The 288,358-nt window shown below is 45.1% G+C and overlaps 4 protein-coding genes across 4 annotated transcripts; 1 reads left to right on the forward strand and 3 right to left on the reverse strand.

Annotated features, from left to right (window-relative positions):
* Window positions 1-18,905: 18,905 nt before the first annotated feature.
* LOC138267215 (cytochrome P450 2J2-like) lies at window positions 18,906-150,054 on the reverse strand. The gene is made up of 13 exons (XM_069216070.1): window positions 150,000-150,054; window positions 149,357-149,423; window positions 147,352-147,384; window positions 146,682-146,700; window positions 116,334-116,402; window positions 115,227-115,389; window positions 67,203-67,355; window positions 65,271-65,431; window positions 64,514-64,687; window positions 23,799-23,940; window positions 23,122-23,309; window positions 22,376-22,517; window positions 18,906-19,114 (listed from the first exon to the last, which is right to left on the reverse strand). Exons 1-13 carry the CDS (start codon window positions 150,052-150,054, stop codon window positions 18,906-18,908), a joined length of 1,575 nt encoding a protein of 524 aa, XP_069072171.1.
* Window positions 150,055-165,850: 15,796 nt separating this feature from the next.
* On the reverse strand, window positions 165,851-191,978 carry LOC138267216 (extracellular calcium-sensing receptor-like). Its single transcript, XM_069216071.1, has 5 exons — window positions 191,650-191,978; window positions 188,313-188,604; window positions 179,900-180,730; window positions 166,855-166,978; window positions 165,851-166,764 (listed from the first exon to the last, which is right to left on the reverse strand). The coding sequence occupies exons 1-5, from the start codon at window positions 191,976-191,978 to the stop codon at window positions 165,851-165,853; spliced, it is 2,490 nt and encodes an 829-aa protein (XP_069072172.1).
* Window positions 191,979-218,845: 26,867 nt separating this feature from the next.
* LOC138267217 (vomeronasal type-2 receptor 1-like) lies at window positions 218,846-241,691 on the forward strand. Its single transcript, XM_069216072.1, has 8 exons — window positions 218,846-219,717; window positions 225,969-226,260; window positions 228,678-229,505; window positions 230,389-230,616; window positions 236,497-236,656; window positions 238,542-238,717; window positions 240,500-240,692; window positions 240,793-241,691. The coding sequence occupies exons 1-8, from the start codon at window positions 218,846-218,848 to the stop codon at window positions 241,689-241,691; spliced, it is 3,648 nt and encodes a 1,215-aa protein (XP_069072173.1).
* Window positions 241,692-269,780: 28,089 nt separating this feature from the next.
* On the reverse strand, window positions 269,781-279,976 carry LOC138267218 (vomeronasal type-2 receptor 26-like). The gene is made up of 3 exons (XM_069216074.1): window positions 279,923-279,976; window positions 279,224-279,347; window positions 269,781-270,685 (listed from the first exon to the last, which is right to left on the reverse strand). The coding sequence occupies exons 1-3, from the start codon at window positions 279,974-279,976 to the stop codon at window positions 269,781-269,783; spliced, it is 1,083 nt and encodes a 360-aa protein (XP_069072175.1).
* Between the last annotated feature and the right edge of the window lie 8,382 nt (window positions 279,977-288,358).

The following is a 288,358-nucleotide window of genomic DNA, read 5'->3' on the forward strand; positions in this document are numbered from 1 at the left end:
TGTGCTGGCAGACACTCTGAGCAGATCGACTTCAACCTGCCATGAATGGGAGTTAGACCAGCAGAACATATTCATCTGATGGGGCATGCCAAAACTAGACCTCTGTGCCACCAGGAACAACAGGAAATGCCAGTACAACACAAGTTGGCATCACCAAAAAGTGTCATTGGAAAATGCATTTTTCGATAAGATGGTCAAAAATATTTGCCTAAGCTTTTCCCCTGATTCCTCTAATCCCACGGATACTTCGCAAAATGAAGACAGAACCATGCAGGATCATCCTCATAGCTCCCAAATGGCCCAGGAAGTTCTGGTACACAGACCTTCTGCTGCTATCGGAAAAGCTGCACGTACAGTTACTGCCCAGTCAGGCAATGCTAACAATGAACAAAGGCCAGATCTTGCATCCCAATCCGAAGCATGGCTCCTGAACACCATGAATTTAAAGACCTAGACATTCCACCTGATTGTACAGAGATTCTAGCCAAGGCTAGAGCAGAGTCCACCAATAAATCATATTAGCTAAAATGGAAACGTTTTTGTATCTGATGCAATCAAAGAAACTTGCACTCATTTTCCCCGAATCCTGAACACATTTTACCATATTGTTTGCAACTAGGAAAATCAGGGCTCACACACTTATCCATAAGAGTTCACTTGGTAGCAATATCTCGATATAGACGAGAGGACAAAACACCCTCCCTATGGTCGTCGAGAGTTATCAAGCAATTTATGAAAGGCCTCTTCAGAGTTTTTCCCCCAGTAACAAAACCACTTCCTACATGGCTTCCTAATATTGTCTTAAGCCAGCTAATGAGGGCCCCATTTGAGCCTATACACAAAGCAGACCTCAAATATCTTACAGGGAAAACTGCCTGTTTGTAGCACTAACATCTGCTAGAAGACTGGGTGAGATACACGCCTTTACCATTAAAGAGCCCTTCATGCAGTTCAAGAAGGACTGTATCCTCCTTAGAACGAACCCTAAGTTCAAACCTAAGATTCCATCGGATTTCCATCTAAAAGAACCCATCATTCTAAAAACATTTTTTCCAAATCCCCAGTCGACTGCTGAACAGACGCTTCACACTTTAGATGTTAGAAGGTGCATTAGATTCTATTTGCATAGAACACAACAGTTTCACACATCAAGTCAGTTATTTGTCTCATATGGAAACTTCAGGAAAGGCTTTCCAGCAACCAAAGCCACAGTGGGAGGATGGATTGCTGAAACCATTCAACTCTGCCATGCAAAGGCAGGGAAACCATTGACTCGTATGGTTAAACGTCACTCTACAAGAGCTATATCTACATCAACAGCTCTATTTGCGGGTGTGTCTATCCAGCAGATCTGCAGAGCACCGACATGGTCTAACAGACACACCTTCATGCAACATTAGTGTTTGGAGGAGGCTGATAAATCGGATGCAGCAGTGGAGCAAGCAGTTTTACGCCATCCATTCCAATAAGGTGAGCCATTATATATTTATCTACCCACCATCCGCTTGCTTTGTATATGCATATGAATTGAAATTATAAACTGCTGATTATTCTGATTCAAGCATGTGAATCTAAGAAAGATTCAAAACTGGAGAAGAAAATGAGTTACTTACTGGTAACTGTAGTTCTCCAGTATTGTAATCTTTCATAGATTCACATGCAACCCCCCCTCCTCCCCATAGAGGCTCATCTTTTATCATCAGGCCTTGAGTACTAACTCACCTTTGCACGTAAAAATCTGAGGAAGTGGAGCCTCTGTGGTGAGGGTTCTAGAGGGTGCTGACGCCTGATTAGTCAATGTATAGCTTTGGTCCTTTTTTACGAAAGGACATAGACAGGCTATTAAATTGAGCTTTGTTTTCCTTTTAAAGCCTATTATTATAATGTACACTACTTATTATGATACTGGGGACTCCCACTTCGACGACGGGGAATGATTCAAGCATGTGAAACTATGAAAGATTACAATACTGGAGAACTACAGTTACAGGCAAGTAACTCATTTTCTTCTATTCCTGTACATGGCTTGCTGTATACAAGGTATTTTCTGTTGCCACACAAACAGCAATTTAATAAATCACATTATGTTCCTGGTTACTCCTAATTCTCTCTTCATTCCTTTAATTAGTAAATATATTTCCATCTGGTTTTTCACCTCCCACTTTTGTTGTCCCTTTAATGCATTGCTCAATTTATTTTGTAGTTTGGTTATAATCATGGCCCAGTGGCGTCTTACTCGTAGCCGATCTTGTATTTTTTCATTACAGTACTGTACAGTTGACCACATGCTCTGTTAACTCTCCAAACTCAAACAATGCAACAAATTCTTTAGGTGCAGGTACAAATTAAGCAATGATCTAGTCTTTGTGGTCTACTGTAGAATTTAAAATTAACACCTTTCTTATTGTGTATTTCTAATCTCTGCATGTCTCATCAAATACATGTTGAGTCTATTACTGATTTCATCTCTTTCCTTCCCTAGAAAATGAAAATACTTTTTTTTCTCTGTGCCTAGTACCCTGATTAACTGGTCTTGTTACATCAAGTATCTAAACCTCTAAATAATTTAAGACTATGGGGGTTATTACAACTTTGGAGGAGGTGTTAATCCATCCCAAAAGTGACGGTAAAGTGACGGATATACCACCAGCCGTATTACGAGTCTATTATATCCTATGGAACTCGTAATACGGCTGGTGGTATATCCGTCACTTTACCGTCACTTTTGGGACGGATTAACACCTCCTCCAAAGTTGTAATAATCCCCTATATTTTTCCTTTGATGTTATCCCATGCCACACTGGACAACTGTTGTCTACATATTTGATTGGAGATATGTTCGGTTTGAAATAAAATATAACTTATTATGAATTTATATTACAATGCCCTATACTTTTGCAGATAGGTATTTTCATTCCCCTTTATCAGGCAATACTCTTTATTATATTGGTACCCCAAGACAGTTAATGGTTTATACCGCCATTTCTCTTAATATGAATGTTACATTCTACTCCCAACACTGCTAATAAAATAATTGTCCTTAATTACCTTCCCTTTTTATTTACCTTTTTAAAGTTTTGTCTATTAAATGGGTTTGTATTAGCCAGCAGGGATATATAAAAAATCGATTACAAATAGCCATTTCTACTTATCTTGATGTAAAACACTGCTTTACCACTGGAATATTGCTAGAGAGGAGAAACTTTACAGCTAAGCAGAGCAAAATCAGTGTGCCTTGTTCAGCCAGGTGTCTGTGGGCACGTAAAATCCTGCTTATTGGTACAGGAATGTCCCCTGAAGATATAAAGTCTTGCCCCTTGCCCTGTGTGCTCGAACTGGATACCTATGATCCTGTTGTTTTGATTTTTGTTCATACCACACACTAATCCTGTGTGTGCACAGACCATGGCCCGGTCACGTTCTGAGCCTAGCCCTCAGTCAAGAGGGCTGCACTGTTAGAAATGGGGTCTCTAGTTAGCAGTCAGTTTGCACCCTGTCCAAGTAGGGACCCTCACTCTAGTCAGGATAAGGGAGATGCCCAGCTCAGATAAACCCTGCTCACCCGCTTGGTAGCTTGGCACGAGCTGTCAGGCGTATCTCAGAAGCAATGTGTAAAGCATTTGCACATAACACACAGTAATACAGTGAAAACACTACAAAAGGACACCACACCAGTTTTAGAAATATAGCCAATATTTATCTGTGTTAAACGAGTCCAAAACAAGAAAAATCCAACATACAGTAATAACGATATGAATTTTGCAAGAATTAACTTAAAAATCCAGTTCCTTGAAGTCGATAGCTCCGTTTGGGGCTCTCACGGCTTCGTGAAGAACAAATCCAAAAGTTCAAGACAGCTGCGGCGTCGAGGGTTAGCTATGGTTTTCGGGAAGACCTGCAAACAATACCTTGGAAATGCAGAGCGGCATGATCATAGAAATGAGGTCTGGACTGTGGCATCACTGGTGTCGCAAGTGTCAGTTCCGAAGGTCGGTGCAGGGGTCATCCGGCCCTTGAAGTCACACGCGTTGCAGATCGAACTCTGGGCTGATGACGAAGTCAGGAGCGATGCGTTGATAGCGTCAGGGCTGCAGTGCAAAGCGGGACTGTGAGGTGTGCGGTGCCCACATGTCATGGTGCAGATAGCGGCTCAGTGACAGCGTCTTGTGGCATCAGTGAGACCAGGACTGCGATGTGAAGCGAGGCAGTGCGACGTGAGGTGTCTTCAGGTCATGGTGCAGGCAGCGATGTGGTCGTTGCTGAAGCGTTGTCGTCAGTAGGTCCAAGTTGGCAGTGTGGGCTCCGTGCGGCACCCATGAGTCACGGTGCACACAGGGACGTCTGTTGACAACACTGGAGTCGCTGGCTTCGGTGGACCGGGGCTGCGGTGCACAACGGGACGGTGCTTCATGTGCCTCAGTGTCAGCATGTAACGGCGGCATCGGGGAGGCCAAGGCTGAGGTGTGAGCAAGGCGATGCGGAGTGCTGGCCCCCAGGTCATGTTGCTAGCAGCAGCTCAGTGACAGCATCAGGTGGTGGCGTCGGGGAGACCGGGGTTGCGGTTCGAGGTGGGGCACAGCTCCGTGTGATGTCATCAGGTCACGGTGCAGTCAGCGGCATTGTTGACCGCGTCATGGTGGTTTTTCTTCTGTTGCAGTACAGAACACACAGTTCCAAGTGCTCTAGGCAGATGAAGGTGAAGTCTTTGATATCCCTGAGACTTCCAACAGGAGGCAAGCTCTACTCCAAGCCTTAGGAGAAACCTCACAAGCAGGATACACAGCAAAGTCCAGTCTTTGCTCGCTTTAAGACAGAAGCAGCAACTGCAGGCCAACCCAGCAAAGCACACAAAGCAAAGAGGCAGTACTGCTCCAAAACGTATGTGTTTTTAAATTGTGAGTTCAGAGACCCCCAAACTCCAAATCTCTATCTGCTCCCAAAGGGAAACTGCACTTAAATATTATTTAAAGGCAGCCCCCATGTTAACCTAAGAGAGAGATAGGCCTTGCAACAGCGATAACCGAATTTGGCAGTATTTCACTGTTACGACATGTAAAAACACATCAGTACATGTCCTACCTTCTAAATACACTGTACCCTGCCCATGGTGCTACTTATGGCCTACCTTATGGGTGCCTTCATGTATTAAAAGGGAAGGTTTGGCCTGGCAAGTGGGTACACTTTCCCGGTCGAATTGGCAGTTTAAAACTGCACACACAGACACTGCAGTGGCAGGTCTGAGACATGTTTACAAGGCTACTCATTTGGGTGGTACAACCAATGCTGTAGGCCCACTAGTAGCATTTGACTTACAGGCCCTGGGCACCTCTGGTGCACATTACTAGGGACTTATCAGTAAATCACATATGCCAATCATGGGTAACCAATCACCAGTACAATTTACATAGGGAGCACTTTCACTTTAGCACTGATCAGCATTGGTAAAGTGCGCAGACAATAAACCAGCCAAAACAGAGTCCAGCATACCAAAAAAAACAGGAGGTCAGAAGGCAAAAAGACAGGGGAAACACGCCAAAAGATGGCAGGTCTAACATGCACCAAGCACACTGTCATATTGACAGCAACTATAGTCCTTGTCGCATTTTTTGCATACCGTATTAAAGAACTATAGTGACAGGCTTTTTTACACAGGAGACATGAATGCGGGCCAACTGGCACATTCATCTAAAACATTTTGCTTCTCATGATGAAACTAGAGCATGGAATGTGACACCCCACGTGCTGTATGTGTGCTAGGGTTAGTAATATGATGTGCCCAAAAGACACAGGCTTGTGTGTTCTATTTTGGAAGCCCACAGCCTGGACCAGAGAACAAGATGGAGCAGAGGAGGCATCTCCTACATGGAAGGGGGAGCACCAGATGCTATGGTAAGGAAAAAGAAGACAGGTTTTCCTTAGTTGTGCCAGGACCCTTCCTACTACATGAAGCTGTTAATGGCTGATTGCAGCTGCGATTAGGTAGACGGCAGGGGGTACAAGCTTAGGCCAGCAGAATCTGTTGTTATGGAAAGGAGACCACTGAAAGGGCACAGATTCTGGTCTATTTTCCTGATCTCTGTACGGAGGCATCACAAAAAGCTGGGTGCAGCCTCCTCTCATCTCTTTGTACTTCTGTAGTGGGCATTCAACCTAGAGACCGTCCAACTGGACAGAACACACTTGCAGACAAGGGAGAGGCCTGGAAGGTGGACTGGTCAAGTCAGATGAAAGGTGAACTGACCCAGACTGGCTCCAAAGAAGCAGTCATGGAATACACATCCACCGTCTGTGAAATTTGTATAAAGATGGTGGCTGGAGACCCATTGTTGTTCATTGCAGTGGTCTATTCCACAGAAGAGGGGGTACTCTGGAAAGTATTCAGGGAATGCTACGCAGCCAAGGGTTTGTGCTTCACTGACAGTCACTGCCCCAAGAAGCGAAGGAACATTACCTGGAGTACAAGCTGAATGAGGAATTACAGGAATGTCCTGGGTGCCAAGATATCCTGCTTTGGAGCAAAGGAAGGAAGTGCCAATGTTGCAGGAGCAGCAGATCATGGGAGAGACTGCTGTAATTGACCTTGGTGTATGGTCTGTCTGACAGAGACTCTATAAGTGCACCAAACGAATCACTGTACTGCCAAGTCATGCATTGTGGCATTCCTGGAAGAGCCCCATTAAAGCTGCTAAGCCCTTGGAGTGGTATGCCCATGCGGTCGATGTAGGAAATTAGCCTCTTTTTAGTACGGTTAACCCCACTTTTTGCCTTTTTGCCAGTGTATTTGACTGTGTTCACTGGGATCCTGCTAACCAGGACCTCATTGGCTATGCTCTCTCCCTTTAAACTTGGTTACTTGAACCACATACACCCCACATTTGGCATATTGGTGCCCCCATATACATCCCTAGTATATGGTACCCAGGGCATTGGGGTACCAGGGGATCCCTATGGGCTGCAGCATGTATTATGTCACCCATGGGGAGCCTGTGCAAAGTGTATCTGCAGGCCTGCCATTGCAGCCTGCGTGGAAGGGTGCATGCACCCTTTTCACTTCAGGTCAATGCACCAGGTTACTGTAAGTCACCCATATGACAGGCCCTCAAGTACCTGTGTGTGAGGGCACCCCTGCACTAGCAGAGGTGCCCCCACGAACTCCAGTTCCATTTTTCTGGACTTTGTGAGTGCGGGACGCCATTTTATGCGTGTACTGGACATAGGTCACTACCTCTGTCCAGCTACATAATGTTAACTCCGTACCTGGGCATGTTTGGTATCAAAGTTGTCTGAATCATACCCCAATACTGTTGCCAGTACTGGAAGTAGATTATGTGCACTCAGGGGGCTCCTTACGGGACTGCCAGCATTGTTCCTACCAGCCTTCTGGGGTTTTCTAGGCAGCCCAAGCTGCTGCCACCCCTCAGACATATTTCTGTCCTCCTGCTGCTTGAACAGCTCAAGCCCAGACAGACAGAATAAATGATTTCCTGTGGGAGAGGGGGGTAACACCCTCTTCCTTTGGAAATAGGTTTTCCATGGCTTGGGAAGGGTAGCCACCCCAAGACAGTGGTATGCTTTGCAGGGCACATTTGGTTCCCTCCGTGCATAAACCAGTCTACATCAGCTCAGGGACCCCACGTCCCTGCTCTGGCGTGAAACTGCACAATGGAAAGAAAGTGATCACTCCCCCGTCCACCACCGCCCCAGGGGTGGTGCCCAGAGCTCCTCCAGAGGTTGCCTGGGACCTTCCATCTTGAATCCAAGGTGGGCAGGGACCTCTGGGAGCATCAGAGTGGCCAGGTCAGGCAGGTGACGTCAGAGCCCCCTCCTGATAGGTGGTCACCTGGCTCGGTGACCTATCCCCCTTTCAGGGTTATTTAGGGTCTCACTCTTGGGTGGGTCCTCAGATTCGGCTAGCAAGATTCCAGCAGGACTCTTCTGCAACCTCTATGTGGACTTCTAGCCACTGGAACCGCGACTGGACCCTCCAGGAACCGACAATCTGCATCCACGACGAAAACTCTGCTTGCAACCTTGTTTCTACAGTTTCTTCCAGCTTCTGCAACTTTTCCCCAGCTGTGCATCCTTTGAGGACCGCAAGTCTTCAGTCTGCACGAGAAGGAAGAAGGAATCTCCCTTGGAGTGAAGGAGTCACTCCCCTGCATCCGCAGGAAACAACTGCAATGACGATGGGCTGCGTGGATCTCTTCTCATCCTGAGCTGTGTGGATCCTGCATCATGGGTGGTGGTCCTGAGTAGTCCTCTTGCTCCTCTCTGCCAGCTGTCCAACTTTGGTTGAGCCCTTGCCTTCCCATGCAGGACAGTACCCCCGTGCACCATGTCTCTTGCAGCTACAAAGGCTTGTTGGCATCTCCCCGAAGGGATCTTCAGGTTCAGTGTAGCCCTAGACCCCAGAACTCTTTCCTGCGACACAAAGCCCTCTGCATGCTTCTCCTGCGGCGTGGGACCCTTCTCCAGTTGTGCTGCGTGGGCTCCTCTGCGACTCCTGGTTCCTCTTCCAGCGGGTCTCTTTCTTTTGGGGGCTGCCTCTTCTTCTGTGGATTCTCTGCCTTGCTGAGGGTCCCTCTAGGACTCCCCCCTTGGGTTGAGTCCTCCTGTACCTTGCTGGTCCCCGGCAGCTCCACTTTTGCTTCATCGCGACTTCTGCCTTTGCCAAGGCTTGTTGGTGGTTTTTGCACGCCACTGACCACCTGCAATCATCCATCTGGCGTGGGACCCCGACTGCATCCTCCAGGAACTCTTCATCTGCTCCAGGGCTCGGTTCTTGACTGTCTTGGTCCTACCGTCGACCAACTCCTGCAACCACAGTTGGGTGGGTAGTGGCTCCTGCCCCCACTGGACTCTTCTGTGACTTCTTGACTTGGTCCCCTTGTTCCACAGGTCGTCCTCTTCAGGAATCCACCGCTGGTTTCTTGCAGTCTTGTCTGGGTGTTGCATTTTCTTTCCTTTTGGGTGGTTTGGGGAAAATCCAGTAACTTACTCCTTTCTTCCTGGTTGCTGGGGGCCACTGTGGTACTTACCTTTGGGTTTCCTAGTTTTCCCCAGCTCCCCTCTACACATTCCACTTACCTAGGTGGGAGTCCTTCATTCGCATTCCATTTTTTTTAGTATATGGTTTGGGCTCCCCCTAGGGTCACTATTGACCATTTGCATTTGCACTGTTTTCTATCACTTTTTATGCCTATTGCTGATTACTAGTGTACATACCTGGTGTATTACTTACCTCCTATTGGAGGGTTGCCTCTCTAGTACTTTTTGGTAATTGTGTCACTAAAATAAAGTAACTTTATTTTTGGAACACTGAGGCCCTCTTTCCGACCCTGGCGGTTTGAAACCGCCAGGGTGGAGGGCAGAGGAAGCACCGCCAACAGGCTGGCGGTGCTTCATGGGCCATTCTGACCGCGGCGGTAAAGCCGCGGTCAGAAAAGGGGAACCGGCGGTTTCCCGCCGGTTTACCCCTGGCCAAGGGAATCCTCTGCTTGCAGCTCCGCCATGGGGATTCCGACCCCCTTCCTGCCAGCCTGAACCAGCCTGGCGGGAACGGGTGTCGTGGGGCCCCTGCACTGCCCATGCCACTGGCATGGGCAGTGCAGGGGCCCCCTAACAGGGCCCCTCAAAGATTTTCAGTGTCTGCTTTGCAGACACTGAAAATCGCGACGGGTGCCACTGCACCCCTGCAAATCGGCCGGCTCCATTCGGAGCCGGCTTCCTCTTTGCAGGGGCTTTCCCGCTGGGCCGGCGGGCGATCTTTTGGAGATCGCCCGCCGGCCCAGTGGGAAAGTTAGAATGACCGCCGCGGTCATTTGACCGCGGTGCGGTCTTTTGGCGGTTTCTGCCCGCCGGGGTCGGAATGACCCCCTGAGTGTTTTCTTTCATGTGCGTTAGTGCTGTGTGACTACAGTGGTATGCATGAGCTTTGCATTTCTCCTAGATAATCCTTGGCTGCTCATCCACAGCTACCTCTAGAGAGCCTGGCTTCTAAACTGCCTACAATACACTAATAGGGGATTCCTGGACCTGCTATAAGGTGTAAGTATCACACACCAGGCCAGCTTCCTACAGTGGACATGACTGAAGCTCGTATAAGCACCTGCTGGTTCCCCATGTGTCCTGTAAGTGCACTTGTGACCGCAGCACTGCCAATTGCGCCATTGTATTGGCACTGTTCAAACACGTTTTTTACCAGGGCTTCACAGAACATCAGAATCATAGCTTCAATGTCCAGAGCTCTTCATTCCCGGGGAAAGGCACGAAGCTCCACGATATATAGAAAAGCTATGATAAATGACAGCATCTGCAAAGGGCTTGAGTAGGACAACCGCATCTTGATAATGAACCCCAAGCATGTGAGAAGGTTTGCAGCCATCTGGCGGTGTTTGATGACTGTCTGGGGCCATCTTGCCTTAACCAGCTAGTCATTGAGGCTGGGAAGACTGGTACCCTTAACCTCCGAAGGTGTGCTGAAACCACAGCCATCACTATAGGGCACTGGTGAGGCCTAAGGGGAACACTGCACACTGAAAATGCTCCTGGCCTACCATGAACTGCAGGTGGTGTTTGTGGGCCCGCAGAACGAGGATGTGAAAATTAAAGTCCTGCAGGTCCAAAAGCCACCATCCAGCCTCCTGGGTATAGGGTAGACAGGACCTGGGCTAGGGTAAGCATCTTGATTTGTTCTTCCACAGGGATGAATTGTGAGGGTGAAGATCTAAAACAGGACAATGGCCTCTGTCTTTCTTTGGCACAATTAATTAGCAAAAGTAACTTTTTACTTCTGAGGCTGGAACCTTCTCTATGGTCACTTTGGCCAAAAGGGCCTGCTTTCCTGTCATAAGATGGACATATATTCCTCAGTCAGCTGCTTTGAAGATGGTAGAAGGCATGGCTGGGAAGAAAATAATAGCACCAACGGACAGTTGGAGGAACCACTTGCCTGCTGTGATGGCCTGCATATCGGGTCCTGCCTCCAACATGGTTGCTTTGTGCTGGCAAGAACATACTAAAGAGGTTTTGGGGTTGGGGCTTCTGGATGCGTGATTAACGCATTGTCCTTGCTGTACCTGTTGTCTTTGAGAGCGTCTTCCGTGGAAGAACTGAAAAGATTGTTGGTCTGGAGAAGGAGTCAAGCGTTAACAGATGAAGAATACTTTACTGTAGCCACGGAATTAACTAATGGGAGAAGAAAGGCCCACACAACTTGCCATGGCTCTACTCTCCATGAAACGCTGCAAGACCAAGTCTGCTCTGTCACCAAAAAGGTTAGCGGCCTCAAAGGGCATACCCATTAGAGTTGCCTGGACGCCCCCGCAGAAGTCCACAGACCTCATTCAGGGATGGTACTGAATGGGCCTCACTGGCACCCATGACACATTACAATCAGTCACATCCACTCCTGAGCATATCACAGATTTTGCCATATCGCGACTGCCTCAATCACATGTGTAAGAGACACCCGAAGATCATATGGAACAGCTGGTAAAACTTGAGCCACTGTATCCCAAAGGGCATCGGCGTAATGGCCAAGGAGACAGTTGCCATTTACAGATCTCAGCACGAATTTCGTGGAGAAAAAAAATTCTCATGTAAATGTCTCTATTCGTTGGTACTAATAATTGGGAGGAGCGGTAGGGAGGGCATTAGTGTTGACCCTGCTGGTGGACGCTTGTATCACTAGACTTTCTGGAGTTGGAGGCCTTCTTAGGAAAGCAGGATCACCAGGTGCAGGGCGATGGCGACATGCATTCTGTTCATTTAACCAGTGGCCCTGAACAGGGCTTAGCATATGGGCCCAAAAGGATGTCAGTAATTGCCTTATTAAATGGTAACAATGGCTCAGTGAGAACCTGCCCAAGTTGAAATACTTCAGTCAATACACTAGTTTTCACTTCCATGGTTGGCAATTGTAGGTCAGCCTGAGAGCTATGTTGGTTGAGGTCATGGCCGATTCATTTCAGCTAGCACAAGAGGGTGTATATCCTCATCCGGTGTCAGTAGTGTTGATGCGAGTAGGACTGGAGCAGCAGATGGCACCTGAGCCAAAGCAGGCACCAGAGCCAGTGCTGATTTGGAAACTGGTCCAAAGGGCACAGATGGCACCGAGGGCAGATCCTCCAATGGAAGTCCGACTGAAGGTCCATGTGGATCCTTGAAACCTGAAGGTATGCCAGAAGGAGCGAATAAAGTCTTGAGAAAACACTGTTTAGCCTCCCTGAAAACTACTTGTTGCGATGTCCCCGACAGACCTAGAAACACATGATGACCATCCTAGGAATCGCTCCAATGTAGATCAGGAGCTAGACCTGGAGGCATAGTGACACCCTTGTACCCTCTCTGGAGTTTGAGAGTGGCAGAAAGAGGCCGATTCTGGGATTATTTTTTTTTACTTACCTGAAGCCTTCGACCGAGACAACAATCTGCCACAGGAATGACTTACGGAGCTAGAATAGGATCTTCCTTTTGAATTCAACAGGGCACTGTGCAGATCCTTATTGTGTTTGACATTATAGAGTTTGGCTGCACATTTTTGTATGGCTTTCTGGTTCATCTGGAAGCATTAGCTATAGACTTTGGAGTCGTGGTCCGACCCCAGACACCACAAACACACACACTTCATGGGGGTCTGCCAGATACATCTGACAGTCTCTGCACGGTTTAAACCCAGTGGTTTTAGGTTGTGACATTTTTCTTGCCCACTGGATGAAATTTCTTTGATTAATCTGTTCAAATACCAGGGAGAAACTCCAGATCAGTGTCTGACCAAGCAGAAAGGCACAGAAAGTAAGGAACCGACATGAGTTTGCATGGGTGGTGCTTATATGCAGCTCAGCTCACTTCTGGAGTGGAATAACATTGGTGTGAAGCCAGACACCTCCGTCTAACGATGTGCAGGGGAACTGCTCTACAAGTTTTAAAATACAGTGTGATGCATGGGGATTATTCACAAGGTGAGAAATCTACGATGAGAAGTATACATCAGAACTGAAGACTTAGGGGGTCATTACGACCCTGGCGGAAGGCGGAGAACCGGCGGTAAGACCGCCAACAGGCTGGCGGTCTTTTTTTCCGTATTATGACCATGGCGGTTACCGCCATGGTCATCCGCCGGTTTTCCGTTTCGCCCACCGGGCTGGAGACCTGGGTCTCCAGCCCTGCGTCCGTCACTATACCGCCGGCGGTATTTGGACCCGGCTTACCACTGCTGTTTTCCAGCGGTCTGAACCGCCATGAAAACCATGGCGGTAAGCACTATCAGTGTCAGGGAATTCCTTCCCTGGCACTGATAGGGTTCTCCCCCACCCCGACTCCCTCCCCTACACCTCCACCACCCCAGCCACCCCCCAAAGGTGGCAGGGCCCCCCTCCCCACCCTGACCCCCAACATCACTGCACCCATACCCACACGACACGCACGCAGGCACCACCTACATACTTACACGCACACACGCCGACATCCACACACACAGTGATACACGCGCACACACACATACATGCATACATCCATACAGACATACCCGCAGGCATACATGCACTCACACACCCCCTCTACATACACAGACGCACACCCCCATGAACCCACACAACACCCCCCACCCCTCTCCCCTCACGGACGATCGTCTTACCTGGTCCGACGATCCTCCGGGTGGGGACAGGAGCCATGGGGGCAGCTCCGCCGACACCACACCGCCAACAGAACACCGCCACGGTGACTCACAGGTCGTGATTCGCTGGGCGGTGTTCTGTTGGCGTGGCGGTGGAGGTGGAGCAACCTCCACTTCCCCACCTCCCGCCAGTATGGCTGTTGGCGGCACTCCGTCAGAACAAGGACGGAGAGCAGCCAACGGTCATAATAAGCCGAGCGGAAGACCGCCACCACTGGCGGTCTTCAGCACGGCGGTACCTCAGCGGTCTTGCAAAAAGACCGCCGAGGTCGTAATGACCCCCTTAGTATTCAGCAAGGTATCCTGAGAGTGCAGCCGCCCAGAAGAGGGCCACCAACAGATGCCTCTGCACCTGCCTCTACCCTCTGTGACCGATGTGCTGAGCTGTAGCTGACACGTACTCCTGGGATGATTGTTGTGTACTGTGTGGAGGCTCCTGCTTGCCTGCTGAAGATCCTGCTGCTGCAGGTGGGCTGAGCTTCGCCCACACTGCTGCTGGACTACCATGTGCTGCTTGAAGTCTCACACCTGCTGCTAGTGAGATTCTGCTGCTGCAGGACACCCGAAAGCAGGTCCACCATGCAACCACGAATTAGTTGAGAAATGAAAGGGGCCTAGACCTGAGGGAATACTACTGGAGTGCTGCTAATAACAAAGAGGGCATGGGCTGTGCCCATATAGCTGACCGTTAGATTCCAAACCTACAACAGGGAGGATCCCAGTGTGAGGGGAGGGTCCCAATAGAGCCAGATAAAGGCCTACTCAGCAGACAGAGAGCACAAAGACTTGTATCTGTGAATCGGGTATTCATGCATGATTAAACGTGTAGAGGAATTCTGTTTTTTTAAATAATAAAGTACTTTCAACAAAGAGAAGCCCTGGGCTGTGCATTGACTTCACTGCGCTGCTGGGTGGGTAATATTGATTTCTGAGTCTGAGTACTCCCACACTAACATCCCTGAGAAGTTTGCGACTGCTCGCCTACGCTACTACAGAGTCAGTTGCTGAAACCGTTGTGCTGTGCCCAGTTTGCAGAGCCACAGTAGGGCTCACCAGAGGACAGCAGTGGTAAGAGGCTTAAACTCCCCTGGCTGTGGCTCAGAAGCCCCTGCTAGCCCTGAAGCCTTCTGAATGGGACCTGACACTGCTTTTAAAGCTTTGGGAGGCAAAATAGGTGGTTGTCCTTCTGACCTTTGAAACAGTATAATCCTTAGTTTGTTACTGTAGAAAACATTTAGTACACACTCAAATAAGGATGAACAATTTATTCCTGGCCAGAATCAAGGCAGATGACTTATGTTGTTTCATTAATTGAGCTATTAGCACTCACTGTAGCGGTTCGTAATATTCACTGAGAAAACGAAACCACTTTAAACTTTCTTGATATGTTGTCAGGGTACAAATGCAAGAGTTGCATAACCCTATGTTCAGTATGCTTGTTTTAATTTTGCTAGAAGCTGTCAATATGAAAGGACTAGTGAGGACACTGCAAACCTTATTTTCAGGCATTTCTTTTTGTTGTCATAAACATAAAATAGGGGGACTGGGAGTAATTAAAGTCCAGCACACACTCTCCAAACATATAATATAAAAAAACAGTGTGCTGTTCCTAAAAATGATTCAGGTTAACACCATTTTCGGAGGAAAAGCCCTCACCCACGCAAAGCGGTGGCATGCTTTATCACTGGGCTAGCTCCCCGCTGGGCCGGCACTGCAATGCCCCGCAGGGCCCTCTACAGGCGCTTTTTGCCTTAAAGCTTTTCTTTCTGTGTGTGCCATCAAGAGTCTGAGGTATCCATCAGAAAGTCAATATTGACTGAATCCATTGATTGGTAAACAAGAGGATAAAATTGCCTGGGGTATCCCTCTGAGGATACTTTACTGGGAGGGTCCCTGTTAAAAATAAAAGACAAAGCGGGAATATGTTGGGAAATATTGTCCCCCTATGTTCACCTAAAAGGTCGACATGTTTCTTGCCTGATTAGCCTTAAAAGATCTATGACAATTCTTCAGGGATAGATCAACCTAATCTACAAGTAGTGGGGTGCTATGCTAAATCCATAAAGTGTCCCCACACAGAGAGCACTCAGTTATAAAATTATACCTCTTACATGTTGTAGGAAGATTTCTCACCCTAGACCCGGCCTAAAATATAAACATTTAGACAAAATGTCTGTAAAAACATCCTTGATACATCTCAAGGTCATAATTCTGTCATTCCAAATAAAGACCCTGATCCAAAGATCAGTGTCAACACCAATGTAAAAACCAGTAAACGGGTAGGACATACACACATAGACAAAACACTTTGGGCCTGATTACAAAGGTTTGCGGTGGTGGTGGGATTGCTGCCAATGCGGCGGTCCACCGCCACATTACGACCACGGCAGTTGCAACACGGTCGGACTGCCAGGATTAGTCATCCCTGCAGTCTGGTGGTCCAAGCAGTCTTAATCTGCCAGGGCAGCGCTGCCCAGGGGATTACGACTTCTTTCTCCACCAGCGATTTCTTGGGGGTAGCACCGCCATGAAAAGGCTGGTGGAGAATGGGTGCAGGGAGCCCCCCTGGCCAGCAACGTCACAGTGTTCACTGTCTGCTTTGCAGACAGTGAACATTGCAAGGATGCTGGTGCACACTGCGCACTGCAGCATTTTTCCAATCTGCTCCATTTCTTTTTGATGGATGGGGAGGTCATGAAGTGGATGTTTATCTCAAAGGATGGATACAATTGTACATAGTTTGTAGATTGATTGGCTCTTTTCTTGTGACCTTTTGAAGTAAGGCTCGCCCTTCTGCTGGTTCGGTTGTATAAGTGTTTAGCCTCTCTACCAGTGAAAAATCCTGTATTCTAGATATTTAAGAAACAAAGGGCCTGATTTAGACATTGGCGGATAAGTTACTCTGTCACAACGGTGACTCATATCCAGTCCACCCAAATCTAAACCCCTTTAAATCCTATGGGATTTAGATTTAGGGCGGATGGGATATCCATCACTGTTGTGATGGAGCAACTCGTCCACCAATATCTCAATAAGACCCAGAGTTTTTCACTTTTCTTTGAGTTGCTCCACCCCACACACTTGTGTTATTTATTACTATTGTGGGTGGAAATGTCCAAGTAAATGGCATAAAGAGGTATAACCTTTAATTAGGAAGTAGCAACCTTGCCTTTAAAGGGAACAGTGACAGAGGGGGGTGTCTGAGTCCTTAGTGTGCTCGTTACCTTAGGCATTGACAAAGGAGACAGATCTATGGTACCGCAACAGAGATAATAATCTCTCTACTGCGGGGTCATTAGTATTTTGCAATACAAAGAGCTTTCTTAGAAGGGTAGCTTACTGCTCCTTTGGGCATGTTTGGTGGGAAGGGTGTAGGATATTGTGTGGACTATAAAAGGAGAGTTTTGGTGTCATGAGTAATGACCTGAGGGATGCTGTTACCTTCATAGATGTAAAGTATGGCTTGAGTGTAGTGTGGTGATCAGGAGAGAGATAGGGCTATCTTCACATAGCATCTTTGCGTGTTGTATGAGAAATGTGAGTTTAAGGTGTTATTTATGTCGATTACGAGCCTGAGACAATGCTGTAGGCCCTTTCCTGCAGACCCAGTTGGAAACTCGTAATGGGCCCGGCGGGAGGCAGCCACAATGGCGGCAACCTCCTGGTCGGGATTTAGGCGGACAGGCTTTTCCGTCTGCCAAAATCGGAATAAGGCCCTGTGTGAGCCAGAACAACTACAGGAACACTCTGTGGATTTTCAAGTGAAAAACAAGTGATTGGATGAGCGCGTCACCGCTGCCTACCCAATCCTTACTGGGATCAGGTCCCTTGGGAATCATGGGATCGTCAGCCATTTGTAGATATTTCTAAATACATGTAGAGTATCTGTGCCATATCCACCATTGCCAGAAGTGGAAATTCACTCACCGTTTCCACTTACATCAACTCTTTGTGGGATTTGCCCAAGATCCACCCCAGTACAATGCAATATGTGATCATTTGTTGATGCCCTGCATCACTAATGCAAAGTAAATTTGACAAATTGCAGGTTTCTGGATGATGAGTTGACACACCTAAAAATGCTTCTGTAGAGCTTGTGGCATTTACACAAAGAATACAACTATCATTGTTCTTTCCAAAAAAGCCATTCTCTGCAGCGCCCAAAATTATTTTTTCTTGGTGTGATCTCCGTCCTTTTAAGTGTTTCTCCCTGCGACACGTATTTGGAATTGTATTTACTAAACTGCATTAGATGGCTCCTGTGTCATCACGCAATGCATTGTAGATCCATCTTCTAGTTCCTCCAATAATTGCCAATACCTAATCATTGCCCAATGAAGTACTTGGTCATATACACAGGTTGGTCTTCAATTTGTGTGCATTTGCCACAGTCTTCTCTGCTGACCCATTTAGAAGTTTTTCCACCATACTTAGAGACACTCTTCACCAAATTGTATGGATGAGGTAAGACAAGGGACACACAGTGATGCTTTAAGAGATAAGAGACGTTGCCCTTCTCTTTATGAGTCAACTGTGGTCACAAACCATTCTGTTACCTGCCTCTGAGTTGGGGTGATAACTGGTTAGCAAAGGGAAAGCCATCCCCTTGGGATCCCTGCACCTCTAGAAACCATGACTAGAAACGCTTGAAATACAGAACTGCTGCTGCTTGCAGACCTTCATTCCAGCATTCACAAGCATTCATCATGTGCCACAAGTGCCTGCTGTCTCCTACTTATTAATTAGGAGGCTTTTCGACCTCTGGGATTCCATATTTTGAGATGATGCTGATCAGGACATGATATGCATTGCAAATGAAGGCCATATTGCAGTTCATTCAGAGCGCAGAAACGCCAACTCTATTGCGCCCTGACCAGTAATGCACAAGTCCCTCAGTTCTGTGTCATTAATGTATTCCTAATATCACATCATATACTTGGTCTTAATGATTTCTAGTTTCTTTTATTGTTACAATTTGAATATTTCTTTCAAGACTTTCAGTCTATTGCCTTTTTTCTATTACATCCAGCTGGGTTATACATTGTGCCTTGCAGATACGGCCTTCTTGGCCTTAGATGTGTCTCAGCTACTGATAGGTCTAGAGTTATGTTGGAAATTATTCCTGCAAAGGACACTTGAGGCAAAGGAGAAGCAATTGGCGCTAGAAATATATTTACAGTTACGTTCTTGTATAACTGGGATGGCCAGATTGAGGTATCACGCTAAGGGATTACTTCTCTGCATTTTGCATAAATGACTGTGGTCGTGTCCGACAGCTCAGCTTGTAGGGATGGGGGGCACACACAAGGCCGCTTGTGTAAGAGAAATCAGGACAGTGCTCTTTGTCATCAAGAAAGATGTCCAGATTCTGGAGTAGGCTGGTGAAGAATATGAAGAGTTCCATCCGGGCGAGCTGCTCCCCTTGGCACACCCGCTGACCTACAACAAGAAACTGGGCTTAAGAAGAATTCCTGATACAAAATCTCATCACACAACAGAACCCAAGAAACAAGGACACCAGGAGCAGGGCATGAGTAGGTAAAACAGAACAAGATGTCTATAAGGAATAACACCGAGCAAAAAGAAACAAGAAATAGCATATTATTTGTTTCTTTGTGTTTCTTTTTACAGAGCTAGGTGGCTGTGGTCTGCACTTGAATGCTAAACACATGCATCACTGACAGAGACAAAATGTTTGAATTTGTGAGGAAGAGAGTAATTGCATAGCAGGCAGCCATGTACTGACGTGTAGACAAATTTGCTGGACCCCTCTCCAGATAGCACAGGTCCCAATGAGCGGTGATGCAGGAACTTGCCAAACATCTCGCAGAAGATTATAGGAGAAGGGGGAAGAAACAGTGCCGAGGGCAAGGACATCTCGGACACTGCAAGCACAGCTTCTTGAGGCATTAATACCAGTGACATACTCAGGTGATACACCTGGTTCCTGAATCTCTGGGTTCAAACCTGAAATCCAGCACCATCTCCTCAACATCTCATATGACAGCGAGCATCCCTTAGGTCCCAACTTTGATGAGAAGCTTGGAAAGATAAATAAGGACAGACACATTTCAAAATCCATGGATGCCCCGAAAAATCCTCAGCTTAAGGGCTCCCTTTGGAAGCAACAGCTCAGGGGCAGAGCTAAATCCACCTCACCTAACAAGCAGTAATCCTACCAAAGACAGCAGCAGGCTTTCTACCTGCAGGCTGCTATGGGCTACACAGGGCTGTCTATAGGATCAACATCAAAGGTGAGGGCAGAGGTGGCTCCAGTAAATATCTTCCACTGCAGTGAGTTGCCTTATTTCATCCTCCTGATCACACATCATGTGTTGGAGGCAGAATAAAAGTTTTCCTCCCAAGTTGGGAGGAGATCAGATCACACAGAGGGTTCCAGCTACAGCCTAGTAGCTGTCACTACCCCTCCCAAAATAATAGCCACACACGTCTTCAGCATGTCCTCCCAGCGCTGCAGAGACCGTGCCCCCACCTATGCTTCCTTATTCCCAAAAAGGAGTGCTCCTTTGGGCTTATTCTAGACCTCAGGCCTCTAAACAAACAAATCCTTTGCCAACACCTGCATATGACAACTCCCTAGGATGTCTCTCCATTGATCCAACTGGATAACTACATGACAGTGCTTGACCACAAAGATGCCTACTTTCACATAGCCATTCACACTCTCATTGGTGATATCTTCACTTTCAGTAAAGTAGACATCATTTTCAATTCAAAGTGCTCCATTTTTGGGTCACTGCAGTGCTATGGGTATTTCAAAGTGCCTGGCAGTGGTGGCTGCACATCTACAAAATGGGGCCACTCACATCCTCCCATATCTAAATGACTGGCTGATCAAGAGCGGCAGCAGGCAGCACTGCCAAGGCTGCCCTCCGGCAGCAAGTTCCCTGCTTGCAGTTTATCATAAATGCCACCAAGTTCCACCTACAACCTCAACAGATTCAACACTTCTAGGGATCTGTTAACCACAGTTACAGGGGAAAGTCCACCCCCAAATAACAAAGATGCTTGGCATTTCAGAAGCTGCTGACTCTTCTGCAGCTCAGTCATCAATGCGCAGTCTGAACTTTGATGTACCTCCTAGGGATGATGGCCTTATGTATCGGTATTGTACCCCATATTCAAGGCTCTCTCGGAGCCTCCTACAAGACTGCTTTGCGGCTCAGTGGTCACAAGCAGAGGGTCACTGGGGATATCTGGTGCTAATAAAGGCCAACACTCACAATGTGCTGCAATGGGGAACAATAACAAATTGTTGCTGGGCAGACCTTGGCTCATACATCATTTCACATGTGACCACAACCACAGACACATCTCTCAAAACCTTGGGAACACATCTTGACGACATGACTACAGGGAATGTGGCTTCCTCAACAATACAGATACCACATCAATTAGCTATAAGTGCTAACCATACAAATAGCCCTCAATGACTTCTTCTATGTCATTAGATGGAAGGTAGTCCTCATCAAGACGGACAACATGACAGACATGTTCTACCAACAGAAGAAGGGTGGCACACACCCTTCCCCGTTCTCATCACTAGCACAGAGGATGTGGCTTTGTGTGATCTGCCAAGACATATTCCTAGAAGAGGACAACAACTTTTGCAGAATCGCTCAGCAGGATGTATCAACGTGTCCACTAGAGAGAACTCTGCCCTCAAGTTCTGCAAAGGTATACTTCCAGTGGTGGGGAAATCCGTAAACAGACACCCCCAAAAACACAAAATGATCAAACTTTGCCTCTGGGTGCTCACACCCAGAGTCCATGTGCAATGTACTATGAATAAATTGGTCAGAGATCTTTACCTGCAGTTATCAGCCTCTCCCACTCCTCTCACATGTGGTCAAACAATGCTACAAACATCTCTGATACTCATCCTAGTGGCCTCAGGAGGGCCTGACAATCCTGGTACTCCATGTTTCTGGAGATGTTCATCATCCCCCACAAGCACATTTATTCTCAGAACGGATCTTCTCACACAGATTCAAGGCCACACGAGATACCCAGACCCAAGGCAGTTCAACCTATCACTCTGGCACACAATGTCTTAGAATATGGCTATATGTGGACTTCAAAACCTTGTTCAGTTGTGAAGCAAAGGTGGCATCTTTCATCTGCCTGGGTGCCTAAATCAGGCAATATTTTGTGGAGCAAAATGTACTATATTCTTTGTCACTGAAGATATTTCTGAGATCTTAAAAACCTTACAGACAAATGTGGGCAGCAGGCTACAGGATGCAGATCCCCAGAGAAAGAGATGCAGACAGGTAAAAATAATTCAGAATTTCAGACATTACACAAGGGAAAGCAAATACAGAGGCAGTGGATGAGCATAACAATAAATTCAGTCACAGAAATAAAAAGGGCACAGGTGAAACGTAGAAAATCTCAGATGCTTTAAAAAAGAGAAACGCCAAAAATCCTAAAATGATCTGCTGCAAGTGTGTAGCACTTGAAGCAGGTAAAGTTATCAATGTGGACATATGAGGATCTTGCTACCTCGTAAGGCACCTCTAAATTTGTACAGAATGCCCCACATCTTATAGGTAGACTGTCCATGCTCCCATTCAACATCAACCAGTTAGGTTCCCTAGTCACCTAAAGCACATAATGTCTGAGGCTGGAAGCCTACAAAATAAAATTCCCACCCAAAAACTTCCAGAGTTGACTCACCTGCAGAAAAAGGGATCATAGATTCTGGCTTCTCAAATTGTCTTTGCTCGTTTAGGAAGTTCTGGGGGTTGAAGTGATTGGGGTCTTTCCACACCAAAGGGTCGAAGAAAAGGGAGGTCATGTTAGAGATCACAGAGGTGCCCTGAACGAAGATGAAATGAAAGGCATTAAACAAAATCTCAGGTGTAGAGGATGCAACCTTAAGAAAACTGTGGAACTAACCTGGGATGACATACAAAAAGAACCAGGGGATTGGAGAGAATCAGCATGCACACTGGTGGGATTAAATCATTACCTGTGGAGCATTATGTGAAATACCTCATCTTACAGCATCACCCAGTTTTTTATTTTACATTATGACTCTAGTGACAATGTCAGTTTCAACCTATTACACTTTCTCTATCACTTTGAATCAGATGATAAAACAACTGCAAGGAAGCATTGTAGGCCTAAGCTATAACTAATGTGCCAATACTCACTTCATAGTTTTAAGGCACGTCTACAGGTATGTTTACAGAGCACAAGTGGGAAAACAGGTGTTGTTGATTTGGTTACAATGGCATGCAGGGACCCAGAGGTTTGCTTAAATGTAATGATCTAGCTTATAAATCTTCATGTAGTGGCACGTATTTGGGAATTCTGTGTATCTTTCTTAGGGTACCAAATCTAATTCACTTCGCTTTTAGCTTTACCTACTTAGTTCTCTTGAACTGGAGATTGGCTTCAGTCATTTTCTGGGTACTCACTTTGGTCAGGTGGTACCCTCGGAGAGTGGTGTCCTTGGTGGCTTCTCTGAAAACACCAGCAGGGATGATGTTCCCAAAGCGCAGAATTTCATTGATAGTAGCCTCCACGTAGGGCATCTGGAGCCGATCATCCCAGGCAGGCAGGCGGTCCCAGCCCACCACTTGCTCAATCTCCTGCTGGCACCGGACTAGCATCAGAGATGTGAGGTAGAGATGAGAAGGCAAGCTCAGTGATAGTGGTGTTATCATCAACACCCCTTGATTGCCTCCCACGTCTGTGAATATGGTGGCATACGGTGAGGAGTCCTACGACCAAACAAACTGAGACATGCTACCAATATTCCAAACTGTAACTTCGGCACTGCATTGCTAATTCAGAATAAACACAGCTCTGCCAATGAATCAGACTCCTCCCACGCAAATCACCTGCCTTTCCAAAACAATGGGACAACAAAGATCCTCCAATGTGTATCTCAACCTCATGCCTCTGTTAAGCTTCTTCTAAATTCTCTGCTGCTATTCACTGTAGAAGTCAGATCATCATCAGAAGGCAGTCACCCTTAACGTTGCATAAAAGATATTGTGCCAACTTCACACACAGACTGTTATTGTGTATCTAGTACTTTAGGTATCAATTTGTATATATTAGCCTTAGGTCATCATTTTGCATATCTTACCTTGGATGTCTGGGTAGGTGAGCATGTACAGAAACCCCCATCTAAGAGTGGTGGAAGTTGTGTCTGTCCCAGCTACAAAGAGGTCAGCAATGCAAGCTTGTAGATTTTCAGACGAGAATGTGGAGTCTGGATTTGAGTTTTGCTACAATCAAACATACCGGAAAAGGGAAGTACAAACAAATATGTTCATATGTGACACCGACTCTAGACAGCATTTTCTATAATTTGTACACAGGGCCACGTAACTTTCAAACACCAGTGATGTATATAGGAATGTACAATTTTTAAAACTTTTTAAATATACTTACATTAGGGTGGGGGAAACGCTGCCTGGGGGAGCGATATTTTTATTTCTTTTTAACTGGGGCTTTTTTTTTTACCTTTCTTTGTCGTCTCTTCAGCCAGGCATCATTCTAGAGCCTGCACCGGAAGTGAGGGTCAGTTAGAGCCCTCCTTCCAGCCATCAGAGACTCTGTACCGCAAGTTAGTGGTCCAGCTGTCAGGCTCTTTGCCCGGCACCATAAATGAATCCAGCTGAGCGGCCGCGCATTGAAGGAGAGCGCGTCACTCGGCAGCTTTGCGCGGCATGAGGGAAGTTTATTTTCAACTTTTTAAATATACTTACATTAGGGTGGGGGAAACACTGCCTGGGGGAGCGCTGTTTTTATTTCTTTTTAACTGGGGCTTTTTTACCTTTCTTTGTCGTCTCTTCAGCCAGGCATCATTCTAGAGCCTGCACCGGAAGTGAGGGTCAGTTAGAGCCCTCCTTCCAGCCATCAGAGACTCTGTACTGCGAGTTAGCAGTCCAGCTGACGTCGGGCTCTTGGCCCGGCGCTATAAATGAATCCAGCTGAGCGGCCGCGCAGCCCGTCTGTGCCCGAACGGGCCCAGGGGCCAGAGATTCTGCCCATTTTTTAAAATGTGCGGCCCCTCAGGGGTATAGCAGCAAAATCAAGATTAAGAATATGCCCTGTAAGCAGAAGGCGCCATCCGATTACGGGGCGCTTGGACCTGTGAGGAATGTAATTGGACCGTACAAGCTCCATTAACCTTGAAGGAGGCCAGAGCTCAGCATAGTAAGCCTCTGATGTCTGGAATGGCAGCTCAGGAAAATACGGTAGCTCACGGTCAGCCGTTCCAGTACGCCTTGTTAAATTTCTGCTCACTCCCCAAGCACAAACTGGAAATCTGCGAAATGATTGATACTTGGCATATTGATTGTTTTTAACAGAAACCTGGGGCAAAACAGAATCAGACCCGGATTTTGTTGCAGCATCTCCCCCAGGGTATACCTACTACAGTTTATATAGACCCCACAATCGGGGTGGGGGCTTGGCTATTATCTGCAGGGCTACTCTTGTGTGCGCTTGGTCTGGCCCCGCCGCTGAAACATGCGAGACAATGGCTTTTAAGATCTCTCAGAACAGTGGAGTACTGTAGGAGGGCCTATTGATTTATCGACCGCCGGTCCCTCCTACAAACTTTATCCAATCTTGGGTTAAGCTGATAGAACCTATGGTTTTGTCCCCAAAGGCAATTATAATAGGCGATTTTAATATTCATTTTGACGAGATCTGCACTCCAGTGGTTAGGGAGTTCTTAGATCTTATGGAGGCCTTGGATTGGTCCCTCAGAGTCTCGGCAGCTACCCATAGTGCAGGACATATACAGTATTAGATGGGGTCTTTGTTCGTACTTCTCTACAGCTGGTGTTAACCAGTACCCAGTTAAGTTGGACGGATCATCATCTGCTAAACTTTTAATTTGACATAACGCACTTTCCTGCTCTGTATGAGGTGAAGAGAAAAGTATTTAGGCCATGGAAGCAGATTAAAGTGGAAGAGTTAGTTCCCGGCCTTAAAAGAGGCCTGGGACAGAGCCAAGAAGCTAGCTCGGCCCCTGCTTGACAGTTTTCAGCAAGGGGTTGAAATGGCCATGACTCAACTGGCTCCCCTAAAGATCCGGGGGCCTTGCAGCCGGAAGAAGCTTGGTCAACCTTGGTTTATGAGCGAACTTAAATCCTTCCAGAGAAAGTACCGACAACAGGAGCACCAGTGGAAATTAAAACCAGTCCCAGAGGAAAGAGCTGCATTAAAGTCCACCCTCAAGGCTTACAAAGCGGCGCGTTTTAAGGCCAAATCTAAACTCTATATTGCCAAAGTGAAGGAGGCATTAAATGCCCCTAGAGAACTATTTAAGGAGATAAAGGCATTATCCACTCCCCTTAGGCCTTTCGATATGGAACATTCTCAGGAGTTCTGTGATAAGGTTGCTAGGCACTTTGAGAACAAAATTCTCCAAATACACGCAAATTTTGCTCCTCATGAGATCTCTACGGAACTCCCCTCTAGGGTATCTACCGACTCCAAAGCTAGCTGTAAAGTTCTATCTGATTTCCATATCCTATCTCATGAATGTATTAGAAAAAGGATCATAGAAATTAAGTCTGGTTCCCCTTTGGATCCGTGCCCCCATTCTATTTTTCAACTGGCCCCGACCTGATGGCTCGGGCGTTAGCTTCTATCTTTCAAGAGATTCTGATATCTGGGGTGTATCCCTCCCTATGGAAAGAAACCATAGTGGTTCCCCTTAAGAAGAAGCCAGATGGCGACAGCCAGGACCTAAACAATTTATGGCCAATAGCACTTCTTCCCTATCTGGCAAAGATTTTAGAGAAAATCTTGAATTTGGAACTGGCTGAATTCTTAGTGGAAGTGGGAGCCCTTGATGCCTCAACATGGTTTCAGAAAGGCGCATAGTACGGAGACGGCCTTGATTTCAAGGAGGTCAAGGGGTCATCCTAGTCCTATTAGATTTATCGTCGGCGTTTGATACCATCTCCCCCCACCTATTGACGTCCCGCCTTTGTCAAGTAGGGATTAGAGAGCGAGCCCTTAAGCTTCTGGAATCTTTTCTTACTAACAGATGGACCACTGCAACTTGTGGCGACTTTAGATCCACGCCTTATCTATTACCCTGCGGGATTCCACCGGGATCTTCTCTGAGTCCCACTCTGTTTAATGTGTATGTTGCCCCGCTGGCTAGTCTGATTCACTCCTTTGGCTTCATCCCGTCCTCTTATGCAGACGATACTCAGCTTATCATCCCATTCAAAAAGCCTTGGGAGGAGGTTGCGGACTGGTTCAACAACTGTATGCAAGCAGTTAGCAATTGGATGAAGACTAACTGGCTTAAAATGAATGCCACCAAAACCAAAATTCTCTGTTTCGGACCAGGAAAATAGTTATGGAGCTCACGCTGGTGGCCTTCAGAATGTGGCGCGCTTCCTGTCCCCATCACTGTCAGTAGGAATTTGGGCATTCTTTTTAATGATCGCTTATCCTTTAAAAATCAGGTAAACCACACCTTAAAGACATGCCTCTGGTTCATTAAAATGCTAAGGAAATCTTTTCCTTATCTCCAGCATGAATGGACTCTCTGCCATTTTAGCATTGGTGATGTTTAAAGTAGATTATTTTAATGCCTTCTTCCTTAATCTGGACAAGGCCGTGATCAACAAATTGCAATTGGTCCAGAACGCAGCCGCTAGAGCGGTTCTCAACCTCTCACGGCAGGTATCAGTCAGAGAGAGCCTCAAACAATTACACTGGCTTCCGGTGGCTCAGCGCATCATCTTTAAATCGCTCTGTCTAACGTATAAAGCTACTCACGGGATCGGTCCTCGCTACCTCACCGCCAGGCTCTGTTGGCATGCTCTTAAGAGAAACCGGAGGTCCTCCAAAGCCTATCAAATTCAGGTTCCCCGTACTTATAAAGCTAAATGGGGGGATAAAGCTTTCACTGTGGCTGCTGCCAAAGGTTGGAACTCGCTTCCCTTGAATATCAGGCAAGAACCCTCTTACCTAAGGTTCAGGAAACTAGGCAAAACTTGGCTCTTCCCCCGATAGCATCCATTTCGTACCCCGGTTTGTACTTTTAAGTAATTTTTTCTCTTACTGTTATCTGTTTTTTTGGGTGGGTTCCTTAGATTCTTGCTATCTCCCTCTTTTCTCTCCGTCTACATTAGCGCTTCGATGCTCTTTGTGAGTCGGAATGCGCTTTACAAATATGACATACATACATACTATTTACCTGCATCCATTTATTCACATTCTTAAAAAACACATCCAAACCGATTACCATCCTAAACAACTCTACCCCATAACACCTTCACCATCACAACACACATGAAGAGTGGGTCAAAGTCACTGAAAGGCATTCTACTACCAGACTTTCCCTATTTGCAAAGTACTAACACCAGAATACCCCAGTGCATCTGAGTTTTGAACTTTGTTAGCTCACACCGCCCCAACTTGCAAGTCCCCCAACCACTGACCAGAATATGAGCTGAGAGACAGTTAGCACCCTTCTCCACATCCCCACCCAGTAAACCCACATACTTGGAGCCTTCAGCTGGAACCCCTTCAAGGTCTAAGCAACAATAACTCAGTTTCATCCTCACCAATTTTCTCCCCTGGATCAGCAACTATTAAACCTTCAGAATTTTGGCATGCGGCCTGGAACTGCATCTCATCCTAAAGACTAACAGCATCCAATGACCATCACTGGTTTCACAAAAAATAATGAAAACCAAGACAAAAACAATCCTCACAAGAATCAGAAGCATCATGAACACTATATTGCTGAGACTAACACACACCCACATAAATTGGTGAAGAACACAAAATGTCTAGGTCTTTCACAGCAACCATTCAAAACTCATTATAGAAAATTGCTGGCATGGTGAAGGGCCACAATAACCATGTTCACCCTCCACCTTAGAAAACACCTGGTACAGCTAACTCATGTCCACTTAACGCTTTCAAAGATTACACTGATAAACGCAAGATTTCCATTCCTCTATTTTAAGAGGTCCAGTCCATAGGCACAGTGAATGGATGCTTAATAGGACTAAAGCTAATCTTCAACTCTGGGAAAGCACATGCATTTAGAGCTTGAATCCACTGTCTTATTGCTTTCCACAATACATATATTGGCACATACAGAGATGTATGATAGGGCTGCACCCCGTCACATTTCTTGGTTTATATCTATGTAGCACATCTGGGAGATTCTTTGGTGATTCTTGATCCTTCATGTCGGACAGAAACAAGTGTTGTCACTGCCATTCATAGCAAGCAATATACTACTAGGGACGTACCAACCCGTAGATGCTGTTAGATTATTCATCAAAACCAAGGTGATGAATAACAATACTTCAAAGTAATAGTAATAACTTTTAGCTTAAAGGAGAACCATGTCTGGTCCATTGTTAAATGGTGCATAAGGACATCAGTCCAGCACAAACTCATTAGAGTTTATCTTAAAATCATTCTGCTGGGACGAGGGGGCTTTAAACAGAATAACTGGAAGCTCAATGCCAACTACTGGAGAAAGAACCAGGTGAGGAAGTATGTTTAGCTAAATAATGATGGGGAAATGGATGAGCTCATGTAAGATATGGTGAAATCTGCTGTCTAGAGAAGTGCATTTCTCTGGTAGCTGACATAAGAATTAAGCAGAATATACAACATGACTTTGAAAAGACTTGAAAATTCTAAAAGGTAAACACAAAAAACTGGTTCTATACAGAATCAGAAAAAGTAGCAGCAATTACGTTCAGGGGCAGTTAAATATTCACATTCACAATGCTATGGCTCACACACTCCTAAAATGCAAACTGTCTTTTTTTTTTTTAACAAAATGACTAGTCAAGTACATTGGTACCATATAGGCTTTCAGCAAATGGAGTCCAAACTGCAATCAATTAGCACAATTAAAGGTAGGGGTCAACTGGATACTCCCACTTCACACATTACACCAACTGCTATGACCGTTTGTTCACTGTGTATTTGAGAAAATGCACAAATAAAAGTATTAAAAAAATTAGACAATTCATAAAAAGGAATGAAGTATAATTTAGTACTGAAAAACGGAGACTGGGACAGTTTAGGAGATTCCACCACCAGCTTTATATATCTGCTCACTCTGTTGGAGTGAAACAATTGGGTTTCCTTGACAGGTTCAGCTTGCCAAGTACTTTTGAGATAGTTGGTGAGGTGAAAAGTTTGAGACCCTTGAAAATCAGAATGCAGTGTGGAAGGTGATTAAAACTCTGGATATGAAATGTGTGGGGGCAGTGATTACTGCAAAGATCAGTTCTAAGGTACAGTGGAATCAAAGTAATGAAAACTTTTTGCCAATCTCTGTCATATAACAACATGCATAGTTTGTCTCACAATAGGAGCGGTAATGGTTACTATGTTCCAAAAACCAGAAAAAGGACCCTGTGTTATGTTTGTTGTATTGGCTTATAGCTTTCTCCAGTATTGGATCTTTCATAGATTCATATGCTTGAATCTTCCTCGTCATCGAAGTGGGAGTCCCACTGTATCACTAGAACAGCAGTGCAATATACACTAATATAGTACACTGTAATGGATAGCCACTGCAATAGCCTATGCATATCCTTTTGTAAAAAATAACTTAACCTAGGTCACAACCAATCAGACGACAGCACCCTGTAGAACCTTTGCAAGAGAGACTGAGTTGCTCACATTTTCTACTGCACGTCATGTGAAAGGGAGTCTCCCTGAGCTCTGCACAGTATTTCTTCACATTTCTGAAATCTTCATCCATTTCTCACCATATCAACTTGTCTAAGAAAGGACTCTTCTCGTCATGTGGATCTTGTGGTGAGAAGAGACTTCACCAGGAGGATCCCTAGAAGGATTTTATATATAGCGTCTACCCGCAGCATAAGGTCAAAGACTGCAAAATTTGTAGGACCTTTTCAACCAAAACCCTAAAAGACAGAGCGTAGGTTGTTGATTTGGTTACAGAGACTCAAAACTAAATCTGATGTCATCTCTGAAGATGAAGACACTGCTAGCTCTGAACACCTCTTCTGAAAAGCACAAAAAGAGGGAGAGATCACAAGAGGCTCATGAGGGAGAGATCACAAGAGTCTCAAGAGGGTCATAAAAAGGCTGCTAAGAAAACGCAGCAGGACCCTCCTAAATCTCCTCACAAAAAGAGAAACCTTCATCTAGTTCTTCGTCTGTTATCAAAATCTCCATCAAAGAAGAAACTTGCACTATCGACATTAGCAAAAACCTCCACTCCCTAGATGGAGATTCCTCAGACACCAGTGAAAGCCTCCTTGGCGAAGCCTTCATTGGCGAAATATCCACCGTTGGTGACGCCTCCACTGTCGACGACACGTCCACAACAACGACACCTCCACCGTCGACGGCATCTCCACCGTCGACAGCACCTCCACCGTCGACAGCACCTCCACCATCGAAGACTACATCGTCGACATTCACTACATCGACGACGACAAAACCATCAGCGATGACAACACAGACAACCACATCATATCATATAATTCCATTGTCAACAGCATGCTTCTTGTCGACGCCTCCATCATTTAGAATGAAATGACTCTCAAGCTTGCAAGTTATCCCTCTTTTGCAGGCACCATCGTACAGAAATTTTTACCAAGATCTTTTGCAGGTGTCACCATTACCGCCTGACAATTTTCTGGAAGAATCTGATGATGGTTTATTTGGCCCAGCACACAGTCCATCACAGCTGAATTACAAATATCAAGAGGATGATGATGACGAATATGACCAATATTACATCCAGGAATTCTGCCCACAATGTGTGGCTGACAAGACCCAGCAATATATAGAACCCATTCAGGTATCCATGGTTCAGCTTCCTGTGGCATAAGTAGAAGACTTGCACGCCATGTTAATAGAGTACTGTACACGTTTTCCAACACCTGTGGGATCACAACCACCTCCTCCTCAAAGAACGCCATCGCCTATACCTGCTTCAACACCAAGGGTTGTTCCACCCTCACACATTGCCGTTCCTTCAATGCAAGATCTGCCTTCAATTGATGATGATGCGGAGCAGGGTGAAATTCAAGACACCAGACCTTCTAGCAATGAATGGGATGAGTCACACACCTTCTCCTCCACCTGCCCAACCAGCAGACTCACTACCAGAGGACATGGGTGGTTTTCACGCCCTGATGGAAAGGGACGCAACTAGGTTTCACCTTCCTATAACGGTCAAGCAGTCTGACTGTTTTCTTTACCATTTTAAGGGCCAGTCAAGAAGAACTGTGAGAGGGATTCCAATAATCTACTATGTATGGGAAGAAGGCGCAAAGGTCATGAAGGCACCAGTACTGCACCCCTCCCCAAAATAGATACAAAATTCAAGGCCATAAACAATGCACCTGCATGTTTGGTGGGAGATACAAAGTCAGACTCAGTGATCACGCAGGCTGCACAGAAGAGATCAAAGAATCCTTCTGCGCCTATCACTCCCACTCCTGACAAGGAGCGTAGAAGACTCAATAACATAGGCAAGAGATTCATGACCATCTCCGGAACTACAGTGCGGGCAGCCAATGCCTTAGCAATACTGGGGAGGTATGATCGGCAGATGTAGTAAGATATCACACCATATCTAGACTTTCTGCCAGATGATAAAAAACAGGAGGCATGCAAAATCTTACTAGAAGGAGAAATAGCAGCTTCCGAAATAACTGATTAATCAATGAAATTACTTCACTTGCCGTTTGTTAGCTGGCTGGTGCAGCCGTCCTTAGATGCCAAGTTGGCTTAAGGCGACCACGTTCCGGCCAAAGGTACAAAGTAAGATTCTGAACATGCATTTCGACGGCGATATGCTTTTTGGCAAGCATATAGATGACTCCTTACAGGCCATTGAGGCGGATACCGATACGGCTAGGTCCTTGGTAACACTTCAGTACAGGAAAACACCTTTTCATCGAGAAGTAGAACAAGAAACCTACGCCTTCTGTGGGAGCTATCAATAGTACCAACCACAAAACTATCAATCATTTTGTTCCACCTACCAGCAGCACCGATATCCTGCACCACGGCAAGCTGCATTTTCCAGACAGCAGCCCACACGTAAGCATCCAGCACAATCTAGAGACACATCAAGGAATAAGTGACAGTTCAGTGGAGCCCCCTACAGTATCTCCTATCCTGCCACCCAAGGAAGCACACACATCTTGTTACTACAACCAATGGAAACAAATTACCACAGACAAGTGGGTTCTAGATATAATAAGATATGGCCATACTTTGGAGTTTGTCCAACTTCCACCTCCTCATCTGCCATAAACATCACATCACCTATACCCTAAATCCACTTACTCAAAAAGGAAGCAGCCATCATGCTACAAAAGGGTGCATTAGATAACGTTCCTCGTTCTCAGAGAGGGAAGGAGTTTTATTCTTGTTTCTTTCTAATAAAGAAATGTCAGGAGAATGGCACTGCATTCTACAACTCAGGAAGCTGAACAAAAATCTACAGAAAAAGGCCTCCCGTATGGTAACTCTCCAAGAGAAATTGCAACTTCTCGACCATGCAGATGTTATGGCCACTCGATTTGCAAGAAGCCTACTTTCACCTCACTATCCACCCAAAGGATTGAAAATATCTCTGTTTTACTGTGGCAGGAGCTCGCTTTCAATTCAAAGTCCTACCCTTTGGTCTCCGTTTACCTTCCCAAGTGTTTACCAAATGTCTTGCCACGGTAGCAGCACATCTGTGGCTCAAAGGACTACAACCTTTTCAGTATCTTGAGGATTGGCTTGTAAAATCGCTGTCTCTTCAGAAGATGTCAGAAGCCACGTCAATGTGCCTCCAACTGTTTTCTCTAGTACTTACAGTCAGTTTCCAAAAATCAGTATTCTCACCCTCTCACAGGATAACTTTTCTCAGGGCAACTCTGGACACCATACAAAACAAGGCATTCTTGTCCGCAGAGAGACAAAGAAGCATAATATCCCAGGCTCACGATCCATCCAGAAAAGAGTTCATTTCTGTGTATATCCTCAAGTCATTTCTCTGCATGATGTCCTCAGCCATCCTCATGCTGCGTCATGCACGTCTCAGAATGAGATCCTTCCAAGAACAGTTGGACAAGAGGTGGCTCCAAGTAACTGGATCATTCAACGCTCTAATTCGAACTACTCAGACTATGAAAAAGGCACTTCTATGGTGGCAATCCGCCAGCAACATTTCAGCACGGCTAACATTTCTCTCTCCACTTCCAGATTTCATTGTTATAGGAAAGTCACTCTTTTTGGCATGGTTTTTGCCTGTTTTGAGTGTGCTTAGACTGTTTTTACTGAGATCCATCTAACCAGGACCCCAGTGATTGTGCTCTCTCCTCTAAACGTGGTTGCTTTGGTACCCTTTATAACCCACAGTTGGCATACTGGTGCACCCCTGTAGGTGTCTAGAATATGGTGCCTAGGTACCCAGGGCATTCGTACACTAGGGGTCCCTCATGACTTGCAGCATGCATTATGGCACCCATGGGAGCCCATTCAAACTGTGTCTGCAGGCCTCCCATTTGCAGCCTGCGTAAAAAGATGCATGCACCCTTTCACTAAAGTTCACTACACCAGGTCACTGTAGGTCACCCCTGTGGTTGGCCTTTCAGCCCAAAGGGCAGGGTGCAGGTTCTTGAGTGTGAGGGCACCCCGCATAAGCAGAGGAGCCCCTTTGGGCTCCAGTTCCAATGCACTGGACTTCGTAAGGGCGGGGAGGCCATTTTACCGGTGTACTGGCCACAGGTCACACTACCTGTGGTCCAGCTACATAATGGTAACTCCAAACCTAGGCATGTTTGGAATCAAACATGTTGGAATCATATCCCAATACTAGTGCCAGAGAACCCCCCCCAGTATTGCTCCTACCAGTCTTCCAGGGTTTTGCGAGCATCCCCATAGACATGTTTCTGCCCTCCTGCTGCTTGACCAGCTCAAGCAGGGGAAGAAAGAACAAAGGATTTCCTGCGGGAGAGGGGATGCAACACCCTCTCCCTTGGAAATAAGTGTTACAAGCCGGGGGAGAGGTAGCCTACCCACGCCACCGGCTTGCTTTGAAGGGCACATTTGGTGCTCTCCTTGCATAATCTGGTTTGTATTTGTCCAGCGACCCTTGATCCCTGCTCTGGCACTAAAGCACAGAAAGGAAAGAGGAGTGACCAGTCCCCTGTCCATCACTATCCCAGGGGTGGTGCTCAGAGCTCTCCATGGTGGCCACTTGATTCTGCCATCATCGAAATAAGATGTGCCGAGGCCCCTGAGAGGATCTGGTTGGTCAAGACAGGTAACTGACGTCAGTGACTCCCTCTGATAGGTGGTCAACCTGCAGGGTGACCAAGCCCCATGTTAGGGCTATTTAGGGACTTCCTTGTGGATGGGTCCCCTGATTCCGCATGCAAGACACCACCAGGACTCCTTCTGCTCCCGGCCACAGAAACCTCTGCTGAAGTTCACTGGAACCAAGCAAATCTGCAAATCCCGAGACGACCTCGCCCTGCAACATTGTTTCTCGGCTCCTTCCAGCAATTGCAACATTTCCACGGCCGTGCATACTCTGGGGTCGGCAAGACTTCAGCTACACCAAAGAAGCAAGAAGGAGTCTCCCTTGGAGTGAAGGAATCACCTCCCCTGCATCTGCAAGTACCTAATGCAATGACATCTGGCTGCTGGGATCTGCTCACCACTGGAACTGCATGGATCCCTCAATACAGGTGGTGGTTCTGAGTTGTCCTCTTCGTCCTCTCAGCCCTCTGTCCATCTTGGGAGACGGTGAGCCCTTGCCTTTCCTGGCAGGACAGAATCCCTGTGCACTGCGACTCTTGCAGCAATCAAGGCTTATTGACTCCAGCTATGAGTGATCTTCAGGCTCCAAGGAGCCCCGGTCCCAGCACTGCATCCTTGCAAGGACAGTCTCCCCTCTGCTGCTCCAGCAATGTGGGACTCCTCTCCAGGTGTGCTGACTGGGCCTCAGTGCAACATACTATGCCTGCTGCCAGTAGGTTGCCTGTGGGGGTTATAACTACTTCTGCTGGCTTTCCTGACTGCTGAGGGTCAGCCCGGACTCCCCTCTAAGGGTTGAGTCCCCTGGACTTTACTGGTCCTCTTCAGCTATGCAAATCCTCTTCTGTCCAGATTTCCATTTGCTAAGGTTTGTTGGTTGTCCTCCTGACCATTGACCCGACTGCGACCCGGTGAATGGTGTGGGACAGCTTCTACACGACTTCAGGGACTCTTCTGCAGCTCCTGGACTCTACAGCTGGCCTTCATCTTTTATCATCGATCTGGATCTTCATCCATAGAAGGGTGGGTAATGGGTCCTGCCCCACCTGGACACTCCTGTATGGACTGGACTCTGTCCCCTTCTTTTGCAGTTCCTCTTCTTCCGGAATCCACCATTGGGTTCCATAGACTGGTCCTGTTCTTGCAAAGTTCCTTTTCCGAGTCCCCTTGTTAGTCTATGAGAAGACCAAGTAACTTACCTCTGCTCTCCTGGTCGCAGGGGGGTCATCTAGGTACTCACCTTTGGAGATGAGTTCTGCCAGCTCCCTCCTAACTATACTACATCTTTGGGTGGGGGACCTCACTTCGCATTCCACTATTTTAGTATATGGTTTCCCCCCTGTAGGAAGCTGGCTCTGTATATACTATTTCAAAGTGAGAGATAGTGTGTGCACAGAGTCCAGGGGTTCCCCAAGAGGCTTGACATAGGCAATAATAGATAATACTAATGCTCTATTCGTGTAGTGTGGTTGAGCAGTTATGCTTATCAGAGGGTAGTGTTAAGCATTTGTTGTACCCACACAAGCAATAAGGGAAAACACACACTCAATGACTTAACTCCAGGCCAATAGGTTTTTATTTAGAAAAATATTCTTTTGTTGATTTATTTCTAGAATCACAAGATTCATTTAGCAGGTAAGTACATCAAATGAAAGGTACTTTGCATAGTAATACTTAGGACTTTGATTAGAATCAATATTGTACCCAGTTTTCTTTAAAATGGCAAAAAGCTATTTTAAAAGTGGACACTGCAATTTTCAGTAGTTCCTGGGGGAGGTAAGTAAAGTACAGTTTCTGACGTAAGTACCACACTTACGGGTTCAGTCTCACGGGCATAGGTATCCCGGCAAGGCAACCCCAAACACCCAGCACCAGCAACACAGGGCCGGTCAGGTTCAGAGGTCAAACAGGTACCAAAATAAAGTGGGCACCTATGGAGACGTGGGGTACTCCGGTTCCCGTCTGCTTACAGGTAAGTACCCGTGTTGTTGGAGGGCAGACCAGAGGGGTTTGGAGGGGTACTGGAGGGGCCCCAAGTAGGCACAAAAACAACGCCCTCAGCGGCACAGGGGTGGCCGAGTGCAGTGTGCCAACAGGGTGTCGGGTTCTCAATAGAACTCTATGGAGGGACCCGGGGGTCACTTAGGCGCTGCAGGCAGGGCACAAGGTGGCCTCTCGGGCAAGCCACCAACTGGGCAACGGTGAGGGCCGCCTGCTGGTCATTGCTGCACCGGTGGGTCGGTTTCTCACGGGCTTGGGGGCTGCAGGTGCAGTGCTTCTCCAGGTGTCCGATATCTTCGTCCCGAGCAGTCGCGGTCAGGGGGGTCCTCGGGATTCCCTCTGCAGGTGTCGTCGTGGGGGTGCAGAGAGGTCAGCCCAGGGTGGACAACGTTGTCAGAGGTGCCTCGGGCTCCTCTCTGGATAGTTGGTTTCTCTGGACATGGGCTGGGGGCGTCAGGTGCAGAGTAGTTGAACTCACGCTTCTGGGGTGAGGTGAGAGTCCCTTTAAAGTTGGTTTCTTGGTCTTTTCTTTGGGCAGGTCCGCTGTCTACTGGAGTTTATTGGCCCTTGATGATGCAGGCAGTCCCCTGGATGCTTTCCAGGGGTCGTTGTTCCTGCAGAACGCGTTGCTTTCTTTCTTGCAACATTTTGAGGCAGGAGACGGGTCGGTAGGGCAGGGCCGAGTCAGTGTCTCTTTCTCTTCTCTGCAGGGTTTTCAGCTCAGCAGTCCTCCTTCTTTCTTGAGGTTGTCAGGAAATCTGAAGAGCTGGGTTCAGGGTTGCCCCTAAATACTAAATGTAGAGTGTGTTAGGGTCAGAGGGCAGTAGCCAATGGCTACTGTCCCTGAGGGTGGCCACACCCTCCTTGTGCCCACTACCTCTAGGGAGGGGGGTACATCTCTATCCCTATTGGTCCTAATCCTCCAAAGCAAGATGGAGGATTTCTCAAGGAGGGGGATCACTTCAGTTTCTGATCACCTTAGGGGTGGACCTGGCTGAGGGGGTGACTCCTCCTTGTTTTTCTCATTATCCCTCCAGACATGCCGCCAAAAGTGGGGGCTCGTCCAGGGGGCGGGCATCTCCACTAGCTGGAGTGCCCTTGGGCACTGTAACACCAGGCTTGAGCCTTTGAGGCTCACCGCCAGGTGTTACAGTTCTTGCAGGGGGAGGTGTGAAGCACCTCCACCCAGCACAGGCTTTGTTTCTGACCACAGAGTGCACAAAGGCACTCACCCCATGGGGTCAGAAACTCGTCTGGAAATGGCAGGCTGGCACAGACCGGTCAGCCTTGCACTAGCAGTACATACAGGGTGCATCTCTAAGATGCCCTCTGTGTGCATTTTCAATAAATCCCACACTGTGATCAGTGTGGGTTTATTGTGATGAGAAGTTTAATACCAAACTTCCCAGTATTCAGTGTAGCCATTATGGTGCTGTGGAGTTCGTAATGACAGACTCCCAGACCATATACTCAGTATGGCTCCCTGCACTTACAATGTCTAAGAATTGACTTAGACACTGTAGAGGTGCAGTGCTCATGCAGATATGCCCTCACCTGTGTTATAGTGCACCCTGCCTTAGGGCTGTAAGGCCTGCTAGAGGGGTGACTTATCCATGCCACAGGCAGTGGTTTGTGGGCATGGCACTCTGAGAGGAGTGCCATGTCGACTTTGTCTTTTCTCCCCATTAGCACACACAAGCTGCAAAGCAGTGTGCATGTACTGAATGAGGGATCCCCGAGGGTGGCATAATACATGCTATAGCCCGTAGGGACCTCCCCTGGCCACAGGGCCCTTGGAACCAGGGGTACCTTTTAAAGGGACTTAACTGTGTGCCAGGGCTTTGCCAATTGTGGAAACAAAGGTACAGTTTTAGGGAAAGAACACTGGTGCTAGGACCTGGTTTGCAGGGTCCCGAACACTTCCATCAAAGCTGGCATCAACACTAGGCAAAAAAAGTGGCATTTTTCTACACCACCCTATAAGGCCCTAGCTATTTTCTGCTATTTCTTGCTAATCCTTGTTGTTTTCATATGCTAATTCCTACTACGTGTGTATATAGTGTAGTCTTACCTCCAGTTGAGGGACTGCTTATAAGTAATCTAGTTCAGTGTTACTGTAATAAAGTACCTTTATTTGCGCAACACTGTGTGGTTCCTTTCATGTGAGATAAGTTACTGTGTGACAACTGTGGTATTGCAAGTGCTTTACGCTGCTCACCACAGCTACCACTGGAGAGCCCTGGCTTCCTAGACAATGTCTCACTAACTAATAGGTGTTTGCTGGACCTAGTATAAGGTGCAACACCATAGGTGTCCACCACACACCAGGCCAGCTTCCTACAATTGTCACCACAGATGCCTTCCTGGAAGGTCGGAGAACCCATCTTCAAGATCTCCAAAGAAGGGGCAGATGGAGTGCCTCTCTTTCCAAAATGCACATCAGTTTCCTAGAAATGAGAGCCATTTTTCTGGCACTGTAATCATTCCTTTTGAGGATACAAACATCATCCGTCCTCATTCAAACAGACAACACCACCTGCATGCATTTTCTAAATAAGCAGGGAGATAACAAGGTCTCACATTCTCTCTCTAGAGGCTCAGAGAATTTGGAAATGGGCACTACAACGCTGTATGTCCATGAAGGCGAAGCATCTGCCTGAGAGAAAGAACAATGTAGCAGATATCCTTAGCAGAACCAGTCTAACCTGCCATTATTTGGAACTCCAATCAACCAATTCTCAACTTCATATTCCAGAGATGGGCTACACCAAATTTAGATCTCTTTGCGCCGAAAGACAACCAAAAAAGACGGTTCTTCGCCAGGTGGAAACCACAGAAAGGGTCATGGGGGAATGCATTTTCGATAAAATGGTCAGGGATCTTTGCTTACGCTTTTCCCCCATAACCTCTCATCTCCAGGATTCTAATGAAAATGAAGAGAGAACCGTGCCACCTGATCCTCATTGCTCCATGCAGGCCCTGACAACACTGGTTCATGCAACTTCTTCTGCTCTTGGAAACCAACCCACATCGCCTGCCTGTGGCATCAACTCTATTAACCATGAACAAAGAGCAGATCCTCCGTCCACATCCCACCTCTCTCCAATTGTGTGCATGGCTTCTGAATTCAACGAGTTCAAGCATTTATTATCCAAGGTGAGGGCTGATTCCACCAACAGAGCCTATAGGTTCAAATGGAGACGTGTTTGCTCAGATTCTACCTTACCTACTATCTCTGTCTAAATCAGAACTGGTACATGCGTCATTTAAAGTTCACCTCACTGATATGTGGTGGGTAACTAAGGTACTTAACACCTTATACCAGGTCTCCCTTATTAGTGTAGTGTAGGCAGTGTCTAGAAGCCAGGCACTGTAGAGGTAGCTGTGGATGAGCAGCCAAGGCTTATCTAGGAGACATGCAAAGCTCATGAAATGCCACTGTAGTCACACAACACTTACACACATGAAAGAAAACACTCAGTGTTACAAAAATAAAGGTACTCTATCTGATAGAGACTTCCAGTTTCAGATTCCTTACCTTAGAATTTCCCCTGGTCATCAAAACTGGATCCAGAGAATTTTCTTCGAGCAGTAACCTTGAGTGTCGTTAGGTGGCGTCTGGTGACTCCGTGGGCGTTGTGGTCGCTGTGATGACGTTGGGAGTCGTACATAGACGCTGCCTCTGCATGGTGACGTCAGTTGTTTTCTTTCCACACTATGCACTGATCTGGAGAGAGCTACCCTGGTCAATTTTTGACTGATTTTGACACTTGTTGAGTTTTTGGTGAATGTTTGGTGCGTTGAGGATGTCCCCACAGACCGGTTTCAAACTTTGCTAGGCCTGTCACCGCATGAGGTCGGTGACAGATCCGCACCGGGTCTGTTTGTGGTGCCTGGAGTGCTACCACACACCCGAAGGCCTTGAGGGAGCGTTCCCTCAAGCTTATATCGGCCAAGCGATCAACTCCGCGTCAATCCCGATCTCGCTCGAGAGGAAGGTCTCAAGACCTCTCGCTGAGTCACCACCACTCGTCATCCTCCAAGTCTTCGGGTCACTCAGGTAAGAGGAAAAGAAGTCGAAGAAGGCTAAACAACCTTCGACTTCACCCCATCGCTCAGCTGATGTGACACAGGAGAAGCGTTGATGCTCTAGGCCTCCACCCTGGGAGGCTACTTCTGGGTCCACTCTGTGCCTCCCCGACTTTTTTGGGAGCCAGAGCGACCCCTGCCCCATTGAAAGAATTCTATGAGGCCATGTATCTAATTTTTGTGTAGTCTGACCCCCTCCTCCCCCCCACCCCCTTCGGTGCCTTCGGGCCCTGGGGGTTTGTCTGGGACCCCTTTGGGTTCCGCACCTGCAGCTCTGGCCCCGGCCTCTGAGGTCCCCTCTGGATCCCCTACCGGATCCGTACCGACACAGATCGTAACATCTCGACCTTCTCCACTGCCCTTTCACCATCAACACTCCCGTCGTCAGTTGTGCCCACGATCAGCGTCACCTCCGATTTTAATCCCTGATGACTCTGATTCAGAGCGGCGTCGGCGGACGACGCCCTCTTCTTTGATGGGTTCTATTCACCCCAGGTTGGATTCAGACCCTTTTTCTTATTTCTATGAATACAGAGACGGATTAGAGGGGTCCCTGGACCCTTATGAGTACCAGGACAACCCTAACATGGACTGGGCACAGGAATTGGGTAAGGCCAGTGGTCTGGATACTTCTCCAGACGCTGGCATGCTTTCTCCTCCTACTGTGGCTACGGCAGAGGGAGCCACTTATTCTATGGTTGCAAGTAGGGGGGCTGAGGTCCTTGGCCTTCCACATCTGAGCCTCTCCTTCCTTTGAATGAAGCCCTCATTGATGTCTTACTCAGTACTTGGTCCAGACTCCGCACAGGGGCTCCTGTGAACAGGGCCATCGCTCGCCACAATCGGCCTGCCCTGAACGACCCTAAATTCCTGTCCCAAATTCCATGCTTGAGAGCCTTGTTATCTAGGCATCCTCGTCATCTGGCGCATTCCCTTCCGCACCTTGGGAAGAAGATGTTTTCTTCCTCCAGTCTGGCTTTGCGGTCAGTGAACACCGCATGACTTTTGGGCCATTGTACTCACTCCCTGTGGGATACGATCGCGCACGTCTTGCCACAAATACAGGAGGAGGCCCGGACTATCACTTCCCAAGCAGTTGTTGAAGCGAGAGACACTGCGAAGTTCACTATTCAATGTGTACTGTACACAACTGACTCTTCTGGGTAGATCGGTTGCGTTGACGGCGGCCTTGAGGCGCCACGCCTGGTTGAAGACATCTGGTTTCTCAGGGGATGTCCAATAGAGCCTTATGGACATGCCCTTTGATGGCACCCGTCTTTTTGGCGACAAGGCGGACTCAGCGCTTGAGAGGTTCAAGGACACCAGGGCTACAGCTCGGTCCCTCGTCCATTCGACTGCCCCTCATCCCCAACAGTCCACCTTTCGCCCCTTTTGTGGCCAAAGAAGGGGCTCCCTGTCGCATCCCTTTCCCAGCCACCCTGCCACCCATGCTGTTTAGCCCCTGCATGGCCGGGGATGTAGAATCCCACGGGCTTGTGGGACAGGGAACCAGAGGTCTGCCCAGTCCACCCCCACCCCTGCTGCAGCCTCCAAGCCTTCCTAGTCTGTTCCCCAACCCAGTCCAGTTGCCAGGATTCGCCATCACCTGCCCCACTGGGAATCCATCACCACGGACAGGTGGGTTTTGCAGATTGTCCAAAAGGGCTACTCCCTCCCCTTCGAGACTGCCCCTCTGTCCATATCTCCATCCTATGGCCACTTACCGGAGGATCATCTGGCACTTCTCTACGAGGATTTAGCGTCTCTCTTGGCCCAGGGAGCCATAGAGAGGGTCCCTGTGCCAGAAGTAGGTTGTGGTGGTTATTCCCAATACTTTTTGGTGCCCATAAAGGACAGGGAATTACTTACTATCCTAGACCATCCGGCCCGCAAGCTCTCCCTCAGAAGGAGATGTTCAAAATGCTCATCCTGGCTCAGGTCCTGTCTGACTTGGACACAGGAGACTGGATGGTAGCGTTGGACTTGCAGGACATTTATTTCCATATTCCCGTCTTGCCTGCCCACAGACGTTACCTAGGATTCATGGTAGGTCACAAGTACTTTCAATTTACTGTGCTTCCCTTTGGCCTTACCAGCTCCCCTGGGTGTTCACGAAAGTGATGGCAGTGGTTGCAGCTCACCTGCTCAGGTTGGGGGTTTCAGTCTTTCCCTACCTTAACTGGCTGTTGAGGGCAGACACGCCCCAGAAAGTCATCTCCCACCTTTAGACTACGGCAAACCTCCTGCACACAATGGTGTTCACTATAAACATGCCAAAGTCACACATGACTCCCTCTCAGATGCTCCCTTTCATCGGAGCTGTTCTGGACACAGTGCAGTTTTGGGCTTAACCTCGCGAAAAGCGAGTCCAGGATATTCAGCCGATGATTCTAGTATTTCAGCCTCTTCGGTGAAAATGACTAGGAGGCTGCTGGGTCTCATGGCCTCCTGCATCCTGTTAGTGACACATGCCAGATGGCATATGCAGGCTCTGCAGTAGGACTGGAAGTTCTATTGGGTGCATCATCCGGGGAATCTCTCCGACATGGTCCATATCTCGGAGGGGACTGCAAAAGACCTGCAGTGGTGGCTTTCATATCAGGATTGGGTCAGGGCCAGATCCCTCTCCCTTCCCCAACCAGATCTGACAGTAGTGACAGACACGTCACTCCTGGGCTGGGGCGGCCACAAGGGAGAGGTGGCGATCAGAGGTCTCTGGTCTCCGGCAGAGTTTGGACTCCACATCAGTCATTTGGAGCTCCGGGTGATCGTTCTTGCATTTAAAGCATTCCTTCCCTCTCTCAAAGGGAAAGTGGTGCAGGTCTTGACGCACAACACTACTGCCATGTGGTACTGAAACCTACAGGGCAGAGTGGCATCCAGGACCTTATTTCAGGAGGCTCTGCGCCTCTGGATATGGCTGGCACATCAGAGCATTATCCTGATGGGTCAACATCGTTTTCCAAGGCGCCACTCGCTCAGCAACGCTTTTAGTCTCAAGTGGAACTCCGGCCTCCTTTATGCCTATACCACTTCTGTCCAGAATTCTGAAGATAATCAAGAATGACCGGGCCCAAGTAATCCTGGTAGCTCCAGACTGGGCACGGAGAGTATGGGATCCAGAACTACTGAGTATGGCCACCGATCCTTCAGTCAGACTGCCCCTTCAGGAGGATCTTCTGTCACAGCAGCACCGGATGTATCTCCACCCGAACCTGTCCAATCTTCGTCTTCATGTGTGGAGATTGAGCAGCGACAGTTGACGGCTTTTGACCTTCCAACCGAAGTCTGTGAAGTTAGCTTGGAAGCCAGGAGTCCCTCCACCAAAACGGTATATGCCTGTTGGCATAAATTTGTGGAATGGTGTACCCACAAGTCTGTTGATCCCCTTTCTGCTCCTCTCTCTGAGGTTCTTTTGTTCATTCTTTCTTTAGCCCAGCAGGGCTCTGCTTTGGGCACTCTTGAAGGTTACTTATCAGCTATCTCAGCTTTTCTTAGATTGCCTGATCAACCTTCCCTTTTTAAGTCTCAAGTCAACTTAAGCCTCTCGCCCATTTATTTCTTCCCACTCCATTTATCATAAGCGACCTTTGACCCTGTCACCAGGCAGGTCGCTCCCTCCATCTGCCACGCAGCCCCCTGTGGGTTGAACCTCCGTTGCCGCTTTTGCCGCCTGACTACTCGCTCCCTTTTTTCTGTACCCCTGCGCTTGACTTCTGTGCCACTTCGCTTATTCATTCTGTGCCCCTGTGTTTTGCTTTCTGTACCCCTGTGGCCTGTTGTCCCTCTCCTGCCGTCTTTTTCCGCCGTTTTTCCCCGGGATTTTCCTTGGGTTTTTCCCTCGCCGCTGAGCCCCTGCTGCCCCGCCCCCTTCACTCCCATTGGCCGCCCCGCTCCCACCTCCCAGCTGCTCCTCCCTCCCTCTGCCCTCATATGGAGGCCGCGAAGAGGCCACGCCACTGGCGCGCCTAAGGCAAGCCCGTCTGCGCCTCTCCGCGCCTGGACCGCACTCAGCACCAGAACCCCTGGTACCCGCACCCCCGCAATGCCAGACTGCACTACGACGCAAGCACCCTCCACGCACTCAGCACCAGACGAGACCACCCCTGCTACCGGGCCACTCCAAAACGCACCCAGGGGCCTTCAACCTGCCGGAACTGCAGATTCACCAGCATCCAACCCTCCACATCACCAGCCCGAGAACCCAACCACCTCTGCTGCATCCTCCTCAACACCCGCTCCGCTCGAAAGCACGCCATCGAACTTTGGGACCTCCTAGACTCCACCGCCCCGACGCCGCCTTCCTGACGGAGACCTGGCTGAACGCCACCTCAGCACCAGACATCGCCATAGCCATCCCACAGGGCTACAAGATCTCCTGCAGAGTCCGCACCAAAGGAGTGGGAGGAGGAATCGCCATCATCCACAAAGACTCCATCAAAATCTCAACGAACACCGATGACACCCTCACCACCACCGAGCACATGCACTTCTAGATCCACACCGACCCCAACACAACCCTCAGAGGAACTCTCATCTACAAACCTCCCGGACCCCGCCCACAGTTCATTGACACCATCACCGACCTCATCAGCACCCACGCCCTCGCTTCCACGGACTACATCCTCCTCGGGACCTGAACTTCCACCTCGAGAACAACAACAACGCCAACTCCACCGCCCTGATCGAGAACCTCGCCAACCTCGGACTCAAACAGCTCGTAACAACACCCACTCACGCCGCTGGACATACGCTCGACCCCATCTTCTCCGCAAGCCCCCACGTCTCCTTCAACCACACCACGAACCACACTGGACCGACCACAGATGCGTCCACTTCACCTTCAGAAAACCCACCACACACCACTGCACCCAACAGCTACCACGCCGCTGCTGGGGCAAGGTCACCGAGGACCAACTGACTACCGCCCTCGCCCTGAGACCATCACCGACCCCACCGACCCAGACACCGCCGCGACCAACCTCACACAGTGGATCAACGACTGCGCCAACACCCTCGCCCCTCTCAAGACCTCTACAACCAACCACACCAACAAGAAAGCCGCCTGGTTTACCGAGGAAGTCCGGGTCTCCAAGCACACCTGTCGGAAACTGGAGAAGAAATGGCTCCACGACCGAACACCAGACAACCACACAGCCCTCAAGAGCGCCACCCGCAGACATCACCAACTCATCAGGACCGCCAAGAAGACCGCCTTCAAGGACCGCCTAGACAACAACGCACACAACACCAAAGAGCGCTTCAGCATCGTGAAAGAACTCTCCAACCCCAGCTCCATCACCAACGACATCCCGCCATCTCAAGACCTGTGCGACTCCCTGGCCACCTTCTTCCACCGCAAAATCACCGACATCCATGACAGCTTCAACCCTGACCCCCCCGCACCCACCACCGAGTCCACCACCCCTGCGACTACCACTCGCACCAGTCGCCTGACCGTCTGGTCCAGCGTCAGCGACGAAGACACCATCAAAACCATGAACTCCATCCACTCCGGATCCCCATCGGACCCCTGCCCTCACCACGTCTTCAACAAAGCCAGCGCAGCCATCGCGCCCCACCTCCGGAAAACAATCAACTGTTCATCCGAGACAGCAACCTTCCCAGAAAGCTGGAAGCATGCCGAGATCAACGCCCTTCTGAAGAAGCCCAAGGCGGACCCCAAGGACCTCAAGAACTTCCGGCCCATCTCCCTGCTCCCTTTCCCGGCAAAAGTGACCGAGAAGATTGTCAACAAACAGCTGACCCGCTACCTCGAAGTCAACAACATCCTGGACCCTTCCCAATCCGGTTTTCGCAGTAACCACAGCACCGAGACCGCCCTCATCGCCGCCACTGACAACATCCGGACCCTGATGGACAAAGGAGAAACAGTCGCCCTCATCCTCCTGGACCTATCAGCAGCCTTTGACACGGTCTGCCACCGCACCCAATCAGCACGCCTCCATGATGCCGGTATCCAAGAGAAGGCCCTGGCCTGGACCACATCCTTCATCTCCGGCAGAACCCAGAGCGTCCGCCTTCCACCCTTCCGCTCCAAAACCACCGAGATCATCTTCGGCGTCCAACAGGGATCCTCCCTCAGCCCGACACTATTCAATATCTACATGGCCCCCCTCGCCCACGTCGCACAACAACACAACCTCAACATCATCTCCTACGCCGACGACACCCAGCTGATCATATCCCTCACAGAAGATCCCCACACCGCCAAAGCTAACCTCCACCGAGGAATAAAGGCCGTAGCCGACTGGATGAAGGACAGCAGACTGAAGCTGAACTCAGACAAGACGGGGGTCCTCATTCTCGGATCCACCCCATCAGCCTGGGATGATTCTTGGTGGCCCACGTCACTAGGCACAGCCCCGGAACCCACGTACCACGCACGCAACCTGGGGGTCATCCTTGACTCCACTCTCTCCATGACCAGGCAAGTCAACGCCGTCTCCGGGTCCTGCTTCAACACCCTCCGTATGCTCCGCAGGATCTTCAAATGGATCCCCCTCGACACGTGAAAAACCGTTACCCAGGCCCTCATCACCAACAGACTCGACTACGGGAACGCCCTCTACTCAGGAACTACAAACAAGCTCCTAAGACGACTCCAACGCATCCAGAACGCCTTGGCCCAACTCATCCTAGATGTCCCCCGCCGCAGCCACATCACACTCCACCTGAGAGGCCTGCACTGGCTCCCCGTCAACAAAAGGATCACCTTCAAGCTCCTGATCCATGCACACAAAGCACTGCACAACACCGGACCCACCTACCTCAACAACCGACTCAGCTTCCACACCCCCACCCGAAGCCTCCGCTCAGCCAACCTCGCCCTCGGCCACAGTCCCCCGCATCCGAAAAACCACCGCCGGCGGCAGATCCTTCTCCTACCTCGCCGCCAAGACCTGGAACACTCTCCCCACCATCCTACGACAGACCCAGGACCTGCTGGCCTTCAGAAGACTCCTCAAGACCCGGTTCTTCGACCAGTAGCACCCCCCTCCCCAGCGCCTTGAGACCCTCGCGTGTATGTAGCGCGCTTTCCAAATGCAGTGATTGATTGATTGATCATGCCTCAGTGGGATCTCAATCTTGTCCTTACTTACTTGATGTATGCTGCTTTTGAGCCGTTACACAATTGTCCCTTATGGCTCCTTACTTTCAAAAACTGTTTTTCTTTTTGCGATCACCTGTCCTTGCCGAGTGAGTGAGCTCCCGGCACTTTCTTCAAAGCCCCCCATTTCTGTCTTTGCACCCTGACAAAGTGGTGTTATGCACTAGGGCCTTATTCCTTCTCAAAGTAGTTACACCTTCGAATCTGAGGAGCCACCCAAGTGGGAAACCCTAAATAGTCCTGGAATGGGGATTGGTCACCTAGCCAGGGGATCACCAATCAGGAGGGGGCTCTGACGACATCTGCCTGACCTGGCCACTCACATGCTCCCAGAGGCCTCTGCCCACCTTGGTTTCAAGATGGCAGAATCAAGGGACCCTCTGGAGGAGCCCTCCCTAGCCATGTACAGTACCACCTATTTCCAAAGGGAGACAGTGTTACCCCCCTCTCCCAAAGGAAATCCTTTGTTCTGCCCTCCTGGGCTTGAGCTGATAACACAGGAGGGCAGAAACCTGTCTGAGGGGTGGCAGCAGCTTCGGCTGCCCAGAAATTCCCAGAAAGCTGGTAGGAGCAATGCTGAGTGTTCTCTAAGAAGCCCCCAGAGTGCATGGAATCATACTTCCAAGACTGGCAAAAGTATTGGGGTACGATTCCCACATGTTTGATACCAAACATGCCTAGGTTCGGAGTTACGCTTATGTAGCTAGACATAGGTAGTGACATATGTCCAGTACACACGTAAAATGGTGTCCCCACACTCACGAAGTCCATGAAAATGGAGCTGGAGTTCGTGGGGGTACCTCTGCTCATGCTGGGGTGCCCTCACACACAGGTACCTGCACCCTGCCCTCTGGGCTAGGGGGGCCTACCATAGGGGTGAATTACAGTGACCTGGTGCAGTGACCTGTAGTGAAAAGGGTGCATGCACCCTTTCACGCAGGCTGCAGTGGCAGGGCTCCCCATGGGTGGCATAATACATGCTGAAGCCCATGGGGGACCCTACACCATTCTAGCAAGAAAATGTCTTCAGTAGAGCACAACTATCAGGCCGCAGACTGTCACTATGAGGGTCTTACCTTCCAAGAGCGTGCCACTAGAAAACTGAAGACAGGGAGAAATCCCAATAAAAGTCTACTTCTTGGCTTACTTCTCCTAGCTGACCAGGACAATGCTGGCAGCCAGGAGGAGGAAGAAGTAGAAACTGACCCTCCAGTCCTAGACAGGGTAGACTTAGGCTTCACTGGGGAGGGTCAGAGGGAACCTTGGGAACACCACAGCCCTGGTAGGAGCACTGCAGATAATGAAACAGGGTTCATGTCAGTAGGCCCACCTTCACTCCTAGGGGGTTGATTCAGAGAGTTCTCAGGAGGAGGGATAGATCATCCTCTGTCAACACCCATATCTCCTCAGTATCTGAGGGGACCCACTGCTCCACCTCAGGGGAAGATTTCTTGGACAGGGAGCTTAGGAAACTGAGGTTGGAGGAGGCCAAGCTGAGGCTACAGCAGCAACAGCTGGCCCTAGATAGGGAGGTCTTGGCAGTGGAGATGAAAAGACATGGTCTGGGGTTAGCACCCTATGGTGGCAGCAATTCGAGCTTTAGGGACACCAGAATCAGGGAGGACTCATGATTCTAGGAACCTAAGCAAGATAGTCCCACCTTACACAGTAGGAGATAACATTTACAAATGACTCACTGCTTTGGAGAGGACCTGTAAAGTCCAAAAGGTCCCCCCAAAGGCAGTGGGCAGTACTCTTGTGGCTCCCCTTCTCCGACAAAGGCTGGGACAAATTCCTTACTGTCAAAGATAAAGATGCAGGCAATTATACAGCTCTAAAAAGTGCACTGTTAGATGGTTTTAGTTTGACTACTGAACAATACAGGATCAAGTTCAGGGAAAACAAAAGGAGTCCTCCCAAGATTGGGTAGATTTTGCGGACTGTTCTGTGAAAGCTCTGGAAGGCTGGTTGCATGGGTGCGAAGTAAGTTACTACCTGGGCTTATACAATTTAATTCTGAGAGCACATTTTGAAAAACTGTATATCTGATCACCTGCATCAGTACCTGGTGGGCTCTGATCTGACCCCTCCCACGAGAATTGAGAAAAAAAGCAGACAAGTGGGTCTGCACCAGGGTGAGCAAGAAAACTCACACAGTGGGTGACTACAAGAAGAAGGAAGCAAGTAAGCATCAGGATAAGGGTGGGGACAAAGATAAAACTAAAGTCTTCATCAGGCCCACAAAACTCCTCTGGGTGTGGGAATAAATCCTCTTCCTCAAATTTAAGAAGCCTAGGTGCTACATGTGTAAAAACAAAGGCCTTAGGGCAGGAGAAAGCTCCTCTCCTAAGAAAGTCACCAAGCCCCCCACAACTACTAATACCACGTCTATCTCTAGTGCCCCTAGCAATGGCAGTAGAGGTGGTAATAACACTAGTAGTAATTAGTCCACAAGTGTAGCTGGGCTCACCTTGGGGACTGTAGTGGGATCTAGGCTAGTCTGGGATGCCACAGAGGCTGTGTTGGTCTCTGATGGGGGCACTGACTTTGCCACTCTAGCTGCCTGTCCCCGTAATATGGGTAAGGACAGGTAGCATCCCTTAATCAGTGCTGTTGCGTCCAAGGCCAACAGGGACACAGGTGCCAGTGTCACTATAGTGACTTAAAAACTGGTGTCTCCTGAGCAAAACTTACTTGGTAACACCTACCAAGTGACTGATGCTTATAATAACACTTTGTGCCACCCTATGGCAGTTATTGATTTCATCTGGGGGCGTTACTGGCCCTAAAAAGGTTTTAGTGTCCTCTGATCTACCTGTAGAATGTCTGTTAGGTAATCACTTGGAGACTTCAACCTGGGCTGAAGTGGAATTGAAGGCCCATGCAGCAATGCTGGACATCGCTGGGCACATCTTTGCCCTCACCAGAGCACAGGCTAAGAAAATAAAAACAGGGAACTTTGGAGCCTAGAACAATGGCCCAGGAGGATCCTAAACAGAAGAGCAGAAATGGGAAAAACGTACCCCCTGCTCCAGCCTCCAGTAAGGATTGAACTCCTGAGGGAGGAGAATCTACTCCTTAGGTGGAACCTACAGTAGAGGAGCGCCAAGCTGACACAGCTGAGCTCTCGGGTGCAGGGGGGCCCACCAGGGAGGAACTCTGTATGGAACAGAAAACCTGTCCCACACTGGAGAGCTTAAGGCAGTAAGCTGCAGCACAAGAGGCAGGGGATATCAGTGGCACCCATAAGGTCTACTGGGATAATAGACTCCTATACTCAGAAGCAAGGGACCCTAAATGGGGTGCCACCAGGAGACTGGTTATCCATCTGAAGTTTAGGGAGTTCCTATTATCCTTGGCACGTGATATTCCCCTTGCAGGCCACTTGGGGCAAAGCAAGACTTGGGACACTTTCACTGGCCCTATGTGTCAGAAGACACCAAGGAGTTTTGTCACTCCTGTGTTATTTGTCAAGCCAGTGGCAAGACAGGTGGCACCCCAAAAGCCCCTTTAATTCTACTACCAGTAGTCGGCGTGCCCTTTGAGAGGGCTGGCGTAGATATTGTTGGCCACCTGGACCCTCTAAATGCCTGTGGCAATAAATTCATACTGGTGGTAGCCACCAGCTATCCAGAGGCCATGCCTCTTAGGACCACTACAGCTCATGCAGTGGCCAAAGCCCTCATGGGAGTTCTCTCAAGGGTGATTTTTTCCTAAAGAGGTGGTATCAGATAGGGGTGCAAATGTCATGTCTGCTTACCTTAAAGCCATGTGGAAGGAGTATGGTGTAACTTATAAACTCACCACCCCTTAACATCCACAAACAAATGGACTAGTTGAGAGGTTTAATACAAAAGGCATGATAATGGGACTCTCTGAGAAACTCAGAAGGAGGTGGGATGTCCTCTTACCTTGCCTCCTCTTTCCCTACAAGGAGGATCCTCACAAGGGAGTCGGCTATAGCCCATTTGAAATTCTGTTTGGACACCCTGTTAGGGGTCCCCTTGTTCTTGTAAAAGAAAGCTGGGAGCAACCTCTCAAGCCTCCAAAACAGGACATTGTTGAATATGTACTAGGCCTCAGATCTAGGATGTCCGAGTACTTGAAGAGGGCTTCCAAAAACGTTAGGCCAGCCAGGAGTTGTAAAAACAATGGCATGACCAGAAGGCTGTGCTTACTGTGTATCAGCCAGGACAGAAAGTGTGGGTCCTGGAGCCTATGGCTCCTAGGGCACTCCAAGACACAAGGAGTGGACCACGCACTATTGTGGAGAAAAAGGGTGAGGTCACCTCCTTGGTGGATCTAGGCACTCCTAGAAGCCCCCACAGGGTGCTTCATTTAAACCGCCTGAAACCATACTATGACAGATTTGACATGACCTTGCTCGTGGCAACTGATGAGGGACAGGAAGAAGAGTGACCATCTCCCTGACCTCTTCTCCCACAATACAGTTGGTGACTCAGTAGATGGGGCTGTGCTTGCAGACTGCCTCTCTGAGTCACAAAAAGATGACTGCAGAATCCTCCTGGGACAGTTCTCTGACTGGTCCCCCTGAACCCTGGTTCAACTATATGGTGTGACACACCATTGTCACAGGTGACAGCTTGCCTATTAAAAGTAAAATTTACAGGCAGCCTGATCATGTCAGCGAGTGCATCAAATCTGAGGTGCAAAATATGTTGTACCTGGGAGGCATTGAGTCCTCTAACAACCCCTGAGCTAGTCCTGTAGTTCTTGTCCCAAAACCACACTCCCAAAACGGTAAAAAAAAGAGATGATGCTTTGTGTGGACTACAGGAGTCTCAATACAGTGTCTAAAACAGATGCTCATCCTAGCCCAAGGACAGATGAGCTCATAGATACACACTGGCTTCTACCAAGTAACTGAGCACTTTTGACCAGACTGCTGGCTACTGGCAGATCACGTTTTCAGAAGATGCCAAACCAAAAACTACACTCTCCACTCATAGTGGGCACTATCACTTCACAGTGATGCCCTTTGAACTAAAGATTGCACCTGCCAAATTACAGAGGTTGGTGAACAAAGTTCCCCAAGGCCTGGAAAGCTTCAGTGCAGCTTATCTTGATGATATAATGGTCTTTAGCTCCACCCGGGAGGATCGCTTGGTCCACCTTAGGAATGTGTTGGAGGCTCTGCTGAAAGCAGACCTCAAAGTGCCAAATAGGGCAGGGATAAGTGGTTTATCTGGGCAACCTTGTAGGTGGAGGCCAGATCCAACCACTACAGGCCAGAATCCAGACCATTCTAGATTGGAATGCCCCCACCACACAAACCCAAGTCAGAGCCTTCCATGTCCTGACAGGGTACTACAGGAGGTTTATTAAGAACCATGACTTCATTGTACCCCCCTTAAATGACCTCACCTAAAAAAGATGCCCAAGAAGGTTTTGTGGACAGCTAGCTGCCAAAAAGCTTTTGATGACATTAAACAGGCCATGTGCTCTGCTCCTATATTAAGATGCCCTGACTACTCCAAGCAATTTATTGTGCAGACAGATGCTTCCGGTGTAGCGATAGGGGCAGTACTATCTCAGCTGTATGAAGATTGGCAGGATCAACCTGTTGCCTTCATTAGCAGAAGGTTGACACCCAGGGAAACGTGTTGGTCAGCCATAGAGAGGGTGGCCTTTGCTGTGGTCTGGGCTTTGCGGAAGCTGAGGCCATACTTATTTGGCACTCACTTCCCTGTTCAAACAGACCACAAGCCCTTCCTATGGTTAAAACAGATGAAAGGTGAAAATCCCCCATAGCCCTAGAGGGAATGGACTATATAGTGGAACATAGACTGGGAGTAACCACTCCAATGCAGATGGACTCTCTAGATATTTCCACTTAGACAATGAAGACTCAACTGACCCAGGTTAGTCTTATTGTCCTTCGTTTGAGGTGGGTGGAGGGGTGGGGGGCTATGTAGGGAAGTACCCTCTTTTTGGCATGGTTATTCCCACTTTTTGCCTGCTGTCAACTGCGTTCTGACTGTTCACCGGGATGCTGCTAACCAGGACCTTGGTGACTGTGCTCTCGCCCTCTAAATTTGGTTCATTAGGACTTTGCACAACCTACAGTTGGCATACTGGTGCCCCCATTTAAGTCCCTAGTATATGGTTAGGTATCCAGGGCACTGGGACACCAGGGGTTCCCCGTGGGCTGCAGCATGTTTGAGCCACCCATGGGAGCCCCTGCAAAATGTGTCTGCAGGCCTGCCATTGCAACCTGCGTGAAAAGGTGCATGCATCCTTCACTACAGGTCATTGCACTAGGTCACTGCAAGTCACCCTATGGTAGGCCTTCCCAGCCCAGAGGGCTGGGTGCAGGTACCTGTGTGTGAGGGCACCCCAGCATGAGCAGAGGTGCCCCTACGAACTCCAGCTCCATTTTCATGGACTTCGTAAGCGCGGGGTAGCCATATTAAGCCTCCGAAACTGGACTTGTTTGGTATCAAACATGTCGGAATCATATCCCAATACTGTTGCCAGTATTGGTTGTATAATTCCATGCACTCTGGGTGGCTCCTTAGTGGACCCCCAGCATTGGTCCTACTGGTCTTATGGGGTTTTCCGGGCAGCCCAAGCTGCTGCCAACAGTCAGACAGATTTCGGCCTTCATCCAGCTTGACCAGCTCAAGCAGAGGAAGGCAGAACAAAGGATTTCCTGTGGGAGAGGAAGGTACCATCCTCCCCTTTGGAAATAGCTGTATACTATGGCCTGGGAGGGGTAGCATCCCTAAGCCACTGGTATGCTTTGAAGGGCACATTTGGTGCCCTCCTTGCATAAAGCAGTTTGCAGCAGTCCAGGGAAACTGGACAATGGAAAGGGAAGTGACCACCACTCCCCTGTCAATCACCACCCCAGGGGTGGTGCCCAGAGCTCTCCAGGTGGCCACTTAATTCTGCCATCTTGAATACAGAGGGCCCTGGGAGCATCCGAGGGGGAAGGGCAGGCAGGTGACGTCACATCCCCCTCCTCATAGGTGGTCACCCTGCCAGGTGACCAATCCCCCTTCCTGGGCTATTTAGGGTCTACCTCTCAAGTGGGTCCTCAGATTTGACGTACAAGATTCTAGCAGGACTCCGCTGCATTTTTTACTTCATCTTCTGGCCATTGGGAATGCAACTGGACCCTCAAGGAATCGAAAATCTGCAACTCCAGCGACAACTCCTCTCTGCGACATTGTTTCTCCGGCTCCTTCCAGCAACTGCTAACACTTCCCTGGCTGTGCATCCTCCAAAGCCGACGAGTCATCAGCCTGCACAAGAAGTAAGAAGGAATCTCCCTTGGAGTGAACGAGTCACTCCCCTGTGTCCCCAGGCACCAACTGCAACACCTACCGGCTGCGTGGATCCTCTCTCCTTCGAAATTGTGGGGACCCTGCATCACCGGTGGTGGTCTGGAGTGGTCTACTTGGTCCTCTCTGCCAGCTCTCTAACTTGGGAGACAGTTGGCCCTTGCCTCTCCTTGCAGGACAGAACCCCTGTGCACCACAACCCTTGCAGCTACCAAGGCTTGTTTGTTCCTCCTCCAAAGGATCTTTAGGCTCTGTATAGCGCAGGCCTCCATCAGTCTTACCTGCTGCTCCAGCGTCATGGGACTCTTCTCCAACTGTGCTAAGTGGGCCTCACTGTGACTCCTGTGCCTGCTGCCCATGAGTAGCCTGGGGAGCTGCCTCCTCTTCTTGTGACTCTCCCAGCTGCTGAGGGTCACCTCAGACTCCCCTCCTTGGGTCGAGTCCCCTGGGCCTTGCTGGTCCTCTTCAGCCTTGCAAAACATCCTTCTCTGACTCTAGCATCTGCCAAGGCTTGTTGGTGGTTTTCCAGCACCGACTGACTGCATCACGACCGTCGACATGGGACATCACTTGCATAACTTCTGAACTCCTCTTCTGCTCCTGTGCTGCACTTCTGATTTTCTTCATCCACCGTCGACCTAGTCCTGCATCCACAGAAGGGTGGGTAGTGGCTCCTGCCACAACTGGACACTCCAACTCGAACTGGACTGGGTCCCCTTCTTTTGCACATCCTCTTCTGTCAGGATCCACCTTTGGTTTCTTCCAGTCTTGTCTGGGTCTTGCACAGTCCTTTTCCAAAGTGTTCCTGTGGGTTTGAGGGAAAACCAGGTACTTACCTCTCCTCCCCTAGTTGCCAGGGGGCAACCTGGTACTTACCTTGTGGGGTTCCTAGTTCCTCTAGCTCAACTCTACTGATTCCACTTCCTTGGGTGTGGAACTGCCTTTCACATTCCACTTACTTAGTATATGGTTTGGTTTCCCCCCAGGGCCTTCACTATTTGCTATTGCTTTCTATGCTAATCATTGACATCTAATGTATACATAATAGTGTGTTTACTTACCCCCTATTGGAGTATTGCCTATTCAGTATTTTATTATTTGTGTTACTATACTGAAGTACCTTTATTTTTGTAACACTGTGTGGTTCTTTCATGTGTGTAAGTGTTGTGTGACTGTAGTGGTATTGCATAAACTTTGCATGTCTCCTAGTTAAGTCTTGGCTGCTCATTCACTGCTACCCCTAGAGAGCCTAGCTTCCTAGACACTGTCTACACCTCACTAATAGGGGAATACCTGGACCCGATATAAGGTGATAATACCATGTGTGCTCACCACACACCAGGCCAACTTCCTACACTCACCACCACAAAACAACTGTCCAAGGCAGCTGGACCCCTCAGCACCACTGGCACACATAAATTACCTGGAGATTCAAGCCATAAGACTAGCCCTGAAAATGTTTGTTACACTGCTACAGGGAAAACTGTGCTATTAAAGACAGAGAACATGACAGCCATGTTCTACATTCAGAATCAGGGTTCCCATCCATTCTTCGCTTTCTGCGCAGGTCCCAACAAATTTGGCACAGGGCAGTTTGTTTCAACATTCACCTGTTGGGGGAACATCTCTCGGAAGAGGAGAACATCTATTGTGGGGTCCCCAATATCCAATGAAGCATGAAGCTAAAGCACCCGTGAAAGGAATTCTCACAGTTAGAGTACCAGGGCATAATTGAACCGTGTGTCTCACCAATGAACAATCCATTATTCCCTGTAGCTAAACCTGACCATTCATACACAATAGTCTTAGACTAGAGACATTTAAACAGTCATACACGCACATTTGCTATACAAAATGCACACAGCACTTATGAACAACATAGTGTGCAAAAAATACAACCCTGGATATTTCCAATGTTTTTTTCTGCCAAAATATAGCGCCTGAAAGTAGGGACTTAACAAGTTCCAGCGCTTTAGGCTCTCAGAAAAATGTTTGCAGACTCCCACAAGGGTAAAAGAAAATTCCAGGACTGTTTTCAGCTTGTGTAACATCTATTTTACATAGCATTGACCCTGAGGGGTTGTCCAACGGGATGATATCTACCTTGCAGATGACGACCTCATGCAACACATAATATGGGTAGCCTGCTTTGTTGTGGGATTTGCCAAATTCAGCTAAAATTTCAATTAAAAAAATAAAAAAAAAATGAAAATAGCCTTCTTTAGTGTCTCTTTTTGGGATATGAATTATTAGATGAAGGCAAGAGCCTTGCGCCCCAATTTTTAGAAAATTGCGCACAACTACAACCTCCAAACACCATCAAAAAGACAGTCTTTGTTGGGCTATTAAAATGTTGGAAGAATATACATTCCAGATTATGCACAATGCAGTAAACTTTTATATGACTTGATACGTCCTGACCTTTCCAGCAAATAATGGACAATCAAACACATGCGTTCTCAGGGCATTACAGCAAGACATGCTTGCAACTAAACACCTACACACAAGGGACAACAAAAAACATTTGGTCATCAGAGTAATTGCTGGTGCCATTGGTTTCACCTACGAAACATTCATTGAGGGTGAGACCGTCCCAATTGCACACAAATCACATCTATACTCTACAGCAGAACAATGCTTTGCTTCCACTGAGAAAATTCTCACTGCTGTTCAAATGGCTGTCATTAAAAAGAGACCTCTGGCCCAGGGGAAACATATTATTGTGGTATCCCGGCCCTTGCCGACCAAAGCTAGCGTTCCTAATGCTAAAGCATTACATCCATGTTGGATTAATTGTGCAATGTCTCTGACATCCACTTATGCTGACTATACGTTTGACTCAAAATTACAAACTCAAGAATTTTTGCAATACAAACTTGAATACCCAGTTCCAAACACATTGCCTATTGAACAATATCAAACAATTATGTACACTGATGGTTCAGCCCAACCAGCTACAGGCACAAAACATCAATACTCCGTTGCTTGCGCAGGCGTGAGTGGCTACATGAAGGATGGTGAATTCCATCCACAACACACTTACATGCAGACCTTAGGGGACTGCACTGCACAATTGGCAGAGCTCAAGGCTCTGGTGATGGCACTGGAACACGCGGATCATGAGCAGCTGATGCTGACTGTATGTGATTCATACTATTGGTTCCAGCCCTTCAATGAATATCTGCATTACTGGTGCCAAAATGGGTTCAAAGATTCAAAAGGAAACACCATTAAACACAGACTTTTACGGGGAAAAGTAGTGGATCTGAAGGAAACGCTACCTAGTGTCCATGTTGTACATACATTGGGACCAGCGTGTTGAATACTGTTGACTGAGGAAGCATCCAAATCAGCAGTAGCTACGGCTTCTGTTGCTGCAGTAACTCGTTCAAGAACGAAATTGGATGCTGATGGCTACTGTGAATGCCTCGTCTGACGGCCCGCCCTTGCCAAAGGCATATCCTGTCAAATATTCCTACCACATATCATGCCTCAAAACAGCTCTAGTGGTAATACCACAGGTGGGTAATCATGTGATTCCCAATAAACATCAAAGACCAGAATTGATCAAAGCAGTGCAGGAGGGAATTGCTTCTGCCAATGCTGGCGTGTTGGCTACAATATCATTGTTACAAGCTCTCTACAAACAGACCAAGCAGTATGTCCTTTGTTGTGAGATCTATCAACAAATAAAAGGCTCCACCGTCAAACGCCCACCGCAGACACCCCTTCTAATTTCAATTACTTGGACTGTGGTCTCTTGACACCTGACAGTGCATACATATATATTTTAGTCGCTGTTGACTCATGCTCCAGATATCTATGGGTTTGACCACAATGGTTGGCTCACGCTCGAACTGTTATAAAAAAATTGCAAGTCTTTATCAGTACATATGCTGTTGCGGCTTTCCACTCAGACCAGGGCCCTGCTTTTGCCTTAAGGGCTTTCAGGGACGACATGGCTTCGTTAAAGGTCCAACTGCATTATTTGTCTCCATTTCATCCTGGGGGAAACAGTGTTGTGGAGCGCAGAAACCGGGATTTAAAGCAATCCTTAACAGCCAGCGTATTAGGCACGGGTTGTAGTTGGCTTACACACCTGTATGGAGTCCAGAGAGCACTTATTAATCTTCCCAGAAGGTCCCTGGGGGAAGGGAAAGCGGGGGGGCAACCTCATACGAATGCCTGTTTGGAACACAAATGTATGTTCCAGATCTTGATGGTCTTGGCAGGGAGGTGGCAGATACACCTTTTGACTTAAACGAAGGTGTCACATTCTTGCAGGACTAACAACCGTTCTGTGACGACAACGCATCTCCCAGTGTCGGTAAGGGATGTACCAATAACATCTACCGGCTGGATTCCCAAAGTTGGGGATCTAGTGCTTGAAAACATTGCAGTGAAAAAGGAGTTTGGTCCTTCCTATTGTGTACCAGCTCCACTCCTCGGAATACACAGTACCAGAACAGTCATTATACTACTGCTGCCTGGTTCTAACGAAAATTGCTTTGTCTCTATTGACAATGTCAGGCTACACCATATGGCCGATCCTGCACAGCAGAACTTGGTGAATCCCTCTCACTACAGTCCAGGATGTTCCTCTACAGGTTTTAAAGAGCAACGCTGATACCTCTCCGAGCTTGGGGAGGGTGGAAAATAATCTTTCATTATTCCCAGTAACTTCTTCTGCGACAAGCAACGTCAACAACATTGAGTGATTCTACTCAAATTCTTCAAAAACGGATGGTATAATCTACTATGATCCACTGAGGGAGACTTCTGCTAGCTCTCCTCCTTCAAACATGGTTAATGTTTTTGCACGAACTTCTTTCTGGATATTTTGCCGACATCAATGACACTTTCACTGACTCATCTGCCTCTACTGCAACAGAACTGTCAAGAGCACGTAAGCTGATCATTTGGCTCAAAATGTACTATTGTATTCTTCCCAGGAACTATCTATTGCTTTTTTTTAACCTGTACTTGCCATCCTCCTTTGGATTGGGTTTGTCATTGTTTTCTTTTTACTAATGCATGGTCATAACCTTCCTGAAAGCTCTACAGTTGAACTGGTGGATGAGGTCCTAAAACCACATTTTTCTTCTCACAAGGTCCGCAGAGACTTTTCTCTAGTGAACATTTCCGCTGTACCAATTCCTGATGGGATTGTTTGGGATAAAGTATCATTTGATATATATACAGCCCAATAGAGGTCATTCAAATTCCTTATGTTTTTAAACTTTCCATGAACTATGTCATAACACCCGAGTTGTTTCTGATGATTGGGATGTAAAAAACAGTTGATTCTATGTTGACTGCTCCGCAATATTTAATTGTATTTGAAAGTGAGGATGTGTATTGATCCAAAGAGAATTATGGAGATATGTTCTGTTATCATTATTATGGACATAATTTCATTCACAGAGCAAGTACCCCAAAGACTATTTTTAATTTTACACATTGGGAACTTTGTCTGACTCTGCCGGGGGGAGTTCCAAAACATATACTGAAACGTTTGCCTATTTCTCTGGCCACAATGTTAGAAATGCTGAGTCATATTATTTTAAATTGCCAGTAATGGAAAGTAAACACATTATTGACTGATACAAAATTAATTTATTCAGATTCCTTTGTTTCCCGGTTAGCTATAAAAGGCTATGAATATTGGTTGAAGTCGATTGACTTAAAAAGTGTGTGGGGAACTAAATATTGGCAAATAGGGGGGAAGGAAGCTTTATTTAGAGCATGCTTGATTCCTGTTCAAATGCTATTATATATAGAGTGTATGGAAATTATACCAGCAATGGTTGAAAAGTTCATCACTTGATGCTGTTTAAGAACACCTCAGTCTCCTGTCTAACGAATCTGCAGAATTTCCTCTTAGGCCCCAGAAGACAACACAGAAAGCGGTTCTTATATGCAGTATATAACAAGATTTCGGAACTTTCTCAACAAGAAGCTGCTGCCTGGTTAAGGCAAACAGATCAGGAAAATTTACAGAAAGCATTAGCCATTGTAGATAATGGTATTAACACCTTGTCCGACCGGATATACACATTGTCTCTTCTGCAATAGACACAGTATAGAGCAACATGTCATCTTTACTGAATGGACAGTCAGCTAAGGTCCATTATGCAGTTAGGTTGGACACTACAAACATTGAAAGCAGGTCGCACTCCCTGGCAACACATTAGCGCAAGGGATACATTTTCAACATTTAATTTAACGTGACAACAACAAATAATGGGTAAGAAGAAAGCGACTTATGTCATGCTAAATATCGAGACATTAGAAAAGTTGTCTTTTACTGTGGCTGAAATAACATCTGCTGAGTGGTTGATACATAGGGTTATTAATGTGCCTATTTCAACACTTCAAGTCACATCCTGCTTGAGACACATTCCAATAGGCAGATGTGAAAGGCTGGGAGATATTTACATACATGAGGTGTGGGAGCTTCCCTTTTCATACAAATGTTTCAATGGCATGTAAGAGGACTTTCTTAGCAACAGTAAATGCAAGACTTCTGTGAGCCATTTGATAGTTTGTAAGCAGCTGTCCTTGCACAGGTGTGTAATGCCGCAGCGGCGAACTTGGCTTGCTATCTGAAGGGAGTTCCGGTCCTCTTGGTTAGACCTGCGTTCCAGGTGCTCTCAAACAGTAACTATGTGCTCCTTAACAGTGAGAGTTGTTGTGGAATGCGAGCCAGAATAGCTTGTCTCGTTTTGGTCTCCCAAATTGTCACCTGTTGTGGAAGTGTCCTTTTCCCCTCGTTACAACAAAGGGAAGTAGCAGAGCTTTGGCCTCATATTGCTACTTCAGATGTGAATTTTGACATGTTGAGCGGACTCAAGGCTTTATTGTTTTAAAAACATGTAGTGCTTACATCTGCACGTGAGACCTATGCGCTTCAAGTTTGCAAGGTCATCTGCAGGGATTCAGTCACTTTTAAGAGCAAACTTTCCGAGACACTTTGGTGAACTTGTGGGATGAATATGTAACGCGTCCAGTACTACTGGAATTTCGCATTTCTTAAAGGCTGTTGGTTCTGGTTTTGTTCACACCTTTTCCTCTATATTTGGCTTAATACCTTCAGCCATACACTCAATATTTTTGGATGTTTTAGGGGGATTTCCGATTACTTTGGCTATAAAATGTAGCATTCTGCTGTTGCTATTTTTTCTGTGCAATGCTGTCCCTTCAAAACAAGGAGGACTGAAAACGCTTTCACAGGCACAACTGTGCTGCAAATGTATTATGCAGTATTTCAGAGCACCACTCCTAAAAGAACTGGAGTGCGACTGGTCAGACCGATTTTTGATTGTGTGCAGCCGGTGTTTCGATGCCTTTGGTGCCTTTTCGAATGTGCACTGAAAGTTTGTCTTTCTACACAGCATTTACTTTCATTGGATGCTGATCTGTTGATGTTCTCGTTGAGGGCTCATTACCAGACATGCTCGTCGAGGGTGCGTTTGATCTGGGAAGCTGTCGGGGATAATGGAGCTGTAAACTCACTATTGGGCACACCACAGAATGCTGCTGTTTCAGCTGAAGCTCAGGCTTTGGAACACAAGTGCTCTATGGTTTTCCTTGGCACCGATTTGGATATTTTGTCTACCTGCCGAAATGGAACATTTGCTGGCTTCAATTGTCCCAGATATAATTGGCGATTTTAAAAAGGACATTGAAATTTGAATTCATTTTTTTTTTTTGTCACTACTAATGTTTTCAATTGCCCTTTTTTCCGGTCCAGGGAGGACCTTGCTTGTCAGTTTGGGCTGGACTGTTCCCATGAGGAACAGGGTCAAGACTGATTTGCATATGGCTGGCTCCAAGCTGGATCGGTATGGTGAGCAAAAGAGCGATGGATTATACCCAGATCTGTGACTGGGGGTGAGTGTTTGTATTGTTCAGCACTCCGTCCATCATCCTTTTGTGTTCCCAAATAGGAAGGCCCAAACTTTATATTCTAAGGACAATGGAAATAGAACATGCTCACTTTCATAGACAGCACCAAAATAAAAAATCACTCTTTCAGGAAGAAATTAAAAAAACATTCTCTGAACAGTCCCTTCTCCTGAGGCTTTTCTAAATGTTTAGTTGCATTCTACATGTGCCATCACTAAGCCCCAACCAACACCTAGCCAGTATATCAAACAAGCACTAGCAATGCGAATTACGTCTGGCTTTAAAGGAACGTTGTATGGTAATGTGAAGCACTATAAGTAAATAGCATGGGAAAAGAGATGTATTTGTGTGGATGCAAAGAACTGTAGAATGATATGTGTAGGTTAAATGGTCAGGTGAGAGTTGCAGCGGCAATCCAGACCTAAATATTTATGTCGGTTAAGACTGCCCTCATCCCATTTATGCCTCTGCAAGGTAAAAAAACACATAGATTATTTAGTTATTTAAGCCACTATACTAGCGTTCCAATGGCTTGTGTGTGTCCCTGAAATTTCAGGCTTAGGCAGCTGGATAAATAAACAAAATGATCATGTGTGGAAGGCAAGCTGTCTTTTTTTGGACACACACAACTTCTGCCCGATCAAAACATGTACTCCTGGCTCCCAACGTTTGGGCAGGGCCAAAGGTCCTCTTTGGTAAGGATCACATAATTGTCTGGCAACAGCTACCCTGTAAAGCCAGACCATAGAGACTCCTTAATCAAATGAAAAAGAATTCTTAAACTGCTCACCAAGCGGCTCTGTCAGTTTCTTTGTCTCAGCCAAACAGTCATTGTCAGCAAATGCATTCCCAGAAACAAGAGACATATTACTTATTGAATACTAAATTAAAATGTCCACTTATATCATGATAATTAAATGCACTGTGGATTTCTACTGTTCCATCATGACTAACAATCCTTCTGCACTTTAATCTCATCTGCAGTTTCATCTATGTAAGACCTTAGATTCCGGGTGAAGCCATATGGTGACAAGGTTATAAGTCAGACTCAAAACACAATGGACCAACAACCATGTAGGAAACTCATGGGTCCTGGCCCCTTACCTTGTCCATTTCAAGCAAGTAGGCATCAATGTAGTCCTTTGGGTTCTCAGCATCAAGTGTTTGTCTGTGCTCCTGGATGGTCTTGTCAATGAACTGGAATATTTCACAAGCATTGTCCAATATTTTCTGGTGTGGCCCAGGAAAGGGTCTAAAAAAAGGGCACATATTGACCATCTGAAAGTACACAACAGAATGCTAAAAGAATACAGAGGTTGTCCTAAACTCACAGCTTTCAAAATCCTCATACGTCCTTCTCAATATTTTCTGCCAGTCTGAGGGCTGTTCCAAACACAAGTCACTCTTAGGTGGCCTGTAGTAAACAACCTTTCCTTATGTTAATCTACGCACTTCATTGTTGTACATTTTTTGCCTCTCTATCAAAGTGTCCATTATCAGGTGAAAACCCTTGGTAAAGGGCTGCAAAAGGGTACCTACTGTGCATATCATAGGATAAATTTGAACAGACATATGCCTTCACATCTCTTCAACACTCTGTTACCCACCTTAGACCTACCATTTTATAAAACTGTTGTAATTTGGTGCATTAATGAAATTGGCTGACATAGAACAAAACAAGAATACAACCGGTGAAAGGGTGACAATCTTCTGTCCTAGTAAAATGGTATCAAACGGACACCTTAAGAGAACATGTCTCCTACTGCACATTACAGGAATTGGTTTCTCAAATTGTTATGTTTTTCTTGCAGTGAAAAAAGATACTTTGGTAGAAAGAAAACACTGTGGTTCTTGGCCTTACCTGAGCAGCCAACCCGCCAGCCAGCCGAACGTTGTTGCTAACTAGATGAAGAAGATACTGGAATTTGGCATCGCTGTACTCAAACCGATTTCCAAAGACGAGTGAGCAAATTATGTTGGAGACAGCATTGGTTACTTTGAACTGAGGATCAAATGGCTGACCTGAAGACAAAGTATTGGAAAGGAGTGTTCAACACTGGAAAGTTAGAGTGCCTCTAACCTACATAAAGGATTACTTTGATGTTAACTCATACAGATAGTGCACCATGAAGGTGCACTTCAAGCCAAATAATTGGTGTATATGAGTCTCCAATGCTAGCATAAAGCACCTGACACCAGCAAAGACACTCAAACACATAAGGAGGCCCAAATCATGACAAAGGTACCCTGGGACAAGCAAAGAACCCCAGGAGACAAATAACCCCCACCTCATCAGTTTTCCACAGAAACAGCAAACAACACCACTAGCACCAGCAAATAGAGATTTCAACACCAGCAAAAAGAAACCACCACCATTTAAGAAAGCCCACCACTATCTAAGAGCATCCAGCACCACTATATGACCCGTACAACTACCAACAAAGAGCCCTCAATACCAGCAATTGGTCTTTGTTGCCAGAAATGAACGCCTGTAATCAGTTACATCCACCACTTACTCTACAAGTTAAGAAACTATGGGCCCAATATAGAGTCTGACCCAAACAAAATATCTGCCCCTCAAAAAAAACCTTCAGTAAAGCCTCTTCTGCACCAGAAGAGACTCATACCACATCAGACAAGAGCTACTTTCAACATCAGATGGCCCCATGGTCAGCAGAGAGACCCAGAAACTAGCAATTAAGCTACTCTCCAGCATATGGTGGTCCAGTCACCATTTGAGAGGCCGCAGGGTTACAGCTGCCAACAGAGGGCACCGGCCACCAAAAAAAAGACAAAGTCGCGGAATGTCCAAGGAATGACCATCATATCCTAAGCAGACGAAACCCAGCTCATCCTCTCACTATCAGAATACCCCCTCCAGCACAAGGGCCAACTTCTGCAGGTGTATGACAGACATCGCCGACTGGATGAAAAACAACTGCCTGAAACTCAACACAGACAAAAACGGAAGCGCTGATCTTTGGGAACAACACCTCCCCATGTTAAGATTCTTGGCGGTCTTCCGAACCAGGACCCACTCCGACAGACCACGCATGCAACCTTGGCATTATCCTGGAAAGCAAGCTCACCATGAAAAAGCAGATCAACGCAGTCTCCACCGCCTGCTTCCTCATTCCTTGCATGCTCCGTAAGATTTTCATATGTTTCCTCAACCACATGAGACGAACCGTCACTCAGATTCTAGTCACCAGTCTGGTGGAATGCAGCAACGTACTCTATGTAGGAATCACCATGCACCTCCTAAGGAGACTACAGAATACAGTAGCCAGACTCATCCTCAACCTCCCCTAACGGACCCACAGACCCCGCCACCCATCCTCCCTCCCCCCAACCCTCTGCCCCCCACCCCCTGGCTGCCGATTCCGAAGAGATGCCAATTTAAAATTCTGATTCACTCCTACAAAGCCCTTCACAATCAAGGACCAGCATACATCAACCACTGCTTAAACCCTCCAGACACCTGGGCTCTGCTTCCCTCGTCCTTGCACTCATCCCCTGCATCCACACAAGCAACAGTGGAGGATGCTCCTTCTCCTACCTCACCGTGAAATCCTGGAACAACCCCACCAGCTTTATCTACGGACCTTAAAACTCTCTTGTGGAATTAGGAAAAGGACTAAAGACCTCACTGTTCAACTGAGCCCCCTCAGCAGCACCTAGATACCCTTGTGGGTGATTAGCAGCGCTCTAATAAATCCTGGTTTTGTTTATTTGACAGAGAGCCCTAGTGACCGGTAAAAATGCTACCTAAACAAAGGCAAAGTTGTCCTACCCTTTGTTTCTTGAAAGGCCCGGATCAGGAATGTTGATTCCTCGGATATCCGTGCTTCTAAGCTCTTCTTCCCCAAGCCAAAATTTCGAAGAGTCATCAGAGTAAATCTACGTTGTTGTTTCCAAGAAGGTCCATACGGGGCAGTCAGTATCACTGAAAAAAAATATATATATTGTTTTTGTAGGAAGCTGGCCTGGTGTGTAGTGGGTACCTTGGGAACGTACACCTTATACCAGGTCCAGTTATCCCTTATTAGTGAAATGTAGTGTTCTAGCAGCTTAGGCTGATAGAGGTAGCTATAGCAGAGCAGCATAGGCTGAACTAGGAGACATGCAAAGCTCCTTCAATAGCACTTATAGTTACACAGTACTTATACACAAGTAAAGACAATACTCCGTGTTACCAAAAATAAAGGTATCTTTATATTGGGCGACACAGTACCAAACATATCTTAGAGGCAATACTCCTTCTGGAGGTAAGTATTATACACAATATATACACTAGACACCAAAATAAGGTAAGTAATTAGACATAGAATAGTGCAAACAATAGGAAATGCTGCAGAATCCAATGGGAGAAAATAGGTCTAGGTATAACACAAACCATATACTAAGAAAGTGGAATGTGAATCACAAATTCCTCCCTAGACAAGTGTAGTGTGTGCAGAATCGCTGGGAAAGTAAGAATACAGTAAAGGTAAGTAAATGTCCCCACCCCAGAGCCCCGAAAAGCAGGAGTAAAGTACTGCAAGTTTCCTGAGGACACACTACAAGTAGTGATTAGAGTTATTGCAAGAACCAACCAAGACTGCACTCAACAAATGGTGGATTCCTGGACCTGAAGACCTGCAGAGGAAGGAGACCAAGGGGGTGATTCTAATTCTGGCGGGCGGCAGAGGCTGCCCGCCAGAATTCCGCCCCCATAATACCGCTCCGCGGTCAGAAGACCGCGGAGGGTATTATGAGTTTTTCCCTGGGCTGGCGGGCGGTCTCCAAAAGACCGCCCGCCAGCCCAGGGAAAAACTCCCTTCCCACGAGGATGCCGGCTCGTAATCGAGCCGGCGGAGTGGGAAGGTGCGACGGGTGCAGTAGCACCCGTCGCGTATTATAGTGTCTGCAAGGCAGACACTGAAATACCTTGCGGGGCCCTCTTACGGGGGCCCCTGCCGTGCCCATGCCATTGGCATGGGCACGGCAGGGGCCCCCAGGGGCCCCGCGACCCCCCCTACCGCCATCCTGTTCATGGCGGCTTTCCCGCCATGAACAGGATGGCGGTAGGGGGGGTCAGAATCCCCCATGGCGGCGCAGCAAGCTGCGCCGCCATGGGGGATTCTGAGGGCAGCGGTAAACCGGCGGGAGACCACCGGTTTACCCTTTCTGACCGCGGCCAAAGCGCCGCGGTCAGAATGCCCTGCGGGGCACCGCCGGCCTGTCGGCGGTGCTCCCGCCGACCCTCGCCCCGGCGGTCAAAGACCGCCGGGGTTAGAATCAGCCCCCAAGTCCAGAAGTCAAAAGAAGGCCCAGGAAGGACAGGAGCCCCTGCCAACCCAGAAGAGGGTAGAGTTCCCGGTTGGACGAAGACTGCAGGAATGCCCCCAAGGAAGATGTCAGCGGGTTCCTGCGTGATGCACTGGATGTCCCACGAAGAGAAGTTGGATGCAGGCGAGTTTTGGCGCTGGTTTCCTCCAACAAGCCTTGGTTCTGGCAAAGTCGCGTTTTGAATCAAGTTGCGGCTATCTGGACCCAGGAGGGACCTGGGGGCCTCAACTCTCTGTGAGGAGGAAGAGGGGGCTCTAAGCACTTCAGAGAGCCCTCAGGACATCAGATAGCACCCACTGGAGTCCCAGGACACAGGGACAAAGGAGGTGCAAAATGCGGTTGGTGCAACACTACAAAGGAAGGTCTCACTGTGCCGGATAACAACGCAGCTAGTTGAGCGTCTCAGGATAGAGTGCTGGGGACCTGGGCCAGGCTGTGCACAAAGGAATTTTTAAATAGTACACAGAGGCCTCTGGAGGTGAAGACGCTGCTGTGCACAGGGGTACAGTCATTCTGGGGGAAGCCAAATTGGGACAGCAGGACCTCAGGACAGTCTGTGTTGATGGGGTCCACCCTCTGTGTTCCAAGGAGCACGCCTGTCGCCAGGAGAGGAGTCCAAGAGAACCGGTCATCGACTTCAGAAGATGCCTGCGTGAGCAAGGAAGTGACTGTCACTTCACGGGAGAGTTCTTCGGTCCTTCTGGTGCAGGGTAAAGACAGAGAATCCCCAGAGCGTGCACATCGTTGAAACTGTTGCAGTTGCTGGCTGGAGCTGAAGTTGCAGAGGAAAAAGTAGCCCTTCTGGATACTTTGTTGCAGTTACAGCGGTTCCTGGAGCAGTCTGCAATTGATCCGAGGTCAGAGGATGAAGTAGTAGTTGCAGAGGATTCCTGCTAGAAACTTGCAAGTAGAATCTGAAGAGAACCCACAGGAGAGACCCTAAATAGCCCTGAGAGGGGGATTGGCTACTTTATCAGGTAAGGACCTATCATGAGGGGTCTCTGACGTCACCTGCTGGCACTGGCCACTCAGAGGCCTCCAAAGTGTTCCCACACCCTGCAAAGCAAGATGGCTGAAGTCTGGGACACACTGGAGGAGCTGGGTCGAATGGGTTCACGTCCTGTTGCTGGCAAAGGGATGAAGCAAGCATGCCCCATGGTGATGTATTCTTTTTAATTATTATTTTTGGCTTTGCGTTGTGCATGAATATATAATCACTGTATATGCAGAGATATAATCCACGATTAAAGTAGTGTATTTTTAGGTTTTATGAATATTTTTATTCTACTGCTGTGATTATTTTTGGAGGTGTACTCGTGTTGCTGCATTTGACCTACATTTCTCCTATATGCAAACCCGAACCAGTGCTTTAATAAATGTATTACTCAGACTAAGAGCCCTGTATTGTTGGAATTCCTTTTATTCTTGTTTCCTCTCGGTTCTTGGACTGAGAGGGTTGCATACCAGAAATTCCTTTCAGTATTTGTGTATTTCTTATTAGACTGCAATAGAGCAAAACACATTGGGGTAGTCGGGCAGTGAAAGGGGGAGTTAGAAGTGTACAATTTTAAAGTGAAATATGTTTGGCAAAAAGTCAAAGGCAGCACCGCAAACCATTTCTAAAAATGCATGTGAAATTCTGGGATGGATGACAGAGCCATATAATGTTTTAGTGAACAAGTTCTCTTGTTTATCAGTACTCTTTCAAGTTTAGGACAAACGTTTAGGAGATGCAGACCCACAAAATGTGCTTACATGTTTTAAAAAAAATGTGCCTTCTGAACGGAAAAATAACCTCTCTGTTCTTGGCAGACAGGGTTGGATAATTGTGTCTGCCTACAGGAAAATGCGTGAAAAGTGCAAGCAGTTGGAACAAGAAAAGAAGCAATAAGAAAAAGAACTTGTTGACACAAAAAATACAGTAACTTAGCTGTCTTATCAGAATAAGTTATTACAAGATAAAGCAGACACCTACCAAACCATGGCCGAGAGGGCAGCTGTTAAGGTCGCCCAAAACAAATTCAATAAACGTAGAGGAAAAAATAAATCAGAAAAAAGTTCATTTAGCCCTTGCTAAAGCCGGTTTAGACTGAGACCCAGATTTATGGGGCGTGAACATTTGGGACTCAGAAGAATTCTCCACTTCTAGTGAAGAGGAGATTAAGAAGGAGGGCCAGTGTGAATTGAATACACAGGACAAGAATATGGTTTACGCACAGCCATTACTTACCTGGGTTGTAAGACTGTTTGAAACTGGGGCTTCTGGAGTAATTTTAGATATAGGAGATGCTTGTAAGTTTTGTACTCTCAGTTGTGACACAGTAATACAGGAGCTGTTTTCAAGGGCAACACCAGACTAATTTATTGCAACTACCAGTTGATGGATGTAATCTGAAGTATCCTACAGATTGAGAGTGGCCACCCAATGACAAACCCTGGTATACCTTGCAAGATGAAATGCAGAGAATTAAAGATGAGGCAATGAAACCTGCCATTTTCCTGGGCACTGCACACCAATTCTTAGACTGCTTACCATACCAATAAGAAACAATAATTTGCCTTGCTCAACCTGCCTACAAGCAAGTAATAATGACTTTCTTAATTAATCAGACAGGGTAGGCTTTGAAAGATATGCTAGAGGTGGTCACAGAGTTAGGTGAATTAGGTGTCTGGGAAAAACCCGAGAGATCTTCAAGGTCTGAGGTCGTACTGATAACAGACTATCTAGGAGAGATATGTGCATGGCATTACTGAAGGATGGTGCTCAAAAAGAGCAGATTGATGGGACAGATACTAAGAGCTTGTGGGAGATGTACCGCAAAAGAGGCTTGGATCGTAAGGAAGGTAGCAGAAAGGTAAACAAGCAAGATAATAAACGTGCAACTCAGAATCAGCCACAGGTGCAGGAGGATGGAAAGGAGAGGAAGAAAACTGTCTCTTCACGAGGGAAAGAGGAGGAAGGATTTGACAGCAAGTGGTTAACTTTGGGGAACAGAGACGGAGGAGAGTCTACTCGCAGATATGAAAGCATATATCCAGATCTGACTTGGGAAAAAGTTGACTGGTTTAAATCAGACTAGGAAACTGGCCAAGCTCTGGTACAAAGTTGGGCTCGTGAAGATAACAGACCCCATGTTGATTTAGAAATACACTGGAAACACAGAAATGTGCAAAAAGTTAGAGCATTAGTCGATACTGGAGCGGATGCCTCTTTAATTTATGGAAATCCTAAAAAGTTTTCAGGTCAGCAGTACACCATAACAGGGCTGGGGGGGGGGAGCAGACCCCCACTGTGCAAACTACAGTTCAAATGAAAATAGGAAGAATACCAAAAGAGAATATATTGTTTTAATTGTGCCCCTTTTGGAGTATATACTGGGAATTGACATTTTAAAAGGAATGACTTTGTATTTGGATGATGGTTATCAACAGTTTGGCTCAGAGGTACATTTCAGTGGCAGCTAAGAGAGTGAGTCAGTTGAAGATACCACCAGTGAAGGTGCCCCCAGCAACCAAGGTAATTTGCTTGAAGCAGTGCCGCATTCCAAGAGGGCACGAGGAAATAAGTGAAACCATAAAAGATATGATTAAAGCTGTTATAATAGTTCCAACCACCACTAAATGGAACAATCCTTTATGGCCTGTTCGTAAACCTGATGGGAGCTACAGAATGACCATTGATTAGCCCAAGCTGAACAAACATACACCCCCATTGACAGCTGAGGTGCCAGACACCGTCACTTTGATTGAGAGAATACAGAGACATAAAAGGACCTGGCATGCTACTCTTGATATTGCCAAAGATTTATTTTCTATACCATTGGCCCCTGAGTGCCAAGATTAATTTTCTTTCTCGCACTCTGGCAGACAATTCCAAATGCTAAGGATCCTCCAAGGGTATTTACATAGCCCCACCATCTATCACCGGCTAGGGGCAGAACACCTGGATGAAATATCTATCATTCCAGGCGTGCAGTTGACCCATTACACTGATGATGTGATGATTCAGAAAGTGACACAAGAACAGGTGCAGACTCAGTTGGAGCGGGTTGTGGAACTCTTGCAGAGTAAAGGGTGGATGATTAATCCAGACAAGACACAAGGACCCTCTCAAAATGTGAAGTTTCTAGGGATTCAGTGGAATTAGGGACACAGAGAGATGTTGCCGTAAGCGAAACAAAAGATTCTAGGGTTTACCACTCCACCTACTAAGCAAGAGACACAGCGATTCATTGGATTGTTTGGTTTTTGGATACAACACCTTCCACATTTAAGTCAGATTCTAGCCCCTTTGTACAAAGTGACCAGAAAGAAACATGAGTTTGAATGGGGTGAACAGCAGCAATGAGAGTTTGATTTGGCAAAGGAGGCGATTCAACATGCTTTAGATTTGTGGCCAGTACAGGATGGAGACACCGAGTTGCATGTAACCGTTCAGGGGCAATATGCAAATTGGAGCATGTGGCAAAAGCAGGGAGGAATAAGGGCGCCCCAAGGGTTCTGGTCTAAAAAATTACCTGAAGCTAGGGAGCGATACACTCCCTTTGAGAAACAGCTGCTAGCGTATTATTGGGCTCTAGTGGATATGAGCAAATAACCCCAGGTCATAATGTGATTCTAAGACCTGAGATTCCAATAATGCAGTGGGTGATGAGCTCACCTAAAACACACCGCATAGGACATGCGCAAGAAGCTAGTATCATACATTGGAAATGGTACATTCGAGACAGAGCATGAGCGGGACCAGCAGGCACCACTGTTCTACATGAACAGGTGTCACAAGCCCCAGTGCAGAATGAGGAGTGGGTGCAGGAGGTAACACAGGTAAAAGAGTCATCAGTGAGATGGGGTGAGACATTTAAATCCTTGTCCCCTGAAGAAAGGAAGCATGTATGGTTTACCGATGGTTCAGCCAAATATGTGAGAGCTAAAAGACTTTGGAAAGCAGTGTCATATAATCCAGTCACCAAAAAGTTGTTGTTTACTACCGGAGAAGGGAAAAGTAGCCAATATGCAGAGTCGTACGCTGTGTATCAGGCTCTAAAGCAAGAGCTGCCTGGAACTTGTCTTATTTACACTGATTCTTGGTCCACTGCCAATGGGTTAGCCACCTGGCTTCCCACATGGCACGCACATAACTGGTTCATCCATTCTACGGAAGTGTGGGGCAAAGAGTTGTGGCAAGAAATTTGGGAAATGCTGGAGTAAATTACTGTTACTGTGCATCATGTAGATGCTCACTGTCCCATTGATTCACTAGAACGCTGGTTCAATTCCCTTGCAGACGACAAAGCCAAAATCTCAGAGGCAGAAGGGGCCACACAGGATTCTGACTCAGTGGGGATGGCTAAATGTGCGCACCAAAAATGTGGACACCTGGGAGAAAAAGCCACTTACAGATGCGCAGAGATTAGAGGGATGCACATTCCCCTAGATTTGATAAAAACTGTGATTTTGCAATGTCCTATTTGTCAGCACACACAACAGAGATCTGTCTCGCAAACTGTCAGAGGTCAGTTGGGGAGAGTAAAGTAACCAGGACAGATATGGCAAATTGATTACACTGGGCCTCTACTGATTAGTCATGGGTGTCAATATGCTTGCTCAGCAGTGGACACCTATTTTGGTTACCTGATTGCTGTCCCATGTTACCGTGCTACTCAGTACAATACCATAAAAAACTCTGGATCTGTTAATGTTATATTATGGAGTACCACTCCAGGTCCAGAGTGACAATGGGACACATTTTAAAGGGAAATTGGTACAGGATTACTGTGTACAACACATTATTGAGTGGATTTACCACATACCTTATTATCCAAAAGCCTCGGGACTGATTGAGAGAATGAACGGCTTGCTGAAAGCCCAATTACGAAAATTATCAGACGAAACATTGAAAAACTGGAGAGAGCATTTAAATGAAGCCCTCCAGATTCTGAATAACACCACTAACAAATGCTGAGACTTACCTGATGAGAATGTTAACCCCTGCGTTGCAGATACAGCCCTATGTGGCCACCAACACCATCATGTACTGGGAAATAAACCCCAGAGCCTTAGCCCCTTACAGAGCCACACCTGAACCTGCAGGTCTGGACTTGCATGCTTTAAAAGTGTACACATTCAAACCGAGAGATATGGCACTCTGTGAGACAGGTGTTGGAATACATATTCCCCAGAGTATTTTGGATTGATTGCTCAAAGATATGGGTTGGCACTCAAAGGTATTCAGGTCTTGGGGGGAGTGATTGATGCAGACTACTAAGGAGAAATAAAGACTATATTTTTTAATAGTGGAGATACTGATTTGATAATACACTCTGGAGATAGGATTGCCCAAATGGTGATTATCCCAGTGTATGGAGGAATAGTTAATAAAGGATCTGCCCCAGCCCTTTTTACAGTATGTGGGGAGGGAGGCTTTGATTCAGCTGACAAAAATCCTGATACTAAAGTGTGGGTAGAATCCCGAGCCATCCTCCTGCACCAGCGGAAATCATAGCTAAGAACCCAGATAACGTCCTTCTGATTATGAAACCAGGAAAGGAAAGATGGGAGCACAACCCAGCTGACAAATGTTATTTGCAAGAATTATCATACTTGTTTCTTTTACAGATCATACTACTACTGATTGATCGACCACGTCGAGCAACACCACTGCTACACTTGTCGGAGAATATCTGGACCCACTTAGCACGAGTTGTGCTTAACCAAATAGACTTCTGCATGGGAACTATGCAGAGTACTGTGGATGTTCTATCAACCTGTTTGACTGCAGTACCTACACCTGCAAGTGTCCTGTTGTGTATTTTTTACGCCACCAAACAGGATGGGATTGTTTAAGAACACAATGAAAAAACTAATTTCAGTCCTTAAGAATATTGTAGGGACTGTCAAGAAGCCACCAATGAGAAGTGGGATAATCTCACTCAGATAATTGTATACAATATCACCACAGGTGATGTTTGTTACCAGATGTCGTGCAATCCTCGTAACATTGGAAAATGTGTTCAACTACGTCTAGAAAGCACGACAGGGTCTTCTCAAAAGATCCTGTGCGAACAGCAAACCTTATGTTCATCCTGAACGGACCAACATTGCAAAAACTTAACCAACCACATGGCTTGTCATCACCTGGTGACTGCTGCCAGTCACATCAAACACGTTAAATTACCAGTGGGATGGTTGTTCTTGTGTGGAAACCTTTCTTTCACCTACATTCCTGCTAATATCGCTGGTGGACCGTGTACCTTTACACAGTTAGGACTCATGATGTTTCCATTTAACTCTGTACATATTTGTTATCCTAGGGACGCAGTTCAATTAAGTGAGGACACTGATTCAGACATTCAATTACTATCCAAATCAGAATATCTAAGCTTGAGTCTTTCTATTGTAGGCGTGCCCGGCTTAGCTGTTTATAATACTCAAATGATCAATAAGTTGGCATGCTTAACGGTTAAAAATATTAATCACTCGTCTATTGCCTTATCTGAATTCTTATTAGATATGCGTGGTACTAGAAAGGCTGCATTAGAAATATGGCTGCTATAGATTACTTGTTGTTGAAACATGACCACAGATCTTCTGAATTTGAAGGCATGTGCTGTTTTAACTTGTCCGACCTCTCCAAATGTATCCAGTCCCATAATAGTGCTTTACATGAATTCCTGAAAGGAGTAAAACAAGATGTTGATAAAGGGTGGCGGGATTGGTTATTCCAGTGGTTGCCTGATTTTTGGGCTGTTACGCAATGTCTTGGGTGGGATACTTGTGGTAATTTCTATAGTTATAACATTGTGTTCTTGTGTACAATGCATACCCAATTACTTGCAATGTTTAAACAAAAAAAAAGTTGATTTTAGACCTGTGTGTTATAAGACTTATTGGGCAAAGGGTGGAGTGTAATTACATCTGTATTTAACCACTGCTTCATCTTGTCTACTCAATCCATTTTGTGCTTAGTTTAGCTTCACACACCGTCACATTGGGAGCAAAAGTAAGATAAGGATGTACCAGGAGAATGTTTGTGGTACGGCGAGAAACAGCTTGGTTTTGAGAACGCATCTTGGGAGTGGCCAGTCTCAATGTGTTTTCTCGAAACTGACCTGAGGTAGCCAGCGTTTGAACCACAACTCACAGGATAGGAGGAGGATTTCTAGAATTCTCCTCTTTGGCTTGTTTAAGGTATATAAGAGACGGAAACTAGATGGCTGGGGAAAAAGACTGAATTCGGGCGGGAGAGGACGCTCTGCCTGCCATCACTCCCTTGAGGGTAGATGTCTCTCTTTCTCCACGGTCGACTGGGTTCACAACCTGTTGGTGGCAAAAGGATGAAGCAATCAAGACCCATGGAGATGTATTCTTTTTAATTATTATTTCTGGCTTAGCGTTGTGCATGAATATATAATCACTGTATATGCAGAGATATAATCCATGATTAAAGTAGTGTATTTTTATTGTTTGGTTTTATGAATATTATTATTCTACTGCTGTGATTATTTTTGGAGGTGTACTCGTGTTGCTGCATTTGACTTACATGTCTCCTACATTCAAACCTGAAACAGTGCTTTAATACATTTATTACTCAGACAAAGAGCCCTGTATTGTAGGAATTCCTTTTATTCGTGTTTCCTCTCAGTTTAAAGTAAAGCAGTGCACGTTTATTTCCCCGTGGTGATTTTCTCCACATGTGCACTTGTGTTGCACATCATTGCAACGTGTCTTGAAAAATGTGTTTCTGGACTGAGAGGGTTGCATACCAGAAATTCCTTTCAGTATTTGTGTATTTCTTCTTGAAGAGACCCATATGTGTATTTGAGAAATTAAGGTCCAAATTGACAATTTTATACCCATAACGAACATGGAAGCAATAGTAACTGTAAAGACATAATTACCAAGCACATATACATCTGTGTCTAAGCATTCTAAGGTCTAATAAAACCCATGCGGTGTGGGCAATACCAATAATTCTTTAGACCACATATAACGCTCCTACCTAAACAGGGCCCAGAATCGAGAATACTACATGGCTAGAATAAAGCAATACATCTAGTAATCAACAAAGACAAAGTGCCATCATGTATATTTACCAAGAAATATTCCATATAAATATAAAAGGGTAATATGAAAAAATACAGTCTTGAAATAACAAAATTAGAAAAACATCAAATAAATAAAACGGAGAACGTTATGAATACAACCCTGTGATCACCAGCAATAAAGTACACATTATTCCAAAAAAATGTAGGTCTTTCTCTGTATTTAATCCTTCTATTGCTCTCAACCTAATAATCCATTTACTCTCCAGCTGTCTTAACATCAAACTCTTGTCCCCACCCCTAGGGCAGGTGCCTATAGTGTCTATACCATAAGAGGATATGTCCAGTATCTCTCTCTGTCCATGGGCCAAATGATAGTGTTGTGCAAAGGGGTAATCGGTGTTATTGTGTCTTATGGCCCTAATATGTTCCTGGATCCTCTCTGTAAATGGCCTGATTGTGCTGCCTACATATACACGGTTGCCAACACAAATCAGGCAATATACAATGAATTTGGTATTGCAGTTCATAAATACAAGCGTTCCTTTTACATGTTCATCGGCCATAAAGTAATAATTGTGTGGACTTGAATTTATGCCATGGGGTGCACAAAGGATTATTGTACTTGTTTTCGGTTGGAGTTTATTACAATTTCTTGTTTTGAGGATGACAGCACGATTCTTCATTTTGGTATATAGTGCTGACAGTAGCATTGCTAATGAACGGATGTTAGATCTTGATTTAGTGGTTTGTAGTCTGGAAAATATAGTACAACTCTTTCTTCTCTCTTTCCACTGCAATATTTAGGCATGTCACCTCGTTTAGGGGAGCTTTTTCTTTACTCGTCTGCTCTTTTCTTGGTGTCTTGTGTAAGGCAAATTTAGTCTTTCCTACACTGTGTTGTGTTTTTATATATCATCTTCGTTTTTTCTAGACTTACCAAGTTTGTCTTCTTTCTGCATACTTCATGCTATGCAATTGATATATTTCTGGTGTTAAAATGGTTTCCTGTGTCCTCCAGGTACCTTATAATTATTTTGATAGGGCGCTAATATGGATCATTTTGGTAGGTTAAACATTTACTCGCCTTAGGTTGGATTGCTTCCTTATTTTTTTGGTATACCACAGGCACATCCGGTTCTACGGACATTTTTGTATGTTACGGGCCAGCTTTTCTTTTTGGTTTTGCATGTAACGTGTATGTACCACTTAGAGCTATAGGGTTCTATTATATGCACTGCATGTATCTCGTTTCCCTCACAGGGTTTCTATAATTATATCGTCTTTTTCTCTCTTGTCTCGTTCTCACGAGAGAGACTCCTTTGAGATTTGGCATTCACTTCTTATTTTCATTTTTATATTTTTTATATTTGTATGGTTCTTTAAGAAGTTAGTCCACTTATTCTCATCTTGTACCCCTGCTATATACCAGGGTTGGTACATTGATATATATTTTTATTTATTTGTATTACAGCCTTGAAAAAGTCTTTTTTGACGAAACACGTGTCGGCTGTATTTTCATTTGAAGGAAGCTTTTCACACTTGGAGTACCTGTGGTTTATATCGAGGAAGGAGCCATATTCAAGAGTTCCTCAACGCTCCTCAGATTAATAGCCCAGTTACTCAAATTGAAAAATTGGTTTCAAAGACGCCCCTCATGCTGTCAGTGTTGGCTCTTCAGACGCTATGATAAAGCTTAATTATATCCATTTTGCATTCAGTTTCCATCTTTATTAAAGCAAATTCCAGGCATATCCCTGCGTGCCTAGTGGTTCTAGGAATCCAAAATATATTCTTGTAGGCTTTTGCCTGAAGCTTCTCAGGCAACATAGTAAGCCTACCAGGATATGCAAGATGCCCATAGGATATTGTTGGCAGTAACTTTACCTTAATGGCTCTTCTGATTGCCTCCGCAGTCTGGGATTGAGGCTGATAGTACGTTTGAACAGGGCATAGGTAACTCTCTCCGCTTTTTCTGCCAAAGCTGCTGCTTGATATGAGATTTTCCCCAAGTTTGATATCCAAACTTCATGGTAGTGATACTTTGTTTCCCCCTGTACCTTTAACAGACCAAGGTTCCAATCCATTTGATGTTTTTTGGTTTGGCGGGAAAAGATAAAAACTTTGGTTTTAGCCACATTTGCCCGTAATGCATTTTTTACATTGTAAGAATGCAGTATATCCAAGCCCTTTTCAGCCCTATCCGAGTCTGGGCAAGCAGAACCAAGTCATCTGCATAATGAATTATAGGGAGCAAGTATTGCCCAATTTTGGAGGGAATATCTTTCCTTTAAGCAACTCTGTGCCCAGGTCGGCCTTATAAAGGTTGAAAAGAGTGGGGGCAATGACACAGCCTTGCTTTAAAAACCTCTGTTAGTATAAAGTTTCTTTGTTACATGTGTTTGAGATATCTTGATAAGCACCCATGTGTTGGAGTATAGCACAATTATAGATCCCAGCAACTTTTTTGGTATCCTCCCCCCACGCGGCTAATTTTTTCAGAGAATATGACGCTCAACCCCATCAAAAGCTGCACTATAGTCTATGAAACAAGCGTAGAGTGGATGGGATGGGGACTTCAGTGCCTTTTGACCCAGGTATGAAAGGGGAAAGAACATTGTCTATTGTAGAAGAGCAAGATCTAAACCCAGTCTGGTATATGGGTATAATGTCATTTTCCGTGATCCAGTTTTCAAGGTTTTGTAGGAGCACCTTTGCAAAGGCCTTACCATCCACATCTAATAGTGCTATCAGCCTTTAATTGCCAGGCCAGGTAATATCCCCTTTTTATGCACTGGGAACAAAATTGACCTTTTCCAGGCTTCTGGGAACACAGAAAAATATAGGCAATCATTGAACAGGATAGTCATAGGCTCAACCCAAAAAACATAAGCGGTCATTCTGACCGCCAAATGGCCGCTCCACGGTCAGAAGACCGCGGATGCCATTCTGGCTTTCCCGCTGGGCCGGCGGGCGACCGCCAAAAGGGCGCCCGCCGGCCCAGCGGGAAAGCCCCTGCAACATAGAAGCCGGCTCCGAATGGAGCCGGCGGTGTTGCAGGGGTGCGACGGGTGCAGTAGCGATTTTCACTGTCTGCTAAGACAGTGAAAATCATTGCGGGGCCCTGTTAGGGGGCCCCTGCACTGCCCATGCCAGTGGCATGGGCAGTGCAGGGGCCCCCTAACAGGGTCCCACGACACCCTTTCCTGCCATCCTGTTCCTGGCGGTAAAAACCGCCAGAAACAGGATGGCGGGAAGGGGGTCGGAATCTCCATGGCGGCGCTGCTTGCAGCGCCGCCATGGAGATTCAGCCCAGCAAGGGGAAAACCGGCGGGAAACCGCCGGATCCCCTTTTCTGACCGCTGCTTTACCGCCGCGGTCAGAATGGGCTGGGAAGCACCGCCAGCCTGTTGGCTGTGCTTCCGTGGTCCCCGGCCCTGGCGGTCATGGACCACCAGGGTCGGAATGACCCCCATAGTCATCTCTCAAGATGCCTCCTGGAAGGCCATTTGGATCTGGCGGTCAATCACGCCGAATACTACTAAATATGACTTGCACTGATTTAGTAGTAAAGTTTAACGATCTATTATCAAGACCATATAATATATGTTGTGACCCCATGGTGCCATGAGCATCTACATAATCTGGGCCCACATATAGCTTTCCCGCATAGCTTTCCCATTCACAAGCAGAAATCACACTCTTTGCTGGCAGATGTGTGTAAGAGGGTATTGACATAGCCCCAGAATGCTCTGCTTTTCCTTGGCATCATTGTGTGTATTCGTTTCTAGCATTCCTCTCTATCCTTCATCTTTAATTTCCATATTATTTTCTTGTACTCTTTCCTTGCCAGCCTTCTGAGGGATTCCGTAATGGGAGTTTTATTTTTCCTGTAGCGTGATTCTGCCTCACTGCATGCCTTTTTGCTACGTTGGTACTCCCGGGATGTTGTAAATTTATCCACTTCTCTTCCAGGGGATCCTCATCAATAGTCATAAACATTGAATATTCCCGCCCTTGTGCCGGCATCCCGGAGCATATATAAAAACACACATGTATAAGTATGAAATATATAGGAAAAAAAAAAAATAATTAGTAGATAATTTCCATACCATAATCATGTATACATGTGTATAATAGCAATGCAGACTATGTTGATAAACAGGCTAAGATGCTTTATTTCTATGGAGTTTTTTTTTTTTTTAACACTCTCCCTTATAATTACAAGAAAACTTTCTGAAGCCTAATTGGAGGGCACAGAAAAAATACCAGCAACACATGTGAAAAGAGAAAAAACGACATTGAAAACAACAGAGCATTATTAGCCAATAGGTTGCATGCAAGTTAATACAGCAGAACCACAAAATTTGGCACCGTGCCTTTAAGACCCTGAGCACCTCCAGTATCCCATGATGCCTCAGGGGTGAAGGAGAGGTGACAGTTGGTTCACAGTTAGGTCAGTTCTTTTTTCCGGCTTCTTCTGAGAGGATCCTGGAGCATTGAGCTCTCAGTTTTTCAGAGTTTTTCACAGAAAAATATTCAAAAACCTTGTTTTTTCTACTTTCACTCAACGTTTTTCAACTTTTTCTGAGTGAGGGGATTTTTTCCTGTCTGGAAAAGGCCTTCTCTTTTTGTGAAGTGCCCTTCCTGTGGGAAGAAGAAGGTCCAGTCTGATCCTCACTCTCTCTGCATTGTGTGTTTGCCTCAGAGCCACTGCCCTGACACATGCAGGCACTGTAAAAACATGTCTAAAAGGGCTCTGAAGGACAGAGAGAAAATCAGACTTCATGGGCTTCATGAGAGGCAGAAAACATCATCCTCTTCTCTTCCCAGGCAGTCAACAAGCCATTCTCATGAGCGACAGGCAGATCGATGTCAGCTGGTAAGAAAGTACCTGTTTGTTCCCCGTCTACGTCATCGCTGCCACCGTCGCATCATCGCTTATCGACGGCGACCCGACCGGCGTCGAAGGATACGATGTCGAAAGCTCATCTCCCTTATCGGGGCAGATCTCCGTCGACGGCAACCCACCAATCGACGTCGAGCCAGCACGGCGTGCTCATACGCCATGGAAGGCATTACAGCCCTCGATGGCACAGAAGACGAGGTCGCCGCAGCCTGGAGAGCAGAGACTTCCGTCGTCAGCGGCCCATCACTCGACGGCGAAGCATACGACTTCGAGTCGCACACATGCAAGGGACCACCAGTCGCCGTCGAGACCTGAGCAGCCTACGACACATTCTGGGCCTCCTTCGCCGTCGGTACACCGATCAATGTCGAGACAGCTACTGGCTGTCTCTCAAGGAGAAGAGCGTCAGCAACCCCCGACCGACAAGAATCCCACACCACCAAGTCCAGTTGTCTCCATAAGGAGTGGATCGTCCAGACGGTCAGAGGCCTCATCGCCAGGGCACATCTCGCCCATAAACCTATCGCCTAGGTGGTTGGAGAGCCTTAACAAGGCGCCGGCTTCTCCAGGCTCTCAGTACTCACGCATGTACTCACCATCAGTGTCATTCCGAGGACACCATCGCCAACGGCGCATGCAGAGCGGGCTCGCTCTACGTCTTGCCAATCTACCACTAGGCCTCGACGCACTACCACAAGATCTCGGAGCAGGTCACGCTCCCAGAGGAGGTCTAGGTCAAGGTCACGCCGTCACAGAAGGACCCCTTCTTGGTCCACATCTTCGAGGTCTTCCATAAGAGGTTACTCCACGACTCTGACAGACTCTCCACCAGCTAGAGTTTCCCGGTGGATGATATAACAACTTTCAATGAGGTGCTGCTCAGGGGAGCACAAAAGCTTAAAATTGATGTCCAGGAACCTTCAACTTCCTCATCAGTGATCTTCGAAACCTTGCAGCACAGAACGGTTTCAGGGAAGTTGTTACCACTAGTGCCTGGTCTTCTCCAGCCGACCATGGAGACTTTTTTGACGCCAGCAAACCTCCGTTCAGCTCCTGCTAGGATCTTGAAAAAGAACAAGGCCCCTGATCAGGATCCTTTGTTTCTCAGGGCTGATCCACCACCAGACTCAGTCATATTAGCCACAGTCCGCAAGACGCATTCAGTGGCGTCATCCTCAACGGTTCCGCCAGACAAGGAGAGTAGACATCTGGACTCTCTGGGTAGGAAGATGTGTGGCACGGCGGCGTCGATGATGAAGGCCTCCAGTGCCTCAGCACTCCTAGGCAGATATGATCGATCCCTCTGGGACTCACTGAACAGATTTGCGGAAAAGCTACCTAGGGAGGACAGGCAGGACTTCCAGGAGATCCTTCAGGAGAGAACTCTGGTGGGCAATCAAATCATCAGTGCAGCCGCAGTTGGTTCGGACTTGGCGGCACATGGATACGCGCATGGGGTTTGCGCAAGAAGATCTTCCTGGCTGAGGCTCACAGGGTTAAAGCAGGAGGCGCAACAGCGTATCATGAATCTTCAGTTTAATGGAAACTTGTTATTTGGAGCCCACACGGATGATGAGATGGCACGTATGAAGGCGGAGGTTGACACGATGAGGGCAGTTGGTCTGGAAAGAAGGAAAGACTTCAGAAGGAGGTACAGACCTTACGACAGGTGCCCGTTCCAACAGAGGGTTCAAACCCCTCATTGGTCTCAGAGACCGCAACAGAAGCAAGGGCGTCCTCTCTTCCCTTCTCGCAAGGCCACAAGAGACCGAGGATCAAGCAGACCTCTATAGTCTACCTCCAAAACCCCCACAAAACAATGAGGGTTCACTACCCTTAATACCGTCCACCACTCCGGTTGGGGGAAGTATCACAGAGTTCGCTCACGAGTGGCATGGCATAATAAGAGACAAATGGGTGCTGAACATTGTAGAGAATGGATACTCTCTTCTTTTCCGGCAACCTCCACCTCATTTGCCACCAACCAAGTCGAGGCCTGCTCACATGAACTTACTACACAAAGAGGTTCGCGCCCTGTTGCAGAAAAGAGCGATAGAAAAGGTGCCAGCCGCCCAAAGGGTAAAAGGAGTATACTCCCGATATTTTCTAGTAGCAAAAAAGGGTCGGGAAGGAGTCTTCAGACCTATTGTAGACTTGAGGCTGCTCAACAAATTCATACGGAAACAAAAATTCAGAATGCTGGCTCTTCATCAGATTTTCCCTCAGCTGCATCGAGGAGACTGGATGTGCTCCATAGATCTGCAGGATGCGTATTTTCATATCCTGATTGTACCCAAACATCGAAAATTCCTTCAGTTTGTGATAGCCTCTCAACACTATCAGTTCAAGGTGCTGCCTTTCGGCCTCAAATCTGCCCCTCGCGCATTCTCCAAGTGTGTAGCAACAGTAGCAGCGCATTTAAGGAAGCATAAAATCTTCATTTATCCATACCTAGACGATTGGCTACTAAAAGCCTCCTCTCCGGAACAGGCAAAAAAGCATCTAGGCATTGTTCTCAGTGTTTTCCGCTCTCTAGGTCTGCAAGTCAACTTCCAAAAGTCCACTCTCATCCCAACTCAAACCCTCCACTACCTGGGGGCGATACTGAATACAGAGCTAGAAAAAGTGTATCCTTCGGAGGAACGACTATTATCAATAAGGAGGAAGTGTCACGATCTTCTTGGTTCCCCCGCGCCTACGGCCCGTCAGGTGACATCTCTGTTGGCTCCATGGCCTCTTTCATTTTCATTGTCCCGAACGCCAGATTGCATATGAGACCTCTTCAAGAGGCTCTAGAGGAAAACTGGAATCAACACACAGGCCAATGGGAGGACAGGATGCTTCTTCCTGTAGGAGCGCGGCAATCATTGCAATGGTGGACGCGCAGACATCACCTGCCAGTAGGAGTTCCGTTTCACCAACCAATTCCTTCCGACACTCTGGTAACGGATGCATCGCTAGAGGGCTGGGGAGCTCATCTGGGTTCCCTTCAAGCTCAGGGCTTGTGGTCCAGCAAAGAGAAGACTTACCATATCAACCTGCTGGAGATCAGAGCGGTTCATCTGGCTCTCAAATCATTTGCACCATCGATCCAGGGAAAGTCTCTGCTGGTGCAGACGGACAATACGACAACAATGTATTATCTGAACAAACAAGGGGGTACGAGATCCCGGCCCCTGTCTCTGGAGTCTCAAACCATTTGGCCCTGGCTCATAGCGAGGGGAATGTCTCTTACAGCGATCCACCTCCCAGGGCAGCAGAACGTGGAGGCAGATTTCCTAAGCAGAACCCTCGCAGATGCCCACGACTGGGTTCTTCATGACGAGGTCGTCGCAGACATCTTCGTTCAATGGGTTCAGCCTCAGTTAGATCTGTTTGCAGATGAAGTAAACAAAAAATGCCCAGACTTCGCGTCCAGGTTCTACCGTCCGGGGACTCGAGGGAATGCCCTGTTGATAGACTGGTCAGTTTATCTACGCTTTTCCACCGATTCCCCAGATAGCAGCGGTGATAAACAAACTCTACAGATCCAACACCAGAATGATTCTCATAGCCCCGCAGGGGCCTCAACAGTTCTGGTACACGGATCTTCTAAAGCTGTCAGAACAACCGCACAAGAGGCTGCCATGCAGACCGGATCTCTTTTGCAGGCTGGGAGGCAAGATTCTTCACCCCAACCTTCCCTAACTGAGCTTGACGGCATGGCTCCTGAATTCCTGCAGTATGGGCATCTAGGGCTCTCGCAGGAATGCATGAACATTTTAAAGGAGTCCAGAAGGCCTTCCATGCGGCGCTCTTACGCGTTCAAGTGGAAGAGATTCTACATGTGGTATCGTCAACAGGGTCAGAATCCTATTCTGGCTCAGGAGGAGGTCATATTGTCTTACCTGCTCCATCAGGCGAAATCAGGTCTTCAGTTGTCATCTATTAAGGTACATTTATCTGCCATTAAATCTTATCGTAAGTCACCTTCTCAGAAATCCTTCTTTACCCTGCCAGTAGTCAAGGATTTCTGAGAAGGATTAAAGAAGGTTTTTCCACCCATGCGAAAACCCTCGCCTCCATGGGAGCTGAACATAGTGTTGTCTAAACTCATGGACCCTCCTTTCGAGCCTATTCACAGAGCTTCTTTACAACACCTTACGTGGAAGACAGCTTTTCTCATAGCCATTACTTCGGCTTGGAGGGTCAGTGAGATTCAGGCTTTGTCCTCCAGGGAACCGTATACGGTTTTCCATGAGAATAGAGTTGTTCTAAGAAATCATCCATCATTCTTACCGAAGGTGGTGTAGGATTTTCACAGCAATCAGACTATATCACTCCCAACTTTTTTCCCCAATCCGGATACTCCGACGGAGAAAGCCTTGCACTCCCTGGATCTGAAAATAGTGCTAAACTTTTACCTAGATAAGACCAAATTGATTAGATGATCTCACCGCCTGTTTGTAAATTATGGACATATGAGAACAGGCGATGCAGCCTCAAAACAAACTATTTCTAGATGGATAGTCTCATGTATTGTAACTGCATATCAATTGGCTAACAAACAGTTATTGGCTAGGCCTAAGGCTCATTCGACAAGAGCAGTGGTTCCCAAACATTTTCGACCCACGGCTCCCTTGATCTATTGGCCACTGGCTGCGGCTCCCCATTATGTTACTTTTTGTTGGCGGGTGGGGGATGTAAGCCTGGCCTAGGGAGTACATCCATTTTTCTCCCTGAAAAGAATTGGGATGACGCCAATGAAGGTATTGTAATTCTATATATAACTGTAAAAAATAAAAATGTAACAGTTGTTTAATTACAGCATGCATAGGGTTTTTTAGTAAGGGGAAAATATTGGTTGACGGTAACCCTAGTAAAATGGGCAGGTCTCATTTTTATGTAGTTATAACATAACTGTTTAAATATTGTGAAATGTAGAATCCCTTTAGTTGTGTTTAACCACCAGAGGGCGCTCAAGGACAAAATTAAAAAAGAGCTGCTACAACTGAGTAGTTTTATTTTGTACGAACTGGCCCAAGGGCTATAAATAGCTCAGTGGTTCCCAAACTGTGTGCGGCGCCCCTGGCTAGTTTTGATGGCGCACCAGCGAGCCGCGGCGCACAGATTGGGAACCACTGGACAAGAGGAAAAGCGGCTACTGCTGCCCTCCTTAACAATGTTCCAATCTCGGAGATCTGTAAGGCCGCTACATGGAGATCTGTACATACGTTTACTAGGCATTACTGTTTAAATTCAGATGCCAAAGCAGACGCTCAAGTTGGTCAAGCGTCTCTGAGAAATTTGTTTGCATAGTGTATGTCTTTTTCCTGCACTTCTATTAGACAGTCCGCAGAGATAAGGGATGGGCTTGCTAATCTATTCAATGTTTATGACTATTGATGAGGATCCCCTGGAAGAGAAGGATAAGTTACTTACCTGTAAATCCTAGTTCTCTTCCAGGGGTATCCTCATCAAAGTCATAAACAACCCACCCTCCTCCCCAGACACAAGTCTCCTAGAAGTGCAGTACAGACCATCTATCTAATCTGTTGGATTCCTTATCACCGTAAAAAAGTACTGACCTAATTGTGAACCAACTGTCACCTCTCCTTCACCCCTGAGGCATGGTGGGATACTGGAGGTGCTCAGGGTCTTAAAGGCATGGTGCCAAATTTTGTGGTTCTGCTGTATTAACTTGCATGCAGCCTATTGGCTAATAATGCTCTGTTGTTTTCAATGTAGTTTTTTCTCTTTTCACATGTGTTGCTGGTATTTTTTCTGTGCCCTCCAATTGGGCTTCAGAAAGTTTTCTTGTAGTTATAAGGGAGAGTGTTAAAAAAAAAAAAAAAAACTCCATAGAAATAAAGCATTTTAGCCTGTTTATCAACATAGTCAGCATTGCTATTATACACATGTATACATGATTCTGGTAAGGAAATTATCTACTATTTTTTTTTATTTTTTCATATATAGTTCATACTTATACATGTGTGTTTTTATATATGCTCCGGGATCCCAGCACGATGGCAGGAATATTCAATGTATATGACTTTGATGAGGATACCCCTGGAAGAGAACTAGGATTTACAGGTAAGTAACTTATCCTTCTCTTCTTTTAGAGCAAAGTGGCCTATGCTGTTTAGAGCCATAAAGTGCACAGTGGAGCTTATTCACCATGATTTCCCACTGGTTAGACACTGGACTTGTCCCAGTTTACAACATTAGGGGGCCATTGGCCTGTTTCCACAGTGCATACCTGGTAGAGCAAGCTGTATCCCATTTAATTAGTTTCATCAAATGACACAAATGAGGTAACATTTGCTTCCCCGTAGCTTTGTAGGGCAGATGCCTTGCTGCTCCAAGACCAATTTCTATTGTCACAGAATTATTGTCACTTTCTGTTCTATTAATGACCAGATGGCTTAGGCATCTGGCCCACCGTATCACACACAAATGTAGTCTAATATGGAAATATTTCTGAATGTTGGTAGAGGTGTCACAACAACAGTTTCACAACAATTGGTCGTTCTCATTTCAAAGTCTTTGAAGTTTCTAAAGTCATTCTTGCAGAATCTCCTTGAAGCCCATCCTCCTGACACAAGTTGCGAAGATTAAAGTCTCCTGCTATCACATATCCATGATCCGGGTGCTCATACTAAAATTTGTTCAGCAAAGATAAGATGAATTTAATATTTGCCTGTTTTTTTTGCCCTACTCGGATTTATGTACAAGTTTATAATTGATACCGGCATTTATTTATTGGAGAAGGTCAGGCCGAACATGTTTACCACATGGACATCCCTCCTTGATTTCCCTCAGACCTACGATGCCCTGATCATTCCATGTTTTCAGGCGATCCAAGCATAGATGTTAATGTTTACGGGGAGGAGATCTCCTGATGCAAGATTCAATAGCAATGGTATATTGTGCAGCAAACGCAATATGTTTGATTTATTAAGGATGTCTCAAGGCCTCCGTGATGCATATCGCGGGGTACATTTTAAAGCAGGCTGATCAAAGTTCTTCTGGGACTTTATACTATTCATGATTGATTTCCCATGACACTCCTGCTCATAGTCAGACCCATGAGAAGCAGGGGAGTTCCGAGTACTTATAATGTCAGGCTCGAGGTGATTTAGCCCTGTGCTCCAGGTACACGCCTGATCCCCCGATATTACTTCCCTGGGTGGAATTGTTTCTTGTGGGAGTCCCTGTTCCTGATACTGAAATATTTATTCAGGTTGCACCAATGAAGGGAGCTTTGAAAGAAGCTTCTCCTGTATACATCGAACCTGAACCACCCGTGAGTTGGTATTGCATGTGGCTACTGTCCCGTCCTGTGCCATTTGCCGATTGGGGGAGGCCAGCCTCGTGCACCTTGTTGAGTGAAGAGAGAGTTTGATGTCTTATCCCCACTGTACCTTCTCTGTATGTGTAGCCCTTTCCTATTTATAAGGGTATTATTTTGGGAATCCCCCACTGAGCTACCCACTGGGGGACTCATTGTCTCAATTTATTCTGGCTACGTTATTGAGAAGATCCTGGGCAGTTTTACAGTGACTAATGAGTGCTGTTAGCATATCAGGCAGGGTTGCTAACATCAATTATTTCATCACTAGAGCTTCCCCCCATTGCATTACCTTCATTCCATCTATATCACCAACTATCTACCTTTCCACTTAATAAATCCAGTTTCCGATCCAGCGTAAGAACACTTTGAGCCAATATATGTGTTAGCTCCAACTGAATCTCCAGTTTGTGCGAATGCCAGGTAAGGGCTTTAACAGCAGCTAAGAGGAAGGCATTTATGGTGTTTATAATGCAGTCTTTTCTACCCTCTTCCCCAGACTCCTTATGAGTCAGGTTGGCTGAGCGAACTATACAAGGATAGAAGGCAGATGCACAGCCTATGGATTTTATCTTGGTATGTGTTGGGTTTAACAAAAATGCCATGTCTAGCTGTGTTTAAAGACATTAAGAATTATATAGAATAAAAATATGCTTACAGGAAACATGGCTTTGCAATGATCCTCCTGTATTGGGGGGGGGTTGCAGGTTAGGGTTAAAGAAGTGTCGCATAGGCTCTCATTCTAATGAGACTACTGGATTTTGAGCGTCAGAATCGCCCGTGGTGTGGGAGACTAAGTCTAACCCACTGCGGGTGACACCTGTACATCCAATCCAGATTTTGCTCTGGCTAACTAGCAGTGCCTCATCTCTACCTAAGGATAGGGATGACTGGGCAGCCGAGCGCATGACATCATTGGTTTCTTAGGGAAGCCGTGGTTACTCAGGTCTCATCCGTTTCTCTCAGTTACATTTGGTCTCATATATAAATGACAATCAGAGGCAGTATATGTTTCAATAATGAGTTTAAAAAAACAACTGCATCTTAGATAGCAAAGCGTGAGCTGCAATAACCAGGACGACACAACATGACAGTATTCAAATTGTGACGAGAAGAGTGAAGCATAAAAATAACGCTATTATATTATCACTATCCTCAATAGACTAACTCCTACCTAGGCTATGATAGAGCACAGCATGTTAAGCTCTAATTCTGCCTTTCAGGTTCCCCTGGGAAGACATCATCCCCCATACCTGAGCAAAGGCCTGCAGTCTGCGTTCGCATCTGTAGCAAAGCATTCGGCAATCAGCATACAGTTGTGGTCTTCTGGCTGGAATCTCCCTCTAACGTGTAAGGGACAAGGAAGTGTTTTTATAACAACACAGCTGATGTTCTGGGAAAATGTCCCTACGTAAGGATGTGTGTTTTCTACGAATGTTGGAGACTAAACTTTTACCACGTTCACCAGCAATGTACCGTGCTGTAGCCTTGGAAGAAGCACAGAGTGATTAAGAATGTCTTGTTTGAGAACAGAGTGCTGTCCTAGGCAAAAACAGTTAGATAAACAGAAAATAAAACAAGATCGTAAAAGTGGCTATTGTAACAATAATAATAGGAAGCCGAATAAAATATATCTAGGTTAAGGTGCACAGCAGCTTGGCCTAGTGTGTTAAAATAACATGCATGAGCTATGGTTAAAAGGTCTACAGAACTCCCTTCCCTTGTCGGTTGAAGGTGGTTCAAAGCCTAAGGACAGATTAAATTGCTACTAAAAGCTCAACCTAAGATATATATGTAAAAGCAATGTCAATTATGAAAAGTCAAAGGGACACATGAGCATGTAGAAGGACAATTTAAAACATGAACATGTGGCGTAAAACCAAATTTCAAAAGGCAAAGTTATTTTTGAAAAGTTCCAATCGATTCCGGGACCATGGAGGACAGGAAATCTTCCACTTCGGCCGATGTTAAATTTGGAAAGTCATCGCTCCAGGAAGGGCAACTCATAAGTAGCTTACCATAGCAAACGCAACCTCAACGCGCATGTCTGGTAATGAACCCTCAGCGAGAACATCAACAGATCAGCGCCCAATGAAAGCAAGCGCTGCGAAGAAAGACAGACTTCCAGTGCGTGTTCGAAAGAGCACCAGAGGCACCGAAACACGGGCTGCACGCAATGTAAGACCGGTCTGAATGACAAAGACCAGCCACACTCCAATTGCTCCAGGAGTATTGCTCCAAAATACTGCATCATGCGTTTACGATACAGCTGTGCTGATGGGAGCGCTTTCATTCCTCTTTGTTGCGGCAGGACAGCCATTGCGCATAAAAAATAGCAACCGCATAACGCCAGCTAATAAAGCCAAAGTTATTGGAAATCCCCAAAAAATACTAGAAAAAAATTGAGTGGATGGCTGATGGTATTAAACCAAATATGGAGGAGAAGGTGTGAATGAAACCAGAACCAACAGCTTTAAAGAAATGTGCAATTCCAGTTGTACTGGACGCATTAAATATCTGTCCCACGAGTTCACCAAAGTGTCTCGGAAAGTTTGTATTTAAAAGGGACTGTATTTCTGCTGACGACCTTGCCACCTGAAGTGCGTAGTTCTCGCATGCAGATGTAAGGGCCACATGCTTTTGAAACAATAAAGCCTTGAGTCTGCTCAACTTGTCAAAATTCACATTTGAAGTAGCAATGTGAGACCAAATGTCAGATACTTCTTTTATCTTAGTGGGGGGAAACAGTACGTTCCCGAAGCATGTAACAACCTTAGAGACCGAAACAACAAACTATTCCGGCTCGCATCCCACAACAGTCTTCACCTTTGAGGAGGACATAACTGCCGTTTAAAAGCACCTGGAACGTAGATCTAATCAAGGGGACTGGAACTCCCTTCAGATGATAAGCTAAGTTTGCTGCAGACGTGTTACACGCCCCATGCAAGGACAGCTGTTTACAAACCATTGAATGGCTGACTGAAGTCTCACATTCACGACCGCTAAGAAAGACCTCTTTCATGCCACTGACACATTTGTATGAGAAGGGAAGCTCCCACACCTCATGAATATAACTATCTCCCAGCCTTTCATATCTGTCCACCGGAATGTGTTTTAAACAGGAGGTCAATTGAAGTGTAGAAATAGGCAGATTGATGACCCTGTGTATGAGCCATTCAGCAGATGGTATTTCAGCCACAGTAAAAGGCAACTTTTCTAATTTCTCGATGTTTAGCATGACATAAGTCGCTTCTTTTTTTAGACATTAGTAGTTGTTGTCGCGTTAGATTAAAGGAAGAAAATATTTCCCTTGCGCGACCTGCCTTCAATGTTTGAAGTGTCCAACCCAACTGCATAATGGACCTTAGCTGACTCTGTCCATGTTGTAATGAAGGCATATCTGTTTGTATGATGTCTACAGCAGAAGAGACAATGTTATTTAAGGTGTACATCCGGTCGAACAGCGTATTAATCCCATTATCTACAACAGCCAATGCCTTTTTTTAGATTTTCCTGGTCTATTTGCCTCAACAGGCAGCTGCTTCTTCTTGGGAAAGCTTCCAAATTTCATTATATACTTCATATAAGAAACGCTTTCTGCAGTGTTTTCTGAGGCCTAACAGGAAGTCCTGTAAGTCAGTATTATTAGACAGGAGACTGAGGTGTTCTCTAACCGCATCTAGTGAAGAAGTTCTTAACCATTGCTGGCATAGTTTCCCTACACTATGTGTTGTAACTATACCCGCATGTTCGGATGATATATAGCGAGGGTCCGGCCTATTAGTTCTAAAAACCCCCGAGGAGTTGATAAATCGTTGGTGACACCCGTTGGTATCTATTGGCCACCATAACCACCCGCCAGGAAGTGTCAGTGAAACATTAAGGGACAGATGTAGCAAGATATGCTTTTGCAAATCTGAAATTGCGAGTCGGTGCGACTCGCAATTTCTGAGTCGCAAAAGCATATGCAGAATGGTGTCTCAGACACCTTCTGCGAATCGCTATGGGTCGCAAAGACCCACCTCATTAATATCAATGAGGTGGGTCGCATTTTGCGACCCCATAGCGATTCCCTGCACTCACAAGGATGGTGGCCTGCTGAAGACAGCAGACCTCCATGTCTGTGACTGCTTTTTCAATAAAGCAGTTTTTTTTTTTTTTTCATTATGAAGCCCGTTTTCCTTAAAGGAAAACGAGTTGCAAAATGAAAGAAATTACGAAACCATTTGGTTTCGTTTTTTCAGTGTAGGCAGTGGTCCATTGGACCACTGCCTGCTCTGAAAAAACATTTATGCCCACATTCACAAAGGGGAAGGGGTCCCATGGGGACCCCTTCCCTTTTGCGAATGAGTTACCACCAGTGTGACACTGGTGGTAACTGTGAATTGCTTTGGGACCGCATTCACGGTCACAAAGCAATTCTGCATTGCGATGCGAGTCGCAAATAGGAAGGGAACACCCCTTCCTATTTGCGAGTCGCATTCACAAATTGCGAGTCGGTACCGACTCGCAATTTGTGAATGAGTATCACGTTAGGCTGTTTGCATGGCGCAAACTGCGATTTTCGCAGTTTGCACCATGCAAACGGCTTCCTACATCTGGCCCTAAATGTACCATTCTGGACCCATTCGTCGGACTGATCTTCAGTTGCATTTGTATATTTTTGCCATTTATAAAACTTTGCAGGGGCAGGTATACTTGTTTGTTGTACTGTTTCATTTAAGAATATAATTTGTACTGGTATCAGGCATGCTCTGAATAAAGCTTCCTTTCCCCTAATTTGCCAGTGTCTAGTTCCCCATACAATTTAAGTCAATTGACTTCAGCCAATATTCATGGCCTTCTATAGACAACCGGGAAACAAAGGATTCTGAATATATACATTTCGTATTTGTCAATACTATATTGTATATCTTTAGTAGGTGGCAATTTAAAATAATACGACTCAGCATTTCTTACATTGTGCCCAGAAAAATATGTAAACTTTTCAGAATATGTTTTGGAACTCCCTTGTGGTGGAGTCAGACAATGTTGCCATTGTGTAAGATTAAAAATAGTTTTCGGGCTGCTTGCTCTGTGTATGAAATGATGCCCATAATAATTATAGCAAAACATATCACCATAATTTTCTTTAGATTGATAATCATCTTCGTTTTCAAATACAGTCATCATAGAATCAACTGTTTTCACATCCCAATCATCAGAAACAATGTCTGGTATTATAATATCATTCATTGATAGTTTGAACAAATGTTGGTATTTGAATAACTGTGGGACCGTATATATAAAATACTACTTTATCCCAAACAATCCCATCAGGAATTGGTATTGCAGAAATGTTCACAAAAGATAAGTCTCTTCGGACCTTGTGTGATGAAACATTTGGTTTTAGGACCTCATCCACCAGTTCAAATGTTGATTTTTCAGGAAGAAAATGACATTGTATTAATAAAAAGAAAGTGATAACAAAAACAATCCAAAGTATGAAAGCTAGTACACTCAAGGAGAGCCATAGATAGTTCCATGGAAAAATAAAGTATGTTATTTTAAGCCAGTTCATTAGCTTACGTGTGTTTGACAGTTCAGGTGTCAAAGAGGCGAAGTTGTATCGAATCGATCGATGATTTCTGTATTGTTTGATGTTAGTGCAAGATCATTTTCCACCCCCCCCAAGCTCAAGCTCAAAGAGGTCTCAGTGTTGCTGCTTACAACTTGTAGAGGGACTTCTTGACCAGTAGTGAGAGGGATTTGGGAACTACTGGGTGTGCCTCTTGGTCTGCTGTGCAGGATCGGCCACATGGTGTAGTTTGACATTGTCGATGGAGATAAAACGATTTTCTTTGACACCAGCCAACGGTGGTAGAATTACAGTTCTGGTACCGTGTATCCCCAAGACTGGGACTGGTGCTCGGTAAGAAGGACCAAATTCCGTTTTCACAGCAACCTTTTCATATACTATATCCCGACTATAGGAATCCAGACGGTAGGTGTTACAGGTACATACTTGATTCCTGTGGAGGCAGCACTGATAGAAGAATTATCCTCACGGAACTGTTGCAATTCCTGTAAGACAGTGACATGTTCATTTATGTCAAAAGGTGTTTCTGCTGCCTCCACGCCAGGACCATCAAGATCCGGAACATACATTTGCGTTCTGAACAGGCACTCATATGAAGTATGACCCCCCCAAGGAACTTCTAGGCAGACTAAGTGCTCTCTGAACTCCATACAGGAGATTAAGCCAACTAAAACCCGTACCTAAGACTCTGACTGTTAAGGATTATTTTAAATCACAGTTTAATTGCTCCACAACATTATTTCCCTCAGGATGAAATGGAGACACGTACTGGAGTTGGACCCCCAACGAAGCCATGTCGTCCCTGAATACCCTTGAGGTGAAAGCAGGGCCATGGTCCGAATGGAAAGCCGCAACCGCATATGTACTGATAAAGACTCGCAAATCTGTAATAACAGTCCGAGCGTTGTGGCCAAACCCATAAAAATCTGGAGCAAGAATCAACAGCAACTAATATATACTTGTATGCACTATCCGGTGTTAGGGGACCGCAATGGTCCAAGTACACACATTGTAATGGTTTGTTTGAAATCAAGAGGGGCGTCTGCGGCGGGCGTTTGACATTGGAAACTTTGATTTGTTGGCAGATGTCACAGCAAAGGACATACTGCTTGGTCTCTTTGTAGAGGCCTGGCCACCAATAACTGGCTTGTGAGATTGAAATTGTAGCCTCCACACCAGCATGGGCAGATGCCAACCCCTCATGCGCTGCTTTAATCAATTGTGATCTTATATCTCTATTGGGAATATCTTGTACCCCTACGCCTGGTACCTTAACCTAAGCGTTCAGCATACCTCCCATTCGGTAGGAATATTTGTCAGGAAATCCTTTTGGATAGGGCATACCATCAGCCGTAGCTGTCACGGCAGCCCATATGTCTGAGTCCGGTTTTGAACTCAAGCGAGTTACTGCAGCAGCCACAGCCACTGCTGACTTTGCGGCTTCATCAGCCAATGCATTTCCAGCAACGTGTATTCCAGCGCGCTAGTGTCCAAGTATGTACACAACATGGACATTTGGTAGCGTCTCTTTTAGATCTGATACCTTCCCCCACAGGAGTCTGTGTTTGATGGTGTTACCTTTAGAATCTCTGAACCCATTCTGGCGCCAGTAATCCAGGTATTCACTGAAGGACTGGACACAATAATATGAATCACAAACAATTAGCGTTGGCTGTGCAGGATCCGTATGTTCCAGCACCATCAATAGCGCTTTTAGCTCTGCCAATTGTGCTGTGCAATCACCTAGGGTTTGCTTAAATGTATGTAGGGGACAGAATTTATTGTCCTCCATATACCTGCTTACGACAGCGCAAGAAGCAGAATATTGGTGTTTTGTGCCAATTGCAGGTTGTGCAGAGCCATCAGTGTACATGATTCTATGATATTGTTCATTAGGCAGTGTATTTGGTGGAGCTGGGTATTCTAGTTCATACTGCAAAAATTCTTGAGTTTGTAGTTTTGGGTCAAAAATGTAGTCTACATGAGTGGCTGTCAAAGACGTGGCCCATTGTATCCAGCGAGGATGTAATGCTTTTGCGTTTGGAACGCTGGCTTTTGTAACAGCCTCTAGGGCTGGGATTGGGGAAACAACAATTATGCATTTACCCTGGGCTAGAGGTCTTTCTTTAATGACCGCCATCTGTACACCAGTGAGTATTTTCTCAGTGGGAGCAAAGAGTTGTTCTGCTGCTGAGTACAAGTGTTATTTGTATGCCATCGGGACTGTCTCATCTTCATTAAATGCCACATAGCTGAAACCGATGGCACCAGCGATTACTCTGATGACCAAATGTGTTTTATTGTCCCTTTTGTGTAAATGTTGTGCTGCAAGCCTGTCGGTCTGCAGTTCTCTTAAGAATTTGTGTATGTTCAATTGTCCAAAATTTACTTGAGAAATCAGGACGTATCAAATCATATAAAGGTTTTATGCGTGTAGCATAATCTGGAATGTAAGTTCTGCCAAAATTGAGAAAACCCAATAGAGATTGTAGTTTTTTTATCGCATTTGGTGGTTGTAGTTGTGCGCATTTTTCGAAGAATTGTGGCGCTAGGCTCTTTTCTTCGCTTGACAGCTCATATCCCAGAATCAGGATGCTGAGGTAGTCAATTTTTGTTTTTTTTTAAGTTGAATTCATAGCCAAATTCAGCAAATCTGACAACAATGCGGGCTACTCGTCTTAAACGATGTAGCAATTCATCATCCATCAGATAAATATCATCTACATAGGACAATGCTTCAGGGTCAACCTCGTGCAAAATTGCTGTCACACGAGCTGTGAACAGTCCTGGGCTGTTCTTATACCGCTGAGGTAAACAACAGACTTTTTTCTGGGAGCCTAGTGCACTGAAACTTGTTAAGTCTCTACTCTCAGGCGCAGTATTCTGGCAGAAGAAACCATTGGAAATGTCCAGTGTTGCTTTGTATTTTTTGCACACTATAGTGTTCATTAGTGCTGTGCTATGTGAATTTTGTATAGCATATGTGCGTGTGTGACTGTTTAAGTGTCTGTAGCCTAAGACTATTCTGTATGAATGGTCTGGTTTAGCTACTGGGAATAATGGATTATTCATTGGGGAGGCACAAGGTTCAATTATGTCCTGGTACTCTAATTGTGTGAGTATTTCTCTCACAGGTGCTTTTGCTTCATGTTTTATTAGGTACTGAGGTTGGGGTTGAGGTTCATTTTTAATAGGAATTACATGGTAGGGGGATTCTTTATTCCATCCTACGTGATTGCGGTATAACGCAGGTGCCTGCGCCAAAGCCCAATCACTGGCATAGGATTCAGCGAGTTCCTCTGGAACAACGGGCGAGAAAGAACGTTTAATAACGTCTTCTCCATATGGGCAGGTACGGACAGATTCAGGTGGCCAATCTTGATCGGCCAACAAAACATCATATATGTTTAGTACGCAATCCCAAAAGATTGTGTCTATTATGCGCTTAATATCTCCTTCTAACTGTAGCGTTACTTTATACACCCTATCAGGTGTGGAGACACGCATGTCCACAGTTTCTACTTGTATAAAGTAATCAGTTGCTTTCACCTCCAGATGCTCTAGAAGACTCCGGCAAACTACTGTGACCTCTTCCGCGCTGTCTAGCAGTGCTAGTGCCCACTTCCTGTTCTTCAAGAGGACCCTGTTCCTGAGTGGCATGTCGGGCTGCAACTGCTGCCACTTTTTTCTTTTTGAATTGGGGTTTTTGTTGGGCAGGTTTCTCTTCCTTTTCAACAGAAACCTCAGATGAGCATTGTGATTCCTGTCTCGGTTTCACGTACTCTGATCTCCGCTCTGATCACCCATCTCTCTCATTTTGTTTTTCCAATGAGTCCTGAGAGGAACGAGATTGCCGTGTATCAGTATATTGATATCTATCAGGCGTTTTTATATTATCTCTAATTCTGAGATTATATCAATTCTGTGGGGTCTCCATAAGTGGAGATTCTCCCCTCTCTTTTTTAGGAGTTTGTTGTTTTTTTATCCCAGTGTTTCTTATTACCCTCAGGAGCTTGCTTGGAAAAATCTTTGTTAGATTTGCCCTGAAATTGTGGTTTAGTTGGTCTGGCCCATAAACTATCTCGATCAATGCAAGAATAGGTCTCTGCGATAATCTTAGGCAGCTCGCGTTCCTGATCCTGTTGAGGAACGTCACAGAGCCTCAAGCGCACTGCTAGTGCGACTGCTTCCCCTTTAAGATTACTTAAAATATTGAGGATACTGTGGGAAAATTGCCCATTAGTTGCATCCCCAAGTCCAGGGCTGGGCAGCCCCGTATTCATCTTGAATTTGTTTCAACACTTCCGGCAAATTGGCAAGTGTCGGCGTACCGTGTGCGGTTGTATAAAGCACGGCAAATCCTGTGCCCCAAGTATTACAGTTATCTACTGTAGGGACCATCCCAAATGGCAAGCACATCATTAGAATTCTATGTTTATCCTGAGGTACCATATGTGGAAATCCTGCTTCCAGCGCATTTATTTTTTGTGCTAACCAAAACGGAGATTCCTCTTGTTTGGCAGGTACTTTACCCACAATCGAATGTACAGTCGCAGGGTTTATACCTGCAGTTTCTGCATGTGGTTGCGCTGGTGCAGCACGTGCTGGGTTCGTATTTAATGTTTGCATCACAAACTGTACTAATCGTCTATATGTTGCTGTTGATTCAGTATATAAGTGACGAACCTCAGCTACTGCTAAATTCGCTACTGCAGGATGTGGTGTATACTGTAGGACTATCATTACTTAGAGGACCTAACCTTACTGGTAATATTGTGTGGGGTAGGGCGCCATCAAGCCAGTTATTATGTTCTTGATAAGATAATGGTATTTCAAAATATGCATATGACCTGTATTGTCCAGGTATGTTTGCAAGTGTATATTGATGAAATGTGTTTGTGTTCCCATCAACTGCTGGAAATGTGACCCAAGAATAGAAGAGTTCTGTTCTATAAGCTGGATGGGCATCTACCACAAATGTGACTGGACCTCCCTGGGCCGTTAGGCCATTTGCTAGTAAGTGTGCAGTCCGAGGTTGTCTCATATTAACTGCTATTGCTATCTGCTGTGGATTCGCCATACTAGATAGAAGATATGTTCAGAGAAGGCACACCAAATAGGGTTTTTCCTTTTAAAGTTCAAGCTTGAGCAACCTCCAGCCCCAAGTAGGATAGCCTACGTGGTTGTAGTGGAAATCCTCAATACCACGGACCTCTCCGTATACAGTATTGAGGCATCATTGTATATAATGAGACAGAGATACTCCGGAGGATCCGAAAATTACAGCCTGTCCAAACGTTGGCGGCGCCATGTCGCGTAGGCTCTCATTATTCTAATGAGACTACTGGATTTTGAGTGGCAGAATCGCCCGTGGTGTGGGAGACTAATTCTAACCCACTGCATGCGACACCTGTCGCGCCTATCCGGGTGTTGCTGCAGCTAACTAGCAGTGCCCCATCTCTACCCAAGGATAGGAATGACTGGGCAGCCGAGCGCATGACATAATTGGTTTCTCAGGGCAGCCGTGGTCACTCTGGTCTCATCCGTTTCCCTCCGTTACATTTAGTCTCATATATAAATGACAATCAGAGGCAGTATATGTTTCAATAATGAGTTTAATAAAATGACTGCATCTTAGATAGCAAAGCTTGAGCTGCAATAACCAGGATGACATAACATGACAGTATTAAAATTGTGACGAGAAGAGTGCAGCATAAAAATAACGCTATCATATTGTCACTATCGTCAATAGACTAACTCCTACCAAGGCTATGATAGAGCACAGCATGTTAAGCTCTATTTCTGCCCTTCAGGTTCCCCTGGGAAGACATCATCCCCCATACCTGAGCAAAGGCCTGCGTTCTGCGTTAGCATCTGTAACGAAGCATTCGGCAATCGGCATACCGTTGTGGTCCTCCCTCTAACGTGTAAGGGACAAGGAAGTGTTTTTATAACAACACAGCTGATGTTCTGGGAAAATGTCCCTACGTAAGGATGTGTTTTCTACAAATGTTGGAGACTATACTTCTACCACGTTCACCGGCAATGTACTGTGCTGTAGCCTTGGAAGAAGCACAGAGTGATCAAGAACGTGTTGTTTGAAAACAGAGTGCTGGCCTAGGCAAAAACAGTTAGATAAACAGAAAATAAAACAAGACCTTAAAAGTGGCTATTGTAACAATAATAAAATGAAGCCGAATAAAATATATCTAGGTTAAGGTGCACAGCGGCTTGGCCTAGTGTGTTAAAATAACGTGAATGGAACTATGGCTAAAATGGCTACACAACAGCAGAAAAAGGGGGGGGCTTAGGATGGCCTTTTTGGGGGGGGGGGGGCTGTTAACTTTAATCTCAACAAAGACTACCTAAAAATATTATGACTAAAGGAAAAAAGTAAGTGGTATGTGAGTGGAAGGGCATAATGAGGGAAAAGATTATGATGGCCTGATCACAATTAATGTTTATATTCATGCAGGGAGCTCTGAAGATTTTGGGTGAGAAATAAAAATCTTCAAAGATTATCTTGAATGCATCTGTAGAAATTATTGTGAGGATATGATAATATTGCTAGGAGATTTCAATCATAAATTGGATCCAAGAAATAGCGACTGCTTGATTAAAGATACCATACAAGCATTTAATATTAGCTATGCAAGTTTCACAGCATGTAAAACTACAGTGCACAAGGTTGCACTGGTAAAATACCTGGTTCAAATAGGAATGTTCAGTGTAAATGGCCCCACTAACACAGTCCCGTGAGACAAACCTTTAGAAATGGTAAGTGTTAGAAATTGGGTTTTTGGTTGGCAGTTAGGTTGCCCTCTGTCCAAGCAAGAACCCTCACTCTAGTCAGGGTAGGTCACACACAATCCAAAATCAGCCTGTGCTCACCCTCCGGTAGCTTGGCACGAGCAGTCAGGCTTAACTTAGAAGGCAATGTGTAAAGCATTTGTGCAATAAATCATACAACACCATAGCATAACACCACAAAAATACACCACACAGTATTTAGAAAAATATATAATATTTATCTGGGTATCTTCAGGTCAAAACGATCAAAGTTGCAATATGAATTTGTAAAGATATCACTGAAAAGTGATATAAAGTGTCTTAAGTCTTTAGAAAGTAAACAGAGTCTCTTTCAAACACAAAGTACCTGGTTTCTGGTGGAAAATCTCCTCAGAGGGCCACAAAGGAAGAGGTGCGTGGAAAAAGGGTGTGTGCGTCGATTTCACCCCAGCACACACGGACTTGTGTCGTTATTTTCCACGCGGGGAAGTCGGGCGTCGTTTTCCGGCGCGCGGACAGTCTCTTTCTGTGGGTCGCGGGGATTACCAGATGTCCTGGGTCTGTGCGTGGATTTTCCTGCTTGTTTTCCGGCTGCGCGTCGTTCTGCGGGGCTGCGCGTCGAAGTTTCGATCTCACGGCAGACGTCGCGTCGATTTCTCCTGCGGAGTCGGGCGGCGTTGTCCTTGCGAGGCCGTGCGTCAAAGTTTTGATCTCACGGCAGGCGTCGCGCCGATTTCTCCTGCGGAGTCGGGCGGCGTTGTCCTTGCGAGGCCGTGCGTCAAAGTTTTGATCTCACGGCAGGCGTCCGGTCGATTTCTCCCGGGAAGTCGGGCGGCGTTGTCCTTGCGAGGCCGTGCGTCAAAGTTTCGGTCGTCCCGAAGGCGTCGCGTTGATCAGCGTCGGTGTGCGGCGTTTTTCTTGCCGCGGAACAAGCTGTGCGTCGAAAAGTTCGGCGCACGGAGCGTCCAAGAGGAAGAGTGAAGTCTTTTTGGTCCTGAGACTTCAGGGAACAGGAGGCAAGCTCTATCCAAGCCCTTGGAGAGCACTTTTACAGCCAGGCAAGAGTTCAGCAAGGCAGCAGGCCAACAGCAAGGCAGCAGTCCTTTGTAGAAAAGCAGACAGGTGAGTCCTTTGAGCAGCCAGGCAGTTCTTCTTGGCAGGATGTAGTTTCTGGTTCAGGTTTCTTCTCCAGCAAGTGTCTGATGAGGTAGGGCAGAGGCCCTGTTTTATACTAAGTTGTGCCTTTGAAGTGGGGGTGACTTCAAAGAGTCTCTAAGAAATGCACCAAGTTCCCTTTCAGCTCAATCCTGTCTGACAGAGTCCCAGTAGGGGGTGTGGCAGTCCTTTGTGTGAGGGCAGGCCCTCCACCCTCCCAGCCCAGGAAGACCCATTCAAAATGCAGATGTATGCAAGTGAGGCTGAGTACCCTGTGTTTGGGGTGTGTCTGAGTGAATGCACAAAGAGCTGTCAACTAAACCTAGCCAGACGTGGATTGAAGGGCACAACAAGATTTTAGTGCAAAGAAATGCTCACTTTCTAAAAGTGGCCTTTCTAGAATAGTAATATTAAATCCGACTTCACCAGTCAGCAGGATTTTGTATTACCATTCTGGCCATACTAAATATGACCTTCCTGCTCCTTTCAGATCAGCAGCTGCCACTTCAACAGTGTATGAGGGCAGCCCCAATGTTAGCCTACGAAAGGAGCAGGCCTCACAGTAGTGTAAAAACGAATTTAGGAGTTTCACACTACCAAGACATATAACTACACAGGTACATGTCCTGCCTTTTACCTACACAGCACCCTGCTCTAGGGGTTACCTAGGGCACACATTAGGGATGACTTATATGTAGTAAAAGGGGAGTTCTAGGCTTGGCAAGTACTTTTAAATGCCAAGTCGAAGTGGCAGTGAAACTGCACACACAGGCCTTGCAATGGCAGGCCTGAGACAGGGTTATGGGGCTACTGAGGTGGGTGGCACAACCAGTGCTGCAGGCCCACTAGTAGCATTTAATCTACCTGCCCTAGGCACATGTAGTGCACTCTACCAGGGACTTACAAGTAAATTAAATAGTCAATCATGGATAAACCAATCAGTAGTACAATTTACCCAGAGAGCATATGCACTTTAGCACTGGTTAGCAGTGGTAAAGTGCCCAGAGGTCAAAAGCCAACAACAACAGGTCAGAAAAAATAGGAGGAAGGAGGCAAAAAGTTTGGGGATGTCCCTGTCAAAAAGCCAGGTCCAACATGACCCCCTACCAGCCTAAAGCCAGGGGAGAACAATCACTATCCTGATGTACTTCCCTGTTTGAGGCGACAGAACAAGGACCCAGGCCCACAACAGCAGGGGCATGCTCCAGTTCTTCGCCTTCCTGACTCCAATTGGATCACTCTGTCCATACTCTCAGGGCCCACTAAGCCAACCCATGGGGAACCTTTCTCCTTACCTGCGGATCCCATCTGTGCAGCACCTAACCTTACTTTGCTCACAGATGTATCCCAGGAGCAGGATAGTACCACCATGACCAACACAGTGGTGTTGCCCACTCTACCCCTGGGGTGTGACACTTGTCCCCTCACCAGGGATAACTCTGTCCACCCGGACAGCAAGCCACAGTGATTACTGACAGCTGCCAGGAATGAGAGCCAGGCCCCAGGCCTCTCAAAGCTCTCCAACCACTGTGGCTGTGGAGAGTGGGGGGCGGTAGCCCCAGGTGCTGGGCACCCTTTAACCACTCTCTCTTCCACCAGGTCAGGGATGACAGCCTGAACCTGGTCCTCCCCTCTGGGGCTTTGTACCCTCCCTCCTGGAGCGGTACCCCCAGAGTCCAACATGGTCAGGGTGCTTACAGAAGTCACCCTGTACCATTCCTCCACCAGTGCAGGGCTGTTAACCTGCAACTGGCCCTCCAACCTGGGGCCTGTACCTTCAGGTTGGACTAGGGCCCGGGGTGAGGCTTCCCTCCCCCTGCCCTCCCTTCTGGGGTCCAGCACCCTCCAACTAGGAGTGGCCTCCTCAGAAGACAACATGGTAGGGGCACTGTTATCAGTAGCCCCTCCCTCCAGGTCCGGGGGGACACCCTGAACCTGGTCTTCCAGCCCAGGGTCTGTACCCTCAGACTGGATCACTGCCTGGCAAACCAGGACTTCCTGGGAGGCACACCTACCCCCCACCAGGTCAGAGTTTAACCTCTGCACCTGACCATTCAACTCAGAGTCACCACCCTGAAGTTGAACAATTGCCTGGCACGCCAGGACTTCCTGGAGGGCACACTGACCCTCCACCAGGTCAGAGTTTAACCTCTGCACCTGACCATTCAACTCAGAGTCACCACCCTGAAGTTGAACAATTGCCTGGCACGCCAGGACTTCCTGGAGGGCACAATGACCCTCCACCAGGTCAGAGTTTAACCTCTGAACTGGGCCATTCAACTCAGAGTCACCACCCTGAAGTTGAACAGTTGCCTGGCGCACCAGGACTTTCTGGGAGGCACACCTACCTCCCACCAGGTCAGAGTTTAACCTCTGAGCCTGGTTCCCCAACCCAGGGTCACCACCCTGAGGTTGGGCAATTGCCTGGCACGCCAGGACTTTCTGGTGGGCACACCTACCCCCCACCAGGTCAGAGTTTAACCTCTGAACCTGGTCATCCAACCCAGAGTCAACACCCTGAGGTTGGACAATTGCCTGGCACAGCAGGGCTTCTTGGGAGGCACACCTACCTCCCACCAGGTCAGAGTTCAACCTCTGAACCTGGGTATCCAACCCAGAGTCAGCACTCTGAGGTTGAACAATTGCCTGGCACGCCAGGACTTTCTGGGGGGCACACCTACCCCCCACCAGGTCAGAGTTTAACCTCTGAACCCGGTTATCCAACCCAGAGTCAGCACTCTGAGGTTGGACCACTGCCTGGTAAACCAGGACTTTCTGGGGGGCACGCCTACCCCCCAACAGGTCAGAGCTTATCCCCTGAACCTGGTTAGCCAACCCAGAGTCACCACCCTGAGGTTGAACCATTGCCTGGCAGGCCAGGACTTCCAGGGAGGCACACCTACCTCCCACCAGGTCAGAGTTTAACCTCTGAGCCTGGTTCCCCAACCCAGGGTCACCACCCTGAGGTTGAGCAATTGCCTGGCACGCCAGGACTTTCTGGGGGGCACACCTACCCCCCACCAGGTCAGAGTTTAACCTCTGAACCTGGTCATCCAACCCAGAGTCAACACCCTGAGGTTGGACAATTGCCTGGCACAGCAGGACTTCTTGGGAGGCACATCTACCTCCCACCAGGTCAGAGTTTAACCTCTGAACCTGGGTATCCAACCCAGAGTCACCACCCTGAGGTTGAATCTTTGCCTGGCATGCCAGGACTTCCTGGGGGGCACTCTCACCCCCCACAAGGGACACACCGTCCCCAAGGGCCACACAAGAGTCTGGTTGGCGCAGGTCTCCCGACCTCTGCCCATCCGGCAGAGTCTGGGTTTCCCCCAAACCAGAAACGGTTTCACCTGGGTCATTCCTGGGGGGCTCTGCTCTCAGAGCTGTCCCCTGACTCTCAAGGTCCTCCACTGGGGTCTGCAACCCCCTCTCAACCCTATGTCTGGACTTCTGCACCCCCTCACTAGGAGGGGTACTGCCAGACACCAGAACTGTTGGGATGCTGGCTACAGTCACCCCCCCAAGTTCTTCTGACACTGCGGGGCTTCCCTCAAAAGGTGGCCCTACGGTACAGGCTAGGCTTCCCTCCTGGTGTTCCCTCATGGAACCCTCTAGGACCTGGGACACTACAATCCTTTCCCACCACACTCGGTTGGGAACCACCTAGACCACTCCCTTCAGGAGCACCCCCAAATGCCTCTTCAGACTCTCTGGTACTCACCCAGAAGTCTGCCTCCATTGTAAGTTCCCTGGGGTCAGAGAACTCACACTCCACCTGGTGTTGGCGTAGCTCTGGAAAATAAGGACCAGACATATGCTCTCCAGCAATTACATCACTCTGCCCTTCACATGTATTAACCACAGTACCCTTCACCCAACCACCCAGTAACTCAACCTTGGAAAAGCACTCTACTTCACCCTCCTGAGACTGGTGAGACAGTATCTGTCTGTCCCTGACACTCAACCCAAACTCTTCTGGGATGTCTCTACACTCTATATCCAGGACGTCCATCAGGGGGGAACCCTTTTCTCTGTCACTCTCTGCTAGAGTCAGTAAAGTGTCCCTCCCCCCAGTAGGAATATGACTCCCTGTGCCAGTTCCCCAATCCTTCTCAGGGACCCTGTGCATAACGGGAACTACCTCATACCCTTGAACTGCCTGGGGTGTGTCAACTCCCTTCTTCAAGTTGGGCACCACTTCTCTGGGCTTGTGCCCTTCTTCAGCAGTACTAGATGCAAGATTTTTGCTGCCACCATCTGAACTGGACTCAGCCCTTCCGGCCTCCAGTTTCAGCTCTTTACAGCTCAGCTCTTGAGCTGCAATCTTTTCTTCTTCCAGGGCTAAGAGTCTTTTTGCCTCAACCTCTGCAAGATACTCCTCTAATTGTTGCTCCTGTCGCCTTTGACTTCGGAGCCATTCATCTATTTCTGGGTCACTGTCCAAGTCTGAGTAGTCTTCCTCCTCATGTGCGTAGTCCTCCTCCTCATCTGAGGGGTACTTAGTCATTTGGTTTCTTGCTGCCTCTCTCTCTGCCCATCTTTCTTCCCCCCAGACTATGTAGTGATGGAGCATCTCCGCTTTAGTAGATCTCCTTGCTACAGGAAGGCCCCATTGTCTGCAAAGCTTCCTTAGGTCAGCCTTAGTGAGGTGGTCAGTACGAACAAAGAATGAGTAGGTACACAATCCCATTTTGATAAGATCTTATCAGCAAAAACCAAAATCCAAAGTCCAAAATATCAATAGTATATCCAGGAGGACATCAGAGAACCAAGAGCCAAAAAAGATGAAAAATCAAGTTGACCTTCAACTGTGGGTAGGTAGTGAAATACTTAGCTACTGTATGTCACTGCACAAACACAAGTCCTATCCTCACCGCTGATCACCAATGTTAGAAATTGGGTTTTTGGTTGGCAGTAGATTGCCCTCTGTCCAAGCAAGAACCCTCACTCTAGTCAGGGTAAGTCACACACAATCCAAAATCAGCCTGTGCTCACCCTCCGGTAGCTTGGCACGAGCAGTCAGGCTTAACTTAGAAGGCAATGTGTAAAGCATTTGTGCAATAAATCATACAACACCATAGCATAACACCACAAAAATACACCACACAGTATTTAGAAAAATATATAACATTTATCTGGGTATCTTCAGGTCAAAACGATCAAAGTTGCAATATGAATTTGTAAAGATATCACTGAAAAGTGATATAAAGTGTCTTAAGTCTTTAGAAAGTAAACAGAGTCTCTTTCAAACACAAAGTACCTGGTTTCTGGTGGAAAATCTCCTCAGAGGGCCACAAAGGAAGAGGTGCGTGGAAAAAGGGTGTGTGCGTCGATTTCTCCCCAGCACACACGGACTTGCGTCGTTATTTTCCACGCGGGGAAGTCGGGCGTCGTTTTCCGGCGCGCGGACAGTCTCTTTCTGTGGGTCGCGGGGATTACCAGATGTCCCGGGTCTGTGTGTGGATTTTCCTGCTTGTTTTCCGGCTGCGCGTCGTTCTGCGGGGCTGCGCGTCGAAGTTTCGATCTCACGGCAGGCGTCGCGGCGATTTCTCCTGCGGAGTCGGGCGGCGTTGTCCTTGCGAGGCCGTGCGTCAAAGTTTTGATCTCACGGCAGGCGTCGCGTCGATTTCTCCTGCAGAGTCGGGCGGCGTTGTCCTTGCGAGGCCGTGCGCCAAAGTTTTGATCTCACGGCAGGCGTCGCGTCGATTTCTCCTGCGGAGTCGGGCGGCGTTGTCCTTGCGAGGCCGTGTGTCAAAGTTTTGATCTCACGGCAGGCGTTGCGTCGATTTCTCCCGGGAAGTCGGGCGGCGTTGTCCTTGCGAGGCCGTGCGTCAAAGTTTCGGTCGTCCCGAAGGCGTCGCGTTGATCAGCGTCGGTGTGCGGCGTTTTTCTTGCCGCGGAACAAGCTGTGCGTCGAAAAGTTCGGCGCACGGAGCGTCCAAGAGGAAGAGTGAAGTCTTTTTGGTCCTGAGACTTCAGGGAACAGGAGGCAAGCTCTATCCAAGCCCTTGGAGAGCACTTTTACAGCCAGGCAAGAGTTCAGCAAGGCAGCAGGCCAACAGCAAGGCAGCAGTCCTTTGTAGAAAAGCAGACAGGTGAGTCCTTTGAGCAGCCAGGCAGTTCTTCTTGGCAGGATGTAGTTTCTGGTTCAGGTTTCTTCTCCAGCAAGTGTCTGATGAGGTAGGGCAGAGGCCCTGTTTTATACTAAGTTGTGCCTTTGAAGTGGGGGTGACTTCAAAGAGTCTCTAAGAAATGCACCAAGTTCCCTTTCAGCTCAATCCTGTCTGCCAGAGTCCCAGTAGGGGGTGTGGCAGTCCTTTGTGTGAGGGCAGGCCCTCCACCCTCCCAGCCCAGGAAGACCCATTCAAAATGCAGATGTATGCAAGTGAGGCTGAGTACCCTGTGTTTGGGGTGTGTCTGAGTGAATGCACAAGGAGCTGTCAACTAAACCTAGCCAGACGTGGATTGAAGGGCACAACAAGATTTTAGTGCAAAGAAATGCTCACTTTCTAAAAGTGGCATTTCTAGAATAGTAATATTAAATCCGACTTCACCAGTCAGCAGGATTTTGTATTACCATTCTGGCCATACTAAATATGACCTTCCTGCTCCTTTCAGATCAGCAGCTGCCACTTCAACAGTGTATGAGGGCAGCCCCAATGTTAGCCTACGAAAGGAGCAGGCCTCACAGTAGTGTAAAAACGAATTTAGGAGTTTCACACTACCAGGACATATAACTACACAGGTACATGTCCTGCCTTTTACCTACACAGCACCCTGCTCTGGGGGTTACCTAGGGCACACATTAGGGATGACTTATATGTAGTAAAAGGAGAGTTCTAGGCTTGGCAAGTACTTTTAAATGCCAAGTCGAAGTGGCAGTGAAACTGCACACACAGGCCTTGCAATGGCAGGCCTGAGACAGGGTTAAGGGGCTACTGAGGTGGGTGGCACAACCAGTGCTGCAGGCCCACTAGTAGCATTTAATCTACCTGCCCTAGGCACATGTAGTGCACTCTACCAGGGACTTACAAGTAAATTAAATATTCAATCATGGATAAACCAATCAGTAGTACAATTTACCCAGAGAGCATATGCACTTTAGCACTGGTTAGCAGTGGTAAAGTGCCCAGAGGTCAAAAACCAACAACAACGGGTCAGAAAAAATAGGAGGAAGGAGGCAAAAAGTTTGGGGATGTCCCTGTCAAAAAGCCAGGTCCAACAGTAAGCAATTGTATCAGATTGATTACATCTTTTTACACGTATCGTTTTTCAATAAAATTGTAAGCTTTAAGGTAATGAAACTGGATGGAAGTGACCACTATCTGCTGCATCTGGAAATAATATCAGATGGAACAAACTCTAAGGAAAAGGTAGTCCCCTTACAGGCAGAACACCCAAAACGGTTAACCACCAGGATCTCAGAAGAGCATCTGTAAGGGGCTGGCCAACCTACAACAGAACTCTGAAGCGATGCAGTGGTAGCATATACCTGAAAACTATATGGCATTGTATAGTGACATAATTGCCCAAGCAGTAGATTGTCTAAAGGTGAAAATAGACGCTGTAAGGGACAAGCAAGAAAGGGCCGGTGTAGGTATACGAAAAGGGAACCTATGGGTTGATAAAAGGGAATGTAGAAACCTGTAAACCAGAAAAGGAAATGGGAGAAGAGCTTGAAGACAAAAAGCTGCCAGCTTCTCAGCGCCAAGCAGAGATAAAAAAAAAACTAATAGCCGATAGGAAAAGGGCTTTAAAGGAGAGTTGCTGGGCAAGCATGCAGGAAGCAATTGAAACGAAAAATACGAGAACGTTCTGGCAGATGGTGCAGAAAGGAACAGGAAAGGGATGTGTGCCATTAAGGTGTTTTGTAGAAGCAGCAGCATGGGTAGAGCACCTAAAAGATATGTATGGTGTAGGATGTGAGGAAAAGGCAAGAGATAGGGAAGAATGGTCTACTGTAGCAGGGAAAATTAGGACATATTTCTCCTTCAAGATTATTAAAGACACCATAGGGACATTAGAACTAACCAGATAACCTGCCAGCCTTGATAATTAAAACCAAGATAGATTGGTGGGACAAATCTGTTACTTACTTTTCCAGAAAATATTAGCAACTGGCCAAAATCCAGTCAGCTGGAAGGGTGCTATAATAAGGCTGATATATAAAACAAATAGGATTTTAAGAACCCAAAACATGATAGATTAATTAACTTCCTTGATGTGGGTGTAAAACGGTTTTCAAAAGTGTTCTTGGGGAGGCTCAAGGAATGGGCCAACCAGCCTAATATAGCCCCATTAGAAAAGGGGGGTTCCAGGAGGGCCACTGAACGACAGATCACTGTTTTGACCTATGGGCTCTTGCACTGAAGTTGGTGGAACAAAGGGAATCCCCTTTCTGCTGCTTCGTTGATTTCCGTGCAGCATTTGATTCAGTGGATTGGCACAGCCTATGGGAAACATTAACGAGTCAGGCATCCTTAGGAGCTTGTTGGCAATTTTAAAAGAACATCATTATCAGAACCAGGCTCAGGTAAGAATGGATACCGAAGAAAGCCTGTCCCAGAAAATACAAATCGAAAACAGGCTGCACCAGGGCTGTGTCCTGATTCCTCTGCTTTTCTCCATGTTTATAGCAGATTTTCCATCAGTACTCGCTGCAGCAAGAGGGTTAAGCCCCAAAATGAATAGCACACATTATAATTGCTTATTATATGCTGATAATCTAGTCGTTGTGGATATGACTGAAATAGGCCTACAAAAAAAACTTGATATTTTAATGGAATACTGCAACAAGAAAACACTAGTGGTAAACATAGATATAATGAAAGGGATAGTATTTGGGGAAAAGATTGTCAAATATACATGGCACCTAGGTACTATTAAACCAGAGACAGTAAGCTAAACATAAATACTTAGAAGTATGGTTTGAAAATAAGCTATTGTGGAAAAAGGACATAGAAGCATTAAAAACAAGAGTAATGGGCTCAGTAAGTGGCCTTAAAAAATGTAGCAAAGATTAAATAAATTGGTATGGCTTTAAGACCTATGCGAAATGCATATGCAGCTCTGGTTCACCTGGAACTCCACTACGGGGTTGAATTGCTAAACCCAAGTGGTAAGCAGTATTAGGAGTAAGAAGAGGCTAAATTTGTAAAAAGCCTGTTGTCATTACCCAAGCCTAGACAACAATGATACAGGCTATAAGGATGGAAACAGGATTACCCTCTTGGAGTCGCTTAGCCGGTGAGGTGGTGGCGAGATTCTGGCCTCTCCTAACAACAGGTGATAGGCAAAAGGTAGGGATACAATGTAAAAATGTGATTACACAGTGAACTGAAACACAATCAGTGAACTGAAATGCGCCAAGGGTGTCAGAGAAAAACTGGGGGGCATATTTAGGAGTATAGGGCCGAATATAGATAGACAAGATCTGGTAATCAAGACCACAAAGAGGGAACTTTGCACTTTAGCGGCAAATGTAAACAGAGATCATGGCATGGGGTACCTCAAGGGTAAGTTATCCACCCAATTCTTATATGACTCATGGCAAAATTAAGAATGGTTCCCATTATAGAGGCATTAATAAAACACAATCTTAGATATGAGGTACTAACGCTAAGAACTGGCCTAAATCCCTGCTATCAAAGCAATGAGGTACAAATGGCAATGCTAGATGCACAGGGAACATCCACATGTGGTTTATTAGGTAAATGTTTTTTGGAGTGTGCAAAGCTGTGGTCAATACGAAAAAGGTTTTAAAGCCACTCTTTTTAAACTGCAACATTCGGGATTGCACGCAAGCACCTGCTCTTTTAATAGATATGAGATTCCTGGATGTGATTTGTGCCTTGGGAAGATTTATGGCTGCTGTGAGGGAATTTTTATCCCGGTTTTAGGTTGTTTAATAACTTATCCATGGCTAATACTTTTAGGCATACATTTTGTTTGTGGCACACTCGTATCTACTATTAAATATATTAGTATTTTTGTGATCTGTAATATTGAGTATTTATGGTGCATATGGTAGTTTGTTTAACCACTGTAAAACAAATCACAGTGTATATCATTTTTGCTGTTGTTTAAAGACCAGGGTCTAAATAGAAATCATTTTTGACTGACTGGTGTTAATACTACTCTTTTTTTCTTCAGCACATTTAGCAAATAACTTGGGGGGTCATTCTGACCCCGGCGGGCGGCGGTTGCCGCCCGCCTGGCGGGAACCGCCATTTGGCCGCACCGCGGTCAAAAGACCGCTGGTGCCATTCTGACCTTCCCGCAGGGCCGGCGGGCGCTACCCAAGGTAGCGCCCGCCGGCCCAGCGGGAAGGAGCCCTGCAACACAGAAGCCGGCTCCGAATGGAGCCGGCGGTGTTGCGGGGGTGCGACGGGTGCAGTTGCACCCGTCGTGCTTTTCACTGTCTGCTAAGCTGTCTAAGCAGGCTAAGATGCCCGTGCTGTGAACTGAACAATGCGAACATAGTTCACATGTACGACTGCACACCCCTGCAGTCATACTGGGACAGGGTATTGAGGCACCTAATGCATTGCACAGACAGAAGCATCCCTGGTACGTGGGAGGTATGGATACTAGATCTATACCAGAGGAGCAAGAAACATAAGCCCACTTCTTGATTTATTGATTAGGGGCTCCTGATAGCTAAGCGTCTAATCACACACCAGAAAAAGTCACTAGGTCCACAGCACTTAAGGGCTTGGCTCCACTCATTGATGAACTGGGCACAGGCTGAGAGAGCAGCACTGAGCCATGAAGACGCAATGGGTATATGTAGGCACCCCATGGTCAGTGGGTGGAATGCATTAGTAGCGGGACTAAGTACAGACCTCACAGACACGTAGACAAGCATGGATGATGGTGATTCCAACCCACAGAAGCAAAACGAAAGGAGCAGAGCGGGCACCCTTAGTCGTATACGCAGGGGGCTCACTGGCAGGTATTAGTGACTACAGCAGGTGCCCTGGTCATAGTTGAAATGCACTATTTAGAGGACACCGATCCATCCACAGTGTGCTGTAAGGAATGGTAACATAAAGAAACCAACGTAGACCTGGAGGTTCTTGTTTTACCTTTACATTTTTGCTGTTGGAATGTGTTGCTAGAAATGTTTTGGTTAGATATGAAAATGTATTGTGAATTGTTGCGGATGCTGGAAATCATATAGTTATTCCTATTGTGATGCTAATTGATGAAAAGTAAGATATCTGCGCACCCATTCCGAGGAATTATACAGCAAATTGGCCAGTGTCAACAAGCGGGTATGAAGACTAAGCATGTTATTGGCACTTGACAGGGTTGATGTACAAATGACAATCTATGCCAAACTGACTTTAGTTACTGATGAGTGAGAAATGTATACCCCCGCTCACATTGTCATTGTAAGTACTGACAGGAGAGAATGATGTAATGAGAAATGTTTCCACTGAAAAACAACAATAAACAGATTAAAACAAAAAAATTATAGCGTCTGGTTAATGTAACTGCACAGGGGGAGGCAAGTGTTCCCCAGTATCACACAAGTAGTAATGGATGCAAAACTAGTGACACCGGAGTAAATGGATTTTTAAAATAATTAATACAGAGCTGCGGAGAATCCAGCAGGAAGGTGTTAGTTCATCATTCCTCTTTAATATAGGAGATAATAGAGGTTTAGAACGCACCACGACCATGAAGAAACCACTCCAAGATGGGCATAACTGGTCGGCCTGCAAACTCTACAGCAGATTGCACAAAGGCCTCTTTGACCACCTGGTAACCGTTGAGTATCACAACAGGGGTGCGACCCAAAAAGATGGTACACATGTCACCATATTTTCGATGAATCTGAAAAACACACATAACCCAAATTTAGTTGAGTTGAAAGCATCTCAACAATTTCTACAGAAAGATTTTCTACACACGTCAAGATCCATTTACTAAGTAAACATCTCCCAGAACTCCAGAAATGTCATAGTTCTATTTGCTGCTATATCAGTATGAACCCATATGTTTACAATGGCTGTCAAGTTGTTTCTGTTTACTTATTTCTTCTAAAGTGCACAGTCACAATAGGCATCATTGCACAAAAAAAGGTAAAGACACCCAACCTGTCACCAAGGACCCGACAAGAGCAGCCAATCACAAGCATTTGCAATGCAATAGGTCTTACATTTGCCTGAGTAAATCTATTGGCGTTGTAAATACATAATTGGACTTTTCTTGCCACATACGTTGGTCAACCCTGCCTCATAATTTAGTCCTTTCCTGCCACATAATTCCAGGGGCCCTGCATATAACTGCAAAAATCCCGAAAGCAATTACAACTTTTATACACACTCAACAGTTACTCTGGCAAAGTAAAAATCTTGTCAGCAACACACTAAAATAAACACATAATGTTACTGTAGGTTGTGCTGTTTTAAACAGTGTCTGTGCAGAGAGGGTATGGTGCAAGTTGGTATGAAAACGAGCATCTGGTCTGCTGTGCTGCTGACTGGAATACTGTGTTGCGATGTCTACTGACACTGTAGTTACATATGCATCTTGCCCCCACACCAGTATTTTTTTAGTCTGAGGATAACCTCCTCCAATCAAATGAGATACAAAAAAAAAAAGTACACCCCAAAATCTGTTTCAAGCGGAACTTATCGCTGGAGTATTCTAATGCCGTAATCAAAGTTATTACTATTACCAAACTTAACACTACACCTTCAGTGGACCTCAGACGAATAAAAGGGCAAAATCAGCCCTGATGTAACTCAAATCCATGACCGATATCTAAAGCTTACTTTGTGCAGGTGGAAGGCACCACCACCCATTTCTGGAACCACAATATATTTTTCATCATCTGCCTTTGGCTGAAAGCAACAAAGAGAAATGCCAAAAAGGTAGTAAAAAGAAGGTAGACTAAAATAGGAAAACTGGCCAAAGGGAGAATTGGGGGGTGAAAACAAACTGCAGGAGTGAGATAAAGATACAAGAAGTTTTGTCTGGCTGGAAAAAGTGGTCATGAGGTAGAATCAAGACTTGGCAAGCCTTGGAACAGCAACCATGGTCTGCAGCAGTAGAGGCTCCCTAATTAGGCACCTGCACATTTTTATTTTTATTTAAGTATTATAATGGATAAATAAAACCCAAAAGCTTCAACACCTTTTAAGTGGGTATAGCAATCCGATGAGCTATTTCACCCGCTTTTAAATGTTACACATGGCTGATCAATTTATTCTGTCAAACTCCATTCACATAATAGTTTTACTTATTCTGAGTTAGTCGGTGAATGTATTTTAATTGAGAGGTTTCTCAGTGCACCTTTAAGCCACAGACAACTTAACACAGTAAAAGCTTTGAGAAGAAAGACCGGCTAGCTTGTGGTGTTGTCTGGCGGAATTTCATCCCAAACCACAAAACATTAAATAGCAGATTTGGTCCCTCATTATGACATTGTGACGCTTACCGCCATGCTGACTGCCACCAACATACTGCGACCGCAGCGGTATACCGCCACCCGTATTATGACCCACACATAGAAATATGCCACTATACAGACACACACACAAGTCTGCCAGCCCAAAGGTCAGTGATAAAATGGCGGTACCAAAACCCACACCGTTATGCCACAGAAATACGACCACAGCATTATAACCCACGAATCACCACGACTGACATTCAACCGCGGTAAACCATTGGCGGGACATACCGCAGCGCTCAAAATACACACACTGTAACAAAACAACACTACATAGGTCAATTCAAACTACACACACCTGACACCCATTCACACACCAAACCCACACACCCACACCGCTATAAAACACACACCCACATTACCCACAACCCTTACCACTACAAACAATTTACAACAGAGAGAGACACACACACCAGGAGCACCCACAGAACCAGAGTCGCAGAACACCATCACCCATACACGATCCAAGCACCTCACAGCACACACCCCAACACATCACCCCACAGACCCTCACACACACTACACCCATGGCACCACAATGACACCCCAGGTTCTCTGAGGAGGAGCTAAGGGTCATGGTGGAGGAAATCATCCGGGTAGAGCCACAGCTATTCAGATCACAGGTGCAGCAGACATCCATCGCTAGGAAGATGGAGCTATGGCAGAGAGTCGTGGACAGGGTCAACACCGTGGGACAGCACCCCAGAAAAAGGGATGACATCAGGAAGAGGTGGAACGACCTATGGGGGAAGGTGCATTCTGTGGATGCAAGACACCAGATATAGCTGTACAGAGGACTGGCGGTGGACCCCCACCTCCTCCCCCACAACTAATTACATGGGAGGAACAAGTCTTGGCGATCATGCATCCTGAGGGCCTGGCAGGAGTAGCAGGAGGACTGGACTCTGGTAAGTCAAATCTTTACTAATTTCACCCCCCCCACCTGCATGCCATCACATACCCCCACCTTCACCTTCACCTTCCCCCTCACCCTCACTCCCATCATTCCACCACCTCCCACACACTCCACCATCACAACCCACCCCTCCCACAACCAAGCCCTGCATGCAACACTAATGCATGGACACCCATCACCAAAGCATGCACACTTGAGACAATCACCTTGCCCACCAAATCACCACTCGCACAGCAGCTCTGCATGCCTGGATCAGGATGACCAAACTGGCCTATCAGGCTCCTCTGGAAATTCGGTTACACACATTCCCATACCACCACAGAGCCTCCCCCCTCAGGAATCACTAGCACAGCACCCACCCAGCGGGCCCAGACCACTGTCCCCAGGACAAGTCAATCTGCAGTGTGTCCACCACTACAGGGACCCCAGGCAACCCCACAAACACAGGACCATCAGGGACCTGGGGTCAGTGGTAGTAGGCACATGGTTCAGGGGACAGAGGCACAGGACAACAGGGAAGCTGGGAGGACTGCAGTGCGACAGGGGGAGGACAGGCCCAGGGAACCGACTCTCCACTAGGCACCCACCAACATCCTGGGAGCATACCACCATTCCCAGGAGACTATGGGCCAGATACTGGTCAAGTTGCAGGAGACCCAGCGGCAGCAGGAGGGACAGTACCTGGGGATCAGGGAGGACCTGAGGGAGGTCCATACCACCCTGGTCACCATTGCAGGGGTGCTGGCTGACATGGCCAACACAATGAGGGAGGCAGTGGCACACCAACGGGCCCCTGACACAAGCCACACCGATGAACAGCCTTCCACCTCCGCTGACGCTAGTGGACAGGAGGCCCCACCACAGGAACAACAGGCCACCAGCACCCCACCCCCTGCAGAAGGAGAACCACCCCGCAAATGGGCACTGCGATCCAGGAAGAAGCCAGAGAACACTGCCAAAACCCCTGCCAGGAAATAAGACTCTCCTGAATGTCACCCTTGTGTCCCACCCTGTCACCCTGTCCACCTTGAACTTCCATTGCTCCCCTTCCTATGCCCCGTTGGACAATGCACCTGTGAAACAAATAGACTGGACCCTATCCTAGACTTTCCTCCACCATCACCGAAGCCCATTGCACATCCCCATTTACTTCTCAACACTGAAATAAACACCCTTGGAAAAAACAAGTATGGAATATGTCATATGATTTAAGGATGTCGTTTTTTAACACTCATTAAACATTGCAAATAGACTGTACAGTGATGTATACGTACTTATGAACTATAATGTGCTGCAGTAAATACACCAGGAGCCAGAAGGAGGGCACAAATATCTGCAAATAGACATGTTAAAGGGTACAATAAGTGGCCCTTGTAGTGTGAACAGCAGCCAGCCATAGAAAAATCACTTCACAAAGCAGCAATGGAAGGTGAGGTTACAGTGTCTTACCTGTGTGTCACTGGAAGTACTGTTGTATTTTAGTTGTTCTGTTGTCCACATCCTCTGCCTCCTCTTTGTCACTGTCCACAGGCTCCACCGGTTTCACACGACCACCTCCAGCCTCCTCCTCCTGCAGAAAAGGCACCTGGCGTCTCAAGGCCAGGTAGTGCAACATGCATCGATAATCTGGCAGACCTTCTTGGGTGAGTATCACAGGGATCCACCAGTTAGATGGAGGCACCTGAACCTGGCCTTCAGGAGGCTAAAGGTGCGCGCAATGATCCTCCTTGCTCGCCCATGTGCCTCATTGTAACGTTCTCTGCCCTTTTCCTGGGATTCCTCACTGGGGTCAGTAACCATGAGAGGTTGGGGTAACCAGATTCACCTGTAAATATCGAGGGATACCGGTTAGCCAGACACTCACCCTTAGGGCCAACCCCACACCCATATACCAACATACACTGGGTGGGAACCATGGGCTCACCTATTAGCCACATCCTGTGCCTCCGGAGTTGAACCATTACATATGGGATGCTGCTATTCCTCAGGATAAAGGCATCATGCACAGACCCAGGATACTTTGCATTCACATGGGAGATGTACTGGTCCGCCAGGCACACTATCTGCACATTCATAGAGTGATAGCTCTTTTGATTTCTGTACACCTGTTTATTTCCCCAGGGTGAGGGGGGGGGGGCAAAGGCAATATGTGTACCATCAATAGCACCAATGATGTTGGGGATACGTCCCAGTTCATAGAAGTCAGCCTTCACTGTGGCCAAATCCTCCACCTGGGGGAAAACGATGTAGCTGGGCATGTGTTTCATCAGGGCAGACAACACTCTGCTCAGCATGTTTGAGAACATAGGCTGGGACATCCCAGCCGCCATGGCCACTGTCGCTTGGAAGGAGCCACTTGCCAAGAAATGGAGCACTGACAGGACTTGCACAAGAGGGGGGAATCCCAGTGGGGTGACATATAGCAGAAATCAGGTCTGGCTCCAATTGGGCACACAGCTCTTGGATTGTGGCCCTATCAAGTCTGTAGGTGAAGATAATGCGCCTGTCCTCCATCATTGCCAGGTCCACCAGGGGTCTGTACACGGGGGATATCTCCATCTCCTATTTATCTGCAGCGGTTGAACTCTAGGGTGAAAAGCGTTAAACAGATGGTCATATCCAAACATATCCTCAGAGTAAAATGCCTTGCATGTTCTGACAGAAACAGTATGTGAACGTGTAATTCCGTAAATGTGCCTATGTCTGCTGTGCCTGCCCCGCCCCACCCCGAAATGTCAGCCGCCTGACCTGTGTGGAGGGACAAGTGGAAATGAGGTAATTCCGCTGACGACATACGCCGTTGAGGACCGCCGTGCAACACCTCATTGGTTATCATTGGGCCCTATGGGTTCCAGTGGCCAATAGTGATGTACCCCGGCGGTGACGGTACCCACCGCCACGGACGTGGCCGCCATTTTCTATCTGTTCACTCACTTGCTACCTGACCTTCAAGAGGAGAGGACCTACACTGCAAGTGCTGCTGTGACCTGTGTCTGGAAGCAACCATGGCTCGAGTGTCTTGGGAAAGGGCCCCTGCCTTCACTTCGGAGGAGTTGGAGTGACTAGTGGATGGGGTCCCACCCCAGTACCATTTACTTTATGGTCCTCCAGACCAACAGGTTAGTACACTGTGAGCACGATGCATGGGGCATGAATGCATGGAGTGCTGTGTGTGTAAGCCTTGTGTAAAGGAGGGTGGCTGATGGGTCCTGGGCAAAGTGCTGCATGTATGGTGGTCAATGTATGTGCGTAAGGGGATGGGAGGGATATGGTAGGCCATGAGTGTGACAGTCCGGACGGTATGACTAATCCCTGTTGTTTATGTATCTTTTTCTGCAGGTCTGCGCCCATCAGAAAAAGTGCATTTGGCGTGCCATCTCCAAGGAGGTGGGGACCCTGGGGGTCTTTGACAGGCGGAGCACCCACTGTCGCAAACGGTGGGAGGACCTGGACTGCTGGGCAAGGAAGACGGCGGAGACCCAGCTGGGGATAGCCTCCTAATGAGGAAGGGGTGCCCATCGTACCCTGACCCCCCTGATGTTCCACATCCTGCCAGTGGCCTATCGGGAGTTGGATGGGCGCTTGAAGGCATCACAGCAGCCACAAGGGGGTGAGTACAGTTTCAGAATCAGAAAATAGCGCGTGTTGAGGTGTTATCAGGGTGGGGGATGTGGGTTTGTGGGTGACTCTAAGCCAGGATGAACATGGCAGGGTAGGTTCCATGATGGGCAGGGTCTGATGCACTCCAACCCCAAATATGCCAGTGGACAACTACTACTGGGCAGGGTCCTGTGGGTATCTGCTGTGCTGCTATTGTTGTTAGGTATTGTACTCCATGGCCTTGTGACGAGCATTGTAACTGGTAGTGCATGGCCTAGTGCATAGGGCTGTTCCCTGTGTGTGAGTGTGTTGTGCATGCCAACGATGGTGTTGTTGCTGGCACTGACCAAGTGTATCCTCTGTCTCTCCCCCACTTTCTGTTTTGTCACCCTGTTCTTGTGTGCATTAGCATCATCTGGCGGAGGAGCAGAGGCACTGATGACGGAGGGAGCTGCATCCCACATGGCCCATGACGCCGAATCCACCAACGGAGAGGGCACCAGTGGGATGGAGGGCGAGGGGAGCACCAAGGCGTAGACAGGGGGGGGCAGTTCAGACAGCATCACCTCCTCTGATGGAAGCTCAGTGGCTGTACCTCTGTGCCCACCCCAACTACAGGTACAGACGCCACCCCGTACCAGCACCGCTCTCCCAGCAGCCCCATAGCGTGTTTCCCGTGCCCGCTCACCCAGGAGGGTGGGCATCTCCTTCGCCCCAGGCACCTCAGGCCCTGCCCCAGTCAGCCCTGCTGCCTCTTTGAGCAGCCTATTGACCTCCTGCGATCCATCTCTGCTGGGCAGTCAACCATAGTGAATGCTATCCAGGGTCTGGCAGGGCATTTGCAACAAACAAATGCATTCCTGGAGGGCATTCCCTCTGACGTGGCGGCCCAACAGAGATCATTCCAGGCTCTGGCCAACTCACTGATGGCAGCCATTGTCCCTGTCTCTAGCCTCCCCCCTCCTTTCTCTAGCCAGTCCCATTCCCCTCAACCCCAGCCTATCCCAAGCACACCTTCAGACCAGCATGCACCCACATCAACACACAGAAGTGGCTCAGGCAAACACAAGCACCACACTTCATCCCACAGGCACTCACACAAGCACCATCCAGATGCAGACACACCAACATCCACTGCCCCCACTGTGTCCCCCTCCTCCTCCACCACCCTCCCAGTAGCATCTCCACTCACACCTGCATGCACAACATCCTCATCCACTACCTCCATCATCAGCAGGCCTATCACTACATGCCCCTCGCTTCACCACCCCCACATCCATGCACACGTCCCCTGTGTCCTCTCCCACTGTGTCTGTGCCCCCTCCTCTTAAAGTACACAAACGCAAGCACTCGGACAACCAACAGCCATCCACCTCACAACAGCATCCAGCCCATGCACCTGCACCCAAACACAGCAGGCACCTACTACCACCACTCCCTCTTCCTCCACTCCCAAACCTTCACCCTCTTCCTCGCCCAATGTCCCCAAGAAGCTTTTCATCTCCACCCTTGACCTCTTCCCTGAAGCCTCCCTCCCCCACCCCCCCGGCCTTCACTTCTTGCCAGGGTGGTCAGGACCCAGGCTAGCACCTCAGCCACCCAGACCACAACCACTGTAGTTTCTGCAGCCACTCGAGTTCTGAGAGGCTCCGTGAGGACACCCGTCCACACAGCCAGTGTGCCTGCACCAACTGCCAAGGGCAAAAAGGGAGCACCTGCTGTCAAATCCACAAAGGCACCACCAGCTGCCAGACGCAAGGAGGCACCACCAGCTGCCAAGGTCATTGACAAAGGCACAGACACCGGAGGCCTGGTGCTGGAGCAGCATCTGAACATACACCAGCCATGGCACTTCAGCTGTCCGAGGCTGCGGGAGAAGGGCTGGAGCCTCTACCCACCACAGGCAGCACCACCACCTGCACCTCCGCCAGCAAAACTGCCAGCAGCAGCAGCCCCAGTGGGCAGCTGTCTGAGGCTGCGGGAGAAGGGCTAGAGCCTCCCCCCATCACAGGCAGCACCGCCACCTGCACCGCTGCCAGCATCGCCACCTGCACCGGCAGCAGCAGCCCCAGTGGGCAGCCGTCTGAGGCTTCGGGAGAAGGGCTGGAGCCTCCCCCCACCGCCGCCAGCACTGCCACCTGCACCGCCAGCAGCCACAGTGGGCAGCCATCCGAGGCTGCAGGAAAAGGGCTGGACCTCCCCCCCACCACAGGCAGCACCGCCACTACTGAGCAGCCGTCACCGCCGGCCGGCACTGTGTAGTCGTGCCTCCATGGGCTGTAGTGCGTCCTGGCCCCTGCAAAGACTGTAAGTGTGACACCCAGGTGAGAGACTGTGACCTTGCACCCTCTAAGATCTGCTTCACAGGGCACAATGCCCCCTCCAGAACCAGTGGAAGAAGGCATCCACTCACCCACTCCTTGCCAGGATGAAGCACACTGGGCACAAGGCCCCCTCCAGGACCAGTGGAGAAGCCACCCACTAGAGAGACTGTGGCTTTGCACTCCCCAAGACCAAGAAGTGGGCACACAACCCACTAGAAAGACTGTGGCTTTGCACTCCCCAGGATATCACAGAGGGCATGTAGCCCCCTCTAGGTGCAGTGGCGTTGTACCATCTTCCGGCTGAGGTGCCCCCCCCCCCACCATTCCCCCTGAGGTGCATGTGCATTTTCGACCTGATGCCCCAGCAGTGTTCTCTCCGTATTGAGGCAGGAGTCAAGTGGGGCCTTGACCTATGTGATATGGCCCTGTGGGCCACGGACAATTTGGACTGGGCAGTGTCTCTCCATTTGTATATATTTTACATACTGTTTTGTGCTTTGAGGACGTATTTATTGAAGTTTATGTTATTACACTGACTTTACTCACTTCCTTTTGTCCTTGCGTTATTCCTGAGGGGTACGGGGTGGATATGTACTGTTGTTGCTTCTGTTTGTGTATAAGTTGGTGGGGGTGTTGCGTGTCACTCTCTCCCCCCCTTGTGTGCTAGGTGCGGTACTCACCGTGGTCGTCTTCGCCGCCGTTCGTCTTCCTGGTGTAGATGGAGGTAAACCAGCCTGGGGAAGATCTGCAGTTCAGGCTCCATGGTGTTGTGGTTCTTCCTTGAGTTTCGAGAGGTGAGTCGTTTCCCTTCTGTGTACTGTTTCCGCTGTGCTTTTGATGGCGTTGGTACCGCCCCAGAAAAGGTGGCGGATTGGCTTGTTGTAAAAGGGTGGGCAGGACATTGTCTTCCACCTGGCTGTTGGCGGTTTCCGCTGCGGTGCTTGTTGCTACTGCCATGGCAGTCGGTGTGTTAAAGTGGCTGTCTATGTTGGCGGTTTCCGCCGTGGTCATAATTCAATTTTTTTGACCGCCGGCCTGTTGGCGGTGTTACCGCAGCTTTATCACTGACCGCCAGGGTTGTAATGAGGGCCTAACTTCCTTAAACAAACGACTGTGTTACTGAAATCTTCATTTATAATTTATAAAAACACGAGGTCTTCCTATCCAAAACCCTGAAAAGCAAGAAGCCGACTGCGTATTTATTTAGTGACTGGGAGAGCCCTTTTACGCATCAGTAGAAAGGTCGTCGCAGAGGTCATCCTCCATGTAGAGGGGGCCAGAAAGAACAGCAGCAGCCTCCTGGCCAATCAACGGTTGTCATTCACGAGCAGATATCTGTGATAGGCAACCTTGGGCGACCCTCGCAGCTGGTGCATCACTAGTTGGGACAGCAAGTGCCACAACAAGGAAACGAAAGGGGGCCCAAGGGAATTAATTATGAAAACCAGACAGACGCCTGGAGCAGGAGGGCACGAGGGATTCTGAAACTGCCATTGCCAGGACTAAGTGCCATGCCTTGTGCACTGAGACAAAACCTTGAGCGCAAACAGATGTACCCACACACAGAAATCAAAGTAAGAAAGTGAACACATAATTTCCAATAAATAAGGCAGGAAAAAATTTACTATTACTAGGATAAAAACCATAGCCAATACCCCATGTTTGATGTTTGTATTAGTTGTAACACAAGGTGAGAAATGTAAATTTAGCAAGCCCTTAAATATAAGTGAGTCGCACTGATCATGGTGGCAGGGAGTTCAGGCATCCAGCAGCTATAACATTGTAATCCCAGAGTATAACGAGCGATGCTGAAGGAAACAGGAGGCAGAAGCCAGAGATTATAAAGTTTCCAGGCAGAGGGCAGGACCCGAGCCAGCAGGAAGCCACAGAGAGCAGCAGCAGCAGCCCCAGCAGGCTGAGCTTCACAGGTTGTAAAACAACTGCCCTGCAAAGCATTATGGAGTGACTTTCCTGAGTGCAGTGAATATTAAAGTATTGGTTTTCTTGTTGTGCCAGCCGCTTTGAGGATTCCGGTGTTTTTAAGGTAAAGCATATACCAATTACAAAGGGTTTTCGAAAGCCATGGAGCGCAAAGGGTTGTGCCGAAAGAAAAATTTAAATGACACAGATTGGTAACAGTGTGAACAATGTGAGGAGCATTCCAATACTGCCAAAGGACTTTGCGCTGTGAGAGCCATGGCTCCCATGGAACGAGTAGGGGAGAGACAAAAGAAACAAGCATTTACAATACAATAGGTCTTGCATTTTCTTGAGTTAGAGCTATTGGCATTGTGAATTCAGAACTGGACTTTTCTTGCCACATAAATTGGTCAACCCTGTCTCATACTTTTGTCTTTTTCTGCCATGTTTTGGTGGTCACTGGTGGCTACTGACATCAGAAACATCTGAACATAAATTGAAAATAAGGCTGGAAAAGCATTTTCTGTTTATTTTAACAGAATGAAAAGTCTTGTAAGAGTTTTTGCCTCGTATTTCAGCAAAGCTCTAATGAAGTTAACAATAGTGGAGCAGCCTGAAAAGATTTTTGGCTCCAATAAAGGAGCTATGCAGTGCCCTGTGTGTGATGTCCAGGGGCCCTGGAGAGAGAGAGAGACTACAAGGTAAAGCAAGTTCCACACCATTGCTTTTAGGTTTAGCTACATTATACGAGAAAGAGCATATTGTGGCTTTCGTGAGCAGTGAGCTAAAGGACCAGGTATTTCCTTTGCAAAATAAGCATATTTTAGGAGCCAGAGGTAAACGAGTACAGCACTGGAATAAAGCCAAAACAAATGTCAGCGACATGGGAGGAGATGGGAGGAATGGAATGCTGCAATAAAACGCAGGAAGCTACCAGCCTAAAACACCCACAGTGAAAAGTCAGCAACAAAGAAATTACAAAAAAAGTCAGTCAAAGCAACAGATAAAGAAACCAAAGTAGAATAATACAGTAGTTGTTCACTGCTCTGAAACAGAAAAAGGAGGGAGAAAAAGGCAGAACTAACCACTAGTGAGCAAGAATTTTTAAAGGACACTGCAACCAACAAATGAAATTGCTTTAAGCCATAAGAAGTATACTAAAAGTATACACGAGGTCGAAAGCTTACACTCAACATAAAAAGTAGTTAGCCCACCCTGAAGTATATCTGCAGTCATACAATAATCCATGTAACAGTGTCAGTCTGCAAGGCGTAACACAACAGCCTCAAGGCGGGACAAATGTAAAGAAATTACCAGTGACATCAAGGGATTTTTAAAGGCAAGCCCAGGAACGAATGAAAGTGATGGGCCTTAGGTGGGTGTGGTTAAAGCCCACAAATACTTACAACAGATCGAAAAGTGCTTGTGCGCTCGACCTAAAGACATCAGGGTAAGTACAGTGTATTCTCTTCAAAAAAAAAACTTCAAAAAAGGCTTTACAAAAGACATCATACTCCAATATTACATGCAGGTGATGGGGATGAGCATCCCAAGTTTGCCCCCAATACTCTGAAAGCTCTTCTATAGCATTGTACTTTCTTAAATCAATGGATCTTCAGAGGAGTGTAAGAACCAGATCTTATGCTAGATGGGGCAAACTGGACAACCAGAGAGCAAAGACATTTTGTCCCAGTCCAAAATACCGCACCATGTTTTGGACCCTTTGAATAATTAGTATCTGATGTAGAGACGGACGAGCTTCTGAAAGATGTTTATACTTTCATAGGTGATGTACAATATGGGCCGCTGCAATTTAGAGACATCTTAATTTGCGTTGATGTTTTATGGGGAGTACAAAGTAAACATTGTTCCCATAATCCAAGCGAGATAGGATCAGGAGTCCTATGACTGAGGATCATTCCTCTTTGAGGGCAATAGGGGAAGGATTTTCCCTAAAGTTTTCAAGAAGTGTGTTCTCCATGGCTGTGAAAAGCCAGCTTCCCTGCCTTTTGTTGATTTTCTGGAAAGTCACTAGATGGTTGCTTTAGTTTTTTGATTTTACCTCAGTGAATGTGAAATCACTTGTGCTCACTAAGGGTCTCTCTGTTTACATAAGTGACCACAGAGCTTAGTGCTGAGGGTGAACTCAAAGTGCATTCCACTTTTACAGAGTGGCTACTGCATTCTCTACCCAGGCTGTAGCAGAATGATAGTGATGGCAACATTAACCTATATACAAAGGTACCACTAGCACCAGCTTCTTCTCTCTTACCTGGGGCCTGATGGCTTTTTATGTCTGGAATGTGGGCTGAGAGTGAATGTGTTCACTGGGAGAGGATGAATAGGTGAGCCATTTTTTAAATGTAAACTGAGCTAGTATATCTACAGCTGGACATTACAGCTCCATCATGACCCTCCTTAGTCCTTGCAGGAGCTGAGCAGGTTTGGGTGAAGATACCCCTTACCTACCTTTAGGTCAGACTTCCTGCTGATCTTCCCCCTTCCCAGATGCTGGTAATCTCCTGTTTCTGGAGTTGATTAACATTTTAACATGTGTATAGTGGGTACAGGTACCATAGACATAAGTCTATGACAGCACTCCCTCACATATGTAGTGATCATGCAGTAGTAGACATTCAGGAAACATGCACCAAGGGCTATAGGGGTTGCAGAAATTCAGAAGTTGTTCACTGATCAGCCTCTTCCTCAGAAAACGGTAAAAGACTGGCCTCATTGGTTATTGGGTCTTTCAATATTTCACTATTTTAAAAAAAAAGTGCAACACATCAGGGTGGTTAAGGAAGTACACACCTTGATATGTAATCCTCTGTCAAGTACCATGCTCCGTGCCTCCCTGGGAATATGGGTTGGGTTTCAGAAGGTGTTTCTGTGACGGATGTGCCTGTGGAAATGAATTTGCTAGTCTGAGATTCTGAACCCTTTATATGAATAAAAGAATATTTACTTTGCTCTCCCTGTCAACGAGGTTGCATGTTGGTATCATCTTAGCACAGTGGGAAGGACTGACCATTGATGAAGCATGTCACAAAAGAGTGGGTAAGGCCTTTCCATCTAAATATTTTTTGCTTCCTGTTCTTTTGTTTAGATATGAATCTTCTGTTGCGAAAAGTATGAAGGAATAGTTACTTTACCATACGTTAGTATGGTTTTGTTTCGTGTTGGAGGGTGTACAGCACACCGCGCTCCATTACTCTATCTTATGTGTGTTATTACTTTATGATGAATAACATTCCAGCATTATGAATGACAGGACAAAAAGAAGCTGACAAGAGGATGATATTTTTTCAGAAATAAAAGGGGCTTTTGTTACACGTAATAGACTTTGTATTGCCTGAGCTGTACTTTAAAAATATTCCAAGACTGTTCAGAGTAGTTTTGTCTCCATTTAGATACACATTTTCCATTCAAAAGCCGCATAGCTCCAACTTCCGAGGTATACCATTTGTTAGAGTATCTGTTGTAACAACACAGGCACAAGGTAAGGAGAACAACATTTATGGCAACTCTCGCCGCATCTTGCCACAGGATGCCATAATGGCTGTCTACCAACCATCAGACCCTGTCACATTCTGAAACAACGTGAGAGGCCCTCATGCACACAGATACATGAGAAAGGAAACAAAAGGAAGGCAAAGGAAAGACAACCAAGGAAATTAACATACTGGCAATGTACAATCCACTATTTGACTAGACATTTACCTTCTAACTGCAGGTCAACACTACATCTTCTCCCTCCCTTCGGAGAAAGTCAGTCCTGTCAACAGTCAATGAATCGGAGAGGCATCCCCACATTATGTGAAAGCATCATCTTCTACCTTATTGGTGTTTTCCTACATGCATCAAAATAATAACTTGGCCAATTATGAGACAATGTCTCTGCCAGTGGTGACAGAGCAGTGGCACCAGAAGATGGCCCAGCCTCCCTGAAATTGTCCCTTGTAGGCACCCAGATAATGGTCTCAGAGGTTTGGACAACGTCTGGTCATCAGGTATAACCTTCGTGGCATGTGACACATACCACCAACCCCCACTGCTGAGCATTGTGGCAGAACCGGAAGCTCTGATCACCTTCACTGGTTTCTCAAACTTGTCACCATTGAATTTGTTGTAGGGCCATTTAATCCTTACAAGATCCCAAACAGAGAGATTACTGGGAGTAGCAAATTTTCTTAGATCGTAATAGCACTTTATCTTAGCTTGGTACCTTTCAACTCTGTTCCTTACAGTCACATCACACCAGACATGAGTGGTAACATCAATGGAAACTCCTTGGACCTCTTGACCACTTTTTTTAACCAATGGGGCTGGAGTTTGGTCGACACATATCTGCCTTTTATTATGTGGGTGTGGTAAGGTAAGCCCAGAGGTGGACAATTAAGTAAACCCTAGGGGCCATTTGATTTGTCGCCTTGATAATGTGGTTGGTCTGCTCAACTTGGGTGTTACTTGGGGATCACAAAAGGATGGACATTTCTCCAGAAATTAATTAGGAACCATATATCACTTACAAATTCTAAGGGAAAACTCTCACAGGAAAAACTTGTTATAGGAATTCATGAACATTGCCAGTGGTGAGAGAGTTAAAAAAATTTAATTACTGTAATTATCTACTAAAATATAAACAGCATAATGCACGGTTTGAGGGAACTTATACATGGGTCCTATTAAATCAACCCATTCCTTTTGCTAGGGTCCCACTTGGAGTGGAAGAGGAAGAATAACACATGTATTTAAAGTTTTGGCCCTCATTATGAACACAGCAGTTTTTACCTCTGTGTTCAGGCTGGCGGTCATTTCATTGACCACCAGCCCCTCTAGGATCCCGCCGGCGGCATAAAAATAGTTTGCTGGGCCGGCGGGCGGAAACATTGTTTCCGCCCGCAGGCCCAGCAGGATGCCTGTCCAGGACATTGCCGGCGGCTCCACAATGCCTTTGTGCGGCGTGTGCAGCTGCACCCGTTGCCCAGATCAGACCTGCACGATTGGGCACTGCAAAGGGGCCCCTGCACGGCCCATGCCAAGTGTAGGGGCCCCAGAGCACCCCTTCCGCCAGCCTTTTTGTGGCGGGGGAACCCGCCAGGGAAAGACTGGGGGCAATAGGGATCATTATCCGCAGGACAGCAGCGCTGCCCTGTCGGATAATGATTCTTTCCACCGTCAGGCTGCCTGTCGGAGGCAGTCTGGCGCTGGAGGAGGGCCGCCACATGCGTCCATTATATGGCAGTTCAGCCCGCCATGCCGGTGGCGGGCTTTTCACTCGCCGCCGGCATGATGGGCAGAACCGCCGGGGTTCATTATGACCCCATTTATCTTCTTTTCCACACAACTGACATTCCTGAACAACCACTACTACATCATAGTCAATAGCCAACCACAAATAACACATTCTCTGTTTTTCTTTTGTCCCAGTTAAGCAAAGATATAATTCATTGGCCAAAGCAATGAGACGGGGTCTTAATTGAATGGGGACCACCAAAACATTTCTCAAAACAACTTTACCTTCAACTGACAACTAATCTTGTACCTTCCACTAAGGTCTAAGATTTACATCCACACCTTTTTCATTGGGCCAACCTTTCATAATGAGTGTAGATACCTCAGAACAACATAAGCCATATCATCCCCACTGTTTTGGATCAAAGGAATGAGAGGAAAAACTGAGCTGGGCTGGCCTCATCTGCATCCTCTCTAACCACAGTCGGTACTACCAAAACACCAGACAAGACTGTTCTGTAAAAACCATCACAGGTTTGTACCCCAGGGACTTTTTATCTCACTTTATAGGGAATACTAAAAGACCTTTATGCTTACTGATATGTACATACAAAGGGACTCATACAACAATGTATGGCAAGGCCTCACACACCAACCAGTGTCATGCTTCATTCATTGTTGGCCTGCCACACTCACCTGAGAATATATGTGTCTAAAGGTGACATTAGTGGAGAGTCAGCTTCCTGTGTTACCAGGGAGTACTTATTAAAGTAGTGAAGTGTGTAATCAAATGAATGGATCTAAAAATCTGGCACCTTCCCAGTTAATTTCCTTTAATGTTGGGAGGGTTTTAAAACTAATTGAAGCATCTTATGTGATGCCTGGGAGGCTAATTACCCCCACATCCTCTTTTTCAACATATTTGAGTTTATTTCTAGGCCCCTGTCTGGAGTCCATGGTTCAATCAATCAATCCCAAAAATTTGTAGAGCGCGCTACTCACCCTTGAGGGTCTCAAGGCGTTGGGGGGGAATAAAGGGGGAGGGGGCAGGGAGGGTCACTGATCGAACAACCATGCCTTGAGGTTCTTTCTGAAGAGCAGGAGGTCTCTGGTTTTGCAAAGGTTGGTGGGGAGGGAGTTCCAGGTTTTGGGGGCGAGGTAGGAGAAGGACCTGCCTCCTGTGGTGGTGAGTTGGATGCAGGGGACTGTGGCTAGGGCGAGGTTGGCTGATCGGAGGTTGCGTGTGGGAGTGTGGAGGTTCACTCTTTCGTTGAGGTAGGTTGGGCCGGTGTTGTGGAAGGATTTGTGGATATGGTTCTTCAAGATCCCTAATGTCATACACCAATTGCTAAACACACTCATCCAGCAGGCATATTCATATAATCCACTTATGAAAGTCAGCTGGGAAATGTTCTGTTTTTCCTTTATTGATAGGTAGTAGTACATAAACACTGTTAATTTAAAACAGGTCAAACTGACATAACAGGGCATACAAACATGCATATTTTGGAATTGTGCCACTGCACTGGTCACACGTATGGGAAATCACTGCAAATCATGTTTTTTTGGTGAGGTTCATATCGTGTACAACAAGAACATGCTGCATCCACTCATCCTGACTTAACCTAAACTAATTGAAAGCGGTTCCCAATGAAAGGGTTCACGGGAAGGAGACTTGTTTTCAAATTCTAGTGAGAGTGTTTCTCTTATTAGAAAGAATCATTTCTATTCCAAAATTTAGATCCGAATGTTGGGCAAGTCATAAGAGAATGCCTGCACATACTTCGTCAAAGATTCTCCCTCGTAGAAAGGGACACAGGTTTTAGCATAAATCTAACCAAAAAACACTTCAGTCGACCCAAATGTCCCTGCAAACATTTTACTTAATACCCACTGCCCATTCCCACAGGTCCCTAAAAAATAAGAATATATCAAGAAAGCTACTCTGGGGTGATAATAATTTTGTAGACAAATACGTCTGTTCAGCGTATACGTTCCTGTATTTATTCTTGAATCTTTGTGGCTTGTCTTTACTTTTACATGCTACTGCATAAATAACGTACCTAGAAGTGAGTGTGACCAATATGCAGCTTGGTACAAATTTCCCAGTGAGACCATCCGCCTGTAATTTTCACAGACTGTCTGTAAGCAAATATAGCCTTTCAGCTTAAGGACTAAAGTTAATTCTGATAAATGGAAATTCCCAATCTGAAGTGAAATGAAAGGAGTCGCCTGTGCTGTATTCCTGAGGAAGGGGCAGATAGATAAACAAGAAACAATCCTTCTTGCCAAAATGCATGCCTCCTGAAAGAAATGCAAATGTGTGCAATTGGTTAAATCTGGAATTTTAAAAGCTGTGCTGTAGTCAATATTGGTGTTAATTAAAATCACCCGAAGCTTCCTGTGGCAAAGGTATATTCTTTATTTTGAGAGGTACTGTAAAAGGGTGTCACAAGTTGTGCTGTGGTTGCTTTTAATGGACAGTTATAAAAAGTGTTTGCACTAGATGAAAATCAGTATATTACTGAAATCTTTATTTTAGAAGCACTTTTTATCTTTATCCTAAATCTATATGAAATTTTGTGGCAGCCTATATTATACTGTGTGTAATGTACATTTAAAATAATGACTTACACATTTCACTGTGCTTTCAGGGACCTCATAGCACTAAAAATACACAAGTCACTTTTCCCTGCTGCACCAAACAGGATTAAATTCTATGGGTCTCTGGTTGCACACATATACATATGTAGTGATCGTACTAACCAATAGAGGTTTCATAACATAAAATGGCGCATTTATTAGTTTAGCTGTAATTTATTTTTCATTTAATGTGCGCGTTGTTTTATCTGAAGTTACTTTATGGTGAAAGATCACCAAAATAGAATATTATGTTCTTTTTAGCCACTTCTTTGAATTTACCTTGTGTTCACTGACCCTGTCCCCATTGCAGTAGTCATTCTTTTTTAAAGCTCTTTTGCTGCTTGTTGGAAATGACCCTTTTAGCAAGGTTATCCCCAAACCTTTTGCCTTCTTCCTCATATTTTTTCAGGTCTGTGTTAGCTGGTTTACTGTCTCTGCGCACTTTACCACTGCTAATCAGTGCTAAAGTGCTATTTCTCCCCATATAAATTGTATTGTGGATTGGTTTATCCCTAATTGGCATATTTGATTTACTAATAAGTCCCTAGTAACGTGCCCTAGAGGTGCCCAGGGCCTGTGAATCAAATGCTACTAGTGAGCCTGCAGCACTGGTTGTGACACCCACAATAGTAGTCCTGTGAACATGACTCAGACCTGCCATTGCAGTGTCTGTGTGTGCAGTTTTAAACTGCCAGTTCGACTTGGAAAGTGTACCCACTTGCCAGGCCTCAACCTTCCCTTTTACTACAAGTGAGGCACCCCTAAGTTAGGCCCTATGTAGCCCCATGGGCAGGGGGCAGTGTATGTTTAAGGTAGGACAAATACTAGTGTGTTTTATATGTCCTAACAGTGAAATTCTGCCAAATTCGGTTTTCACTGTGCAAGGCCTATCTCATAGGTTAACATGGGGGCTGCCTTTAAATATCCTCAAAGTGCAGATTCTCTTTGAGAGCAGATAAAAATGTGGAGTTTAGGGTCTTTGAGCTCTCAATTTAAAAATACATCTTGTAGTGAAGTTGTTTTTTAGATTTAGTTTGAAAATGCCACTTTTAGAAAGTAGGCATTTCCTTGCTTAATCCATTCTGTGACTCTGCCTGTTTGTGGATTCCCCGTCTGGGTCAGTTTGACAGTTGGGCTGTTCACACGTCTCCTCTAGACAGTGAAACAAAGGGGACTGGGGTGTAGCCTGCATATCTTGATTAGTCATCTGTGCTGGACGGGAGGGGAGGAGTGGTCACTCACAGCCCCAGCTCCACTTCCTATGCCCATATGGGCAATGCACCTGTGAGACTAATAGACTGGACTCTGCCATGGACACTCCTCCGCCATCACCCCTCACCATTTCACTACCCCCTCCAATATTGAGCATTTAAATAAACACACCTAAAGCACAAAACAATCTGGAGTTTGTCTGTGATTTCTAAATAGTGTATTAGCAATTACAGTGCTACAATGTTTTTAAAATAGTAATGCCAACATACCTATGTCACATAGCTCTAGTCCATGAGAAATCTAAGCAGATGTCACACAGTGGGACCCACATCTGTGAAATCGTAAGAAAAAGTGACAACTCAGTGACCATACACTGGGTGAAAACGACAGACAGGAGAGAGGTAGTAGTGTTAAACTACATGTAGTAGGCAGGTTTGTATTGCTACCTGTGTCTCACTGGAAATAATGCAGGGTCACTGAGTCCCTGTTGTGCATGTCTTCTTCCTCTGCTTCCTCCTCATCACTGTCCACAGGCTCCACAGCTGCCACAACACTGCCATCTGGACAATCCTCCTGCAGAAAAGGCACCTGTCGTCGCAAAGCCAAGTTGTGAAGCATATAGCAGGACACGATGGTCTGGCACACCTTCTTTGGTGAGTAGAATAGGGATCCCCCTGTCATATGGAGGCACCTGAACCTGGCCTTCAGGAGGCCGAAGGTCCGCTCGATCACCCTCCTAGTTCACCCATGGGCTTCATTGTAGCGTTCCTCTGCCCTTATCCTGGGATTCCTCACTGAGGTCAGTAGCCATGGCAGGTTGGGGTAATCAGTCACCTGCAAATGGCGAGGGACAACTGTTAGACACACACTAACCTGTAGGGATAACCCCAGACCCAGACAACCATTCCCAATTACTTGCTTCCAGGTGCTCACCTAATAGCCACACACGGTGCCTCTGGAGTTGATCAATCACATAAGGGATGCTGCTATTCCGCAGGATGTAGGCATCATGCACTGAGCCAGGGAACATGGCATTCACATGGGAGATGTACTGGTCTGCCAAACATACCATCATCGAATGATAACTCTTCCGGTTTATGTACACCTGTTCACTCCTGGGGGGGGGGGGGGGGACCAAAGCCACATGGGTCCCATCAATGGCACCTATGATGTTGGGGATATGTCCCAGGGCATAGAAATCACCTTTCACTGTAGGAAAATCCTCCACCTGAAGGAAAACGATGTAGCTCCGCATGTGCTTCAGAAGGGCAGACAACACTCTGGACAATACGTTGGAAAACATAGGCTGGGACATTCCTGATGCCATGGCCACAGTTGTTTGAAATGAGCCACTTGCAAGGAAATGGAGCACTGACAGCACCTGCACTTCAGGGGGGATTCCTGTGGGATGGCGGATTGCTGACATCAGGTCTGGCTCCAACTGGGTACACAGTTCCTGGATTGTGGCACGGTCAAGCCTGTAGGTGATAATCAAATGTCGCTCCTCCATTGTCGACAGGTCCACCAACGGTCGGTACACTGGAGGATGCCGCCATCTCCTCACATGTCCCAGCGGACGGTGCCTATGAAGGACAACAGCAAGCACAGAGTCAACCAACTCAGAGGTACGTACCCACAGTTTACACAGAACACCATCCATACACAAAAGGTGGCCTGTATGTGTGTTGAGTCTAGGCCTAGATCTGTGTGACGCAGTTGAAAATGAAGCCATGTGGGCCCCTGAAATGGCGGCTGCCTGACCTCTAATGTGGGACAATGGGATGTGAGGTAACTGCGCTGGCGTTGTATACCGTCGCGGTAGGCGGTCGAAGACCACGGCGCAATGCTGCATTGGTTAACATTGGACCCTATGGGTCCCAGGAGCCAATGACGATGTAAGCCGGCGGTGACGGTACGCACCGCCGTGGACGTGACCGCCATTTTCTATCTGTTCAATCACTCGATACCTGATCTTCGACAGGAGAGGACCTACACTGCAAGTGCAGCTGTGACCTCGGTCTGGAAGAGACAATGGTACGTGCGTCTGGGGAAAGGGCCCCTGCCTTCACATCGGAGGAGTTGGAGAAACTCGTGGACGGGGTCCTACCCCACTACAAGCTACTCTACGGTCCTCCAGACAAACAGGTAAGTACACAGGGAGCATGTTGTATGGGCTGTGCCTGTGTGGAGAGGGCTGGATGTAAGAAGGAAGGGGGCAGAGTGCTGCGTGCATGAAAGATGGTGAATGCATGTGCCACATGGCAAGGGTAGGGATGGGGGCCAATCACTTTGACGGTGCAGTTGGTAATGACTTCTCTTTTTCCCGTGTACATTTCAGAAGAAAGATATTTGGCGTGCCATCGCCAAGAATGTCTGGACCCTGGGGGTCTACCACAGACGGAGCACCCACTGCCGGAAAAGATGGGAGGACATTCGCCGCTGGAGCAGGAAGACGGCGGAGGCTTAGCTGGGGATGGGCTCCCAACGTGGGAGGGGTGCCCGTCACACCATGACCCCCCTGATGTTCAGGATCCTGGCAGTGGCCTACGTGGAGTTGGATGGGCGCTTGAGGGCATCACATCAGACACAAGGGGGTGAGTACACTCTCATTCTGCTGACTTTGCGCGCAGTGGCGGTGTCTGGGTGGGGGAGGAAGGCTGTGGGTTTCCCTAGGCCAGGGCGAGTTCCGTAGGCAAGGCCCCTCCGTACGGCAGGCCATGTGGCACCCCACCCCACCTCTGTAGAGTGCCAAGTACAGCTTTCCATGCCCCTGTGTCATCTATGTGTGCAGATGTCGTCAATAGCCTTGTAGGCCATTTCCCAGAAATTGAACAGTGGAGCCCAAGAGCGTGGCGTAGTGCAGGGGGTTTCTGTGTCTGTCGTGTCCTCCAACGGTAGCGGTAATCCATGCACTCAACATGTCTTTCTTCTGTCCCCCCTCCCCCTTTTTGTGGTCTCCCTGTTCTTGTGTGCATTAGCACCATCAGGCGGAGGAGCAGTGGCACCGGAGCACAAGGGAGCTGGATCCCACATGGCCATGGAGGGCGACACTACAGAGTCTGAAGTCACCAGTGGGACGGAGGGCAAGTGGAGCTCCACGGCAGGGACAGGAGCTGAGACCAGCGACACAGACTCGTCCTCTGATGGGAGCTCCCTTGTGGTGGCGGCAACATCTGTGCCCCCCGCATCTACAGGTACAGCCGCCACCCCCCCTACAAGCACCACCCTCCCAGCAGCCCCTCAGCCTTCGCCCCGTGCCCGCTCACCCAGGAGGGTGGGCATCACCTTCGCCCCAGGCACCACAGGCCCTTCCCCAGTCACCCCTGCTGCCCTCAGTGAGGAGGCCATTGACCTCCTCAGGTCCATCACTGTTGGGCAGTCTACCATTTTGAATGCCATCCAGGGCGGAGAAAGGCAGTTGCAACAAACAAATGAATTCCTGGAGGGCATTCATTCTGGTCAGGCGGCCCTTCACCGAGCTTTTCAGACTCTGGCCTCAGCACTGATGGCAGCCATTGCCCCCGTCTCTAGCCTCCCCCCTCCAACTTCCTCCACCCTGACCCAATCCCCTGTACCTCTTTCTATCCCAAGCACACCATCAGACCAGCCTGCACACACCTCAACACACAAGGGAATCTCAGGCAAACATAAGCACCACACATTCCACAGGCACTCACGCAAGCTACACACACATGCAGACACACCAACATCCACTGCCTCCACTGTGTCCCCCTCCTCCTCATCTCCCTCCTCCCTTCCAGTCTCGTCTACACTCACACCTGCATGCACTACCTCTACAGCCACTACGTCCCTCACCAGCACACCCCGCTCACGTGCAGTCACCACCCCCACTACCATTCACACGTCCCCTGTGTCCTCTCCCAGTGTGTCTGTGACGCCCCGTCCCAAGATACACAAACGCAGGCACACACCCACCCAACAGCCATCCACATCATGACAGCCTCCAGCGCATGCACCTTCACCCAAAGTCACCAAACGTACACCTCCTACTACCACCACCTCTTCCTCCACTCCCAAACCCCCTCCAGCTACCCATCCCAGTGTGTCCCAAAAACTTTTCCTGTCCACCCTTGACCTTTTTCCCACACCTCCCCCACCCCGTCCATCTCATAAGTCCCGAAGTAGCACCTCAGCCACAACATCTCCGGGACCAGTGGTGCCTGTAATCACCGGTATGTGGAGTGCACCGGCCACCAGGACAGCCAGTGTGGCACGGAGCCACAGCACAGACAGTCCCCCACCTGTGAAGCATCAGAAGTTGGCCAGTGCCCAGCGGGAGAGGGGGAAGACTCCAGACACCAAAGCCGCTCCCAGGGGTCCCGTTGGGAGTGTGGAATCAGCTGTGACACCTTCCAAGCTGGGGAAGGGCCACAAGAAACCCGGCAAGTCTGGGAAGAGCAGCACGGCAGAGAAGACCGCCATCATCCCCGCTGCCCAGGAGGCCACCGCCAGCCCCAGCCCAGCTGCCCAGGATACCACTGCTAGCCCCAGCCCAGCTGCCCAGGGCGCTACCGCCAGCCCCACTGACACTACTTCGGAAAAGTCTCTGATCCTAACTACTATTAGTTTAACAAATGCAATCTCATGACTACCACACTTGTGTAGTCCCCCCTCCCTCCCTTTTGTAACTCAGACACCCTTTTTAGGGGCATATATACACATTGGGCACTAAAAGGCAGACTAAGGGGGTCATTCTGACCTTGGCGGTCCATGACCGCCATGGCGGAGTGCGGCGGAAGCACCGCCAACAGGCTGGCGGTGCTTCCTGGGCGATTCTGACCACGGCGGTAAAGCCGCGGTCGGAAAAGGGGAGCCGGCGGTTTCCTGCCGGTTTCCCGCTGGCCCAGGGAACCCGCCATGGCGGCGCTGCTTGCAGCACCGCCATGGGGATTCCGACCCCCTTACCGCCAGCCTGTTTCTGGCGGTGTCCACTGGCATGGGCAGTGCAGGGGCCCCCTAACAGGGCCCCACAAAGGTTTTCACTGTCTGCTTAGCAGACAGTGAAAATCGCGACAGGTGCCACTGCACCCGTCGCACCCCTTCAACTCCGCCGGCTCCATTCCGAGCCGGCTTCATTGTTGAAGGGGCTGTCCCGCTGGCCCGGCCGGCGGTCTTCTGGCGGTCGCCCGCCGGACCGGCGGGAAAGCCGGAATCACCGCTGCGGTCTTTTGACCGCGGTGCGGTCTTTCGGCGGGAACCGCTTGGCGGGCTGCGACCGCCGACCGCCGCGGTCAGAATGACCGCCTAAATGTGTTTCCTGGTACTACACTTTGAAATCCATCTTTCAGGAATGGAATATGGGGTACCTTTGTTAATGTATAACATATTATAGACAGAATGTAGGCTTCATTGTTCATGGAGTTGTTTATTTGGTAGTATATTGAGTTACACTTCCTTGAAAATTTGGAAGTCCATGATTTAGTTTCCTTACTTTTCATTTCCATGAAATCCATATATTGTATAAATCCATGACTTACCCTTTAATATTGCAGGTCGAATTGGATAGGTTCCAAGCAGATATGCAGGCAACTCAAAGACCATCTATTCTTCAGGAATTGTTGCAGCACTAACACCAAAGGTGACTTCTGAAGTGGTGGCAATTCTGTAATAGAAACAAGAACAAATTGGTACAATATTGTAGTGCAGAATCCAATATCTTCAGGTGAGAAAGTTGCAAGTACGTGCATGCTGTCCCACTTTTCCTCTAGAGGAGTTTATTTCACTGCGAGATACCCGAATGGAGGCGTTCTGAGTGGCCCTTGGGTGCCAGAATTCAGGCTATCTCAAGAGAGGTGACAGATGGCGCCAATTTCAGCCACCTCTCTGTTGACATCAGCACTACAGCCAGTTCCGCCAGTGAGCTCCGAAAAAAATAGGATGCCCCCTGTGGCCCCAACTGCAGTGCTGATGTCAGGCTTAAATTAAAGCCATTTTATTTTAATTTAGTCATACCATAATAGAAATTTAAGAAAATAAGTAGAGAAAGTGGAGATACCAAGGACAGAAAAAGACAAGAGGAACAATTGCTAGCAGACCTACAACAGCATGGGACGACAGGAGGCTAGTGTCTTGCAACTCATCACACCTACAAAACTAATGAATCACTAAAACATCTTCCAACTTCAGCCACATCAGCATCCAACAATCTGCCTAACTGGACAAGACTGGAAGGATGATTCCTTTAGGTACTACCACAACCTGCATTAATCAATCCTGCCTCATCAGAAAGTACCTGGGCATGGCTTAGGGGGTGGGTGCTTCACCACCCTTCCACCTCCCCCATTAATTAATTTTTTGGAAAAATTTGGATACAGGTGTTTTTATTCAGATATGGTGCTGTGTGATTGCACCAGGAATTTTTAGAGACAAAAAGCTATCATCCTCAGTTTTAAGTCTTCAAAAAATGTTGGAGTTAATTAAAAAAACAAAACACTTAGCTCCACTTAATCCATTCCACTGGTCCTTTAGTCTTCTCATGTGCCTTGCCCTTGTATTATGCATTTAAACATTATCCAGTCCTCTCCCATGCCACTGTACCATAACTCATGCACCCTTCACTTGTTTACTGAATTAACACCAGTCATGATTATTGGAATAATGTGAAGCTAACCCCAGATAAAAAAAAATTCTAGTGCTAGTTCCACTGGTCTCCTGTTCTGAGAACCTCTCCAACCTAGACTCAGTTAAGGAGAAACCACTTCAGCTAGGACCACTGAAGGTGTCCTGAGCTGAAGTGATCCCCACCATCTTGGTTTGGTGGAGGGACCAATAGGATTAGGTCTATGTTCCTACCCCCCCCACCCCCCAACGAAGGGGAGTAAACACCCTCAGGGAGAGCAGCCATTGGCTACTGCCCTCTGACCCCTGTTATGCCCCTAAATCAAGGATATAAGGGCTCCCATGAACTTAGCTTGTCAGATTCCTACTGACCTCAAGAGGAAAGGACTGCCAAACTGACCCCCAGCAGAGAAGATGGAAAAAACACCAACTGATTTGCCTACATGCCTGTCTCCAGCTTCTGAAGCCCTGCTACAAAAAGGCAATGACTCCTGCAGGACCAGCAACCTCAAGAGGGCACCAAATGAACAAGATCTCCCATGGACAGCAGCCCTGCTGAGAAACTAACTCCAGCAAATTGATTCAGAACTGCCTGGGATCTCAAAGTCCAACGCACTACCAGTGGACCACAGCCAGTACCCAGGTGCCCCCCCGAGCATGTCCCAGATGATTTTGACCAGTGTCCACACTGGGTTGACCCTCCTGGCCAACATGACACCTGCAGCCTAAAAATAGGACTGCAAGAGAACCAGATGAATATTGCTAAAGCCTAGAGGTACCCCTCCACCCACAGCCCCCAGGTCTTCTGTAATATGACCACTGGTCCTGCAACAATCAGCAGGCGGTCCTTTCTCCAGCCCACGGTTTGCAGAACATGTGTCATGGACCTAACCTGCAGCATCTTAAGTCAATGAGGTCCCCCTACTGAAAAAGCATCAGGAGCCTGACATGATTTGCACCCAAGCACCCCTGAGCCACTAGGGTGTTTGGTGTGGACGTGTGCTGCTGCGCACCCCCCTACAACTGGATTGCCCTTTGAAGATACAGGTACTTACCTGCAAACAGGCCTGATTCATAGTGCCCCCAATAGCCATAGGAATGTATTTTAAATCTTTAGTCATCCTTGACCTGACCCAACCAGCCTCATGTTTGTGTTAGAAATGGGGTTTTTGGTTGGCAGTCAGGTTACCCCCGTGTCCAAGCAAGGACCCTCACTCTAGTCAGGGTAAGTCACACACATTCCAAATTATCCTTTGCCCACCCTCTGGTAGCTTGGCACGAGCAGTCAGGCTTAACTTAGAAGGCAATGTGTAAAGTATTTGTGCAATAAATCATACAAACACAATATAGCACCACAAAACTACACCACCACAGTTTATAAAAATATATATTATTTATCTGGATATTTGTAGATCAACACAATCAAAGATGCAATAAGAATTTTTGGTAATCACTGAAAAGTTATAAAGTGTCTTGTGTCTTTAAAAAGCAAACAAAGTCTCTTTCAAGCACAAAGTACCTGGTTTGGAATGTAAAATCTTCGCAGAGGAGGAGATGCATGGAAAAATGGAGTGCGTCACTTTCGCCCCTTTACACATGGACTTGCGTAATTTTTCACACGGGGAGACGTGCGTCATTCTGCGGGAAGAAAAATGGTGCGTGCGTCTGTTTCGGCCCTTCACACATGGACTTGCGTCGTTATTTTTCACTCTGGGAAGATGTTGTTTTTCCAGCACACAGGCCGACTCCTTCTATGGTTTGCAGGATTACCAGATCTCCCAGGGTCTGTGCATGGATTCCTCAGCTTGTTATCCAGCTGCGTGTCGTTCCGGGAGGCTATGCGTGGAAGTTTCTCACGGCAGGCGTTGCGTCAATTTCCCCTCTGGAATTCAGGCAGCGTTGTCCATGCGAGGCCGTGCATCGAAGTTCCGGTCGCAACATAGGCATTGCGTCGAGCGGTGTCTTTTTGGATTGGCATGCGGCAATTCTCACCGCAGAGCAAGCTGTGAGTAGACTTTTTCAGCACACAAGTAGTCCAAATGAAAAACAGAAATCGATTTTTGGTCCTGAGACTTCAGGCAACAGGAGGCAAGCTCTATCCAAGCCCTTGGAGAGCACTTTTGCAGACAAACAATAGTTCAGCAAGATAGCAGGCCAACAGCAAGGCAGCAGTCCTTGCTAGAAAGCAGACAGGTGAGTCCTTTGAGCAGCCAGGCAGTTCTTGGCAGGATGCAAGTTCTGGTTCAGGTTTCTTCTCCAGCAAGTGTCTGAGGTGGTAGGGCAGAGGCCTTGTTTTATACCCAAATGTGTGTTTGAAGTGGGGGAGACTTCATAGAGTGTCTAAGAAATGCACCAGGTCCCCTTTCAGTTCAATCCTGTCTGCCAGGGTCCCAGTAGGGTGTGTGGCAGTCCTTTGTGCCAGAGCAGGCCCTCCACCCTCCCAGCCCAGGAAGACCCATTCAAAATGCTGATGTATGCAAGTGAGGCTGCATACCCTGTGTTTGGGGTGTGTCTGAGTGAATGCACAAGGAGCTGTCAACTAAACCTAGCCAGACATGGATTGAAAGGCACAGAAACATTTAAGTGCAGATAACTCACTGTCTAAAAGTGGCATTTCTAAAATAGCAATTTTAAATCCAAATTCTCCAGTCAGCAGGATTTTATATGACCATTCTGGCCATACTATATGACCTTCCTACTCCCTTCAGATCAGCAGCTACCACTTCAACAATGTATGAGGGCAGCCCCAATGTAGCCTAATAAGGGATTAGGCCTCACAGTAGTGTAAAAACAAATTTAGGGTTTTTACACTACCAGGACATGTAAACTACATAGGTACATGTCCTGCCTTTTACCCACACAGCACCCTGCTCTAGGGGTTACCTAGCACACACATTAGAGGTGACTTACATGTGGAGAAAAATGGAGCTTTAAGCTTGGCAAGTATCTTTAAATGCCAAGTCAAAGTGGCAGTGAAACCATGGCAGCCCTGCGACAAGGTTAGGTGCTACTTGAGTGGGTGGTACAACCAGTGCTGCAGGCCCACTAGTAGCATTTATTCTACAGGCCTTAGGCACATACAGTGGACACTACTAGGGACTTAAGTATATTAAATAGTCCAATTGGGTATGATCCAAAGTTACCATGTTTAAAGGGAGAGAGCATATGCACTTTAGCACTGGTTAGCAGTGGTAAAGTGCGCAGAGTCTAAAAGCCAGCAAATACAGAGTCCAAAAAGTGGAGGGAGGCAGGCAAAAAGTTAGGGGTAACCACCCTAACGCATGTCAGGTCTAAAAGTTAGTATTTGGCGTTATCTTGAAACCCAACTTGTAGACCATCTAACCCCTGGAGACTGAAAGTCAGGCACTTACCTTAGAACCACCCTAATGTTTCATCACCTACACTTGTTTCTGAAATTTTTTCAATCCAACTTGCTATTTCTGTGAAAACAAACCAAATTGAAACAAAGTAGTGTTGATGCATATGTATGATACTTCGCAAAAGCAAGTACCTGCAAACGGACTCCTGTGGTGCTAGAAGAAACAAAAAGATATTTGCTATATAAAAACAATTGGTCTCAAGTCATTGGGTGTGCTTCTATTATCTGTACAACAAATGCTTCGCGCTACCCTCTGATAAGCCTAACTGGTCGACCACACTATAAGAGCATTAGTATTATCTGCTTAGCCTCTGGGGAACCTCTGGACTCTGCACACTAGCATTTTGATATAGTATATACAGAGCCACCTTCCACCAGCATCTGTGGCGCTAAAAGGTGCTCAGGTGGCCATTTTCTTAATCTGAGAATTTTTTTTACCTTAAACTAATAACACATGTTCTATTAAATGGATTTTCACGGTTGTGTCTAATATTTTTAGATTTAGAATGTGGGGCTGTTTGGGTTCAGCTTTAGTTAACACATGGCCCCAATGTTTAGCCTAACTTTTGCTCCAATTAAGTAGAGGTTAAGTTGGTGACTTTGGTTCACCCTCCAAAAGATTGTGGCTGTTGCTTGACCAGAGCTCACAACACCAGTCAAACAACCCAAAGAGGTTTGCAGAAAGAGCCAAATAAATGGCTTATGAATACCTACTGAACAAGAATTAAAAAAGTGGATTCCATACTATGAACTACCACACATTATTGAACGCAGCAAGTATCTCAGTGGAGCTGGCCTGCTCACATGGCTAACAGATTCCCTGGTGAACGCAAGAGTAGAATGAAAGGTAGACTAAACTGTTTCCTTCCTTGTATGTGGCCAAGTTCATAATTCAGCCAGGAAGGACTACCTCATTACCACATGGATTCATTCAAGTAATATACTAACCCCAAGAAATGTACATCTGAAAGCGATCTTTTTACCTCAGATATGTAATTTGTTACAGACAGTATCTTACAATAACAGGAAAAAATATGGCTCCTCAGCATCCCTAATGCAATAAGTTACAAGGTTGCCAGGTTCATTTATATGGGAGGAGTGGTATAACACTAGAAGGCCCGCTTAACCCACTGTACAGACTGAGGGCACACAAGTCCAGATAATGAAATGACAATATCAACACCTTGTGTGGAAAATTGCAGTATAACCTAATACTACTGTGATGAAGTGCACTAATGTCAAGGCAGGCTTTCAGCAGTTAAGACTTTCCAGTTTTAAAGCCTTCAAGTCTCCGTATCCCTCTATGTGCAGCATTACTGTAGTACATTAGTTCTGCATGTGTTCTCCCTACTTGGGTTCATGTAGTCTGGTTACCAAGAGGCTGTAGTCTGAAACAGAACATTAGTTTTTACTACATACCCTGTACCAGTATTGCCCGATTGCTAAGGACTACACTGCATTTTAATATGGCCAGCTCTTTCTTTCCTGAAATTGCTCTGCAAGGACAACCATAAGTGAAGCTATTCAACAGAGCCGGCTAAAACTGAGGATTTAGATCCCAGAACTGGAGAAACTGACTTAGTGGCAATCCCATGGTTTCAGAGTCATTTTGTATGGAGAAATGAAAGTTCATAAGTGTACTCTACAGTCAACAAACCACATGAACTAACAGCAAAGACAAGCAACTAGCTATTTTAACAGCAGCTGCTGGGGAGACACTCATGGAATAATGACTGCAGACAGGACCCACTAGAGAAGCAGGTAAAGTACTCCATGACCAGGACTTATCAGAAAACTGGCAGCCAAAGAAACTGAAAAGCTAGGAGCTTCCAATGCAGACACCATGGGGTACCAGGTTCTTACGCTACACCCCTGGGACAGCCTAAAATAAAAGAAAAAGTTAAAAAAACTCAATGCAAAACGGGAGCCCTTTGATGAGAGAAGTTAATTTAGGAGGGAGCATGCACAAGCAAATCAAGACAGGAATTTCACTTCATAAGTGGAAACATGCAACCTCCCATCATATAATCAAAGCCAAAGCTGTGCCCACCACACTGAAGACCACCTCTGAGTGGGCCACAGACCGCACTTCTTGCAAAAGGTGATCTATACTCACCCATTTAAAGAAGTTCTGAGAAGTTTACAGGAAGCAATGAACCAACTGCACACCTGCACAAAAACACACATTGTAATAGACTCCTCTGTTAACAAGATACATGACATCACTACAACCAATACAACCCTCATAAATACAGAGAAGGGCACCCCCTACACAAACAGCCTGCCAACTGTGGCACCTTGGAATGATCCAAACAGGAACAGAACCAACAAGAATTATAAAATCCTAAAACTGATTCATAGAGCCCTGTAGACACTGAACACCCACTGCTGCCAAAAACTGGGAGCACCATTGCCCAAAAATACTAAGCCTTCCCCACCCTTAAACACCCCTCACACGTCCTGTAACTGCAAGTCCCAGGCTGTAAGCAGTTGGCACCACCCTCATGAGGAGCATTTTAACTACCATCAGTACCTTGGAGCCAGGAATGTGGGCTTCAGGAGTAACCTGGGAACAAAAACAAAACAGCATTAAGGCACTATATAATCATGGAACTACATTCCATTACAAAAGCAAACAGGCCTGTAGTGCTTTCCTCTTATCTAGTTTCTAAGCACTAACATAAAACACCAGAAATGCACTTCTGAGTTCAAAGAAGACTTTTATTGTTGTTAATTCTTCCCCAACCAAACTTTTTATGTTGACGAATTAGTAGCTGTCAAGCCTGCGATAATCAAACAAAATATATCAGTTTGCAATATACTCAGCAGGTTATATTTATAAGATATTGAATGCAAAGCAAAACAAATACTTCACCGTGTGGGAAACTATTTACAGCTTCATCTTTCTAAGGTCTGCAAGCTGATGACCCCCTGTCAGCCGCGAGAAAGAGATTCATCTACCCACACGGGATTGCTGGCAGCTGGCGCCAAGCTCCAGCACGAGGTCCGGCAGATTCGAATCTAACCCTCTGCAGCCTGTTACATTCGTTACAAAGGTGTGCCCCCTCCTCTCAGACCTGGGAAACTGAGCAAGCCTTTTGGAGACTGGCCAGGTCTCCAAGACTACTCCTGTTCCCAAGCTCAAGCGAAGAAAAACAACACCCATGTACTCTCTCTTATCATGTCTAGTCTACTGTGAGAAAAACATCTTGGTTCTCTGGTGCAAAAACACAGCTTGGAAAAATACAGCTTGGATTCTCAACTGCAATGTCTAACTCCACTTTAAAGGCAATGGGCAGCTAACCTAAATATCAAATGCAATGTCTAGTGTCATGTCAAAGCCAATAAGCATCTAAGCTGAATACAAAATGCAATGTCTTATATCATGTCAAAGCCCATAGGCAGCTGAGCTGAATACAAAATGCAATGTATAATATCATGTCAAAGCCAATAGGCAGCTGAGCTGAATATAAAATGCAATGTATAATATCATGTCAAAGCCAATAGGCAGAATATCTAATAGCATGTCAAAGTCAATAGGCAGCTAAACTGAATACATCATGTCAAAGCCAATAGGAATGCAATGTCAAAGCCAATAGGCGGCTAGACTGGATACAGCATGTCAAAGCCAATAGGCAGAATACAGAAGGTAATGACTAATGCAATGTCAAAGCCCATAGGCGGCTAAACTGAATACAGAAAGTAATGGCTAATGCCATGTCAAAGCCAATAGGTGGCTAAACTGAACAAAACATACAATGTGCTACTGGTAAACATTGAGCAACTAATAAGCGCAATGTTGAAACACAAAGTCATTGGTCAAAACAAACTTTATCAAATGGCAGTACAAGGCCACACAGACTGTCACAACCAAGAACCCCAAATTCTATAAGACTGCTCTCCAGCCTTACCAGTTCCAACAGGCATGGAAAGTCAATGTTGCCATCATCTGCGTTTAAGATCATCTCAGGGATTCACTTCTCCTTGGAATACTCCACACAGCTGCACTGTATTTGTATGTTAGAATAGTTTAATAGTAACACTCTTACTTGTTGTAGTGTTTAAAGAACTCCGGCTGCCCCAAACCAGTACTTCCATTCTGGCAACTTCAAACTCCCACAGGATAAATGAGCTTTATTTTAAACTACAACTCCCATAAAGCAATTGTGTAGTGACTAGAAATAGTTCCTTTCACATCCTCTAGCCGCACTTAAAAAACAAAAAAGAAAGTTGTTTTTTTGGGAGAAAGAGCAGGACAACACATTTCAGTAAACATACACAATACAAACGTTACACATTAAGCCTGAAAAGGACAGAGACTGAAAGTAAAAAAATGATCAGTTAAGATCTAAGACAAGTTAACGTTAACTTTAAACATTAATAAATCAAGAAAAATAGTACTGAAAATAAATATAATTCGATGACTTCTGAACGAAATGTGAGCACCTGAGAAAAAACGTCAGTTAATAAAACATCTTCTAAGCGGAAGATAGAAAGCACTAAAGAGAAGAGTTACAAAGAACAAAGAAACCACTGACCCTCGACCAGCCACCTCCGGGTTCATGCTCCACCCGAACTCCATCGAGAGAAGACGAGCATTAACATCTAAAACGAGAAAACAAGTGTACCACAAACTGCAAAAGCACCAGAAACCTCCAGAGAGAAATAAAACTAAACACTAGTGTTAGTGATACAAACTACCCACACAAACGAAAACTTACAAAAGAAAAACCTACTAACACCAGCACAACCAACACAACTCTCTGTAAAATCAACTCACCGGAAAGAGAGCAGCGCAGCCCTCCTCTGGCCCTTTTTAAATCCACAGTCTAGGCGGCATCGGGTCACATGGCCACCTCTGGACCAATCGAAGGCACGCCTATTCAGGTCATGTGACAGTCTCTTGGCTAATCCAAGGCTTCCATGAGACACATGGGCGATGGATAGGAGGCAGCCACGTGAGTGTATCATTGATTGGCTCCTGAGTGAGAGGGAGGGCTGTGATTGGACTGGTGGTCCGAGGATATACCAGGTGAACAGTCTGATTTCACTGATTGGTTCTCATTCTCTCCCCCTCAGGAACCAATCATATACACCAAATTATTCTCCATACTGCATCTCACCATCACCTGGCCAATCACAGCCCGCTCCCCCTCAGAAGCCAATCAATGACACCCTCACCTGGCTGCCTCCCATCCAGCTCCCACCTGCGTTCTTCTCGCTGCCAATATCTCATGGCAGCCTTGGATTGGCCAAGAGACTATCACATGACTGGAATACGAATGGCTTGTAATTATGAGAAACTCTGTTTGGTCCAAAGGTACCCACGTGACCCGATGACGTCAAGACTGTTGATTTAAAAAGGGTGAGAGAAGACCTGCCATCCTTTAGTTCTTTTCAGACGACTCAAGTGTGTACATGCTGCAGTGGATTGTCTCTGAGTTTTTTTGTGGCTTTTGAAACTTTGTTTCTCTTCCATAAGTTTTCACTTTTTTGTGTATTTTAATTTATGAACACTTGTTTTTAGTTGTATTTTTTTTGCTGGCTCCCTTGATTTTTGACTCTGATTTACTTGTTTTCTTATTTCTGACTTTGGTGTTCGTTTTATCGACGGAGCTCAGATGGCGGTGGGCGTACGAGAATCAGTAAGCTTGTTATTTTGTTTTTTTCAACCTTTTTCTTTTTTTTCAATTTCATTTTTTCTTCTGTCTGGAAGATGCTTTATCAACGGGTGATGGTTCTTCTCAGGGACTCACAGTTCACTCAGAAATGATCGAGTTATTGTCTTTCATATTTTTCTTGATTTGTTAATATTTCAAGTAAACGTTAACTTGACTTAAACAACATTTTTAAACTGATTCATTGTTTTTATGCTTCTTAGTCATGGACGTTTTCTGGTTTAATGTTTAAGTGTCTATATTGTGACAGTTATTAAAAGTGTTTTCCTGTACTTTCTAAAAAAAAGTTATACTTTATTTGTGGTTAAGTATGTGATGCAAAAAAAATTAAATTCGCAATTGCTTTTTGGGAGTTGTATTTCAAAGTAAATAAACCTGAATAACTCCCATGTAGTAAAAAAAAGCTGCCCAAAGGGAAGTAATTGTATAGGAAAACTGGAGTCTTCTAAACTAACATGTAAGTGCTTTAGTATATTAAGTCCTGATTTACAGATCCTAGTCAAAGCTGGTCCTGGGAGTGACCTGAAATGCAGATGGTGAAAAATTTGAGTTTGCAATCCTTGTTGTTGTATCTGTTAAAGATGGAACATTTTTATATTTGGCCTTTACACTTGTGAGGCACTTTGTTCGGCCTGTTGGTCTTTGAAATAAAACAATTTCATAATTAATTTGTGCATTAATGTTTGGTCTGTACCCCCAGGTGATGCTGGGAGCTTATGTCCCACTGGGTGAACCAGCTGTAGTGCTGACATCCACAGAGGTGGCAAAGATTGGTCTCATCTGTTATCTCTCTTACCTGAGTTCTTGGCATCTAAGGCCCGCTCATAATTTTTCTAGAGGATAAATCATTATGGCAAAGGACCTGCTAGCTTTGACACTGGGTGGACTTACTTCTGGTACAGTATGCACATACTTGCTACTTTATCACCTGAAGATACTGGATTCTCCACTGGAACTCTGTACCAATGTGTCCTTATCTATTTAAATTTCCCATAGTTTCTGATGTGGTGTGATGCTATTAATTGTGTTTGACCAATGACTTTGTGTTTCACCACTGCACTTATTAGTTGCTCAATGTTCACCAGTAGCACATTGTTTTATTCACTTTAGCTGCCTACTGGCTTTAACATGGAGTTAGCCATTCCACCTATTGGCTTAGACATGGAATTAACCATTTTCACATTTTGTATTCAGTTCAGCTGCCTATTGGCTTTGGCATGACACTAGACATTACATTTGATATTCAGCTTAGCTACCTATTGGCTTTGACATGACAGACATTACATTTGATATTTAGGCTTTGAAGTTATGCTATAACAAATGTCTTCACCAATATTTGCTGTGTACATTGCAAATGAGAAGTACTTTGATATATTTTGCTTTCATTGCTGCGACTACTTTTGAACGTGTGCTTCCAATCTACTAATTTCGTCTCTCAGGAACTTGTGGGTGGGGAATTAATAACAATAAATGTCTTTAAATTCAGAAGTGTATTCCAGAGAGGTTCTGTAAACTCAGTTATGAGATAAGAGGGAAATCAGAACAAGTGGCCTTCAGTTTCAGTGCTGCACCAGTTCCTGACTCACTCATGAGTTGCCTGCATATCTACTTTGAACCTCTCAAATTCAAGCTGCACTCTCAAAGAGTAAGTCATGTATTAATACAATATATGGCAATTCGTGGACATGGCAACTGGTTGCTAAATCATGGAAATCAAATTGTAAGGACAGATAACCTGGGGTACTAAAGCTGATTTCGGTAAACAGTATTATATTTGCAAGCGACTATACATCAACTAAGGGGATATCTCCATTAGTAAATCCCCGCTGAATAGTTTTGTAACATACTTGTATCTGAAAACCTATTTTTCATTAAATTGATCTATAGAGCCTGACTGTGTTTTACATATGTTCCTGAAAAAGGTGTTTGAGATCTAGGCGTGGAGTTAACCTTGCAGGTAACTACTGGATTTCAGGAATTAAATTGAGTCTACAATGCAAATATATAACAAGGTATTTCATTTAATTTCTAAATTTAGTTTCATAAACTGTTGTACAAACACTTGCAACTGGCTTTAAGGTGTGTGTGTATGTATGTGTGTATATATATATATATACACACACACAATGTTTGTGTAAAATGTCTGTGTAGGCCTGATGTGAATGTTCAGCAGTGGATTTGGAGGCTTTGGTAGGACTGGATGGAACGTATGTGCCTTTATGAGCAACTCGTCAGCTCAGGAGTGCCTGCTAATAGTTGTAGTTTCAACTTAATATGGCAGATCTAGTTGTAGATTGCTACTAATGGTGCCCAGTGCTTCCTTCCTCCAGTTAGTGTATGAGGGGAGCTACTGAAGTCAGTTTACATCACATGTTGGATACACATTTTTGTTGCGGAGTGCTATTAACACCCACTGAAAAATGTAAGTTGTCAGTTATAAAGTCTTTGTTCTGCCTCTTATCTGACTTCTCGTCACTTATAATCCACCTTTTATTGGATTTAGCTTTCTTAGACTGCAGTTAAATGTACTTCCTGTAACCAGGAGTGCCACACTTCCAATGGGGCAAAAGCTGGACCCACCAAGACTGATATCTTAAGGTCTTGACATTACACCAATTTGTGAAGTAATTCTCTTCAGTTTGAACAGTGCACATGGCTTCAGATTCTAATGTTTTGTGTTTTTTTCCACAGCCCTTTGCTGTTTACCTAGTGTTGCTCGGTTGCCCACTCTGCTGTGTGAAGCCTGTTTCTGCAAAGAGCATTGCCTCACTATGAAAAGTAAGTTGGGTTTATAAATTGTGTAGTTACTTGCACTGTACAAAAGTATGGTAAGCATGAGATTGCATCAGTTATAATTGTTTGGATCAGTGACTCATATGAGGTGGTGGCAGAAACTCACAAGTAAGATGATATTGCTATGAAGACTGGAAAGGGACTTGGGAGACTAGAAAGTGTATTGAGCAGTTTGTGCCATGAGAGCACATCAATAACTGATGTACTATGCTAGGTCTGTGACCAAGAAAATCTATGTATACATGTTTTGGAAACATCAACTAAAAACAAGCTCACAAGGCAGTGACCTGTGCATACTCCATTTTCTACTTCAATACACCAGCACGCTTGGGAGGGCCTTATATCCCATGTGGGTTGAAGGGGGAATCTTACCTGTTTAGTTTCCTGCAGAGTGGAGAACTTTTAAGTCAACAGTCTTGTTTTATTTTGGATACTTGAACATCTTGGGTATCTGTAGGTCTCACTCACATTCTTCGTCTTGTTTTCTTGTAGGTGACTCCTTCTACAGGAAGCTTCTTGGGGAAATCTTTAGTTACCAGACCTTGCTTCACTTAACATTATTGTAAAATAAAGTTTTGAATCCAAATTTTGTCTGTGCTGATTTTATGAAGGGGAGTTATCAAGGTTTCCTCACAAGGCTCTCCTGTGAGTGGATTGTCTGCAACTAGGATTCCAGTCCATCTTAAGATTTAATATTTGTATTTTGTATTTATAAAGCACATTACGGCCAAGGCATCAAAGCACGAAGAAAGTAGGGGACGAGTCCACACTTAAAACAATTCTTTCATATCCCTTCTGTAAGCAAAAGACCAGGGAGCAGTACAATATATGCACATAGAAAAATAAAAGTGAAACTTAAAAAAAGAGATAACAATTAACCTGGCCCTGCAGGTGAGACTTTGCCCCTCTGCTTCTTTGGCTGTGGTGCCTGATCTTTGTAGGTGCAATAGCACACTGGTGCTTTGCAGTTGACGCTGGTGGGCCTTGCTCCTGGGGCTGGTGCTGCTGGCCGGGAAGAGTGCTCCAGCACAGTGTCAGAGTGCAGCAATGCAGGGCAGAGTGGCAGTCCCTTCTTGCCACACAGTCCTTCACTGGCCCAGTAGAGTTCTGATTTTCAGGGATTTTGGTCCAGTACTTAGGCTCAGAATAGCCTTTGATCTAGGGGAGTCTTCAAAGGGGCTCTATGAAGTGCACAAGGATCTGTTTCATCCCAGCCCTGCATGACTATATGTAGGGAGTGATCAGTTCTTTGTGGAGATGGGACACTATGGCTGTCAAGCCTTCCCTTTCCCTCTGCCCAGGAAAACCCATCAGTATGCAGATGGGTGTCTTGTGTCTGCACTACCTCTAGACTGCAACAGTGTAGCTGTCACCCAAACTAGATCTGAATTCAGAGACAGGCGAAGGCACAAAGGTTTAATATGAGAATATGCCCACCAACATTAAACGTACATGTTCAACTTTTTATATACACTCCACCCTGGGTTTGACTAGGGTGCTTTGTAAGGGTGACTTGCTTGTAATAAATACAACCAATAAGTCTGGCATTTGTGAGTTGGAGGTGTTGTGACAATGGGTCTCAACCAGTTTGGTCTTAAAACAGCCAGACTTGCAGTTGGACTGTTGCACTCATGTTGGTACAACAGGCAGATTAGACCCCTGCGTCAAGACAGACAAACATGCATCATGCTCATGTCAAATCAAGAGAGTTCACGTATCCAGGGATACCTAAAGCTGGAGCCTTGCCCAGACTCTCAATTCAGTGAATGCTTTCATTTCAGCTTGGTCTAACACTATAGGATCAGTGACTTCCTTTTGAGTCAGCTTCTGCAATGCCTCAAGATGACAGAAAAATTGGGAATCCGTTGTCAGCAGTGACCTACCATTCCTAGAAACATCCTGACATCTGTGTGGTCGGAGGATTCATCTGCAATATGGTTGTAACAGTTTCTCTGGATATCCTTCTCACTCCTGTCTCAATCTGACTCAAGTATTTCAGTTCTTTCTGACAGTATTGCAATTTAAGCAGGGACACTTTATGACCATTCTTTCCCAAATGGTTCAGCACAGCAGTCGTATCATACTTGCACTTGTCCCTTGTCTTGGATGCAGTCAGCAAGTCATCCATGTCCTGTACCAAGGTCGATTGGAAAGGTAATTCCAACGTCTCTAATAATTCAATCCTATTGAATAGGGAAAGGGGACTCTGAAAACCCTTGAGGAATTCTGCACCAGCAGTAAACTCAGTCCAAAAATATGAAGAGAAATTGGCTCCTCATGAAGAAGCACAGAAAAGGCTTGCGACAAGTCAATGATGAACCGCTCATTATCACATGGAATCTGAAATACTGGATATGGAACCACAGGGCAACATTTGCCCACAATGTCAATTATTTTTCTCATCCTGGACAATTCAAACTTTCCCACAGGGCTTTTCCAAACCTATTGGTGAAGTACATGGGCTGCTCAATACTTCTTTCAGAACCCCTTGTTTTACAAAGTCTGCAATTATTTTGCTGACCTTCATAAGGACATCCTGTGGCACTTGGGAATTTAAGGAAACACAGCATTTGGCTTTACAGTAACTTTAACTGGCTCAACTCCCTTTATCAGACCTCTTTCCCTGTCTGATCCTACATCTTCTCCTTAACTGTTCCCTGCAAGTCAGGATAAGCTCCATCACTGTAAACATTGGGGGAAAAATCAATTGGAGGGTATTCCTCATTTGTGGTCCCATATTTTTCCTCTGGGGCTTGGTCATCTTCCCTTTGTCTCAATTTCAATTCCATCATTTGAACAAGTAATCGAGCATCTTGTTTTACACAGCAAGTCTCTTCTCAGTAGGGACACTGGGCTTGAATCTCAAAATGAATTAGTGCAATTCTACTCATAATTGCCACGTCAAAAAGGAGTGACCAGTGTTACTAATGTTTGTAAATGAATTGTATACTATCCATTCAAGGGGCCTCATTTGGTGGTTCATGTCTGGTATTGTCTTCTCTTGTGAATGATTTGCTTCCCCTACATTGAGTTAACTCTTGCTATCTAATTGTTGTTTCTGCCCACTGTTACTCATCACCTTTTCTTTCCTTTTCTTTCCTTATGCATTTTAGACCTGCCCCCCCTTTTTAAGTACTTAGCGTATTTAAATCCAAATGAAAAACCTTTTGAAAGCAATTTTGATGGAATTTAGGCTTTTTCAGCCAAAATACAGGACCAATTTATTGTTTCCATTGCAATGTAGAGTTCTTCCCAGCAAAGCCTAGTAGAATCATGCAATAACTCATCAGGGTCTTCTTGATCTTGGAAGAGAAATCCACCCTGCAAATCTTCTGTTGATGTTCCCAGTCCATAATGGTAGTTATGCCAACAGCTGCAAAATAGAGAGGCAACTTAGCCAGGGCACTATAGAACCATAGTCCCTCATGTTGCCCACCAAATAATTATAGAAACATCAATGATGCTATATAGTGGGGTGTCTATAAAAAAAGAAACTACTAAAGTAAGGAAATAGACAATTCAGAGCAAAACAAGATTGAAATACCAACTAAGTTACCTCATGAACACAAGGAGCACCCCCCAAAAAAAAGGAAAGTGAAAACTTCAGCAATAGCACAAAACATCTAATCAAACACCAGTGACAAAGAGGTGGGTGGATGACCCGAGGGAACAACAAAGAAAGAAGTGGTGGGCGGAAGACCCGAGGGAACGACAAAGAAAGAAGAGGTGGGCGGAAGACCCGAGGGAACGGCAAAGAAAGAAGAGGTGGGCGGAAGACCCGAGGGAACGACAAAGAAAGAGGTGGGTGGAAGACCGGAGGGAACGACAAAGAAAGAAGAGGTGGGTGGATGACCCAAGGGAACGACAAAGAAGAGGTGGGCGGATGACCCGAGAGAACGACAAAGGTGGGTGGAAGACCCGAGGGAACGACAAAGAAGAGGTGGGTCGATGACCCGAGGGAACAACAAAGAAAGAAGAGGTGGGTGGAAGACCCGAGGGAACAACAAAGAAAGAAGAGGTGGGCGGAAGACCTGAGGGAAAGACAAAGAAAGAAGAGGTGGGCGGAAGACCCGAGGGAACGACAAAGAAAGAAGAGGTGGGCGGAAGACCCGAGGGAACGGCAAAGAAAGAAGAGGTGGGCGGAAGACCCGAGGGAACGACAAAGAAAGAGGTGGGCGGAAGACCCGAGGGAACGACAAAGAAAGAAGAGGTGAGCGGAAGACCCGAGGGAACAACAAAGAGGTGGGCAGAAGACAGGCGGGAACAACAAAGAAGAGGTGGGCAGAAGACCGGAGGGAACAACAAAGAAGAGGTGGGCAGAAGACCCGAGGGAACAACAAAGAGGTGGGCGGAAGACCCGAGGGAACAACAAAGAGGTGGGCGGAAGACCCGAGGGAACAACAAAGAAGAGGAGGGTGGAAGACCCGAGGGAACGACAAAGAAGAGGTGGGCGGAAGACCGACAAAGAAGAGGTGGACAGATGACCCGAGGGAACAACAAAGAAAGAAGAGGTGGGCGGAAGACCCGAGGGAACAACAAAGAAGAGGTGGGCGGAAGACCCGAGGGAACAGCAAAGAAAGAAGAGGTGGGCGGAAGACCCGAGGGAGCAACAAAGAAGAGGTGGGCGGAAGACCAGAGGGAACAACAGAGGTGGGCGGATGACCCGAGGAAACAATAAAGAGCCGGGCGGAAGACCGACAAAGAAGAGGTGGACGGAAGATCGACAAAGAAGAGGTGGGCAGATGACCCGAGAGAGCGACAGGTGGGTGGAAGACCCGAGGGAACGACAAAGAAGAGGTGGACGGATGACCCGAGGGAACAACAAAGAAAGAAGAGGTGGACGGAAGATCGACAAAGAAGAGGTGGGCGGATGACCCGAGAGAACAACAAAGAGGTGGACGGATGATGCAAGGGAACAACAAAGAAAGAAGAGGTGGGTGGAAGACCCGAGGGAACAACAAAGAAAGAAGAGGTGGGCGGAAGACCCGAGGGAACAACAAAGAGGCGGGCGGAAGACCGACAACAAAGAGGTGGGTGGAAGACCGACAAAGAAGAGGTGGACGGAAGACCCGAGTGAACGACAAAGAGGTGGACGGAAGACCCGAGGGAACGACAAAGAGGTGGGCGGAAGACCCAAGGGAACAACAAAGAGGTGGGCGGAAGACCCGAGGGAACAACAAAGAAAGAAGAGGTGGGCGGAAGACCCGAGGGAACAACAAAGAGGTGGGTGGAAGACCGACAAAGAAGAGGTGGACGGATGACCCGAGAGAACAACAAAGAGGTGGACAGATGACCCAAGGGAACAACAAAGAAAGAAGAGGTGGCGGAAGACCTGAGGGAACGACAAAGAAAGAAGAGGTGGGCGGAAGACCCGAGGGAACGCCAAGAAGAGGTGGACGGAAGACCAGAGGGAACAACAAAAAAGAGGTGGGCGGATGACCCGAGAGAACGACAAAGAAGACGTGGGCAGAAGACTGACAAAGAAGACGTGGGCAGAAGACTGACAAAGAAGACGTGGGCAGAAGACTGACAAAGAAGACATGGGCAGAAGACTGACAAAGAAGACGTGGGCAGAAGACTGACAAAGAAGACGTGGGCAGAAGACTGACAAAGGAGAGGTGGGCAGAAGACTGACAAAGGAGAGGTGGGCGGATGACCCGAGGGAACAAGAAAGAGGTGGGCGGATGACCCGAGGGAACAAGAAAGAGGTGGGCGGATGACCCGAGGGAACAAGAAAGAGGTGGGCAGATGACCCGAGGGAACAAGAAAGAGGTGGGCGGAAGACCCGGAGGGATCAACGAAGGCCATGCTGATAGATCTCCACAATCCTGCACAATTCAAGACCAGTGGGATTAGTAGAGCTGGAGTGATAGCATATAAACTGGAAAATTCAGACACCAGCAATCAGTCAATTTGACTCACAATCATGTTTGCCTGCTTCCTGGGGAAGGCAGGAGTAGGGGTGGGTGCAGGGCAAGCAAGACGAGCAGACTTACCCATGGAGGTTGAAGACATACAATAATTATAACTGAAATGAGGGCTTCTACAATAATACATTGCTTGGTTCTCGCATTCATTCTTTGTCTAGACCAGAGGGGTCAGGTGAGGAGTATTTTAGAAAACAAATTTTCTTTGTTATGAGCAGGAGACAATGAAACGGTCCTCACAAACTTTAATACAAATTAAACAATGGTGCTCTTGGCTTTGGCAAACAAGTTTAAGTACAACAAGCAAAGGAACTATAAAGCGACTAAACAAGAGAAGTGTTTTCCTGCAGCAAGATATCAAGGAAACCAGTTGCACAATAGTAGTTTAAAAAAAGGATTCAAACCTTTTAATTCAGATTCATAAAACACCTAAATGACTTTGAGACAAAAACTAAACTTTATTCCTCCCTCTATTCCCCCTCCCCTCCCAAATAGCAAACAAATTATTAGATATTTGTAGAGCACATGGCTACCCAGAGGCCTCCCAGTGCAGGGCCATTATACACACAAATTTGACAGACTAAGGAAAAGCTTTTAGCTTTTTCCTAAACCGAAGTTTCGAGTTCTCTAATCACAGTTCCAATGGTTAAAACAAAAACCTCCATAGATGACCCACTTCAAAGGGTAAAGACCTGACTCCTGTTTTTGCTTTGTTAAACCGAAGTGTATTGACCAAGGAAGCAGAAGATCTAAGTGATCTCTGGGGGATGTAGTGGGGGGTTATAATATACTTAAGAAAGACCAGCCCCACTATTGTGGAAAGCTAAGTGCACATAGGCAGCTTTGAAATTAATGCGCTGTTCAATGGAGAGCCACTGAAGGGACACCAGAGCATATTTGGGCAAATGGTGTCTCGGGGTGCCCATTAGAAGGCAGACAACAGTATTTTTGCACCACCTGCAATCTCTTTAAAACATGGGAGATAAAAAAATAAAAAAAGTAAACATTCCCATAGTCCATGGGAGCCAATATCAGGGCCTGGAAAATGAGCCTATTAGATACAAAAAGGGGGGGGGGAGGAATAAAAGAAAGTGAAAATTGTCCTACTGGTCCTCAATAAGTAAAAACAGTTAGCCGCCTGCGATAGAGTGGCATGCCATTGTGAATTAAAAATAGAGCCAGAGCATCCTTTATGTACTAATCACACTGAAAGCTAGGGTATTGATTTGCCACCTTCCAAATCCATCTACAGGTTAAGATGATAAAAACATAGACCACGCCCCCAAAATTGTTAGGGAGAGCCAAATAAATAGCAAGAAGTGTCAACAGAAATTCCTGTAACGACATCCAGTGCAAGCTACGATGACCCTCAGTGCATCCCTTAAATAGTGCAAAAAGACCTCCATCAAAACACATCAGCGCTATCCCAAGCTGCATTAGTCAGATAACTAAATCTGGAGAAGAACTATCTTCTACAAGGCCCCAGTCTGTCCGCAACATTAGCACACTGACAGCACCAGACAGGGAAGCAATCTGTATGAACACGAAGGCACAGAAGCATCCAACAAGCAAAACAGAAGTCAAATCAACACCGCTTTAGCTTTTCAACCTGCTGTTACCCACAGCTTGATCCTTTCATCACAACTTGGACCAGAGGATTACGTGAACTGAGACAACATTCAAAAACTACTAAGGTCTCTCCCAAATGTCCAAAGTATGTTTTCAAAACAATAGAGTAGATAAAATCACAAAAAAATCATTGAAACACAAGATAGAGCTCGATAACTTTCTCAAACAAATCAACTCTCAAGTGGGGCACTCATTACACTCTTACAGAGTAATACTGAACCCTATGGGGACTGCCAGAACTAATAAAACCTCCATCAATACCTGAGCAGCAACAGCCCCCAAAATTACTTCAATGGATTTCAAGCTCTGACACAATGTCCTCGGCCCACTCAAATGTCCACGAGACATCGAAAAAACACTAGGATGGGATATAACTGCCTAAAAGAATAAATAAGAGTTACATACCTGTCTGCTCTGTTTAATTTGTAGCTTTTACAGATGATGTGAAACAGTGAATCCCCTTACACTGTCCAACAAAATCCAGGTTTCAATCAGTGCCCTTTGGTGCCCAGAAGCCAGATTCTCCATTCTGAGCTATCAGAGTTAGCTACCAAACCATCCATCTGTAAATTAAAGTGATCAGTCCAAGTAGAATTAAATAGTATGGTGATAATCAAACAGCATCTGTAATCTCAACCATACCACAGAGCCAATCCCTTACCAAATAACTGACAAAGTGTATTACTTTATACAAGCAAAAGAAGACATCCTCCCAGAAAGGATTCATTTTGAAACAATTCAGCAAATTGCTAAGAACTGCATTGAAAGTCTCAGCTCTGGAGCGACAAACATCCTTTAAAAGCACCCAACTACTGCATTAAAGGCAGATCATACTTTTGCAACAATCAATAGTAAACTGCAAAAACAGAACCCCTTAATTTGAGCACAAGATCAGGCCTACAGGCATATCCCTGCTCCCCAATACTTCACAAATGGGAAAATGTTCCTTCTATTCTCCAATCTGTGGGAAACAATTTTAAAATCCATCACACAACTTTAAATTAGTAAAACTCTGTACACCTGAAACAAACTTGACAAATTCCAAGCAAACTAAGGACGCTGTAGTCTCCTTTGGGATAAACTGCCATGTCTGGTAAAGGCAAGATATGAGTGAAATTTGTGACAGTCCACAGCAACAGGGTATAGAAGCCAAGCTGAAGTATGCTTAATCAGAGACCAAGCAGTGCTCAACAAGATTTTCATTAAGTCAGCCATTATTGCCTACAGTGTCACCAAATATATGCATGCACCATGAAAAAGCCTAAACTTAAGGGATCACCCACCTCAACTAAGAACCTATAGCTTTTGTCAAATACAAGAAAATCACACAACTATGAACATACTAAATAGGTGGATGTTACAGCATCAGAAAATCAAGGAAGCTACTTGGACAACAAAAATAATGTAATCACTACTTTAAATCAAAATATATATTCTATGGTAGAAGACTCAAACGACTCTGATTTAATATAAATGCATTTCTTTGCTTGCAAACCCTCAGTTTTAAGCCAAAACAAAAAACATTATCCCTCTCCTCCACAAGAAAAGAAACAAATTAGAAACTGACCCACAACCCCTTTCAGATATAAATCAAGTGAAAGATGTGAACGAGCAACTTCAGGAACATGATATTGAAACGTCACATTACTCATTCAACCTCCATCAGGATCTTCAGGTTGAGCTAGTAAAACTATTGACATCAGAAAAAGATGTCTGATGAACACAAGTAGCAAGACCCCAAAACGGGGAGGAAGAGCCAAAGGAAAAAAAAAAAAAAAAAAAGTCATGGGAACCTCATAATTACATCACAAACTACGAAGCTTCACAATGCACCCCCTTTGTAAGACAGGGAAACTACAGAGATACCCCAGCTCCATCATGTCATCAAATAGTGGTAGCGAGCTGTCTTCGTCTGCACAGGCATAGGACTCACTTGTACAAGACTCCAAGCTCTTTCATGGAGGCAGTACCACAACCCACCAGCAAGATTAGCACACTGACAGCACTAGACAGGAAAACAATCTGTGCTGCCACTCAGAAGCACCAAATAGGCGAACAAGAAGTCTACTGAAAACCCTTCCAGTGAGTCCGCCTACTTGTAACAGAACTCAAAACGTTCCTTAGTCTATTTGAACAAAAATAGAACTCGAGGGCCACAAGATTTGAACAGAGGCATTATTCTCAAAACGATGAAAGTGTCTCATGAAAGCCCCAAAACATTTCCAAAGCTTTAGAAATGAAGAAACTTGTCTTCCTTCAAGGAAAGGAGAGTAGAAATTAGACCAATGGGATTACTAAAGAAGGATGAGTTTGATAACAATTATGACATACATCAACTTCTGCGGAGTTGAGGATCCTCATTTCACTCCATGAGTCTGATTGCTATCCAACAAAGGGCACATCTACAAAGTGATTGCAAATCAGTAAGGACTCAGACTGCTCGACAACTGGAAAAGCAAAATATTTTCCCATGCACTGAAGCCATTCGCCTACTTTTGTGAATCAATTTGAGATTCTGTATGTTAAATGTAGTCAAAAATTTCCATTAGCTGCAAAATGACCTTTTGACATGCTATTTACCACCAACTCGGATCAGGCAATAACCATCAGCAGCTTCTACAATAGTGGTGTTGTTTGCGACAACAACAACAGTCTGTTCTGGCTGGGTTGCAGAGGAGAAGGAGAAAGGAAAGGGTATGTAGACTCAATAACTATTCCAACAAACTGAGGAAGAAATCTACAGACTAGATACCGCTGTAGGTTTTTCACTCGTAAGTGATTTTAAGCCACAGCTTGAGTAATATTCTACCTGTGCAGGTTTTAAGCTGGTTGCGCCTCTTAGCCTAAGGGAGTTGCCAGACATAATAGCTGAAGCTGGTGGGGGCGTCAGAATGATCTCTCGATATTAAAGTTTCATCATGGATGCTATGTTAAAGCTTTTCTTACCAAGGAAAATAGAGGTTATAGAAATCTCAAGAACATTTGTATTTTAATACTATGAATCACTACATTATGACACTAATGTAGTCACGGCTATATCAGCGCAATTTCCAGGAAGCACCTGCAATTCCTAGGTTTAGCCAGTGGTAGTTACATAAGCCCAAAAAGAAGAGAAGAACATACCTCTGGACAAGTAGGTTCCAATGTCCCCATCAGAGGGACACTGACCTTCAGTGTCCTACAGAAAACAGTTGTAGCAACATGTGCAGTTCTACACAATACAGCACCTCAGAAAGGTTTTGGAAGTGATAATGTCGGAGTAACAACCTGATGAGAACGAAGAGGTCCCAGAAGCTTAATAGGATGCTAACTCCACAGCTGCCAAAGGCAGCACATGACCTGCTAATCTAACTTCAATGTATTTTACACTTTAAGTTAAAAATGCACATAATCATTTTAATATACCAATATCTTGTAGGTGTTAACCCACATCGTCCCTTTAGTTTCAGGTATGCTAAAGGATGTAAGCAAAGTAATTTAACATTAATCCATGTTACAAATATTAAACAAAAAAGGTATAACACATGTCTTCACCATCATTACGTGCATAATGTTGACATTGCCTACATCTTACTCAAAATTGATTTACATTTAAACAATGCCTTCATTACATCTCCTAAACTATCTACTTTTTCCTTTATGGCAAACAGCACTCAATGATGGGTATTTCTCACTTAAAAAAAGAAAAATTGTGATGCTGTTCTCCATGCATGTCAGTGACTTATTGACAACCTTGATTTGTTTCTGTTGCAGGTGCTGAACCTTAAACATTGATGTCTCCAAACCTGCAAAGAGTTTGCAATTTGACACTATTACCAGTTCCCCAATGTTGTTGGGAGTATGCGTTTGCAACACAGCAAGTCCGAGTTACACATCTTCCATGCAGTTGTCTTGACCTCTGTGCCTCTTCCAACCTTGTTGTACTGATTGAATCAAAGTTCCAGAATCCCAGAACATACATCATTGGGATGTTGAGTCCTGCTGTCAATATCAATTGGGTCATCAAGCTGCATGTGGGATCCCTCAAGTCCATCACCCTGGATATCTGTGAGAAAATGGATTCATTATGAATAGCTGACCTATAATGAAGTAGTCCACAAATAGATTTTACTCGCGCTCTATACTTAACTAATGTTCGGGGATCTGAAGCAGGCAACCATTATCCCTGTGGCCTCTATCTTCAAGGTCTGTGAGTTTGTCTCTTAAGTACTGCAGTTTCTGGTCTTTATCAAACGGTTAGTTAAGTTTGTCCTCCACCAAGGAGAGGCGATGATCGTGTCCCATTACCCTAGCCTTAAATCGAGGTATATCTATGCAGAGGGAGCGGGACTCAGCGGTCAGTTCTGAGATCTTGGTATCCATGCCTTCCAGGCGCTTGCCCACCGCTGTGATTTCCTGCAGGATGTGATCCATTGTAGAGTCTGGCTGAGTGCCTGTGTGGGCATCTGGTGCCTCAGTCACGTGTGGCAGTTGCTGATGAGGCCCAGGGCCTTGATGGGCAAGGGCCTCAGAGAATAGCAGCTGACAGGCAGGTTTGCCATTGGATTTGTCCGTGGGCAATGCAGACCCAGGTTCCCACTCCCAACTGGAGGAAGTCTAAGTCTGGGACGGTTCTTGTGGCTTGTGGTCTGTCTACCTTAGGCCAGTAGCTGGCAGTGCATAGGAAGTACACAGGAGTGGCACTGCAGTGGCGTATCCTGATAGTCCAGGGGCGGCGATGAACCTCGAGGAAATAAGAGAATCAATGCCAGAACACAAGAACGGGCTCCTTGATCCCCGTAAGGCGTTGCCAGATTCTACAGAGAGCAACATGAATCTCAATTCTTAAATCCTTAGAGCAATGTTGAGCCTGATGAAAATTCAATAAACCCATGCTCCCAGCTGGTAAACTATTTGGTAAATACAACTAATAAGCAATAAGGTGGCAAGATGCAGGCTGACCTTTTTAGAATAGATTCATTACATATATGTAGCTACATTTCATACATACTGACTCCTAGTTTACCTAAATTCTCTGAGCTTTTTCTCTGCCCAACATATGGTGCTTTGTGTTAGTCTCTGGTCTTAGAAGAATTTTGTAACACTTAGTGAAAAATATGCATGAAATCATAGACCAACTGGAAGACGAGATGGCAAATATCTCCATGGCCACCATGTACTTGCCACGAGTGCTCAGATAGGCTGGAACAAATGATAGCCAGACACTGAGAAAGGCCAGCATGCTGAAGGTGATAAATTTAGCCTCGTTGAAGTTGTCAGGCAGTTTCCTGGCTAGGAAAGCTACAATGAAACTTATAGCGGCTAGAAGTCCAAGATATCCCAGCATGCACCAGAAAGCAATGGGAGACCCTTCATTACATTCAAGTATTATCTTTCCAGGTTGACTCTGGGTGTTATATTCTGATTTAGGGGGAGCAAGAATTAGCCAGGAGACACACATTAGAGTGGGAATGAGCGTTCCGATGCAGACAACCAGGTAAGATAATTTGGGTCCAGCCCATGCCCTTAGGTCACTGTTGGGCTTGGTGGCACTGAAGGCAATAACCACCACAATGGTCTTGGCCAAGACACAGGAAACACAGAGAGAAAAAGTGATGCCAAAGGCCACCTGTCGGAGAAGGCATTTCTCAGAGGATGGATAACCGATGAAAGCCAATGAGCAGAGAAAGCACAATGTAAGAGACACAAGTAAGAGGTAGCTGAGGGAGCAGTTGTTGGCCCGGACAATGGGAGTATTTCTGTAGTGAATAAATACTCCCAGAATGGCGAGAGGGATGGTGGAGGAGGATATGCTTGCAGTGGCTAAAGTAGCTCCAAGAGGGTCTTCATAGGAGAAGAACTCAATAGTCTTCTGCGTGCACCTCTCTTTTCCTTTATTGGGCCAGTGATCCCAGGGGCATCTTAAGCACTCAGGTGAACCTGGAATAGAAACCGACCGGTTTTCTCAAGAGTGGCTTCCTCTCCAGAATCAAAGTATAAGTTTTACACAAATTATGTTGGTCATCATACCTGTTTTATTGGTAACCTCTCCTGGTGGACAGGAGATGCAGTGAAAGCAGCACAGTTGCTCTCCTGGAATTGCTACTTTCCTGAAGCCTGGCTGACAGTTCGGACTGCATACCGAAACAGGGATCTGAGAGGGAGATGGCAACAAATCAAATTAACGCATTCATATTCTTGATGTACATATTGACAATTAAGTATATGTCCTTATATTGATTGTATAGAGCTGAACTAACCATATGCCATGATGTTCTATTTTTCTAAGCCTGTAAAAGTTTACTGAAAGAAGAGATCAGTACTACTGTTATGTTCTGTCTCTCTCCATTGGCCAAACAATGGACAGACCTGTTATAGTCATGAATTTCATGTGATTCTCCTCCATCGGAGTATCATGGAATAATGGCAATGCCTCACTCATCTACGTATTTCTCCTGCAATTCACCCGGAGTACACAAATGGACACCCAAGGGGGAAGAGGAGGAAGCTGTTGCGTATACACAAAATGAATTAGGCTTTGTAATAATAGTCTGATTTATATATAAAAGTGAAAGTATAAAAGCAAAAATGACTTTTATTTAATACCTTACTGGATACCACACCTAACCTAGCATGGGTTTCTCTGACATCTAATATCTTTTGGGTAATATTCCTGAAAAAGAAAAATAGGAAATGGAGGTGTCTCTGTAGAATATCTATCTATTTCTGTTTTAGATTATCAAATATGAAATCTTGTTTGAACACAAACTTAGTGTAATAGGAGGAGCAACAAAAACAAACCGAATTTCCAATTGTAAATGAAGAGTGAAAACCTTTTCAAAGGAAGTTTTAAAAAACATGCTTCTGAGCTTAATTCAGCTCTGTAAAACATGAGTTACTTAACTACTAATGTCCATCTATTTCTAGACCTCCTGTCACATAAAACTTTCAGCAGATTTGGAAAGCAATTTAACAGAATTAAATGGTTTAATCTCTTGACATAAAATACATATCACAAACTGCAACAAGGGCTTCCCTAATTTAGGTGTTTCGGAAGCAAGACATGTCTGTATGCAAGATGCTTACATAAGTATTATGTTCTCTTGGAAGGTGACTCAGTGATTCATTTTCACAGAGCCCTGTTTGAAACTATATTGCTATTTCCAAACCTGCCAGGTGCTACAGCCTGTATGCTTGTGTGAGCTTGTTTCTTTAGTGTGGTAAAACCTCACCAGCTTATCTAGAGGGAGCATTGTCTGCTCTTGCTAGACTGCAGCAGGCACTGTTCATGATGTGTTCCCTTGCAATGAGTGCCTGATTCTTTTGTATCTGGTATCCTGTATTTTTAAAACTTTTTGGCCCTAGTCTCACTCTAATATAGTGTGTTCAGAGGCCCAGCTTGTTCCTTGGCTTGAGTTAAGTTCAGAACTTGTGCTGTGACAAGGAAGGTTATGTGCAGCATCCTTATGCAAACAGTGGACAACTGTCTATATTGTGGACTTTGTATATAGAGCAGTGGTGACAGTGAACTGTGTTTTTTGACTCCAGAAATGTGACCAGACCTTACCTGTTTCACTGGAGTGGATGCCTGCTAACTCACTTGTGTAAAGGTCTGCTTCTGTGCGCTTACCCAGATCTTTGTGCTATCATTCAAAGTGAATGTTGTGCTTCTTTGTGTATGTGGCCTGCGCGGTACATGTGTGTATGTGGCCTGCGTGGTACATGTGTGGTGTGTGTGAACCAGTGTAAGGGGGGGCTGAGGGATCCATTCTGGATGCCTCTGGCCAGGCCACTTCCACAAGTTGGGGAAAGGATGTTTTCCCAGAAAGTAGAAATGTTTTGCTGACATTCCTGAAGCTGGATGGAGTACATCTAGACACTGAAGCGAGGGAAGAGGAGACAGGGCTCCTTTGGAAATTCAATTAGGCTTTTTTTGAGAGAAGATTCGTATAGCACTGCCGTTTGGAAGATGGTAGGGCTGGCATTTAGGACTAGTGACTCTGTTCTTCAAGGTGAAAAGTACCCCATAGATGAGGCTTTTATCTTTTCCCTGATCACTGTTCAGTGTGGTTGATGACAGTCAGGTGCACAACATTTGCGCCTCTCTAAGCCTCTGTTGTAGGTGCTCCATGCTGGAGACCACCCAGCTGTGAGAAGCATCAATCTACACCAATGCCGTTTCTAGAGAGAAGCATGAAGAAAAGTCTTGAAAGAAGAACCATCCTAAACTGGTTCTAAAAGTACAGCCAGTGGATCCACACCTCCAGCCTGGCTTGACTGTTGTAGTTTATGTTCCAAGTTCTCTTTAACCAAGGAAAATACTCAGACCACTGTACAATCAGAGCTAGTGTCTGCCTAACATCCAGATTCAGGGAGGTGAGCAGACATTACCTGAAGTTCACTCTTTGCTACAAGAGCTGATCACTGGTTCTGTTGTCTAGAAGCCAGCCTGCCTGCTGAGAGTGGGAGGGAGCCTGGCAACTCTGCAGAAGGATTGTGTGTGGTATGACTAGTGATGCTGTGCCAAGCAGCACCCAACCACTGGGTAATCAACACCCCACCCACTCTGTGATGCTCACTGTCACCTCACTTGCTGACCCCCAGCTGAAACCTTAAAGACGGCAAGGCCAGGCAGAGCTTCATCATGCACACCTGTTATTACTAAGACCCAGCGCCCTCCTGAGAAGCCTTCTATTAACTGAGCAGCTGCAGATGCAACCATGAGGAAGATCTTACAAGGGCAACCTTCTTGTGCTTAGCTCCTGAAGCTTTGGAGCCGCAAAGCCAGCACGGCAATTGCCAGGATACAGCCTAGACAGCATATTCAGTAGGCCTAGAATCTATTTTTTAGTGAGGCACTGTTCAAAGATTGAGAAACAATGTGCTATTAACAGTATAGTGGTAAAATTACACCTTCACTTATACGTGCAAGTGTATGCCCAAGGGAAAGGATGCATCCAAGTCAGAAGAGGGCCATAGCACGGAGAAATACCAATGAACTCTAGTGCGAGTATACTATAATGAATGCTGAATATATCTGCATGTGGTATTTAGTCCTAATGTGTAATAAACTAGGGGTGTGTGAAATTCATGTAATTTACTTTTGCACAATTATGCACAATTCGGACAAAATTATGCACGATCACGCATAATTACTGTAAATGCAAGTCTGCCATTTCTCACAATATTTTAGAACAAATTCTATCCTTGCTTAGGTTTTGGTGCAAAGACATTTAAACAGCACTATGAACCACAGATGCTCATGGTCTGTTGTTCCTGTTTATTTGAGGTAAATCTTTAGCACAAATTCCCATTTGTGGTAAATATTTATTGCAAATGTTGTGTAATTTCCCCCACACTGAAGGTCCACTGCCACATTTAGAGTAGGCTGGACCTTGAGTATGCTGACAATGGGAGACTACTCGGACTCTGCCAATACACCGCAGATGAACTGCCATCTAAGCTGTTGCCATTAGTCTGCCCACGTTATTCAGAGTAAGCATACAATTGTCAAGTTTTCACTGTCCATCACTACCAGTTAAAACCATGGTGATAAGTGGCAATAAAAACTGTAAATTTACCATACACTATGGTGAAAAACTCCCATGGCAAGGAGGGGTCATTGTTTTTTTTTTTTTTTTTTAGAAACAAAACCCACCACTAGGATTTTATAGTTTGACGTACTGTTCCCTCATGTCAGCGGAACCATCAGTCAAACGTTTAAGGCATTTACAGAAACCACCATGATGCAGTTCCTGTAAATGCAAGAGATGTCGGGTGAGTGGGAGGACATCTCAAGCTCTGGCTGGCGGAATACCCTCACCATGCAGGCAGTAAAGGAGTCCGCCATGGCAAAGGTACATGCACTGCTTCCAACCTCGAACTCCAGCCTTTATGTAGGACTGCAATACTTAATGAGTTGATTTGTATTGCTCTCTTTATATTGAGGATCTCAATGTTGTTAGCTCTTTGGTACACTGGTAGTTAACATGGCCAATATTAGATTTTGATCTGATTGTTCAAATGAAGTACTACTATCACACGTCTTTGCACATCGCCTGTAAAAGATAACTGGATTTTAACTTTGATATAAACATATTAAATTGACATGTCCCAGCTTTGAAAATCCACATCAAAATTTGTCTGAGAAATCCCAATGCAAGTATATACATTTAATTACATTTAATCTAGTTTTATTAATTCTGTTATTTTTCATTTTAGAATTAGCATCACATCAGGACATATTCTATTGATGTACAAAAATATCAGAAAAAAGATTCTCCAGTCTTGGTGGCCCACCCCATGGCAGTCTGGGTTTTCTGGAGGCTCCTTCTTCTAATATATACAGGGAGTGCAGAATTATTAGGCAAGTTGTATTTTTGAGGATTAATTTTATTATTGAACAACAACCATGTTCTCAATGAACCCAAAAAACTCATTAATATCAAAACTGAATATTTTTGGAAGTAGTTTTTAGTTTGTTTTTAGTTTTAGCTATGTTAGGTGGATATCTGTGTGTGCAGGTGACTATCACTGTGCATAATTATTAGGCAACTTAACAAAAAAAAATATATACCCATTTCAATTATTTATCATTACCAGTGAAACCAATATAACATCTCAACATTCACAAATATACATTTCTGACATTCAAAAACAAAACAAAAACAAATCAGTGACCAATATAGCCACCTTTCTTTGCAAGGACACTCAAAAGCCTGCCATCCATGGATTCTGTCAGTGTTTTGATCTGTTCACCATCAACATTGCGTGCAGCAGCAACCACAGCCTCCCAGACACTGTTCAGAGAGGTGTACTGTTTTCCCTCCTTGTAAATCTCACATTTGATGATGGACCACAGGTTCTCAATGGGGTTCAGATCAGGTGAACAAGGAGGCCATGTCATTAGATTTCCTTCTTTTATACCCTTTCTTGCCAGCCACGCTGTGGAGTACTTGGACGCGTGTGATGGAGCATTGTCCTGCATGAAAATCATGTTTTTCTTGAAGGATGCAGACTTCTTCCTGTACCACTGCTTGAAGAAGGTGTCTTCCAGGAACTGGCAGTAGGACTGGGAGTTGAGCTTGACTCCATCCTCAACCCGAAAAGGCCCCACAAGCTCATCTTTGATGATACCAGCCCAAACCAGTACTCCACCTCCACCTTGCTGGCGTCTGAGTCGGACTGGAGCTCTCTGCCCTTTACCAATCCAGCCACGGGCCCATCCATCTGGCCCATCAAGACTCACTCTCATTTCATCAGTCCATAAAACCTTAGAAAAATCAGTCTTGAGATATTTCTTGGCCCAGTCTTGACGTTTCAGCTTGTGTGTCTTGTTCAGTGGTGGTCGTCTTTCAGCCTTTCTTACCTTGGCCATGTCTCTGAGTATTGCACACCATGTGCTTTTGGGCACTCCAGTGATGTTGCAGCTCTGAAATATGGCCAAACTGGTGGCAAGTGGCATCGTGGCAGCTGCACGCTTGACTTTTCTCAGTTCATGGGCAGTTATTTTGCGCCTTGGTTTTCCCACACGCTTCTTGCGACCCTGTTGACTATTTTGAATGAAACGCTTGATTGTTCGATGATCACGCTTCAGAAGCTTTGCAATTTTAAGAGTGCTGCATCCCTCTGCAAGATATCTCACTATTTTTGACTTTTCTGAGCCTGTCAAGTCCTTCTTTTGACCCATTTTGCCAAAGGAAAGGAAGTTGCCTAATAATTATGCACACCTGATATAGGGTGTTGATGTCATTAGACCACACCCCTTCTCATTACAGAGATGCACATCACCTAATATGCTTAATTGGTAGTAGGCTTTCGAGCCTATACAGCTTGGAGTAAGACAACATGCATAAAGAGGATGATGTGGTCAAAATACTCATTTGCCTAATAATTCTGCACTCCCTGTATAATATGATTAATAACATATTTATTATACATTATGTATGTTTTAATATTTTAATATTTTAAATGTATTAATATATATATATATGTATATGTTTATATATACATATGTGTATTCATTTGAATACATTTATAATATTAATAATGCAAAATACTTTTTTTATTCATTATTATTATAATGTATAAATAGGTTTAAAAAAGTAATATTGTAGTTTGGTGCAATCTCCAGTAACAACACAACATTTTAAACTCTAAAAACCATTGAAATTCACCAGTTGTAGTTCTCTCAAGTAACCTTAATTTGTGCCCTAAGGTAACTATTACTTACACCCCACCATGCACGGTACTCTCATCAGTCATTTCACTGCAAGTATTGCAGTGATTTTATCACTGATGTACCATTCCAAATATTCATGTAGTCTATGCTGAAAGAGGTTTTGGAACTGCTGAGACTGTGAACATATAACAATATACCCTTTCTGAGGAGTCTCGGCAGTCGTAAAATTACTATTAGTAAAATCAAACTCATAGCGAGTGTGGTGGTCCGAGGACCGCCACACTCACACTTACGGTCGGACCACCACACTCCAGGCGATCCGACCACCTAATTACAACTTTGTCGGATGGCCCTGCCTAAAGATTGCAGTCCCCCCAGGATCATACATCCCGATGAGGTGATGGTAGTCGGGCTTGTAACCAGCCATGGTCTGGCGCAACCCTGAAAGGGGCCGAGGCCAGCCTGGCGGAAATATTTTAATATCCTCGGGGGGAGGGGGTGGAGGGGTTTCACCATCATGGCAGTGGCATCCTCCTCGTGAGTTTGGCGGCTCCATGGTGGGCCCGCCAAACTCATAATAAGCCCCATAGTTTGTGATTATCAAAAAATAGTAAACTTAAACACATGTGTAAATTTACCTTTGTGAATCAGGCCCAAAATAATTCTGTTTAAGGGTAATTCTGATGCATTCCAAGATGAATGATGTGAGAACCTACATATGAATAGGTCAAGCAGTGTTTCTATAACATTAATACTTCGGCTTTGGAAATGCTTGTAAGCAAAGATTGTATATTCAAACTTACGAAGAGTTCAGACTCGGAGGCACGGGGGTCCTGGCTCCGTAAAAGTTCACAAATTCAGAGTAAAGTCAGCCTGATCTGTCAGTAGTTTTACCCTAATTTCCTTTCTTGAGAAGCTGGCATCCCTTACCTCTGTCCTCCTTGAATGCCACATCACGGCACTAGCATTGATGAAGAGGTTCAACCCAGACGGTGCGCTACCATTGTAGTTTCCCACTTTTACATGTCTCAGGGTGCCTTTAGGTCCTTGCTGCCAATTCAGTATGTCATACCATGAAAGGGGATTGCCGCTGCTGTCAAAGAAAACCTCAGTGCCGCCCTGAGTAAGCAAATGTACTCTCTTGACACAGTAGAGTAGCTAGAAGGAAGCAAAGATAAAGGTATTTATTTTTATTATGTCACATTCTTAGCTAAGTTCTCTTAAATTATAATTTGCTGCAGGTGGGTTACACTACATACACAGAACTCTTTGTGGCCATTGTCCATAAAAAGTGGTCACGGCTCTTCAGTTCTGAGATAAGTTTGGAAAATGCATCATATGCATCTGATTAAGAGCACGTTTTTGTTATAGATCATCATTTAAAATGGTAAATGTAGAAGATCTATCTGCCTATCTATCTATCTATCTATCTATCTATCTATCTATCTATCTATCTATCTGTCTAGCTTACGTTATTCACATTGTCTTAATGATTGATTTTGAATGTTGTTTTCCTACAGATAATCAGTTGTAGCATGGTTTGGTGTGAAGAATTAAAACAGGCAAAATATGAAAGTAATGTTGACAGGAACAGCACTTTGAAATGTCTTCAAAATTGAACCAAAACTTAAACATACTCAGACTGACTTCCAAACATTTATATTTGCTCCTTAGGTCCTTTTGGTCCTCCTCAGTGGAAGAATACTAGAGGCATACTTCGAGCACTACAGGATTAAGTACAACCAGTGAAGGTCCAGGCCGCACCAGCAAATGATGCAAACAAGAACAATCATTCATTGACTTACTTCTAGAAACTCTCCTTTTTGTATGTCCTAAGGATGGTGTCAGTGCATCTTCCTATGTCTCCCTGTGCAGGAAAATAGTTTTTGCTTCAAGTATCCCATGGGTGCATATCCCATAAATGTCTTGCTGTCCTCTCGCAGGTTTGGGGGGAGTAAAGGAGTGTGATCCCACTGCATACACCCTTCATGAGTTGCTCTATGAAACCAATGGCATCTCTCTACAAACTGCTTGGGGCCACACCCAAGCTTCCATTTTAGTGTTGCCCCAGGTTCTAGGATTAGACAGCTCTGCTAAAAGTTTGAATTAAATTCTGAAAAGAATGGTCCTAAAACTATGGACTACTCTAGCAGTTTACTTGCCCCTTCCTGGGTTTAATTAACAAGGACAGACTAGAACCTCAGTTATGAAAACTCTTCTTCAATTTGTACAATTGCCTTGGGCCAGATCCCTCAAACCATCTATTTAAATGCCTTTCATGGGTGCCCAGACCCAGGTAGAGAATTAGTGGCCTAATTAATAAACATGCTTCAAAATTACTCTTCTGTTCCAAGACCTGGAGCTTCTATCAGCATTCAAAACCAAGTACGCTTCTGTCCTACTTTAGGGGTACGAGGGGCAGGACTCCTCTGGGCTTATGTCCAGAGTCTATTCAGCGCAGAACGTCCTTCTCCTAGCTCAGGCAGACCTCACAAACTCCCTTCTACATACCTAGTCAACCAGCGTCATAAATATCAATGCCATAGCAGGTGCATTAACACAGAGACCCAGGAGCACAGGGCCTCACTTCGCCCCAGTTGTGGAAGTCTTTTCTGGGTCTACAAGGGCCCTTTACCCTTGCTTCCAGCATAGCCTCCAGCATTCTTTCTATGACACTGTAGTCTACCAAATGTATGAATTCCTTACATATGGAAGGAGTCATCTTCCTGTTGGTGTATGGGATACCTTTTGAGTTACTCCACCTACTAGGCAGTGTACATGTCACTACCACTGAAAGGGCAAAACAATTCCATGCTTCTAGGGAATTTCGGACACAGCCACAGATTATTTTATGATGAACTGGCATGGACTTCAATGAGGATTGTATCACTTAGCTTTAAGTTGCTGTATTTTCTCAGCATATATTTTTTATATGAACGTATGCTTGCATAACTCTCAGTTGAACATTGTATCCATGATGGTAAAATAGCCTTCAACATTTTGGTGGAAAAAATGTACTTCATGAAAGTTATTCTTCACTTTTAAAACAATTTTAAGGGTGCTAAAGTTTTTAAGCTCGCCGCTGATGATGCCTTATACCAGGGATGCTACAACAAAGCTCTCTATTCTTGATTCTTTCTCATGCCCCTTTCTTCCAGCACCCAACACAGCATGTCTCATTGTCTCACTTTCACTTACTGTTTTTCATTCTTTCTTTAAACCTTTGTCACTAGTTTTCTGTCTTTCATTTACTTCTTCTTTCTTCATCTCTCCTGCCTTTCTCTTCCTATGGGTCAAACTCTAATGATGGAAAGTAAGTCCTGTCTCATAAAAACGAGTGCTCTAACGAAGTCTCTAAGGTCAGCCTCCATCTTAGCGAGGCCCGACTCTATCTTAGCCCATTGACAGCTCCACGTTCCCCATTCTTGCAGAATCACTGTTGTGTTTGTATGATAGCACCATTGTCGCCAGACCTTATCTTTTCTACTAAACATGATACTGTCCTGATCTTTGATCTGTGACTGATACAAAGTCTGAGGTGTCAAGTGTTGATTCCTCCATAAGTTAAGAATACATAACAAATTATATAGATAATCAATCAAAGCAATATCATCTGAACTGACGTCCTTTTGCTCTATGTGTTTATAATCAATGTCACACGGGTAAACATTGTCGTTTACAATATATCAATCCCCATTGCAATCTCTGATAAAGATTTAGGATATAAGGACTGTCATTTGCCCACTTGTTAGATAGGTCCTTCGTCCAGATGATCACCCGTGACAGCGCACTTCACACTGCGCAGATGACACATCTCGCCTAAAGCCTGCAGCTGAAACAGACCAGTCCTGGAGAAAGACCACTTGCCTATTACAGCACTGGGTGTTTGCCCTTCACGGGCTCACTGTCTTCACGCCACCACTGATAACAACAGCTCTTAATGTCCACAAGGTATGCAGTGGTATAGTACATAGAAATAGGTAATAGGTGTGCGAGATGGTATTTTTAACGATGTTTTTGGAAGGCTGGAAATTGTCATTTTATTCTTGTTACTCCTAACATGTCTCCTTTCTGTTTTTATAATACTCTTTGTGGTTGTTTAATATGTACTAAGAAATAGATTCTTTCTGTAGTGATAAATAGTTTTAACACTGAAGCTTCACTTTCCTCTTAGAATGAAATGTGCGGTACTATGAATAGCGAAATAAGGTTGCTGCTGTTTCCATAGTGCTCCTTTATGGAATTATTAGTAACCCAAAATCAATACTTCTATGTGAAGTGCACGTCTTGAGTGGCTAAAATGACTTGTCCTTCATATTCAGTGCTGGTATATTGAACTGAGTTCACTACTATCACCAGTGCGTGGGAGTGGACCCCTTGTAGAGTTACGCAACAGTTATAACTTACGCAACAGCTGAAGCCTACCACCTTCATTCGCCGGCTCAGTATATCAGGATAAGAAATTATATTTAAAGAGCATCTTCCCTGCAGCATCACATTTACTACCAATGGGATAAAGGCTCTGGCATGAAGATGCACAATTGCTTCTGAGACATAGTTTCAATTTCTTCCGCTACACCATCCCCCGCCTCTAGGAAAAACGCAATTAATTCAGTTTGAGATCTTGCTGCCAGGTCCTATTAAGTTCTCTCAATTTGACATCCTTAGGGGTTTTTAACATCCATATCAAAATTTAGAGGTCATCTCTACTATAGACGTTATACAGAAAGGTAATTTGCAATCTCACAGCTGATGCAAGGACCAACGCATTCTAAAGGTAAAAAACTAGATCTTATATGGGCAGGGCGTCACTAACAATTGACATTTTGGCTTTACATTTTACTCTGGACAGACCTCTACTTAACATCCTTCCAAATAAACCTTCTTTAAACAAGATGCAATAAAACCCCAAAATAAAATCCACCTATTACGTGTGTAGTAAAATCAACCTGCCTAGAGCTTTTGTGCTTTAAATTCCCTCTTACATACTGAAGTCGTGTGCATCAGTCAGTGATGCTTTAATACAGTTTAATGTTGTACGTAGGCAGAGTTTAGGCCTAAATATGCCTCTCAGAACACAGCAGGCAACCGTGCACAAAGTGAATGTCTTTCTGAGGACCATATACAAAAACTACTGTCAACTACATCAAAAATTATGTAAACCACATGCCTGGGTAAATGTTACTGGATTTAAATGGCAAACAAAATCTTGCAAGAACAATCTTTTTAAAGCCAAATCAGGCTTGGTGTGAAATTGCATCCCTCATCCTTCCATTCCTACTTGTGAGTTATTCCAAAGCCTTAAATCTTTTCTCCAACCCACCAGTGCTCTCTCTACAACACATAAACCCCACCAGTTATGTGATAAAGGAGCTCTGTTTTGACAACAACATTAAAAAAAGATATGTGCAATATACACAAACTCCCAGTCTACACCTGCAAAGACACCCCCTTTTATCTTACTCAATCCTCCAACTAGCCTCTTGACTATTTTCTGTCTTCTTAATGCCGAGGAAGTCTCTTTTGCTCACAATCATGTTTCCTCAATCCTTAGCAACAGGGATTCAGACCAAGGAAAGGTATTGAGAAAGTTTTATTCTGCTCACCGTGATCTGAGACTAATAGACCAGGGCGATTCGGCTACCCGAACCTCTTAGGCCTCTCAATTGCATCTGACGCAGAAGGCACCTCCATTCTACTGAGATGGCTAAATGATCAGGGAATATCACAGCCTTTTTCTTTAATGGTTTGTTTAGGCCCAAATTAGTTTCCTTTCAACGCCGCTGGCCTTTAGCCCCAGCATCTCAGCATAGGGTCCCGCAGGGGTCCTCGCTATCACCAGTATTGCGTAACACCTGTATAAAACCTCTCACCCATTTAATCAGATCTCATACTGGTCTTACAGTGTCTTATGGCAGCAATACCTTGTTGATTATTCAGCTAGATAATTCAGTACCCAGTGGTTTTTACCACCATTTTGTCGAAGTGTATAAAGGGAGCTCAGGCTCTGCTGTCCTTGAACATATTTAAATTAAATGCTAATACAAAGGAGCATTTGGTAGTCAGGAGCAACTTAGATAGCTGACAAAATATTATCTGGCCTTTGTCCTTGGGTGACCATCATTCCCCGACTGAAAGGTCAAGTCACGTGTACTAATCTCAACCAGACATTTTCCCTTCAAATCTCAGATAAATGCTGTCATCAGTTTATTTCCATAGACTCAAATGACTACACAAATTTCAAACTATGCCGGTCAAAAAGTGTCACATCTAAAAATACTGAGGAAATGATTTAGAACTCAGTGGGCCAGTTACTCTACCACAAAAGTGACAGATATCCCATACACCCAAATCTAAATTCCATTATCTTCAATGTGATTTAGATTTCAGCAGATGGGATATCTGTCAATGTGGTGACGGAAATACCGAACCACCAAGTTCTAAGCCAGGCCCTAAGCCATGTGTCCAAGTAGGAATCCAACTACATTGGCCCCCAGTTAAGCAAAGAGTATATTTTAAACATGTTGCCCTATGTGTAAGGTTTATTCCAACACAGAGAAATTATGCCTATGACATTGCTTCATTCCCTACACTTTGGGCAGAAATATATGCAAAAACTATTTTTTTACCTTGTTGTTCTCAGCGAGCAAGGAAAGATGCGTTGTCTCCTAACTATTTGGACCACACCTTTGGAGCAGACTCCCACTCTGTCTCAGGATTATACACCCCATTCATCTGTTTTGTTTTTATATCCAATTATTTATCCCACAGTTCTGGCTGATGGTCCTTAGCACAAAGATGAATCTCAGATTTAACAAGCACATCATAAATAATAAATCAAATTAAACTGGTTCACTCTATGAAATATAAGGTTAAAATAAAGCTTTTCCCTACCTGCCATGGTTGAAAATCCCGAATCTCTACACAGGTTGCACAAACAAATGAGCCATTTATTGAAGTACAAGTGTTGAGGTCGTGTAGCGCCAAAGCAATGGCATAGACTGCACTGTAGACATTGTAGGTCACTCGAGGATTGGACAGCTCATTAAAGATGCCATCAAGCATTGTCAGTTTCTCATCACCTGTACATCGCCCATTCCTACTCTCTGACAAACTCGGAAGAGTGTTGTTGTCTAACCAACTGCAGTTGAAAATTATCTCCCAAAACTCCTTAATAAAAAGGCCCTCTGAGAACTTAGATGGACGCATGCTAGTGAGATGCTCTTCAAAGCCCAGCATCTCCCCACTGTAGGTTGCAAACCCGATTAATCCAATCAGAACCTTCTGGTACCTCGCCGTGGATAAAAGAGCAGATGTTGACCAGGACTCACTGGCGATCCAGGTCTTCCCTATCACATTCTGTCTCACCATTTCATCCATAACTGGGACTAGGCTTGCTTCACTAGAGAAGACAATGATAACCATAGCCGAAGAGGCTTTGGTCACCTTGGCAATGTGAAAGGCGTTCTTGTCAAGGCGATTTGTGATGATGCTCTCGGAGAAGGCAACACATGCTCCGGCCTTCAGGAGCTCTTGCCTTATGATCTGTACACCAAGCTTACCATAGTCATTGTCTGTAGCAAGAAGACCCACCCAGGTCCATCCAAAGTGAAGCAGCAGCTGGGCTAGCCCGCGGGACTGGAAGTCATCACTTGGGATGGTCCGGAAGAAGGAAGGGAACTGGCTCCGGTCACTTAGGAGAGGACTTGTTGAAAAGTAGCTGATCTGATCAAAGAAATGTTGACACATTTTATTTCTACAAACAGCATCAGGTAACTGAAGAAAGTTTATCCATCACTAACAACATGATTCAAGGATATGTTGAATGGTATATTTGAACAATATCAATAAATATACGTTTTTGAAATGTTCAAAAATTTAAGTTTATTCGCCATCATTTTTATTATTTACTTGAACACTAATTGGGTATGTTTAAAATATAGTTTAGGTATTTAAAGTCGTCCACTGATAACTGAAGGTCATCTATAAAAATGTGACTTGCATTAATTCCTGTAATAATATTTATTATCAAAATAGTGCCAATTTCTTTTGGCTTTGTGATTTATCATAATTTTACCTTTGTTGTGAACTCATTGTATCCAAAGCAAAGCAAATTGATGATTGCTAGTAAGTCCTAAAGTTTAAGGAGTAAAGGCCTTTAGTAAACTATTGTTGGCATTCATTGGTATAAAGCAGCATGTTGCATGTTTTGCCTGTGGTTCCTTGCCTTGCATATTAGATCTGAAAGGTTAAGATAAGTCTGCCAGCTATTCAGGGTGCATCCAATAAAGTTTACTTATCATTAACACTGTATTTTTTTATAGTGCTTACAACGGTATCTTTCCGTGACACAAATGGTAAAAGTTTGCCACTTATACACAATTATTAAACAAGTTAATGGTATTTGTGAGGATAATTAAGTAATACATTTTGGTTGTTATGAAATGCATCTTTTTGCATCATCACACCCAATGTTTTGGACTGATGCTGCTGCTTTTTTTTATTCTGAAAGTAGACAGAGGCCTGCTAACCAGCCCTCAGTGCTAGTGTTCTAACCTATTATAAAATGTATCTTGGATTGGCTAACCCTAATTGGCATTATCTGGCTTAGTTATGAGTCCCTAGCACTTGGTACCAGGGCAAGTAGGACAGTGTGTCCCCCAGGAACGCTGCACTGGCTGTAACACCCTGTGTGTGACCAAGTACAAAATGGCACCCAGCCTGCCACTACAGCCTGGAAGGGAAGTTTTAAAACTATTTGTTCCATTTTGTTATTAAAAACCAACGGCAAAACCCCCATTTCCCTTAACAATATAGGTAACTCTTCCCTAACTAAGGCCTAGTAGGCCCTAAGTCAGGCAGCTGTATAATTATTAAGTAGGACATGTACTGTAATATGTCCTAACAGCAAAACTTCCATATTGCCATTTTAGCTGTGGAGAATTTTGTAGCCCCATTGGCTAATACAGAATTACAGCTAACTCCTCAGCCTGCCTAACTTCTGAGTGGGACTACTAAAATGGGTACTTCACGGTATCAAATTAATTGTGGTATTAAACTGACTTGTTGCCCAAGTTAAATTTAACCAAGCAACAAAATGTTGCTGGAGTATTTGTTCATCAATTACTTTAGTGTTGGTCAAATTATCCAAATATAATGCCTATACAGAAGCAAGAAACTTTTGCTTTTATACATAAATATATTACTGAAGTTATACAGTAGTCAATAAATCAAAACAATGAAAATATCAATCAGTGAAAATAGTTTTAATCAATCAACACTGTTGCCCCCAATAAAATAAGATTATCCATCAATATAAATCATCAGGCTTGAATCCAGGGATCTTGGAGAGACATGAACTCCTTAACTTAAATCCGACAGTCCAAACAATAAGTCCTTCTTTTTACACAGTCTAAAGGACTGATCAATAGGCATAATGCTTTGAGTGGTTTTAAGCAGGAGGAACCATTGACATTTCAGCCACAAGAGGCCACGAGGTCCACGAGACCATCATCGGGACTTAGGGCCTCATTTCGAGTTTGACCAGTGGCGGAGACCGCCCGCCAAACTCTTTATGTCGGAAGACTGCACGTTCGGTCTTCCGCCCGCTGGCTCTATTATGAGTTTCTTGCTGGGCCAGCAGGCAGAAACAACGTTTCCGCCTGCTGTCCCAGCAGGAAACTCACCACAACATTGACGCCAGCTCGTAATCGAGCCAGTAGCAATGTTGTGGTGCATCAGGTGCAACAGCACCCGTCACGCTTTTCACTGTCTGTAAATCAGACAGTGAAAAGTGTGACAGGGCTGTCCATGGGAGCCCCTGCACTGCCCATGCCAAGTGCCTGGGTAGTGCCAGGGCCCCCTGTTTCCGCCAGCCTTTGCATGCCGATTGAACCTCCATGCAAAAGCTGGCGGACATGGCAGTCATAATCCCCAGGGCAGCGCTGGCAGATTAAGACTGCCAGCATCACCAGGCCATCGGCCAGCCTAAAAGTGGAAGTGCCAGCGGTCTGACGCGGTCGAAATGTGGAGGCTGGACCACCACTTTGGCGGTGGTCCGACCACCACCGCGAGTGTGGTGGTCTTAAGACCGGCACACTCGTAATGAGGGTCTTTACCGTTGACATAAGCAATCAACCTAAATAGCACCAACAGAAGTAATCTATACCAGTAACATACCCAAGTTTATAAAAATAAAAATGAAAACAGAATGTGCACTGCTTGCCAACAAAACACCGTGCTTAGTGTCAACCCCAAACAAAGCTCACCAAACTAGTGTCCCAAGTGACACAACCAAGTGTACATCACCAACATGTAAGTGTGCGTTCCTGTACAAAGTTTCTGGAACCACATACAACTGTCACCAACCACCTAGAAAATGTGTTAAAAATACAGGTAATCATTGTGATCAAGGAGTAGAAGCAAAGACACCACACTTACATAAGGAAGTTCCAAATACCATGCAGTCCTTTTACCAAACAGTGATAAATAGCATAGAAAGCACGCCAACAGAACAATCTTTACCATCTGAAAAACATAGGATTACTCTCAAACAAGGCTCAAATGAGGGCCAGTGTTAGTTGATAATAAGCCCAACTCCAAATCTGGCCATCACATTTACTCTTAAGTCTGCTCTAAACAGGTAGCTCTACCTCAAAATTTGTTCCAATCCTGAATACTCTAGGGAAAAAGTGAGCAGGAATCTCAGTTAAAAAAAAGTCCTTAACGTATTTAACATATTTAATCCCTCCAATAAGGAACTTAATCACAGCTCACAAGCACAACGTATTGTCAGGAAAACTATTGCCAGCGTTGTTAAGTCCTTCCCTCAGCAAAAACAATTCCCCTTTTTGTTGTACCCACGTTGGTTGCCGCGGCATCCTCACTCCCCGTGGCTCTTGCGGAGGCTGTTCTTAGAACTAGCTCCTTCAGGTTTAACTGCCACTCAAGATGGTGGCCGCAAATCCTTGTGAGGTCAGTGCTCTAATGTTTCTACCTTATTCTCGTACTGAAGCTTCCCTCCAGCTGTTTCTCTCTGGGAACCGTGCACTTTAACTGTCATCCTGAGGAGAATGAGCAGTGTTCCTAAAGCATTTAGTTTAATAGAGAATTCTTCCGGTTTTGAGTAATTAATTATTTTTCTTGTTACGGTGTGCACACCAGCTACTTTTTCCCTTTTGAAGAAGCTGAATTTTCTCCTTCTTCCAACAACTGGCTATCGGCTTTCTGAGGAGAATTTGTTTTGGCTTAACAGAACTTCAAGCAAATGCAGTAAGGAATCCTTTTGAATGATTTCCAGACTTGCCAATATATATATATGTACATAACTACTGAAGAACTCTTTGCTTTGCAGACTTGTCAGTCTTAGAGACAAACCTCAGTGCTCACACTAATTCCTAGAGACTGTGATTGAGAAAACTGAACCTTGAGAAGGAGTTTTTGTTTCCTGTAAAAGACATTAGTAGTTTGCACATTTGTGAAGTTTTTAACTGTTCTCCAGAGAACCTTGGAAACCTCTGACTCCTGGAGAAAAGAAGATATTAAGTTAACATTGTTCCCTTAGAGAGAGGCTAGTCTCTTAAAAGATCCAGGTTAGGAGAACAATAGAATTGGGTGAATGTGAATGGGTGAACAGTATAATGCACAGCAGGAATGTACTTATCTATGTTCTTGTCACCCGACTGCAGGTCCTTCGTTTAAAGAAATCCCAATAAGAAGAAAGGTGCAGGTTTTCAGAGACACGCACTGAATATCATACCTTCAAGTGGGAAACACAGGCTGGTTCTGGATCTGGAGGCGGTCTCTCTTTTTCTATTGCCATTTTCCTTTTCCCCTTGCGAATGCAGAGTTCAGATAATCAGTTAAAATCTGAGCACACATCTGTTGGAGGGAGTTGGGTAAAATGCATCTACTCCTGTGGAAGTTTGATTTAATGGGTAATCTTCTGACACGTACTGTTCGAGTTACCTCTAGGGTGGGTTTTCAAGGTTCTAACATCCAAGGAAGGGTTCAGGCATGCTGAGATTACCCATCACTGTAGGGATGAGGATGATGGCAGAGGTCTCTGGTGAGGAATTCAAGGGTGGGTAAGCCCCCCTCAGTTTGGTCAAAGCATGCCTCCACACCTGGGAGTGAGAACAATTCCACTTTGGTGAAGTGGCCTGAGGACCTAGAGGCCCAGCTCAGCCTCTAAGACATCCAAAAGGGTATGCTGGTGCTAAAACAGAGAAAACTGGCCCTGGAGAGACAAGGCATCACCTGGGGCTAAGACCCCAAGGACATGGTGGCAGCAGCAAAGACACAGAAGTAAATGCAGTGGGTGCCCATGACCCTAGGTTGCCCAGGGGTACTGTGTCAAAATGTATTGATTACGATATAGACACACGGTTAGAATCCAATGAGAGGGCTCTCTTGGGATGGAAAGGGGATACTTGTTGTGGAGCTGATTCAAACAGTGGGGAGAGATAGGCTGCTTACTCTTGAATATGATGTGGCAGAGTTATATTCACACATGAAGGAGACACTAATCCAGCTGTTTTGTTTAATACTCGAAAGATATCGGCAGACGTTCAGAAATACTCAAAAGGGGTCAACTGAGACATGGATGGACTTTGAAGATGCTTCTGTGAAGTCACTTGAAGGCTGAATCAAAGGTAACCAGGTAGCTACCTATGAGGGGCTCTATAAACTAGTGGTAAACGAACACATACGTACAAATTGTACCTAGGACAAGTTACACCAGCATCTAGTAGATTCTATACTATCTAGCTCTAGCAAGAAGAGAAAGATAGCTGATGAATGGGTACACACTAGGGTGCCCGAAAAATGTCAAGGTGTAATTACACTAAAGGAGGCCAGGCCCCCCTTCAAGTACAAATTGGGACAAACATTACAATTCAGACACATCCAAAGAGCCTCCAAACGTTGTCCTGGCGAGACCAAGAGCCATATCAAATTCAAAAGAGAGGGGCAATTTGGGAAAAAAGTTCAACCCTACAAAGGCTGGGGTGTGCTATGGCTGTAAACAGAGCACAAAAGGGGACACCAAGACGTCACCCAGTAGTGGCTATCCCAAAGGCATTGCAAGTGTCGGATTGGGGTAGAAGTTATCCCTGGAGTTTGCAAGGGATACTGTAAATCCACTCTAGTCTCATTGGATGGGCAGGAATTTGAACCCTTGGCTTACTCGTCTACCAGTATAGTGAAATACATGCAATGGCCAAGAATCAATGGGGTTGACGTCCAGGTCCCAAGGGCTGCAGGTACCAGCAACCCCATGGTCATGGCCAAGCTGGTTTCTCTGTTGCTGAACATACCTGATAAGGTGCACCAGACTCTGTCAGTAGTATAAAGTCTCACCATATAGCTAGTATAGATTTTGTGTGGGGAGGGGTTACTGGCCCTACGAAGGTTGCTATGTCCCCTGCCATCCTAGTGGAGTGTCTGCTGTGCAAAGACCTTGACACTTCTGCTTGGTAAGAAGTGGAGAGGCACATGCAGTAATGCAGGGTGTCCATGAGTGAATATATGTCTCCACTAAAGCGCACAAGGCTTTAAGTGAAAGTCAAGAGACCTAGGAGCTTGGAAAAATGGCTCAAAGGCCCTAGTTGCAAGGGTAGGGCATCTTGCAAGGCCACTTCTGAAAGTCCACAGGCCCAGGAGGAGTCTAACCCTCAGGGCAAAGGACTGTTTCTGAACAGGAGGCTGCTAATTTGAGAGATTTGCTTGACCTGACAGAACTCAAAAGAACAGGTGAAGCCTCCATAATTAACTTGAGCCAGGGGCAAAAGCCCTGTCCTACTCTTCAGGGCCTGAGACAGCTGGCTGTCGAACAGGAGGAAGGTGGTGTCATCTGAACCTATAAGGAGTACTGGGAGGAGGGAATCCTGTACAGTGAGGCAAGGAACTCCAACGCAGGAGAGTGATGATTCCCCAACAGTATAGAGAATTCCTCCTAAGCCTGGCCCATGACTTCCCATTAGCTGGACATCTGAGGCAGACCACGACCTAGGAGAGGCTGCTCAACCACTTCAACGGTCTCCAAATGTCAGAAAAAGTGAATACTTTTTGTTGCTCCTGTATGACCTGTAAAGCCAGTGGCAAAACAGGTGGCAAGCCAAAGGCTCTCCTAATACCACATACTGTGGTGTGGACACCCTTTGAGATAGTGGGGATTGATATTGTTGGTTCATAAACCCATCTACTGCCTTGGCTATAGGTTAATCTTAGTTTTTCTGGAGCCCTCCACCACATATCCTGAAGCTATTCTCTTCAGAAGAGTTACTGCTCCTGCAGTGGCTGGAGTCCTACTTGGTTTCTTCGACAGGATTGGACTCCATAAGGAGGTAATTTCAGAAAGGGGCATGGGTTTCATGTTTGTCTAGCTGAAAGCCATTTAGGATGCGCGTGGAGAGATTTACAAATTCACTACCCCCTACCATCCCCAAGGAAATCGTCTTGCGGAGGGATTCAAAAAGGCCATGAAGGGCATGATTATGGATTTGCCTGAGAAACTTAGAAGGAGATGGAATGTTCTTATACCATGCCTCTAGTTCGCATACAGGGAAGTTCCTCAAAAAGGAGGAGGTTTCAGTCCCTTTTAGCTACTCTTTGCACACCATATAAGAGGTCCACTGTGTTTGCTGGGAGAAGGTTGGGAGATACCTCTCAAAGAGCCCAAACAAGATATCTTGGACTATGTACTAGACGTTTGCTACAGAACGGCTTAGTATAGCAAACAGAATTATGGAGGCCATCCAGGAGCTTGTCAAGCACTGTTAATACCAAAAATGCTCCATGGTCGAATTCCAACCTGGACAACTGGTGTGAGTCGGTGAAATCGCATATCTAGTGGAACTCAGTACCCCTAGAAATCCCTCACAGGGTGATACATGTGAAGGATCACTAACGCTATTTTGTGGTAAACAATATAGTTGACAAGAGTATTGTTTCTAAAATATCTATCTATTCTAATATATTTTAAATATTGTTAAAATTCATGTGACGTGAAATAAATATTTGTATCATTTATGTTCAGAGCCACAGCTACCAAGGTTTAAGCTAAAGGTTTTACAAAAGTGCCTAACTGGTCCCAAGACAGTTTTGCAAGTGGATTACAGGGTAAGCTCGCACAACAATGCCATATAATACACCACGTTATTGTATGCCAGATGCTTTGCATACATGCTACATTTTGGTCCTAGTGCCCAGTAGAGGTCAGCCACACCAGTAGAATGCTATTGAACTACAATGCAAAGAACGCAGGTCTGACAAATGGACTGAAATACATTCTCCTTCTGACACTCACCTGTGGGTAGCCATAGAGACCCAGCACACGTGCCACCAGGATTGAGTTTGAAGAGCCTGCATCCCCTACGATGCCTGCAAGTGGAAGATGCTGCTGGCATCTGTAGTTGGGAAGGAATTCTTCTTTCCCTGTAAGAATCTGGAGAGTCTCCTGCAGCACAAGCTGGAGCATTGTACAGGAGTCATAGATCTGGAATCCCAGGGTGATATTGGGCAAGATGTCAGGGGTTTCATTAATTTGCTCAATGGCAAACACCATCGCCTGGAGCCACTGGAAATTTTGCACACTGAATCTTTAATAAAGAAAAGGACAGTAAGACTATGTGCACATCTATAGAATATGATGATATCCTCATAATTTATTTGTCTCAGTCTTCACCATTACTGCATCCATATATTGGAAATCAGAAATTCTCTCCCACTTCCTGTCAGTCCAGCAACACTGTTTATCACAGAACAGAAACAAAACCTTTAACAGATCATTAAAAGGTGGGAATTGGACTTTTCCTGGTAGTCTAATATGTTGGTGCAGTCTAGAAATCCTTCCTATTATCAAATTGATTACTTGACAGAAATGTACAGGTAAGATAAGTTATACTATTTTACAGAGGCCTGTAACACTTCCCTTTCATGTTTAATCTCATTTACCTCACAATAACGCATCTCATCCTTTGTTCCATTTCCACCTTCACTCTTATAAAAACTGTATTTTTATATGTAGAAAAGCTTTCATCTCCTATGGTTATGTTTTGAGGGATTTTGAGGGCAACACACACATTCAAATTAGAGAGTCGTTGAAACAATGGCCAATCTTTAATTAGGCTTTTGGACTTAAATAACATAATTGTATCCCTCTGATAGTGTCCAAGGTGAACATATTGCTGTGACAAAACTTAAATTCAGAACATCTCGGAATGGTCCAACTCTCAGTTAAATGCAAGAACCAAAACAATATAATTCTAGCTTTGTTTGATCACCTCTTAGTTTAAGGGCCTCTTATGGACTTTGCTGTCACTGTCTTCCTAAGCGAATAAGAGTGAGGCAACCATGTGATGGTGTAGGAGATGACCCTTATGCAGGAAAGAAAAATGGGCACCTCATAGCCTCTGATTGTCTATTGAAAAAATAAAAGTGGGCTGCGTTGGCCCCTTAGACCATTGGGGCCGCCATTGACAGCAACAGCCCTGCAATCATGGCATTATTAAGGGATTATCCACAGATCAAAAAAGCAGACTGCAATCAACTTGGTGATACTTTGTAATATGGTTGTGCAAAAATGTTATTACACAAGGAAACTCATGAAAGATTACACATATGGTCATTCTTTCACCTATGATCTTTCTAGGCCTGGGCTAAATTTACCTATCCTGGAGTAATCTGAGGAATTTTGTTCCTCTTAGATGGGAAATCACAAAATAATTATGCAATTGTACCTGTTTGTGTAATTAAGAGTAATTTTGGGGGAAATAAGGGACAGAAACAATTAGGTTAGTGAACGTGAGCTGATGCTCACTTGGCGGTTTGTGTTGTTTTGTATTTAGTGATACTTTCATTATATAAAATGTATCCTTACACCGATTTTAGTCTATTTTGCACTAAGAAAATAGAGCTATTCGGTGGAAGTAACTTGCTGAAAAATTACACTGCTATGCATGCAGTTAGAACTATTTCTTAGTGCAAAATGCATCCTTTCCTCCATTTTGGACTGGAGGGGGATTTTGTGTGCCAAGAAAATAGCCCTACATGTCGAATTACTCGTGTTGCGGAATTACACAGAGTCTTGCATCATTGTTTATAACGCTGTATAGCTACACTACAGAAAATTACATAAGTTACGCCTATCCCTAGATGTTTCCAGTTTTTCTTGTATTTAATCACTTGTGTAATTTATCATTGCAAACTGTTATTCCTTTCCTCAATTGATGCTGGTTTTCTTCCGAGTTAACTTTAAAATAATTTTCCTTGCGACTGGTTTGATGTTGCTGATCCCTCTTTTTTCACGTAATAACTTAATATAGATGTGAAAATCTTTAAAAAGGAGTCCATCAAATGTTTTTCCCCTTCTCAAAGCCTTATTTATTGTGACATCTGTGGGCTAAATGTACTAAGAGATAAGACACAAAAATTGGTTGCAAATTTGCTACTGACTTTATGTAACCTGTCTCGGATTTTCCAATGCGACCAATGTAGTTATAGGTCGCATCACAAAATCTTTAGTAGCAGGGGCTGCGAAACAATCTTTCTAAGGTTTTCTTTCAATTAAAGGGTTGTTATTTGTGAACCCATGCGTTTGTCTACAAATACAAGGATTGTGGTCAGCTAGAAGAAGAAGACTACCATCTATTTGTTTGCATTCCCACTTGGAAAACTTAAAAAAAAAAAAAAAAAGCAGCCAGAGTTCCTTGAAAAAAAGCAGGGATTTTATTTTTACGTTTCCCATTTTGGAATTCATGATGAGGAGAAGGCAGTGGTCCCCACTGCCAGCTTATGCTGCAGTCCCTGATATGATCTACAAAGGGGAAGGTGAACCAGTTGCCACTTAATTTGAAGTGTCTGTAGAAGTGGTGTGCAACTGCAGTAGAAAAACATTGATATATATAATTGTGAGTTACAATTTGGAGGGAACACCCTTTTCACAGCCCCTACTAATTGCGAATCAGAAAAGATAATACAAATCATTTGCAAGTCTCAAAGGCCTTTCTGAATTGCAAAATTTGCTTGGTACATACAACAAAATATGTTGTGATTGTAAACCCTGTGATTTTGTGAATTACAGAGTTTGCGTTCACAAAATGGATTTGTAGGTCTGGGTGTATCCCTTTAAATTCGCCTCTCTGTTTGACATGCTGTATATAGAAATCTTTAAACTGCTTTCATTTTTTAGGAGTCTACATACTTTCTTGGCAATTAGTATTACTTCATAATGTGCAAATCTACAATATTTTCATGTTAATCACACAGTTCCAATGTACAATTCTCTGTTGGCTCCATTTCTGATACACTTTATCTAAAATTCTGAATACAAATGAATAAATACATCCCATCTTCTTCTTGCCCTTCAGTCAATAGAGGTTTAAGTCCCAGTACCTCTCTTCTTAAGATTTCTGATCCAAATCCTTTGCCATCTCCATACCCCTTCTCTAGAATTTCCATCTTTCTCCCTCTCCAGGTAATAGCTTCAGAGCTTGACACACAGTACTTTGAAATACTGACAAGAGGTGCACAGCATTCTTTAAATCCCATGAGAAGGTGGAAGTCAATTTTGATAAAGAGACACTTTCCCCAATCATCTAACTCAGCACTTCTATCCGTTAACCTCTTATTAAAAGATATCTTACTTCTGGCAGGTCAGCCGCAGAGGCGTTGAGTGGAAGGTTGTGGCAGAGGAGTCTGGGAGGTACACCTTGTCCACGTGAACTGGAAAGATGCCACCGATTAGGATATCTCCAGGTCTGGAGTACCCAGTGGGATGGAAACTGTGCAGGTGGCAACCTGGTGCTATCCTCCGGTCTGCTACTGCAGGGATGGTCATCCACATCAACAGGCAGTACAAGATTTCCCGATGATGGAGAGACGTGGAGTACCCTTTGGAAGACTTTGCAGGACAAGCTTCTGTGCACGATCTTGAAGAGCAGATCTCAGAAGTCTGACGACACAACTTTTCCATTGTGACAGTTATGAAAAATCCAAACATTGTCTTCCATCTAAAGCCAGCATACTTATTACTAAACAATTAGCCAAGGTAAAACCTTAACAATAACAAGACATACAAAGGCTACAGTTCTCTCACTATCAAAGCATTAGCCTGGTAAATGATCCCAACACTTTTAAAGAAGTTTTTTGAGTTTTGTAATCATACAACTGCATGCAGCGCAATGAACCTAGTAATTTACCTGTAATCACAAGCAGCCAAAGATATGGAACTAGGAACAATGGTACGGGTATCAGAGTGTCTTTTAGCTATATGTTGGCACTGTAATAAGTAATATTACCAGGCACAGATTCGAAATGGGGCACATCAAATCAGAGAAAGAAATGGGGGACGGTGAACAGGAAAACAACGAGGAAGGGAGAGGAAGGGAACAAAAGGAGGCTGATACTGAAGTTGTCTCCTTATACTGCAAACTACCAGAATCCCAGTTTTCAACCAAATCCTGTGGCTCTGCATGCATTATGGACTGGTCAGATAGGGTCTCCTAACAGGAACTGTACTGGCCTTTTAAATGTTCAAATAGCTTCTGTCACAATTGTTAAAGGTTGCTGTGGACTGGGTAAACCATACGATTTGAGATACAATTCAAGGCTTGGTAAGCTTTTTTTATCTAATGCAATGAATGTGGTACACAAATCTCCCTGATGAAACATATGTAACTGGCCCTAATCCATCCCACTCCATGGAATGAATTCCTGTTACACAGAAAGTTCCCCAAAAGAGGAATCTTTTAATAACATCCCATTAAAGTAATTTCTGTTACACCTACAGTTCCCTTAAAAATAATTTTTTTAGCCCAACCTGTGGAAGTAATTTCAGTTAGAAGAACATCTCCCAGAAAACAGTGATCTCATATGCCCTGGTCTACATCTCCCTATTGAAGTAAATCCTGTTTTGTGAACTTCTCCATGTAAAGGTCATCTCTACAGACCCCCAGGGTCTCCCTAACCATGGAAGTCATTCCATTTGTAGGAAAATTGCACAACTAATTCCTCTTTAGGATGATGTGTTGTGAAACGCATTGTAAGGACAGAAACCTCTCCACAAACGCTCAATGGATCTTTTGTGTGAATTTAACTCCTGTCTTAGTGGATGCATCATGTGAGCACCTGCCTAATACAACACAATATAGCGCAGTACAACAGGGTACAGCACAATACAATGGAGGAGAGCACAGCCCAGCATGGTAGAGCGCAGTACCGCAAGGTAAAGAACAGTACCTCACAGTAGAGTACAGTGCAACATGGTGGAGCACAGCAAAGCAGGACAGAGCACAATGCAGTCCAAGGCCGGCCAAACAGGCATGCACACTTAGAACTCTCCACCCGGCAGTGTTGCACAGCTGGGTGGAGTTCAAGCGCAGTGTCCAACTCCCTCCCTGAGCGGCATTTCTGCTCGCTCAGGCCAATCCCGGTGCTTTATTTCTGCTGTGTCTGGATTGGGTGGGGAGGGAGGGCGAAGATGAGAGGCAGCTGGAGCAGCAGAACATGGAGACGGCAGGTAAGATTCTTCTTTTTTATTCCCCCCACCCCTCCCTACTCCCTGTGGCAATGGTAGAATGCAGTACTGGAGGATATAGCACACTACCTCAGGGTAGAGCCCAGGACAACATGATAGAGCACAGTAAAGAGCTCAATGCAGCAGTAGGGCACAGGGCAGCAGACTAGAGTGCAGCACAGCAGGGAAGCACTCAGTGCAACATGACAGAGCAAAGTAGAGCACAGCATGGCAGAGCACAGTACAGCAGAGTAGAGCACAGTACAGCAGGGAAAACACAGTACTGCATGGTAGATCACAGTGCAGCAGAGAAAAGCACAGTACAGCAGGGAAGAGCACAGTTCAGCAGGGAGGAACACAGTACAGCAGGGTAGACCACAGTGCAGCAGGGAAGAGCACGGTACTGCAGGGAAGAGCACAGTGCAGCAGGGTAGACCACAGTGCAGCAGAGAAAAGCACAGTACAGCAGGGAAGAGCACAGTGCAGCAGGGAAGAGCACAATGCAACAGATAAAAGCACAGTGCAGCAGGGTAGACCACCGTGCAGCAGAGAAAAGCACAGTACAGAAGGGTATGGCACACTACAGCATGGCAGAGCACGGTCCAGCAGGAGAGCACAGTGCAGCAGGGAAAACACAGTACTGCATGGTAGATCACAGTGCAGCACAGAAAATCACAGTGCAGCAGGGAAGAACACAGAAGAGCAGGGAAGAGCACAGAGCAGCAGGGAAGAACACAGAAGAGCAGGGAAGAGCACAGAGCAGCAGGGAAGAGCACAGAGCAGCAGGGAAGAGCACAGAGCAGCAGGGAAGAGCACAGTGCAGCAGGGAAGAGCACAGAAGAGCAGGGAGGAGCGCAGTACATCAGGGAAGAGCACAGAACAGCAGGGAAGAGCACAGAGCAGCAGGGAAGAGCACAGTGCAGCAGGGGAGAGCACAGTGCAGCAGAGAAAAGCACAGTACAAAAGGGAAGAGCACAGTACAGCAGGGTAGACCACCGAGCAGCAGAGAAAAACACAGAACAGAAGGGAGGAGCACAGAACAGAGGGGAGGAGCACAGAACAGCAGGGAAGAGCACAGTGCAGCAGGGAAGAGCACAGTGCAGCAGGGAAGAGCACAGTACTGCTGGGAAGGGTACAGTACAGCAGGGCCGATCACAGTGCAGCAGAGAAAAGCACAGTACAGCAGGGTAGACCACAGTGCAGCAGAGAAAAGCACAGTACAGAGGGTATAGCACACTACAGCATGGCAGAGCAGGTGGCAGCAGGAGAGCACAGTGCAGCAGGGAAAACACAGTACTGTTGGTAGTTCACAGTGCAGCACAGAAAAACACAGTACAGCAGGGAAGTGCACAGAACAGCAGGGAAGAGCACAGTACAGCAGGGAAGAGCACAGAACAGCAGGGAAGAGCACAGTGCAGCAGGGAAGAGCACAGAACAGCAGGGAAGAGCACAGTGCAGCAGAGAAAAGCACAGTACAGCAGGGTAGACCACCGAGCAGCTGAGAAAAACACAGTACAGAAGGGAGGAGCACAGTGCAGCAGGGAAGAGCACAGTGCAGCAGGGAAGAGCACAGTACTGCAGGGAAGGGTACAGTACAGCAGGGGTGATCACAGTGCAGCAGAGAAAAGCACAGTACAGCAGGGTAGGCCACAGTGCAGCAGAGAAAAGCACAGTACAGAAGGGTATAGCACACTACAGCATGGCAGAGCAGGGTGCAGCAGGAGAGCACAGTGCAGCAGGGAAAACACAGTACTGCATGGTAGTTCACAGTGCAGCACAGAAAAACACAGTACAGCAGGGAAGAGCACAGAACAGCAGGAAAGAGCACAGTACAGCAGGGAAGATGACAGAACAGCAGGGAAGAGCACAGTGCAGCAGGGAAGAGCACAGAACAGCAGGGAAGAGCACAGAACAGCAGGGAAGAGCACAGTACAGCAGGGAAGAGCACAGTACAGCAGTGAAGAGCACAGGACAGCAGGGAAGAGCACAGTACAGCAAGGAAGAGCACAATGCAGCAGGGTGGATCACAGTACTGCAGGGAAACGCACAGTACAGCAGGGAGGAGCACAGCACTGCAGAGAAGAGCACAGAACAGCATGGCAGAGCACAGTACATCATGGCAGAGAACAGTGCAGCAGGGAAGAGCGCAGTACTGCAGGGTGGATCACAGTGCAGCAGAGAAAAGCACAGTACAGCAGGGTGGATCACAGTACTGCAGGGAAGAGCACAGTACAGCAGGGAAGAGCACAGTACAGCAGGGAAGAGCACAGTACTGCAGTGAAGAGCACAGTACTGCAGTGAAGAGCACAGAGCAGGAGAGAAGAGCACAGAACAGCAGAGAAGAGCACAGAGCAGGAGAGAAGAGCACAGAACAGCAGTGAAGAGCACAGAACAGCAGGGAAGAGCACAGTACAGCATGGTGAAGCACAAGGCATCATAGCTGAGTACGGTGCAGTAGGGAAGTGCCAGTACAGCAGGAAAGAGCACAGTACTGCAGGGAAGAGCACAGTACAGCATGGTGGAGCACAATGCATCATAGCTGAGGACGGTGCAGTAGGGAAGTGCCAGTACAGCAGGGTAGAGCGCAGTACAGCTTGTTAGAGAGCAGTACAACATGGTAAGACAGTGCCGGAGGGAATAGCACAGTGCAGAAGGAAAGAGTACAGTGCAACAGGGTAGATCACAGGGCAGCATGGTAGATATAGCAGAGAGCAACAAGGAAGAGCACAGCAGGGAGGAGCACAGAACAACATGTTAGAGCATAATGCATCATAGTTGAGCTCAGTACAGCAGGAAAGAGCACAGTACAATAGGGTTCAGCACAGTAATACGCTTGTTAGAGCACAGTGCAGCAGGGAAGAGCACAGAACAACAGCAAATAGCAGAGTACAGCATGGTAGATTACATTTCAGCAGGGAAGAGCACAGTACAGCAGTGTAGAGCAGAGTGCAGTACCTAGAAGGGCCAGGAGCCGGGTGCACGAGGTTGGACTCAGACTAGGGTCAGTAATACAGTGGCTCTCCTGTGAAAGGCTCCCACAGTGTACCTTTATATCTCATTGTTTAACCACTGCTTGGTTCCCTTTTATGCCAGCTCGTGCCCCGGGGAAAAAAGGTAGTGCAGGTGGGGCAGCAAAAGAGAAGTGCAGCTCAATGAAATAATGATATAATTGGGCACATCTAAGGAATACACCAATTAAACTGGATTCCTTTCTATGATATTTTCTTGAATTGCAGCTGCTTTGCATGAATCTATCAAATAATAAATCCATTACAGGTAGATAGGTTTTGTTTGAAAAACACATTCAGACACCAAATAGCATAGATACTATTGTGTTACACATGTGTTTGTCTTTTGTCATCTTGAAGGTATTGAGGGCTCTGAGTTTGCTCACTGGATAACCTCTGTAGAGGTCACCAGGTCATGTGACCTTCCAAATTGCCTGCTTCAGGACGATCAGTCAATGTGCGTGGGGAGTATGAAATTTGGCCAAACCTGTGAACGTGTTTAGTAAGTTGCTGATCCACAGTATACACCAAATAGGAGTATGGGTCTAGGGCTAGTGTGTGTTTGTGTGTGTGTCTGCATTGTTTGTGTGTGTGCATGATGAATCAGTGTATGGACTGTCAAACGACTAATCACAAACTAACTAGTGTGAGAGTGCCCGGGAGTCTTTGAATGTATGTATCATACTGACATGCTTTTCTGTCATCAAGGATGTTAGACTTTTCATCCTTGGCGTGGTCTCCCTTAACTTTTTGCCTCTGTTCCCCAGGTTGCTGACATGTGCTGGACTCTGATTTTGCTGTTTTTGTTACTCTGGGCACTTTACCACTGCTAACCAGTGCTAAAGTGCAAGTGCTCCTGTAGAAAATGTGTATGTAATTGGCTTATCCATGATTGGCACATTTGGTTCACTAGTAAGTCCCTAGTAAAGTGCACTAGAGGTACCAGGGCCTGTAAATCAAATGTTACTAGTGGGCCTGCAGCACTGGTTGTGCCACCCACATAACTAGCTCTGTAATCATGTCTCAGACCTGCCACTGCAGTGTCTGTGTGTGCAGTTGTAACTGTAAATTCGACTTGGCAAGTGTACCCACTTGCCAGGCCTAAACCTTCACTTTTCTTACATGTCAGGCACCCTTAAGGTAGGCCCTAGGTCGCCCCAAGGGCAGGGTGCTGTGTATGTTTAAGGTAGGACATATACTAATGTGTTTTATATGTCCTAATAGTGAAATACTGCCGAAATTTCACTGTGCAAGGCCTATCTCTCTAATAGGTTAACATGGGGTTGCCTTTAAATATTATTAAAGTGCCGATTCCCTTGGGAGCAGATAGAAATATGAGTTTAGGGTCTCTGAACTCACAATTTAAAAATACACCTTTTGGTAAAGGTTGTTGTTAGATTGTGTGTCTGAAAATGCCATTCTGTGACTCTGCCTGTTTGTGGATTCCCTGTCTGGGTCAGTTTGACAGTTAGGCTGTTTGCACCTTTCCTCTAGATAGTGACACAACGGGACATGGGGTGTAGCCTGCATATCCTGATGAGTCATCAAGCTGGGAGGGAGGGAGGGGAGGAGTGGTCACTCACACCTGAAATGGCTGTGCCTGCCCTCACACAATACAGTCTTCAACCCCCTGGTGTGTATTTGGAGCATGGCCTGGGCAGGGCAGGATCTTACAAACAAGAGACTTTCCCTTGAAGTTTGCCTACTTCAAAGGCAGAAAGGGTTATAAGTAGTGGACCAAAAACCCCTGAAAATTAGATCACTTCTGGAATCAAGAGGAACCTTTGCCAAAGAGAAGAGCAGAGTAGAAGTGCTGCCCCTGCCGGTGACTGTGCTTTGTTGGGCTATCCTGCACGTGACAGGGAACTAAACCCATCCCTGTAAAACTAGAAACAGACCCGGGCCCGGGGACAGAGTCCCCCAGGGGGACCAGCAAGAGCAATACGTCCCGACTTAGGGACGTAATAAAACACTTGGAAGGAAACGTGGAGGGTGTGGAGGAAGGGAAACTGAACGCCGAGAAAGAGGGGAAGACAACTCCAGATGTGGACAAGGACGTGGCTATCCCAGGTACGTGCCCGATTAAAGGCTCTGAATCATTTCTCGCAAGAAGGGGAAAGAGGAGGTGGGGAGAGGAGGAGAACTAGAAGGTGGTCTATATTCCCACACTATGGAAATAGAAGAGAGGAGGGGATTTACAAGAGTTGTGGTATTCTCACTGGGGAGCATGCTGACTGATGTGTGACTGAAGGACACATGGCATGCAATCACATTTGTTATTTTCTTTCTCTCTCTCTTCGGACACTCACCCTCCTCACAAGAATCACCCACTCCTTCCCCTATGTTATCATTTTTTTTTTTTATGGACAACCCTGTGGAACAAAATAACTTACCTGTCGTTCTTTTCTTTTCCCTTTTCCCTTGCCCGCTGAATGGTACATAAGATCCAAGCGCTGACCCCTACCAGAGGACCGCAAACCACCTGAAAGAGAGACCCAGACAAATAAATAAATGGTGGACTAACTGAGCTAGACTAAAAGAAAAGTACATTATTATAGAAAGGAAAACAGAAAAAAACAATAATACACCTGTTATTAACCTTCTTTCATGTTCATGATTAGGCCTATATTGTACTAAAAATACCTGATACAGATACAGAACCTCCCTGGAAACCTCTTACACTGCAGTTGCTGCTTCCACCTATGAAAGGGGACTAAGACTGTGTTGTTGTGCATTCCTGATTGAGAAGAATTTCCAAGGGCTTGAACTGAGCTTGCCGCCTGTTGTTGAAGTGTCAGAGCCATCAAAGACTTCCCCTGCCAGGTCCTGGACTCTCTGCTGAGACTAATGCCCTGCCAGCACCTGGACTTTCTGGTGAGACTCCTGCCCTGCCAAGTGGTGCCCTATCCAGTCCCTGGGCCCTTGAAAGGTGAAGCTGGCAGATAAGAATTGAAAATCCACGCACAGAACGCTATGTGGGGAAATGTTTGACGCACCTTCCTCAACGCGGCTGAGAAATGACGCGCCGCCAGCTTCACGGCTGAAATCGATGCTTCACCTGCATCGAGGCTGGAAGATTGACGCATTGCTGCTGGAGAAACAATGCACAACACCTGCTTATGGAGGCTGATAACGACGCAAACCCCACACAGCGTGGTTTTCTGATACTGTGTGACCGCATTTTCCCCCATCTTCCCTGGGCGTCCGAGTCAACCCGACTCTGCGCAGATCTGAGGTGCCCCATCCGGAAATCAACGCATCACTCTCTTGCGACAGAGAAAAACGACACATCTCCAACCAGACCGGAGAAGGAAACAACGCACTGCCTCACTTGCAAGTAAGGAATCAACGCATCGCTGACTTTTCTGACGCACGCTCGCCCGTGCGGCTTTATTTTTTACGCTAACCAGGTACTTTGTGTAACAACAGTATTCTCAGTGTCTTCTAAGGATTAAGACTCTTATTCTTTTGAAAAATTCATATCTTGACTTGTGTATGTTGGATTTTTGTCATTTTGGTCTTGTTTGTTTTAGATAAATATTACCTATTTTTCTAAACTGGTGTGGTGTCCATTTTGTAGTGTTTTCACTGTATTACTGTGTGTGTTGGTACAAATACCTTACACATTGCTTCTGAAATTAAGCCTGTCTTCCTGTGCTAAGCTAGCAAGGGGGTGAGCAGGGTTATATGAGGGTGATACTTCAACCTGACTAGAGTGAGTGTCCTTGCTTGGACAGGGGGTAACTTTACTGCCAACCGAAGACCCCATTTCCAACAGACTGTATGATCCCTAGGAGAAAAGTGAAGGGTGTCCTTTAACATCTTGAATGCATGTGTACATGAACAATCAAACCATACCTGTTTTCCTATAATATCTGGTCATAGGGGTTGCGTACATAGTGAACTAAGTGACCTAGTAATCTGCTGAAAGGCATCCAGTAACCTGTTTCAGTCCACTCCCTTACCGAAAGCAGTAACTGAGCTCATCAGAATTCATTGTTACCAATTCCTGCAAAACCCTCTGCACTAATCTACCAGGAGGAGTTATTAGGTGCACTGGCTGGCTGGATGATATCGACGACTCCTCTGACAGGGTCAAATCTCCTAAGGAACATGTCATCGGGCAGTATTGGTGGCACAGACATGAAGCTGTTTACAATTATTACTGCATATAGTGTTGCCCTTAGTTTTGTCCACACCTGAATTCTAAATGTTGGGTACTCCATCCTGCTTGTCAATAGGGGCAGACCTTGGGCCCTGGGCATCAAAAGGCATTAACGCTTTAATGTCTTTGAGGCTTTGCTTGATAGCTGACATACATACTAAAACTGATGGGAGCTCCCCAAGCACATTGTCTCTGACTTTAGCAATGCAATCATCCATAATTTGGGCTAGCCACAACGGTTGACAGGCTAACCCCCCCTCACTAGCTAAGCTAGTGGACTGATCCTCAAGCGGAGAGACCGTGCTCCCATCAACCTTAATTCCTGTCACCACAAGCTTGTTCCGCGTCATGCGTTTAGAACCCTTGGGTGCTGTGAAGTGCCAGGTGCATACTTCAGGACACCTGTCTTTAAGTTGTAAGCTGAGGGTGAACAAATTAATTTGGCATGGCCCCCCATCCAAGTCGTATGGGTTAGCATTTAGGGCAGCATTAGGTGAGCAAACTCCAAAATCAGCAGAGGTGGCTGGAGGTATCATTCCTGGACCCAAGGGCAATCTCCTCTCAGTCGGTTCAATCTCGGTTGAGATAATCCCCATAGCCCTCTGCAACATTCTATCTATCAATGTGGCTGGAGAGGGGGAGCTGAGGGGCGGGGAGGTGGGCTGGAGTGTGTGCTGACAGGTTTGAAAACCCACTAGCGCCTTTCCTTTAGCTCAAGTTGTGTAGTAGTGGAAAAGTAACACGAGAAGCAAGAAGGGGATCATTTACCCCAAGTTGGTAGCAGACGTTAGAGGGTTGGCCAATCCCAGCTTTGCCAGACCGCGGACAGGCACAGACATGACCACTCTATCACTGATCTTCACCAGGGCATGCGCCCGTCTACATCCTGCGCATGTCTTGTGCTGCAAGAAGGGGTGGGTGCTTAAAAGCACGTTGTGCAGTCTTAGTTGGCAGCGATGGCCACTCCTCATGCTGGGGCAAACGCAGGCTGGGACAATGAGTCCCGAAGACAGCAGACTCCTTTTGTTGACCGGCGCTATAGGAGGTGGTGGATGTTTAAAAGCAAGCGCCATGGGCTTTTCTGGCAGCGTTGGCTCCACCCTACGCTGGGGCAAATGCAGGCTAACGCAGTGAGTCCTGATTACAGCAGACTCTCTTTGTTGGTCGACGCCACAGGAAGTGGTAGGCGCTAAAATGCGCATGGCGTAGGCTCTGCTGGTAGCATTGCCCACCTTCTCACACTAGGGCGAATGCAAGCTGAGGCAGTGATCCCCAAAGACAGCAGACTCCCTTAGGTGACCGGCACCAAGTAAGGTGGTGGGCGCCTAAAAGCATGCAATGTGGACTTTGGTGGCAGTGTTGGCCCCTCGCCACACTGGGCCAAATGCAGGCTGGGACAGTGAGTCCCAAAGACAGCAGATTCCCTTTGATTACCCACACCGCAGGAGGTGATGGGAACTTAAAAGCACGTGTCGGGAGATTTTCTAGCAGTGTTACCCCCTCCTCATGCTGGGGCAAATGAAGAGTGGGACAGCGTGAAGGTGTTCCGCCCCAACCTCCTCCTTAGTTGGCGTGTCACTAGGCCCGGAGAAGGATCACTTCCCCTCCACCCAATCCAGGCAGCTCCTGGAACAAGAATTGAAGGAAAACAGATGTCAGGAGAACAGGGATATGAAAAGAACAATAGTGACAGAGGACTTTTACTTGCAGGAACGGAGACCCGGAAGTGACTCCCCAACCAACAAATTCCATTGGGTGCACCAGAGAGAATAACAGGAAGGAGGGCAGAACACGGATGTAAAAGGGCGATAGAAATAGAATGTAGCCAGGTGAAGGGGAAGAGAGAACGTGAAGGAGAAAAGGAACAAAGAGAACACAGACCCCCTAAGGTTCAAGAGAAACGCAACACAACCTGACGGAGGAAGCCGCCCGGGAAGATGAAGATCGGAGAGAGGAGGACGAGACCTGGACAGAAGAATGATGGTGTCTATCGCCTCCTGACTACGTGCTGACCCTGCCACAACCCAGGGAGAGTTGTAGCCCTCGGAGTGAGTGAACTGGGGCCAGCAGTGAATAGTGCGGGGAGGGTTTTTTTGTGGTATGCTTTTAGTTTTTCTTATTTCTTTTCAGGCGTGAGTTTTTTTTTCTTTTCCTTTTCTTCAGCGTTATATTTTTATCTGGCTTATACCTGAGACCACTTCTTTCTTTCTTCTCTACACCACACACATTGGGAAGAGGGGAGTGTTCCGCAGGAGACATGCAGCATCTACTCCAGGTACCATGGTGTTCTTGTGCATGAATACTATACCATTTCCCAGTGTGTGAGAGCTTAGCCACCCCTCCCACGGGCCTAATCCTAAAACTAATTTCCCCAGATGAGTGACACCACATGGCTGTATCAGTGGTGGTGCATATTATAAAAGATAACAACTTACCCAGTGTCTCTTCTTTCTCCGAGGATGATGGGAGAAGATCGGCAAGAATTCTGATAGAAGGAAAGCGAACAAGAGAAAACCGTCACTCCCTGGTCACAGTTGAGACATGTACACAGGATGCTCCCTAACGAAGAAAAAAACAATAGAAGCATTGTTATTGTTCCAAAAAATGGAAATAACACAATTTGGTAATGGGCTCCACTAATCAAAAATAAATTCACTGAACAAAGTAAAATTGTAATCCTAATAAAGGCTTCTGTGAAGCACCCTCAAGGAATCAGTGACGGGTGCCCACAAAGAGCTGTGAATACAACAATCTTGTCCCCATAAACCAATTAAGAGGAGTAAAGTGGTGATGAAACAGTGGTGTAACAAAGGCTCCCCACACTTCCCACAGTGTGGGGGGGGGGGCTCTGAGCTCCAGGGGTCACCCTCAGCACAGTACCCTGGCCTTAAAGCTTATGTGTGAGTCAAGATGGGGGTCCTTCCATGTACTGTGCGGGAGCTCCCTCAAGTTTCATTATGCCACTGTGCTGTAGAGCATGACTAATCCTCCTCTGACACAGACCTTTACTCAAACTTTAGAGCCCAACTCAATTGGATCAAACTAAGAACCCTACTGTCAACCCAAGGAGAAAAGAACTCTCACCAACTAGGGGTACCCCTTGGTGGCATGCTTCATTATTGAGTTCCTTCCAGTTCCATTGCTGAACAGGGCATGCTACAACCTGTGGGGTGCACTGAGGCACTTTCTTGGAAAAGGAATAGGGTAGGGAGTAGGGGCAAGGTTACTCTTTAAACATACCTGCCTGGTAGCCCTAACATTTTAATTTGGGCACCAGCCAGTATAATTAAAAATGGGAAAAGTTAGGGAGTCCTGCGGCTCTAGTTAACCCTATTTCGTCTACGGGCCAACAAGTTTCTGCTACATATGTTCCTGAATGCTTGTAGCTTTCATTAGGACTGATAACAGAACCACAATCCACAACTCTCTGGAGGGCCTGGGACAGTTGAAGGTCCAGTACTTGTCCCCAGATAGAAGGTAGTCGATCACCAATCCAGCCATCCTTCTTCATTATACTATCCACAGCTCCAGAAGAGTACTGAAGAGTTGGTGTAAGTAGGCAAGTGATAAGCTCTGCACCCCCATCCTGCCTCCAGATGGTCCATTGAGGCACACCCAATCCCTCTATTGTGTGACTGTCTGGGAGGAATTCACAAAGTCTGCCAGCTATAACCAGTCATGTGACCTAAAACAGGATGTATGCACAAAGGCCTTAGGTAAGGAAAATGCCAACTTTCTAAAAGTGACATTTTCAAAATTGTAATGGAAAATCTGACTTTATCAATAAATAGGGATTATCATAACAGTTTCTAAGATACCAAATATATCTACCTGCTCCCACTTAGGAATTACAGCTTATTAAATTTAATAAGGAATCCCCAATGTTATCATATGGGAGGGGTAAGCCTCACAGTAGTAAAAAACGAATTTAGGAGTTTCTCGCTAACAGGACATGTAAAACTTAAAAGTACTGTCCATTTTTTTAATTACACAGCACCCTGCCCTATAGGCTACCAAGGTCCTACCTTATGGGAGACATATATGTAATAAAAGCGGGATTCGGGCTTAGCAAGGGGTTTAAATGGTAATTCTGCAAATGCAGTGTAACACTGCATTCAGTCTGCAATGGCAGCCTTGGGATATGTTTTAGACTACTACTTAAGTGGGTGACACAATAACTGCTACAGGACCACTGGTAGCATTTATTTTACAGGCCCTTGGTACATGGTATACCACTCTACTAGGGACTTATGAGTAAATTAAATATGTCACTTGCCTGTACCAGGTTTTATGGAGAGGGCACAAGAACCTTAGCACTGGTTAGCAGTGATAATGTGTACAGAGTCCTAGAGGCAACAAAAAAAATTCAACAAAATGTGGAGGGAAAAAAGCAAAATGTTAGTGGGTGACTCTGCAGCGAGGGCCAGGTCCAACAACATAACATAAGTGGGAGCCTACAGTAGTGGTCATTGCTCACATCCAACCTCCAAGCTGCTTTTCTGCACCTTAGCTTGGGAAATGAAAATATGTGTGTGTATGTGTGTGTGAAAAATGCTCCAGATCCACATACTATACCCTTCCCCTTATACACACAGAACAATGTGAGCAGAGCCATGAGGATACAATACCTTCTTCTCAAAAATGTAATGACGCTGTTAAATGTAGAATTCTGGTATGATTCTATTTTTTCCTTTCGTTTGATATGTTTCATCTGGACATTTTTAGTTCCTCAACAAGAAGAAAAGATTTAGTACCATGGATCTGTGGAGCTTTAAATAAAAAAAAGAAAAGTCACACTCCCACCCTATTAAATAATAACCCTGGGGGGGGTCAGTACATCATTTATACAATAAAAAGAAATTTCGATTTTATTTGAAATTCTGTGAAAAGAAAGGTTAAAGTGGTGTTATAGTTAGGCAAAATCGTCAGTTAAAATATATGTTTTTCATCAGTTAAATTTAACTGAAGTAATAATAACTCGAATTTCTAAGATTTTTTTTAACCTGAAGTAAGATGTCCATCACAGTGCATAGTGTGGGGTTAGGGGCCCAGCCCCCTATATAACCAAAGGCCTCCAGCCAGACCCTACACTCAACCCTCAGCAGGTGCCTAATCCCCTCCAGCACCTAAACTCCTGTGGACACCCTACCCCCCCCCCGTTGTGCACAACCATCGGCTGTTAGTGGTACGTAGTGGGTCTGCAGCTAGGGCACGCACCCAGTCCCCTGTGGACAACATAAAGATTGTCATTTTAAGTGAGGCAGGTCTACCGACTATGTCAAAGGGTCAGCACACCAAAAACCAAAAGAGGGCTTATTGTTTTTATCGAGGGATGAGCACATCAAAATATGTAAAGCAGACCTAATGTTTTTGTCAAAAAGTCACCAATAACTATAATTAAATGTATATTTTATAAATTTGCACATTGCAATGTTTAAAAAAAGTGACTGTCAGGGAATAGTACAGCTTACCTTAAACAGAAAAAAATCAACATGCCTTAGAGTATTTGTTTAACTTAACAATTTTCGGGCCACAAAATCCAAACCTAGACCCACCACACTGGGTCCCTGTGCCCTAAATAAAGAACATACAGCTCCAATTCGGAGTGCTTTAAAAGAATATAGTAAGCTGTATTAGGGTCATGGGTTCAATGACACTCAAAGCTTACTGTGGGTTTTTGTAATGATACTGGAGGGCTGATGCAATCCCTGAAGCCCTTCACAACATTACAAAAAGTATTGGCGTTGCTCCTGCCCCTTTTAGGATCATCACCAGTCTCCAAAAATAAGTAAAATCCCTGAGCATTACTAGGCACTCAGTTTCTGGAGCTCATTTATTCTTCACTTTGTTTATTTTTTCATTTATTTTTGGGGGAAATAAAAAGTTAACACACCTAATAAATGTGGAAAATACATTTTTGAGATGCCTTCTAGGTTGACCACAGAGTACCCCATAAAATACCCCTGCACACTGATTTAGGCACCAAACCCATCGCAGTGAAAGCAGATCTGAGAGTGCTGGTGATCTGGAGGATATTGTGGTGCACCAAAGAGCAAATAGATTATCATTCAGCGATTGACAAGGTTATAGCCTTGCCACTGAATTGAGCAAGATGTGTAATCCACTAAAACATTTAGAAGTAGTGAGTGTGAAGATGTTCTCATAAATATTTGGCCCTTCCTTTTACTACACCTCAAATCACAAGTTGACTCTGTGTTTGCCTTTGAGCCTGGCAGTGCTCCACTGCCTTTAGTGTTGATTTGTGCTTTATTCTCAAATACCATATATATAGGTACATAGAATCCCCTCACCAGGTCAGGGCTGCTGGGGACAAAGGCACTTTTCATTTTGCATCTCTGTCTCACCTGCTATGCAGGCTGGACAGAGATCAGGAGACGTGGGTGGGCCATGTTTCACCCACCTATGCATACAGCAAAATCAACTTCCCCAATGTGTTGCCTACTTTTTATTCTCTTCTCACTACCTATGTCTGTGAATAAGTAGGGTAGGGGACGTGAGTACCTACAGCATAGGCACGTGAGCGCTTTTGTAATGTTTCTTGTTTAGGATTGATTGTTTATTTTTAAAACAGGAGTGTACTCAGGTGCATTAAATACTGAGGTTTTGTTTTACTTCTTAGGAACCACCAAATGACAACTCATTGACTAAAAAAAAAAAACGGAGTCCAGATGTATCATACTTTCATGCAATGCAGCAGGACACCTTAGCACGCTGTGTTGCATGAAAGGGGAAGGGAAGGAATGCGCCATATATAACATTATATAGCACAGTGCAGTATTATCCTTGCACTGGAGCACAGTGTGCTGACTTATGCAAACGCAGGCACCCTTGCGGCATGGCTCAAAGGCGTCCGAGTTGTAGGCAGGATTGTTTTTGTGTATGAAGGGACACATTCCTGCACAAAAACAATCCTCAGAGGCATGTTGCTCTTTCTAAGTGTCAGTCTGGTCAGCCATGTCTGCTCTGCTCCATCTGGCAGGTCATCTGGTCAAGGGTGTGAAGACTCTCTTCAGCAACAACAACAATGGAGCAGAGCACAGCTGTGTCACTCCCGAAGGCCTCCCGGTCCCAAATGCATCCAGGTCAGCAAATAAACACTTCTATGCTGAGCTGCACTTTTCATAATTGGAACAGATGAGGCAAACTCTCTAAAGAACAAACTCCCTCCCACTCACAATCTGTTTTGCACTCCTCGAGATGAAGGTAGAGGGGTATAAAGGCACTCAGGATCCAGCAGTGCTAGCATCATCAGTACGGCCACGCAAGAGGACCAAACGTGGCAGCCATTTTAAATTCGTATGTAACGGATTACAAACGCTTAATCTGATTTCTGTTTTCTTCAAAACAAGAAAAGTGGTTCAGTCATTTCTCCCAAACCGCAGACAGCCTTTGTGTGAGGTTAATTTTAAATTTGTGATGTTGGTACTATATGTAATTGCATACAGAGTACATTGAAATGAAGATGCTCTCTGTCTTTGATATGCAACTGCTATCAAGAACTGGATATGCAGCAATGTATAGAGGCATCTGAACTACACGAGGTGGTGGAAGACTGATTATGTTGACTTTATTTTTTACAGAGTGTAAGATAAGATGCTATTTTTGACTGCCTAGAATAAACATGTTAATAAATTATAATTGCTTTTCTTTCTACAATTGCACAGTCAACATGAAAGGAAAACTTTCAAGGAAGACTTCCAATGCGAGATTTTCTGTCGCGCGCACCTCTACTGGCCAAGTGACGTCATTGGGTTGTTGTCAGGTCCCTCTCCGGTGCTGGAAATCTCTGCTGTTCCTGGTCCGCTGCCTGGTCCTTGCCCAGAGATCGATGCCCCAGTGCCAGCTCCCCGGCGCCCCGGTGTCTGGAGTCTATGAAGAAGGAGATGTCCTGATTGGAGGGATCTTCCCTGTCCATATGCAGAAGCTCTACCCGGGGGCCACATTCAGAGCTGCCCCTGCCCCTATATCTTGTCAGAAGTAAGCGATTCACAGCTTCCCCTCCTCTATAGGCTCCCGTGCCATTATTTTGTTAATTAAGTCTGAGTTTTCGTCCCATTCAAGATTGCCAGTGTGGTTGTGTGTAAAAAGTAATCAGTGATAAAATAATGCAAGATGTGAGATTCGAACATGGACTGTGACGCTGCCATGGAACACCTTGGTGGTTTTTAGAACCTTTGTTAGATGAAGGTGCTCAGGTGTGTTCACCCGAGTGCATGCAGCACTTGCAGGTTTGCAAATTTGGGAGTTTCAGCCCAGCGCGTGCCTGGGCCAGGATTAAGCTGTAGGAGCCGCGGTACTAGTGTGAAAAGCCCGTGCCGCAGGCCAGGGCCAAGGTGCAGCCAAACGGGGTGCGTGCGCGCGTTCATTGATACTATTTTCAAGAGGCGGTCGACTGAAATACCCTCAACGCTTGACAATTATGTTAATATATGCTCCTGCATCGCCGCTTCCCTGTTTAATGCAGCGACATACGTCCAGAGGAGCAACAGGTGCACACACACATCAGGCTGAGGTCACCTCGGAAAAAGGTTAGTTGAACAAGTCATTATATCGATGCTGCTGATGTGACCAACACCAGCATTCACTAGGCTCGCACAAACACCCACTCTTAAATATTGTATTTATTTGCAGGGCGGGAGGGTCAGTGGCTTCAAGAGTTCAGTATTCTTCTAACCCAGCAGCAGCATTGGACGCCCTGTCGGCGTGCACGTGCACACCAGTGGGCAAGGTTGACCTCGCGGCCAGGGATGTGATTGGCTTGATCTTTTCACGCGCTGCCTGAACAGTGTCTGAAAAGTGATCTCACGTGTGCGGACAGGTGTGTCAGTACTGCACAGTCCAAAGAGGTGCTTGCAAAAAACCGCCAAGAGAGATGACGCGGCTCTACATCACCAGGTCCTCTGGAAACGCAGTGCTGGAAGCCTGCAAAGGGCGGGATGTGCAAAGTGCACGTTTTACAACCAGTGTTCCTTTAGCACAGGGCTGCAAGGTAAAAAAAAAAGTCACTTTGCGAATTAGACACGGCATGTATCTGCATTTAGCGCTGCATGGTATGTCACCCATCGCCTTTTCTGACGAGATTCAGATTTTTTCGTGTCGTGGGGGGACCCTGCACACTGTTCAAGGCTTGGCAGAGGTGAGAGGGGGTAATTTAGACTGGAATAGTGCTCGGATGGACCTGAAGGTCTAGATTAATTCATACTAAATACATGCAATTCACCCTTGTCGGTTAAACCTTAAAAATATACCAATATAAATACTACCATGATTAAAACATAATTCTTCAAATCACTAAAATGTGTCTACTTCTGAACGTGCATGCAAAGGGGCCTCACATTTATCACTTGCAGCAATCTAGCTATGCATGTTCTCAATGTTAATTTAGCGTAAGTATTACCTTCTTATATATGCACAGAATTTATATACTGAAACTTCCTCTGGTTGTTTTAGGGTTGGCGCTTTCTTCCTCAGATACAAATATTTGCCTTAGATAAGTTCACAATATTATATTTTATACACTTTGTTGTAATAGTTGCTTTTCGGCCCTTCTAAAGCAACTAATACATTAACCAGAATGTTACCATGTGCGAACTGGCAAATACATTTTCTCTCCAGCTGTATGAGCTCATACCTTGCTTCACCAACATAGCGTGGGGGCAATGCCAAGCTGAAATAAAAAAATAAAAGAAACTTGTCAGATCAGTTTTATGCCCAAAGAGGGCGCATAATACCCACTCCTATTTAGGTATCCTCTGGGCAACAGAATTATTCGCTAATGGAGGACCCAATTACAAGGTAGACTGTAGAGGTAACTAAAATATGTGGCAAACAAATGAAAAAGAATGTGGCAAGGTGTGGAAATGTACTCCTCAAAGCAAAATTTAGCATATTAATTAATTAAAGGCAGTTTCTACAGCGCTTTCTGAGACATTAGTCCATCGATTTATTTGGAAAAAAAATACTTATTCAGGAGATGCTATTTGTATGCTATTTACCAACAGTTAAAAACTGTGTCTTGCACTGAAGATCAGAAATATAATTGTATTAATCCTCTCCCTTGTAACTCCGGAGTTAAATAAACTCTGCAACAAGTACGGCGCTGTAAGCAGCACAATGCAAGCCTACGTGCGCACAGCTCTTGGATAAACAGATGTGTAGATATGAGTTAGGGTGTCCCAGGTATCTTCCAGAATTTGTCTTTAGTTTCAGATGTACCCGAGTTGGCATTGTGGGTCTCTGGAGGCGGCGGTTTCGATTAAGAATCATCCTTCAGAAATGTGTAGTAAAACACTCGAGTGTTAAGAGATGCGCATTACCAGAGCTGTGTATGGGTCTTGGTCAGGGGTATGTTCAATGTAAGTAATTTGCTTTCACATAATTACTTGAAATTGTGGCAAATTTATCTACAATGGATGTATTATTATGTAAATTGTAAATCTGACATTCGGTATTATATTTTGGTGAGAATTATGTCCTCACACCCAAAAACAACAGCACTGTTAATGACATCTGCTCGCTGTCTGGTCATTGCGTTGTTCCTGTGCTTATGCACAACATTTTTACCATGGATTAGCGCAATTACATAACGTGGCATTCTTTCACAATTTTTGCATAATGCAAAATTCCCAAAATTACACACATTACAGTGGTGTACTATACATTTTGCCCGGGCCTTTTCCTAATGCTGGAACTACAAGGAGATGCATTCAGCCATGGACTGATGTATATTTTGAGAGCTGTCAGTGGGCCCAGTGTCTTCTTTACCAGACCCGAGGCTGGACCATAAATCGTTTTTGACTGGCACTATTAAGCGACTGCTTGCCCTAAACATCCTTACCACTATAGTATGGAAATGGAATTGCTGAGGTGTTGATGTGTGACAAGTATCTTTGCGCACATTTTCTGTGTGGCCTTTTGTTTTGCTGGTGATGTGTTCTGTTTTTTGGTGCAGCTGTCATTTTGTGGTGCTTTCTTCCAATGCGATTTTGTTTTCTTGTCTTCTCTTTTGATTGATTTTTTGTGCCATGCTATGTTTTAAATTTGGTGTTTTGTTGCTTGTATCTTATTGTGGTATGTGTAATTGTTAACACTAGAAATGTTTCCAGCCCAAAGAGTTCCTGTACCAAACAAACATTAACAGTCTGAGCAGTGGTGTAATAAAGGTCCCCACAGCCCCGCGGTGCAGGGGCCCTCTCAGCAAAGTGCACTGTGCACGCCCAGCAGGCCCCTGACTGGTCCAAGGGGCAGGGGGCCCACTCCAGGTAGTTTGCAGGAGCTCCCCTCAAAGTTTGTAACGCCACTGAGTCTAAGGTGGTAAAATAGGTTTGCTCCAACTTGTATGACGGAATAGAGAATAACAATATTATTACACCATGATATAGTGTAAAACATATTATCCACAAAAATATAGAGTTTACCTACTTTGATAGTACATGACCCAAATATCTAACCAAAAATTAATGGAGCAAAATATTATAACAAAAAATGAGAACATTAAGATGTAAATTAAGTGTGTGCGTGTGTGTGTATATGCTTAATTTTACAAATACATTACGATATTTACAATAATGTTTCTTTCTTAGAAATTATATCAAAATTAAGGAAAACAATAATACAAAATAACAACAATCTAAAGTATAACACACTAGCAAAACTGTTCTTTTTTAACACCTTCACTGGTGTCCCCCGCAATCCCCCCACACATCGGTGCTGAGCCCTTTTTTGGCTAGTTAGGGTAGTTGGTGCTTAGGGATGCATAGCCCTTGCGTCCTTTTTTCCCAACATCCTTGGCTCTTCTAAAGGTTCCCATTGTTTGAGGATTTCCCTGGAGGGGACCTAGAAAATAGGCAAAATATTGTTACATTTTGCAGTTGTTTTGAAAAAACAGGATAAGAGTGTCCCAGATAAAAGTGTCTGTTTAGTTTCTACTAAAAATAGCATAAACAAACAGTTTCCTGTGCCAAAGTCACTACATTGCCAGCTTTCAGGAACATATCGACCTAAATACAAATCCTAATTTTTTAACCACAGTTTTAGTATTTTTCGGAGGTAGCCCATTGCTCCTATTTTTGTGCTCTCGACCTACTTTCAGTTTGTGGTGGAAACCAGTGTGAAACCAATGGGTGATCCAGGAAGGCTATAGAATTCTGAAAGAAGACAAAATTCTGAATTCAGCAAGTGTAGATCCCTCAAGGTTTTCTCAACACAGCTAAATGTTGAAATAAAGTAATTTTGAAAATGAGTAGGAAATAAAGACCATTTGGGACAATGTTTTCATCTGTAACATGTTGTCACAATGTCTGATGTACAAAATCAATATGCCATTACATTTGCCAGACCCTTCTGGTTGTGGGGATATATAGGGTTGTAGGTTCTCCAAGAACCAAAGGTACCAAGCTGCACCGTACAATGTTTTTTATTTGTTTACCTAGTATAGACTTATTACGATGATAAAATATGTAGATTGAAAAATGGGTATCAAAGAAACCTATGTATTTATGCAATGTGCACAGTATATGGAGTTTAGGAGCAGTGGCTATTTGTACATCTCTGTATTTGTACGTAGCAGTACTAGCATATCATCTCGAGAGTAGTTTTCAAAATGTCTTCTTTACGCCCACACTGATATTTGGAAGACACAGATGCGGCAAAATCCAATGAGTACTAATAAATATTCTACAATTTTATGCTCCCACATACTTCCCAAAAAATGGTGCACACTTTTGTGGGCAAGCCTAGGATCTGCAAAAGGAAACAGCCTAAAAGGGAACACGGATACATCACCTTTTCCACTTCAAATAGACCTTTTTTTAAGCACAGTGGGTAGAGGTGGATTTTGGACCCTAGCTCATCTAGCACCTAGGGAAACCTTGCACATTTTTAAAACCCAGACACCTGGGGGAATTAAGGGTAGGATGACTTGCATAGCTCTCACCAGTTGTTTTCCTCTCCTTGCAAGGGGACTCACATTGAACTCGGTTTGATCTATTCCTGTCATGGGCAGTAGGCCCAACCCCACAAGTGGCACATTGTTTTTATCAGCACAAGCAAGTTATGCAGGCGGTAGGAATTTTATGGATTCCTCATGATCCTGGGCGTTTCCATGACAGAAATGCACTAAAAGTTTGGGATTGAGGTTTGCAGGGCATTGTGGGTAAGAAAATCTCATGGGATGTGTGCGAAGCACACCACCCTTGACTCTCCTGGATGTCTACTTTTCAGAAATTCATGGGTTTGGTAGCTCTTCCCAGGTGGCGACTGAACCCTTCCACACTTACTGCAGCTACCCTATTGGCAAATCAGGTTAGTTGTTTGACAGGAAATGTTGATGTTGCCACATTATGTTTGTGGGCTTTTCCTGTCATGGACACTGGTAGTTCTTTTATTGAAACAAGTGAGGGATGCTGGGCAGTAGGAAATTTGTAGATCCTTGTGTATTCCAGAAGTTTACATAACAGAAATGCAGGAAAATTAGCGATTTTAGGCAGAGTTTGAGGTATGCAAAGTATTGTGGGTAAGAAAACAAAACGTCATGGAATCCATTCAAGGCATAACACCCTGGACTCCCCTCCATGTCTAGTTTTCTGAAATGTTTGGGTCCGATAGGTTTCTCCAGTTGGCGGCCTACTCAAGCCCAAAAATTGTAGCCCTGTCACCAAGGAAAGTGAAAAGATATTGGGATTTAGCCCTATTCACCTGTCCTGTATAGAAAAACAACACCCAAAAGAACCAAATGTCCTCTCTTTCCTGTGGAATGGATGTTATGTTCCCAAGGGGAGTCAAAACAAAAGTGAGGGTGGCGGTAGGGCCTAATGTCAGTATGGGCCAGACCCATCCCATGTTTTTTTTTTTTAAATAGTCCTGTCATCTACTGGGCTTTCTTCCTGGGGCAAGTTGGGGACAATCTCTTTCCCTGCTCTTGTGGAGGCCAAAATACTGGGTTATCCCCTTTGGGTTGGGGTTGTGGCCAGTGCCACAGTGCAATGCCTGCACCCCTTTCTTTTGCCCCAAATGCAAAATGTCTAGTGTATGGCATCACCATGACTATGTTTTTCCCAGGGGTCTAGTAAACTTCCTGACACCCTGGGGTGGGGGGGGGCAGATTGGGGGTAATCAACCTCATCTGCCAACAAGGGGGTAATCAACCTCATCTGCCAGCAATATAGCCATGCCCATGATGGGCAGCTTCCACTCCTATGTTTATTCTTAAATAATATACCTGGGTGTCTAGTGGGATTTCTGCCCCCCAGGGTGGTGGATTTCGGGTAATCACCCCGTATGCCCCTGTGAGGGGGCAGAAAGATTGTTCCATGTATATAGGGGATGGGAACATGGTCATGCCCTCGTGGACAGATCAGGGGTAATTACCCCCATCTGTTCCCCCCAGGGAGCAGAACAACTGTTATATGCAAATGTGCTGTGGGGAGCACAAGCCCTTATCTACGGGGTTGCTCCCCATCCCTGGTGTGCAATGGGTGGATCCATCCTAGGGGATCACTTTCCTATGGTGATCCCGAGCAGGGATCTACTGAGCAGAGGTACCATTGGAAAGGGGAGATTCTCCCTTGTCCAACAGTACCTGTCTCATAAGAATCAGTGCTTGAGGGCTGAGATATACCCTGAGATCTGATTCAGTGAAAGTGAAATGAGCCCTTTAGCTCGTTTTACCTTCACTTTTGCAGTGTAATGAAGATCAGCGCACCCTGCGCACTGATCGTCATTACTAAAAAAAAAAACTTAGGTTGCTCAGGAAGCTCTTCCAGAGGAACTGGAACCTTGGGAGAAAAAGAGAAAATCCTCAGGTGCCAGAGGGTCCTTTCTAACCATTCCCTGTTCTCCTGAGATCAGGTGAAAAAAATAGGATTCTCTCTACCAGCGGACCCTTTCTAAGCCACCCCGGTAGCAGCCAATGGCTGACAGACACCGATGGCTGCAATAAGGAGTTACAGGAGTCAGATTTACCATTCCAATTCCAACTTAAAGCAAAAGTATTGAAGCTGTTGCACTTTGGAGGAGTAAGAAGTACTATTCCCATTCTTCTGTAAGCACAAGCAGGGTAAATGTTCAACTTGGAAATGTTGAATTTATTATTCTTACTTCAAGATAAGCAAAAAGAGGGAAAGCGTTGGACATTGGAGGGGTTGGATTTACTATTCCCACTTTAAAACATAAACTTAAACAAAAACAAGGACACTGTTGGACCTGTGAAGGGTTTCACTTTACAATTCCTGCTCCAATCTAATCAACTGTAGGGAAAGTGTTGGACTATGGAGGGCTTAGATCTGCTCCTACTCCAATCTAAGCAACAGTCGGAAAAGTGTCAGACTTTGGAGGGATAAGATTTCCTAATCCAACTCTAATTTAAGTGTTGGCCTATGGAGGGATTATGTTTACTTTTCCCTCTACAACATAAGCAAAATTAAGGAAACTGTTGAACTTTGGAAGGGGTAACTAGTCAAGTAATGATTTACATCAATCAATTCAAGCAATCTTTTAATTAACCTAACTACTCATTTAAAAAAAAAAAAAAAAACCAGCAATATTTTTAATATGTTCCCACCAGAATCCCCTACAAACTTAGTAATGTACTACTATGTTGTAAAATAGTAATTCTTGTTTGGAAAAGTTATACTTTACATTTAAAATCACAAAATACACTTTCTCTATTGTAAATGAAAACAAAAATCTATAATTCAAATAACTTTTGACTCGGGGGGAGGAGCCAATATGGCGGGCGGGGCGGGAGCTTAGAATTGGAGCTCCGGCCCATGCCTTTCGATAAAATATCCTGTGGGTGCCCCCCGGGCTGCTGAGGGGGGCACGGACGATGTGGGGTCCGGATCAGGGACCCGGCGACCCCCGGAGCCCCTGACTGTCTGTCCTTGCTGCCCCGTGGCAGAGAGGAGGGGCGGGCCGCGGCAGACAGACATCCGCGATCGCGGGCCGTGCCCTGAGGCGGAGCGGCAGAGCCGAGAGGCTGCTCGCCGGGTGGCGGCGGACCCACCGGCACAAAATCGGCTAGAACGGGAGGTGAGGACATGGGGGTGCCCCCCGTCCCCCCTCTGCATGCGGTGAAAATAGCGGGTGTTGACCCGCACGTGGGCCGCCCCTCCCCCCACAGAAGAAGTTAAATCAGCTGCGGTGAGGGCGGCGGTCTTCCGGCTGTCCGGGACCAGGCGGGGGCAGCAGCAGGAACGAAAGGAGGTGAGGGACCCGCGGGGAGGCAGCAGGGAGCCCCCTCCCCCCCCCCTGTTTGAGTGGAGGTGGGGGCGCCGGTGGAGGCCGCCTGCAAGGAGTGAGGCACGCCCCGTGGGGCGCGGGTGGCGCTGGACCGGAGGGGGGGCTTCCCTTGTCCCCCCCCCTCTGGCATCGATTGCTCTGGAGCACGGCCCCCCCCATCTCGTGAGTGCTGCGATCAAGGGGAGATTGCAGGTTACTTGGAGTGGTGACCGCCTGCTGCCCCCCCACTCGGCGTGCGCAGAGAACTGGGCTGGCAGCGTCGTAGGGGGAGGGTCGACCGGCTGTGCTCAAGGACCACGCCGGAGGCCTGTACCACACAGCAGCTGCACGACTACACGGCCCCGCTCACAGCGAGCCGCCCGCCTGGCGCACATCATGGCTGCAAGAAACAAATCCACGAAAAACCAGGACCGTCACGCACAGGGCCAGTCAACAAGTGACCAGCAGTTAACTCCAACCCTACAAGCATTGGAAACCACTCTGCAAACCCATTCAACCCAGTTCGATAAAGTACTGCAAGCAATTATGGACACTAAAACCTCCCTGGAGAAGAGGATTGATTCAGTATCGCAAGATCTAAATTTGCTACGAGTGGATCATCGCAACTTAGCGGAAAGGGTAAAATCCGCAGAGGCGGAGATAAAGGAAATGAAGCCTTCGGTCTTGGCTAACCAAAAACAAATACAGCGGCTGGACGCAGAGGTAAAAATACTCTGGCGCCGCGCCGAAGAGGCGGAAGGCAGATCACGGAGAAACAACGTGCGCTTTATAGGATTCCCCAAAAAACTAGCAGAATAGAGCACAGAAATAATCCTGGAGCAATGGTTGATCAAGGAAGTGCTGAAAGGGTCCCCGTCGAAATTATTTTCGGTGGAAAGAGAGCAAAGGATACCGGGGAGGCCCCCGGCCAGCCACCGAGACCTCTCATAGAGAGATTCTTAAATTATAGGGATCGCGATTTAAGTTTGCACCTAGTCCGCAGTAAAGGCCCATTCAGACATGAAGATTCAGAAATCAATGCTTACCTAGACTTCACACAGGAAGTACAAAAACTGCGCAATTAATTTGTAAGGGTCAAACAACGCCTCCGTGAACACAACATTAAATATGCACTGCTATTCCCTGCAAGGCTAAGAGTCTCATCGGATGATCGCGTCCATGTATTTACATCCCCCGAGGACGCCTGGACGTGGTTGCAAGCCAAGGGTGTCTGGCGGGACCCCAATCCGGAATGGAGGACAGAGAGGAATGGTCGAATGCCCCAATGCGGAAGCGTTCCAAGAGAAGGCCAAAAGGCCAGCCCACAGAGGAGCAGGCGGCGGAGGAAAGGGCAAAAGTACTGAGGACCACTCCATTGCACACGCAGGAACACTTTTGCGGCTCTGAGGGAGATCTCAGCGGACAGCCCGGACTCCGACTCGATCAGCTCGGCATCCGATCTCACAGACTCGCCTGCGGGGCCGAAACTCACCCCTAGAGCGGCGGACGAACTGTAAACGTGGACAGCCTCCCGCTCTCCTTTCCCCTCTGCCTTTGTTTTCTCTTTTCTTGCTTCGACCCCCCTTCCCCCACTCTCCCCTCTCCCCCCTTCCTCCCCCTCCCTCCCCCCCGGCTGCGGGTTGAGGAGCGCGTGACGAAGCCACGCCTGTCCACGTGCTGGTGAATGCTGCTGTGGTCCTCGACTGTATCATGGACGGTATTGTTTGGTTTTGGCGGTGGGGCGGGGGGGGCGCTGATGCCCCGGGGGTGCCCAGCAGTATAGGCAGCCAACGGCTGCGGAAGGGTTTGGGACATGTATACGGGCCACATCTGGTCGCTAATATGGGTGTTCGAATGGACACTGAGTTTGCTGGCGCACGTTGCACACGGAAATAAATAAATTACATAAGGAAATGGGAGACTTAGAAAAAGCGGTGGCAAACAAAGTGGTCCCTTACTCAACATTGAGAGAGGCACGAACAAAATATAATGAAGCAGACGATCGCCTCCGAAAACACAACCATAATTATCACTTAATGCGACTACACGCAGAGGGAGACAGGTCTGGTAGGATGCTGGCGTGGCTTCTCCGCAAGAACCATCAACACACCCCGATCGGGTCCATAAAAGGGCACGCAGGCAAAATGTTCACTACACAGGATGAGATCAATGGGGCCTTCAGGGAGTACTACACTAATTTATACACCAAACGCACAACATGCACCCTCCTGCAACTGAGGTCCTTCCTGGAGGACTCTCCTATGGCACAAATGTCGTTAGCAGACAGGCAGCAATTAGACGCCCCACTCACAATGGGGGAAATCGATAGAGCAGTGATGCAGATGCCCAGGAATAAAGCCCCAGGCACAGACGGACTCCCAATAGAATATTACTCCACATGCTCGACACACCTGAGAACACACTTGATGAAAGTGTTTGAGGAGGCATGGGTCAATAAAATCCTACCTTCTACACTGAGAGAGGCGATGGTGGTGGTTCTCCCCAAGGAAGGGCGAGCCCCCACTGATGTTAAATCCTATAGACCTCTATCACTCCTGAACTTAGACTGCAAGGTTTTACGCAAGATCCTCGCTAACAGACTTGCCCCACTAATGCACACTGTGATACATGAAGACCAAAACGGCTTTATCCCAAAACGCAACACCTTCTTAAATATCCGCAGGCTCCTAGGAGTACTGGGGGACACCCCCCCGGAGGCTCATGATGAGATGGTATTATCACTAGACATCGAGAAGGCATTCGACAATCTGGAGTGGGACTTCCTGTTTGCTACAATGCAGTGCATGGGGATAGGGCCTAACTTTATATATATTGGTGCAGACACTGTACACCAAACCACACGCCAGGATAAAAACAGGCGGGGTCATATCAGACAGTTTCCCAATCACAAGGGGCACAAGACAGGGTTGCCCATTGTCCCTCCTGTTGTTTGCCATAGCAATGGAGCCGCTGGCCACTCGTATACGTGCTGCACAGAGGAGATGGGGGGTGGTTAGGAGCGGTCAGTATCACGGCATATCGCTGTATGCAGATGATGCGCTAATATATGTGCAAAAAGGGCCTGAGACAATTCCTTCAGTAATACCACTGCTAACTAAGTACAGGGACTTATCAGGGTTGGTGGTGAACTGGGACAAATCATGTATATTTCTGTTAACCAGATGGTCCCCGGCAAGACAAGAGAACGCCACAGCGGCCCGGCTGAAATGGTGCTTTGTCACATTCCTATATCTGGGGGTACATATATACCACAAAAAAGATGACCTCAGAGATGGGAATCTAGGGAGGGCGTTGACCTCCATGAAGGGGTCACTAGGATTCTGGACCAAACTCCCACTGTCGCCCCTGGGAAGGGTGGCGGTGGCAAACATGTTGCTGCTACCTAGGTTATTATACTACTTCGCGGCGTTACCTATCTGGGTCCCCAGGAGTTTTTTCAAAGGTCTGAACACAGTATTACTGCAACTAATATGGGGTGGCGGCAGGACAAGGGTTGCACTTGCCGTCCTGCAGCGCCCGCTAGACGCGGGCAGTCTGGGAGCCCCCAACTTCGAACTGTATTACACAGCTGCACAACTACAGTGGATACTGAACTGGTTGCACAGGCCAACTCAGGCTGAGTCCAAATGGCTTCTAGCGCGGCTGAACAGGGTACCGCTGATTACATGGTTAATAAATAAGACACCAAAGGGGACCCCAGGTAACCCGCCCACAGAGGTAGCGCAACTATGCTGACAAAGGTACATACAAAAGGGCCATAAAACACTCCCATACTCGCCACTCCTAGCACTAGAATTGATCCCAGGCTGCGCCAATGCGGTGGGCTCACACACACTTAAGACCTGGACCGAGGCCGGGATAACGTTGGTTGGGGACTGCTTCGAAGATGGGAAGTTGATGACATTTGTAGCCATCCAAGCCCTAACAGCAGTGAACCCTGGACAATTTCTGTCCTATTATGCAATAGCCCACCTGATCCAGAAGGCGTGGGCCACGGGGGGACGCTGAACCTGAGAGCTCTCCCACTCTGCACCACATGTTGCATTTCGATAATCAAACAAAAATAGTGACAAATCTGTACAAATTTCTGAACAAATCCTCCGAGCTCAACCTAGAGAGGCCAAGGGACAGGTGGAATGCAGTCCTCACCAACCCGATCCCAAAAGAGGAGTGGCTGAAAGCCCTCTATCACATAAGAGGGGTGTCTAGAAACTCCAGGTTTCGCTACACACAATTCAACTTCACGCATCAAACATGCCTATCCCCAGCCAGGATAAGCCGTATGTTCCCTGGTTCAATGCCGACTTGCCCGCGGTGTGGTGCCTCAGGAGCGCATTTTTACCACATGGTATGGGAATGCGCCCACATAAACAGAGAATGGAGTAGCCTGACAGAGGAGGTAGCAGAAATAACAGGCCTGACACTCGCAGCAGACCCCAAATCATGCTTGTTAGGGCTGAGAGTCAGAGAAAAGAAACACCGACATTTACATACGTTTGCAGACCTAGCATTCGTGCTATACAAAAGGCTGATCGCAATGAACTGGAAGGCAACCAGGGCCCCCGACCTGAAGGCCTGGCGCTCCCACGCGCTATGCTGGACCAGGGCGGAGGCCCTGGTGCTGAGCAAACTTGCACGCGCGGGACAACACCACACGGGAGAGGAAACTTGGGAAACACTGATCACCCGTCTAGTAGCCAAAAGCGATAAAAGGCCGCCATGACAGATGGAGATGACGGGAGAGTATAAAAGTGGCAGACCCCTTTATAGTGCCAGATCAAGCAACCGCATCTGGAGCACACCGTGTGGAAGAGCCGGAACCCGCCCCCTCTCCTCAGTGACCAGCACAAGTAATAGTAGGGGCCAGGGGAGGAATACACACGCACACCAACAACATACAGATAATGCACACCACTGAGCCACGTACATAACCCCCCAAAATAAACGCGGTCCCCCTCCTCTCAGTACAATTAACAAGCAATATCGGAGGGCAATGTTGCCCAGTTACCCCGAGTTAGATCCACCGGTTCTAAAAAACACGCTTATCCAAAGATACATGGCAATTAACAGGATAGACTGTAGTAAAAATTGCCCCAAGTTTTGTTATGAGTAAGGTGGTGGGAGTTCAGTGTGTTTATGTTGTTGCATGAGAACTGTCTGTTCCACTATTGTTTATCCTGTTGTGACTGCCTCTCCTCTGAAGACGCAGGAGAGGTGGCACTATAATGTAATTGTGAAATACTATTTGTGTAAACATTTAAAACTTAATACACATATTTAAAAAAATAAAAAATAAAAAAAAACTTTTGACTCTATTACTCTATAAACCTAACAACCAGCTATGAAATTACAAATTTCATAAACTGTAGAACATGTACATTAGACATTAAAAGTCACCAAAACAACTTACAAAATTAACATAAGAAATAATGAATGTCTCCCTATTCTCCGAAGAACCAAAAATCCAGCTACTGAATTATGAGGCAGTAATAAATGGAAACATTTTAAATTTCGCATTACCACCTACAAACTATACTAAAAAAAAACAATAGAATTATTATAATAATACTAATACCTAAAAATAGTATAACAACAAGGGGTGTGCAAAACTCATGTAACTTGCTGTAGCATAATTGCAGAAAATTACTTCAATATTATGCAGTGTTATGCGTTATTACAAGAAACGCATATCACACTTGAAAAAATTACCCAAACGGTCTTTTTGGGAAAATATTAAACTTGAAAATGTAATTTCAATATGATTTCTAGTTGCTCACATTCAAAACATTGCGGCTCACATTCAACATTTTGTCTTGAGCTCAGTAATTAGCAGAACAGTCCACTTGGGTAAAAAATCTACCTGAAACGTTTGTTGGCCTCCCACATTGAAGGAACTGCCACTTGCTTTCAAAACAGTACTGTTTGCATTCAAATTTGTAGTTGCTGCCAAGAAGTTACCCGACTCAAGTATAAAATCTACCAAAAATGCCACTCTTGTTCAAAAATTGACTGACGGATACATCTCTCCTTACAATTTCCCCCTGAAATTACACTACATGTCACAATCATGGTAATTATGCATACATTTTGTTAGATACAATTATAAAACGTATACCATGTACGTTTGAGGGATTAGAATTTAATCCAGGGCTAATAATAACTAATATATATTAAAATAATTATAAAATATATGTGATACTATATTAATATAAATTATATTATATACACTGAAAATTAATAAAACAATATTACATCCCACAATATTTTTGACTTGACAATATTTTTGACACAATACAGTTGCACCACAATATGGCCACCCCCAGTGCTCACTTCTCGTAATACGCCCCCTGATTTGAAAGGCATTTGAAAGAGCTGTTGGTGAAGGTCCCATCATTCGCACACCAATGACAGCTTTGAATCACAAGTGAAGTTTACAGACAGGTCTGTGTAATGCTCAAGGTGCGGTAATAACAATGGTGATGCAGGTGAGAACCAGCGTGGATTGATCTGTGTATGAGTCCCCATACTGGATTACCTGGTCAGAACTGATATGCATGATTTAAAGCTGTGATTGGGATTCCAGAACCAGAAGAGTAGTTAGAGCTGTGATTCAGATGAAGATTGAGGTGCATTGAGAGCTTTGTGTGAGTCTCTCATTGCTAGAATCAGAGGTGCTGCAGGTTAGGATCGGGGTGATTTGCCTCCTGTGTATGCATGTGTTTCTGTGTGTTAGAACTCTAAATTTACAGGTCAGAACTGAAGTACATTGATAGAGCTATGAGTAAGGTTCTGGGACAGTAACTTAAGTTCAATAGTGAGGTGCATTGGCAAATGTAAGTGTTGGTTGTAGGATTTAAATCACTGAGGTTGCAATTGATTTACCATGCATCTGGGTCTCAGTGCTGGAAAAGAATGGAGTGCAGGCTGGGGCTAATCTTTTTGGATGATCTGTGTGTTGGCCACAGTAATCCACTGCACATTAGAAATGAGGTGAATTGCTAGAGCTATGCTTAGATTTTCAGTGCTGTAACACATTGGCCTCAAATCAGGATTAGGGTTCCTCGGAAGACCTGAATGTGGATTCTGTGCTGCAATAGCACTGTTTAGAGAGATCCGTTCATTGGACGCCTGGCAACTGTTAAGTAAGATTAAAGACACTCAGTAGAAAATGCTGCTAAAACTCAGCAACAGCAGATTGCGTATGTGATTTACACTCCAGAGGCAAGGAAATTTACATGAAGTGTCTGCCACCAGCCTGGGCCGGGAGGCATGGCTTACGCAGTAACCAAACTTGAGGACAGTGCTGTGCTGACATTGAAGATGAACTGCCTGAGCCTGATTCACAAACTGCCTTTTGCAGGACATTTCATAGTACTACAAATGTACTACAAAGTGCTATTCATAGATTATGGGAAGTGGATATGCCTTCGCAATTACCTATACTTAGGTTTGCAAAGTTCTCCACCCGACTGTGCAGTCTCCGCATACTTAACTAGACTTTTCATTAGTAAATGTTGGCGGGACACTGTAGAGTGGCATTTAAGAGGGGCAATTCCACTCCAAAAGAGGATGGAATTAGGGAGGCATGAGAGAGTTTTAGATAAGGTCAGTGAGGAGTTTAGGGACAGATGTCATCCACCCACACACGTGTAGTCCAATTACTATGCTCCGGTGGTGGAGACAATTAACTTTCACTTTTGTAATAAATTGACATTCAGAGTTTGGAATTCCGAAAGGTAGTAAACACACTCCAAAGAATAAATTACTCAAAAGTGTAAGTTATCTTTGTGAATCAGGCCCTATATTTTGCTTGTTTGTTGCAGTTATATAGGATGACATGATGTAGTCTTGTGAACATTTTCCATATTAGTGGTGATTGACAGTTTGTGGAAAATATGCATTATGCTTCATGTTCTATATTTAAACATATTGTTGTACATCATCTCAGAAGATGTTAGTACACTGAATAAGATACAAGTTATAAACCAGCATATGTAATGTTTAAATGATTGTGTCCGTCTGCTTTAATCCTAAAAATATAAAATGCTAAATTTAATTACAAAAGCTGATGGTTTTGTAGGTCTGGTAAGGGGTCTGCTTCGGAAAGAATGAAGAGACTAACTCTTATATATGAAAAATGTGGTGTGGACATTGGGGGTCGGCTGGATCACAGAAAAGGGTGGAATGCCAAATGTAAGTGAACACGTATATGTATTATCTGGGTGTAGATGCACACTGAGTGACATACTCTGTGGTTGATGTCCAATAATGGAGTATTGGGAAATATGTTGTAATGTTGCTGTGCTAACAGGTGAGTGACTCAGACTTTAAAGCATTACTGAAGATATCTGCAAGTTTGTCAATACCACTGCAAAATCAATGTTGAGATTGTGATAAGCATAAAAATGTGGACAATGTTGGAGTTAGATTTCTAAAGAGTATATTTAAGCTGAAAGTGGCGATTTAGACATATTTCATAATTCAGCAGATGTCATATTTGTGGCTTGTATGACTAATTTAGGAGTAGGCATAGGTTTCCAGAAGTGGAGCCTCAATCTGGCTTAAATACCTTTGACCAATGGCCTACATGCTACAGGGCAGGTGTCAATGTACTTCAGAAGGACCACTCAATTTAGGGCAGCAATCCCCATGTATATTTATCCTGTTTGACACAGCCAGGAAAAGCCTGGCTGTCCTGCACAGAAAAAAGAACACTAATGCACAGGAAAGAAAAGTGTCAGGGCCACTGATTTGTTTGTTTCTTTAAAACAAACCCCTGGACTGAGGGCTTTTAAGATGCCCTCTTGGTTTAAGGAGATCTACCTAATGGACTGGTTCTCCTCTGGCCTGTTGGATGCGAGACCTTATCCCAGTCTCAACTAAAGTCGATAAATTGGATGGCATAGCTTAAATAAACTCTCTATATCTCTAAATTCATAAATGATCTATTTTGCTTGCTTCAATACTGCTCTAAAAACCCTAACCTCAAAATGGAACCTCTCCCCTTACATTTAGGTTTGGGCTCCAGACCTACCTGTGGCTCCAAGCCATGGTCTTTGCCATAGCAGAGATCAATGGAAATCCAGACCTTTTACCAAATATCACACTTGGATTTGAGATTTATGACTGCTGCTTTGCCCTGCAACTAGCCCTTGAGGGAACGCTGAGGATACTGACAGGACAAAAGCATTCTGTTGCGAACTACCGGTGTCCATATCAACAGCCACTGGCAGGGATTGTGGGGGATGCTGGCTCTACAAGATCAATCCTCATGGCACAAATTCTGGGTCTGTACAGACTGCCACAGGTAAGTGCAAGTGGGAGTTCCCATTTTTCAAAGCCATTCAGTTCTTGTATGTTCTTTGTATTTTCATCTTTGGGAGTGGAATGGTTTTCAGATGTGACTTTCAGTTCGGTTCATGCATTTTCAGGTTCACACCCATTTGACTTTATGTATCTGGTCTTTTCTTCTCCATTCCTCCCTCTGCAACCCAGCACATCCACTCCAATATTTGACTATTTCATTGCTTAAATACATTAAAAGTCTTGGTGAAGAGATCTACAGTAGTCCATAGTAAGAATTGGGCATGTAGGATCCTAGATAAGTGTGTGAATATCCCCCTTGTAGCAGTGAGTTGAACTAAATATAGTTTCCAAACGGCTGCTAGCCATCCTGGTGAGAAAAGCGGGGAAGTACCAGTGATATGTACCAGCCGAAAAAGCTGCATGGAGCAGATCGAATTCTAGCCTCTTCCTAAAGGCGAAAGATGAAGCATTATCCTGAGTGTGCCCTCCAGGGAGGTCCATTGGCCACTGTCTTGTACCTTGATGGATTTGTCCGGTGCTTCTGCTGTTCGAATTCAGGACAGCAGAATGATCTGGAGATATTGGATCTGTAAAGAAAAGGGTAAATATAACGTGGGTTTATCTTCCTGTATTTTAGCTGGACTTAACTTCCCTTTTCTTTCAAATTTAGGAAGCTTCCAGAGACAGACTGTTAAATCACTGGAGTTTCAGGATTATTTATTACTGGTGTCTACATAGACACTGCTGAAGAAGTCTAGGCAGGACGGCATTCAATCCGTCCTGATATCTACTTTTTTGACAGTAATTCTGAGGTTCAGAAACCATCTCAGCATTATCAATTCAAAGATGGTACTACTAAAAACAATGTGGATTTAGAAGGCAAAGAGTGATGCTGCACTGATGAGGTTAAGCTGTGGTCCTAGGGCAAAACCTAACGTAAAAGGCTCAATAAAGTACCCTTTTGTATAGGGCACTCCAGAAGACAAGAATCTGTTTTGCCTGGAGCACCTTTTTGGAGCTACAAGTGAAATGTAAGAAATATAGGACATCCAAGAGTTTTAATTTCTCTATGCTGTGTTTCTGTAAGAATGTCTGAGCTGGTTCCATTCAAGGAGAGGAAATTCTCCATTAAGAAAGTTTGAATTTATTTGCAATCGTACATTGATACTGTTTCCATAATTTGCTTTTACTGAGATATCAAGCCTTTCAAGCAATGCTCTGTAGCAATGAGTAGCTTTGGGTACCTTTTTGATGAGCACTGGAACATACTAATCATTGACCTTGGTCTGAGAGGAATAAAATATAGAGTAATGGGCTAGTTACTCCGAGTCCATGTCATGTATAGTCAGATAAATATAATTTTTTGAATTTGGTAAAATAAAAGGATTGAGGCACCTGTGCTACTATTGTCTTGTTTGGTTAGAGGATCTCCTCTAACATCAACCAATGCTAAGTCTGCAAATCCTTAAGGCCTAAAATACAGTTGTTGATTTTGTAGTAGCCAATTCAACTTCAACAAGTACAAGAAATAATTTAGTGGCACCATCCCACTTCGTATAAGAGATTAGATAAACCCTAGTAACTGGACAGTTCCTTTGTATCAGCAGTAATGTTCCTAAGATGGGGTATAAAGCCTGCATGCTTAACAATGCATGAAGTATGACTTTGTTTGAGAAAATGATAGCCATCTCTTTGAATATCTGATGTTGCGAACACCTGGATGTCGTTGTTAGGTCATTGGTCCACTTAAATGTTTGTCACAGGAAAGATTCTGAAACAAAAACAAGGCTTCAGTCCCAAAAATACAGGGAAAGAGTCTAATTACAAAATCATAGTGAAGGTTTCAGCACACACCGCATGCTGCCCTTTTCAGACCATAAGTATATAACTCTCAAGGAGTTCTAACTCTTGTTAAAAAAATAGTTGGAAAAAACATTAAACTCGTGGTACCCATCGAATTGGTGAATCAGGGCTGGAGCAGATTCCTCACCATAGGTCGGTCAGTCAGACAAAATTAACATAAGCATATGAATGGTGGATAAATTCATTTTGTGTTGCCACAGTAGGGTTCAAGTCTTATTTCTCAAAATGCATGCTTGAATGAAATTTATCAATATGCTGAGACAAAGCAATATGCTGACAAATATAGATTTGTGAAGATCAACCATGAGCCACTTAGTCATAACCATGAAAGTAAGTAAGAATTTGTCTACGTGGGTAAACCACAAAATAATTGCCACTGTTTTATGATCCGAATGTGGGATTTTATGATTTTCTCAAACTGTTAGAAAGTTTCCAGTGTTCAACCAAACAGTGGCTTGCATATTATGTCCTCAAATCGCTACATGCATGTCAAATTAATTTTTGGATCCTTTGGTCAAAGCTACCAACACCGATAAACATTTCCTTTCTTTACAGATTAGTTATTTTGCAACAAGTCCACTCCTGAGTAATCGGAGGCTGTTCCCATCTTTTTTCCGGACCATTCCCAGTGATGACTTTCAATCCAGTGGGTTGGCCCAGTTGCTGATTCACTTTGGATGGACTTGGGTTGGCCTCCTGGCTGAGGAGAGCGACTACGGGCAGCAGGGTATTCAGATATTAAAGCAAGAGCTCCACTTGGCTGGGGCTTGTGTTGCCTTTTCTGAGAACATTGTTTTGAGTAGAGCGGATAGAAATGCTTTCCACATAGTACAGGTAATCAAGAAATCAACCGCCAGTGCCATTGTCATTTTCTCCCTTGACTCAGAAATGGTACCAATAATAGAAGAGATAATGAGGCAAAACGTGACTGGTAAAATCTGGATTGCCAGTGAGTCTTGGTCAACCTCCTCATTCTTATCAGACAAGAAGTATTCGGCATTCCTCAATGGGACCATTGGATTTACAATCCACAGTGGTAAGATGCCTGGTTTTGAGGACTTTCTCTTCAGTGTACTCCCTCTAAAGTTCCCAGATGATGTTCTCCTCAGGGAGTTCTGGAAAGAAGCCTTTGATTGCCAGTGGTTGGACCAGAAGGATAACATAGGAACCTGGAATAATGAAACAAGACTCTGTACAGGCGCAGAGAAACTAAACAGGGTCCTGACTGACTACACTGATGTTACCAGTTTAAGAGTCACCTACAATGTTTATACTGCTGTCTACTCCATTGCATTGGCTTTACATAATCTGCTATCCTGCAGGAAGAGAGAAGGTCCCTTCCATCAGGGAAACTGTGCAGAGGTCCATTTTGAGCCATGGCAGGTAAAATGGTGTGTAATGTTCTTTAGTTAAATAAACCAAAGCAATGATTGGCAATCTTGCTTAGACAAGTACACTTGGGTCAGATTTCCTACTGTAGAATATCTTTTTGCTGTTTCTAAATGTTAAGCTGAACAATGCACACACCAACAGAGAAATGTGGGTGGAAAAACTCACATGAATTACAACAATGTATGAAAATGTTTAAATGAGGTGGTCCAGTGACTTCACGTAATACATCAGGGATAGAGTTCATAGATCATTCTATTTATTTAAGGTATAATGACAGAACTAAACATATATTTAAACGTAATTCACTGTGGGAAAATATCTAGATTTTACATTTATGTACAGGTTTTAAACATGAGATTAATTTACTGAAAGTACTGTACATTGTTATTTACTTTTGGCAGATATTATGTTGTTTTATACACTGACCATGTTTAATTTTTACTATATCCAAATAAATGATTTACTTAGTGATGATTGTGCTTTAGGGACCTAATTCATTGAAATATAATTACAATCCATTTGCAGGGAGGACAAAAGCAAGGCATCAAACCCCAAATTAATTTGTAGGAGTGGAAATTAATCTATGTGTTCTCATACTATGGCTGCCTTCACAGCCATTTTGTGGATTCCGTTTGCAGCAGGATCTGTTTGTTAAACTGTGGGCAATGAAGAGAGGCTTATCAATTGTATCACCCATAAAAGGTTAATCGTGGTAATACTCTCCACAGCTCCCCACAGTTCTGCTTACCCTGCCCATTCGAAGCAAAAGACACATTGTAGAACCATTGAGACCATCATCTTCTGACCCTATTTTCCTGCCACTTGTGTATTCTCAACTGTCTGTGAACAGTGTTTCACTTTTCTCCTCCGTCAGGTTCTCCGCTACGTCCACAATGTGCACTTTGAGACAGCCTCGGGGGATCCAGTGCACTTCGACAGGAATGGGAATCCCCTTGCTCAGTATGATATCATAAACTGGCAAATGAATGAAGAAGGCACTATAACGCACGTGAAAGTGGGGAGTTATGATTCAAGTGCCGCTGAAGGGGAGTTCCTGCATATCAATGCCGGAGGCATCGTTTGGCCCACAAAGAGCAGACAGGTAAGGAGCGCCTGAAGTGCAATGGACGCTGTACAACCAGGACCACAGTGAACCTGTGGCCAGTACCTACAGGAAGCAAAAATCTGACAAACTCAAGAAAGGACAAAATACAAAAGACACATTGTGTATATCAATCCACATGTGTAATCAACATAATGATTACATATGATTAAAGGGTATTCAGTAGCTATTGAAAACAATGTTTAAGAAAGGGGAGGGAATGCATTAGTCTAAGGTTGCCAAGAACCATCCACAGTTAAATTAAGTTCTTTGGTGTACGTATTAGCTTGCCAAATCCATTTGTTTTCAGACAGTGAGTAGCTTCTGGACGTTAAGTCTTCTGACATAGGATTTCACAGTTTCAAGAACCCACCATTTGATCTCACTCCGAGAGTGTTCTAGAGTTTTATACTGTTCAACCAATGTTGCATTTTCCACATTGCAGCAAATCCTTGGTTGACGCTGTAGAATCCAATGCAAATATCTAGAATTGACTAATATAGTTACTCAACCAAGGCATTCAGCAAAATAAATAACAGCCTTAGCACAGTTAGAGAAATGCCTTCATTTCCATTTTGCTAATTGATTATACAGAATGTCATGTAAGAGGTAGAGGCACATGCCAGACAATTGCTGCAGTTGTAATGCATTTCACTGTTGTAAGCCCCACATGCTGATGAGTGTGGGTTTGTGGGATTCATTGTAGGTCTTCAAAGATTGGACTTCAATATTTCAGCCCCTTTTAAATGAGAACAATTGTTTGTTAGGTTGGAAGGGCTCAGACTGTAGTAGATGCCATTTCTTGAGGATTTTTTTAAATTTCTATGGGATTCAGTCCCAAAGGCAGCAACACATGCAAGGTCAAGATTCTGGATTTTTTAATTCATTTTGAGAAGACGACCAGAATCATAATACCATGCTCTTAGATACAGTTTTACCAAATATTTAGGGTAGTCTTTTGCTATAAGTTTATTTTTTTGAATCTTTGCATCTTTGAAGTAGTCAGCATTTTTAGTTCATTTCCTACTAATATGTAACAATTGACCATGTTGTAGGCATGGAGGCAAATAGAAATCTGGTCAGGTCCAAAGGTAGGAATCATAAAAAAAATGTGGTTGTTATCAGCAAAAATGTGGCATGAGGAACAAAAGGAGAAGATGCTATCCCCAAGAAAAGTGATGCAAAATGGGAAAATGAGAAGGAAAAGACGAAGGACAGAGCCGTTATGGGCCCCCATTGCATGAGAGTGGAGACAGAAGTTTTGAAAGTTCAAGTGAGTAAGAAAGAGTAGACAGAAAGATATACGACTAGCTACTGTGTGTTTGGACAGTGATTTCTTTTAATTTTAGATAGGATAGTTTAGAGAATTTGGAGGATAGCAGACTAGGATCAGTTGCATCGTTGAAAGCAGTGAACAGGTTGTAAAGTATGAGAAGAAACAAAGGTAATTGGGATGAGCAGCTGTACATTGAATAGGTGTGAAGGTGCATTTCCTCTTGCGTTAAGGTTATGGAAACCTGACTGATGGGGTAATGTGTAGGTTATTAGACAATAACGTTTTGGATGACTGAAGACCAATAGTTCACTTTTTTGGAGGAAGGGGTAGGTGGGACACTAGCCAGCATTTGGAGTAAGAAGGATGGGAAGAAAACAAGTTACTTACCTGTAACTACAGTTATCCATTATTGGTGTCTTTCACAAATTCACATGCTTGAATCATCCCCGTCGTCAAAGTGGAAGTCCCACGGTACATGAAAAGCAATAATCAACAAACAACATTTTTTTTCCCTATAGGCTATAATGGTAACCCAAATCACTCATATAGCCTATCTAAGTCCTTTTGTGAAAAGGACCCAAACCTGGCTGCTGGCCAATCAGGCACCAGCACCCTCTAGAACACTCTCCAGAGAGGCTCTTTCCCTCAGATTTTCTAGCACAAGAGTGAAGACCATGACCTGAGAAGGAAATGCGAGCGTCTAAGGGGAGGAGGGTGGGTCACATGTGAATTTATGAAAGATACCAATACTGGATATTAGTTACAGGTAGGTAACATGTTTTCTTATCCAGTATTGGATCTTTCATAAATTAACATGCTTGAATCTGAATACTCAGCAGTACTCTCAGTAAACGTCATGCCCGCCGTGGATGGTGGGTGCAAGCATTGAAATCTTCTAAAACATATTACCAAATAACATGCTTATAAATCTTGTATTTTGAGTATAAACAAATACAAATACACAGAAAGAGAGCAAGGGAAGCAAGGCTAACCCACACCGCCTCCAAAAAGAAACTAAGTAATCACAAAAGGTGTGGGGTAGTAGGAACAGGGGGTAAGACTGGGTTAGTCTTTAACCAGTTCCTGGTTGCATTAGGTTGCTTGATAGGGGGTGCTGTGTTGCCCTACAGGAGTAGCAGGGGATTTTCCTTTACGGACTAGGTGGTCTCACACACATAATAGTGTCTTGCTTCATCATATGACCACCTAGCCCCACCTAAGTAAGATGATACTACTCAGGCGGACTCGACCTCTGGTTAAAAGAACCAGAGGGAGTGCTGAAATTGAATTGACTGGATAGTTACAGTGATCCAGAGGGGGTGTTGGTCATGTCCAACCCCTTTTAGACTCCAAGAGACATTATCCTCTAACGAGCCTTCCCCCTTAGTTTTAGTCTTACCAACATGCACCACCATTAAAACTAACAAGAGCCACCGGTGACATGTTAGGTAATTTTATTATTCACCCCCTCTGGATCACTGTAACTATCCAGTCAATTCAATTTCAGCACTCCCTCTGGTTCTTTTAACCTGAGGTCGAGTCCGCCTGAGTAGTATCATCTTACTTAGGTGGGGCTAGGTGGTCATATGATGAAGCAAGACACTATTATGTGTGTGAGACCACCTAGTCCGTAAAGGAAAATCCCCTGCTACTCCTGTAGGGCAACACAGCACCCCCTATCAAGCAACCTAATGCAACCAGGAACTGGTTAAAGACTAACCCAGTCTTACCCCCTGTTCCTACTACCCCACACCTTTTGTGATTACTATAAACAAATACACACATATACATATATATATATATATATATATATATATATATATATATATATATATATATATATAAATATAGACATATATAACAGAATCGGAAACAATGTTGCATAGCAAGTATATATATATATATATTGTTGCATATAGAATTGTCTCAACATAATAAACGAAAGATCTCATATTAGTGAAAGAGATGACGTAAAACAGCCTGTCCAACTAGAGAGTCAGTTCTTTGTGACGACTCAAAACAGTAGTGCTGCGTAAAGGAGTGGGTAGTCTTCCACGTCGCAGCCTGACATATTTTATCCAGAGCAATGCCCTGGAACAGAGCAGCCGATGTGGAGACTACTCTCATGGAGTGCGCTCTCGGGCGCTTAGTCAACGGTTTTTCTGCTTTCGTGTGGCAAACCTAAGTTGTAGGTGCAATCCATCGGGCTATGGTGGCCTTAGTGACCCCTGCCACATGCCGTCCATGAGCATAAGATACCAACAGCTGATCTGTCTTCCTAATCTACTTGCTACTTTGAAGGTAAAATTTGAGGCATCTCTTGATGTCCAAGGAATGCAGAGTCTTTTCTGCGATTGTCAACAGATTTGGGAAAAAGGTTCTTAATATTACTGCCTCATTCAGGTGAAATGATGAGGGCACTTTAGGAATGTACCTGGGGTTAGTCCTGAGCAGGACAAAGTAATCTGAAAAAACCCAGAAAAGGTTCCTTAATAGTAAAGGCCTGTATATCGTATATCGCTGACTCTCCTGGTGGAAGTTTAAGAGCAAGCAGGGTTGCCACTTTCCATGCGATGTACTTGAGTTCCGCTCTGTGAATGGGTTCGAACTGAGCTTTCATTAGCTGGGACAGGACTACATTGAGATGCCACTCTGGCGGAGGTGGACGCACCGGAGGAAAAGTGCGGAAGAGGCCTTTCATGAACTGTTTAATAATCCTGGATGAGCCAAGTGAGGGCATATCAGCAGAGCGTCTATAGGAGGCTATAGCTGCCAAATGGATATTATCTGATGCGTGGCATCAGCCTTTGAGAGGGTGAGAAGATACAAGAGAATTTGTTCCAGCTTAATCTGTAAAGGATGGAACTTGTTCTACGAGCACCAGACACAAAATCTCTTCCATTTGAGCTTGTAAGTCTTATTTGTACTGTCCGCTCGTGCCCTAGATAAAATCCGTCTGCATTCTTGGTCAGTGTTCATACCCTGGAACTCACGGAACTCATCAGCCAAGTGTGTAATTGCAGAGATGTTGGATCCGGATGAAGAATTTGACCCTGAGTCTTCGTGAGAAGGTTGAGGTTGCAGGGAAGGCGCATGGGATTGGCCACGGACAGGAGTAGGAGCTCCGTGTACCAATACTGTCTGGGCCACCTGGGCACTATGAGTATGATCCTGCAGCCCTCCGACTTCAGCTTCCTCAGGAGTCTGGGGATCAATGGGATGGGGGGAAAAGCGTACGCAAAAATCCCAGACCATCTCATCGACAGAGCATTTCCCCACGACCCCGGGAGTGGGTATCGACTGGCGTAGAATTGGCATTTGGTGTTCTGATTGGTGGCAAACAAATCTAGGGTCGGCCGTCCCCAGCATTGGAAGACACCGTCCAGTACCTTCTGGTTGAGTTCCCTATTCGTGGCAGTTGTCATCCGTCCTGCTGAGAGAGTCCGCCAGGACGTTGTTGACGCCTGGCAGGTGTTCCACCCTGAGGCGAATGTTGTGCAGCGTGAGCCAGTCCCAAAAAGATTGAGCTTCCCTTGAGCAGGAGAGGGATCTTGTTCCTCCATGCTTGTTGATATAGAACATGCTTTTTATGTTGTCCGTCCGGACTGACATTTATGACCCTGTGATGCATGGAAGAAACGCTTTGAGCGTGAGATGGATCGCCTTTAATTCCAACAGATTTATGTGCATTCTTTTCTGCGCATCTGACCATCTTCCCTGAATGCACATGTCCTGTAAATGCCCTCCCCAGCCTTCCAAGGAAGTGTCTGTCGTGATGATAAAATCTGTTATTGGCGTTAGAAAGTTGAGCCCTTGAGAGAGATGGTTGACCTGAGACCACCATCGTAAAGCCTCCAGCATTCTTGGTGTAACACTTATTGAATCCTCAAAGGATCCTTGCGACTGGGTCCATTGGAGCTGTAACTCCTCCTGCAAAAGTCTCATTCTCAACCTTGCTAGATGAACGAGGACGAAGGCTGAGGAAATCATACCTAGGCGCGACTTGAACAGTCGTACTGAAACAGACCTTTTTCTGGAAATACTGACAGCCAAGTTGGTGAGTTTCTGCTGCCGTGCCGGAGTGAGGTATGCCTTGTTTTGGATGGTGTTGAGTTCTGCACCCAAGAAGACTATCCTGCGTGTGGGAAGGATGACTGACTTCTGGAAATTTACTGCTAGTCCCAAACTGTTAAATAATTCTAGGCAGGCTTGAGTAGCTTTGGACGCTAGTGGTGATGAAGGAGCTTTTATCAACCAGTCGTCCAGGTATGGAAACACCTGAAAACCCCTGCTGCAGAGAAAACCTGCAACTGGGGCAAGACATTTTGTGAAAATTCATGGAGCTGACTTCAGACCGAACGGGAGAACTTTGAATTGATAATGGGCACCGTCCACAGTAAAGCAGAGATACTTGCGATGTTTTTGATGTATCAGTATGTGGAAGTAAGCATCCTGGAGATCCATTGTTGTCATAAAGTCTCCAGGATTCAAAAGGTGAAGGATATCCGACAGCCTGATCATCCGAAAGGATTGCTTCCAAATGAACTTGTTCAGCTTCCTGGATCTAGGATCAGTCTCCATTCCCCTGACCTCTTCTTTATTAGAAAGAACCGGGAATAGAACCCGAGTCCTCTTTGCTGAACCGGAACCTCTTCTATCGCTCCCTTGGCGAGCATCAGGAACACCTCCTGCTGAAGCAAGCAAAGATGGGACGGTTTGGATCTTCCTGGCACAAGGTGCAGTGGCTTTTGTATAAATTCCAAGGTATGACCTCGTGCCACTATATCCAGCACCCATTTGTCTGATGTTATGCTTTTCTAATTCTGGAAGTAATTGGAGATGTTTGCTCCCACTTGGTGGTTCTGTAAATAGTGGGGAAAGGTAGCTGGTGCCTGATAATGATTGTTTTCTAGGTTGATCACAGGGTTTGGAAACTCTGTTTTCTCCTTCCTCCCTGTCTGGCGTATGAGGCAGTGGATGTTGTCTATACTGCTGCTGATAGGTCAGTCTATATTGAGGCTGTTGATACTGGCTGTGATAGGAACCTCGAAATGTGGTAAATCCCCTTTCTCTTGCACCCCGAAAGGGCTGCTTCCGGTACTGCAAATTACCTAGGGACCTAGCAGTATCTGTGTCAGCCTTGATGGCCTGCAAAGCGTCGTCTACATGCTTGCCGAAGAGAGATTCTCCGTCGTACGGCATGTCAAAAATTCTGGACTGCACCTCCAGTCTGAAAGAGGTCGCTTTCAGCCAACCCTGGTGCCGTAATACCGCAGCTCCCGTCAACTGATGAAAGCCGGTGGAGGCTATATCTAGGGCGCAGTCAATTATCTCTTCAGACGTATGCTTTCCTTCTTTCATGCCTCTACTTGTTTGCTTTCCATGATGAGGTCCATGAAAGCCTGTATATCCGACCACATTTGTGAATCATATCGTCCCAAAATCACTTGGGAATTTGCTGCCCGAACAGTTACGGCTAACATGGACGAGAATCTCTTGCTCACGTTATCTAATCTCCTTCCTTCTCTATACGAAGGAGTAGATATAGGCACTGACGGGTTCTTGGAACGCATTTGAGCCGCTTGAGAGATGACAGAGTCTGGCTTTGGATGGCCAGTCAAACATGCCGGAGAGTCCTGAGTTGCCTTATATTTGTTGAGTTTCTGTGGCACTGGTAGAACTGTTGTCGGGTTGTGCATGATCTTGATCCCCTCGATTCATATGAAGTCAATGAGAGGGTTGGCCCTCACAGACTTCCTTGTTTGCTCTTTAAAGTCATGGAGGAAGAATTCAGACTGCGAGACCAATGTTGGCAAGTGGAAACTTGTGGCCGCCCTATCCATTAAATTGTGAAAAACACCTATATCCTCTGGTGGAGAATCTGAAGGGCGAGGAAGTGGTGGAGAAGGAGTAGGGGCTAGATAGTCATCCCATTCCTCACTAGGATGCTGTGGCGTAGATATTTCACCTTCTTCTTCCTCTTCCCCAGATGTCCAAACGTAATCTCCAGGGGGAGCGGCTAACACAGAATGCGGAGTCATCCTAGGAGTAGCTGGAGGTAGAGGTACGCTCCTCTGCTGTAGCTGGGAACCTCCTCCTATAATCCTGCAACATTAACTGCAAGTCCTGGATCAAGGAAGCAGGCATCTGAACAGTGTCTCTTGATTGAGGAGGAGGTTGATAACAGTGCCCCTGATGAGAGTAATAAGGCTGATATTGATTATACTCATCATCTTCATCCTCTTCCCGGTATTTGACATGCAACTGGGATGGGCTGTGCGCATCCCCAAATGGACCCTCATCTGACTCTTCCCAGTCCAGCAGATGACTAGGTAACAAAGTTAACACCTTACTTCGAGAAGTATCCGTAGGACAGATCATCGATCTGGACATTGCTGTGATTTTAACTGTGACTCGAAGATCAGGAGACCCAGAAGAAGTAGGATTAGCATCCATTTGACTCACAGTCACCATTGGCATTGGCAATGGTGTCGACGATAATGGTCCGGTCGACAGAACTGCTAGAGTGGATGATCTTTCCATCAATGACGGTCTCGACGACGGTGGTCTCGTCGCGACGGCCTTGTTGACGGTGATGCAGCCGATGGAGCTGTCATCGGCAGTGTTGCAGTCGATGGTGCTTTCATAGACGATGTCATCAACGACGATGTTCTGGTCAACGAAGGCATCAACGTTGACTTCAGTGACGCAGTCTTTTCTGGAGGCTTCATCGACGGTTGTTTAATACAAATAATAGGAGCCTTTACCACAGACGTCGACGTAGTCGTCGCCGACGACGGTCTCATCGACGAGGTGGTGGAGACAGTAGATGTGAACACCGTCATCGTCGTCACTGTCATAGACAGTGGTGTCGTCGTCGACTTGATTTAGATAGATACCTTTCTAGAGGTAGAAGGTTCAGACGAAGGAGAATGGTGAGACGACTCTTTCTTTCGTCGAGGAGAGGATGGCTCAGATGAAATTGAGCCCTGTAAGCCTTTTGCACCTTCCTCATGATGCATTTTTTGCCGCTTTCTGGATCTTTCAGCCTGACCCAGGTCCTCAGATTTGGACCTTTTATGTGGCCTTTCTGACTCACTCTCCTCACCTGAAGTACAGGGTTTTGCCTGTAGCCATGTTAAGAGTCTACCCTCAAAGTCCCTGATGGTTTTTGTAGAGAAAGTACGGCATATCTTACAGTCTTTCACCTGGTGTTCTGTATATAGGCAGTATAAGCAGTTTTTATGTGGATCATCCACATGGAGCCTTTTCTTGCCACAGGTCTTACAAGGGCGGAAAAGGCCTTTTCTAGAAGAGTCTGACATGCTTTAGAGGTTTTTTGAGAGAAAATCTTCTGAAGAAGTAGAAAAACTAAGCAGAGCTCAGAGAGACTCCCTTCACACGACGTGCAGTAGAAAATCTGAGGGAAAGAGCCTCTCTGGAGAGTGTTCTAGAGGGTGCTGGTGCCTGATTGGCCAGCAGCCGGGTTTGGGTCCTTTTCACAAAAGGACTTAGGCTATATGAGTGATTTGGGTTACCATTATAGCCTATAGGAAAAACATTTTTTGTTTGTTGATTATTTCTTTTCATGTACTGTGGAACTCCCACTTCGACGACGGGGATGATTCAAGCATGTGAATTTATGAAAGACCCAATACTGGATAATGAATGTTATTTTAGTAAAAGTAGAACTTATTTGAGAACATGAGATAAATGTATGTGAGGCAATAGTTAAAAAAGTGAAGTGAGACAGAACTGGAATACACTTGTGGGCAAGACATTTTCTGGTTGTGTAAACAAGTTGTGATGGAGGTTGTGCATAATGCGTATATCTTTTGAAGACAATTGCTGAAATTTGAGTATGGGCAGTATTATGTTCATTGGATGTGTCCTAATTATAAAAATATTTCATAATTTATAATTGCCACAAAACAGTATTTCTTTTCACATACACTATTCATTGGGTTTCATAAGAGACTAACACATTTGTTGATGTAGCAATGGACCATGTTTATGTTGGAAACAATAGTGATAAGTTTTCAACTCAGATAGTTCTTAAAGGTTATTTAAGGCAGGAAGGAGTCAAGCAAAGTTTGAAGCTATTTATGCCCATCGCATTATTAATATATTATTGTATTCAATGTGTACAAATGCTAGAATGGAATACATACAGTTTTATCTAGGGCCTACTTAAGAACTTGATTTTTGAAGCTATTTAGTAAATTTCATATTGAGGATCTCCATCACACTGGGATTAAGGTGTGTGGCAGAGAATTGGAAAAGACCTATCGAATGTAGTGTATGTCAGAAAGATGTGCAAAATCTCATTCATGTTTTGAACATAGGAAAAACACATTAGACTGTTGTTTAAGAGTGCCATTATCATGCCTATATGTGAGACAGTATTATTCTCACGTGAGGCTAAGTTTGTCAGCACGTATTATAGGCCCATTAAATGTTTAATTACCTTAGTCATTGTGTAACAAGTGTATGTGTTGATTTGGTAATCATAGTAGAGTGTGAAATTAAATAAATTGATTAAGAGTTAGAGTGACAATGTACACCGTTGGCGCACATCTTTCATTTCATAATTTCTAAACTCTGCAGGAACAACTCAAATATAATATTAATTATGTGTTTTTTGTGATAATGGCAATTACTTTTCACAATGCTGAGGTCCCTGTGTCAGTGTGCAGTCCTAGCTGCCTCCCTGGATTCTGGAAAGTTGCTGTAGAAAGAAAACCAATTTGCTGCTTCCAGTGTGTTCCTTGTCCTCCTGGGGAGATTTCCAACCTTACTGGTAAGTGGATAAGATCAAATGATATTAAAAAGAATAAGCTATATGCATTATCAAAATAAACTGAGCAATTTCTGAAATTCTTGTGGGTTTATTCTTTTAGACTCTGTGGAATGCACCTCATGCCCTTGGGACCACTGGCCCAATGACAATCACGATGGATGCATCCCAAAGAATATGGATTTTCTTGCTTACGATGACCATTTGGGAATCATCTTGGCAGCCACCAACATTTTATTTTCAATTATTCCTGTTTCCATACTTGGACTTTTTATACAGCACAGGAACACTCCAATAGTCAAAGCAAATAACCGCTCAGTCAGCTACCTCCTGCTTATGTCACTCACTGTGTGCTTTCTTTGCTCATTGATTTTCATTGGTTACCCTACACCAGAGAAGTGTATACTCCGTCAGGCTACTTTTGGCATCACCTTCACTGTTTGTGTTTCTTGCATCTTAGCCAAAACCATTATGGTGGTTATTGCCTTCAATGCCACTAAGCCCAACAGTAAATTGAGAAGATGGGTTGGACCCAAATTGTCTTACATGATCATTGCTGTCTGTAGTGTCATTCAAGTTATTTTGTGCATCTCCTGGTTAATGAGCTCTCCTCCTTTCTCACAAAATAACACCCATTCCCAGCCAGGGATAATCATAGTAGAATGTAATGAGGGTTCTCCCTTTGCTTTCTGGTGCATGCTGGGATATCTTGGGCTTTTGGCCATCATCAGTTTCATAGTTGCGTTCTTAGCAAGGCAACTGCCTGACACTTTTAACGAAGCCAAATTTATCACCTTCAGCATTCTTGCATTCCTCAGTGTGTGGGTCTCATTTATTCCAGCCTACCTCAGCACCAAGGGCAAGTACATGGTGGCAATGGAGATATTTGCCATACTGACCTCAAGTTTGTCTTTGGTTTCTTGTATATTTTTCCCAAAGTGTTACATCATCCTTTTGAGACCAGAGTTGAACACCAAAGGCCATCTCATAGAAAGAGGATGACAAGTCTACAAAGAAATAAACAAAGAGCCAAAATAAGGATAAAGTAGGGTTTTCTGTATACATTGTGGCATTTATGTAATTTATAGGAATCAAATACGTCTTAATTACATTCCTACCTTCTGCTGGGATTCTTTATTGCATGTAACACCATTTTCCTGACTGTATTTGACTGCAACATGGTTTTCAATGAATTCTCTTGGTCGGGTTACTAAACCTTTTTATTGGAGTCATCATCCACTTGTAAACAATCCATTAAACACCATCCCTAGAAACATGTTTGGAGTGAGTCCAACATTAATCAAAATTCTCAAGTCAACTGAAGGACCCAGTTAAAATTTGTCATTGAGGTAAAACAGTTGAACACTATCTGCAGTTAAATAAAGATAATAACAATTTGGGAAATATATCTATTATGCTAGTAAATAGAATGCAGTGTGTTAATAAAATTATCAGCCGATGTCACACTCTCCAAATATAACCTTTGCATTTCATACCCATATTTCTTTCTTGCACTTGTGTCCCCTCCTTTGGGGCATGTAATATAAAGGATGTCCTCCAGTAATGACTTCAGGATCTGCTCTGTCTGGCCCTAGGCAACCACTTATGAACCTCTGCCTATTCACCTATCTCATGAACATTCCTAAAGTGATATAGGGCCTCATTATGAAGTTGGCGAGCCAACCCTCGGCCCGCCAACCCCATTAAGAGGAGACCGCCATGGAGCTGGTGGGTTTCCCCCAGGCTGATTACAAGGTTTCCACTGGAAGCCTCCAAATCATGAGGTTTCTGCAGATCAGCCCAGTGGAAACCGTGTAGCAGCATTGGTCTTGGCTACCTGAGCCAAGGCCAATGCCCTCGCACAGAGATTGCCCCCAGCAGCCTCAGAATGCGCACTGTCTGCCGTAGCAGACAATGAGCATTTCGAGGGTGCTGGCCAGGGGCAGTGCAGGGCCCTCTTGTGGCCCCCAGCACTGGCTTTCCACCAGCCTTTTTCATGGCGGGGTCCCCACCATGAAAAGGCTGGCAAAAACTGGACTTGTGATCAGCACGGTAGTGCTAAACTCAGTGCCGCAGTGGCTGACCTCAACTCCGACTACCGTCACACTGTCGGGAACCCTGTTCTTGGCAGTAGTGGCGGTTCCCTGATGGTCTGACGACAGGGCCGTAATGTGGCGGCAGGCAGTCTGCTGTGCGGCAGTCCGACTGCCACTGTAAGTCTGGCAGTTTAAAGACTGCCAGACTCACAATGAGGCTCATAATCTAAATATAATATAATAAGTACCTGTAAGTTGTTTTGCTCTGCATAGTGTGATGCTATATAATTGTCTATTTCCCCCTATAAATACCATACCATCAGCCAATCTCTCTGTGGATGTGGTTTTTTAGTGAGTTGCAACTATCACTACCTCTATAAATACCACTAATTTTATCTATCCTGCACACTAGGGAGCATTCCAGATAATTTCCAGCTATCACCATAAACCTCTGTATTTGTTATCTGAGTCAATCCTCCAATGTTTGCTATACCTAAACAATCGATAGCCCGAGAAAGCAATTCCCAGCATATCGCATCAAGCAGAGTATCTGATTTACAATCAGTACAGCACACATGTACCTTATGGTCAGTTATAGCCTTGCTCCAATCAGTAGCCACTAAGATACACAATACACAATTGATTTATAGAGCAGTACATAGAATATCTCACACACATCTCACACAGTACGGCTGTGCCACACAGCTGGCACTGTGTTGCTCCCAGCAGAAGTATTCACTAAGGCCCTCTTTTTGTCTGTTCAACAATAACACATTTGTATTCCCGCTTCAAGCATGCAGAATGACTAATTTTGAGAGCAAAAATAGTTATAGTAATGACATAATTGATGCCTAGACAAGAACTAAGTCTCTCAGGCCACAACTATGCAACCAAGAACAATAATGCCTCAGCTTAATGAATAAGGCATTGCCACCCAGCCTTGAACTACTGGCATCCTTCATCATATGAACCTAATGTCCAACAATGCATGGCATAGCTTGTACTACATTGTCTTAGAAATATACCAGAACACAAGACCAAAAATGCAGCACCAAAGGATGACTCAGGCTGAACTCTGAAATGGATTCTTCAAATTGTTTAGATAGTCATGCTTCGGTGGATAACTTGGCAAAAATCTATACCAATGGCAGTCAGCGTTTTATAGAAGGCCCCTTCTTATCCCTATGTGTAGTGCGATAACATGGTGTGCATAGAACACTTGCATGGGTAGAATGCCTGAGGAGACTTTTATTTGTATTTAATTTTATTACAAAATGATTTAGGTATTGCTAGAGAGGAAATTATATGGCAAGATCTTCAATACTATTTTCCAGGTCTAAAAAACATACGAAATTATGTGCTACTTTAATCTTTTAGTTTGTAAATTTTCTTTTCACTTTTTTGCATAACCACCTCATATTCAGAGCTAATTTTGGATTAGTGTCCCAGTCCTGATGAATGCCACTCAGCCGCACGGGCAATTGACGTCAGAAACATGTTGAACCCCATGTTAAGATTTATATTTGTTTTTTATATTTTGAATCTTACCATAGGCACTACTAATAAATAGGTCTGTTGTACACCTTAAGGTAATTTTATATTCTTTTATTTTCTTGAGGGCCCCACCCTATTTATAGCATATTCTTCAGCTAATATAGGGAACACCGTCCATTAAAAAATGATCTCCACTAAGCAATCCTATATCTAGAACTCATTGGGATTACAAGACACCATGGTTTACCCAACAGGTAGCAGAACCTGGTGATGAAGTGTACCATAAACGTGAGGTATGGTTTTTCTGTTCTAAAAATAGGGCTATGTTATGCTTGGAACAAAATTAACTCTCTGCCTTTTTGTGGAATGTCATACAAATTGATTTGGTGAATCACAGATGGGAGGATGTGTGGCAGGCCTCATAAAATATCAGACCTCATAAAATATTCCTCTTGCTTCCTCTTTGTGAAGTTTTACAAAATAAAATGCCAATTATTTAGAAAAGCAGGTTAAGGACAGTCAATGATGCTCACAGTGTTCATCATCTTTTAGGTTTGCTAATAGGTTTTCCAGCTTGGGAAAGGATAGTAGCTTGCTTTTTTTTTTAAGTGCACTTACCAATGCTACCTAGGTGACCTCACTCGGAAAAACATAAAATAGATTTACTGCCATCCCTTAAGCATTATGGAGGTCATTAAGAGTTTGGTGGACAGAAACATCTGTCTGCCAAACTCCCGGTGAGGAGACGGCCCCGGTAAGATTACACAATGCATACACTTTAAACAATCTAATTATTCAGAAAGTTATGTAAAGACAGTTAATGGTACTCAAAAGGATCCCCATCTCATCAAATAGGTTTACCAGCTTGGGAGAAGTTTATAGCTTGCTGTGTTTTAAGTGCACTTAAAAAAAGGAACCTAGTTTAGCTCCATAGGGAATTAAAAAAGTAGCTGGATTATAGTGTCCTGCCTAAAATATTGACAGGACTATTCACAAAAGTAAATCACACTTCTGAGTAAACTGCATGTGCAAGTTTACTCTTAGACTTTTGAATAACATCTGTTTGTATCTTGGATTATGTGATGTTGGATTATTTTGGTGTGGTATGTGAGAAGGCTCAAGCTGATGACATCAACCACTTTCATGTTGTCCTATGCCACAGGACAATGTCTGACAAATCCCTTCCTTCAGTGGTCTGGGGGAATGTACCTGCAAATATGTAGACCTACTCAATATGTGTCACACATTCTTGATTTCCAATAGTCAAGACATATTAACAGCGTATGTGCTGAACACTGGATTAAAAGTTTTGGTTTGACCTGGCACTTGGACTAATGTGTTGGTGTTCAATGGTTGTAATCATGAGCTGTACACTGTGTACCTGTGGCATACCCCTCCTTGCGCATATAGCTTGTATCTTAGTTGTACAGTTCACATGGTCTTAAATCTCTACATAGCTAAATGAGAAATCAAGCAAGCAGGCAATGAGTTTGTGATAGGTGAATTTATTTTGATGCCAATACAGGAAATACATTGATTGAAAGAAAAAAAAGAAAAGTGAAGGGGTAAGTTATGGTGAATGAAATCATAGAAGCAGATGCTACACCATTAGGAGTCCAGAGTACTCATCCGATTGGAGCACATAGGTGGTTCAGGACCAGTCCACAGAGTGAATGTGTGGCACACAAAAGAGGTCCTTAAGGAAGAGGATTATTACTGGCAATGGTGGGTGTCTTGCCATCTGCACCTCCTAGATTGTTGGCTGGACGTGCCCACTTGCATGGTGTGGTGGATCTGCTGCTACAGAGGTAGGGGTGTCTGTAGCTTGTTCATCTGGCAGGACCTCCCTTCCAGTGGCTGGCACTGATGAAGAAGAGCCTGGTGTTGCTGTACCAAATGAAGGGGTTAGAGTGGCGAGCCTTGCTCAGGGTGATGTTAATGTCCAACACGCTTGTTAGAGAGGCCATGTTGGTATTGTGGACCTCCCACTGTTCCCGCATATCATTACGGATGTCTCACTGTAGCTGCTTGATTTCCTGGAGTTCGGTCAAGACCTGGCCGATCACGCCTTAGGACTCCTGATAGACCCCCAAGACGTGGCTGATGGTTTCCTGGCTGACAGCAGCCCCAGTGGCCTCATCCCGCTGGCCCACAGCATCCGTCCCATGCACCCTACCTTCACTGGTCTATGCCCTTGCCACTGGTTGCCCCATTCAACCTATTCCTGGACCAAGATGGTATACACTGTGCTAGGTATGCAGGTTGTGGGGCAAATATTTGCTTGTGATATTGAAGAAACAGTGCTTGGAGGTGACGAAGGGGACACAATGAGGCTCACTGCTGCGGTCTGACCAGGTTGCTCAGAGGGGCCAGTACCATCCTCCATGTCCAGATGTCCTGGAGTGTCTTCTTCACTGAGAGCATCATCCTGGGGGTAGTGAAAGCCTGTTCTGTGGCCTCTGGCGGCATCCCGACCTGTTCATGTGAAACAAACAATGTTACTGGTTCTATTATGACATCTACCCCCAAGGATTTTGGGTTACAGAAAGCAGAGACTTGTTCAAAGTTAAGTTGCAGTTAATACAATTATGTCAAGTGACCATAGTATTAGGTGTTTTGACTTAACGTGTGAAGTTTGCCAATTCATTTTGACCCAAACAGCTGATTTGATGTGCAAATCATTTGTACTTTGGATGATGACCTGGAAATTACATCTTGTCACCAGTGCAGGCGAGACAGTGGCTAGGCAAGATATGTATTTGCCTATTTTAAGGCCTAGTTGAGTGTGATGAAGGCAAACCTAGGACTTTATTGTATATGTAACTGGAGTCATCATGTGCACAGTGCAGTCTAAATGTGTCTGCTGCTAATACCAATCTGGTGAGGCATCACAAGGCCTTAGGAATACTTGTTATTCACACTGTTTTTTTTTTTTTTTAAATATATTTTTATTAACATTTTGTTTTTACACAGTTTCATATTTGTTCATTTTACATGCATTTTTTTGCTTATGCTGTTATATTCTTCTTTTTGCTCATTGTTTGCACTCTTTATTATCGTTGGTCTTAACATTTATTATTCAATAAATTGTGCACATTTACTTGTTAAGGTATATTTCCTTTCTGCAATTCGCTGTTCTGTGTAATCAACAATCAAACAACAAACTTGGACCCCTTCTTCCTTGTAACTTGGGAGAGTGGTGCTCGGGGTTAGGTACAGGAAGGTAAGGGTGGTGGAAGAGTAAGGTGAGGGGGAGGGAGAACCCGAGGTATGCAATGTACAATTTCTATTGACAATCGTATTGAGTTAGTTGGAGGTAGGGAAAGGAGGAAGGGGAGAAAAAAGAAAATCAAGGGACCTCAAACGGTCAACTTTACGGCTTCGTGCGAATGGCTTTTGTGATTGCTAGCTTGAAGGTACTATAATGTGCCCGTTTTTGAGTGAGGGAAGATGGCAATCCAGGGCGCACCGGCGCACCGCGGAGGTGGCGGGTCACTCACGTTGCTTACTATTATTGTCAGTGGATCGGGAGTCAGAGGTCCAACTGTCCTCCCACCTTTAATCTTGGTGCGATCTATGTGTGGTTAGGGTCTGTTTTTGGGTGCCTATGTGCTTCCACCATTTGGTTCCATCCTCGGTGTGGATTGAGTTGCACTGGTTTCTCCTACTGGGCTTGCCAGCCTCTTATTTATACTCTCCCAGCTCGTCATTAAATTCTCCCACCCCGGGGCTATAGGAACCTGGCGAATATTTCTGGCTTCTTCTGCTTTTAGGACCTGTAATTCAGCTCTAGACCATGTCGATATATCCCTTTTCCAGTCAGACAGTAGGGGGTGATCTGTGGTCTTCCAGCCCCTCGAGATTAGTCTCTTATAAAGAGCCAGGGAAAGGTCCAGAAAGCGCCCCTCCACTTTTCCGCAGAGCGCAGCTGGTCTGAGGCCCAGCAGGCACAGCTCAGGGGTGGGTCTCAACTCAGACTCAAACAATTCAGACAGGGTGGGCAATATTTCCCTCCAGCCCGTCTGGATCGCCGAGCAAGTCCAAACCATGTGGTCAAAATCTGCCCCTCCTCCTCCACATCTCGGGCAATTCCCCAAAGCCCCTCCATATATACGGAACAGTCTGTGAGGCGTGAGGTAGGTTCTGTGCAAATAATTATACTGAATGTATCTTAACCGTGTATTACGTGATATTTTTCGGGGGTAGGCTAGTGTTCTCCTCCATTCTGAGTCAGTTAGTTCCCGCCCAATTGTGCCCTCCCACCGTCCTCTCAGCGGCCGTAATGGATCCAAGGCTGCCTCAACTTGGGCCCGATATATTTTAGTGATCAGATGTGATTCCTCCCCTAATGTCAACAGCGAGTGCAGGACCTCGTGTGTGGTAGGCTCCGCGTTCACCATGCCCCAGTGGGTCTTAAGAGTATGTACTAGCTTCCCATAAAGCAGGAACTGCCCCCCCGGGAACCCCCCCTTCAGTTAATTCAGTAAATTCCCTCAACACTCCCTCCTTGAAGAGTCCTCCCACTACTTCTATTCCGGATGACAACCATGGGCCAAGTCCGGTATTTCCCGGCCCTTTCCCCCTGGGTTCTATGGCAAGCACTGCCAGTGGCAAAGCTGGGGAATATGGAGGGCCCACTCCCACCCTCTTCATGCATCTTTTCCAGCATGCCAGCGCCACTTTTATCATTATATTGTTCCCAGGGGGGGTTATCTTTCTGTTTGTCATGCATGTTGCAATCCACGCCGTGTCTATTGCTCCTTGGGCTGTATGTAAATCCAGTTGGCCCTGGCCCGCAAGCCAGCTAGGTATCCACTGTAATTGGGATGCCAAATAGTATGCCTTAAAGTCGGGGGCTCCCAGGCCACCCGCGTTGGGTGGTCTGCAGATAGTTGCAAGTGTAGTTCGCCTGCGCCCATTGTCCCATATTAGTTCTCTGAGTAATGCGTTCAAATCGCGGAACCAGGTTCGGGGTATTAGCAGTGGCAAGTTGGCAAAGTAGTAGAGAAGTCGGGGGAGCATGATCATCTTGGAGAGCGCCACCCTGGCCATCACCGACAGCCTCAGAGAGCGCCAAAATTCTACAGAGGATCTCAGGGATCGGAGCGCGTTACCAAGGTTGCCCTCTCTTAAGTCTCCCACGTCATGATAGATCTGGATCCCCAGGTATCTAAATGTCCGTGGGGCCCATTTCAGGTCTGTTGGGCATGTTGCAGGACAACTATATCCAGGCACCAGGGGGAACACATATGTTTTATTGCGGTTAAGTCGTAATCCTGACACTTCTCCAAATTCCTCCAGGGCGTTCAGGGCCCAGGGGAGACCACTCGCCCCATCTCTAAGATAGATCAAGATGTCATCTGCATATAGCGATATAATGTGATCAGTTGGTCCCCACTGAATGTCTGCTCCCTCCCCTCGCACCCTGGCCGCCAGGGGCTCCATCGCCAGAGCGAACAACAATGGGGATAGGGGGCATCCCTGTCTGGTTCCTCGGTGTACTGGGTAGGCACCAGAGACTGTCCTGCCTGTCTTGACCCTTGCCAGTGGGGATGAATATAACAGGTCCACCCATTCGACCCAGCCCTCAACCAGGCCCATCTTTAGCATTGTCGCCCTCAGGTAGTCCCACCTAATTGAGTCGAAGGCCTTTTCAAAGTCCACTGCTAGCAGGGCCCCAGTTGGTGGCTTCGATTCACTGGGCATATGTATGATAGAGAAAATACGCCTAAGGTTTAGGGAGGTACTGCGACCAGGTATGAAGCCGTTCTGGTCAGGATGTATCAAGGTGGGCATAAGAGGCAACAGCTGGTTGGCCAGGATCTTACAGTCACTATTTAGCATTGATAGTGGGCGATAGTCTGTCACTGATGCCTCCTTGCTGTTTGTTTTAGGAAGTGGCACTACCAGTGCTTCACGCAATGTATGTGGGAGTTCTCCGTTCTTTGCCGATTCCGTATACATTTCTATCAGCCTGGGGACTAGTAAGGTTTTATACTTTTTATAAAAGTCCATAGGAAGACCATCTGTTCCGGGGGTCTTCCCAGGGGCCAACTGTGCTATTGCCTCAACCGTCTCATCCGCAGTCACTGGGCCCCCCAAGCCGACCCTGTCCTTTGGGCTCAATACCGGTAAAGGTATCCGAGTTAGGAAATTGTCAAGGGTCCCCCTCTCCATGCCTGTGGGCCTCCTATATAGGTGTGTATAGTAATCTCTAAATGCGTCGTTAATGGATTCTGGGCTAAGTCTGCGTGTTCCCCCCCTGTCTAGTACACTTGCAATAGGGTCACTATCTCTGTTCGGTCGCACCAACCATGCCAATAGTCTACCAGATCTTCCCTCCTCTGACTGTATGGATGCCCAGTATCTTTGCATACTATGGCATCTAAGTCGCTCTTCAGCTTGGGAGTGCTCTCTACGTGCACGATCGTACTCTTCATCCACTTGCCCTGCAGGGCCCTGTCTCAGCTCCCCCTCATGTATGACCCTCTCCAGCGCGTTTAATTCTCTCTCAAGCGTACGTTTTATCCCCACTGACTGTCCAAGGCAGTGACCCCGCGTTCCCACTTTGAGAGTCTCCCACTCTATGCCTCTGGCGGAAGTGGATCCCTGGTTGGTTTCTATATGTTCTGTTAGGAAGCATCTTAATTCCTCCCTGTATGCCTGATCTTCAAGCGCTGTCGGGAGCATTCTCCATGACGGTATGGGGGGTCTTTCCTGTGATACTCTCAATGTCAGTAATAGAGGGTTGTGATCTGATATTGTGCGGGCAAGGTATTCAGCATGGGTCACTCTACGAGCCAGTCCCGCAGTGCAAACTATCCTATCGATTCTGGTGTGTACCTGGTGAAGACCCGAATAAAACGAATAATCCCTGGTCGCTGGGTGTTGTAACCGCCAAGCATCTACCAGCCCCCAGGCGTCTAGCCACCCAACTAATTTTTTTGCTGTTTTGGTTGATGTTGCTCCCTGTAGTGGGGGGGTAGATCTATCTAGGTCAGTGTCGAGCACTGCGTTGAAGTCTCCACCTACTAGTAATTCCCCCGTGCGTTGCCGTGTAAGGTGCCTAGACAGGTTCGTCATAAATGTTGTTTGGTCCTGGTTGGGGGCGTATATACAACTCAGGGTCAACTGGAGTCCCTGTAATTTCCCTTCCAATATGACAAACCTCCCCTCATTGTCTATGTTGGAGGAATCGATCGTGAAGGGGACCCCCGCCCTAATCCAAATCAGGACTCCCCTTGCGTAAGCTGAATATTCTGTGGCAAACACCTGTTTCCTCCATCTCCGCCTTAGTTTCTCTCCCTCTCCGGGTGCGAGATGGGTTTCCTGTAGCATAGCTATCTGCACCCCTCTCCTTTTTAGAAAGGAAAGGATTCTATGTCTCTTAGCAGGAGTACCCATCCCCCTGACATTCCAAGTTATGATATTGTAGTCCGCCATCCTATTCTCAAGGCCTGTTGTATGAAGGGTCGGCACGCCCAAGGCCCCGATCGATTCCCCCACAAGTTTGTACCTTCCTCATGCTCGTACCATTTCGCACGTGTAGCCGACATAACTAATAACCGCAAACCCCAACTCCCCATCCCCAGGGCACCTCCGGAACTGTAGGCTGCCCAATAAGTTCTGCAACACTGCAAATTATTCAAACACATCACCGCAATACTCGCCAGTCAGGACTGACAGGCAAGAGTCAGGTCCGGGGGAGCGGCCAGGTCCGGAGGGGCCATTTTGCTTCTTGTCTTGTCTTGCCTTTCAGCGCTGGTGCGGGTACAATCTATGCAAGTTCGTCAGCGGTCTGCGGGGTCACTCTTGGTGCGTAAGTCGAGTCCCCAGAGCCATCGGGCGAGGACACCACCGTATCGTCCGATTCTTCTTCGGAGATCTCCCGGGGCGGCGACTCTCCACCCACCTTGGCCGCAGCCTCCAGGGCCTCTCTCTTGCCAGTTTCCCTCTGTGTCCGCGTTGGTGCTAATCTCTGGCGGTCTCTGAGTCTTTTCCCCTTCGAGGCCCGCCGGGTCCCGCTCACCCCGCGGTTTTCCGGTACTGGTCGCGTCGGCTGTGTCCCCGATCTTTCAAGCCATTCCCATGCCTCCTCTGGGGTTTGGAAGAACGTGGTTTTCCCCTCTGCAATCACTCGTAGTCTTGCTGGGTAGAGCAGCGAGTACTGTATCCCCTCTTCTCGCAAGGTTCTTTTAACGGCTAGGAAGGAGGCGCGCTTGTTTTGGACCTCTAAGGTGAAGTCAGGGAACAATGTCGCTTTGCCATTGGCTACTTTAAATGGGCCCATTTCCCTGGCTTTCTCAAGAGGATGTCTCTGTCCCTGTAGTGCAGGAGTCTAGCTATTACTGCCCGCGGTGGCCTGCCAGGAGCTAGTGGTCTAGCCGGTACACGGTGAGCTCGCTCCAGTGAGTAGAAGGGGGTCAGACATCCTGGTGCGACAGCTGTGCTTAGCCATTTCTCCAGAAACTCCACCATATTCGGCCCCTCGGCCCCTTCAGGGAGGCCCACCACGCAAATGTTATTCCTCCTATTTCTGCCTTCTGCATCTTCAGCTCGCTGTTCAAGCTTCGCCACTCTGCCAGCCAAGGAGGTCACCTCCGCCGATACATCATCTTGTTTTGGGACTACTTCCGCTAGCGTTGCCTCTGCTTCTTTTACTCTGTCAGCCAATTTGTGATGATCAGCTCTAAGGAGGCCCACCTCTATCGCCACCTGATTGATGTCGCGCTGTAATGTGGATTTGGTGTCCTCAATGGCACCCAGTATTTTGTCTAGAGTGTCTTGCACTTTGCTTTGCGACTGGCTTTGCGTGGTCGATTCATTTTCCCCCAATAGTGTATGTGCCGGAGGGTCCATGGTTTTACTCTTATGTTTGCCCTTGGGGGGCATTGGCTAGGCAGGTAGGGGCGACTCAATGAGGCTAGCGCCCAGTGCGCTCAGGCTCAGGTCCACCAGTGGCCCCCCGCGGACCGAACGATCGTGAGTACACCGTGCCCCGTCCCCCGGTCTCGTCACATCTACTCCATAGGCAAGAAACCAGTTTTGGGCTAAACCGGGGATAGCATGCTTTCGTAGCTTTGCGTTGTTGTGCGTATAAGCGATTGGTGTAGCAAGGCCTTCCGGTCTGGGTTGGTCCGGTCAATCAAAGGGGGCTCCGCACCTGGGAACAAGGGCATCCGGCCCCCAACACTGGTAGATGACGGCAGATGGCACAAGGCGATTCCACGCTGTCTCGCCCCACAAAGGACAGTCAGAACTCATCTTGTGCGGCTCTGGGTGTAGTAAGTCCCGTCGTCGGCTTTCGGGGGCTCCCGGGCAGCAAACACCAGAGCTCCGGTCGTGCGTTCACCAGGGGGGCGCACCCAAAGCGGACCCCTCACCGGACAGCCCCGGGGGGCCCCCCGCCTCCGTGTCTTTCCGCTGTGCGTAGTCCCTCAGTCAGGGAGCATCAGGCTCCGCCTCCCGAGCAGGAGGCCGACTCGCCACCGGCAGGTGCCCCCACCAGGCGCTACGGTCTGCACCCCTCCTTCAGTGCGGGCCCGCATTCAAGGCCAGCGCCGGGCGCAGCGTACCGCTCGGTCCGGGGCCGCGGCCGCAATCCGGCGGCGACCCACGTGAGTCCAGGCCCGCACCGGGGCGCACGAGTCCGCCGGAGGCCGCCTCCGGGGTCGCGGCCGCACTCAAGCCGCCCCGGCAGCGTCGGCCGCTCACCTGCAATGCTCCAACACGGGGAGCCCCCCGGCACAGCGCGTCTCGGCCCCGCCCGCCGGCCGGGCCGCGACCTCCCCGCAGCTCCGAGCAGCCCCAGTCACTCGGGGCTCGCTCCAGGGGGGCGAGACCGCACCTCCGCGGTTCCCCTGTCCACAGCAGTCGTCCCACTCCACTCTGGGCACCGGACCGCCCGCTTCAGCGCGTCCAGGCACCGATTTAAAGTCGGCCCCTCCGGAGCCGATCAGCTAAGCGTGCGCCATGCTCGGCTCCGTGGCCACGCCCCTGGTTATTCACACTGGTTAAGGTGTCATTCCTACCCTCAAATGTTTATTTTTGGGTTTGCAATTCAAAATTGAGCTATGTTGACAGATACATCTCTGATTTGTGCATATTTGTGTGCTTGATAACTCCTAGGTGACTATACTTAATTTGAGACTTGACAAGCAAGTGTATTTGAACAAGTGCCGCTGTGCTGGTGGTTGGAGTAAGAATGACAGGGCCTACTGGGCTTTGCCGTCAGGTCAGTCCCTCTACTTCACCCAGTAGACACCCTCCATGTGAAGTAACCTCATTTGTGAGTTGATACACAGGTGTATTTGGTCAAAGGAACACTGGGCTGGTGGCTGGAGGTTCAGAAACAGGGACTATTGGGAGCTGTAGTCAGCTCACTCCCTCTACTTTACACACTAGACAAATGGTTTTCTCCCAGGTGAGTAAAATTCAATTGTGAGTTGCTACACAGATGTATTTGATCACAGGCACCCTGGTCTGGTGTTTGGAGTTACAGAAACTGCCTGCTGGGAGTTGCAGTTAGGTCACTCTCTCTACTACACACACTATGCAAATGTTGGGTATTACATATCTGTATGCAGACTGCATTTAAGGTTTGGGCACACACTTACATGTTGAGACATAACATAGGTCCTGGGATTGTCCCTGTATATTATAAGACTTACAGGGCCCATTTAGACCAATGACATGTGATGGACCTTAGTAGCTGTTATTTTGGGTCCAACAATACAGATTGACTGTGTGAATACCCTGATATTCTGTGTACTGAGTGTTGGTGTGGTAGATGAACAAGACAGTGGCAAAAGGTGAGCTATGATCATGCATGACACTGCATTTTTGTGGCATTTGTTGTGTTGTGCCTTAGCAAACTCCACTCCCCCAGGTATTCCTGTCAAACCCTCAGGATGCAGGATAGCCATGACCTTCTCCTCCCAAGCGATGTTATGGAGCACTGGGAGGGCCACCGCAAGTTTTCTTGACCTGCAGATGGTGCCTGGAGACCAGGGAACGGACCTTGCCCCAGAGGTCGTTGCATCTCTTCCTGATGTCGTCCTTTGTGCGTAGGGTGGTGCCTACAGCATTGACTCTATCAACTATTCTGTCCCACATTTTCCTTATCTTACCGAAAGGAGTATGCTGGAATTGTGCTCCAAACAATTGTGGCTCTACTCTAATGATTTCATCCACCATGACTTTTAACTCATCCTCAGAAAAACGTGGGTTCTTGGAACATGACATGGTGGAGAAAAAAAAAAGAGGGTGACAGTGACTGGACAAAAGTGTGTGCAGTGTGTTCTATTGGATGGTTAAAATAAGGATGGTGGTGCCTAGGACATGCACAGATGGCAAGATGATGCTGAGTGTTGTTGGTCGTGGAGTGGAGCTACAACGGATTGTGGTGCGTGAAGGGGTGTGTTTTATAGTCAGCTGTGTTGTTTTTAAACTCATCTCAATGCAGTTGTCTTTTACTCTGCAGATCAATGTGGTTTGGACTGCCATTGACTGACCGCCGTGAAAGGACCGCCATGGCAACTGTGTGGTTGTAATAAGCTCAATGGTTTGTCGCAGGGCTGACGGGACAGGTAGTCTGCCATTTTTGCTTGGCGGTCGGCAATCCTGCCTGTGTAACTGGTAATAGGGCGGTGTGGTTAGAACTACTAACAGGATTTTTTCAAAATTGAATTTTGTGGTTATTTATCACTTATTATAATAGAAACTGAGGAATATGTCACTATATCATTAGATATCTTGAACAACATTAATGATATGAATGTTTTGTTTTGAGGGGAGCACAAATCATAAAATACAGTATTACGCAAAATGGCTAATTTATCGTACTCCTCATTTTATAAATATGATAAATTCTAAATGGCCTCCCAATTGTTTCAGATGTGAATTTTCTGAAGTGGCAAATTGGTCCCATACAATACTGCAGTGTCGTAGATTAGCTTCTGGAATATAACATGGCAATAACTCTTTCCTGCTCATCCTGGTGCTGGTAAAATCTTCCAATAGGATATATATATATATATATGTATATATATATATATATATATATATATATATATATATATATATATATATAGCTATATCTATCTATCTACATATATGTATGTATATATATATATATAGAGTGTGCTATGCCAAAGTCACTGTATGCATTATATGTAAGTCACCCCTACAGCACGCCTTAAAAGCCCTAAGGCAGGGTGCATTATGACACACGTCAGGACACACCTCCATGAGCAGATATGCCCCTGTGATATCTGGTTCTATTCCTAGATATTGCAAGTGATCGGGCCGCCACCTTAAACCATGTACTGGACACTGGTCAGCATGAGTGACCCAGCTACATAATGGCTGCAGGGAAGATAGTGGTAATTGGAATCAAACGCCTCGCCTTAATAAATCCATTCTGATGCCTGTAATGGATTTATTATGACATCCACCCAGAGGGCACTTTAGAGGTGACCCCTGAAACCTACTAGTCCTCTAGTGTTCTGACTAGTTTCGATCAGCTTGCCACCACAGATGAGTTTCTGACCCCTGTATAGTTACTAAATCTTCAAACCAAGCCCAGCGACTTCAAAGTCTCTACTGTCTTTGGTATGCAACCCCCAGACCTGGGAGAGGCAGTCCCCTGCCTGAGACCCATTTGACACCAGGACAGGTAGGAAATTTAGCTATGCAGGAGGTATATTGCACTACCCGGCTGGACACACCTCTTGGGTAACCAGTCTAAAGTGAAAACAAAATTAGGAATTCCACCATCTTGTGTGTGGTAGAATTAGGAATTCTGGGACAGTGTGATGCCCACTCCCCACAGGAAAGGGTCATATAGGCGGAGTAGGAACCCCAAGGGTAAGTAGACCATTGGCTACTACCCTTTACTCCTTTGCTCCATGATTGAGTCTTCAGGGGATCCCGATACTAGGATTTCAGATTAGCTGGACTAATGAAGAAAAAGAACCAAAAGACCAGCGAAAAGCAAGAACTGAAAAGCAGCAACTGACTTGGCCCCAACCCCGGAGGTCTACCTGCTGTCCTCGACTATTGCACCATAGACGACTCATCCTGCAGCTGTTCTGTCTCCAAAAACTTGGGAGGACTGCCAGCGCTTCGAGAAGTAACCATGATCTCCTGTTGAGTATTGGAGCTGCTTCGCTGCAACATGAAGACACCAAAGAAAACTCACAAGGCCTCTGGACTGCCAAAATCCGACACAGGACAGCACCACTGCACCCGTGCCACTTGGCCCAAGCTGGTGGGCTAATGGTGCCAGCAAGGTTCCCAGTTCCTTCAGAGCCAAACACCACCTTCAGTTTGACAACAGTGAACTTCCTGAGGCCACCTGCAGCCTCTTTCTGCAGGCCCCCTCCAACAGCGAGTATTCCCTGTATCAGAAATTGCACTGTGTCAGCTTTTGAACCATATTAAAAATTCATATCTCAAAAGTACTTACCTGATTCTGATGATCTTGGTATCTAAATTCATGTAATAATAAGAGTTAATTTCATAAATCAGTGCCGGATTTCTTTATTGAGTGTGTGTCTTGCTTACAGGCTCTGTGTGTGCAATAAATGCTTAACACTGTCCTCTAATGAGCCTAATTGCCTGCCCACACTACCTCGAAAGAGAGCTTTTAGGGTTATTATTTTAATCACCCTACACTATCTGCATAGTGTCCCCTTACATTGGTACAGTAAATAGATAGCCAGCGTCCAACAATAATATTAATAACAATGTGCATAAAACACAGATTTGCACAAATTAAAATACAGTAATTACGGAACTATTTCACGATCATCATAATAACTTTATTTCGATCCCCAGGATCAGAAAAGTGCAAATAAAAATATAGAAACATCACAAAAATATACATTAAAAAAAATACAATGCCCAAAATAGCCATCATAAAATGTATTTAAAGTGCTCCTATGCAAATGCTCATTAGCATACCTTGTGACGTTTCCAAAGCCCATGATTCTGAAACAAAAGGAATGCATATTTCATGTGTACCTCGCAAGGCGGTGCTCCATCGCACCAATCCATAATAAAAAACCAGGGCTAAAACTAAAATGCTATAACACTAAAAATCTAAATATTTACTACCAATAACACACGTTTACCTATTTTACAACTATTCTACTTGATTTATGCAAACTGTCTGTTAAGAGAATTAGTATATAATCACAAAAATAATCTAGTCACATAAGTTTTAAGAACAAAATACAATAATTATGCAAACTCGGAATATGGTAGGTGCAATTCATCAACAGACCACCCATCGTTATTGCCTAGGAGTGGATACAGAATATCAGTAGGCGTAGGCCGGACACATTCTTGATTGGATAAAATAGCAGCATCTAGTTGCTGGCTTAAATGCACTTTCATCAGCAATTTCAGGCTGATTTGAAATTTTTTACAATACAATGGCACACAAATTCCAATTTTCCAACACTTCAGCTTGATTTGTGCAATTTGGCACAAAGTTCAATTAGCAACAAATAGCTGTCTTCCAACATAGTATCTCAGAATACCTTAGACATATTTTAAAAAGTGAATACAAAGAGTGGGCAAAAACGCAGTATAAGAGTGAGTAAATAAATGAGAGAACTCTCAGCATAAAACCCATGGGCCAGTACAAAATAGCATTGAGCAAACCACTTGTGATATAAGTAAAGGTATCAACGTTTACTCACTAACATGGATACACTTGCTTCGCCAAATCCAAGTGGACATAAGCAATTTTGCAACAGCATGTTCCACCAGCCTACTGGTGGTATCTGTGCTCAGAATCCTAAAAGCCTACATACGTTGGCTAGTGCCCACGTTCCTACAAAGAGGGACTATCCACTTTGCACTTTAAACCCCAGGCAGAAAAATAATATATGAGTTATTGATTCTGGTGCCCTTTTATAGGCAGGGCAAAGATCTCCCCTGGATACAGCATCTGCCTACTTGCTACAAAACCTTTTGGTTGGAATTGATTTATATCTAAATTGAAAGTACAATTTATGTGTGTGAAGAGGCGTGATTTCATTAATTGTAGGCTCATACCTTGGGCATGTTTTAAAATCTATAAACTTCATGGTTGGTATTCCTTTGCAATTATGAACAGTTTGTACAACCACAGCTTTATATACAGAGCTAAGTTCATCTGAGGATAACCAAAATTTCTCCAGTCCCAATTTACCCAATTAACCTTTAACAAAATTCAGCCATGGTATTTTTTAATATAGGCAGGAGACATAAAACCACTCAAGACCGTTCAATATGATTATAGAGCTGCTGAGATCCATAATCAATACTAGTAAATCAAACGTCTACACTCTAATTTCTGAGTTCTAGCTCTTAACGCCAGATCTAAAAACACAGCAGTCCTTGGGGTGCTCGATGGACGACCCAGAAGGGATGTGTGGAACTTATTTTTGACTACTGATAAAATGTTGGTGTCCCCACACCCCTAGATTTCCAAACCATACAGGGCTGCGGCAAGGGCCTTTACACTATATATATTTCCATGGCCAGTGCAACCCTCTTTGATACAGTCCTTTTATAAATCTTTAATATACTCTCTGTGAGGTGGGTTAGTACTAGTAGCGTTTTTAGACATGGTTATTAGCTTAGTGGTTCCCGGCCAGGGAACCACATGGTAAACGGTTCCTACTGAGATAATACGACATGGTAAAGACAATGAATAATCTAACCATGGTAAATGAGGTTCTAGAGATTCTAGGGGTTCCTACCTAACCCTAAGACTACACTGAGAGCATAGCGGGTGTACCCTTCTGCGTAGTCCGATCTAAAGGTTTAGCCCTAGCACCATACCTGGAGATTTTATCAGGAGTCGGCCGGCTGTGAAGATGGCAATCCTTTTAGGAAGCAGGTAGATTAGCGCCACAAAGCTGCATGTTAAACACAGTATTCATCCCAAAGTGGTCATGGCTGGAATGCCCTTTGCCCATCCCGGGTCAGTGCATTGTTTATATAGTAAACCATACGGTGTTGAAAGCATTGCTCTGATGCACTGTTATGTCTAAGTGTTAGAAGCTGTCTCCTGAACGGGCAACACAAACTAGGATATTGTGTACATTTTTCCTAGTTTTGAACAGAAAGTACTGATTAAATGTCTGCAAAGACTAAGCAAGAAGCTCATTCCTAATAGTCTCAGAGTATAATCGAACTGATAAAGTGTGTAAAAAGTCATTGCTAAAAAGCCATGACACGAGCAGTGCAGCTAAAACTTGGAAATGTAAAATATGAAACAAAGAGAAAAACAGGGGGAACCAACTTGGGTACAAAAGGTCCTCTCAATACAGCAAGTCACTGCCTTGCGTTACTCTGCCTTGGGAAGGCATTCCATTGGTCGAGCACAGTTGTTCCCATTCATCCATCCTTAGATTTTGGTTCATTCCCGGATTTCCCATGAGTGTTTGACCTGGGAATGTGTTGATTCTCTACATTTCCCCAGTGGATGCGTAATGAGAAGAAATATGTTTATTTCTCCGAATGTTTTTCTCTTTCCATGTGCCCTGCATTCTGCACCACACATATTAAGAGGAAAAAGCCTCAGAGGATTGCATTTGTGCAGGAAGGTGTCCCTTTCCCTTAAATATGACGCTTTTCTGCCCTTTCAAGGCTTTTAGATCTGTGATTAGGTCTAAGTATATTTTTGTTGTGAGAGACTAGTAATAATTCTGTTTTATTTAGATTTAGTTTCAGACAGTTGGCTGTCATCTAGATGTGTAATTTCTCCTGGCCTCTTAGAAAACAGATGATATCTTTTGTTCACTGACCCCACATTCCCCCCAGTATTCTAGCCTTGATGTACTTTCCCTTTAACATTCACCTAGTTGCGGTGATCTTCTACCCTTTGTTCAGTGTTGCTCATCTATACATATTTCCTCGTACATTCTATGTGAAGCTGTCTAAAGCAGTCTAATACAGCTGTGACATAAAAGAAATACAAAAAAATAAAGGAAAGTTGACATGGCTTGTCAAAGGGGCTCACCCAGTCCCCATCCACTTATGCTCCTAGGCATTGACCACCCCTTCCACCACTTGCTCAGGGCATTGCTTGCAGAACTCCTTTCAAGCCCCTGTACTGTCCACTGCACTAAGTTATGAGGTTTCTGCCATACCCTCAAAGTTGTGCTGTAAGATCTGCCTCTTGGGCCTCTGCAGTGCTGAAACCTCTGTTTTTGATCGGTGCCTTAAGTTGTTGAGCAGTAACACCTGTTATCGGACACCTGAACAACACTAGTGCCATGCCAGTTCTTTTGGTTCTAGCAAGATTTGTTGACTATTTACCATAGTGCATCACTTACTAGAGAAACCTATGGAACGTTACCATTTATGTGAAACCCATGAAAATGAACTGCGGTGTGTTGTTTACTATAAAAAGCTTTCACTTGAGGGAGAGTGCAGATAATCCAGGAGAAGCTCCATCTTGTATTTCTTCTCTCATATCCCTGTCACCATCCCCCCTCTTCAACATCAGCTCCAAACACAGATTTGCACATGTTCTGCACCACCATTTGGGAAGGAAACTTGTGTTATCCATTTTGTTCCAGCAGCATATTTGAATTGTGATAACTTCAGCTTGAGAAAAGGATGTTCTGCCTGAATATGCCTGTTAAGAGACCTGAGATAAAACATTCTTTCCACATGTATCTGAGAATAGGAAGTGATCTCCAAGGGTGACACAGCTGGCCTTCTTTTAGTCTCAAGGCAAAAAAGGATGAAGATGGGGCTCATCTGTGTGTAAGAACCATCTCAGCAGTTTGGAAGGGTCTACAATAGACTCTGCTGGAGCCCTTCCTGTGGTGAGGCCTTAGTGCTAAAATAGCCTATCAAGACGTGAGGACAATGGGCAATGCAGTACTTAGTAAATCAACACAAAGACACATAGTTAATCCCTAGGCCGTGAACTTTGCAAGAGGACCTTATGGAAGGGGGCATTAGGAATACGCAAGAGAGAGGCCAAAGGGAAATTGTCAGAACTGGAAGCAGAGTGGATGGCTCTGAAAGCAGATTGGTGGGTTGCAGGAGGGACAGGACTCTTGTGGTAGCTAATCATATATAAAAGAGGAAATAGGTTAGGATGATATTCACATGCCTACGTATATTGCTATTTGTACTGTGCCATTGCAGCACACATGTGGAGATGTACGTACAACTTCAGGGCAAATATAAGAGCATCACAGGTAATCTGCGGAGCTGTCAGATCTTGAGATAAATTCTGAATGGCTGCCAACACATCAACAAAAATATGGCAGCATCGATTTTACGATTGGGGTGACTCAGTGCCATGTGCTGTAGGAAAACAAAGGTCAAAAAAACACACAAAGGGCAAGTTAGGGATACCCCCTTAGGCCTGATGGGTGGGTCCCAGACAGACCTTCCCTTGGAACAAAAATTTAATTTCTTAATTGGTGCCACAGATCCTCAGAGGATCTGCAGAATGGCAGTGCCATTTTTAAAAATGTGTGATCTCCTATGTTTTACAAATAGACTGTTGGACTAATCCCTCTCTGCAGGGTCATCCCAAACTTTTTACCTTCACCCTCCTGTGTCCCTAACCTGTTTTGTTGGCTTTTTAGACTGTACGCACTTAACCACTGCTAACCTCTGCTAAAGTGCCTGTGGTGTCTCCTTTAAACATAATAACATTGGCATAAAACCAACTGGCACATCTAATTTACTTGCAAGCCTCTAGTAAAGTGGAACTACAGGTTCCCAAGGTCTGTAAATAAAATGCTACCAGTGGGCCTGCAGCACTTATTGTGGCACCCAGCTAAGCAGCCCTCTAAACAATTCTCAGGCCTTGTGTGTGCAGATTTAAACTGCCATTTTGGCCTGGAAAATTAATCCTTTGCTAGGCCTGAACTTTCCCTTTTATTTAAAAAGTTGGACATGTACTTTTAAGTTTTTCATGTTCGGTTAGTGAAAGAATCTTAAATATGTTTTTCAATATTGCAAAGTCTACCTCTCCCACAGAATAACATTGGTTTACCTTATTACATTTAATAAGTGGTAACTCTCAATTTGGAGCATGTAAGGAGGTCAAGATTGGTGTTTAAAGGATTGTAATGCAAAACCCTATTTAATGGTAAAGTCAGATTTTAAGTCACAATTCTGAAAAAGACACTTTTAGAAAATTGCCATTATGTTGTCCAAACCATTTGGTACTTGCAGCCTGTATCCAGGGTCACATGATTGGGGGCAGCTGGAAGTTGGTTTTTGTCTATTACTCCCAGACAGTGAGACAAAGGGGATGAGGTGTTGCTAGGATGGGCCATCTCTGACTTGATGGGGGAGAAGCTGTCACCTACCACACTTGCACGCCACAAAGACTTTGCCTCAGCAGACTCACAAATAATTTCCCATCAGTGTATTTTGCTGTCAGAGAAGCTGGGGCCAGGGCGGGAAGGCAAGACATTCCAAGCACCTCTGGAGGTGGAAACCTCTAGAAGCCTCTCCTACTTCAATTCTGGCACCAAATATAAATATTGGACCCCAAGACACAACTTTTTAGAGCAAATCTGGACCTGTGGAAGACTCAGAAGAAAGACTGCTGTTATGCTGTATTACCAAAGGAAATAGTAACATATTTGTAAAGCACTCTGAGCTGGTGCCGCATGCTCTTCAGCTGGAGTGCAGGAACATGGGGTGGATTCCAGATTGCATTTTGTGACCTGAAAAAGTTACAAAAAGACTCAAAGACATGGTGACTTTTTTTTCTAAAGTTTTATATAAAGTATTTTATGAAAATCCCTTTAATAAAACATTGCATTGTGTGGATTTATAAAATATACATTTGGTTAAGATCTTGGAAACGTTGGTAAATCGCCAACTTTCTTCCTTTGTTGAAGCAAACGGTCTGCTTCACAACACTCAAATTGACTTTCATACCAGATATAGCACCGAGACTGCCTTATTGGAAGTGTCAGAGACCGTCAGAGAAACCTTGGATGACAGCATGTCGGCCATGGTGGTACTGTTAGACCTGGTGGCAGAGTTCAACATCGTGTCACACTCCACCTTGTTGAATAGATGAAGCCTACTTAGCTGTCAGGGCGCTGTTTTCTCATGGATTCAGTCATTCTTAGAAGAACACTCCCAGAGGGTCTTTCTACCCCCATTTTCTTCCTCTTCCAAACCCCTGGTTTGTGGGGCTCCTCAGGTTCAGCTCTCAGTCTGCTTATCTTCACCTGGTCCCTCTAGCCACTCTTATTGAAACCTGGGAAGTAAAGGTAGCATTCCATGGGGACAACACACAACTGCTGTTCTCGTTCCAGGAGCGCTCAGAAGCATCCTTCTTCAATTTTAAAGAGTGCTTAAAGGGCATTGCTGATTGAATGGACTCCAACTTTTTATAACTGAACACAGATAAAACAGAGGTTCTCTTCTTCAACCAGATGGCCTCTCCCTCCGCTAGCCTCTGGTGGCCCGCTGAATTAAACCCTCCTGCCATACCGTCCTCATCGGCTAGAAATGTAGGGATTCTGTTTGATTCCGATCTCTCCCTCACCAATCAGATCAGGCAGATTTCATCGACCTGCTTTCAGTAGCTAAGATCAGCTAGGAAGATTCAAAGCTTCTACAACTGCTTCCGGAAAAGACCTGAAAAAAAACAATCCATGCCCTGTGACCTTGTGTTTGGATTACACCAACAGCCTTTATTTGGGTCTGCCTGCCTTTCTGATCCATAGACTTCAGATCATACAGAAAGCGACTGCCAGGCTGATCCGACGGGTGACCTTCTGCCAACACATCTAGCCTCATTTAAAGCAGCTCCACGGCTTCCTGTTGCAAAGAGTATTGAGATCGAAGCCCTTACACTGGCCTTTAGAGCCACTGGAGGCAAAGTCCCTCACTACCCGAGATACAGACTTGGTTGGTAACAACAGAAAAGATCTTTGAGATCTAATCACCTCCAACTCATGTGCATCCTCATGTTTGCTAAGGTTTGTCCAAGTGGTAGGTCATTCTTGGTTTTGACGGCTAAGCTTTGGAACATCTTGCCTTTTAAACTTCTTTTGACTGAGAGCTGCTTCAGGAAAAACCTAAAATAAAACCTGGGTCTTCAACCAAGTGTAGATATGATAGACTGGTTTCATAGTTCAGTCTCTGCTTTTGAGCGCCAGTACACCTCACATGAGGTAGCTGCACTTTACAAATGCCAAAGATTGATTGATTGAGGTATTGGTGACTTTTTGACAAATACAGTAGTTTTGCTTTTTATATGTTGGGATGCTGGCCACTTTATAAAGTCAAAAGGCATATTGTTGTAAACTAACAAAATGTGAGTTGTGGTTATTTTATGTTAGGAGCTAAAGTAACAAGGGGTAAGGGGACTGTTTATCTGTTTTTGCCACTATTTGGGGGACTACGAGCTCCAGTGTGCCCTGCAGCCAGGAGGAGGGGCCACTCTCATTATTGCTCTTCACACGCTATAAAGCTATATTACAAACCCTGCAGCATGGGATGTGCGCAGCTCATGCCCAGGAGAAAACCAGGCCCGTCTGTGCCTGTCCGAGCCCGGATGAGGCAGTAACTGAGCTCATCAGAATTCATTGTCACTAATACTTGCAAAACTCTACAAGGGTTGATTCCTGACCACTTAATCCTGACAACGTTAGGCCTAACTGGGATAACACTTGTAACACACACATCTTGAGCCAGGATTGTCACGGAAGCTACTAATGGACTATGGTCACTTGCCGTCGTCGGAATAATGTTGATGGTACTCACCAAATTTACGGGAAAGAGCAGGAGATTAAAGCATGGGCAATCATAGAGTGGGTATCTCTGCCAAGAAATGAGGGAATAAGTTTATCAGCGACACCACATCTACTTTCTAGAAATACACAATTGTACTTAAAAAATTAAAGCATTCAAGGCTTTCCCAAAATCAGAGTGATCAAAATGCAGTATTACAACCTCCTCTACATTAGTTATTCCACATACCTGCTTCGCTGGGAGGTGGCACTTCTGAATGATCAAGTCACCTATCCAGAGACCAACATAACTAGAATAAATTGACCATTAGAGCACCTCCATCCCTGCATCTCGTGAATGCACAACATTAATTCGGATGGAATCAAAGACATTATTATAGATATTTACCACAATCAAATCAGGAATATATTTATAGGAGTTGGGCATAAAATAGGACATAAATTACCTTCCTAATAGTAACAGACAGCAAGTTTGCATTTAAAATCTGTAGACCCCCTTTGGCCCACCCTGCTGGAAATGGGGTTGTTCATAAAGAAAAAAAACCCTCGCTATGATTTGGATCAACGCGCCCAGCCTCCTAGATGCAAATTTCTTTGGAGCCTGAGGTAATCTGGAGCCAGTCCGGGGATTATAGATTACTTTGGAGACCACAAACATTCTACTTAGAGAAATAACAAATCCCCTTATAACCACATCAACTACCTTCTAAGGACAAATTGGAGGGACTTAGCTCCTCTGTGTTGCTCAGTGTATTTGGTTTGTGACCTTTAGGAGGAACAGAGGTCAGAGGAGTAGGCACATTATTAAAACTTGAGCCTAATAACTTCATACCCCGGTACTCAAATTCACTCCCGCAACTGCCCATAGCACTAAAAGGTACCTTAATAGTACCAAGTCAGTTATTCTCCTGCAGAGTGCTCAGAATCTGGAACCTGTTAGACAATGGAATGGTGCCAGATGATGGACAACAAGTAGTGGGCAGTTGTTCATGCGATCAACCAAAAGGCATCTCTGGGGCTCGACACAGTTGGTGATAGAAGTACCCCAGGGTGAAAAAGCCCAATACTCCTACCAAAACGCTGGTCTTTTCAACTCGAGCCCTCACCATGCACTGCTAATTACCCAGATGTTACAGCACTCATGACAGCTTTTATAACTTCAATAAAAATATTAGAAGTGAAATTATTGAAGAAAAAACTGTGCATGGCATGGGCGTGAGGCATAATTTCCTTAGGCCCTGAGTTATAGTTACTTGACATAACTCTACTCTAACTGCTGAATTTCTCTGGTTTTGTACGAGTAAATTCAGAACATAAATATAATGACCCTGTAACCTTTGTTTTTTTCAAATTGCTCTTTCCTAACTATAACATCCCTGTAACCTTTGTTTTTTTATTATATATAGCTTCAAAATATAAATACTATGGCTATGATAATTTTGCCCATTCAGCTATGATAATTTTACAAATATAAATTTTGTTTCCGATATTTTGACATGCACCCTCCGAAGCAAACTTTACTACCAATCATAAAGTTATCAGACTGTGATGTCTCATTATCCACTCAGGTTAACAAGGACCAACGTCTCTGTTAATAAACAGACCCTAAAAATGTATGCCCAGTCTTCTTCCTTTCACAGAAGACTTCTGTTACCTGCTCCACACTTCACTGTGTCAGCTGTCTCTATGTTGTCAGCCACCTGGGAAGAGGTTGCCTCTGCCATCTTCAAACGATCAAGAGGGTTCATATGTTGCAGGCCTAACTATCTACAATATCTTTCCATCAATTAATTTTCATATTTCAAACTAATATTTCTAGTGAATAGGCATGCATGGATACATCTTTAACTATCTAACAAACAAAAGGGCGCTCAACCATTGAAAGTGCACTGTCGGGATAGTTTTGAAAATTTCCCTTATAACCATCCATTTTAGACCAGGGCAAATTGACCCTGAAGCTCTGATATGTTCAGACATGCTCCACTGTGCCTGTGCACCCCCTTAGTCAATTTCACTGCATCACTCACTCAATCCACCTCAGTAATAAATCTTGAATATGTCTTCAATTGTGATAATTTAATATATACTGATGTTTTTGAAACATGTTACTAATTATTAAAATACAAGTCCTGAATAAGCCCAGGCATGATTTATTTCAGAAGACCTCAGTTATGTGTTGTCAATCGCCTCTATCTTACATTGTCCCCCAACTACCTACTCTCATCTGCCATTGCTATCCTCAATTGACTCAGCTGGGAGCTTTTTAGCTGGAGCTTAAAAGATCATCTGCTTTTTCTCTACATCTTGCATAAATGCCTTGAAGCTGCCTTCCAAAATGTGCATTTTCAAGATATAAATCCTTGAAATTAGTGTATAAATAAATACATACATTAAAAACACAAATACATATATTTGGACAGGATGACAACAAATATTATTTATATAATTTTGTTTTGTTTATTACTAAGGTTTTGTATTGAAATGGAATCTTTGGTATATAGCAATTGAAGTCACTTATTTACATATATTTTCAAAGCTTTACTAGCAGTCTCCTTAACCTGTCCTATGGTTTAGATCTACCAGTCCTATATTTAAAGTATCAAGGTGCTGTCCTCATTTTCCAGTCTATTTATTTGCTGTGAATCTGGTGCATAAATTGTGATGCAGCGTATACTACCTAGGAAGTCTTCTAAGAATTTTCACTACTTCATACTGTCACCAAATTAAGCAATGCATGGGAAACAGTCAGAGACTCTGAGGCACCAGAATCAGAAACAAGGGACACTAGGAATCAGCAGAATCCATACACGACTCCCAGCATCCTGTGTTGGACTACCAGGCACCCTTGGTGAAAGAGCGAATTTCATGATGTTAAGTGGATACACATGGTGAAAGAATGAATTTCATGATGTTAATTGGATACACATGGTAAAAGAGTGAATTGTTTGTGAGGGAAAACCTTCGTAAGACAGTAAATTTCTTGATGTAAATTGGATACACATGGTCATTTGAACTAGTTATAAATGTACTCTTAATCCCCTTCCAACGTCATCTCCTTTCTGTATTTGTCCCATGGGAACATCTATATTATTATTATATATTTATATCAAATACATCATATCCGGGGAGAGAGGCATTCCACACACTTTTTAAGTAGGTTTATGTCTAGCCTGTAAATGATCTCTGGTGTACCCTCAAAGTAAAAGGCAACACAAACATTTATCATATGTTACCACTATCCTCTTTCGCAAGCTTCACTTTCCAGAATCCATATTGTTATGAATAAATCCACCAGAGGATATTTTCTCCATGTTGGTTCTGGAAATGGGGCAATTAGTGTGTCTGTCATCAACGCAGGAAACAAAAATTCACAAAACTAATTGCCCTCACTTCACTCCTAGAATCCCTTTCTCATCAGTGTGATATACTGTCTCTTGTATCTCCATCTATCAGGCTATTACCCACACAGGTCCAATCAGGGTTGCAATATAGCTTATCCAGTAACCTCTTTAATAGGAAAAAGTCCCTCTGCTTGCAGGAACTGCATTCTGCCGCTTACCATAAGACCGCAGAATGTCAGCAACATGCTTGAACACAAAATAATATTTTACACTCAATATAAGCTAAATACCTGATAGCAGACATTGTCAGTCTTAATTTATAGCAGAGTATATACGGATACATGCTAGACTCATTCAATAACATAACACTCTTCAACGTAGTGTACAGTGTATCCTGTGTTGTGATGTGGTTCAGACCAATAGACAACCAAATGAAATAACTGCATTTGTGTAAACAACATGGATTTTTTATCCTCTTCCCTTGTCCAGTAGATGCCTTCTGGAATTTTTCTGTGGTTGAAAAAGGACAGTGTAGCACTTTGGGAAAAATATACAAGAGACTAGGGCACAACTAGAACATAATATAGAGAAGATCTCCATGGCCACCATGTACTTGCCCTTAGTGCTGAGATAAGCTGGAACAAATGACAGCCAGACGCTGAGGAAGGCGAGCATGCTGAAGGTGATTAACTTAGCTTCATTAAAGCTGTCAGGCAGTTTTCTGGCTAGGAAGGCTACAATGAAACTGATGGAGGCCAGCAGCCAAAGATATCCCAGCATGCACCAGAAAGCACTGTGAGACCCCTCATTACATTCAACTATTATTGTACCAGGCTGAGCGTGAAATATATATTCTGGAAAAGGAGGTAGGAAAGCCAACCAAAAGGTACATAGAAGAACCTGGATGAGTGTACAGAAAATGATGATACTGTAAGAGAGCTCAGGTCCAGCCCATCTTCTTAGATCACTGTTGGGTTTGGTGGCATGGAAAGCAATGACCACCATGACGGTCTTGGCCAAAATGCAGGAGATACAAAGAGCAAACGTGATGCCAAAAGCCACTTGGCGCAAGAGGCACTTCTTGATGGTGGGATAACCAATGAAAGCCAATGAGGAGAGAAAGCACAAGGTGAGGGACAGCAGCAAAATGTAGCTCAGGGAGCGATTGTTTGCTTTGACAATGGGAGTCTTTCTGGAATGAACAAAGAGACTTAGGATGACCATTGTTATTATAGAGAAGAAAATGCTAACAGCTGCCAAAGTGGCCCCTAAGGGCTCATCATATGTAAGGAAGTCTACAGTCTTTGGAATGCAATGGTCTTTCCAGGAACTAGGCCAACTCCACACAGGACACTTGAAGCAGTCAATGGAATCTAGGCAGAGGATATCATAAAACATATTTCAGATTTTAACACATATTTTTATGATGACAAACATGGATTTATTGGTTAATCACACATCTCTGCAATGTACTGTGAAACTGTGCATAATACATTCTGAACTCCAATGACCGAAATAATGTGAGAATACAAGAAAATGTCTTAACATTTAACAGGTAGACACATGTTCCCTAAGTAAGTCTGGGAGGAATTCACACAAAGTTGTGATTCAAAAAGAAAAAATTTGGTGTAATAGTTTTGTAACAGAGAGTCATGTAAGTCCATGGAAGGATGTAAAAGATAACAGTGATATCTTGTCAATGTTTCTATCGATCTTCTCGGTGGAACTGGAATCATCTAACTAAGTTGACAAATCCTTGTTTTAGTCATACCTCAGAGCAATTGCTTTTCCATAATCTCTAATTATTAAATATATATAAAGGCAATTACAGTCCACAAACATAAGATAGAACCATCCCATGATAAAAGAGATTGGCATCAGTGTATGGCCCTCAAGTAGTCTGGGATTCAATATTCAATCCAAGGGGAATGCAAAAAGGAAGACAGTGGTGTTTAGTTTAAAAGAGAAGGCAAATACTCTAAAGGTGTTCAAAGGCACTAGGCAACAACTTACCCTCTACTGAAGCATACTCTCTCCTTAGTTCTAGAGGTTTTATGTCCCTTAGCAAACCAAAACTGGATTTTCCTGACTGGTGACTGATTGAAATTTTTTGCAGCATGACATGATATTTGCTAATACAGTCTCGCTTCACAAAGCTCATACCACACTGCCCTCTATTTAACAAGCAGTGGCAAAGCCAGCAGGTTTCCTTTTGTGGCTAGTAATGCTTACCTATTAGCTTTGTTAACACTTTTTTGCAAAGTTTGTTTGTATAGCATTGGCAAAAATAAATGCTTTTTGTTGATGTTGTGTGGCACTGGCATAAAAAAAGAAAGAAAAACAGAGTGCAATATTGTATATGCATGCATTCACATGTATGCATACTGGTGCTAGGGAAGCCATTCATTATTGTGTATGTCCTGCATCCATCATCACCCACATGCACATGAACGCCGCATGATGCAACCAACTTATTGCTTACATTTTGTTATTTACCATTCTAAGCTATCAGACAACAGTCTAGAAGCAGTAAATGAAAGCAATAACTTAATTGTGGCAATTGTAAAACTGGAGCTCATTTGCAGCAAATGGCAAAGGCAAGGCTCACAAAAAGAATTAAGGAGCAGCTGGGGGTCCCATGGCAATGGAAGGTGGGCTGGGTGTGGGGGCAACAGAAAAACTTGGTGTGTTGGAATATTTAAAAAAAAAAAAAATACAAAAATAGCAGGGTGAGGTTTAGGGCAGGAATGTATAAGCTAGAGGGTAGAGTTTAAAGCAACACCAAGTGCTCAGGGAGCAAGTATTTGGGGGAAGCCGCACACAATGATGAGAGCAAGAAAACACATGCAGTCCTACAGAGTGCAAAAAGAAATGGAAAAAAGTAGATTCCTTAAATTGAGCAGTGGAAGTGTATAAGTCATCTATTCAAAAGGATGAAAACTAATGTATGACCCAGGGGAGGGACAAACAGAAGGCGGAAAAGCTATAAAAAAAGAGGCAGGCAATTGATATTAGAAAAAGCCAACCATTTATAAACAGTGGACCAGCCCAGAAACCACTATACATGGTGTGTAGTCCACAAATGGTCTCCCACGGGCAGAGCTTAATTTCTAAATAAAAACATGCCAGTGCCAAAAGCTCTCCTCTTAAACACGCGGTTGCTGCAATTAAATGTGTGGACACAGAATACTGAGGCAGCGCAACCCTGAAGCCATCTTGGGCCTCTTCAATTCATTTAAAGCCACTCCCTGCCCCTTCAGCTCACTCTTGCAGCTTTCTGCTTTCTCCCATAGTGACGCTTTTTAGTTTTTCTCTTCCTCAGTCTTTCCCATATGTGTCTTTTGCTTGCAGTAAATGCTTGAGGCAGAAAAATAAGTGGCAACCCTAAAATATAAGTGCCAGTGCGCTGCACCGGAAACAACAAGCCCTGATTAAGCACTGCCGACAGCTAAAATCTGTCTGTAGGGTGAGACCTAGAAATGAATGTAACACTCCTTTGGCTGATAATGATTACCTACCATACTATGAATGTTGATGAGATCTGCCTCTACACTATGACACAATCACTACCCCTTTCTGCCACACCCTCTTAGGATTAGCCCTCTCTTTACTCTATCCGGCACATGTCTCAGAATGGCACCATGCCTTGACAAGAAAACTTACAACATTTCTGATGTTCACAGGAATTAACATTAGATGATGACATTTGTGCTTATATAAGGGCCTCTCTTGAGGGTATTAAATGCAACAAATACAGGCAGGAGAAGGAGTAGCCTCTGCATCTGCTATATAGGATGCAGGGAGTGAGGGTTAGAAAAAGGAATGCAGAGCGGCGTGTCTGGTGGGCTGATCGAAGGTCAGGAGGTGTTTCAAGGAGGCAGATCTACAGTTGTGTAGGGCCGTGCATGCATGGGTCAGGAGCTTTAACTGGCATCTTTTCTGTACAGGGAGCCAGTGGAGGTCCCTGAGGTAGGGAGATACAGGACAAGTCTGGCTGCAGCATTCAGTATGGTTAATAGTTGGCAGAGGAGGTGAGCTCTGATCCTTGAGTAGAGAGCGTTGCTGTAGTCTAATCAGCTGGAGATGAGGTCCTGGGTGATGGTGCATCTGGAGCTTTGTTGTAGCCATTTGAATATCTTATGAAACATGTGGAGGATGAAGAAGCAGGAGAGGGGGACAGAGTTGACATGATTCATCATGGTTAGCCTGTTGTCCAGAATGATGCCTAGGTTCCTAGCATGGTCATTAGGGGTAGGAGTAGACCCCATTTCTGAGGGCCATGGGGATGCATCCCATAGGAGGTTTGTTACCAAAAAACATTACCTCTATTTTGCTCAGGATGAGCTTTAGGCAGTGGTCCTTCATTCAGTTGTGGAAGTTGGTCTTGGACTTGGTAGTGTCTTTGAAGAGATAGAGGATGATTTGTGTGCCATCAGCATAGGATATGATGTTGAGAGTGTGGGTTTTGGCGATGCTGGCCAGAGGTGTCATACAGGTGTTGAAGAGGAAGGGGCTAAGTGAGGATCCTTGGTGTACTCCAAAGATGATTTCCTTGAGTTTGGAGGTGGAGGGGGGGAGACAGACTTTTTGCTTTATTCCAGTGAGGGAAGAGGCAATTCTTCTGAAGGTGGCACCTTGGATGCCTATGTGGTTCAGGCTTGTGATGAGTGTGTGGTCAGAGACCAGATCAAAGGCTGTAGAGAATCTAGGAGGATCAGAGCTGCTGTATCTTCTTGGCCGAGCAGGGCTCGGATGTCCTTGATAGCTGCAATAAGGGCTGTGTCGATACAGTGGTTGTTGCGAAATCCGGATTGGGCGGAGTGAAGTAAAAGGTTCTGTTACAGATGTGAGGAAAGTTGATGAATGATGTATTTGACTTTGAAAATGGGAGCAGGGAGATTGGACGGTAGTTATTGAGTTTGCTGGGGGTCTGCCAATGGTTTCTGTAGAAGGGCGTTGACTTCTGCATTCGGTTAGATGGATGTCTGTGGTGGTAGCAGGCTTGTTGTGTTGCTTGAAGAAATCAGTGGCATTCTGTAGATTTGGGAGGTCTTGTTGTGGAAGACGTTTGCATGGTTGTTGCAGAGTTCCTGTAAGGGAGTAATGTTGTTTGGTGCCTCTGAAGGCATGGAGAATTCTTTCACTATGTTGAAGAGTTCTTTGCTGTTAATGGAGCTTGATTTGATGCCCAAGGCTAAGGCTTTTTCTTGAAGGCGATGTTGTCAGGTGTGTTGCTTATTGGTTCTGAAGTATTCAGAGTACCAGCTAGCCTGCTTAGTGGACCTTCTGTGAGTATTGTTGTCGATAGGAGTGATGCTGTTGGCAGAGTTGGTGATCCAACTGTTGAGGTTTCTGACATTCCGGTCTAGGTTTTTGGAGGAGATGAGGTGGGTGGGTTTGAGGGCATTGATCCATGTGTCCTTTGAGACTTTGCACAAGCTGGGGAAGTGGATTTTGGGCAGGTTGGGGACAGATGTCAGTGAGCTGGTGATGTTGAAGTGGACGATGAAGTGGTCAGTTTAGCAGAGTTCAGTGGTGTGTCTGTACGTGATACAGTCACTGGTGGTGAAGATGGGGTCAAGCATGTGGCCAGCAGTGTACTTGGAGTTGTGGACCAGCTGGGTGAGTCAGATGTTGTTCACGCTGATGAGGAGATTTGTAGTGTTGCGGTCATTGTGATTGTCGAGATGGAAGCTGAGGTCACCAAGAAAAATGTAGTTGTTGGTAGTCTGTGGCGAGGGGGGAGATGAAGTCAGTGATGAAGTTGCAAAAGGCTGGATGTGGTCCTCAAGGACGGTAGATGAGGGTGCTTCCAATGGTGGTTTTGGTGCCTGTTTGGAGTCAGAAGTTGAACTGTTCCATGGCTGACATCGTCATTTGTTGAGATGCTTTGGATGGATTCCTTGTGTGGGATGACAATCCCTCTTCTAGGCTTGTTGATTTGGTCACAGTGAGCTATTTTGTATCTTTTGAGTATTGTAGTGGTGATGTTGGACATGGATATGGGGTTGGGCACGTTCTCAGTGAGGGAGAGGACGTCAGGTGTGAGAGTGGAGATGAGGTTCCTGACCTCGGTCATGTGTTTGCATAGTGAGCGTGTGTTGAGACGGCCACACAGTGTATTTGTTCGGGTGGTGTCTGTGATTTGTTCGGGTGTGGCTGGTGGTGGGCTAGTGCGTTCTGTGGCAGGTGAAGTGGCAATGGGTGCAGGTGAAAGGTCCTACTGTGGAACGTGGGTCGGCGGAGTAGCTATGTTTGTTGCGGTATCGAGGATCTAGGTTGTTGAATTCGGTGATGGTGGATCTTCAGAGGTGGGAAGACCAGGGGTCATGGTGCTGGCTGCAATCCAGGTGCTGACAGGCTTGCCTTGGGCATGCCTTGGTGAGCCGGCAGTGGGCCAATGTGCAGTCGTACTGTGGCCTGCATTAAGTAGGTCCTGGGGTGAGTGGGGTTTCTGTTGGTAGGAAGAATGATGAGTGGGAAAAGTGTCACTGGATCAGGCTGGAACAAACAGGAACTGGAGGCTTAAAACAAGTGCCAGGTAAGGCCTTTAGGTGCTATGTTCGTGCTATGTACTAAAGTGAATAAACAGTTGAAAATATCATATTTATTACAGTTTTTCTCTGTAGATATTAGATGGGTTTGTTTCATTTGTACTGCTAAATCTGTTTGCAAGATTTCCTTTTGAAAATCAGTTGAATATCCAAAATTGACACTCTTTTGGGAACATTACTGTCAATGCATTTAGAATATTTGGAAAGGAAAATTGATTGTGTTAAAATTATTGGGGCTAGTAATGAATTTTCAACTTTCTTCAGAGACTGACTTGACCACAGGGAACGTGAAATGCTGATAGTGTAAGAGAAAGAGAAGTCAAGTAAAAGGCAGCAAGCATATCAGCATGTTGCAGCATACCTAGGTTTTACCATGAGGCCAACCTTACTCTATACCCTTCAGATAACATCAAAATCACATACTTCCTACCCTAAATTATTCTTTAAAATTAGTGTGGAGATGAAGATATATTCATAAAATTCTAAATAAATCCATAGATGATTTATTGATACCCTTCCATTGGTACTGGAGAGAAGGTAGGGTATTTCAGAAAGCAATCACACATCAGGAAAGCTGATCACAAGTGCATATCAGGGTCACCAAAAGCTTACACTCTATAGGAAGAGAGTTAACATTATTCCTTTCCTTATCAATAAAATATCAACAGAACTGGATATGTCTTTGACCTAGTGCGCTGGTAAGCAATCTTATGTCTTAGGAAAAGAAATATAGAACCAGCTATTAATATTATGTATTGAATGACAAATTCTAGATTTGTTCACAGCTTGATCACAATCTCTTACAGTCTTAGAAGGGACTAGTTTTAAGTCTACAACAAAATGTCAACATTTGTCATTTTAGTATACATTTTACAGGTTTGTCCATCATACTTGTCTTCTCAAGAGGACTAATCATATTCAATTCTTAAATGTCTGGCTGTTCTAATTTTTAGTGCATACCCATGTGCAATAATGTTCTCTTCTTATTTGCATATGAAGATAACTGTTTCATATTACTCTTTTTCTAAATGTCATGGTTGTCCTGTGCTTGTCACAAACTAGTCTTAATATATTGGATCCCAGTGGTATTGTACCATGTTGTTTTGCTGTCCAGTGGTAGAGCCCAGGTCATGGTTGGTCGAGGGTACACTACTCACCCCTGACCAATATATGGGCAGTCTTAATGGTTGGTGAAATATTTTCTCCAGATGTGAGCAGTGAACTTTTTGAAACTGTTCAGCTCACTCTTCCCCATAATTGAATTCATTCACTTTCCCATGAATGTGTTGCGAGACTAGATGTGGTATGTGTGATATGCGTCTAAATGATCTCCAAGATGAAGGCATATTCCAAGAAGCATAAAATGAGGTCAATTAGTTTGAACTTAAAGTTAAAATATCTTTACTATCCCTAGACCAGTTGCTACCCTGGCTCCTTGAGGACTATTTAGTAACTGCACAATGGCTGCCATTGACACACGGCTGCCACACAATTGATCACTCAAATCTGCATAACAGTGGGACTAAGCTAAAAACATGTTATCCATTTGTGGAAACCAGACGTTTGCTCTGTCCAAAACAGATTCAACCTCACTTTGAGTATATTTCATATTACCTCCAATCTAAATTCCAGCCTCTAATTATTACTCCTACTTCCTCCAATGTAAAATATCTCAAAACATTCCTGTCACTATGTTTCCCACTTTTGTTTTCTGAGAACGGGAAATTCAAAGGTGAATACGGGTGTCACTGTGTTCCACTTTACCACTAGTGTATCTTATATATTAGCATTCTGGAATCAGTTATATGTAGAGGTTTAAGAGGACAGGAGGAAGCTCTGCAGCACCGGAGCAGAGAAAAAGGTACCGAAAGTAGCACAGGCTGCTTCCTCGAAGTCTAGGGCCAGGCCTGGGACTACAGAAGAAGGATGAAACCTCTCCCTTTGGTTCAAGGATGGCACATTTGAACTGTGAAAAGGAGCTACTCTGATGAATGACAATAGAGCCAGATGAGACCCGCATAGAGGACACACAGAAGCAGGGACCTGCGATGATAAGAAACCCTGAACCTGAATGATCTCTGAAGCACTAGCATCATAAGAGCATTACAGATGAGCCAGAGGCACTTAAGAAATGTACCTTCAGTTTACTTTGTCCTGTCCCCTTCGCCCACCCCTCTACATCTATACATTGATCTTTGAATTTGTATCATAACCATGTGCTACCCAGTGAAATAGTCCTTAAATGTTTTTTTATTGTCCCTTTCACTTCGTAAGGTGTCCAGAGCTTGTGTGCTGAAGCCCAACAGGAGCCCCAGATAGATCCTTTTAGATCCACATTCTGTAGAACATGCCTTAGTGAGTAGTCCTGTTTTCAGTGAATTTTGTATCATTGGAATCACTTTTCTCAGTGTTTGTTTCCAAAGTTAACACAGCTAAAATGACCATGTATCGCTACACTAGAGTGTTCCTGCTCAGAGTGGATGATGTCCTGTTTGACAAATGATCCAAAAAACTGCAAATCTTGGCAGAATCTAGCAAGTTTCATGACACAATGCCCAAAGAGCTTTAAGACCATTTGTCATTGGAAATGCAGGCAGACATTACCTCTACTGGTGCCCTGTGTTGACACATTGAACTTCCATCAGAACAGTGTAAAAACCAGTTGGTTGCACAGTTTCCAGTAACCATGTTGACAACCACTGAAGCACGCAAATTCTAGCATATTGAATGAGTATCAGCTTGGTACATTTTATGTACGTCATGTCTTTGTTATCCCCCCTAGGATTTTATTACCCATAGACTGTGATCTTAAATGGATCTTGGTGTCTAACTGAGTAGGTGATAGAATAATAAAATGTAAGATTATATTGCAGTCTTAGAAAATCTAAGACCTTCAGGTTTCCTCTCAAGTGCCTAAATCCACTGACTTTCTTTTGTTTACTTCAAAAGCAAAAGAAACAGTTTTTTCAAGCTATCAACTGGATTAAGTGTGGTTCATGTGTCATATAGAATATTATTACATTAGTTACACCCTCTGATAACACTTAGTGGCTTACCCAAGTTGGATTGTAGAATCAAGAGCATAGTAGAAGTACCTTACAAATATATTAAAAGTGTAGTTCTCAAGCCTTTCGGACATCAGTATAAGAAAGCAGTACCCACAATAAACACTGCCCCCAATGTCTTGCAGTGTGAGGGTATAGAGAAAGTGTCTTACATTGTTCAACGCACGTTCAGTGAGATTATTGTCCATTTTATGTATGACACCAGTTTTAGAATTCTCAAATGTGAAAATCAAATCAAATCAAATTTTGGATGAAAGAAACTGACTAACTTGTCTTCTTCTGATGCACTTACCCGTATGGTTAGAAATCTCACCCGGAGGACAGAGGATACACTGAAAGCAGCAGGTAGGTTGTCCTTCTTCAGTAACTTTTCGAAATCCAGGGGGGCAGCTCGGACTGCACACTGAAGGAGGGACCTTAATAACAAGAAAATGAGAGCAGAGATCATATTTTAATCTGAAAAACTATATTATCTACACAATTACCCAAAATACCTTACCTGAAATCCAGTCTACATTGTCATTGGAATATGTTCTCCTTAACTAATTAGTTAACAATGAAAACATAGTTGTTATGTAGGTGACATTCACATCATTCCATAATTTTGCATCACGTAAATATGTCAAATTTCTTGAGTCCTTACTCAATCGCCCTTGCCATTTCCCCTTACACAGACACCTTCCCCGGTCCAGTGGTTCCAACTGTTTGACTTCTGTGGACCCCCACTTTATGATTATTGGAATCTGGGGACCCCTACTGAATCATTATTGGAATCCAGTGACTCCTACTGAATCATTACTGAAAGCTGTGCCCCTAATCTATTAATATTATTTAATTTTCTAAGCAGTTGTGGACCACCTGAGGAGGCTTCGTGGACCCTCATGGATGCCCTAGACCATTTCTTTATTTTTACTACCCCGGGGCTCTCCAAAAACATTCCTATTTTTATGACCGCCTTCATGCCTGGAGCATGCACACTGCTTCAGCATACACTTAGGCGCAGCTTTGGATTTTTCCCAACCGCCGTTGCTCCACCAGTGTCCATTGCCAAAGCGGCATTGAGAATTCACAGTTTTTTTTTTGAGTGTCACCGCTTCTTCTTAATTGCGTGGACAAGCTAGGTATTGTTAACCATATTAGTCCTTCATTTTTGCCATCTTTAACTACTGTGCATGGACTCCCACAATGGCTTGATCCTCATTTCCTTTTTTGTGTTTTTCATAGATCGTCCTCTGGACTGCATACGACTAGACCTCTCTCATTACTTGCTTCTCAGGTACCATATGACACATAATTTTATTTGTGCTCCCCTCTTGTCAATTTCCTGTCCATGTTTTGCTTAAATACACTTTGTTTTACAAACAGAAGCCACTAATTCCATGAGGTTGGCACTGTGACATTGTCCTACACCAAGATGCTTTGGCAAGCTCCTATTACCTGAATAGATTAGGCTTATTCTTTCATTTATATACGTTTTTGTGTGTACTCTTGCAAATCTGTTCATGCTGAATTCATTTATGCTGTGACTTATGATTTTACCTTGTTTGAAAGTTATTATTATTATTTTTGTCCTTTTCATTTTAGTCTTCATTTTTGTGTATGTCTTTCTTGGACATCCACTTTGCTTGTTTGTACGTGCCTGTTCAAGTCTTCACTTGGCCCTGTGTGCTTGCTGGTCCTTTTCTGTTGTGAGTTGTCTTGCTTCTATATCATAGGGATTTTGAGAATTTAAGCTTAAGGTCATAATCAAGCCCTTACAGTAAGCCACTGGGACTTGGATCATTTCAGAAATCAAAGCCAAAGTGGTCACCATGTCATAGAGGCCTTCTCCACATTTTGTTTCGTTTTCATTTTCTGAAACAAACACACAAGTGAGGACTTCTTTCTGAAAACCAAAAATGACCTGGATGTGGAGGGAGCTTTCTCCATGTGGATGACAGTATTGTTTATCTCCCTGATCAGGTCTGTCATGCCACAAATAGCTGACACATACAGGAAAAATCTGCACGTAGTAGAAAACTTTTAACTCTTCTGCTGCTAGGCCCCTGCCCACCCGCCCCCCATCCTACACACACATACAAATCTAAGCCTTTTTGGGGCTATTTGGGGTAGTTCACACTTAGGCATCCATAACCTTTTGTCCACATTAGCTATCAAAACCAAAAGTGCGTCCTTTCCTTCCAACATCCTCAGAATTCTAAACAAAACCACAGAGTTTGTGGATTGCCCTAGAGGGGACCAATAAATTAGCCAAAATATATCAAACATTTGTTTTTTATAGGAAGATTTTGAAAAAGTGCTAAAGAAGAAAGTGTCTGTTATTTTGCCTGCAAGTGGCATCAACGAAAGCGTTGCGGTGCTAAAATCACTATCTTCCCCAGCACACCTGATTCAAAGAAACTAATTTTAACACAGTTTTAGCATTTTTGTTGGGAGATAGGACATAGCTAATTTTCTCTATTTTTGTGTGCCACCAGGGTCATAATGAGGCCCCAGGTATTGGGGGGAAAAAAATGGAACATTAGTAGGAAATAATGGATGGCCATTTTTGTAACAACATTTTCATTTGTAACTTCCTGTCTCAATGGCTTATTTACAAAAGCAATATACCATTACATCTGCTAGACCCTTCTGGTTGTGGATATATATAGGGTTCGTGATTTTGCCAAGAATTCGAGGTACCCTGAGCCAATAACTGACCTGCACCTTTCAACGGTTTTTCATCGTGTACTGGGAGGTAAAATATAAAGGGTGAAAAATAGATATCAAGGAAACCGACGTATTTCTGAGATGGAGTTTAAAAGTGGTGGTCATTTGCACATCTCCAAATTTGTGGGTACTCATACTAGCATGTGAATTAGAGGGCATTTATCTAAATGTCCTCTTTCTTACACACTGGCTTTTTTGCAATGGACCTAGGAGTGGATTTTGGTCCCTAGTTCAACCGGCACGTAGGAAAACCTAGCAAATGTCCATTTTTTAAAACCAGACAACTAGGGGAATCGAGGAAATGGTGTCTTACATGGCTCTCATCATGTTGTTGTACCCGGAATCCCTTGCAAACCTCAAATTTTGTATACATGAAACTTTGACTAAAAACACATTTTCCTCTAATTTCTGTGATGAAAACTTCTGGACTCTGGAGGAATCCACAGAAAGAATGCTTATGCATTTTTATGGGTATGGGGTCATGGCCATGCCCATGCTGGACAGTCCCAACCCTTAAAAATTAACATAAAAGTGTTCCCTGTGGACTAGTGGGCTTTTTGCACTCCCCCTCTGGGGAATCAGGTGGGGGTAATTACCCCGATATGCCCCCGGGGGGACAGAAAGACAATTTTCCCATTTTTATGGGGCGGAGGCAGAGGGATTTCCTGCCTCTGTGCTAAGACGGCCTAGAGCCGTTCAGTACACAAGGAATAGAGAACAGTCTGGAGACGTCCTCTGCACCAATCTGGTTAAAATGATAATGATTGTGTTCAGTCAGATAAGCAGGGGCTTCGCCTGCGTACAATTAGCTGTAGTGGTTAAAGAAACTTTACCTCCCTTTCCAGTTCAATACTTGACAAAATTCTGTGATGTTAGGTAACTTTACTTCCATCTTAATTCTTAAGACATTACATGACTTTTCTACTCCTAGAAAATATTGTTTAAATGAACATTCACAGATATCTAGAGCATCAACATTCAGCACTAGAAAGTAACATTCAATCACTCTGAAATTTCTCTCTAAGTTCAATTATACACTCTGTTTCTTGCACATACCATATTGCGACCATACTGATAAATGGAGAAGTGAAAGAAGAAACAGAATTTGGGACAAGAAGAGGGGAAGAGCCAGGCGGTGTAGATAGCAAAATGTAAAGGACACAGAGACACAGAAAACGACAGAGAAAATGCAAGGGCAAAGGAGGAACGAAGAGAGGATGTAAAAATGAGAGAAGAAGCCAAGGACAACTGGAAATGAAAAGAATGAAGGATAGAACAAGGCTCCTCCTGATCTTAGGTCAAACATGTATGCCTCCTAGTACTATGAAACCTCCCAAACTGAAATTTACATTTACATTTTACATAACCTTTTTTTACCTCAGTTGTTCACTGTAAGCAACAGTTACTGCTATTATCAAATGTAAAGGTACTCACTTTATAGACCTTAGAAAGATGAAAGTCTGAGTTGGCAATTCTATGACCAAAATCAGAAATCATTAAGTTACATGAGAATATCCATGACAGATGCTTAACTTCAAGAGGCATCTTACCTGTGCGCTGCCTGAAGGCCACACGATGGAGCTGGCATTGAGGAGAAGGTTCTTTCCAGGAGGAGCCCCTGAATCAAAGCTTCCAATTCTCACATGCTTGAGGGTGCCATCAGAGCCTAGCTGCCAGTTGACAACATCATACTGAGCCAGAGGATTACCATTCCTGTCAAAGAAATACTTTGAGGCATCTTCATCTCCAAACTTTATATTTTTAAGGTAGTGGAGGAGCTGTCAGAAAGAAACACATTGCTTTTTCATTTGCACTTTCACTCCCAGTCCTTCATTTATATGCAGTACTTGGATTGGGCTAGATCAGGTTTTCAAAATCTTCTAACTGACTACAACCCATTTTTATTTAGTAAATTATTATTTTTTTATGATGAGAAATTATACAAAAAAGATGATAAATATAAATATTTCAACCATTACCAGAATGAATAGTTAGACAGAGAAAATGTTTCATCAATGCATCACGTTAGTAAGAATAAATAAAGATAATACCTTCATGAAAAAGATGCTTGGTGAATCAAAGTTTCCCCGTAATTTATCAGACTTTCAAGAGCACCTATTCTACACTTCTGCTCAAGAGTCTGAAAGTCCCTCACAGGTGATTAGCACACTCTACAAAGTGACATAACACAAAGAAGATAATTTATTGAACCACTCTGTAAAGCTAGGCAACATTTCTAAGTTCCTATGATTTGTAGTTATGGATATAGTAACTAACATGGAGATAAAGATGAGCTTGCCATCTGTACCGGCCACTCCTGACATATGACTCCGAGAGCCCAACAAGGAAATCTTAGAATCCCCAGGGATATTTACATTGATCCAGCTCCTGCAAAAGCTTTCAAATCTCCTCCATGAACTGCACAATGCCGGAACAAGACCAGACTAAATGATGCTATTCTTGCCCATCATGTTTAGGCCCCAGAAACATCTTGACTCAGTCTTAGGTTCTGTTTTGTCCATGGGCGCAATAAAGAAGCCGCTTTGTGGAAAACTGCAATCTCCTGAAATGTTCCCCCTTTATAGAAGAGAAATTCAATTCATTTACAGTTTTCCAAATTCCTTGATTTAATGTAATATCTGCATCATGTGCACATTTCTTAGTAATTATTTTCAGATGAAATGACCTTGTAGCACTGAACAACATGGTAAACCACACCCCTGTTGCATATGCTTGTTGCATCCTAATTAATTTAGAAAATATTGCTGAAGGCCCTACTATTGGTTTAGATTTTAATTCAACTAAATGACTGATTCATTTCAATATGAGGAAAACAAAACCAAGCCTTATGCTCCATGTCCAAATATTTAATGGAGTCCTGGGATTTCTACTGTGAGCCTAAAATAAAATGTCTCACATTAACTACCCCTATTCTTGGGGGACTCCTCGGAGGAGGCTGTTTGTTGAGACTGGGTGATACCGTTTATGACTGACGTACCTTTGCGTGGATTGTATGATTGCTTGGAGCTATTTGGAGGTTGGGTCTGCCCTTGCCCCCCTCCTGCACTCTCCCCTCCCCCCCCCCCTTTTCTCCGCCGATGGGTTGTCGCTGGAGGGTAGATGCCCGTCCCTCCACCTGCCTGTATGGTTGCACCTGTATGTGATGCTCGGCATTGTTGTGGGGCTGGATGGTTCCTCCGTGGTGTGTTTTATAGGCGGGTGGTCTAGTCCAGGTCTGTACATCCCCTTTTGACTCGGAAGTTCACACTACCTCAGAGACAGTAGTGCACACTGGGTTGCCCCTGACGCGATGTCCATGTTGCATGGCATGTGGCACTTACTTGGGAAGATATCATACCGTTGTCCGGGTGGTGCTTGTCTGGCTGCAATTGTTTTTGCAGGCACATCGATTGGCCTGATCTTGTGTCTTCCGTATGGATATCGCTTCAGGCGCCACCACAGTTCTTGCTGGAGATGTGTTGCAGACACTATGATTGCCAATTTGGTTTGTAATGCTGAGACTCTGCTGTGTAGCATATGAACAGTGCAGTTTCTGTGTTGTTATTATAAAAGCAATAAATAACTTTTTTTTTTTTAAACTACCACTATTCTTTGACATCCGCCAGCTCCAACCTTTGTTGATGGTTCTTGGACGGAAATACTATCCTCTAACCTAGCCAGACCATAACTACAAGAAATAGAAAAATGTTTAGAAAATGTTTCTTGCATTTAAATAAAAGATTAGAGGACCTTGCATCGACGTTTAAAATATTTGGAATACTTCTTTAATTGCATCTGATAAACAGCTATCATAATATGGAATAGGGCATTAGTACTCTTTAAATATACAGTATAAAGGAGCCAACAAATTACGATTTTAAATTCCACATTGTGTAGTTTTTAAATTCAGCAGCAGTTCATGTTGCTTGGATAAGGATAAATCATGAACTTCAAACCTCTATGACTAAATAAGGAAAGCATTTCTTCAATTTTTAAGTATAGAGCATGCAGGGTATGAGAAAAGATAGACACACAGCTGTAGTATTGACAAGTTTATTGAAGATGCCCCCATGATTATTGAAAAAGATAGAACTGTTAATCGCTGGAGAAGAGAGCTTACCTTTTCTATCAATGGTGCATAATTTACATGTTTAAGTAATCCACTGAAATATAAATGCCATATATGCCAAGATAACATTTAATATTCTTCTTATATGTCTCTGCAGGAACCTCTGAAATAACTTTCTCTGCAGCATAGTAAATTAAGTTTTTCTATTTTAGAAATATTTTGTTTGTCTCCTCCTGTTCCAGAGAAATTCCTAAAGCTCTCTAAGGAGTTCTGAACTTTGGAGAAATCTAATTTGAGGAATAAAACAATACCACTTGCCTATAGTTTCAGCTTTAAACTTTTTTCTTGAAGAATATTATTAGAATCATTATGAATTGCAGTAGCCAAATGTTCCTTGGTGAACATCCCTCCCTACTGGAGAACATAGATGTGAAAAGATTGTGTGAGGTCTGCTTTAACTTCTGAGAGTGATATTCACACTCACGCACAGAACAGGGCTAAATGCCTCTCAACCTAAACAAGGACGCTCTATCAGTGGTGCAAATTTGAATGCAGTGCTTAAGAAACTTTTCAACAAATAGTGCCCACAATTCAGAGCACTATTATTTCACTTCAGATCATTACATGTCATTCTGTCATTACAGGGTAAAGAAAATTGATTTTTCTGAAACATGCCAGAGTAAATAGAATTATGTGGGATAGTGCTGTTATAGTTAGGCTTTATAAGGCATCCTCAAATTTTCACTATACAAAACAAAATTAGACATGATTGCATGTTTTAATGTATTGTCTATTCTTAAAAGCAGGGGTACATATCCATCAGTTCTCACCTGCCATGGCTGGAAATCCATGATGTTTCCACAGGACCCGTTGAGAAAAGGGCCTTTCTGTGCCCTGCATAAAAACAGATCCCGTAAGGCCCATGCAATGGCATACACTGCAGTGTAAACATTATAGCTAACTCTCCAGTCAGTCAAGTAATGGGAGACATTGTTAAGTCCATCTCTTAGTTTGAGCCCAGTGCAGGATTTAGATTTGTTTTCAAAGGTATTGAGGTCCAGCCATGTGCATATAAAAGCTTCTTCCCAAAATGTCCCTGACAACAAATCACCTGGAGACCTTGAGGGGTTGCCGCCTTGTAGGTACTCCTTAAAACCCTGTATCTCTCCGCTATGGATGGCAAACCCAATGGTGCCTTTGAGAATCATTGAGTACTTGTCCATGGAGAGAATAGTCGATGTTGACCATGCTTCGCTAGCAATCCACATTTTCCCTGTCACGTTTAGCCAGATGAGTTCATCCAGCACTGGGAGCAGGTATTCATCAAGAGAGAAGATGGCTATAGCATTGGCTGAAGACATTTTGATCAACGTGGCAAGATGGACTGCATTCTTTTTCAATTGACCGGTAAGAATGTTCTCAGAAAAAGCAATACAGGCTCCGGCTTGGATAAGCTGCTCTTTCATGATTTGAATGCCGTGTTGCCCATAGTCGCTGTCTTCGGCCAGAAGGCCAACCCAGGACCAACCAAAGTAAATCACCAACTGAGCCAGCCCACGTGACTGAAATTCATCATTCGGGATGGTCCGAAAAAAGGAAGGAAACTGTGACCTGTCACTCAGGACTGGACTTGATGAAAAATAGCTAACCTGTTAAGAAAAAGAAGAACCATTAAATCATATATTTTCTGTCACAAATATGTCTCAATTAATGATCTTGTTGTTTGAGCTGGAAAAGCATTTTATATTGAAATAGAAAGAGCATTTTTATGGTCATTTTGAATATCAGTGTAGATCCCCTATGGTTTTTGTGGAATTAGATATTTTAATAAGTTACTATAGAAGGGACTTACCTTTCCAAAGACATAATTCATAACACTCAATATTAAGGGTAATCACCAACAGTTGCCCTAATAATGCATAACGATGATTTGCTGACAAAGATCATCCATTATTGCTATTAGGTTTTTGAGAATGTTCTCTCTGGCTTTAAAGTACCAAGTATAAACACTGCCACAGTTGTACCAACAATCGATGGTCCCCATACAATAAAAATAGTACTAAAGAAAAGCACCATCCAACCTGTGGTAAGTCTTTCAAAAATGAAGTTTAGGTCTCATTCTACACTCCTGATTCCATCGAGAAATTGTTTCAGGATATTGGCTGTGTCTTTAGTTCCTAGAAGATGCTCTCTGTTAATGTTGTGGAGCATAAAAAAGACTTGTGCATCTAGGCTTCAGGTTTTGATGCTGAAATCAGCACCCAGCTCTGAAAAGGCTCAATAAAATCCCTTCCAGAAAACAATGAAACAGAGCAATAAGTAGCCACAGCCAACCCATATTATTGGTGGACAATTCCTCTTCATTCTGATGACAAGTATGTGGTGGTCTACCCTTTGGCCCCTGATAGGGTATTTTACAGGTGTATATGCAGAATGACCAAGGTGATGATCATGGTGTGAATATGTCTGATTAATCCATTATTGAGGTCATATTTGTCATCCCCTGACCTAATCTGTCACTCTTTGTCTGTCAGTTATATCAGAGCTGACTTTGCCACTCTGAAACATAGGTCAGTAAGTCAGGCTATGATCTATATTTATTTATTAATTTATTTTCAGTCTTGCATTGAGTGAACGAGACCCCAAAGT

Source organism: Pleurodeles waltl, chromosome 12, assembly GCF_031143425.1.
Source record: "Pleurodeles waltl isolate 20211129_DDA chromosome 12, aPleWal1.hap1.20221129, whole genome shotgun sequence".
NCBI classification, from domain to species: domain Eukaryota; kingdom Metazoa; phylum Chordata; class Amphibia; order Caudata; family Salamandridae; genus Pleurodeles; species Pleurodeles waltl.

Coding starts and splice junctions, on each gene's coding strand:
- LOC138267215 (XM_069216070.1), bottom strand. CDS start 150,054: ATGAGATATTGGCAGCGAGAAGAACGCAGGTGGGAGCTGGATGGGAGG. Junction 64,688..65,270: donor CTGGCGGGTTGGCTGCTCAG/GTAAGGCCAAGA, acceptor GTGTACTTTCAG/ATGGTCAATATGTGCCCTTT. Junction 19,115..22,375: donor TATGATCCCTTTTTCTGCAG/GTGAGTCAACTC, acceptor TTCTTGTTGTAG/GTCAGCGGGTGTGCCAAGGG.
- LOC138267217 (XM_069216072.1), top strand. CDS start 218,846: ATGGGAGACTTAGAAAAAGCGGTGGCAAACAAAGTGGTCCCTTACTCA. Junction 236,657..238,541: donor GCTTTTGTATAAATTCCAAG/GTATGACCTCGT, acceptor GTGCTTTCATAG/ACGATGTCATCAACGACGAT. Junction 238,718..240,499: donor TCGACGAGGTGGTGGAGACA/GTAGATGTGAAC, acceptor TAAACTCTGCAG/GAACAACTCAAATATAATAT.
- LOC138267218 (XM_069216074.1), bottom strand. CDS start 279,976: ATGGACACTGGTGGAGCAACGGCGGTTGGGAAAAATCCAAAGCTGCGC. Junction 279,348..279,922: donor ATCCAAAGCTGCGCCTAAGT/GTATGCTGAAGC, acceptor CTTGTTATTAAG/GTCCCTCCTTCAGTGTGCAG. Junction 270,686..279,223: donor TGAGATTTCTAACCATACGG/GTAAGTGCATCA, acceptor TCCTCTGCCTAG/ATTCCATTGACTGCTTCAAG.
- LOC138267216 (XM_069216071.1), bottom strand. CDS start 191,978: ATGGAAAAGTTGTGTCGTCAGACTTCTGAGATCTGCTCTTCAAGATCG. Junction 180,731..188,312: donor GTCTCTATGGCTACCCACAG/GTGAGTGTCAGA, acceptor TTCTTTGATCAG/ATCAGCTACTTTTCAACAAG. Junction 166,979..179,899: donor GGGATTTTCAACCATGGCAG/GTAGGGAAAAGC, acceptor TCTCCCTCTCAG/ATCCCTGTTTCGGTATGCAG.